The 257,867-nt window shown below is 44.0% G+C and overlaps 11 protein-coding genes, 1 non-coding gene and 1 pseudogene across 18 annotated transcripts; 5 read left to right on the forward strand and 8 right to left on the reverse strand.

Moving 5' to 3' along the window:
* Window positions 1–2,295: 2,295 nt before the first annotated feature.
* LOC135511741 (MAM domain-containing glycosylphosphatidylinositol anchor protein 1-like) lies at window positions 2,296–6,148 on the reverse strand. The gene is made up of 9 exons (XM_064933217.1): window positions 6,028–6,148; window positions 5,883–5,934; window positions 4,653–4,691; window positions 4,253–4,552; window positions 3,777–4,070; window positions 3,354–3,596; window positions 3,195–3,236; window positions 3,007–3,094; window positions 2,296–2,878 (listed from the first exon to the last, which is right to left on the reverse strand). The coding sequence occupies exons 1-9, from the start codon at window positions 6,040–6,042 to the stop codon at window positions 2,713–2,715; spliced, it is 1,239 nt and encodes a 412-aa protein (XP_064789289.1). The 5' UTR covers window positions 6,043–6,148; the 3' UTR covers window positions 2,296–2,712.
* A 6,580-nt stretch (window positions 6,149–12,728) lies between these two features.
* On the reverse strand, window positions 12,729–29,216 carry il12rb2 (interleukin 12 receptor, beta 2a). The gene is made up of 16 exons (XM_064935477.1): window positions 29,036–29,216; window positions 28,465–28,626; window positions 27,616–27,873; window positions 27,049–27,163; window positions 26,462–26,661; window positions 22,557–22,705; window positions 21,972–22,113; window positions 18,757–18,827; window positions 15,502–15,703; window positions 15,045–15,254; window positions 14,795–14,896; window positions 14,542–14,697; window positions 14,329–14,460; window positions 14,049–14,157; window positions 13,806–13,893; window positions 12,729–13,678 (listed from the first exon to the last, which is right to left on the reverse strand). The coding sequence occupies exons 2-16, from the start codon at window positions 28,577–28,579 to the stop codon at window positions 13,184–13,186; spliced, it is 2,544 nt and encodes an 847-aa protein (XP_064791549.1). The 5' UTR covers window positions 28,580–28,626; window positions 29,036–29,216; the 3' UTR covers window positions 12,729–13,183.
* A 197-nt stretch (window positions 29,217–29,413) lies between these two features.
* On the reverse strand, window positions 29,414–50,356 carry il23r (interleukin 23 receptor). 2 transcript variants are annotated; one of them, XM_064935476.1, is made up of 18 exons: window positions 50,321–50,356; window positions 49,789–49,839; window positions 48,284–48,364; window positions 46,707–46,854; window positions 46,350–46,522; window positions 46,021–46,144; window positions 45,353–45,519; window positions 43,155–43,291; window positions 42,785–42,995; window positions 42,495–42,577; window positions 41,934–42,141; window positions 41,380–41,580; window positions 39,369–39,467; window positions 39,014–39,172; window positions 36,286–36,414; window positions 35,876–35,963; window positions 35,416–35,506; window positions 29,414–31,030 (listed from the first exon to the last, which is right to left on the reverse strand). In XM_064935476.1, the coding sequence occupies exons 1-18, from the start codon at window positions 50,334–50,336 to the stop codon at window positions 30,422–30,424; spliced, it is 2,775 nt and encodes a 924-aa protein (XP_064791548.1). In that variant the 5' UTR covers window positions 50,337–50,356; the 3' UTR covers window positions 29,414–30,421. The 2 variants fall into 2 exon arrangements, with proteins under 2 accessions (XP_064791548.1, XP_064791547.1); XM_064935475.1 differs by having other exon boundaries at window positions 36,286–36,438; window positions 50,321–50,355.
* Window positions 50,357–51,102: 746 nt separating this feature from the next.
* On the forward strand, window positions 51,103–65,880 carry LOC135511469 (cytochrome P450 2J2-like; annotated as a pseudogene).
* Window positions 65,881–68,567: 2,687 nt separating this feature from the next.
* On the reverse strand, window positions 68,568–81,396 carry hook1 (hook microtubule-tethering protein 1). Of its 2 annotated transcripts, XM_064935479.1 has the most exons (23): window positions 81,204–81,396; window positions 79,170–79,255; window positions 78,488–78,560; window positions 78,139–78,189; window positions 77,747–77,879; window positions 77,462–77,529; window positions 77,155–77,217; window positions 77,039–77,065; window positions 76,767–76,850; window positions 73,717–73,880; window positions 73,489–73,629; window positions 73,066–73,267; window positions 72,752–72,862; window positions 72,508–72,595; window positions 72,128–72,200; window positions 71,916–72,056; window positions 71,722–71,809; window positions 71,557–71,588; window positions 71,390–71,472; window positions 71,204–71,304; window positions 70,972–71,073; window positions 70,768–70,836; window positions 68,568–70,653 (listed from the first exon to the last, which is right to left on the reverse strand). In XM_064935479.1, the coding sequence occupies exons 1-23, from the start codon at window positions 81,246–81,248 to the stop codon at window positions 70,495–70,497; spliced, it is 2,184 nt and encodes a 727-aa protein (XP_064791551.1). In that variant the 5' UTR covers window positions 81,249–81,396; the 3' UTR covers window positions 68,568–70,494. The 2 variants fall into 2 exon arrangements, with proteins under 2 accessions (XP_064791551.1, XP_064791552.1); XM_064935480.1 differs by lacking the exon at window positions 77,039–77,065 and having other exon boundaries at window positions 81,204–81,387.
* A 2,657-nt stretch (window positions 81,397–84,053) lies between these two features.
* si:dkey-183n20.15 (RING-HC_RNF170 domain-containing protein) lies at window positions 84,054–93,041 on the forward strand. The gene is made up of 6 exons (XM_064935481.1): window positions 84,054–84,228; window positions 84,742–84,844; window positions 85,769–85,865; window positions 88,350–88,423; window positions 88,840–88,950; window positions 91,833–93,041. The coding sequence occupies exons 1-6, from the start codon at window positions 84,188–84,190 to the stop codon at window positions 92,130–92,132; spliced, it is 726 nt and encodes a 241-aa protein (XP_064791553.1). The 5' UTR covers window positions 84,054–84,187; the 3' UTR covers window positions 92,133–93,041.
* A 147-nt stretch (window positions 93,042–93,188) lies between these two features.
* Window positions 93,189–105,852, reverse strand: pfas (phosphoribosylformylglycinamidine synthase). Its single transcript, XM_064935478.1, has 25 exons — window positions 105,741–105,852; window positions 104,254–104,376; window positions 102,670–102,805; window positions 102,472–102,577; window positions 102,165–102,363; window positions 101,496–101,601; window positions 101,245–101,385; window positions 101,009–101,133; window positions 99,131–99,259; window positions 98,827–98,964; window positions 98,496–98,624; window positions 98,106–98,336; window positions 97,813–98,036; window positions 97,464–97,706; window positions 97,032–97,262; window positions 96,643–96,823; window positions 96,479–96,562; window positions 96,182–96,337; window positions 95,868–95,987; window positions 95,565–95,710; window positions 94,851–95,150; window positions 94,641–94,755; window positions 94,418–94,564; window positions 94,124–94,264; window positions 93,189–93,992 (listed from the first exon to the last, which is right to left on the reverse strand). Exons 2-25 carry the CDS (start codon window positions 104,372–104,374, stop codon window positions 93,679–93,681), a joined length of 3,963 nt encoding a protein of 1,320 aa, XP_064791550.1. The 5' UTR covers window positions 104,375–104,376; window positions 105,741–105,852; the 3' UTR covers window positions 93,189–93,678.
* A 149-nt stretch (window positions 105,853–106,001) lies between these two features.
* On the reverse strand, window positions 106,002–158,519 carry ipo13b (importin 13b). 4 transcript variants are annotated; one of them, XM_064935484.1, is made up of 24 exons: window positions 158,375–158,519; window positions 158,010–158,097; window positions 140,749–140,874; window positions 140,155–140,298; window positions 139,263–139,475; window positions 138,911–139,164; window positions 129,979–130,119; window positions 129,293–129,434; window positions 128,874–129,040; window positions 126,327–126,447; window positions 126,097–126,244; window positions 125,176–125,357; window positions 125,054–125,080; window positions 124,483–124,617; window positions 120,192–120,344; window positions 120,015–120,095; window positions 119,752–119,889; window positions 119,556–119,652; window positions 118,137–118,189; window positions 113,817–113,883; window positions 112,520–112,578; window positions 111,863–111,952; window positions 111,585–111,766; window positions 106,002–111,485 (listed from the first exon to the last, which is right to left on the reverse strand). In XM_064935484.1, exons 1-24 carry the CDS (start codon window positions 158,395–158,397, stop codon window positions 111,389–111,391), a joined length of 2,928 nt encoding a protein of 975 aa, XP_064791556.1. In that variant the 5' UTR covers window positions 158,398–158,519; the 3' UTR covers window positions 106,002–111,388. The 4 variants fall into 4 exon arrangements, with proteins under 4 accessions (XP_064791556.1, XP_064791555.1, XP_064791557.1 ...); XM_064935483.1 differs by having other exon boundaries at window positions 158,010–158,148; XM_064935485.1 differs by having other exon boundaries at window positions 158,010–158,519.
* Window positions 158,520–159,421: 902 nt separating this feature from the next.
* LOC135512947 (mucin-2-like) lies at window positions 159,422–169,907 on the forward strand. Of its 2 annotated transcripts, none has more exons than XM_064935487.1 (5): window positions 159,422–159,920; window positions 164,765–165,088; window positions 165,991–166,536; window positions 167,283–167,449; window positions 167,657–169,907. In XM_064935487.1, exons 1-5 carry the CDS (start codon window positions 159,857–159,859, stop codon window positions 167,699–167,701), a joined length of 1,146 nt encoding a protein of 381 aa, XP_064791559.1. In that variant the 5' UTR covers window positions 159,422–159,856; the 3' UTR covers window positions 167,702–169,907. The 2 variants fall into 2 exon arrangements, with proteins under 2 accessions (XP_064791559.1, XP_064791560.1); XM_064935488.1 differs by having other exon boundaries at window positions 167,286–167,449.
* Window positions 169,908–170,002: 95 nt separating this feature from the next.
* Window positions 170,003–174,762, reverse strand: LOC135512948 (uncharacterized). Its single transcript, XM_064935489.1, has 12 exons — window positions 174,738–174,762; window positions 173,797–173,878; window positions 173,553–173,595; window positions 173,275–173,438; window positions 173,080–173,161; window positions 172,759–172,957; window positions 172,549–172,622; window positions 172,324–172,400; window positions 172,108–172,208; window positions 171,888–171,976; window positions 171,630–171,776; window positions 170,003–170,983 (listed from the first exon to the last, which is right to left on the reverse strand). Exons 2-12 carry the CDS (start codon window positions 173,860–173,862, stop codon window positions 170,817–170,819), a joined length of 1,209 nt encoding a protein of 402 aa, XP_064791561.1. The 5' UTR covers window positions 173,863–173,878; window positions 174,738–174,762; the 3' UTR covers window positions 170,003–170,816.
* Window positions 174,763–174,891: 129 nt separating this feature from the next.
* mmachc (metabolism of cobalamin associated C) lies at window positions 174,892–177,278 on the forward strand. Its single transcript, XM_064933218.1, has 5 exons — window positions 174,892–174,996; window positions 175,373–175,573; window positions 175,875–176,027; window positions 176,201–176,377; window positions 176,618–177,278. Exons 1-5 carry the CDS (start codon window positions 174,907–174,909, stop codon window positions 176,768–176,770), a joined length of 774 nt encoding a protein of 257 aa, XP_064789290.1. The 5' UTR covers window positions 174,892–174,906; the 3' UTR covers window positions 176,771–177,278.
* An 11,296-nt stretch (window positions 177,279–188,574) lies between these two features.
* On the reverse strand, window positions 188,575–188,690 carry LOC135513405 (U5 spliceosomal RNA). Its single transcript, XR_010451526.1, has one exon. It is a non-coding gene; the product is annotated as a U5 spliceosomal RNA (small nuclear RNA).
* Window positions 188,691–198,502: 9,812 nt separating this feature from the next.
* Window positions 198,503–247,954, forward strand: LOC135511743 (leucine-rich repeat-containing protein 52-like). Its single transcript, XM_064933219.1, has 2 exons — window positions 198,503–199,384; window positions 247,626–247,954. The coding sequence occupies exons 1-2, from the start codon at window positions 198,736–198,738 to the stop codon at window positions 247,952–247,954; spliced, it is 978 nt and encodes a 325-aa protein (XP_064789291.1). The 5' UTR covers window positions 198,503–198,735.
* The last annotated feature ends 9,913 nt before the right edge of the window (window positions 247,955–257,867 follow it).

Genomic DNA, 257,867 nt, shown 5'->3' on the forward strand with positions numbered 1-257,867 from the left:
GGGTTTGCCCCCCCCCCCCCCCCCTTGGGTTGTGCTGTGGCGGTGATCTTTGTGGGCTATACTCGGCCTTGTCTCAGGATGGTAAGTTGGTGGTTGAAGATATCCCTCTAGTGGTGTGGGGACTGTGCTTTGGCAAAGTGGGTGGGGTTATATCCTTCCTGTTTGGCCCTGTCCGGGGGTGTCATCGGATGGGCCCAAGGTGTCTCCTGACCCCTCCTGTCTCAGCCTCCAGTATTTATGCTGTAGTAGTTTATGTGTCGGGTGGCTAGGGTAAGTTTGTTATATCTGGAGTACTTCTCCTGTCCTATCCGGTGTCCTGTGTGAATTTAGTATGCTCTCTCTAATTCTCTCTTTCTTTCTCTCTCTCTCTCAAGGAGGACCTGAGCCCTAGGACCATGCCTCAGGACTACCTGACATGATGACTCCCTGACATGATGACTCCTTGCTGTCCCCAGTCCACCTGGCCGTGCTGCTGCTCCAGTTTCAACTGTTCTGCCTGTGATTATTATTATTTGACCATGCTGGTCATTTATGAACATTTGAACATCTTGGCCATGTTCTGTTATAATCTCCACCCAGCACAGCCAGAAGAGGACTGGCCACCCCACATAGCCTGGTTCCTCTCTAGGTTTCTTCCTAGGTTTTGATCTTTCTCTGGAGTTTTTCCTAGCCACCATGCTTCTACACCTGCATTCCTTGCTGTTTGGGGTTTTAGGCTGGATTTCTGTACAGCACTTTGAGATATCAACTGATGTACGAAGGGCTATATAAATTAATTTGATTTGATTTGATTTGATCATACGGTTCTAACTTGTACAAGGAGTACACTGTAAGAACAGCCCCATGTTCTGAATTCTGTCGCTGTACATTTCAAAAGTGCTCAACAAATAGTTATATTGACTATGTCCGTCGTTGCTTGCTCATTAAAGTCTTAATTGAAATTAAGTAAGGATTGTCTCTTATCTGCTTGTCGTCCCCATATGCCAACATTTGTACATCTCAATTGTCAGTAGAAACCACATTTGTTTAAAAACCTCTACGGGATTGTTGTCCCCCCTGGGGGACGGTTGAACTAACGTAGGCTAATGCGATTAGCATGAGGTTGTAAGTAACAAAAACATTTCCCAGGACACAGACATATCTGATATGGGCAGAAAGCTTAAATTCTTGTTCATCTAACTGCACTGTCCAATTTACAGTAGCTATTACAGTGAAATAATACCATGCTATTGTTTGAAGAGAGTGTACAATTATTAACTTGAAAATGTATTAATAAACCAATTAGGCACATTTGGGTGGTAATGATACAACATTTTGAACAGATATACAATGGTTACTTGGATCAGTCTAAAACATTGCACATACACTGCTGCCATCTAGTAGCCAAAATCTAAATTGCACCTGGGTTGTAATAATGCATTTTGGCCTTTCTCTTGCATTTCAAAATTATGGTAAAAAAAAAATCCACAGGTTTTTTTCTTTGGATGATCTTTTACCAGATCTAATGTGTTATATTCTCCTACATTAATTTCACATTTCCACAAACTTCAAAGTGTTTCCTTTCAAATGGCATCAAGAATGTGCATACCCTTGCTTAAGCTACAGGCTTGAGCTACAGGCAGTTAGATTTGGGGATTTCATTTTAGGCGAAAATTGAAAAAAAGGGTTGCATCCCTTTAAACAAGCAAAACTGTGGTTGTGTATATTCTTATATTTACTATTTGAGAGATTTAACTCTCAAGTCAATGCTTTTGGAAATTAAATACCAATTAAAAAATAGGACAATAATGTGAGTAAAATACATTTGAAAGTATTGTAAAACTCACCAGCTGTTGCAATCAGCTGTTGCAATCACTCTTCTGTTTTGACAGTATTAAATAGCATTTCAATCGGTGACGTCACTTGCTCTGAGACCTTAAAGTAGTAGTTCCCCTTGCTCTGCAAGGGCCACAGCTGTTGTGGAGCGATGGGTAACGATGCTTTGTGGGTGACTGTTGTTGATGTGTGCAGAGGCTCCCTGGTTCGCACGTGGGGACGGTCTAATGTTATACTGTTACACTAGAGCTGTGCAGATATCGGTGAAAATGAATTTTCTCCCAGTAAGCCTCAAATTTCACATTAAATTGAATTTTTTTTCTGCAGTAAGATTACTATTTCACACCTTTCTATTTTCAAATTCTCAAGCAGCCAAGTGAAAGCCTATTCATAAGTAGATAGGTACCTTACAGTAAATGGAAGGGATTTTCTGTACAGAAACAGCATTTCTGATACTCATTAGTAGTTCACCAACAGGTGTAACATGAAGATGGAGTGACTTTAATGATACATATGGAAATATTGTGCTTGTACACAATCGTTTTTTTAACTTATACTGTACATCCTCTTTATTTCTTAATTTGACCAGATAAAAGAAAAACTCTTGTGAGAAACAGAAGCAGTGAGAAACAGATACAAAGGATAATTAATATGTTTGTACCAGAGGAGGCTTGTGGGAGGAGCTATAGGAGGACAGGCTCATTGTAATGGCTGGAATGGAATAAATGGAACAGTATCAAACACATTAAACATATGGAAACCACGTGTGACTCGGTTCCATTTATTTCACTTATGCCATTACAATGAGCCTGTTCTCCTATAGCTTCTCCCACCAGCCTCCTCTGGTATGTTCTGTACAGTGTTAAGCACACTAGTCTCTGGTTTGAGTGGTAGAGTTTAGCTGGCAGTGGCAGGGTACTGCTGCTTGTCCAACAGGTTGGCCATCTCCATCCAGCCCAGATCCCACTGTACCTCAGTCACATCCTGCTTGGTCTGGGGTGCCTCTCCTGGGGGTGTCCCTTCTTTGGAGGAGAAACAGCTGCGGGTGCACCACATACGCAACCTTGAACCCAATAACAGATGGGTTAGTGACACATACAGAGTTTCCTGCTTACTACAGAGTGTTTCTATTTTTTATGTCCATTGAATATGATTAGTAAACAGAGATATTTGTTGGTAATAACTACTAACCTGTAGTGACGAACCAGTAACATAACAACAGGAATAAGCAACAGGATAACCACAATGCAACAGAACAGCAACACCCATATCCAGGTACCTGAATGGGGCAAAACATGAAACCATATAAGGCACGTGCGCGTGTGTGTTGGAGGAGGGGGGTTGAGGTGATTAAAGGGTTTTATGTGTAGACACTGTACCTTCAGAGGACAATGTCTTCCTCTCTTCTGAGGTGGAGTTCCCTAAAATAAAGGTATTAAAAGCAACGCAACGTAAAATGAAGTTCATCTGTATTTCAAGCAGTATTGGGAGGCAGTAAAATATTTGGGCCGCAGTTGTGCCCAAACGTTTGGTCTTACTTCTCACAGACAGCCAACTCTCTGGGCTCTCCAACTTCTCCTCAGGTTCAGCACACTTGTAGAAGCCCTCGTCTGCACCGTTCACATTGTCAATGGTCATCTCTGTGACGTTCAGAACAACCTCTACTCCGTCTTTGTAGAAGGTGGTCAGGTTAGGTTTGTGGAACCAGTACCGGCAATGCAGAGTCACCTGATCTCCCTCTGTGACAGGGTGAGCAGGGCCGACAATGATCATGGAACCATCTGTGAGACACAAGAGAAGACACTACAGATACAGATACATAGACCGTTACATATAATGCATCTTACTTGCTTTCTTATGCATAATCTCAGTTTCCACAGACACATGGCATTATTTCCCCCCAACTACATTATCACAATGCTGCTAATGTATCAGACATCAGTGATACAGATATGGCTCACAGCTCACTGTGATCTTGACCGTGTTGCTGCGCCATTCGCTGCTCTCACACCAGTACAACCCACTGTATAGAGAGGAGAGGCTGCATGCTCCAGGAACCTCCTTCCTGACAGTGCCCTCTAGTGTCTGACACCCAGACCTAACTCCAAAGTCAGTGAGCTGCCACAATGTCCAGTCTGTGGAGTTACTCTCTGTGGAGTTGCTCTCAGACACAGCAGGGCACTGGAGAGAGAAGCGCTCCCCTTGGAAGTGCTGTCGGCTGTTGGGGATCACTGCTAAAGAGGGTGGGGTCAGCTCTGCGAGAGAGATAGGTACAATAAGTGGGGGTGACATTTTCAGGATTACTCACTCTACTAATGCCATAACACCTAATGGCTACTCGTCTTTGATGAGGTTATGTGTGCATTGATACCAATAGCAGAAGCCATATTGCATCCAACCAATCAGTGAACAGTGATTAGACTGAAGGTTGTCTCACCTGACACAGTCAAGTGGGCGGGGTCACTGAGTAAGGGTGTGGTTGAGCCATTCCGCTCAGCCTGGCACCAGTAACTACCACCGTCAGCCTTGGCAACCCCAGTGATGGAGTAACTGTCACCACTGATCATGTGTCTAGCGTTTGGGGTCACAATTTTGTGAGATGTGTGTCTGAACCAGTGATAGGTCCAAGAATAGTTAGCAACTGCTTCCACACTGCATCTCAGGGCCACAGATTCCCTTAAGTAGATGGTTGATCCTGGGGGCCAAACAGACAGAACCACTCTGATATTGGGAGACCCTAGAGAAAGAGGGAAGCTCGTTATTTCTGGACATTTCTGTATGTGTTTATGAGTGCGTGTATATGAGTATGTGTATATGAGTATGTGTGTGTGTTTTACCTTTAGAGTCTGTAGTCTGGATCATCAATGTTGTTAGACCTGATGAAGAAAAAAAGGATCATTGATCAATGTGATCAGAAGTTAACTCTGTTTACTATTCAGGAGTAGGAAATAGAGCAGTAACAACATGGCTGTATATACACTCAGTGGGCAGAGGAATGGGAAACAGTCTCTAATGAGTCTGTAGATGGATATCATCCCCATGGGGATAGGAGGAATGTACATGCATGTCCTTTCCTGACATTTCTGATCCTTGCCTTCACAACAAGACTCCACACATCCTACATTCATGGTCATGGAGCTTATGTCAAGAAAAATACAAGAGTAGATGGCACTCAAATAAACCCACCTAAACATGTTCTCTTAAGAGTGACATTTTAGCCCATTCTCACATTCAACTAATAGGCAACACTAAACATATAAAAAAATGTAGCCTATGCAGAGTGCCCTGCAGTTAATCAAAATTCAGCCCGGGTTATATCATCATGCACATTATCAATGACAATAGTTGTCCATTGAAATGTGCAGTGGTGGAAAAAGTATCTAATTGTGATACTTGAGTAAAAGTATAGATACCTTAATAGAAAGTTACAAAAGTAAAAGTCACCCAGTAAAATACGACTTGAGTAAAAATCCAGAACTATTTGGTTCTAAATATACTTAAGTATCAAAAGTAAAAGCATCAATAATTTCAAATTCCCTATATTAAGCAAAGCAGACGACACCATTTTCTTGTTTAAGACATTTACGTATAGCCAGGGGCACACTCCAACACTCAGACATCATTACAGATAGCCAGGGGCAGACTCCAACACTCAGACATCATTACAGATAGCCAGGGGCAGACTCCAACACTCAGACATCATTTACAAATGATGCATTTGTGTTTAGTGAGTTTGCCAGATCAGAAGCAGTAGGGATTGGGGACCACGTGTTCTCTTGATAAGTGCATGATTTGGACCATTTTCCAGTCCTGCAAAGCATTCAAAATACTTTTGGGTGTCAGGGAAAAGTATGGAGTAAAAAGTACATTATTTTCTTTAGGAATGTAGTGAAGTAAAAGTAAAAGTTGTCAAAAAATAAATAGTAAAGTACAGATACCCCAAAAAACTACTTAAGTAGTACTTTAAAGTATTTTTATTTAAGTACTTTACACCACTGGAAATGTACATGAACAATTAAGACAATTCTAATTAGTCAATGAGGAAATTAAAATGTACAGGAGCTCACCCAGTATGACATAGACGGAGAGGGAGTTCATTCTATCTCGAGTTGAATTACTCTGGTACACAATGAAAACCCTGTCAAATCTCTTTCTGACTCTATCAAACAGACAGACAAATACAAGTATCAGAGAGATATCTTGCTAACTCACTGTTACACCTGCCATATCAGAATTGTCCAAGGGTTGCAGTCTTCAAATGGGGGAAAAAAGGTCACTCATTTGGAGGTAAAATCTAAATGGGGATTTAGGGTGGGACAGTAAAAATGTAGAAAGACAGGAAACAGGGGATGAGGAGGAGCTATTGGTCCTCCCATCATAATAATCGCCCAGTCCCCTTTAAAGATGGCCATCTTGCCGGGGACTAGGGGGCAAACATTTCCTCCACTTCCGCCTGTGCCATGGCAATACAGTCACAACTACTACTAACAATGAGTCACATACAGTTGAAGTAGGACGTTTACATACACCTTAGCTAAATACATTTAAACTCAGTCTTTCACAATTCCTGACATTTTATCCTAGTAAACATTCCCTGTCTTAGGTCAGTTAGGATCACCACTTTATTTTAAGAATGTGAAATAGCAGAGAGAATGATTTATTTTTAGCTTTTATTTCTTTCATCACATTCCCAGTGGGTCAGAAGTTTACATACATTCAATTAGTATTTGGTAGCATTGCCTTTAAATTGTTTAACTTGGGTCAAACGTTTCGGGCAGCCTTCCACAAGCTTCCCACAACAAGTTGGGTGAATTTTGGACCATTCCTCCTGACAGAGCTGGTGTAACTGAGTCAGGTTTGTAGGCCTCCTTGCTCGCACAGGTCTTCCAAATGTAGAAACCCAATAAACACATTCAGATATATTTACTGACCAGTAGTAGTGTAAAAAATGGGAAGGCCCAGCCCATCTGCAGGCTTAGGTCTCTCTAGATATACCTTTCTCATTCGTGGATTTGATTTATTCCAAATTAAGTTGGAAATATAGCTATCCAGTTGTTTGAACTTTGACTTTGGCCGAAAAATAGGAATCATTTGGAATAAGTACAAAAACCTAGGTGGTACAGTCATCTTAACAGGATGAATGTGACCTGCTAATTAAATGGGAAGCCTTATGAAATTCTGCTTAGTGCACTCCAGGAATGTTTTGAAGTTATGTTTAAACAAAGCCTTAAATGATATCCAATACCTTCTGCTAACTGATTAATGAGGAGGAGCACACTTTTTGTTAGGTTTAACTTGTATCCAGAGAATGTCCCAAAACCTTGTAGCATGTCCAAGAGATAGGGAATAGTCTCCACAGGGTTAGAGATGTTTAAAAGAAGATTGTCTGCATATAAAGACAACTTGTGAGTTATTTCGCCCCTTAGTGTTCCCTTAATCCAGTTTGGCATCACTGTCTCTAAAGGGCCATCGTGAGAATTTTATAATCACCGCACAAAACGCTTATAGGGCGGTATGAGCCACAGTCTAGGCCTAAGGATTCCTGTTCTTTTTAAGCACAACCAAAATAGTCACCTGGGTAAGTTTCTGGGGCAGTTTCTGACTGGAAAGGACTTCATTGTACATTGAGCTAAAGATAGGGGATAGTTTAGAGAAGAATGCTTTAAAACATTCAATAGGGAAGCCATCAGGCACAGGAGCTTTACCGCTCTGCATGGACTGAATTGCCCGAGTAGCTTCATCATCACTTACTGAGTTATTCATGTTAGTTTGTTCATCTGAAATGAGACAGGGGATGTCCAGATTGTCTAGGAATCCATGCATATGAGATGTGTCAGGAAGAGCCTCTGATGAGTAAAGAGGAGAGTAGAATTGCTTAAATTGATTGCTGATTTCTTTGTGATTAGTAGAAATTAAATCAGTTGCAACACAGATTTCAGGTATGGTGCTGCTAGCAGCAGATTGTCAAAGCTGGTGAGATAACAATTTTCCAGCTTTCTCTCCGTGTTCATAAAATGTCTGCCTCGACTTAAACAGAAGCTGCTCCATTTGTTTAGTGGAAAGATTAACAAATTACGATTGGTGTAGCAGTTTCTCTTTGTAGAGTTCAGGAGTCAGTATATCTGAGAGGCATATCTGTTGTCCATGTCTAGAATGAGTTGACATGGCTCCGAAAAGCATTTAGTGCACTGTTTGTTGTCATATGCTGTGTATGAAATAATTTGGCCCCTTAGAAATGCGTTTAACAACTCCAACACAGTAGAATGAGACACATCAGTGGTGCAGTTGATCTGTAAAAAGGAAAGCGGATACATAGCTGGACAGGGCTATGGTCTGAGATAAAGATGCTGTGATATTGGTTATTAGTTACAAAAGGAATAACTATATCGTCCAGCAGGGAAAAGTCAACCCTAGTGTATGAGTGGTGGGACTGGAGAAAAAAAGGAGCACTGTTTAGCAATGGGATTGCTCCTCCTCCATGGACCAGGAAAATTATAGGATTCCAGAAATGAGTTGATTACTGCACCTGATTTTGAAATTACATTGTTGGGCTTTTTGGGATCTGTCTAGACTTGGATGTAATACACAATTTAAATTTCCGCCCAGTATCAAGTGATGACAGTTAAGGTTCAGAAGTGTTGCAATGAGGTCAGAGAAAAATGTAGCTTCATAGAGGTTAGCCAGAACCATAGAGGTTAGCCAGAACCATAGAGGTTAGCCAGAACCATAGAGGTTAGCAAAAACAACCTGTATGCTAAACAAGTTTCCCATCACCATAATATACAGTATCTGCCGTTAGTATATGAAATTACTTTGGAGGAGACAAACAGGGCCTTTTCTGATAAGGATGGATGCCCCTCTGGCCTTTAGCACCAAAGTTGGAGTGAAATGTTTGGTCGACCCCTTTGGTAAGCTTCTTTAGTTTATCATGGTCGCTGGACCAGAGATGACCAGAGATGGGTCTCTTGGAGAAAAACTATGTCTGGACTTAAAGACTTAAGATGAGCATACACTTAGCTACGACTGACCACATGGTTAATTCCTTTTAAGTTCCAGCTGATAAAGCAAGTGGGGCCTAGAGTATGTGAATTAGGCATTGTCATAGCTATTAGAAATGAATGTTAGTACAATCACATGGCCAGCGTGCTGAAAGGTCAGTGTAATAAAATATAAAGAAAAGAAAAAACAGCTAAAAACAACAAAATAACTCTCCTAGACTAGAGAAAAATACTACCATGTTAAACCGAACCTCAGCTCTATCCAGGCCGAACATAATCAAGTTGACACAAAGGGAGAGGATTCAGGAGGGAACCACCACAATATGCATATTTGAAGGGTAATAAAAACTATATAAAAAAAGGAGGTACATGAGATGTCATAACCTCACATGGTCTCTCCTATCATTGCTATGCAGACGACACACAATTAATCTTCTCCTTTCCCCCTTCTGATGACCAGGTGGCTAATCGCATCTCTGCATGTCTGGCAGACATATCAGTGTGGATGACGGATCACCACCTCAAGCTGAACCTCGGCAAGACGGAGCTGCTCTTCCTCCCGGGGAGGGACTGCCCGTTCCATGATCTCGCCATCACGGTTGACAACTCCATTGTGTCCTCCTCCCAGAGCGCTAAGAACCTTGGCGTGATCCTGGACAACACCCTGTCGTTCTCAACTAACATCAAGGCGGTGACCCGTTCCTGTAGGTTCATGCTCTACAACATCCGCAGAGTACGACCCTGCCTCACACAAGAAGCGGCGCAGGTCCTAATCCAGGCACTTGTCATCTCCCGTCTGGATTACTGCAACTCGCTGTTGGCTGGGCTCCCGCCGCAGCCCGTCTGGTGTTCAACCTTCCCAAGTTCTCTCATGTCACCCCGCTCCTCCGCTCTCTCCACTGGCTTCCAGTTGAAGCTCGCATCCGCTAGAAGACCATGGTGCTTGCCTACGGAGCTGTGAGGGGAACGGCACCACAGTACCTCCAGGCTCTGATCAGGCCCTACACCCAAACAAGGGCACTGCGTTCATCCACCTCTGGCCTGCTCGCCTCCCTACCACTGAGGAAGTACAGTTCCCGCTCAGCCCAGTCAAAACTGTTCGCTGCTCTGGCCCCCCAATGGTGGAACAAACTCCCTCACGACGCCAGGACAGCAGAGTCAATCACCACCTTCCGGAGACACCTGAAACCCCACCTCTTTAAGGAATACCTAGGATAGGATAAAGTAATCCTTCTCACCCCCCCCTAAATGATTTAGATGCACTATTGTAAAGTGGCTGTTCCACTGGATGTCATAAGGTGAATTCACCAATTTGTAAGTCGCTCTGGATAAGAGCGTCTGCCAAATGACTTAAATGTAAAATGTAAATGAGTTCACTAGTTGGTCCTTGGTCGCGTTAGCATGGCTAGTGTAGTGTCAGGGGCATGGGCCTACAATGGCTAGTTAGTTGTATGTCGCCTGCCCTTCTGTGGATGTAGGTGTGCTACAATGTATTTTTTGGCCCTGGTTGGGTCCATGAATGGCTTCTGGGAGTAGTGATCTTCGGCACTGCTGGGTAGAGAATGCCAAACTTGGTGTCCAGACAGCGAAGTAGGAGCCCCCTCACCACGTTGAAGGCTGACCTCTTCTTCATGACTGCCGCCATGTAGTCCGGGTAAAGTAGAATCTTCTGGCCGTTGTGTGTGATGGGAGCCGCTCGTGATGCCTTAAGGAGAATATCCTTCTCCTGAAAGTAGTGGAATTTGACTATGATGGGTCAGGGCGGCTCCCCATTCTTTGGTGCGGACTGTAAGCTTCTATGAGCACGGTCAAGGGTGGGGACGTATTCGAGGCCTAGAATTTCCAGTAGCAGTTTAGCTATGAACAGGATAGGCCTTTATATTGGATATTGAGGTCTTTAAAAGATCTTGAACTGAAGATACAATTGATTTTAATTTGATGGTGCGAATGCTTGTGTGTGTGGCTTACGAATACATCCATTTTATATATAGTGGCAAGAAAAAGTAGGTGAACCCTTTGGAAATACCTGGATTTCTGCATAAATGTAACAAAATTTGATCTGATCTTCATCTAAGTCACAACAATAGACAAACACAGTGTGCTTAAACTAATAACACACACCTTTTTGTATTTGTCTCGTCCATATTGAATACATAATTTAAACATTCACAGTGTAGGTTGGAAAAAGTATGTGAACCCCTAGGCTAATGACTTCTCCAAAAACTAATTGGAGTCAGGAGTCAACTAACCTGGAGTCGAGTCAATGAGACGAGATTGGAGATATTCATTTGAGCTGCCCTGCTCCATATAAAACACTCACAAAATTTGAGTTTGCTATTCACAAGAAGCATTGCCTGAAGCTGGAAAGGGTTGCAAAAGTATCTCTAAAAGTCAGTTCATAGTAAGACAAATTGTCTATAAATTGAGAAATTTCAGCACTATTGCTACTCTCCCTAAGAGTGGCCGTCCTGCAAAGATGACTGCAAGTACACAGCGCAGAATGCTCAATGAGGTTAAGAAGAATCCTAGAGTGTCAGCTAAAGACTTACAGAAATCTCTGGAAGACGCTAACATCTCTGTTGACGAGTCTAAAATACGTAAAACACTTAACAAGAATGGTGTTCATGGGAGGACACCATGGAAGAAGCCACTGCTGTCCCCCAAAAATATTTCTGCACGTCTGATGTTTTCAAAAGAGCACCTGGATATTCCACAGCGCTACTGGCAAAAAATTCTGTGGACGGATTAAACTAAAGTTGTGTGGAGATAAAAAGGCACAGCACACCAACATCAAAACCTCATCCCAACTGTAAAGTATGGTGGAGGGAGCATCATGGTTTGGGACTGCTATGCTGTCTCAGGGCCTAGACAGCTTGCTATCATCGATGGAAAAAAGACATTTTGCAGTAGAATGAGTCTGTGGGCAAATTGAAGCTCAACAGAAATTCGGTGATGCAACAGGACAACTACCCAAAATACGAAAGTAAATCAACAACAGATTGGCTAGAACAGAAAAAAATACGCCTTCTGGAGTGGCCCAGTCAGTCCTGACCTCAACTCGATTGAGATGCTGTGGCATGACCTCAAGAGAGCGGTTCACTCCAGACATCCCAAGAATATTGTAAAACTGAAACAGTTTTGTATGGTAATGGTAATGGTCAAAAATTCCTCTTCACTGTTGTGCAGGTCTGATCCGCAACTACAGAAAACGTTTGGTTGAGGTTATTGCTGCCAAAGGAGGGTCAACCTGTTATTAAATCCAAGGGTTCACATCATTTTCCCAACCTGCACTGTGAACGTTTAAACACGGTGCGCTCAATGAAAACATCCAAACTATAATTGTTTGTGTGTTATTAGTTTAAGCAGACTGTGTTTGTCTATTGCTGTGACTTTATGCAGAAATCCAGCTAATTCTAAAGGGTTCACATATCTTTTTGTGTATAACAAACCACTGTTAAACAATATTGTAAATGATGTTTGAAAGCTAAATACATTGATCCATCTGTAATCTGTATCCTAATATCTATCTGTTATTTTTCTCAGAATACATGCCTGTTTGCTCACTGCAGGTTGGTTGTGTTTTTTGCTTCTTGCTGCTCCGATTAACTGTTGATTTGAGATGCAGGCTGATTTGTTGATAACGAAATGTAACTGATTCAAAGACCCCAAATAACAAATACAAGTCTAACCTCACTAGCATCTCCAGTCACCTCCTTTTTTCTCATCACAATAATCCCCTATATTAAATGTATTAAACTTTCACTAGGGTTTAAGAATCCCCAATATTACATTTACACTATAGAGCACTTGTACTCTCTGCAAGGATCCAGGACTCTATGCTAAGGCTGACCCTGCATATTCCAGTACTATCTCTTTGTGAAAATAATAAATACACTTCCAGATATGAACTCATAGTGCACTTTACATAACTCCCATGGTTTATTTCAGAAAAGCTCATTGCTTACAGTCCCTGTAAACTGGGGGAAATGTGACAGGTGAGTTGTATTGTATTGATCTTTTGTGTTATCCAAGACATAGATCTAGGATGGGCAACTCCAGTACTCGGGGGCCGGATTGATGTCACACTTTTGCCCCAGCTAACACCTGAATCCAAAAATCAACTCATCATCATCTTCAGTTTAGAATGCAATTAGTGTTTGCTATGGTGAAAAAGTGTTACACCACTATGGACCCCGAGGTCTGTAGTCTCCCATCTCTGATAGATAGTGTACTATTGTACTGTAATGCAATATAACTGTTTATAATGATTGTTGGTTAGTGAGAATCAAAGTCATGATACACTGAGATTACACAGGGTCTTCACACAACCTGCTCCTTGGGTTATTTTACATGGCTATCAGTCTAACCCATCAGTCTAAGAACTCACTGCAGTCGATCCTGACCGCATCCAGAGTCAGCTTCCCTCCGAAAGACACCAAAGGGTTCATGAACGGACTCAGGGGGTTCTGCGGACAGGAGAAGAATCCCATCACATCCAGACCTTCCTCTTCCTTCTCCTCTCTGCCCTCTAGGACATGTGTTGAGATGTAGTCTACAGTCATATCTGTTCCCTGGGAATCCTGTGTCTGGCCTGAGGAGCCTGACTCCTGGGAGAAGCTCTTGAGGTAGGAGCTCTGGAAGTAGGCTGTTGTTGACGGGTCTGTCGCAGGGATCTGCTGGGGCATGAAGACGAGGTGTAAGGAGGGGTGAATAGCACCCTCTGGAGTTCCGGAGATGTCAGTGCGCTGTGCTGAGTTCCATGAGCTCCAACTGCCCTCAGGCAGCTCCTGGACCTCCACAGTGTCTGGCTCCTCCTCTTCACTGACACTAGACTCACTGAGGTAGAGGTGTAGGGTCAACTCACCCTGGGGGAAGACAGGAAGGGGTCAGACGAATGTATCACTGTGGATCCAAATGAAGTATTCAGACTGTGTTTGTTTGTGTGTGTGTGCGTGCTTGCATGTGTGCACTCGGGCGTCTGCATGAACGTACCTTCTCTTTGGCACACTCCTTTGCCCATTTGCTGTTGGCAGGATCAGGGACGATATCTGGCATGAGGCAGTGGACGAGTGTTGAGACTCTGAGGAGGAGAGAACATGGAAAATAACCACAGTGAGTCAGGAACAGAGCACACAGTTAATAACACGGTCAATCAATATTTCCATTTCCTTCGAGTATTGCTGTCTAGTGACTCCCCATTAGGACTAGAGGCTGTTCCTGTTCCTAATGTATTACCGTCGTCTTAGCGAGGAGACCTGGTACAGGCACAGCAGGACAAAGAACACCAGGAAGGAGGTGATCCCTACCAGGACCATGGTATAAAGCCAGTTGTCTGAAAGCAAACCTACAGTGGTACATAATAAGCACACAGTGTAAACATTATACAGTATAATAAACATAAGCATTCTGTATTTATTGTAACACTTCACATAACTGGAATGATAGTACTGAGAGTGTTTCAGCTAGATTATTCTGAGAAACAGATTATTTTCACTCTTTCTTTCGTTATACTCACTTTGAGGTTTGATGATGAAGGAGTGTTCGGCTCTGGGGCCCTGTCCTGAGGCAGTCGATGCGGTCATCCATAGACGGTAGTACTCAGGGGGAAGGTCCCTGATGGTGAAGGACCTCTCTGATGCTCTGCAGACTAGAACAAAACCACAGGTCATGAACACAGTATACACACACACACAAAATGCACTTTGTGTTTGATAGTTCTTCTCCATACCGTAGTTTCCAACGTCTTTTCCCTCTGAGTTTTTCACATAGATGGTGTAGTTGATGACACAACCCCGCCTGTTTTCCTGAGGGACCTCTGACCAGGAAACGGTCACTTTGTCCCCCTCCACCACCGGCTGATGGACAGACGGACCGGCGGAAGGTACTACAGGACACAGTCACACCACAAATAGGAATCGAACTCAGGCACTGTTCCATTGATGTGAAACCTTTGGAAAAATGGTGATCTCCTGTTTCCTTACCTAATTCCAAGGTGTAGAAGTCTTCAAACTGGGCCCTGCCCACTGCCTGCTCATACAGAGCATAAACTGCTCCCGCATAGCACTCAAACGGCTTAATGTTATCTACACACAAGAGAGACAGTGGGTGGGGTGGAGATCGAGAGAGAGAGGGAATGAGATCAAGAGGAGGGATCAACTGGCTGTGTCATCACTCAGGGATCCAATAAGATCTAATGCAATGCTAAGCTGGCCATCCATCCGCTACACGTACCTCTAATGACAGTATGGGTTTCATTAGGACCCAGTCTCTTCCACCTGAGCTTCTCCACCTGTCTGCCAACAGGGAACCATTCCAGCAGGTAGCCACTTACTGCCCCATCCCCTGTCCCACTGGCTGCTCCTGCAGTTACAGGCCTCCGCCAGGAGATGGTGACGCTGTGGTTACTGTGATTTCTGCACATCACATTCTGAGGGGGCTGGGCTGTGAAGAGAGAGGAGTGTATGACACTGTCAGTAGAGCAGTCACCCTTCCCTGTCAACTACGGTAAATTGGATGTTACATTTATGTCTATGTGGTTTTTAAATGTTAATTGTCTTTTAACTTAAAGAAGCCAAGAAGTGGAACAAATTCTTGCATTTATAGTTTTCACTTTTCTGAAGAGTCTGAATCTTGAATAGGAAGATGGAGGAAAAGGGGGGAAAACGGGGAGGAAATGGAGATGCCTTACCTGCTCTGAGGGGAATGGTGACACGGGCAGGGGGTGAGGAACCTCTGGAGTTCAGGGCGTAGACAGTGACATCACAGCGAGAGCAGGACAGGCCTGAAATATGATTAATGGAGGTGTTGCTCTCAGATTTCCCTGCCAGGGTGTCGTGAACTATCACCTTGTAACCCCTGATCTTCCCTCTGGCCTCTGTGTGACTCAGCCTCTGCAATCAGATTCAGAACCACACATAAAATACAGGCCCACTCCATGGGCAACAATCACAAATGATGCAGTGATAGGATTGGCTATCAGTGTTTTCATCCCACTTCTGTTTCCCAGCATAGAATCCTAAAGCAAGGGAGAATCTCAATTGCATACTCCTCGTGTCTCCTTTCTCCTTCTCAAAATCCATTGGAGGAGAAGGTCAAAGGAGAGAGACCTCTGGCTTTCTCATTCAATGGGTTTCGAGAACGAGGCAACGAGAGAGGAGTATGCAATTGAGATTCTCCCCTAGAGTCTGACTGTTTCTATATCAACATGCCCCTACCCTTGTGTTAGCTTAACATTTAATTCAACTTTATTGTATTGCCCAGGAGCAGCTAAGAAGGCATGCTATCCCTGTAGCATCTCTGCTGGGAGATGAGAGGTGTGTAAGGGATCTATCATTTCTTTTAAACTGCTCGTCTTTTCTGTTTCTTGTAAACTGAAACTGTCACGTGTCTGGCCCAGGTTTCAGTCTCACACATCATTGGGGAGGGAACCTCTCACACCTATGGGGTGAGGTTAGGGGGGGGGGGGGGGGATGTCACCTCTCAGAAGTGGTCTGAGTTTGCCCTTTACCTAATGCAGCTAAGAAAACTTTACACACCCACATGAAAAAAGGCTACAGTTTAGGACAGAAACAGGAAGAAAGTAAAAAAAACTTCCCTAATTACTCAGGTAGAACTAGAGACACCATATGTTATGACAAACAACATATACACTGAGTGTACAAAACATTAAGAACACCTTCCTAATATTGAGTTGCATCCCCCCGCCTTTTGCCCTCAGAAACAGCCTCAATTCGTCGGGGTATGGACTCTACAAGGTGTCGAAAGTGTTCCACAGGGATGCTGGCCCATGTTGACTCCAATGCTTCCCAAAATTGTGTCAAGTTGGCTTGATGTCCTTTTGGCGATGGACTATTCTTGATACACATGGGAAACTGTTGAGCGTGAAAAACACAGCAGGGTTGCAGTTCTTAACACAAACCGGTGCACCTGACACTACTTCGTTGAAAAGCACTTAAATCTTTTGTCTTCTTGCCCATTCAACATTCTGAATAGCACACATACACAATCCATGTCTGCTCTTCCTCCCGGGGAAGGACTGCCCGTTCCATGATCTCGCCATCACGGTTGACAACTCCATTGTGTCCTCCTCCCAGAGCGCTAAGAACCTTGGCGTGATCCTGGACAACACCCTGACGTTCTCAACCAACATCATGGCGGTGGCCCGTTCCTGTAGGTTCATGCTCTACAACATCCGCAGAGTACGACCCTGCCTCACACAGGAAGCGGCGCAGGTCCTAATCCAGGCACTTGTCATCTCCCGTCTGGATTACTGCAACTCGCTGTTGGCTGGGCTCCCTGCCTGTGCCATTAAACCCCTACAACTCATCCAGAACGCCGCAGCCCGTCTGGTGTTCAACCTTCCCAAGTTCTCTCACGTCACCCCGCTCTTCCGCTCTCTCCACTGGCTTCCAGTTGAAGCTCGCATCCGCTACAAGACCATGGTGCTTGCCTACGGAGCTGTGTACCTCCAGGCTCTGATCAGGCCCTACACCCAAGCAAGGGCACTGCGTTCATCCACCTCTGGCCTGCTCGCCTCCCTACCATTGAGGAAGTACAGTTCCCGCTCAGCCCAGTCAAAACTGTTCGCTGCTCTGGCCCCCAATGGTGGAACAAACTCCCTCACGACGCCAGGACAGCGGAGTCAATCACCACCTTCCGGAGACACCTGAAACCCCACCTCTTCAAGGAATACCTAGGATAGGATAAGTAATCCTTCTCACCACCCCCCCCCCTCCCCTCCCCCTCCCCTCCCCCTCCCCCTCCCTTAATGATTTAGATGCACTATTGTAAAGTGGCTGTTCCACTGGATGTCAGAAGGTGAATTCACCAATTTGTAAGTCGCTCTGGATAAGAGCGTCTGCTAAATGACTTAAATGTAATGTAAATGTAAATGTCTCAATTGTCTCAAGCCTTAAAAATCCTTAATTATCCTGTCTCCTCCCCTTCATCTACACTGATTGAAGTGGATCTAACAGGTGGCATCAATAAGGGATCATAGCTTTCACCTGGATTCACCTGGTCAGTCTGTGTCATGGAAAGAGCGAGTGTTCATAATGTTTTGTACACTCAGTGTATATGTACAACAACAAAAAACACAACAGTAAATACTAGTGATGGGAAACCAAGGCTTTCTGAAGCATTTGGGGCTTTCACCAATTCATTACTTAGAACTTTTAACACAATGCACATTAGTGACATTTGTTGATTAGCAATATAAAGCAGCGAGGGTGTCCATACGGAAGTTTTTCCCACAATATTCATAAAATCTCAATGACACAGATTTTCATTGCGGGTGTTAATAGCCTACTAGCTATAATTTACCATTACCAGTTGCTGTCAAAAACTGAAATTATCACATAATTTAGGATGCTTAAGACATACGCTTATACCATACTAAATAAAATAAATTGTTTGAACAATAATGTGTAGAGTGTTGGTGTCATATCAAAACCATTCTCTAAATAATAAGCCTTCACCAGGACTCGACCCCATTCATTGTTTTATGGTCCCCGACTCTACCTGTTTATTTACCATTCAGGTGACACAGCATCACACAATCCTGTACAGTATGGTTTCCAGGAGAGGTTGGGGTTTGAAAGCAACTTGGAATCGAAGAAAGCACCGTCACGTAATCTGTGGGATCTCTCATTTTGCAAACCACGGTTTGAAAAACCATGTGATCAAACAAAGCTTCGGACGTCATTGATCAAGCGATAATGATACTTTGAAATGAGCATCGGTACATTGTATTGGATCAGTAGTGCTTTGAAAACTGCATTGGAGCATTGGAGTACCGGTATCAATGTCCCATCCTAAATACTACAGAACAGTCATGTCCACAAAAACACCACCGTGAATACTACAGTATACTAAAGTATTTTTTTCCCATGTGGGAGAGAGAGAGAGAGTCTGACAATATTAAGACATCTCTTTGAATGCTCACCTTCCAGTATAAAGTGATGGAGTTGGGAGAGTTGGAGGTTGTGTACCACACATCCAGAGCCTTGGCAGGTGCTGTAAAAGAGCACAGGATACAAACCGTTTATTCATTGCAAAAGTTAGCTGTGGCTGACCCCGTGTTCTCCCAAAATGGATGTATACTCCCAAAACATTATCTGTGTATTTGTGTGATGTCTGGGGGTTTGGCATCAATACAGTCCTATTCTATCCATTAAGTACATAGCTTGTATGTACAAGGTCATTGTGATAGCCATCAGCCAACAGCCTTCAGCCTATTTTGTGTTTTGATAACCATCTGATAACCTTCATTATGTTTTCCTAAGAACAAGGATGTGTCTCAGACATGACTAATATTTCCTGGAAACAATTTTGTTTTTAAAGTTATTGCGTCAAATAATACCCTGCCACCCAAAGTGACATACAGCTCCAGACTGATGTGATCTGCATCCTGTAAGTCAGCAGACAGGACAAACACAGCATCATCAAGTAGAATTCAGATGTGCCACTAAAAGGCTTCTCTGGCATGAGGTGCTTATCTGGGTTAAGTCTAATTCTTGGTATTCCAAAAGAGGTGATGGAATCTCCCATAAATTATGGCAAAAAACGAGATGTCCACCTCCAAAAAGCAAACAATGTCTCATGTATTTCTCTCATGTATCTCTCATGTATTTCACCAGAATAATGTCATCAAGATTAGTGGGTAGCTGCTCATCCTCATAATTACAAAATGGGGAGTTCAAACTTTTATGTTTTGCCATCCTATATGATACATGTTGACCTGTCATGCCTAATCTTGTTAAGTTTCAAAATGTGTGTCGTTGTTCAATGTTTTTCCATATCGTTCCATATCTTACTTTTTCTTCAATGAAAAATAAACTCCTCCCTTGATGATCAGGAAGTGAGAGAGGGGGAATTTTGGTTGCGGCGCGCACACACACACACACACACACACCAACACAAATACGCACAGCAGTGGGCCATGTGGCTTACAGAGCAGATGAGTGATGACAGAGAAGGGAGGTGAGGTTATAATGAGGCTACCACACTGTGACTATCTCTCCTACATGGTGATGGTGTGGTTGATAGTGCTCAGAGGTGCAGAGACACTCTCAAAGACTGTCTCAATACTCCCGAGGGACATAATTTTCTCATCTTCTACTTCTACATAAGTACTGGTTGTTAAAACAACACATGAAATGAAGAACAGTGTTGTTTCACTGTAAATTAATGAAGTAATTTCACTGAATGAAGGAAGTGTTACCATATTTTGCCAGATGATAAATTATCAAGTACAGGTCAATTCTAAATGTGTGATACCAATCATTATACGATATGATCCTGCTTAGTATTGACCATGAGGAGACTTTGTTGTTCCTCTCAGTATGATGATGTTGTGAGGTGTTTCCAGAAACACCTGAAATCTGCTGGCCTGGGATAAGATTAAACCTGAGATACACTTTTCACAATGCTCTATGTGAGTGTAGGTGTATGTGTAGGTATGCAGAGGGACAAGCTTATCTGACAACATCTCTGTGATACAACTCAGCGTAATACAAATCATACTCTGTGGCACACAACTGCACAATAACTTAGTCACAACCAACCAGTACAGTATGCCAAAGGGCATCATTAATAAAGTGACACATGTCAACTGAATCTGTTACTGATAGAGATGTATGATAAAACACCAGTTACCAGGCGTATGTAACTGTACATCCCTGGTTCTGCTATAGATGGGTTAGCTGAGAATGTCACGAAAACGATCCGCACACTTCAGTGGGACAGAGGATGTGTGTTGTTGTGATTCTGGATGACCGTATAGCTAGCAACAATGACAAGAAACTGCCATGTGGGGAATCTTAAGTGGCTCGTTTGTTAGTTTTATCTTGTTCTGGATACCATGGATACCATGTCTTGTCACGTCTTTGCTAATATTGCTCAAATTCTCTATGTATCTAGCCAGCAACTGTAACGATGTACACTGAACAAAAATATACACACAGCATGTAAAATGTTGGTCCCATGTTTCATGAGCTGCAATAAAAGATCCCAGAAATGTTCCATATGCACAAAAAAGCTTACTGCTAAAAAATAAATTGCACAAATGTGTTTATATCCCTGTTAGTGAGCATTTCTCCTTTTTTATTTATTTTATTTTGCCTTTATTTAACCAGGCAAGTCAGTTAAGAACAAATTCTTATTTTCAATGACGGCCTGGGAACAGTGGGTTAACTGCCTGTTCAGGGGCAGAACGACAGATTTGTACCTTGTCAGGTCGGGGGTTTGAATTCGCAACCTTCCGGTTGTTAGTCCAACGCTCTAATCACTAGGCTACCCTGCCGCCTCAGACACACAGTCTGACCCTTTGCCAAGATAATCCATCCACTTTACAGGTGTGGCATACCAAGAAGCTGATTAAACAACATGAGCATTACACAGGTTCACCTTGTGCTGGGGACAATAAAAGGCCACTCCAAAGTGTTTAGTTTTGTCACACAGCACAATGCCACAGATGTCTCAAGTTTGGAGGTCAATTCTGTTGCCAGATAATTTAATGTTAATTTCACTACCATAAGCCACCTCCAAAATCGTTTTAGAGATTTTGGCAGTAAGTCCAACCGGCCTCACAACCGCAGAGCACGTGTGACCATGCCAGGACGTCCACATCCAGCTTCTTCCCCTGCGGGATTGTCTGAGACCAGCCACTTGGACAGCTGATGAAACTGATAAGTATTTGTTTCTTTAATAAGGCCCTTTTGTGGGGGAAAACTCATTCTGATTGGCTGGGCCTGGCTCCAAAGTAGGTGGGCCTATGCCCTCCCAGGCCCACCCATTGCTGTGCCCCTGCCCAGTCGTGAAATCCATAGATTAGGTCCTAATAAATGTATTTCAATTGACTGATTTCCTTATATGAACTGGAGCTCAGTAAAATTGTTGAAATTGTTGCATGTTGCATTTATATTTTTGTTCAGTGTATTTTGTTAGACAACATGTGCATATTGTGAAACTTTATTCATGCTTTCAATAAACATTGGAGACGAAGTATAGTTAACATGTTGTCAACAATCTAAACCAACCCTGTCTGTTTTGCCCAATAGTTGCGCACATTCAGCTTTGTTGCTAAACAACCAACCTGTCTATAAAGGCCATCTGCAGGACCAACAAACCACCCACACAGTGCAGTATTAGTGTTCTTACCCTCCTCCTGTGTCCAGTTAGAGACGGGTTGGCTCCAGTCACTCCAGATGCCTCTCCTATGGCTCAGTCTGACCCTGGCCTGGAACTCATACTTCGTGTAGGGCTGCAGAGACACAATGGACTGGTTCCACACTGAACCTTCCTGTGAGGCACAGCAGTCAGAACACAGTATTACTTTTATAAGACATGTATCACACATTTATTAAATAATTATTACACATTCATTACACAATCATAAGACTTGCATGTGGGGGGCTGCCAAGGCAGACAAGGCATGAGAGGACTACTAAAAAGTGAAGACATGTAGATGCTTGACTGGCTTTGGCAGTCTAGCATCTCGGAACAGCAGGAGGCAGGGATCTGCAAACCCCAGTCAAATCTGCCTCGGCTTCTGACTCAGCCGAGAGGTCTTGTGATTTAAGCACAAATCTTACATGTGAGGTTGTGTCTTGCAACGGTTCTGCAACTCAACATCTAGCAAAGCAGCATTGGATTGTATGTGTATAATGGTCAATACCCAGTCAGTTCCCTATATGGCAGGTGATGTTTACAGTGCGTGGGTGACTGTGTGACAGTGGTTCTTACGGTGTGTGGGTGTAATATCCATGGTCCTGGTCCCTGGGCGGTTCTCTGCTGGACCTCCAGGAGCTGAGCTCCCTGAGGCCCCTCAGCCCTGACATTACAGCCCAGCGACCAGCACTCTACCTGGGACACAGCAGGGGGCAAGGGCTGCACTATAGAGAGAGAGAAAGAAAGTGAGAGAGAGGGAGAGAGAGAGCAGTCAATATGGACAGGGATACACATAGGACAGTTAGTACGGACTGAGAGAGTACAGTAGTGGATGCTTGTGGTTAGAGTGCAGAGAGCACCAGTGATATAACACCAGTGATATTACTCACCCAAACCTGACAAACATCTAGTACTCATCTAGACTGCATCATAACTGCTACACTGGTCATTTCTAAAACAAACGTTAGGTGGACAACATAGCCTAGTCGTCAAATGACCAAAGCTCCCTCTAGTGGCCTCGTGGTGGAATGTTATTCATATTTTTCATAATTAATAAACTTTCTTCTTTTTTTAAAGACCAAACTTCAGCGTTTGTATGTCGAACGGTTCTGTTATGTTTCAGTCTTTTGTATATTAAGTGTAATGGGATGCAAAAAAATCAAAAATAAAGCAATGATTGCTAAATGCATAGATACAGTTGAAGTCGGAAGTTTACTTAATAACTTAGGTTGGAGTCATTAAAACTAGTTTTTCAAGCATTCCACAAATCTCTTGTTAACAAACTATAGTTTTAGCAAGTCGGTTAGGACATCTACTTTGACACAAGTAATTTTTTCCAACAATTGTTTACAGACAGATTATTTCACTTAAAATTCACTGTATCACAATTCCAGTGGGTCAGAAGTTGTCATGGCTTTAGAAGCTTCTGATAGGCTAATTGACATCATTTGAATCAATTGGAGGGGTACAGTGCCTTGCGAAAGTATTCGCCCCCCTTGAACTTTGTGACCTTTTGCCACATTTTAGGCTTCAAACATAAAGATATAAAACTGTATTTTTTTGTGAAGAATCAACACCAAGTGGGACACAATCATGAAGTGGAACGACATTTATTGGATATTTCAAACTTTTTTAACAAACCAAAAACTGAAAAATTGGGCGTGCAAAATTATTCAGCCCCTTTACTTTCAGTGCAGCAAACTCTCTCCAGAAGTTCAGTGAGGATCTCTGAATGATCCAATGTTGACCTAAATGACTAATGATGATAAATACAATCCACCTGTGTGTAATCAAGTCTCCGTATAAATGCACCTGCACTGTGATAGTCTCAGAGGTCCGTTAAAAGTGCAGAGAGCATCATGAAGAACAAGGAACACACCAGGCAGGTCCGAGATACTGTTGTGAAGAAGTTTAAAGCCGGATTTGTATACAAAAAGATTTCCCAAGCTTTAAACATCCCAAGGAGCACTGTGCAAGCGATAATATTGACATGGAAGGAGTATCAGACCACTGCAAATCTACCAAGACCTGGCCGTCCCTCTAAACTTTCAGCTCATACAAGGAGAAGACTGATCAGAGATGCAGCCAAGAGGCCCATGATCACTCTGGATGAACTGCAGAGATCTACAGCTGAGGTGGGAGACTCCGTCCATAGGACAACAATCAGTCGTATATTGCACAAATCTGGCCTTTATGGAAGAGTGGCAAGAAGAAAGCCATTTCTTAAAGATATCCATAAAAAGTGTTGTTTAAAGTTTGCCACAAGCCACCTGGGAGACACACCAAACATGTGGAAGAAGGTGCTCTGGTCAGATGAAACCAAAATTGAACTTTTTGGCAACAACGCAAAACGTTATGTTTGGCGTAAAAGCAACACAGCTCATCACAATGAACACACCATCCCCACTGTCAAACATGGTGGTGGCAGCATCATGGTTTGGGCCTGCTTTTCTTCAGCAGGGACAGGGAAGATGGTTAAAATTGTTGGGAAGATGGATGGAGCCAAATACAGGACCATTCTGGAAGAAAACCTGATGGAGTCTGCAAAAGACCTGAGACTGGGACGGAGATTTGTCTTCCAACAAGACAATGATCCAAAACATAAAGCAAAATCTACAATGGAATGGTTCAAAAATAAACATATCCAGGTGTTAGAATGGCCAAGTCAAAGTCCAGACATGAATCCAATCGAGAATCTGTGGAAAGAACTGAAAACTGCTGTTCAACAATGTTCTCCATCCAACCTCACTGAGCTCGAGCTGTTTTGCAAGGAGGAATGGGAAAAAATTTCAGTCTCTCGATGTGCAAAACTGATAGAGACATACCCCAAGCGACTTACAGCTATAATCGCAGCAAAAGGTGGTGCTACAAAATATTAACTTAAGGGGGCTGAATAATTTTGCATGCACAATTTTTCAGTTTTTGGTTTGTTAAAAAAGTTTGAAATATCCAATAAATGTCGTTCCACTTCATGATTGTGTCCCACTTGTTGTTGATTCTTCACAAAAAAATACAGTTTTGTATCTTTATGTTTGAAGCCTGAAATGTGGCAAAAGGTCTCAAAGTTCAAGGGGGCCGAATACTTTCGCAAGGCACTGTACCTGTAGATGTATTTCAAGGCCTACTTTCAAACTCAGTGCCTCTTTGCTTGTCATCATGGGAAAATCAAAATAAATCAGCAAAAAAATGTAGACCTCCATAGGTCTGATTCATCCTTGGGAGCAATTTCCAAACGCTTGAAGGTACCACGTTCATCTGTACAAACAATAGTACGCAATTATAAACACCATGGGACCACACAGCCGTCATACCGCTCAGGAGGGAGATGCGTTCTTTCTCATAGAGATAAACGTACTATGGTGCGAAAAGTGCAAATCAATCCCAGAACAACAGCAAAGGACCTTGTGAATATACTGGAGGAAACAGGTACAAAAGTATCTATATCCACATTAAAATGAGTCCTATATAGACATAACCTGAAAGGCCACTCAGCAAGGAAGAAGATACTACTACAAAACCGCCATAAAATAGCCAGACTACGGTTTGCAACTGCACATGGGGACAAAGATCATATTTTTTGGAGAAATGTCCTCTGGTCTGATGAAACAAAAATAGAACTGTTTGGCCATGATGACCATCGTTATGTTTGGAGGAAAAAGGGGAGGCTTGCAAGCTGAAGAACACCATCCCAACCGTGAAGCACGGGGGTGGCAGCATCATGTTGTGGGAGTGCATTGCTGCAGGAGAGTGGTGCACTTCACAAAATAGATGGCATCATGAGGAGAGAAAATTATGTGGATATATTGAAGCAACATCTCAAGACATCAGTCAGGAAGTTAAAGCTTGGTCGCAAATGGGTCTTCCAAATGGACAATGACCCCAAGCATACTTCCAAAGTTGTGGCAAAATGTCTTTAAGGACAACAAAGTCAAGGTATTGGAGTGGCGATCACAAAGCCCTGACCTCAATCCCATAGAAGATTTGTGGGCAGAACTGAAAAAGTGTGTGCGAGCAAGGAGGCCTACAAACCTGACTCAGTTATACCAGCTCTGTCAGTAGGAATGGACCAAAATTCACCCAACTTATTTTGGTAAGAATGTGGAAGGCTGCCCGAAATGTTTGACCCAAGTTAAACAATTTAAAGGCAATGCTACCAAATGCTAATTGAGTGTATGAAAACTTCTGACCCACTGGGAATGTGATGAAAGAAACAAAAGCTGAAATAAATAATTCTCTCTACTATTATTCTGACATTTCACATTCTTAAAATAAAGTGGTGATCCTAACTGCCCTAAGACAGGGAATTTTTCTACAAGGATTAAATGTCAGGAATTGTGAAAAACTGAGTATAATGTATTTGGCTAAGGTGTATGTAAACTTCCGACTTCAACTGTAGGTGCACATTTCCTCATATAGGTGCAGAATGATCAAAATTGCATAATCAGTGTTATATTGTTTTTAGTTTTTTGCAGCTGCCATACCAATGTGGTCGAGTGTGAAGTTGAGGGTGGTGGACACAGCAGAGCCCAGCTTGTTGGAGGAGCTGGCCCATACGGAGTATTCAGTCTGGACAGAACCAGACACAGGGAAATTAGCTGAGACTAGACCAGGATCAGACCTGGAACCAGAACCAGGGTAGGATACAGACCCTGCTGTGCTGTTACCAAACACAGCTCTCACCCTGAAACACATGAAACACATACAAGTCATCCACAACTTACGATACAGTACACCTCATCCATACCAACTGGATTTTCTATCTAATGCATTGTCCTTTTCTTCTTTTCTCTTTGTCTTTAATTCTCCGTATTTGAGTCTGTATGGTGAAAAAACTATACTGAGCAAAACATAACAGTGACAAGTCTGTTTTTACTTAAACGTGTCATTGTCTTGCCATAGAAACCATATTGGGTTGTTGGTAGCAGAAGTATGCTTGACCACCAAGGCTGCTCTGCTCCAACATGTGAGAGAGACCACCAACCCTGCGATTCCTCAGCTCCTTATAAAGCTATGCTATGGCGCATGGCATAGTACTGTCTGTCCCTTTCTCTTTCTCTTCCAAACTCACCAGAGCTCTGAAGTGGTTGTCAGCTGAGTTTCCCTTCCTCTCCTCCATGTACACATCACCTCTCCAAATGGACCTTTCTGGACACAGGTTACATTTTCTGGCAGGTCAGGTGGGTCTGCAAGGTAACCATGACAATACATCAACAACACAAATGGACGTGGTCTGGTACAAAGTGTTTTTCTCATTGTGCTTTGGACCAGTAACCAGCATGTGATGGTATTGTTCCTTTAAAGACCACTGACATGAGTTAAATGTGTATCATTTAAACTTGCACCTCTGACACAACTGTTAGAAGTGCTGACACTGACATGGGTTGAACTAGTTAGTAGTCAGACTTGATGAAAAGATGTCACACTGCATATCTGACTAGCTAATTCAGGGAGCGGTGTTCGCCTTCATGAGTGTCAAAAGGCACAAGTTGTTTTTCTCCATCTGTCCCATTCAGTTTGGTTTCACACCCCCAGCCCTATAGTTATTCTGGTCACTGTTGACACCTTGTTTTGTATTGCAGAGTGCTCTGGTATTGTGGAGTGCTATATTGCAGAGTATATACTGTTCCATACTTACATCCAGTATCAATATCGAGTCCACAAGGCTCAGGTTCTCCTTCACACAGGCAGGTGTACGTTGTGTTTTTACTTATGTTTGTCACGTTGAGGAATATAGTTGTAGAGTTGTAGGGCTGTATTTCGAGTATTTTCTTCTTGTCGATGTGCATTGATTTGGAAGCTCTGCAGCTGGCCTGATAGGTACAGAACACCTGGAAGCTGGAGCCCAGAAGGACCAGGTCCCCAATGCTGGATGATGCAGTACATGGCTTATCAGCTGGAGGCACAACAAAACGACAAAAGAAAACTCTTGCTATCTCACTGGGGAATGACAGAGGAGTAAACTGGAAGTTAAAAATACTTGCTTTAGCAGCATTGTCATAGAAGCGGAACAGAAAACAGAACAGAACAAGGGTCTCCAGCACTGGTTCTGGTAAGCTACAGGGTGTACAGGCTTTTGTTCTAGCCCTGCAATAACACACCATATATATTATATATTTGTAGAATCGGGTGTGTTTGTGCTAGGCTGGAATAAAAGCCTGCGCACAATACAGTCTGTACTGAGGTTTGGTGACTATTGGCACTCAGAGAAATGAGACAGCAAGAGGAAATCAACTCATACTATTAAAGACATATTCAGAGGGTGTTTATTAAAAGATCAAGCATAATCCTACAGCATATGAGAACAGTTCAAGGAAAACGCAGACTTGCAGAGTACAAAGTCTGTGGACAGGGAGAATGTCTTGGACATTTTATGAATCTATCTTGGACAAATGCTTTGAAGTACCACTAAGGAAGAATATCAAGTGTTCTTGACATAACTCTTATTACGTAGGTAGCCTACATGATTGGTGAATAGACCACTTACCTCTACTAGACCCTATGGCACACAGCAAAGTGATGCCAATGAGGATAGACCACCAACCATGGGGTGAATAGGCCATTGGACCTCTGGGATGTTCACTACCAGTGGTGAGCTGCATTCCATTTGTGTCTCATAGCTGAAGGTCCATGGGGTCTTTCAGTATCACTACAGAAATAAACATGTATAATATACAAGTCATTTAATGTATCCCCATGAGAATGTCACTGTACTTCTTATTTCTTAAATACACCATCTTTTTGACAACAAGATTTATTTATTTTTTGAAGAAAAGAAAAAGGAAATGACTACACATCTTCCCATGCATGTCGAACATTGCTCAATGTTCACTATGACACCATAACAGATTATTGATTGAGATCATTTTGATAACTCAAATGGTTGATCCTGTACTACAATAATCAACTGCACAATTGAGTCAAATAGACCATGTGAATGTAAGCTGTATACAAACAGAAAGCACCACTCACCCAGCTCCGACATCATACAGTTGATAATTCCCTACCAAACAGCATTCGTTAATTATACACAACGGGCTCCCTATGTTTTTACTTACACTCATTTGATATTTTTCCTCTACATTTCTGAATATCTTCTTAGTCCAGCGCAGTGTGTGTCAGTGGTTTGGCTGAATGCGTGCGAGCCTGTTTTGGTTGAGATGTGTGTCAGTTGACATTTGACAAGACCAACCCTCATCTCAGTTCCTCTGCGGGTTCAACAGAGCACGACAAGTAGCCTACACATCTGAGCCCAATCCTAAAATGGCTGTGTGCACACAGGCAACCCAATTCTGATCATTTTTTCACACCATTTTTTTTTAACCAATCACATCACATATTTCCACATCAGTTATTTTTCAGAGCTGATGTGATTGGTCAACAGACCATTTTGGGGAAAAAAGATCAGAATTGGTCTGCCTCTCTAAATGCAACCATAGTGACATACCAGGTGAGTGATATTTGCCAGTTGTAGGGGATCCTCTCACACTGAATTTGGAGATGAACACTTTTTACAGATGTTCTCCACTCACAGGACTGGATGTCTAATATCTTCTCTAATCCTCTCCTGTTCTTCATCTGCACTCATTTTAAAACACAGGACAAACGAAAGCAATATTGCGGCGGCCTCCTGGGAAATTTGATTTCATTAGTCCAGAAATTTTTGATAAGAGCAAATGAAGGAAAGGAGCTGAAGATACAAGGAGACAAGAGGGTGAGAGGAGGCATCATAAACTATTGAGATGCACCCTCAGTTTTATAAGCTCTCAGGGAGGAAGTGAGAAGTCTGTTTCAGGAAGTCACTATAACTGCCTGGTACAGCAGGTGGCTCTATGAGGAGAACACAGCCCTGGCACAGATCTAGGGTCAGTTTACCCTGCATTACTATACCATTACTATTATACCATGTTACACAGTGGCGTGCAAATACTGTATCCCTCACTTCTAAGATGCAGAATATAACTATGCTGTAAACTTAACATGTCCTCAAGATCTGTCTTCTTTGGGCACGAAACCCATTGCGTGGTACAGTATACATTAATAGACAAACAGGGTTTGACAGGGAAACATTTATCAACAAATCGAAAGAGAACCATCGTGCTCTCCCAGAAGCTTGGCTGGTGGGTAAAACCTGCATAATCAGATAAACAAAGGGGTGTAATGGGTTCGCACACATTTATCATCTGAAAGACTCTTTATAGTGAACCATAATCTTTATATAGCAGCGAGCAGAAATTGTTATAAATCCACTGTTATAGTATATTATGTAATTGAGGTATGTGTCCTTTCAGTTCGTTCATCATTCTGAAACACTAGTATGACTGTAAATTTAGCTAGAATGGTATAAAAGTCCATTCATTGGAACTCTTGTTCAGTTGGTCAGAAAAATGCCTTTCCTCTCATCACTGAAGGATGGAGAAGATAATGCTTTAAAGATGTCTTTGTCAGTGGTTGTAGGTAGTGGTGTTGAGGTCAGCAGCCTGGGGGAAGTAACCGGTGGTCAGTGTCTTAGCCAGACAGCCGACTGGGTCCTCCAGAGCCACTTTCTGTGCCTGTGCTGAGTCCAGAGAACCAAGGCCCACCTCCAACCCCTTCTCATCCAGCCACGTGTCCCCAGAGAAGAGGCATGTTATCTTAGGAGGGCTTGGGGAGGTGTTCCGCCCCATTGAGCTCAGATCCAGTCCTGGAGAAATGCCAGAGAAATCTACTGTTACATCACACAGCCAGCCTCCTAGTAGTCCTCCAGACTCCTCAGGGCTACTGTCTGATCTCTCACAGCTGGGAATGTGTCCCCTGTATTCCTTCTTCTCTGTCTTGTCTCGTGGAGCTGTGATTGTAATCTGGGGTTTGTATCCGATATTCTCCAGAGGTGCTGTTCTCCTTTCTCCTGTCCCCTCTCCTCCACCGGCCCTAGCCCCACCCTGGAGCCGCACGATGTGGATGATGGGGTACAGTTCCTCCCTCTCCCCAGGAGGGATCTCCTCAATGGGGGACAGTGGTGGGTCACTGACGGTGAACAACCAGGACGAAGCTGGGACCACTGGCTCTTCATGCTATAGGAGGACAATACAAACACAGAGGTTATTGTGAAGAAGTCAAGGCCTTAGAAAGCTAGTAGGCCTGGTTTAGATGACAGGGCTCTATTTGTTTATTTCAATCCCCACAGCTACTCTTCCTGAGGGTCCACAAGAAACACAAAACATGACAAGTAACAAAACACTGATACACTGACAGAGAAGAACAGTCACACACATTTTTTTATATAACGATATACAAACAATACAACAACAAAAAGATACAAACAATACAACTTAAAAACAACGGCCTCCCGAGTGGGGCAGAGGTCTAACGCACTGCATCTCAGTGTTTGAGGCGTCACTACAGACCCTGGTTCGATCCCAGGCTGTGTCATAGCCAGCCTTGACCAGGAGGTGGCGCACAATTGGCCCAGCGTCGTTTGGGTTAGGGGAGGGTTTGGGGGGCTGGGATTTCATCTCGCTCACACAACTCCTTGTTGTGGGCTGGGTGCCTGCAAGCTGACTCGGTTGCCAGCTGAAAGTTGTTCCTCCAACACATTGGTGTGGCTGACTTCCGGGATGAGCGAGCAGTGTGGCTTGGCATGGTCATGCTTCAGAGGACACATGGCTATTGACCTTTGCCTCTCCCGAGTCCGTAGGGGAGTTGCAGTGATGGGACAAGACTGTAACTACTAATTGGATATCATGAGATGAGGGTAAAAAAAATAACACAACAACATTTTTTATATAAACAATAAACTACAAATAAAAAGGTGTTTCCCCTCACTGTTGCCGCAGTTCCATGAGTTGGTGTTTAATCTGTGTTTTAAAAGGTCATTTTGCTGTTTACTTGAGTAATTGGAGATAGAAGGGAGTTCCAAGGCTCTTTATAAAACTGTGCGTGCCTTCAGAAAGTATTCATACCCCTTTACTTATTACACATTTTGTTGTGTTAAAGCCTCAATTCAAAAACATTTCTGAAGCATTGGTGTGCCCCTAGAACACAGTGGCCTCCATCATTCTTAAATGGAAGAAGTTTGGAAACACCAAGAGTCTTTCATGAGCTGACCGCCCAGCCAAACTGAGCAATCAGGGGAGAAATGCCGATGGTCACTCTGACAGAGCTCTAGAATTCTTCTGTGGAGATGGGAGAACCTTCCAGAAGGACAACCATCACTGCAGCACTCCACCAGTCAGGCCTCTATGGTAAAGTGTGAAAACGACCTTAGACTGAGGTGAAGATTTACGTTCCAACAGGACAATGACCCCAACCATGTAGCCAAGCAACGCTGAAATGGCTTCAGAACAAGAATGTGAAAGTCCTTGAGTGGCCCAACCTAAGCCTAGACTTGAATCCCATTCGAAAATCTGTGTAAAGACTTGAAGATTGCTGTTCACTGCCACTCCATCTAACTTAACATAGCTTGAGAAAATCTGCAAGGAGGGATGGGGGAAATCCCTAAATCCAGATGTGCAAAGCTGATACAGACATACCCAAGACGACTCAAAGCTGTAATCACCGCCAAAGGTGCTTCTACAAAGTATTGACTCAGGGGCGTGTATACTTATGTAAATGAGATATATATATATTTTTAGACATGTTTTCACTTTGTCATTATGGGGTATTGTGTATAGATGGATGAGAAAAAAATATATTTAATCCATTTTGAATTCAGGCTGTAACACAACAAAATGTGGAATAAGTCAAGGGGCTTGAATACTTTCTGAAGGTACTGTACCTCCATACCTCCATACTTCCATTCAACACCATGGTGAGAGTCTCATTTTTCCTTAGATTGGCCAAACCGTTTGAATGCTACAGACATTTTTGTGAGGATACTGATTTTCGGGATGTCTCCTGGTCTGACAAACAGCGCTGTAGCTCTGCCACTTTCCACCGCAGATGCAGAAGGCCGACATAGGCGGATGTGGTGGATTGAGATGTACCCCATGCAAAAGACTTTTAAACTGGTAGATTTTGATGAAGAATTGTTTATCATGTTAATTAGATTGACGCACATGTGCAGCTTTACCAGCTACAGCTTTGCTAGGTATTTCTTTGCTGCACTTGACCATATTACCAGACAGTAATAAGACCAGAGCCTGAACAACTACTACAATTGATTTGTCAAAAACAGAACACATATTTTTTTTAACAGACATTCCCCTCCACATCTTAACAACAACTTTGTCAATATGACTTGACCATGATAATTAACCATCCAATGTTATACCTAGGAGTTTAGCTTCCTCAACTTGCGCAATGGTCACCCCCTTTATGTACAACTCCAGTTGAGGTTTAGGTCTTAGAGAATGTTTTGAACCAAATACAATGCTTGAAGTTTTAGATGTACACTGCTCAAAAAAATAAAGGGAACACTTAAACAACACAATGTAACTCCAAGTCAATCACACTTCTGTGAAATCAAACTGTCCACTTAGGAAGTAACACTGATTGACAATAAATTTCACATGCTGTTGTGTAAATGGAATAGACAACAGGTGGAAATTATAGGCAATTAGCAAGACACCCCCAATAAAGGAGTGGTTCTCCAGGTGGGGACCACAGACCACTTCTCAGTGCCTATGCTTCCTGGCTAATGTTTTGGTCACTTTTGAATGCTGGCGGTGCTTTCACTCTAGTGGTAGCATGAGACGGAGTCTACAACCCACACAAGTGGCTCAGGTAGTGCAGCTCATTCAGGATGGCACATCAATGCCAGCTGTGGCAAGAAGGTTTGCTGTGTCTGTCAGCGTAGTGTCCAGAGCATGGAGGCGCTACCAGGAGACAGGCCAGTACATCAGGAGACGTGGAGGAGGCCGTAGGAGGGCAACAACCCAGCAGCAGGACCGCTACCTCCGCCTTTGTGCAAGAAGGAGCACTGCCAGAGCCCTGCAAAATGACCTCCAGCAGGCCACAAATGTGCATGTGTCTGTTCAAATGGTCCGAAACAGACTCCATGAGGGTGGTATGAGGTCCCGATGTCCACAGGTGGGGGTTGTGCTTACAGCCCAACACCATGCAGGACGTTTGGCATTTGCCAGAGAACACCAAGATTGGCAAATTCGCCACTGGCGCCCTGTGCTCTTCACAGATAAAAGCAGGTTCACACTGAGCACGTGACAGACGTGACAGAGTCTGGAGATGCCGTGGAGAACGTTCTGCTGCCTGCAACATCCTCCAGCATGACCGGTTTGTTGGTGGGTCAGTCATGGTGTGGGGTGGGGTGGCATTTCTTTGTTGGGCCGTACAGCCCTCCATGTGCTCGCCAGAGGTAGCCTGACTGCCATTAGGTACCGAGATGAGATCCTCAGACCCCTTGTGAGAACATATGCTGGTGCGGTTGGCCCTGGGTTCCTCCTAATGCAAGACAATGCTATACCTCATGTGGCTGGAGTGTGTCAGCAGTTCCTGCAAGCAGAAGGCATTGATGCTATGGACTGGCCCGCCCGTTCCCCAGACCTGAATCTAATTGAGCACATCTGGGACATCATGTCTCGCTCCGTCCACCAACGCCACGTTGCACCACAGACTGTCCAGGAGTTGGCGGATGCTTTAGTCCAGGTCTGGGAGGAGATCCCTCAGGAGACCATCCGCTACCTCATCAGGAGCATGCCCAGGCGTTGTAGGGAGGTTATACAGGGACGTGGAGGCCACACACACTACTGAGCCTCATTTTGACTTGTTTTAATTAAGGACATTACATCAAAGTTGGATCAGCCTGTAGTGTGGTTTTCCACTTTAATTTTGAGTGTCACTCCAAATCCAGACCTCCATGGGTTGATAAATTTGATTTCCATTGATAATTTGTGTGATTTTGTTGTTAGCACATTCAGCTATGTAAAGAAAAAAATATTTAATAAGAATATTTCATTCATTCAGATCTAGGATGTGTTATTTTAGTGTTCCCTTAATTTTTTTGAGCAGTGTATTTAAGACCAGTTTATTATTAATCACCCAATTGGATACTGACTGTAACTCCTGCAAACTCACTAGGTTTCGGTGCTGGCATGTAGATTGTGGAATCCTCCACAACATAGTTATTTTAGCTTTGTGTAAGACCAGTGGCAAATAATTTGTAAAAATAGAAAAGAGTAATGGCCCAAGGATACTGCCCTGAGGGACACCGAACCTTACATATCTGATGTTAGAGAAGCTTCCATTGAAGAACACTCTCTGGTTTCTGTTGGATAAATAACTCTCCAACCATGTGATGTCAGGTGATGTGAAGTCATAGAAAGTGCATTTTTTAAATAAAAATGTATGATCAATAACATCAAAGGTTGCACTGTATTTATATTGCATTCTGAAAGATGTAGATGTGTTTATACTGCATTCTGAACGATATAGATGCATTCATATTGCATTCTGAAAATGTAGACAGGGAGGTGAAGACACAATTTTTCTGTTAGTAGATTACCTTCAGTAGTCTGATAGCATTGCTGTTTCCAGGCTTTGGGAGGTTCTCAGAAAGCCAGACAGGACCCAGGGATAAACATGTCTGTTTGATCCTGCAGGGAATGGAAGTCTCATAATGAGCTGGGTTGTTTACTGCTTGTTTGCTGTTTATCACTTAGTCTCATATCGGGGTTGTATTGTTATGTGATAGTGTTGTTGTGACCAGTTTTTCTCAGCTCTTTAGGCAACACAGTGCATTACAGTGCATGCAGTAAATATCACATGCAAACAGATGTGTTAACCACATTGTTCACCACAGTCAAAAATGTCAACCTCAATAGCACGGTCAACTTAAAAACAGAAAGAGTACAGTACTTCTTTGGAAAGTAAGTACCAGAAAGTATACACTGTCTGTTACCACGTCAACTAAAGCATAAACAGCTGAAACAGGATTATAAACGCAAGCGCCACCAGCTTGGTACCTTTTCCTCACACAGCCCCAACACATCAGGTTCACCACTATCACCATGACAATGGTTGCCACGAGCGACATGCCAGCCACCAACCCAACTAGAGAAGAACAGGGTACATGTTAGTAAACGACAGCACACTGTAAGAACAGGTTAAGACATCAGAGAGGCAATCATAATGTGTTTGGAACAGAGTGAAGAGAAGGCGTGATTGGTTTGGAACGTGGCCATGGTTGTGAATTAGCCTATTCGACAATCCTGATCTTGCAAGCTTACATTCTAGCAAATAAGAATGCAAGCTTGCGAGATCAGGATGTCCGTACAAGGCTAGTTGTGAATGTTTCTGACCTGCAGAGCTGAGGGAGGGAGTGAGTTGTTGTGAGTAAGTTTGGAACATGGCCATGGTAGTGAATGTGACTGACCTACAGTGACTGGAGAGTGCGAGAGTAGCCACTCCCCCTGTGGTCCTTCCCCTGCAGCCGTGGAGGCAGACACTCTGAGGGCCACGACCCCCTCAGGACATTCCAGCCACCTCTGACTGGGCCCTGACACTGTAATGGACCCTGATACAGTCACTGGAGAGAAGACGGCGGACCAGAGATATATAGCATTTCACCATGCACACAATCAATGAATCAATCAACCTATCAATCAATCACCAACTCAATTAAAGGGGAAATCAGCAGATACTTCATCCATTTTTTAAATTTAAAACAAATTGTACCCATTGATTCCTGAAGAATATAACTTCAGGAATATAACATTCTGCAGCAAATGCCTCATGGTCCCAGTTCACTCCAATGTTTACTCCAATGTTTGTAAACAAAGTAAATGGAAATAAACACTATATAGCCTGAAAACATGGTTATAACTATAATTTTGATATCATGGATGGTCAGTCCTTGCATCCATAGCTCTGTCTATGAATTTGGTTAAACTTCTCCAGCCCCATTTCTCAGCTTTTTTCTGAAAACGGCGGGGGTATACTTTGCTATTGTTTCAACTGCTGATTCCGACTTTAAATGTAATGTTTTTACAAATGCATTTATCACAAAGTGTAGGTAAGTATAAGTAATGTATATCCACAAAAGAGCAGACAAGATGACCCCCTAACATACAGTACCAGTCAGAGGTTGAGACACACCTACTGATTCCAGGGTTTGTATTTATTTTTACTATTTTCTACATTGTAGAATAATACTGAAGACATCAAAACTATGAAATAACACATGGAATCATGTAGTAAGTGTTAAACAAATTCTCCAAAGTAGCCACCCTTTCCATTGATGACAGCTTTGCACACTATTCTCTCAACCAGCTTCATGAGGTAGTCACCTAAAATTCAAGAACTTTGAAAGTTTCTTCCAAGTATAGTCGCAAAAACCATCAAGAGCTATGATGAAACTGGCTCTCATGAGGACCAACACAGGAAATGAAGATCCAGAGTTACCTCTGCTGCAGAGAATAAGTTACCATCCTCAGAATTTGCAGCCCAGATAAGAAATTGCAGCCCAGATAAAGAATTCATAAATAGTTCAAGTAACAGACACATCTCAACATCAACTGTTCAGAGGAGACTGCATGAATCAGGCTTTCATGGTCAAATTGCTGCAAAGAAACCACTTCTAATGGACACCAATAAGAAGAAGAGTCACAATTTTTGTGTCTTTGTGAGAAGCAGATTAGGTGAACGGATGATCTCGGCATGTGTGGTTCCCACCATGAAGCATGGAGGAGGAGGTGTGATGGTGTGGGGGTGCTTTGCTGGTGACATTGTCAGTGATTTATTTAGAATTCAAGGCACACTTAACCAGCATGGCTATCACAACATTCTGCAGCAATACGCCATCCCATCTGGTTTGCGCTTTGTGGGACTATCATTTGTTTTTCAACAGGACAATGACCCAACACACCTCCAGGCTGTGTAAAGGCTATTTTACCAAGAAGATGAGTGATGGAGTGCTGAATCAGATGACCTGGCCTCCCCAATCACCCGACCTCAACCCAATTGATGTGGTTTGGGATGAGTTGAACCGCAGAGTGAAGGAAAAGTAGCCAACAAGTGCTCAACATATGTGGGAACTCATTCTAGGTGAAGCTTGTTGAGAGAATGCCAAGAGTGTGCAAAGCTGTCATCAAGGCAAAGGATGGCTACATTGAAGAATCTAAAATCTAAAATGTATTTTGATTGATTTAACACTTTTTTGGTTATGACATGAATGTGTTATTTCATAGTTTTGATGTCTTCCCTAGTATTCTACAATGTAGAAAATAGTGAAAATAAAGAAAACCCGTTGAATGAGTTGGTGTGTCCAAACTTTTGACTGGTCCTGTAGATTCCCTACAACATGTTGTTACAGCCAGGACAATAACAGTTAAACTACAGTATTGCATACAGCTTTCATCACACCAAGTCATTACTCTACAGGGACAGGGTGAAAAGTAGTTGTTCTAGCTGCTTTCCACACCAGTATAGGGGTCCACAAACGGGAGTGGTGCATGTTGGGTAACAACTCAGGTCTGACTTTAGCGTCGGATATGCATGTGCACACAACCACATCCTGCTGTGGTGTTAAGAATAACTTCTGATTCTCTGAAGAACCAAGCCCTGAAATTGCACACTGTTGCTAACTGAGACTAACTAATACAAACAAACAAGACATTCATTCTCTTCCATTGACTGAGAGGAGGTCCATTTGGCTCCCAGAGTATACTTCCTGAAGATTCTTGAGGTGTACTTTATAATATCACAGTCTAATCCCTCTACATCTGATGTGCAGTACAGTTTAATTCAGTGTGATTCAGAGAGACAGATTACTGGAACTAAGGAGAGGGGTGTTGTCTTTCTCCATGTGGTGAAAGGGTGGAAAGCCCTGTCTCAGCTCTGTGTCAGCTCTCTCAGCTGTGGGTTTGTGAGGCGTGCGAATCAAAGAAATGACACTAGGTTGATTTCTAGGTAACCCCGTCCCCAGGCACAAATTGCTGGCGACAGAGAGAGAGCCGGCTGGTAGGCGAGATTCATTTTTAGGTGACATGTTTTTTCCATTGTAATACTGGAGTATGCGCAGAACACCTTAGACATACCGAAAATGCACACACATGCATATTGATAATGCATACACTACAACACACACACTCCTATCCTCTCACCCCTCTGATTCTGATCTGTGTCAGAGTCCAGTGTCTTGAGGTAGATGTTGTAGTGTGTTAGGAAGCCTCTCTGTTGGTCCACTGGTAGCTCCTCCCATTGGATCAGAACCCGACTGGTTTCACGGGCCAACACTGACACCTTCGGTACCGACACAGGTTCTTAAATACAGACAGGGAGTCAGGGAACACTGTCACCGGAGAATAAGAACAATCCACAGCTCATTATGTTTACTTTATATAATGGGATAGTAACGAAACAGCAGTGCAAAATAAGACCATAAAGTAGCAAACAAAAACACAATGTGTTATTTTACATGAGGGAAAACTTCACAAAATCCTAATCATGTAAACCTACTATCTTCTCTGGAATAAACCAGGCCAGATGAGGGGTTGGACACACCCCATGTAGTGTCAGCATACAGAGACACATTATACCTCACTCCCGGCGTCAGACCTGAAACAGAACAACAGAACTTTAAAAACTGTAATATCTTATGCTTCACGGAGTCGTGGCTGAACGACGACATTATCCACATACAGCTGGCTGGTTATACGCTGCAATGGCAGGATAGAACAGCGGCGTCTGGTAAGACAAGGGGTGGCGGACTATGTATTTTTGTAAATAACAGCTGGTGCACGATATCTAAAAGTCTCGAGGATCTGCTCGCCTGAGGTAGAGTATCTCATGATAAGCTGTAGACCACACTATCTACCACACTATCTACCTGTCTACATACAACCACAGACCAAGGCTGGCACTAAGACCGCACTCAATGAGCGGTATTTTTCCATAAGCAAACAGGAAAACACTCACCCAGAGACGATGCTCCTAGTGGCCGAGGACTTTAATGCAGGGAAACTTAAATCCGTCTTACCAAATGTCTATCAGCAAGTTAAATGTGCAACCAGAGGGAAATAATTCTGGACCACCTTTACTCCACACACAGAGACGTATACAAAGCTCTCCCTCACCCTCCATTTGGCAAATCTGACCATAATTCTATCCTCCTGATTCCCGCTTACAAGCAAAAATTAAAGCAGGAAACACCAGTGACTCAGTCAATAAAAAAGTGGTCAGATGAAGCAGATGCTAAACTACAGGACTGTTTTGCTAGCACAGACCGGAATATGTTCAGAGATTCTCAGTCCCCTCTAGTACTCCCTGTTCATTCATGACTGCACGGTCAGGCACGACTCCAACACCATCATTAAGTTTGCCGATGCCACAACAGTGGTAGGCCTGATCACTGAAAACGACGAGACGGCCTATAGGGAGGTGGTCAGAGACCTGGCCATGTGGTGCCAGGACAACAACCTCTCAAGACAAAGGAGATAATTGTGGACTACAGGAAAAAGAGGACCGAGCTACCCCATTCTTATCGACGGGGCTGTAGTGGAGCAGGTTGAGAGCTTCAAGTTCCTTAGTGTCCACTTCACCAACAAACTAACATGGTCCAAGCACACCAAGACAGTCGTGAAGAGGGCACGACAAAACCTATTCCCCTCAGGAGACTGAAAAGACTTGGCATGGGTCCTCAGATCCTCAAAAGGTTCTACAGCTGCACCTTCGAGAGCATCACTGCCTGGTATGGCAACTGCTCGGCCTCCTCAGACAGTAAGGCACTACAGAGGGCAAGTGCGTACGGCCCAGTACATCACTGGGGCCAAGCTTCCTGCCATCCAGGACCTCTATACCAGGCGGTGTCAGAGGAAGGCCCTAAAAATTGTCAAAGACTCCAGCCACCCTAGTCATAGACTGGCAAGCGGTACCAGAGCACCATGTCTAGGTCCAAGAGGCTTCAAAACAGCTTCTACCCCCAAGCTGTAAGACTCCTGAACATCTAATCAAATCGCTACCCAGGCTATATTTGCATTGCCCAACACCCCCCTCTCTCTTTTACACCACTGCTACTCTCTGTTGTTATCATCTATGTTATGTATAGTCACTTTGATAACTCTACCTACATGTACATATTACTTCAATTACCTTGACTAACCGGTGCCCCCGCACATTGACTCTGTACTGGTACCCCCCTGTATATAGCCTTGCTATTGTTATTTTACTGCTGCTATTTAATTACTTGTTACTTTTATTTCTTATTCTTATTAATTTTAACTGCAATGTTGGTTAGAGGTTTGTAAGTTAGGTCTACACATGTTGTATTCGGCGCATGTAACTAATAATAACATTTGATTTGATTTGATAAGTCTATCTCAGTAGTCCAAAATAGTCAATTCTCTCCACTAGCTACCTCTTGTGGTTGATGATGAGCATTGCCCCATCACATGCATTGTCAGAATCAGCAGCAGTTTGTATACAAAGACACAGTCAGAAATGTGTCTGTGTTTCTGACTTATGTACTTACCTGTAATGAGTGTTGTGTTTCTCTCCCTGGCCACTCTCTGCCAGCCCAGTTCCTGATGTTGACTCTTCCACTCCACCAAAAAGCCCAACAGTACCTCCGCTTCAGCCCCACTAGATCCATCCTGTGACCAGGACAGGGCAACTACATCCCCTCCTTCTACGTTTGCCGGACTGAGGCTTCTCAGAACAGGCCCAGACACACCTATAATACAAAGAATATGGTTGGTGTTCATCATATCACAATTACTTAAGTGAAAAACAAGTAAACCTGTGTCTGGGAGGTGTGTAGTAGCAGGTGTATCTTCTCACCTGTGTGTGTGAGCTGTATGGTAGCAAGTATATCTTCTCACCTGTGTGTGTGAGCTGTATGGTAGCAAGTATATCTTCTCACCTGTGTGTGTGAGCTGTATGGTAGCAAGTATATCTTCTCACCTGTGTGTGTGAGCTGTATGGTAGCAAGTATATTTTCTCACCTGTGTGTGTGAGCTGTATGGTAGCAAGTATATTTTCTCACCTGTGTGTGTGAGCTGTATGGTAGCAAGTATATTTTCTCACCTGTGTGTTTGAGCTGTATGGTAGCAGGTGGAGATGTCCCGTAGGAGGTGACAGCCCTTACAAACAACTCCTGAACCCCAGGTGACACCTGGACAGAACACTGGGTGACACCAGCAGGATACATGACCACCTCCTGTCTCTGACCCTCATGCAGGTAGACCAGCTCATACCTCAACACATGACCACTATAGTCACCCGGAGACCGGGGCTGAGGAGAGAGAGGGGGGAACAGATGGAGAGAGGGAAGAAAAGAGGAAAGGTGAGACGGAGAGAGGTGAGACAGAGAGAGATGAGACAGAGAGAGGTGAGACAGAGAGATAAATAGATAAATATCTCCTTTCCATGTAGTATTATCCAAGTTTATCATCCAAACAAAATTTAAGGATTAAAGCTCTACAGAACAACATTGAAAAATCACAACCTCAAACAATATAATTACCACCAACAGTCCACCATGGTATGCTATTTGATCTTCTTTAAAGTTCTTGGGGTCAAAGAACAGCTTTTTGTTGCTAAGCGTGCTAACCAACCAATCAAAACTGATAATGTTTCTGCAGATACCTTCCATAGTACTGTCACATCCTGAACCCCATCCACCCCAGGGATACCCAACACCCTCCAGACATCCAGCTCTCTAGTGGGGGCTGAAAACATAAAGGAGAACAAGTTACTCTGATGACAACACTTTACAGGTTAGTAAAAATATCTACATTTGACTTTTTATTTAGACAACTTCCACAACACTGTCAAAATAATCTGTTGTCAGTGTCTTCCAACCCTCACTGTAATGTGTGAACAGGCTCTCTCTGAAACGTGCATTATTTAAAAAACATGCTGGGCTCTGGGCTTACCTATGCCTGGGCTTGTTTTACTAGCTGATGGGCTCCATCTACTGCAGAGGGGCCTTTGGGTGGAGGAGGGCCTGAGCGCAGGGGTGGGCCTCTGTGCAGAGGTTGGCCTCTCTATGGAGAAACAGACTCTGATCTGGAACTCATACTGTGTCATGGGCTTCAGGCCCTCCACCTTGACCAGGCCTCTGCTAGGATCCAAGTGTAGCTCCAGCTGCACCAAAACACCAACAGATAATGGCATTCACTCATACTTCTTCTCTTTATTCTTGTATTAGTCCAACTGTGAGAGTGCATGTACAGTATTGGAACATTTAGACGCAACCAAGGTGAGAAATGGGGATGTTGATGACGACAATATAATATAACTCACCCAGGAACCATTGCCTGTTCTGAGCCTGACGTGGGGTCTTAAAGGTTTGGGGTATTCAGAGCAGTTCCAGTTCAATACAGCCACCCTGGAGCCACTCCAAAACTCCAGCTTCATGATCTGAGGGGTGTCTGGTATCACTGCAATGCCAAGAGCCACATCAGGTAAATTACAAACCTAGATGGGCTTAATGGGATGTTCTCATCATTTAATAGTTGTTGTGCCCCAATGTCCTGTTCATTTACAGTTTATTAACATTGACAGTCCTGGTATTAATCAGCCAGTGGTGGGCCGTCAGGGCCAGCAAAGCCTTCTCTGCTGGCCTAAACATCATCAGAATATAATTTTTTTTTAAATATATTTTCCCACAAATATGTATTAAATTATTCCCCAGAGTAAGAGTTCATTTCATAGCGTTCCTCTTGGTTGCACTGCTTCCAGCCCCAGGTTGAGATTTGGAGGGCTGGTCTTTATGTTAGATATTTTATCCAATCATATTCAGCCATCATGTGTTGCCAGGGGTCTAAAATCTGCCCCCAGGCCTTCAGAATCAACAGTGCGGGCGCTTGTAGCTTAAGGTGAATGGAAATTAAAATTTAGTGTCAACCAATCAGCTTTAGAGTTGGCTATTGTACGCCTGCTGGCTGGCTCCAGTGTTACACAGGAGCCAGCTAGCAGGTGTAGTGCGTGCACGTCTTTTGATTGGATTACCAATATTGAGAGGCAGGTCCTTTATGGGTAGGTCTCAGAACTAGGAAACTGAAATTGATCAACGAATTAATTTGCGTACTACTAAACTGTTTTTTCAACCCACAATGGCGGAAGGAGAAGATATCGATTTGGTCGAGGATATAATTATAACGCCATTCTCAAGACAAACTTTTCAAGAAAAGTTAGACATTGTCCAGAGAGGTAGACGCCGACGCTACAAAGCCTGTCACAGGCGGGAAAGGGGTTTGTTCGCCACTTTCAATTATGGGCGCTATCAATGACTCACAGGCTCCGAGAAGCACTGCAAACTGTACTGCTGGGAATACCTATTATTTGCAAGTGATCGATTTGGTGTTTGGAGCCACACTGGCTTTGCAAACCTGAGTTGTCTAACCAAGGCAGCAACGAGACACCAAAGTACGGCTGGGCACTTACAAGCAATGGTGCTTTTGAAAACTTTTGGGGACACCCGAGTGGATCTACAGCTCAGCGAACAAGCGCGCAGGGCAACGAAGCTGCACAATGAAAAGGTATTGTACTCTTCCCCTGCAATTCTCTGAATAAAAATGTCAATTTCAAGGTGATGCAACACCTGGTTATACTGCGTTTCTGTCTAAATGAAAAGTGTCTAGAGCCATGGCATCATAATGATGGTAATAAGAGGTGGATTAATTCGGGTGGGACTGTGTAGGACTTCATTGAAGGCCCAGGCCCCAGAACCACGGCACGCTACTGTAATCAGCACATAAAGACAATACATGCAGGAAGCAGATCCTTTGAAAACAATGTCAAACTCAAACCATATCAGAGGATTTCACAGCAAGATGTCCTTAAAAGGAACAAGTTACAGGATGAGTAATTAACAAGTTACAGGATGAGTAATTAACAAGTTACAGGATGAGTAATTAACAAGTTACAGGATGAGTAATTAACAAGTTACAGGATGAGTAATTAACAAGTTACAGGATGAGTAATTAACAAGTTACAGGATGAGTAATTAACAAGTTACAGGATGAGTAATTAACAAGTTACAGGATGAGTAATTAACAAGTTACAGGATGAGTAATTACTTCACATGCAAAACCCATAAACGTTTTCAGATATGAGAGAACATTATGTATATATTTACAAGGATTTTTTAAATGGATTTTTATTTGTTTTATTCCCAGCACCAGAGTGAGATGCGATGTGGTGGTAGTGGCGTGTGCACATCCGTTATGGTAACAAAATATATGAAGATGTAAAAATACTTGTATGTATGTATGTATGTGTGTGTGTGTGTGTGTGTGTGTGTGTGTGTGTGTGTGTGTGTGTGTGTGTGTGTGTGTGTGTGTGTGTGTGTGTGTGTGTGTGTGTGTGTGTGTGTGTGTGTGTGTGTATGTATGTATGTATGTATGTATGTATGTATGTATGTATGTATGTATGTATGTATGTATGTATGTATGTATGTATGTATGTATGTATGTATGTATTCAGAGACATGAACTTACCTACATCATTGACAGAGAAGTTGAAGGGTTGGGACAGTGATGTTCCCAGGTGGTTGTGAGCTCTTATACTCAGCTGGAACTGTTCATTCTCATCCAGTTCCAACCGTGGAATACTGAACACACCAGTACCCTGGATCCCACAGTGAAACACCTGGGCTCTGTTCACACTGTGGATAAGCAAGTCACATTACTTTTCCAGAGAAAGACAAATGGGAAAAAGCTTTCCTTGCCTTGAATCTGTTAATTATTCTGCTTAAGTGCTTAAGCCACGTATATAAAAGGTTGATTTTGTGTATACTACACTGTTAGGAAAAAAAGGTGCTATCTAGAACCTAAAAAGTTTATTTGGCTGTCCCCATAAGATAATTATTTGAAGAACCCGTGTTGGTTCCAGCTTGAACCCTTTTGGTTCCAAGGTGAACCGTTTTGGGTTCAATGTAGAATTCTTTCCTCAGAGGGTTCTACCTGGAACCAAAAAGGCTTCTTACCTGGAACCAAAAAGGGTTATCCTATAGGGACAGCTGAATAACCCTTTTGGAACCCTTTTGTCTGAGAGTGGAGCTACACATCTATTCCCAATATATTTCTGATGTGGTAACCCTAGCCCAAGGTGGAGGAAAATACAGTGAGCAGACTTTACCACACTACAGGGCTCATCACCAGCTCACCTCCTGACTGAGACATTGTAGGTTGTGACCAGGTGTGTTTCCCGTCCTCTGCTCCAGCTACAGGTGATCTCCTCTGAGTCCCTGGAAGCCTGGCAGGCTATACCACTGGGCTCATCAGGAGGGTCTGCAGGGAAGTAGAGCAATAGTATACAGCACACCCTTACATGGTCAAGCAATTGCTCTGAATAACATCTAAAATATTTGTTTTACTATTTCATAAGAGTCCAGAATTGGTCAAGTGAGAACTAATGCTAATTTGCTGCAACAACAACCAGCCAGAGAGGAAACAACAATGCAAAGATAACATCCAGAATCTAAAGTAGACGTACATCCAGTGTGTAGGTCTAGCCCACAAACAGTCTGTATGCGTCCGTCTGTTTGCCGCAGCCTACAGACCAGAATGGAGTTTGGTGTGCGGAGGTTAGTCAGTCTCAGCCGGACAGTGGAACAGTTCAAGATCTCTAGTGCCGTCTGGTCCTGCCCATTCAGTTCCACAGATAAACTGACAACACAAAGAGGTTTCAATACTACAAAATGTCTCTCTCTGTTCCCTTCTCTTCATTATGTCACTCTCCTTCCTCTCTATACACAAACATATAGGCAGGCAGGCAGACAAACACTAACCGATTGACACCTATCTATCTATCTATCTATCTATCTACCGACCGATCGACCGACAGACAGACCTCTGGCCACAGTTGGGCTTTGTGGTTGTGCAGTACACTGTAAGGTTGGAACCCATGCGAAAGAGTGGCCCAGGTTCTACAGTCACAGACCCCTGACAGATGATACCCATTCTCAGACCTAAGGGATTGGCTGGAACCTGGAATGTACCTGTCCACAAACACAACATGTTACATACAGTGCATTCGGAAAATATTCAGACCCCTTGATTTTTCCACATTTTGTTAAGTTACAGCCTTATCCTAAAATGTATTAAATACTATTTTATCCTCATCAATCTACACACAGTACCCCCCCCAATTTTTTTTTAACATAAATATTCAGACCCTTTGCTATGAGACTCAACATTGAGCACACACCTGCCTACATAAGGTTCCACAGTTGACAGTGCATTTCAGAGCAAAATCCAAGCCACCGACACTCTTCCTAGAGCTGACCGCTCAGCCAAACTGAGCAATCGGAGGAGAAGGGCCTTGGTCAGGGAGGTGACCAATAACTGAATGGTCACTCTGACAGAGCTCCTCTGTGGAAATGGGAGAACATTCCAGAAGGACAACCATCTGTGGAGCACTCCACCAATCAGGCCTCTATGGTAGAGTGCCCAGACTGAAGCCATTCCTTAGTAAAAGGCACATAACAACCAACTTGGAGTTGCCAAAAGGCACCTAAAGGACTCTCAGACCATGAGAAATAAGATTCAATGGTCTGACGAAATCAAGATTGAACTCTTTGGCCTGAATGCACCGTTCCTACGGTGAAGCATGGTGGTGGCAGCATCATGCTGTGGGCATGTTTTTCAGCAGCAGGGACTGGGAGACTAGTTAGGATCGAGGGAAAGATGAATGGAGCAAAGTACGGAGAGATCCTTGATGAAAACCTGCTCTAGAGTGCTCAGGACCTCAGACTGGGGTGAAGGTTCAACTTCCAACAGGACAATGACCCTAAGCACACAGCCAAGACAACGCAGGAGTGGCTTCGGGACAAGTCTCTGAATGTCCCTGAGTGGCCCAGCCAGAGCACGGACTTGAACCCGATCAAACATCTCTGGAAAGACCTGAAAATAGCTGTGCAGCACCGCTCCCCATCCAACCTGACAGAGCTTGAGAGGATCTGCAGAGAAGAATGGGAGAATTCCCCAAATCAGGTGTGCCAAGCTTGTACCCAAGAAGACTCAAGGCTGTAATCGCTGGCAAAAGTGCTTCAACAAAGTGCTGAGTAAAAGGGTCTGAATACTTATGTAAATATGATATGTCATTTGTTGTTTTTTAAATTAGCATAACATTTCAAACATGTTTTTTCATTATGGAGTATTTTGTGTAGATTAATGAGGGGGGGAAACAATTTAATCACTTTAGAATAAAGCTGTAATGTAACAAAATGTGGAAAAATATAAGGGGTCTGAATACTTTCCGAATGCACTGCATTGTGATGTCACGGGCAGTTCTCTCTAGAGAGGAATGAACCAACTCTGGAATGTTAAGCAATACTAAACAAAGTTAAACTAAACATTTATTGGAATGTAAAATGTAATGCACAACATTATTTATTTCCATATTACAAAAATACAGGAATCACTTACATCTGTACAAGAGAAATATGACGGTAGTCCTCCAAATGGTTCCGAAGAGACTCATCTCACCTGTTCTCTGGCTCTCCGTGTCTACAGACACATTAGCACAAATCCTTTTCAGCTGAACATTTGATCTTGATTGTGATGATAGATCAAATTGGCCACACACAGCTGTAGCCTCATATATCAAAAATAACCAACCTGATCTCAATGCCAGAATTATATGTGATTAATAAGAGCAATGAAATGTTGAGTACTGAACATATTGGTTGATATGTTTGAGGCAATTTTAGCACTAGTTATGTTTTTGCCAAGAGAGAGACAAGATCTGGCCATGCTCTTCCTGTTAGAAATGTCTGTATACAGTAGATAACATGAATTAACCGAAGTTGAGGCAGTTGAAATCGTGGTAGCTAAGTGAGTGGAATAGGATACATGACAGATATATACAGTTGAAGTCGGAAGTTTACATACACTGAGGTTGGAGTCATTAAACCTAGTTTTTCAACCACTCCACAAATTTCTTGTTAACAAACTATAGTTTTGGCAAGTTGGTTAGGACATCTACTTTATGCATTGTTTACAGACATATTATTTCACTTCTAATTCACTGTATCACAATTCCAAATCAATCCCTGAACAACAGTGAAGGACCTTATGAAGATGCTGGAGGAACAGGTACAAAATTATCTATATCTTCCAAATGGACAATGACCCCAAGCATACTTCCAAAGTTGTGGCAAAATGGCATAAGGACAACAAAGTCAAGGTATTGGAGCTATTGGAGTGGCCATCACAAAGACCTCAATCCTATAGAAAATGTGTGGTCAGAACTGAAAAAGTGTGTGTGAGCAAGAAGGCCTACAAACCTGACTCTGTTACACCAGCTCTGTCAGGAGGAATGGGCCAAACTTCACCCAACTTATTGTGGGAAGCTTGTCGAAGGCTGCCCGAAACGTTTGACCCAAGTTAAACAATTTAAAGGCAATGCTACCAAATACTAATTGAGTGTATGTAAACTTCTGACCCACTTGGAATGTGATGAAATAAATAAAAGCTGAAATAAATCATTCTCTCTACTATTATTCTGCCATTTCACATTCTTAAAATAAAGTGGTGATCCTGACAGACCTAAGACAGGGAATTTTTACTCTGATTAAATGTCAGGAATTGTGAAAAACTGAGTTGAAATGTATTTGGCTAAGGTGTATGCAAACTTCAGACTTCAAATTTATTTATCACAGTGTATGCACATGAACTGCACACATGAGATATGTGACCTTTTTAAACTTGACCTTTGTATGCACATGATTTTAGACCCTAAATCCTAACACATTCTTAAAGTCACCTTAGGATAAGTCATGAAGTACATAATAAGAAAGCAATATGTTGAAATAGTAATACAATGACACTTTGTCTGTCTACCTCCTTCAGTCTTCTATTTGCCCAGATCCCTCTAGTTTTTTGTATTGGTATAATGTCAAGATAAAGACATTTGGATGACTGTTACTCACCAGCATGTTTAAGTGTCCACATCCCTTCTTTGAAGAGGACTGATAACACATCTGTGGATTATGTCAAATAGTAAAATAAAAATGAGCATTCAGCATATTCCAGGTATTACTCAACCGTAATTTACTGACGACTTGTTTGCAAGATGTTTTTGTCATCTTTGTTCTTATACTTGGTGTTGAAACTTCTTTAAAGGAGGCAATGACCTAGATCTGAGGTATTTTATGAGAAACTTTGTATGTTACTCTGCCCCACTTAAGGAACCACAGTGGTTCTGTTTACTCAGCTAACTCAGAGGTCGGTGTCCTCAATACCTGTTTTCACTAAATGTGTTAGCAGATTACAAAGTAGACTAAATTCCTGCATATCATTGTTGGTATGGCTGCAATAATTAAGTGCTGCCATGTTATGCAATTTTATGGTGCGTTTAATGGCATCTTTGATCTAGTTTGTTTGCTACAATGGAATCAGTTGAAAAGTGAAAACCCCACCAACCCTGCATGTCGGTCAAGTTAAATCAAATGCACTACTCACAGTCCCATCTCCTCATCAGAGGTGCATACTCCACAAATGGTGTCCCAAATGCATTCTATAAAGACCATAGCTCGAAAATGTAATTACTACAGTATACGTGTGTGTGTGTGTGTGTGTGTGTGTGTGTGTGTGTGTGTGTGTGTGTGTGTGTGTGTGTGTGTGTGTGTGTGTGTGTGTGTGTGTGTGTGTGTGTGTGTGTGTGTGTGTGTGTGTGTGTGTGTGTGTGTGTGTGTGTGTGTGTGTGTGTGTGTGTGTGTGTGTGTGTGTGTGTGTGTGTGTGTGTGTGTGTGAGGCTTCCAAACAGATATTGATTAGGAAGCTATACATGTGCCTCTTCCATTGTGACGAGCATGTGTGTGTGTTGAGAAGAGTGTGAATGAAAAGTGTACGTGTGTGAGAGCTGGAAGCTCAGTCGTGTTGCTCTAGATTTCTGATTTCTTTACCCCAATCAGTTTCCATTTCCATCATCAAAGGGCTGGAGGGGAAATCCAACCAGAACAGATCACATAAAACTTGAGATAAAACTCTTCAAACAGCCCATGTTCAGATTAAAAAGGTCATAAGTGATGACGTTTCTGACGTTTTGCCCTATAGTTGTCAGTGGAGTCATTTTATAACGTGAAGATGTTGGTGTCGGTGGTATTTGAAACTAATCGAAACCCCGTGTTCTGCAGGGTGTGGGAACCATGTCTTTGTAATGGAAAGGGAGAGCACTGATTTTCATATGACAGACTTCCCCCTCTTTGGTTGGCTCTGTGTGGATTCTGAATACAGAGACCCTAATGGTATGTACCCTGGACCTGATCGAGGCTGGGATGAAGACCGTTGCCACCCCTTTATGCTTGGCCCTGGTCTACATGATGAACAACCCAGAGATACAGGGGGAGTCAACTCTTCCACAGCACCCACGTGATTGATTGGTTGATTATTTGATTGATCTATTGATCAATTGATTGATTGATTGATCCCTTCACCTTTTCCCTCCAGGGAAGGTCCAGGATGAGATAAACAGAGTGATAGGCCAGTCCCGCCAGCCCAACATGTCTGACAGACCCAACATGTCCTACACTGACACTCATCCATGAGACACAGAGGATGGGCAACATTGTGCCACTGGGTTTCCCCAAGATGGCTAGCAAAGACGCAACACTGGGGGGATACTTCGAACTCAAGGTGATAGACATTACCTACAGCATTAACAACAGTCCCTCCATGTATCAAGTGAATGATACTTGTTATCCCTAAACTTTTGTGACATTCAGCGCTCAAGGCTAACATTAGCACAAACCTAACAATATAGCTACCAAAAGCCATGGATGATTTGTACAGTTAGTCATAATGTGGCAACTTTGCCATGTGGCTGCTACATTGCAGTCTCAACGTCAACAGTGAAGAGGCGTCTCTGGGATGCTGGCCTTCTAGGCAGAGTTCCTCTGTCTAGTGTTTGTGTTCTTTTGCCCATCTTAATATTTTATTTTTATTGGCCAGTCTGAGATAAGTTTTTTTCTTTGCAACTCTGCCTAGCAGGCCAGCATCCCGGAGTCGCCTCTTCACTGTTGATGTTGAGACTAGTGTTTTACGGGGACTATTTAATGAAGCTGCCAGTTGAGGACTTGTGAGGCATCTGTTTCTCAAACTAGACACTCTAATGCACTTGTCCTCTTGCTCAGTTCTATTCTGGTTAGAGCCCGTTTGCGCTGTTCTAAGAAGGGAATAGTACACAGCATTGTACGAGATCTTCAGTTTCTTGGCAATTTCTCCCATGGAATGGCCTTCATTTCTCAGAACAAGAATATACTGACAGGTTTCAGAAGAAAGTTCTTTGTTTCCGGCCATTTTGAGCCTGTAATCGAACCCACAAATGCTGATGCTCCAGATACTCAACTAGTCTAAAGAAGGACAGTTTTATTGATTCTTTAATCAGAACAACAGTTTTCAGCTGTGCTAACATAATTGCAAAAGGGTTTTCTAATGATCAATTAGCCTTTTAAAATGATAAACTTGGATTAGCTAACACAGCGTGCCATTGGAACACAGGAGTGATGGTTGCTGATAATGGGCCTCGGCGCGCCTATGTAGATATTCCATAAAAAATCTGCCATTTCCAGCTACAATAGTCATTCACAACATTAACAATGTCTACACTGTTTTACTGATCAATTTGATGCTATTTTAATAAACAAAAAATGTGCTTTTCTTTCAAAAACAAGGATATTTCTAAGTGACCCCAAATATTTTAATGGTAGTGTATACAGCAACACCTCCTCCATAAGCATTTCTGTCTCTTCTGTAGATGTTATAACCTTGTATTGCCACTGCTGTATCATCCAATTAATTATCTGAGTCTCAGAAATTGCTAATATATGAAGGTTATCTGACGTCAGCAAGTTATTGATTTTATGAACCTTATTTCTAAGGCTATATATATTAATATGGGCTGTTTTCCGCCCTTTCCTGGGTAGCTTATCAAATATAGACATAATATGGAAAGGGTACATCCAAGTGTGCTTTCAACCTCTCCAAATTGTCAGAATGGGGTAATTCCACTGCTATTACACATTGAATAAGCCAAATGGTATTGGTCCCACATTAAGAAGAACTATTTGCAAGAAATATTTGGAAAACAGATATAAATTATAAATGTAAATGGGCTTGACTCTTGCGAGAGGATCATACCCTGCAGTCCTCTTCTTATTGTCATTCTCCTCATCCTTTTGTGGGTCACTCATGTGAAGAGTACAGTTGATGGTCAAGAAACAGTTTTCACTAGTCAACTAGTCTTGATACCTTCGCCAGTCCCATGTATATCACCAGGGAAATGTAGGAGAGCATGTCACCCATGTCATATGTTACCAGTGCATCTTGTTTCCCCTCTGCTGCTTAAAACCTGTTTGGGATAGGGGGCAGCATTTTCACGTTCAAATGAAAAGCGTTCCCAGAGTAAACTGCCTGCTACTAAGGCCTAGAAGCTAATATATGCATATTAGTAGATTTGGATAGAAAACACTCTGACGTTTCTAAAACTGTTTGTATGATGTCTGTGAGTATAACAGATATGGCAGGCGAAAACATGAGAAAAATCCAACCAGGAAGTGGGACATCTGAGGTTTGTAGTTTTTCAACTCATTGCCCAGCGAATATACAGTGTGTGAAATCTGACATAGCGGTTGCATTAAGGAGAAGTATATCTATAATTCTGTGCATAACACTTGTATCTTTTATCAAAGTTTATGATGAGTATTTCTGTAAATGGATGTGGCTCTCTGCAAATTTGCCAGATGTTTTCGAGGCACAACATTACTGAACATAGCGTGCCAATGTAAACTGAGATTTTTGGATATAAATATGAACTTTATCGAACAAAACATACATGTATTGTGTAACATGAAGTCCTATGAGTGCCATCTGATGAAGATCATCAAAGGTTAGTGATTCATTTTATCTCTATTTCTGCTTTTTGTGACTCCTCTTTTTGTCAGGAAAATGGCTGTATGTGTTCTTGTGACTAGGCTCTGACCTAACATAATCATATGGCGTGCTTTCACTGTAAAGCCTTTTTGAAATCGGACAGGTAGATTAACAAGAAGTTAACCTTTAATTTGGTGTATTGCACTTGTGAATGCATGAAAGTTAAATATTTCAAAAAAATATTTTTGAATTTCGCACTCTGCCTTTTCAGCGGATGTTGTCGAGGGGTTCTGCTAGCTAGCCCTAACAAGTTATTCTCCCCCTACTTGTTGGTATTGCTGTCACGACCTGACCATAGAGAGCCTTTTTATTCTCTATTTTGGTTAGGTCGGGTTGTGACTCGGGTGGGTAATCTAGGTAGTTTTATTTCTATATTGGCCTGTTATGGTTCCCAATCAGAGCCCGCTGTTTAGCATTGTCTCTGATTGGGGATCATATTTAGGCAGCCATTTCCCCACTGGGTTTTTGTGGGATCTTGTTTTTGTGTAGTTGCCTGTGAGCACTTCATTGACTCACGTTTCGTTTGTTCTTTATTGTTTTTGTGCATTTCACAAATAAAAAGATGTGGAACCCATATCGCGCTGCTCTTTGGTCTGAGTATGCTTACGACGATTGTGACAATTGCAAACTAGTGTCCACAGCACAGAGGTGGTGAAGTAAAGATGAAACAGCTGGTATGTTTGAGTACCGTCCAACTGTGGGCCTACAGGTCATTTGGGTCTGAACCTGGGTGGTACTGGCTCTACATAATCTTCAATGACTGTACACCATCTGTCCTCAGGTTCATCTCACTCTGTTGTGCTGTTTCCAGTGTTGGTTCCAGTGCTCCTACCTCTGCTCCTCCCTCTTCTCTGTTGACGCCGAGGTGTCCCCCTGCCTCCGCACCTCTTGATTAACTGGCTGAGAGGGGAGTGGATCCAGGGCCTGCAGTGGGGGTAGTGGAAGAGGAGTGAGGCCTTTGTGGAGTGGTGTGAGCTTGAACCATCAGTAGAGATAGCATTAGAGAAAGTAGTGGGGATTGTGGATCTGGCAGTGGAGGGTGAAGACATTGACTGGCGTGGTCACTTGTTGGGGTGTGGTTTTCTCCCAGACGTCCTCACCCTCTTTGTGGGGAATAAAATAAAGGAATCTAAAGGGATCAATATTGCTGTAAGATAAACATCATTACAGTTGTCTAATTTTATAAAACTACATTACTGTAATATTAAAGCAATATACTAAAAGATAACACCCAGCCTAAAATTTGTTACAGATTCCATGCTTGTGACTTTTATCACACCATCTCACAGCCCTCTCTCAGAAGCAAACACTGTAAATGTATAACTTCTTCAGTAGGCTCCCTACCCCCACTGGACATAACTGTCCAGGGGGATTGTAAACTGCTGCTTCACAACTGGCCAGGTGAGAGGGAGCAGCAAGCTCACCTCTGTGAGGTGTATTTTCTAATAATAATGTGTTCTTTTTTTTTGCTTAACCAGTGGATGAGCATGTGTCCACCCAGGCCCACCCATGCCTACCCCTCTGCCTCCCAATTGAAAACTAATTTGAAATATTGGACACAGGAAACAGTTACATAGGCCTATACTGGGTGTAAACTATACAGTTGAAGTTGGAGGTTTACATACACTTAGGTTGGAGTCATTAAAACTAGCTTTTCAATGACTCCACAAATTTCTTGTTAACAAACTATAATTTTGACAAGTCGGTTAGGACATCTACTTTGTGCATGACACAAGTAAGTTTTACAACAATTGTGTACAGGCAGATTATTTCACATTATTTCACAGATTATCACAATTCCAGTGGGTCAGAAGTAAACATACACTAAATTGACTGTGCCTTTAAACAGCTTGGAAAAATCCAGAAAAGGATGTTATGGCTTTAGAAGCTTCTGATAGGCTAATTGACATCATTTGAGTCAAGGTGGTCTACCAGTGGATGTATTTCAAGGCCTACCTTCAAATTCAGTGCCTCTTGCTTGACATCATGGGAATATAAAAAGTTATCAGCCAAGACCTCAGAAGAAAAAGTATAGACCTCCACAAGTCTGGTTCATCTTTGGGAGCAATTTCCAAATTCCTGAAGGTACCATGTTCATCTGTACAAACAATAGTACGCAACTATAAACACCATGGGACAACGCAGCCGTCATACCGCTCAGGAAGGAGATGCGTTCTGTCTCCTAGAGATGAACGTAATTTGGTGCGAAAAGTGCAAATCAATCCCAGAACAGCAAAGGACCTTGTGAAGATGCTGGAGGAAACAGGTACAAAAATATCTATATCCACAGTAAAAACAAGTCTTATATCGACATAACCTGAAAGGCCGCTCAGCTAGGAAGAAGACACTGCTCCAAAACTGCCATAAAAAAAGCCAGACTACGGACTGCGCATGGGGACAAAGATCTTACTTTTTGGAGAAATGTCCTCTGGTCTGATGAAACAAAAATATAACTGTTTGGCCATAATGACCATTGTTATGTTTGGAGGGAAAAGGGGAGGCTTGCAAGCCAAAGAACACCATCCCAACCGTGAAGCACGGGGATGGCAGCATCATGTTGTGGGGGTGCTTTGCTACAGGAAGGACTGGTGCACTTCACAAAATAGATGGCATCATGAGGAGAGAAAATTATGTGGATATATTGAAGCAACATCTCAAGACATCAGTCAGGAAGTTAAAGCTTGGTCGCAAATGGGTCTTCCAAATGGACAATGACCCCAAGCATACTTCCAAAGTTGTGGCAAAATGGCTTAAGGACAACAAAGTCAAGGTATTGGAGTGGCCATCACAAAGCCCTGACCTCAATCCTATAGACAATTTTTGGGCAGAACTGAAAAGTGTGTGCGAGCAAGGAGGCCTACAAACCTGACTCAGTTACACCAGTTCTGTCAGGAGGAATGGGCAAAAATTCACCCAACCTATTGTGGCGAACTTGTGGAAGGCTAGCCGAAACGCTTGACCCAAGTTAAACAATTTAAAGGCCATGCTACCAAATACTAATTGAGTGTATGTAAACTTCTGACCCACTGGGAATGTGATGAAAGAAACAAAAGCTGAAATAAATCATTCTCTCTACTATTATTCTGACATTTCACATTCTTAAAATAAAGTGGTGATCCTAATGACCTAAGACAGGGAATTTTTACAAGGATTAAATGTCAGGAATTGTGAAAAACTGAGTGTAAATTGATTTGGCTAAGGTGTATGTAAACTTCCAACTTCAACTGTACATAGTCCAAAACACAAAAAAGCAGACCACAACTATATAACAAAACGACATTACTGTAATGTAAAAGCAATTTACTAGCCTATACAATGAAAACAGTGGGACACAGGTCACCTACCTTTAGAGACAAAGTAACAATGACCATAAGAATTTATATAAGAACACCTCTCCGCTGTTACACAGAATATGTCCAACTTTTACCAGCTAACTAATGTGAAATATATACAATATGTAACTACTTTGGAATGATACACTGGTTATAGGGGGGCGGCAGTGTAGCCTAGTGGTTAGAGTGTTGGACTAGTAACCGAAAGGTTGCAAGTTCAAATCCCCGAGCTGACAAGGTACAAAATCTGTCGTTCTGCCCCTGAACAGGCAGTTAACCCACTGTTCCTAGGCTGTCATTGAAAATAAGAATTTGTTCTTAACTGACTTGCCTAGTAAAATAAAGGTAAAATAAAAAAAATAGGCTACACAGGACACCACTATACTGTAAAAAGAAGCAGACCACAACTATATAAAACAATACCAAATACATATTGTAAACTACAGAAAGATATACAAAATAATTTATTTACACATCTAAAACAGAATCCAATCCTTCTAGAAAAAACAATTCTCTGCCCGAGTCATCTTGCTCCAGGTCACTCCCAGCATCTGTGTCTGACTCATTAAGAATTTCCTCCAAAGCCTCTTTCTCAGTATTCATAAAAAAATCTGAATAAATATATTTTTAAAGTAAAAATGATTTTTTCACAAAAGTAGTGCACTGGGCCCTGATCTCTCTTTTGACGAACATATCAAGATTGTTTCAAGGACAGCTTTTTTTCTGTCTGCGTAACATTGCAATGGTCAGAAATTTTCTGTCCAAAATTGATGCAGAAAAATTAATCCATGCTTTTGTCACTTCTCGGTTAGACTACTGCAATGCTCTACTTTCCGGCTACCCGGATAAAGCCCTAAATAAACTTCAGTTAGTGCTAAATACGGCTGCTAGAATCCTGACTAGAACCAAATAATTTGATCATATTACTCCAGTGCTAGCCTCCCTACACTGGCTTCCTGTAAGGCAAGGGTTTCAAGGTTTTATTGCTAACCTACAAAGCATTACATGGTCTTGCTCCTTCCTATCTTTACGATTTGGTCCTGCTGTACTCCTTATTGTCCCTAGAATTTCTAAGCAAACAGCTGGAGGCAGGGCTTTCTCCTATAGAGCTCCATTTTTATGGAATGGTCTGCCTACCCATGTGAGAGACGCAGACTCGGTCTCAACCTTTAAGTCTTTATTGAAGACTCATCTCTTCAGTAGGTCCTTTGATTGAGTGTAGTCTGGCCCAGGAGTGTGAAGGTGAACGGAAAGGCACTGGAGCACCGAACAGCCCTTGCTGTCTCTGCCTAGCCAGTTCCCCTCTCTCCCCTGGGATTCTCTGCTTCTAACCCTATTACAGGGGCCAAGTCACTGGCTTACTGGTGCTCTTCCATGCCGTTCCTTGGAGGGGTGCGTCACTTGAGTGGGTTGAGTCACTGACGTGGTCTTCCTGTCTGGGTTGGCTCCCCCCCTTGGGTTGTTCCGTGGCGGAGATCTTTGTGGGCTATACTCGGTCTTGTCTCAGGATGGTAAGTTGGTGGTTGAAGATATCCCTCTAGTGGTGTGGGGGCTGTGCTTTGGCAAAGTGGGTATGGTTATATCCTGCCTGTTTGGCCTTGTCTGGGGGTATCATCGGATGGGGCCACAGTGTCTCCTGACCCCTCCTGTCTCAGCCTCCAGTATTTATGCTGCAGTAGTTTATGTGTCGGGGGCTAGGGTCAGTCTGTTAGGACACTGGAGAAATACTCCAGATATGTGTGAATTTAAGTATGCTCTCTCTAATTCTCTCTTTCTCCCTTTCTCTCTCTTGGGGGACCTGAGTCCTAGGACCATGCCTCAGGACTACTTGGCATGATGACTCCTTGCTGTCCCCAGTCCACCTGGCCATGCTGCGGCTCCAGTTTTAACTGTTCTGCCTGCGGCTATGGAACCCTGACCTGTTCACCGGGCGTGCTACCTGTCCCAGACCTGCTGTTTTCAACTCTCTAGAGTCAGCAGGAGCGGTAGAGAAACTCTTAATGATCGGCTATGGAAAGCCAACGGACATTTACTCCTGAGGTGCTGACCTGTTGCATCCTCGACCACTACTGTGATTATTATTATTTGACTGTGCTGGTCATTTATGAACATTTGAACATCTTGGCCATGTTCTGTTATAATCTCCACCCGGCACAGCCAGAAAAGGACTGACCACCCCTCATAGCCTGGTTCCTCTCTAGTTTTCTTTCTAGGTTTTGGCCTTTCTAGGGAGTTTTTCCTAGCCATCAATCTTCTACACCTGCATTGCTTGCTGTTTGGGGTTTTAGGCTGGGTTTCTGTACAGCACTTTGAGATATCAGCTGATGTAAGAAGGGCTATATAAATACATTTGATTTGATTTGATCTGGTTACCACCAGTGTTTGAAATACAAAGCCTTTTTCTAAAATGGATTTAATGAATCTACACACAATACTCCATAATGACAAAGCAAAAACAGGCTTTTAGATGTTTTAAAATGTTTTAATAAAACACTGAAATATCACATTTACATAAGTATTCAAACCCTTTACTCAGCACTTTGTTGAAGCACCTTTGGCAGGGATTACAGCTTCGAGTCTTCTTGGGTATGGCACCACAAGCCTGGCACACCTGTATTTTGCGAGTTTCTCCCATTCTTCTCTGCAGATCCTCTCTAGCTCTGTCAGGTTGAATGGGGAGCATCGCTGCAAAGCTATTTTCAGGTCTCTCCAGGGATGTTCAATCGGGTTCAAGTCTGGGCTCTAGCTGGGCCACTTGAGGACATTCAGAGACTTGTCCCAAAGCCACTCCTGTGTTGTCTAGGATGTGTGCTTAGTCATTGTCCTGTTGGAAGTTGAACCTTCGCCCCAGTCTGAGGTCCTGAGTGCTCTGAAGCAGGTTTTCATCAAGGATCTCTCTGTACTTTGTTCCGTTCATCTTTCCCTAGATCCTAACTCGTCTCCCAGTTCCTGACGCTGAAAAATATCCCCACAGCATGAAGCTGCCACCACCATGCTTCACCGTAGGGATGTGCCAGGTTTCCTCCAGACGTGACGATTGACATTCAAACCAGAGAATTTTGTTTCTCATGGACTGAGAGTCCTTTAGGTGCCTTTTGGCAACTCCAAGCGGGCTGTCATGTGCCTTTTACTGAGGAGTGGCTTCAGTCTGGCCACTCTACCATAAAGGCCTGATTGGTGGAGTGCTGCAGAGATGGTTGTCCTTCTGGAAGGTTCTCCCATCTCCACAGAGGAACCATCGGGTTCTTGGTCACCTTCCTAACCAAGGCCCTTCTCCCCTGATTGCTCAGAGTGTTGGTGGTCCCAAACTTCTTCCATTTAATAATGATTGAGGCCACTGTGTTCTTGGGGACCTACAATGCTGCAGAAATGTTTTGGTACCCTTCCCCAGATCTGTGCCTCGACACAATCCTGTCTCAGACAATTCCTTTGACCTCATGGCCTGGTTTTTGATCTGACATGCACTGCCAACTGTGGGACATTATATAGACAGGTGTGTGCCTTTTCAAATCATGTCCAGTCAATTGAATTTACCACAGGTGGACTCCAATTAAGTTGTAGAAACATCTCAAGGAGGATCAATGGAAAAAGGATGCACATGAGCCCCATTTCAAGTCTCATAGCAAAGGGTCTGAATACTTGTGTAAATAAGGTATTTCTGTTTTTATTTGCAAACATTTCTAAAAAGATGTTCTCACTTTGTCATTCTGGGGTATTGTGAATAGATGATAATTTGTATTTATTTAATCCATTTTAGAATAAGGCATAACAAAATGTTGAAAAATTCAAGGGGTCTGAATACTTCCCGAACACACTGTACATTGAGCTCGTTGACAAAACAGACCATGGGATGCCTTTTCACACGAAAGTCAGCGACGGGTCTGTGTAAACTATGAGATTATATTGGAGACAGGTTTATAGCACTGAATGTCATATATTGACTTAATTATTTGGATTTTCTTGTGATCACAAATAATCTACTTATTTTTCTCAAATATAGATATAATTAAAGTAGGTTTTCTTTGAAAAGATGGGCCTTTCTGAGAATAGAACATTCAGTTTTCTGCCTGAGTGTGGCACTGTTTACTACAATTACTGGATTACCTTGTGACCATTGCCCTCGTGGTGGCGGTGGTGTTATGGTATGGGCAGGCAGATGCCAATTTAAATGCACAGAGATACCGTGACGAGATCCTGAGGCCCATTGCCGGGCCATTCATCCACCGCCATCACCTCATGTTTCAGTATGATAATGCACGGCCCCATGTTGCAAGAGTCTGTACACAGTTCCTGGAAGCTGAAAATGTCCCAGTTCTTCCATGACCTGCATACTCACCATGATGTCACCCATTGAGCATGTTTTAGATGCTCTGGATCGACATGTAAGACAGTGTGTTCCAGTTTCCGCCAATAGCCAGCCACTTCCCACAGCCATTTAAGTGGAGCGGGACAACTATCTACAGGCCACAATCAACAGCCTGATCAACTCTATGCAAAAGAGATGTGTAGCACTGCATGAGGCAAATAGTGGCATCTGTGACCAACAGATGCATATCTGTATTCACAGTCAGGTGAAATCCATAAATTAGGGCCCAAATTATTTCATTCAATTGACTGATGTCCTTATATGAACTGTAACTCAGTAAAATCTTAGAAATTGTTGCATGTTGCGTTTATATTTTGGTTCAGTGTAGTTTGTAAGATAGCCTTAACTTTAGGCTATTTATTGTATTACAAAAATAATATTGAATTGTGTTTGGTTGCCAACGCAACCAAATATCAACATTTAAAGGATATCTAATGCCTGTATTGTTTCATCTGAGCTACTGGCTCTTGAACTTTTATTTTTGGTTTAGTTGGAGACGTGAATCCAATATATATATAATTTGTTAACTTGTCGACAAGTTAATAGGCTATTTATTGTATTGCAAAAGTGATATTGAACTTTATTTAAAGTGCATTTCAAGTTTGATTTGATTCAATTTAGTCCTGTTCTTAGATTTTTGGTTGTAGACAAACTGGATATTTAATTGTGTTTGATTGTCAACGCAACCAAATATCAACATTCGAAGGAGATATCTTTTGTGCTACTGACTTAGTCTGCCTTTATTTCCTTTTCATCTACAATTGAATAATTGACATGTTGGATTCACGTCTTCATCTCAACCAAGAATCAAACTTGAAAAAAATATGACTAAATCAAATGAAACTTTATGTAAAGTGCATTTATAGTTTGATTTGATTATTTAACTTAGATTTCAATTATTAATTTGTGGTGTAGATGGAATGATCCAAGCAGAAGATACATCTCCTTCAAATGTTGATATTTGGTTGCGTTGACAACCAAACACAATTCAATATCCAGTTTGTCTACAAAGTAATAATTATTATTTTGGAATCTCCATCTCAACCAAGGATCTAATAATAGGACTAAATCGAATCTAATCAATATTTCAGTGCCTTTTAAATAAAGTTTGATTTGATTTAGTCCTATTCTTTAACTTAGATTTTTGCTCGTGATTGAGGAGTGAATCCAACATATGAATGATTAACTTGAAGATTACATTTGAAATCAACCGAAGCTTGAAACCCTAGGCAATTTGTTTTGTATGTTTTTAGTTGAACCATAGATTGAATTGAAACAAAAGCTGTTAATGACTTTGCAAATGCTTTATACTGTAGGCCTAAATAGTAACATTTACCCCTCGATAGCAACAGTGACTATATTTAGTTATTAAGAGATCGCTCAATAATCATTCTCACAATAGCACATTGGTAGTAGTCAGTGATTCTAATCAGATCTGGGCTTGGCTAAAACCCTGGATAGGAGACCATAATAATAGCTGTAGATAAATCAACTCTCCAGTAGGAGGTGCTGCATAGCCTATTGTTTTATTCTAATAGTGGACATAACATTGAAGATCTGACGTTTCAAAGGTACAAATTCAACCTATTTTAAACAAGATTTGTCTACGTTGAAAATTGGTTACAATGATGACAGTAAAAATCTGTCATCATTGTTCTCCGCGCTAAAGAAGCAGTAAAACGGGCCTTCCTTAGACTAGTTGAGTATCTGGAGCATCAGCATTTGTGGGTTTGATTAAAAGTTCAAAATGGCCAGAAACAAAGAACTTTCTTCTGAAACTCATCAGTCTATTCTTGTTCTGAGAAATGAAGGCTATTCCATGGGAGAAATTGCCAAGAAATTGAAGATATCGTACAATGCTGTGTACTACTCCCTTCACAGAACTGCGCAAACTGGCTCTAACCGGAATAGAAAGAGGAGTGTGAGGCCCCAGTGCACAACTGAGCAAGAGGACAAGTTCATTAGAGTGTCTAGTTTGAGAAATAGACGCCTCACAAGTTCTCAACTGGCAGCTTATTAAATAGTACCCGCAAATCAGCACTCAATGTCAACAGTGAAGAGGCGATTCTGAGATGCTGGCCTTCTAGGCAGTTGCAAAGAAAAATACATATCTCAGACTGGCCAATAAAAAGAAAAGATTAAGATGGGCAAAATAACACATACACTGGACAGAGGAAGATTGGAAAAAAAGTGTTATGGACAGACAAATCTAAGTTTGAGGTGTTCGGATCACAAAGAAGAACATTCGAGAGAGGCAGAAAAAAAATATGCTGGAGGAGTGCTTGACGCCATCTGTAAAGCATGGTGGCGGCAATGTGATGGCGGGGGGTGCTTTGGTGGTGTTAAAGTGAGAGATTTGTACAGGGTAAAAGGGATCTTGAAGAAGGAAGGCTATCACTCCATTTTGCAACGCCATGACATACCCTGTGGACGGCGCTTAATTGGAGCCAATTTCCTCCTACAACAGGACATTGACCCAAAGCACAGCTCCAAACTATGCAAGAACTATTTATGGAAAAAGCAGGCAGCTGGTATTCTGTCTATAATGGAGTGGCCAGCACAGTCACCTGATCTCAACCCTATTGAGCTGTTGTGGGAGCAGCTTGACCATATGGTACGTAAGAAGTGCCCATCAATCCAATCCAATTTGTGGGAGGTGCTTCAGGAAGCATGGGGTGAAATATTTTCAGATTCCCTCAACAAATTGACAACTGGAATGTCAAAGGTCTGCAAGGCTGTAATTGCTGCAAATGGAGGATTCTCTGACGAAAGCAAAGTTTGAAGGACACAATTATTACAATTAACGCCGGAGGGGCTTTTCCAATACGTCCGTATGCCGTTCGGTCTACATGGAGCGGCGGAAACATTCCAACAACTGATGGATACCCTGCTTAGACCCCATCGGGCTTACGCAGCCGCCTAAATTGACAATGTCGTCATACACATGGAGGACTTGGGCGACCACCTAAACAAGGTAAGAGCTGTGTTGGCAAGCCTGGAGGCTGCCAGGTTTACGGCTAATCCTAAGAAATGCCACCTTGGCTTAAACAAAGCCGAATACTTGGGGTGCACTATTGGCAGTGGCCTCATCAAACCCCAGAAGGAGAAAACACAGGCGGTGCGGGAGTGGCCTAGGCCCGCTAACAAGAAGGCGGTGCGTGCCTTCATGGGCCTGACAGGATACTTTCGGCACTTCATACCGAACTATTCCACCATAGCAGCACCACTGACCGACCTTACCCAAAAATCAGAACAAGTGCGAGTGGTATGGACCGATAGGGCCGAAAAAGCTTTTAATGAACCTAAGACTGTGCTATGCACAAACCCTGTTTTGAGGATGCCAGAGTTTAACATGCCTTTTACTGTATTCACAGACGCATCAGACACGGGATAGGGGCAGTGTTATCACAGGTGGAGGGGAGGAGGAACACCTCGTTGTGTATATCAGCCGTAAACTGTCCCCAAGGGAGCAAAACTATGCTACGGTGGTGAGAGAGAGGTTGGCGATTAAGTGGGCATTAGGGTATCTGAGGTACTACCTCCTGGGGAGAAGTTTCCGTCTGGTCACTGACCACACCCCCCTCAAGTGGATGGCGGGACAGAGGGACAACAATAGCTGGATAACGAGGTGGTTCCTAGCGCTGAACCGTTTACATTTGAGGTGGTTCACAAGCCCGGAAAACTACACAGTAACGCGGATGCTCTTTCTCGCCGAGACCTGGTGGGACCAGCTGGCGCGAGCCCCCCTGGGTCTGGCTTGAGGGGGGGATGTGTGAGGGATCAGCCGGAACAAGTGGTCTGACTGCGCCCTCTCCTGGAGGTAGGCTACAGTACAATAAATGGATGTCGGTAGACGTTGTTGGTGAATGTTCTTTGCATTGTACTGAATTTAGTCAAGGGCAGAGGATATTGTTTGTGTTGTTCTCAGGGAACAGTGTTGATGCACGTTCTGACCTCAGTGTTGTTTGACAAGACGGAGAGGGAAACACCAGACACCTTCAACCAAGGACACTTCCTGCACCAGGTCGTCAAGTTTGTCCAGAGGGAAGCGTTCTTGCCCTTCTCTGCAGGTAATCCTAACCTAGCCAGAAACCTAGTCTGTACTGGTCCTAACCCTTCACAGGTAGGGGATTCCTATACAGTGTTGTCAGAGAATCAGTTGAAAACCCCAGCACATCACATCTCTGTGTGTCTGTCCACGTTAACTTGTGTGGCTTGGGGAGGGTCTGGCCAGGATGGAGCTCTTCCTATTTTTGATCAGTTCATTCCAGAAGTTCAGTTTCTCCATGTTGGAGGGGGTGGAGCTGAGTCTAGAGTGAAACGTGGGAACTATGATTTTGCCCCTCCCTTTCAAGATTGACTATATGTCAAGGCTCGTTAGAAAGCTTAGATAGACGCCACGGCTTGTTAGAAACCCTTCCAGATCTACGACACGGTTTGTTAGAACACCTTCCAGATCTACGACACGGTTTGTTAGAACCCCTTCCAGATCTACGACACGGTTTGTTACAACCCCTTCCAGATCTATGACACGGTTTGTTAGAACCCCTTCCAGATCTACGCCACGGTTTGTTAGAACCCCTTCCAGATCTACGCCACGGTTTGTTAGAACCCCTTCCAGATCTACGACACGGTTTGTTAGAACCCCTTCCAGATCTACGACACGGTTTGTTAGAACCCCTTCCAGATCTACGCCACGGTTTGTTAGAACCCCTTCCAGATCTATGCCATGGTTTGTTAGAACCCCTTCCAGATCTATGCCATGGTTTGTTAGAACACTCTAGATCTAAAGATATACTGTATATCTGCGGCCTTCTGTATGTAAAATACAATGTGCCATGCATCTAATCACAATGGGATCTTTATTATGTGCCTTATGAATGTAACCTTCCTGCTGAAGTAAATATGCCACCCTCCAAAAAAAAGAATTGTATTTTGTTTTCATAAACACCTGTGAATGTTTCATTATTGTCTTTATCAAGAAGAGCAGCCCTGTTTCATTCAGACAGTCATTTATCTAACAGTTACGTAACTGACATAAAACCCAGTTTAAACAAAGCTGTCCGTTCTCTCTCTGGCCAGGGGTCATCACAAAATGCTTACACAAAGGGCTCTTTAACAGGACTCAAGTCAGTCAAGTGAATGCAAATACTGTAAATCTGTGTGTATATTGAAATGGTTAACTCCCATTATACATGATCCAGCCATCAAAGCTTGTCTTTCCAGTTCAGAGGCTAATCTATGATTGATTTTTATGTAACAGTTGGATGGTGAAATGTGCCATGACAAGCAGAGCAGTATTTCAGGACCATTAACTGCCCCCAGAAACATCTACATACAAAAGGTAAATGTGGTACACCTCTACCTTTGGGCCAGAACTAGCACTATTATATTGCAGATCAACAACGCTAATGATGGTGAAACAAATGTTCAATGAAATTACCCCCCGCACATTGACTTGGTACCAGTACCCCCTGTATATACAGTGGGGCAAAAAAGTATTTAGTCAGCCACCAATTGTGCAAGTGCTCCCCCTTAAAAAGATGAGAGAGGCCTGTCATGTTCATCATAGGTACACTTCAACTATGACAGACAAAATGAGAAAAAAAAATCCAGAAAATCACAGTGTAGGATTTTTTTATGCATTTATTTGCAAATTATGGTGGAAAATAAGTATTTGGTCAATAACAAAAGTTTATCTCAATACTTTGTTATATACCCTTTGTTGGCAATGACAGAGGTCAAATGTTTTATGTAAGTCTGTTTTCACACACTGTTGCTGGTATTTTAGTCCATTCCTCCATGCAGATCTCCTCTAGAGCAGTGATGTTTTGGGGCTGTTGCTGGGCAACACGGACTTTCAACTCCCTCCAAAGATTTTCTATGGGGTTGAGATCTGGAGACTGGCTAGGCCACTCCAGGACCTTGAAATGCTTCTTATGAAGCCACTCCTTCGTTGCCCGGGCAGTGTGTTTGGGATCATTGTCATGCTGAAAGACCCAGCCACGTTTCATCTTCAATGCCCTTGCTGATGGTAGGCTTTGTTACTTTGGTTCCAGCTCTCTGAAGGTCATTCACTAGGTCCCCCCGTGTGGTTCTGGGATTTTTGCTCACCATTCTTGTGATCATTTTGACCCCACGGTGAGATCTTGCATGGAGTCCCAGATCGAGGGAGATTATCAGTGGTCTTGTATGTCTTCCATTTCCTAATAATTGCTCCCACAGTTGATTTCTTCAAACCAAGCTGCTTACCTGTTGCAGATTCAGTCTTCCCAGCCTGGTGCAGGTCTACAATTTTGTTTCTGGTGTCCTTTGACAGCGCTTTGGTCTTGGCCATAGTGGAGTTTGGAGTGTGACTGTTTGAGGCTGTGGACAGGTGTCTTTTATACTGATAACAAGTTCAAACGGGTGCCATTAATACAGGTAACGAGTGGAGGACAGAGGAGCCTCTTAAAGAAGTTAGAGGTCTGTGAGAGGCAGAAATCTTGCTTTTTTGTTGGTGACCAAATACTTATTTTCCACCATAATTTGCAAATAAATTCATTAAAAATCCTACGTGATTCTCATTTTGTCTGTCATAGTTGAAATGTACCTATGATAAATTACAGGCCTCTCTCCTTTTTAAGTGGGAGAACTTGCACAATTGGTGGCGGACTAAATACTTTTTTGCCCCACTGTAGCCTCATTTTATTGTTGCTCTTTTATTGTTCTTAACTGCATTGTTAAGGGCTTGTAAGAAACATTTCTCGGTCAGGTCTACACCTGTTGTATTTGGCACGTGGGTAAAGAGAGCATCAGTTTCTAATGAAAATACTGGACAGTGTGAAAGGAGTAAGGAATGTAAACAATCTTTACATTAACATTTTCTATACAGTTTAAATGTAGGCCTGTAGCCTACTGTATCTGAGTGTCAATGTTGCAGTAACAAAGCATAGCTGGGAGGTTAGACAAGGTTTGCTTTAAGAAATGTGAGCAATGCCTACATGGTGTTTATGGAGGATCACTTCTAGTTTTGAATAGAAAGTGAGGAGTAAAAATAGAAATATGAATTCCACAAAGAATGTGACTAGCCCACTCGCAGTCCATAACAAACTCAACGCTTTGAAGACTTTATTCTTTACACAACATGAAAAGGCCTTCAGACTTATTTTCCCACTAACACAATCAACAAGTAGCCTACTATCCAAACAGCGTTGTTCAGATCTCATTTCCTAGTGCTGCGCTGATATCTGTATACATGGCATTGTATGTATGTATGTGAATCAGTAGACGTACAAGTACTATCCACTGCAAAAAAGTTTTAAAAACTGAGCTGTGAAATCAGCTTTGTACGCTGCTCTGGAGTCCAAATCATTTTAGCTGAAGTGTGTGTATAAAATGTAAGCAGCAGCACATGACATACAAGAATTTCACATTTTCTCAAAACAGCAAATCCAACATCTAGCTAATTGCTTGCCTTGAGCTAAAGTAAGCCTCACTATAAGGCTAACAATCCAACCCAGTAGGGATCATAACATCAGTGGATAGCTATTTTAAAGAGACGATTGTTTCATTCAGTAATCCCAGTGCACCTCAAGACAAGATGCATCAAACTCAATCCCTAGATGCGTTGTGGGTACAGAGGAAGGCCAATGTGCCCAAACAAATTTAAAGACATTCAAAAAGGTTGTCACAGCATTTTCACTTCATCAGAGAGGAATAATATTTAAATCTAGGAGCTGTGTCCACAATTGCAGATGCAATACATCCAGGACAAGGTTTAATTAATCCACATTTCATAACCTAACTATAATTTAATCTGGGTCTGTGAAACTGGCCCATAAATGCCAAGCTGGTGTTTGAACCCTGATAACAGTAGTGCTGTATAGATGATACTGTTGAAACCTTACTACTCATCTAGACAAGACATTCAGAGAATATAAAGGCCCAACAGTATTCCGTTAGAGCATGCAGTAAATTCTAGTACAGATCACAGTTAACACATAGAAAATAAATACCATAAATAGTCCTGGATTTCTGATTTGATTAATTGATTCTCGGCTGCCGCACCAGAGATATATGTCAGTATGACATCACAGGATATTGACACAGGTCTGCAGTATAGACTTCCTACTTTTGTGTAAGAAACTAGTTATGGACGTTTGGTGGCCAGCACCAAATACACCTATTTCTCAGTTATCTGTGCTCCATTCATCCCTGGTGATTGTGACAACACAGAGGAGGAAGATCAGAGGTCAAACTCTCTCTGTAGTCCAATGGTTAATAGGGTGTTACATCCTTTAACTGCATAGTGTTGCTGATTCATCATTTTGTAAAGTATGAAAACATTTTAGAATATCACTTATATTCAGCTGGTAATAGCATTCAAATAAGCCATTTAAGACCACATGTGTCTTACAAGCTCCAATTGTATTTTTTTGCGCATTCATAGACGGAATAAATGATATATCCCGGACTCAATATACAGCGTGTCAGGATTTCGAGATCAAGAATCAAGGTTCGTTCAATAGGCCTTCCAGTCAGAGCTCGATGCTATCTAGACTAACACAGGTATATTGAAGGGCTCAGTCAGTGTTCTGTGCTAGGCTAAAGCTAATAAAGCATGTGGATAGGGTTGTCAACTCAGACCAAACTCATTCCAGGTGATTATAAGCAACCGTGCTGTTGTGTGCTACTGTGCGGTATATTACTGTACAGTGTATCAGTGAGGAAGAGGGAACCTAACTAGACCAAGTGCTCATGTTCACAACAGTCAGTGCATGCTTGTCCCCTCCCCAGGGGCTGAAAGCTAGTGTGCTTAAGGTCACTTGAGTGTGCACTTGTGGAAGGGAGTGGGAGAGGAGCCATTTGTTTGTTTCCTTCAGATGTGGGAGACCCCGGTCTTAGTGGGCCGCCATGTCAGCAGGCTTCTGTTCCGGCCCAGCACGAACACACCTTATTAAACTAATCATGGTCTAACTTTAGCCTGCATACACAGTGGCCCACCTAAGTAGTCACCCATCCCAGGTCTAGTTAGCGGTGGTGGCAGGCACGCTGACAGAGAGGGTCCTGCGGGTGGCGTTGGTGACCTGGCGCTGCTGTGACAGGAAGGACTGACCGGGGGGCACCATAGAGGTGGAGCGACCCCCCAGACGGGCCTCGATCGCCAGCTTCTGGAAGCTCAGACTCTGGAGGGAGTGGAAGAGACAACATTTGTAAACTGTACATTCCTGTCATTAATTTTCAAAGGAAATATGAGGTCTAAAATACAATGTGCATCTATTCAGATTTCATGTTCTAACCTTGTTGTACCATGCTGTTACAATCAGCTTCTCCTCATACTCTCTCAGCTTTGCCTGCTCACACTCCCTCTACAGAGGGAAAGACAGAGAGAGTGAAAGACTCAATGCCAGAGGTCGAGTATTATATTATAGATCCCCCCTGTGAATGAGTGCCTCCTGGCTGAGGGTTAAGGAGAGAGGCCATGGGTTAAAGGTCAGCGTTACCTCCAGACTGAGGATCCTCTTGTCTCTGTCCATCAGCTGGTTCTTCAGAGCCTGGATCTCCGCTGTGGCTGGGTTCAGCTTGGGGTCCAACGCACGGATCACCTACAGCACAGAAAGAGACCGAGGGCTTCAGACATCACAGGTGAGAGCAGAACCAAATAGAGACATTATCTTTTTCCACACTTTTTGTCCTTCTGCTAGTTGGATAAGAGCGGAAGGAATGACAACTCACGTTGCGTGCCTTCTCCAGATACATCTTGTATCTCTCCTCCATGGCTCTCATATCATCATCCTTCTTCTTCAGAGCAGCCATCAGCTCCTCCAGTCTCAGAGCTAAGGGACAGACACAGACACCACTCACTGGGGCTCTCTGAAAACTATACTGCCAATGTTATGGTTGTGTTACAGTTGTACTCACAGGTCTGTGTGTTGTCTGGCTGTAGGTCCTCCAGCAGTTCTTTCTTCTTCATGATCTCATCCTGCGCCTCATTCAGTTGCACCCTGGGTAATAAAACACCTTATTTTATGCATCGATCTCTTTGGAGTAACATGGAGGTCTCACAAAGCGGTATGCACCATACTTACATATGAGCATCCAGTTTCCTCTTCAGGTGAGACTGAAAATAGAGCAGTTGGAAGAGAACACAGCTACTGTTACCTTAGAGCTGCTCCTGTACAGTATGCAGGGTTAATGTTTGACATAACAGTATGTGTAAAGTCTATGCATGTACTGTCTAGTGTGTAACTCACATCATCGGTCTTGGCCCCCTGGCCCTGTAGGCTTTTCTGTAGATCCTCTACCTGCTGTTGCAGCTCAGTGACTCTCTCCCGGTTTAACCTGGAAGTACGTCACACACACAGGAAGTAGAATACCATGAACTAGAAAGTAAAACATCCAAGACAGTACAAGTGAAGATGTGAGCCAGCTAGTGCCACCTACACACCTGTTCTCAGTGTCCAGTTCAGAGCGTGTTCGGTGTGCCTCCTCTAGCAGTGTCTGTAGTTCAGAGATCTTCTCATTCTCTGATCCCTCCTGCTGCACACGCAACATCTTATTCTCATGCTGGAGCCGAATAAACTTCTCCCTGTATGGACAAGGACACACAGTTAGTGCAGTCAGCGACTCACACACAAAACACAATTATTAAATGATTACCTGTACTCTATAGGTAGGATTTCAGCAGCAAGGTTATCATGGCTTGGACTGCCAGCTGGCATCCCTGCCATCCCTGCGAAGAGCGAGAGATCAGATCAGTAACCATGTGTATCTGTAAGCCTCGGAGAGACACAGACCGTGTTGGAAAGCATCAAAACTGTGATGTATCATGGGTCAATTGTGACTGACTGATTTACAAATAACATTAATAGTTATTTATGAAGCAATGTGATTTGTAGATCAGTCAGTCTCAACTCCCATTTAAAGTCAGCAGCAATGTCAAATGTGCCCACACCGTTTATCAAAGAAACCTTCACTTTCCAATCACACAGCACCAAACAGCCAGTCTACATTGTCAATGCGATGGTCCAATGAGCTACCTGCTTGTCGGAGCTGGTCTTGTTGAGCCTGGTTACAGCGTAGCTCCTCATTGGTCTCCTTCAAAGAGTCTCGCTCAATGATGATCTTCTAATGACATCAACATCAGGAGACAGAGAGGAGATAAGCCAACAGCATCAGACTATTGCCTTGTCCAAAACATTCCTTAGCTCCTTCCCCTACTGCCCTTGCATATCAGAGAGACCAGGTAGGTTGCAGTAGAAAGTGTTGGGATCCAGTCCATACCTCTTTCTCCTTCATCACAGCGTCGTATTTCTCCTCAAACTTCTTCATCTCGTAGGCCAGGTTATCTGCCCGCCGAGACTCCTCTGACAACTTCCGGTGCAGCTCCTGGACCTGGCAGGAAACAGGAAATAGCTTTAGTAAGCCCCGATTGGCTTTTTGTCCTTCCAAAATGATGTCTCCTCAGAGACGACTTGGTAGGTGAGGGCAAAAGCTTAAGAGTTCCTCCATGTTTTCCCCAACCCAGCGCTGTCAGATCTATAGTGCAAAAGGGAGGGGACAACTTCAGGAATGATCCTGTCTCTAGTACATCTCACCTGTCTCTTGTATGTCTCTAGCTGTGCACGGGCAGTGTTAGCCTTGCGTAGCTCCTCCTCCAGACTGACAGTGTTGTGCATGTAGGTCATGTTCTTCTCCTCCAGCAGTTTGACTTGTCTCCTCAGATCTCCCAGGTCTTCCAGTTTACGCCTGTATGTCTCCACTGATGCCTCCAGCTTCACAGCACGGTCTGAACAGCTCCTATACACAAAATAGAGAATTTCATTTCATTCAATTTATAAAAAGAGAAATAAATAAATCGGGCACCGCGAAGGACCGAAGGTCTTCTGATTAGCCAATGCAGACAGCACAGACTACAGATAGGATTAAGAGAGAGGTGGTGGAGTCATTACAGGTCATCTCTTCACATCCATGCAGCACAACTGCAATAAAGACGACCTGGAATGCCACCATACACACACCTGAGGATGTCGAGTTCGTCTTTAAGTGCCCGTGACTCCTCGGCCAGGCTAGTAAGTTCGTCGTTACGATGCTGAACCTCGATCAGCTGCTTCTCCAACTCCTCACAGTGGATCCGGTAGTCATCCTTAGCTGCCTCTAACCTACACACACAGAGAGAGAGATATCTGTAAGCGCTGAATTACTCTAAGCGTCGTCCCAGTGCAATGTGTTTTCACTGACACACACACCTGAAGTTCTCCTCCTGTAGTGTCTCTAGCTGTATCTGTAGCTGGCTGTGTTTCCGTCCGGAGGGCGTGCTTGGGTCATCAAACGCGTCCAGCTGATTGGCTCGGTCCGTCAGCACATCGTTCTCAGCTAATAGGCTGTTCCGCTCCTCCTGAAGGACTGTCACCTGACCAGGGTCAAACCAGGGTCAGAGGTGGGCTGTGTTTCAATCCCAAAAATAGTAGTGCTAACAAAACTATCAAATCCACCATGTTTTACAGTTCATCCAATACGGTGGTACAACACAAATGTTCACATATGCATGCAGAATGAGAAAGTGAATAGGTTGAACGGCTGGTTAGTTTACCTCCCTCACACACACACTCCCCTATGTTCATTAGTCATGGTTTATGCCAGAGACAATAACTGGGAATAGTGTACACACACACACACACACACACGAGTAAAGTGTCTGAATACTTATGTAAATGTGATCAGTTTATTTGTAATACATTTGCAAAAATTAAAATAAAACGCTTCCCTTTGTCAATATGGGGTATTGTGTGTAGATTGATGAGGGGGAATAACAATTATCCATTTTAGAATAAGGCTGTAACGTAACAATATGTGGAAAAAGTCAAGGGGTCTGAATACTTTACGAATGTACTGTAAATAGGCCCGTTTAAATTTTGGCTGGCCTGCCGTTCCAAATAAAGTGGAAACATTTTTTAAATTATGAGCAAAAATAAGTTGTCCGGTGTAGGCAGGCCCATCAGTAAATAGGTCAACGTTATGACTAAATAATTCATCAAGGTGACTTTTCCACAAATAGACAAGTATTTACCTTTCCATTGTAGCAAGATCTTATCTATTTTTGCTAACTTTCTATTAAAATGTATTGACATAATTTATTTTGCGATATGAATACTGAATAAGACCACTTCACAGTCAGTTTACCAATAAAATGATCTACACAGTAATATGAAAGTTGTATTTTTTTGTGATCCAATACGTAATATTATAGTTTGGTTGTAATCTAGAAATTATCTAGATCCTCTGAGGTTGTGTAGGGATCTATATTGCAGATTTAAAAGAAAACATAAGTCGTCAGTGTACAATGACACCTTTATTTTTAAGCCCTTGACATTACTGTTGGATCTAGTTTTAATAGCTAACATTTCTATGGCCATAATTAATAGATATGCAGATAGTGGACAACCTTGTTTTACACCTCTTGACAGTTTAATACTTTCTGAGAAGTAGACATTACTATTTTACACCTGAGGTTACTACACAACTTTAACCCATTGTATAAGAGATTCTCCAAAATGTAAGTAGTTCATACATTTATATATAAATTCTAGTCATACTTCAAAGGCCTTTTCAAAATCAGCTATGAAGACCAGGCCTGGTTTCTAGATTTTTCTATGTTCTATTGTTTCCAATACTTGTCTTATTCTATTTCTCATGTAAAACAAACTGTCTGATTAGGATTAATAATATCTGACAATACCTTTTTAATTCTAAGCGCAATACATTTTGCTAGAAGCTTGGCACCACTACACTGAAGTGTAAGGGGTCTCCAATTTTTTATGTTGACTTGATCTTTATATTTGCCACCTAATCATAGAATTACATACAGAATCACTATTAATTCAATAGGATCTCTGAAGATTTGTCATTTAACTTTTAAAATGTATCACGTTTTATTGTTGCATAAACACATCCAGTCATGACGCTTTCATTCGATTGTCAATCAATCACTTCAAAAGGGCCTTTACTTTACCGCGCACGTTCATCTACTCCCAACACATTTCCAGACAGCAAACAGTGGTGAATGGAAAGAGACATCTTTTCATTAGGCCAGAATTTATGCATCCACTCTCCGCGTGTCAGCCACTAACCCCTGCGTTCTCATAGAACCACATCGCATTTTGGAGCGTAGGCTATACCACCCGTTTCCATTCCCTAATTCATAATGCCTCTGATCTGTGGTAATGATTAATAATGGTGTAATAGCCTATAGATTTGACATTTGGTTTTCATTATTGTGATAGCCTCATGTTTTACTGGTACGGCGCAGCCCCACTATTTGTTTTGCCGAGATGCCGTATATTCTTAATTTCACACCTGGAGATACGTGTTAGTGACAGAGAGCAATACAGGATAGAGATATTTTAGTCAGCCACGGCAACCAACCGTTAGATGTGTTTAGTCTGCCTCAACGACGAGCAGCCATGCAGCCATGTGGACTTACCTTTGTGTGTCCGTGAAGAGAGAAAACGGTGATCTACTGTAACAACTCAATCTGTAGACACGAGACGATAGACCCATTCAACAGCATCAGTACCTTTACTTGACTATTATGAACTTGACCTAATCAGTAACCAGCAGCAGGGTTCTGTCCTGTGTTTTCCCCAGCCTGGCAGAGCAGGATACGGCAGAGAGAGCAGGCGAAGGGAAAGCAGAGTGACCCAGTCTGTAAACCACAGCCCTTCTGCTACACCAGCCACAGACAATGGCCTCTGGCATCATAGCACATAAAACAGACCCAGTTTATACTAGGGCTGGGAATTGCCAGGGACCTCACGATACAATATTATCCCAATACTTAGGTGTCAATACGATATGTATTGTGATTCTCACGATTCTATATGTATTGAGATTCGATAGTGCGATTTGATGTTCCAAACATAGTGCTCACTATATGTCTGCTGCAGAGACAAGCCAGGGAAATAAGTGCTGAAAACATGTTGGGTCACTATTTAAAAAGAAAATGGAGAACAAGCTATAGGATAAAAACTATTTTGCCACAGGTAAAGCCGACTAGCGCTGGCTAATGCTACCTACAGTAGCAATAACAAAAAACAAAAATAATATCGATAGGATATCATCCAAAATTAATATCATGTTTATACTATACCAGGGTTGTGTGTGTGACAGCCAAATGGTGGTAAGTCTAATATCCACTCCAGTAACCTTGATGGAACTCATTTAGTTGACTGTGTGCAGCGAGCTTATTCAATGCATCGGTTAGGGGGCCTGTAGAAAGTCGATTTGTGTATGTGTGTACCTGTACGTCGAGCTCATGACAGCGCTGGGCTAGTTCCTCCTTCTCTGACATCAGATCCGCCAGGTCCTCAAGAGCCTTCTTCAACTGAGAAACACACACACACACTTAACACTAGCTAGCTTCTCTACAGCCAGCCTACTTCAGCAGGTCCGGGGAGAGACAAACAATATCACAGTACTAATAAGTCTAAGACAAGCGGTCAACTATGGAGAGACACGCAATCAACAACAGCATTCTATTAGATCCCTATAACACAGTGCATCTCCTCTCACCTCTTGTTCCAGGTTGTCCAGTGACAACTATAGAGGGACATGCACAGTCAGCAACAACAATCAATATATATACATACATTATTAGAGGCCTAACACAGCGGATCTCCTCCTCTCACCTGTGATTCTACATCCCCCGGTGGCTCTGCTCCAAACTGGGCCATGTTCTCTTTACTCATCAGCTGACAAAGAGAGACATGGTACAGCTTTGGTTAGAGACAACTGCAGTCCTACTCATTCACACAACAGGTGGTCTACCATTACTTTCTCTCTAAAGCCAAAGAGAAGTCATGGATGTACTTTAACAAAATCACAGTATTGGTAACTGTATTTTTAACACTTATAGGCAATTCTAAGATCCTACCGTACATGTCACTCTATTTAAAATCAATCAGAGCTAATGGCCCTGCTCAGGCCAAACCTCACCTCCTGAATGGCTGTCATCACCACATGCTGTACGGACTCCTCCAGAGTCATGATGACCTGGATGTACTCTGCAGGGGGAGACAGAGAGAGGGGGGGGGGGGGGGTGGAGGGAATTACACACACAGTTTCTGTTTTGGGTGCCAGTCTGTTTCAAATTTAGACAACTCCTTTGTCATTGTCTTGGCAATGCAACAATATAGTGTTGTTGAATCGTTCTCATTCAGCCTCTGGGACTGGACTGGACTGCACCGTGTGTGTGTGTGTGTGTGTGTGTGTGTGTGCTACCTTGTTTGCGTTCACATTTGACAGCACAGCCCAGTATGAGCTGCAGCAGTCGTCCAAGTTCTACAGGGTCTGAGTGTTCTGCCACCTTCACAAGGTCTGGCAATGGAAACTCCTGGATCTGCTGGCTCAGGGCCTAGTGACATAGACAGAGAATATAACAGCTCTAACCAGACATAAAGGGTTATAATCTGGACCAGGTCTAGCAAGAGGAAGTCAGATCTTCTTGCTCAGGACCAAGTGGCAGAGAATAGAACATCTACTGTAAGGTTGCCATGGTAATAACCATTCATAACCAAACTGGGGAAGTCTTAAGATCTGCTGGGCTACGACCTAGTGCCATAGACAGAATACAACAGTTACAACGAGACATAACTAAACATGTTTCTACCTACCTCATTGTAGTAATCCACCATCATCTGAAGGATCTTCTTCAGGTTGTTCATCTGGAGAAAGAAGTTACAAAGTCTTCACTTTAGAAAAACAAAGTGTACACCTCAAAGAATTTCTGAGTGAGTATTTTCTGGTGTGAGGATGATAGCACTGAAAGGCTAATGGCTGGCTAAAATGCTAACAGGGCCAACAGAGAGCAGTCACTCTGGTTTTTAGGTCAGTAGGGGAGGGAAGGAATGAATGGAGGAAGGGACTTGGCGAGGGAGGATAGTAAAGGAAATTAGGAATGGTCAGAGGGGAAGAAGGGGAGAAAATGGAAGGGCAGAAAGAGGTCAGTATGGAGTTCAGTACTTTGAGTCTCCAGTTATCCCCAACATCTTCTTTAATGCGACCGAGCCAACTTTTACTGAACCACGCTGGATCTCTGCAAAGCACAACACACATGCATAAGCATTGAATTCTACAAGCCACTCATTCACCATAAGGGGCTTATTGGAGGTGTCATTTGTGACAGACTTGTAAAATCGTGCTTCAAACAATGTACATTTGTTGATTACTAGACATTCAAATACGATCATTCCTTGGTAGATTTGATACGAGTTGTGGCCACAATCGGACTAGGTTGTGAACGACTCTTAGCAGAATGCATTGCTTGACTGCCGTGAGAATGATAAACAAAATATCATTCAAACTGCAGCACCCCAAACGAGTCGTTCTCGAGTTCAGCAGAAGCAGAGCAGAAGCTGTGTATGTTTTGGTTCTGCAAAGCTGTTTACATCATAACATTCAATAATCAATTCATTGCATTCATTCTTTCATCTTGCTGACAATTAGCAGTTCTAAATATGTCTATTTTGTCTCTATGCTGCCCGCAGCCTGATCCATTTTGCCTGCGCGCATATGACAGACAGTAATTGGTCAGAGCACATCTCAAGAGTCACCGGAGGGGCGCGTATTAATGTGTGTGTCATCTGTCAGAGAAAACACATGGCACCGGGAAGACGTTTAGATTCATTCAGTGTGCGTTACTCACATCTGATGCAAGGCCTGAGACATGGCGACGCCAGTGGTGAGCTCCGCTACAGCTGTACATGGTGACCCAGTGTTAAAGGTCTGGAGCTGAGACGGGAGGGATTCAAACAAAGATGATGACATAGATTAGAGTACAGACAGGGGGAAGACACTGGGACGTCAATGAGAGGGGAGGCACTGAAATCTATCTCCACTTGCATTGATCATACAGCAAACCCTGTCATGAACCATCAAAAACTAAATTTCATTGGCGTGCACATGTAGCAGAGTAGCCCTACCTAACACATAAACCCAATTGTCATTCTCAATCCATGAGGATTTCCTCTTGCTTTAATGGTTAAGACATTGCATTGTCATATGAGGTCAGAAAAAGGTGTGGTTGTGTGTGCGAGTATGGTCACAGAGAGAGCCCCAGAGAGACATGCTTCAGTACTCTAGTCTAGGCCCTATTCTGCTATGGTGGACTTGTGAATAAGTCATCCTACAGGACTGTGTCTCCATGGTGTCTGGTGAGCACTCACTACAAACCTGCCACACCAAGTACTGCAATCAAGGCTTTTTACCTCCAATACAATATAGATATTGCCTTCCCAGTCCTGTGCCCTCAACTTATACTTTTGCATCCACTGGTAAACTGTAGTGCTCCCCACCACTCAATGGCAGCATTTACACAGGAAGCCCATTCTGAATCTGAGTAGTGGAAAAAGTTCAGAATTGTGCTGCCTGTGGAAACTAAGTCAATGTGGTTATTCATTCACTGACATTGTGTGTACTGTACTGGTTGAACCCTTGCAGCATTCAGGGAAAATCATGCATCTTGAGTGTCTTTGTTGTTCCCTCTCATTTACACTCAATTTCAGTCACAGAAGATTTGAAAACAATGGTGGGTGAATGTCCAACAGAAAGGGGCTTTCATTTGGCAAGATCTCTCAGGTAGCTGCAGATAAAGAGGAGGATAGCCGAAAACAGGAGGAAGCCACTATAGTTTATTGGGATGCAGCCCTAGTCCTATTCTGTCCCCTATTGACACTGGAGGAGGGAAAGCTCCACTACAGGAGAGAAACATGCTGTAACACTTGGCACACTATCTAATCTCACCTAACAGCCTAACTGACTTCAAGACAAATTTACATGATCTCAAATGTTACTAAATTATTGCAAACCATGTAAGGATTAAGGTTGCACAATAAACTGTAGCCTACAGGTGCGACAATTCACATTAGGCGTTTAGGATCAACCCAATTGAAAGTTACATTATTACTGATTTTCCAGTGGCTATAATCGAAGGAGCAACATTCCACAAATATCTAGCAGTTAATGAGATTAGCTCCCTAAATCGGATGAGGATCAACTGAATTCAGGGATATTGATGTCTTTCGTTGTGTGTCGAAGAACTAAAGACAAAACTGGAAACGAGGTAACGCTCATTTTGTGCATTGTAGTTTCAGATAAAAGACCCACCCAGCGCATAGCCGATTTAACTCAACTCCACGATTTATGATGGAGTTTATCTACGACTAGCGTGGGAGGCCTGGAGCTCAAACCTTTAGTTAAGAATTTTCTTTTAAAACACCACAACTAATGATTTCAGCACCCAACGAATAGTCCGCAATTAATCAGAACAATGTATTGTGTAATTACCGGCCTTTCTTTGGGTAATGAAATCAGTAGCCTATTTTTTTTATTATAAAAACGTCGGAGCTCCAGTCCGCCCACACTAGTCCCCGCTCAACTCCATCATAAATCATTGATTTTAATCGGCGTATATACTCTATACAGGCTATTCTTACAGCCTAGCTGACGACAATGGTTTATCAATACGCGAACATTAGGCTATTGTGGGCCTAAATTATAAATAGGAGAGAACAGGTGGATTTCCACTCGTGGCCATTTCCTGATTGCTCTAGTCCTGACACTAATTTACCTGCCACAGGTAAATTATACCGTCATCGATAAACACAGTAAAATAATTCATGCAATCATACGCTTTAAAGCGCTCTCGCATTGAACAGCGGACATCGCAGACAGCACTTACCCAAATAATAAGGCTCTCACACAACACCGTTTTGTCCGTTTCCATTTCTCCCCGTCAGGTTTGGCCAGATATGTCCGATGCACCTGCCATCAACAACAACACCGTTCCCCTTCCCTCTGCATTTGACCTCACCTGCAGGGGGTTGCATCTATAGCGTTAACTGCGTAATAGGATAGGTTTCCTGCTCACTGCGCAGTAAAAGCACCGTAAATGCATACGTGAATAGCTGCCTCGCGCTTTGACGTTTTCCGTTACGCGGTTGAGACGGATGGGGATTGACGCGATAAAGAGCACAAGAACGCAAGAACGAGGAATGAAACACCAATGGTGTCCTCTGACTGGAACAGACAGGCCAATCAGGTTGACTATCTGACTGACTGACAGGTCTGTGTGGAGCCAATCACAGAGCGGAATCAAGGGTTTGCGGAACGCCTCAAAAATCTGAGCTGGATTTCATTCTAAAACCTTGCTACCTTTTCTCGGTATTTTCGCAATATATTGAAATAGTGACAATTAGGGTACTTGGTGGATATTTAAATCACAAGGGTAATATACCTTTACCATGTTGCTTACCTATCCAAACAAGTAAGATTCGCTAAGGAAATCAGAAATGACAGCAAGGAACCCAGCCTGTGTGTGGGATGCTGTGGAACCGGCAGTGGTATGATGCTGTGTGTATGTTAGTGACTGGTTAGTGACATCTGAATGGTAAATCTACAGTGAACAGTCAAGCCAATGATTTACATTTACAATGATTCTCACGAAGAGCACTGTGAAAGTGTAACACTTGAATCTGTTTTACCATAACCACTCATGTATTACATTTCCTGTACAATAAACCTGAGGTCAGGTGTAGACAAATTCAAAGGAATGGCTAGTTGAACTACCCTGGAGTAGTTTGAGTCAGCTACCCACAATCCTGTTCTTCATGTTAATGGTTAATGAATCTCACATGTGTTTTCTTATGTGAGGAATTAACTTTTTATTACAATCTAATTTGACACAGATAAGATTAGGAGGGAAACTCACGTGCCTGGTCTCATGACAAGAAAATCAGGATCTATTTATTTTACCATACCTGGTGGCACAGACCCATGAGTCAAAATGTGGACCCACAGAGGGGTGTTTTCCTCAAGCACTTTACCCCCAAAATAATCTGGCTGGTAGTTGGGAAAGGGTTTAAACTCATACTCAGTTAATACACTCTATCTGACTCAACAGACCACTGTCTGTTTGTTTATCAGCTGACACGTATAGGGCCGGATTCCCAGACCCAGATTAAGTCTACTCCTGGCCTAAAAAGCGATTTCATTTGAGGCTCTCTATTAAGCACCGTCTTTTGTAATACCACATGTATATTTGACTTGGACTCGCTGGACAACCACGATGCCTTAGTAAGGAATGTGGGACAAACTGCAGACAAACTGCGTGTGTGTGTTTTAGTGAAATGACACTGTACTTTAGCCATCTCCAGTGGCCCATCTGGCTAGAATAGACCTTTCACCTTCTCTCTTCCTCTGTCAGGGGGAGAACAAAGTCACTCTTCGCCTGTTAGCTCAGCATTCACCCTCTGACCCCTGCCAAATCGATCAACTATTTTTAGACATTTTGAGGCATTTTTATCCTGTACTTGAGATCGAGAAGTGTAGGGTGAACGTTTGTGTTCCAGGAAGCAGACTGCGAAGCGCTGTAACAGACAAAACAGTTCAACATCATACGTGAATATTTTCACGTTGCAAACATACACTTGCTGATAACAGTTCTTTATTACTCATTAGAATGTCAGACTGTGGGAATTCAGTTGTCATCTTGACCTTGGGCAATGCAAATCTGTATCTACGGTATCTTTACCAGTACCAATGTGACAGACTTATGTATGAAGACTATTATGATGACATTTGTGCGAATCCTAGTGAATTTAGAGGGTTTGATATTCCTTTCAACTGGGGTGCTCCTCAAAGAGATGGATAGAGGTCTCATCATTGTATCTGTGCCATTATGGCGTCTGTGAAAGCATGGGCAGCACCATTGAGGCATTCTTCATTTTAAAGTACTCCATTTTCGTCTTCTTTTGTGTCTGAAAAAAGTGTAAAGCGATTGGTGATTTACCAGGACTTGCAGTGCAGGAGTCTTGAACCAACTCTTCTCTGTTATTAATTTATTGTGGCCACTAGATGCCGCTGATATAGTTTAAGGCCATATACAAACCATACAACCCAATTTGAAGAAGATGACAATGCTTTAATCATTGGCTGATTGCTTCAACCCATAGGAATCCCCACCCAGTTGACTACTAGTGGAAGCCCTTAATGTCAATGCCCATGCTAAAACAGGTTATTTCCAAGTAGAGATCTCTATACATCTCTATGGGTCTGATACATATGGATTGATAGACAACAACAAGGTTTTTCACAACTCTATTTTACCATAGAGCTGGTGTTTTACGGTAAAGGCTTTAAACTCAGTAAACCTTCAGTAAATCATTGCCAAGTTGGCACTAAACTATTAAGACTGAAAAGGCGGAGACAAACAGTATAGCTTTGAACTTGTGTGGGTGGTCACATGATTAAAATAGAATTTGGAAATGGGAATGGCCATGGAAACGCTTTCCAGTTTTTGTTTAGAGCCCTTACCGATTTCATGTTATAATAACATTTACCAATCACATCAATCACATATTAGAGAATCTGTTTTTATGTTATGTAATCCTAGTACATTGACATTCAATGCAATCAATAATGTGCTCTGGTGCTCTCTAAGTCTCTTCCAGGCAGGCAGCCGTCAGCTCCCAGATCGAAAAGCCTAGTTAATGATTAACTGACCAGTAAGATTTATTGTGTACAATGATGCAGTCAGGAAACATTTCCTTCTCGAGCCTCTCCGGGAAACACACAGTCTACAGAGACACACTCATGAGTGTCTAGGAGACACTCCCAGGCTCTCTGTCTGTTTACAGCTACCAGATCTACACTTCCAGCTGCCAGATGAATCAGACCATGCACACCTCACACAGCTCTCATCCCAGGTAAGTCTTTTTCTCTCTGGGCATAAACAGAGGGTCTATACCCTCTCCTCTACACACCACCCACTCACACACTACAGATGCTGATAGTATAGGTGTGGTTGGGTGTCTGGTACTTAGACTGTAAAGGTCTGGTAGCATGGGGTTGTGTGTATCTGGTACCCGGATTGTTTTCACAGTTAACTAGTTTGGGTACTTGGTATAGGGGGATGGGGTGTCTAGTATCTGGTTACTAGCTTTTTACCAACTAACTAAACTTGCACTGGGCAAATCACCATAAGATCCCAGTTTGACTGCAATATGCCATATGTGTATTGTCCTCTATAGACAATGTATAGATGTTGGACAAACTATCTACTGACTTCATTCAGTGTCAACTGCAACTATCAATAAGCAAAAAGTTGAACAGCTATGGTGGCTGCTAGTTTGTTAAATACATTGTTGCATGCCAATTTGAACCTTAACACAATGTAATTCATGTTATTCCCCCGTCTCCCCAATCTCCTCCTCCACCAGATGTGACCCTCTGCCTGAGGTCACAGTGGGTCAGGGTCACCTAGGATCGTCCACAGAACACACACAGGACCGAACATCCCTCAAACATGTGACCTACAGCAAGGTGAGGCCACACAGAAACACACACACACACACACACACACACACATACTGGGTCAATTACTGATGACCCCTAACATCTAAGAATGCTAGGGGGCAGGGTTCTAAGCCCTGACATGACAACCACTATAATCACACTGCAGTGTCAATCAACGCATGCCACAATGTCAATAATAATTTTTATATTAGAAAGCATCAATTGTAGTATAGCAAAGTTTTGACTGTCTGACTGTCTGGGGAATCAGGAGAAATAGTGGCCGTACTTTCCATAGTGCTAAAATCATTGCTGCTACAAAGACCAGCGTAATTACATTGTACTTTTGGTTAAATTCATAACAAAACATGGTTCTGTTGGACAGAGAAGTTGAGATGCTCTACCCATATGATTCCTGGTTATGTCGGAGTAATGTCACTGTCTTCGTTTGATATTGTTGTTAGTTGTTGAGATTACTGTTATTAACTGATAATAACTCTTACTCTTACAAATAACGATTACTGTTATTAACTGATAATAACACTTACTCTTACAAAAAATGATTACTGTTATTAATAATGCTTAGAAGAGAGGCAGTCTGGAGGGAAGGAGAGGATGGTAGGTCTCCCTCCAGCTGGCAAGCTAACTTAGACCGTGATAATTTCCGAGCTGATATTTCCTTATGATGGGGTCCACTGAGGTCCATTTATAGGACCTTGGCCTCATCTTTTCCCTGGTGCTTGTTTCTGTTATTTCACTGCTATTCCAGAGGTGTGTATCTCATGTTCCTAAAAGCCACAGTATTTGCCAGTTTTAGACATGGGACCTGCCTTTCCAATCACTCTTTAGTGATCAATTAAGTGCAGAGAGATCAGAGAAACGGAAACCGGTGTTATAATTACCTATCTCTAACTGTACCAATGTATTCCTCTCTCTCCCAATAACTCCTCTCAGATCTGTCCATCCGCGGGCCACAGAGACTGGCTCTGCCCTGTATGTCTACAAACTGCCAGCTTCCCCGTAAAGACCAACTGTGGCCATCTCTTCTGTGGTAAGACAGTACCACGACCACCACAACCTGCACATGATCGGATTTATCTAAGGGCCAATAGAGACTTGTACAGATAGAAAGAGGTCTTTAGAGCCCAGAAGGTAGCGTATTAACATTTACATTACAAATTAAAGTACCATACAGACTGACTACAGCAGCAGGTCAGGTTGGATCTATTTAACTATTTTGTCTGTCCATCTGTCTGGCCAACGAAGCATCCGTGTTTCTATCCGTGTAACATGATGAGAGCCCCAAGACCTGTCTAGCCTGTGCCACACTAGTGACCCAGTGTGTGGCTCCCACCTGATGGAGATCACACACAGTCAGGCTTTTCACATTCACACACAGTCAGGCTTTTCACATTCACACACATCTCTCTCATTTGGCCAGAGTCATGAAGGCTCACTATGAAAACAGGAAAATAAGGAAGGATGTTTATGGCACGCGTGTGCAAACTCTCCCAAGGCCATCTATTGTCTAAAAGGGTCCTAGGATATGGTGACTATATGGAATTGTTATGACAACCTGGCTGTCAGTCTGGTCTTTGTCTTACTATCGTACCTAGGTCGAACAAAAATTGAAAATATCTGAAATACTTGAGGTGTGCTTGACTTGAGGTGTGCTTGACCCCGACTTCGTCGGGCTCAATAGAATCAACAAAATAGTCCCAAAAGTGCTAAACACAAGCTTGCTAAATCAAGAGAATTTCACACATTTTAAATACCTTTTCGAACCAGTTCGGTTTGCTATTTCTGAGTAAACAAAACTGTCTGTTTTGACAATAACCTCATTACAGAAGTGGCACAACAGTCATAGACAGCTACAGTTACCTTCAGAAGGTATTCACACCCCTTGACCTTTTCTACATTTTGTTGTACTACAGCCTGAATGTAAAATTGATTAAATTGAGATTTTGTGTCACTCGCCTACACACAATACCCCATAATGTCAAAGGGGAATTATGTTTTAAGAAATGTTTACAAATTAATGAAAAATGAAAAGTTGAAGTGTCTTGAGTCAATAAGTATTTAACCCCTTTGTTATGGCAAGCCTAAATAAGTTCAGTCGAACAGTGCATTTCAAACACAGATTCAACCACAAAGACCAGGGAGGTTTTCCAATGCCTCACAAAGAAGGGCACCTATTGGTAGGTGGGTAAAAAAAATCAGACATTGAATATACCTTTGAGTATGGTGAAGTTATTAATTACACTTTGGATGGTGTATAAATGCATCCAGTCACAACAAAGATACAGGCATCCTTCCTACTGTAACTCAGTTGCCGGAGAGGAATGAAACCGCTTAGGAATTTCACCATGAGGCCAATGGTGACATTAAAACAGTTACAGAGTTGAATGTCTGTTATTGGAGAAACTAAGGATGGATCAACAACATTGTAGTTACTGCACAATACTAACCTAAATGACAGAGTGAAAAGAAGGAAGCATGTACAGAATAAAAAATATTACAAAACATGTATCCTGTTTGCAATAAGGCACTAAAGTAAAACTGCAAAAATTGTGACAAAGAATACTGTAAAACAAACACAGCAAAGGAATATACATTTTGGCCTAAATGCAAAGCCTTATGTTTGAGGCAAATCCAACACCACATCACTGAGCAACTGGTGGTGGCTGCATCATGTTATGGGTATGCTTGTCATTGGCAAGGACTAGAGAGTTTTTTAGGATAAAAAATAAACGGAAAAGAGCTAAGCACAGGCAAAACCTGCTTCGGCCTTTGTTCCAACAGACACTGGGAGACAAATTCACCTTTCAGCCGGACAATAACCTAAAACACAAGGCTAAATATATGCTTACCAAAATGACATAGAATTTTCCTGAGTGGCCTAATAACAGTTTTGACTTCAATTGCCTTGAAAATCTATGGCAAGACTTGAAAATGGCTGTCTAGCAACAATTAACAACCAACTTGAGAGAGCTTGGACGGTGAGAAAAAAAATCTGTGATACATTTTGAATTCAGGCTATAACACAACAAAATGTAGAATAAATCAAAGTTTATGAATACTTTCTGTATATCAGTGGTGGGTTAAAATAGTGGTTGATAAGGATAGTAGCAACAGCCAATCTTCTCTCCCTCACCTAACCTTCACCATTGTCTGTGTCATCATCACATGACGTAATAATTACTCCACCTGACCTGCCCCACTTAACCCTGCCTTCCCCTCGGAGAGAGAAGGTGGGAGAGATAGGAGCTACACTTTACACCTAAACACCATCCAAGTGTGTGTTAATTCACAATCATGCCGTAGACAAGGTCATATTACTACATCAACAGCTTCTAATGCTGCTGTCAGCATTTTGCTCATTCCCGCATTCCGCCTCATGCACAATAATATAAACACACTACACTAGCGATATGACTATGTTTCCTTAATGGTGAATCGTTGTTTTGGGGGTAAAAATATGAATGAAAATATAAGTGATAGAGTACTTTATGTTACCTTGTTTCTCTGTCTGCAGCTCCCTGTCTGATCTCCTACTGGAGACATGGATCCTGGCTGGATGCCATAAGCTGCCCTCTGTGTAGACAAAAGGTAAGGAAGATACACTCAACTGTAGAAACAGCCATTATTAACAAGATATTACACTTGTTATCTGAAAAGAAAATGAGCATCATGTTCAAATCATCTATAAGTGATTTTTGTGAGCTTCACAATTAAATGTAGATACTTTTGGATGATTTAGACATGATGTGCAAAAAAATGCTGATATTGGTCCCATGACTTTAATGGGATTTGTGCCACAAATGTTAATACGTTAGCATTTGGAAACAGTGCCAGGAAAACTAAACCAAAGCATGGATTGATTTCATACCTTGTTGATCGACTGCTTCCAGGATCAGGAAACCAACATTCAATTTGACAATTTGGTGAACTATCCCTTTAAGTTGAATAAAAGTGATAAATGATGATTCAGAATGTAACTGGAATGGATTCTCTCTCTCTCTTAGGTCAAGGTCCTGTGTCGTCTGTTCAGTAAGGGTTGGTCAGACAGTAAAGAGAGGGAGGTTCTGGGAGAAATCACAGACTACAACAAACGCTACTCAGGAGCCCCTCGAAAGGTCAGTACCACACACAAAACCTTTCATAACCTTTACTAACATGCTACAACCACACTACAACCTAGTAACACACAAAACCTTGTCACATCCTTTATCAAACCATGCTACAACCACGCTACAACCTAGTAACACACAAACCTTGTCACATCCTTTATCAAACCATGCTACAACCACACTACAACCTAGTAACACACAAAACCTTGTCATATACTTTATTAAAACATGCTGCAACCACACTACAACCTAGTTCTACTAAGCTAACATATGGAATTGTTTTAAGATTGGTCATACCATGGAACAATTTGGTATTGGATTTAGCATTTTAGGACCCCTTTAGGTATAAAAATACACTGCTCAAAAAATTAAGGGAACACTTAAACAACACAAATTAGCTCCAAGTCAATCACACTTCTGTGAAATCAAACTGTCCACTTAGGAAGTAACACTGATTGACAATACATTTCCCTTGCTGTTGTGCAAATGGAATAGACAACAGGTGGAAATTATAGGCAATTAGCAAGACACCCCCAATAAAGGAGTGGTTCTGCAGGTGGGGACCACAGAACACTTCTCAGTTCCTATGCTTCCTGGCTGATGTTTTGGTCACTTTTGAATGCTGGCGGTGCTTTCACTCTAGTGGTAGCATGAGATGGAGTCTACAACCCACACAAGTGTCTCAGGTAGTGCAGCTCATCCAGGATGGCACATCAATGTGAGCTGTGGCAAGAAGGTTTGCTGTGTCTGTCAGCGTAGTGTCCAGAGCATGGAGGCACTACCAGGAGACAGGCCAGTACATCAGGAGAAGTGGAGGAGGCCGTAGGAGGGCAACAACCCAGCAGCAGGACCGCTACCTCCGCCTTTGTGCAAGGAGGAGCACTGCCAGAGCCCTGCAAAATGACCTCCAGCAGGCCACAAATGTGCATGTGTCTGCTCAAACGGTCAGAAACAGACTCCATGAGGGTGGAATGAGGTCCCGATGTCCACAGGTGGGGGTTGTGCTTACAGCCCAACACCATGCAGGACGTTTGGCATTCGCCACTGGTGCCCTGTGCTCTTCACAGATGAAAGCAGGTTCACACTGAGCACATGACAGACGTGACAGAGTCTGGAGATGCCGTGGAGAACGTTCTGCTGCCTGCAACATCCTCCAGCATGACCGGTTTGTTGGTGGGTCAGTCATGGTGTGGGGTGGGGTGGCATTTCTTTGTGGGGCCGCACAGCCCTCCATGTGCTCGCCAGAGGTAGCCTGACTGCCATTAGGTACCGAGATGAGATCCTCAGACCCCTTGGGAGACCATATGCTGGTGCGGTTGGCCCTGGGTTCCTCCTAATGCAAGACAATGCTAGACCTCATGTGGCTGGAGTGTGTCAACAGTTCCTGCAAGAGGAAGGCATTGATGCTATGGACTGGCCCACCCATTCCCCAGACCTGAATCCAATTGAGCACATCTGGGACATCATGTCGCGCTCCATCCACCAACAGACTGTTGCACCATAGACTGTCCAGGAGTTGGCGAATGCTTTAGTCCAGGTCTGGGAGAACCCTCAGGAGACCATCCGCCACCTCATCAGGAGCATGCCCAGGCATTGTAGGGAGGTCATACAGGCACGTGGAGGCCACACACACTACTGAGCCTCATTTTGACTTGTTTTAAGGACATTACATCAAAGTTGGATCAGCCTGTAGTGTGGTATTCCACTTTAATTTTGAGTGTGACTCCAAATCCAGACCTCCATGGGTTGATAAATTTGATTTCCATTGATAATTTTTGTGTGATTTTGTTGTCATTCAACTATGTAAAGAACTATTTAATAAGAATATTTTCATTCATTCAGATCTAGGATGTGTTATTTTAGTGTTCCCTTTATGTTCTTGAGCAGTGTATATATATAAAAAATGATTTGATAAAATATTTAATTTGGCCATTTCTACTATAGCCCATAGAAAAGCATTGAACAACACATTCATAACTGGAAAAAAGGAATACGGTTTTGAAGTGTCTGTCATATTTAGGATATATATATCCATACTTCCATTCATTTGTATGGGTAACCTTTAGATGGGTCCCGTGACATCCGTGGGGGGAGAAGACCATCAAGTTCGTGAGTCTCCCCTTTCCACATAGCGGTCATATTATTTTGTTGACCAAACCATTCAGAAGACCGATTTTCGGGATATCTCATGGTCTGACAAACACCTCTGCAGCTCGGCCACCTTCCACAGCAGATGTGGTGGATGAGACTCAGCCCACGCAACAACAACAACAAAAAACATATCTCTAGCTTAAATTGACAGATTTTGATGTTTATTTTTTTTAAATGTTACTTAGATTGACACACTGGTGCATCAATAGACTCTTAAGTTCGCAACTCCCCAACACTGTATACTACAATACAAATATTATTGATCTACAATATATGTTCTTAACCTTGGCCAACATGGGCTTGGGAGGCTCACAGTGATATTGGTATCTACAGTTCTCCACCTATTATCAAATTTCAAACGCAAAACCTCTTGTATTCCTCAAAATGTATGCTTTGAACATGAATGCACTCTGCATATGGACAAATGTGTAGAATTGCAGAAAATTAGCTTGAAGACATACATTTTTTCTCTTCAATGCCAAGAGAAGGGCCTTTCAAATGTTTTTCACTGGGCCCAAGACTTGGTTCGCCCAGTCATGCACTGAAGACGTTGAAGTAAAACTCCTCCAACCATTTTTAAATCGCTGATGAATTTGCAAAAGGGATCCCAGCCACAAAAAGTTTGGGAACACCTGCTCTACTGAACAAGAGCCCTATCTCTCTGTCCCACCTGAAGCCAGGCGAGGTGACCGTGGCACCCTCTACTCACACCTGTGCCCGTTTGTCTTCTCCCTTAGGTGACAGACTACCTGTGTGACACACCCCTGTTCCTGCAGCTGCTAATCCGCCGCCTGGGCACCATGGGGGGGCTAGTGTGCCTCTTCTTCCTCCGGGTGGCACTTTGCTGCCTTGGGACTGTGGTGTCCCTCGCCTCACCCCCCCTGGACACTCCACCCTCCATGCCTGACCTCCTGGGGGTCCTGGATGACCTGGTGGTGGTCTTCCTGCTGCTCATCTGTGTTATCAATATCAACCAGCAGATGGCACCAGATAGTGCGAACTCCTCAGCTCACACAGGGGGTAGGCCTGTTCAGTAACTCTCTGTAGAGCGAGCAGCAGAAATGATGGCCAGCAGTGATTTAGCTTTCATTTCAACAGGAGATCTCCAGGTGACTAACCTCTTTTTTGAGAGACCGAGCAAGAAGTCAGCAGTGTATGTCTGCTGGTTTGCATCCTGGGGTTATTAGCAGGTGTATTCACTAGGAACCAAACAGTGAGCGATCTCACTGAATTTGTCAAAGAAACTCATTTTGGTTGTAAAACATTTTGGACTAATGATTACACCCCAGGTGTTGGACTCACTGTACCACAAGCAGAGGTTTACAGTCTAACAGTAAGTCTAACCAGGGGCTCAGTTTTTGCATGGCTGAATGCATAAAGTGTCACACCTAGCCTTCTCTCCTTCATGACCACTGATCTGATGAAAGCAACATGGTGGAACTTACAAATCGTCTCTCCTCCTCCAGTGGGTATGTTTAATGGAATGTGTTGAATGTTTTTTATGCAGCATTTGAGGTTCATTGTCTGATATTTTCAGATTTTTGTGTCGTGTTTCTTTCTACAGTACCTGTTGCTAGTGTTTCAACATATAGGGAACTTTCAATAAATTCCCTGGTTTTCCCAGAATCTCAGTTGTGGGGGGTTCCTGGAATCAGGAGGGAATAAGCAGGAAATCCAGAATCCTCCAAACAGAATGTGTAGAAAAAAACAAGGAATTTATTTAAAGTTCCTGGAAATGTCCAACCCTACCCGTAGCCTTTATTTTGGTGTCCGTGTTACTGTTATCAATGCCCTTCAGTGGTTCAATAAAACTTGGGTCTGTTCAGGGGGGGCGCAGATTAAATGTAGACCTATTATATTGTACCCTGCTGTTTCTCAGTGGAACTGTAAATACTTGATGTGAATACTTGTAAAATGCTATAAATGGTGTATTTATTGTTCTGAAAGTTAGTTATTTGTCCTTACTGAACAGGGAGTAGATGCTGAGGCCAATAACTCTTTTCCAGATGAGCCCTGTTTAGCACAACAATACACATGCAAATACAATATAGACATTAAACTACACATTATCCTTGTATCAATTATTCCATCTCCACATTTTGAAATGTATTTAATTAGTTCTCAGTTTGATAGAAAAATAACAGTTCATAAACAGTTTGGATTTGTCAGTAAATTACAAAATGTTCAATATAATTGAACAGTATCAGTGATAAACAGAGAACCAATCAAACTATCTGTTAGTAGTAGCGTGACCTTCGGAATGTTAAAGACAGCTCAAGTGATTGATCAGACACTTTTGACCATGGTGCAGTGATTGGTGGGCTTTATTTCAGCATTGATTCTCTGGAATGCAAATACTTTTCAGTTTGAGAAAATACTATTTTAAGTACCAATAACATAAAGACTGATTTCAACAGAGTAACAGTGTTCAGTTAAAACAGAACAGTGAATAACATGTAGTGGTGTGGGGAAGTAATGGGAATGTTTCTGACCATTTTAGCAGTGAAACTGACTTCCAAGCCAAATTTTGATTTCCACAGTTGGACTACAGTGCGAAAGAGCTGTGTTGTCTAGCTAGCTCCCTCACTGTTGATGACTACACCAGGCAGCAGCATTAGTAAACATGCGTAGCCAGGGAGAGGTGGTGCTGAGGGACCTCTGGAGCTCCCTGGGGGCCCATGGCCACTGCCAGCCAAAGGTACAGCGCTCCGGGTGGGGCATCATGGCCAGGTGGCGCCCATCCCTGGAGGTCAGCCCCGCTAGGCCCTGGGGAGAGCCGTTAGGGTTCTGGGGGTACACCTCAGTGGGTGCACCCGTGTCATCCAGGTAACGGAGGGGGGCGAGGCAGGAGGAGATGATACGCTGCTGAACCTGGGGGGAACGGAACTGAACCAGACCTGGAGAGAAGGAGAAGATGGAGAGTTGGATGATCCTTGGCGTTTGTGCATCAACATTTATCATGTCAATGTGAAAATTGCAATAGCTGTATATTAAGCTAGATAGGCTGAAGATTATTTTAAGACTGTACCTTCCCCATGAGCCACCCAGACGCCTAGGGCAGAGCCCTCCATGCCCCGGAGCCAGACTGAAGGAGAGGCCTTGATCCCTACACTGACGAACCGCGACTCAAACCTGCCGGATTGGTTATGGGTCAGGACCACATCAGACTCTGCAGAGACAAACACACAGCAAGAGGGTGAGTGGGACTGTCTGAGTGAACAGTACTCAAAAGACAGTCTTCAAATTAAATCGTTGTCTTGGTAAATCTCTCTTTGGGAAGAAAGTGTAATAAGTAGACACCAAAGCCAAACAGTTTGCCTACCACCTCCTCCCTCCTCCCCGACCCATCCCAGCAGGGCTAGGAGCTGACAGCCGTTGCAAACACCCAGACTCAGCGTATCGTCACGACGCCGGAATTGCTCAAACTCCGCTCTGGCCCGGGGGTTATAGGTCACTGTGGCAGCCCAGCCTATCAGGAGACAGATACACACAGGGTTAAAGAGAATATGCGTGTGTATGTGTACATGCTGTATGTGTGTGCATACCTTTAGCTGAGCCCAGGACGTCTGCGTAGCTGAATCCTCCTACAAACACCAGAGCCTTGAAGATGTCTAGAGTTAAAGAGCCTGAACACAGGTCCTGCATGGTCACATCCCATACCTAGACATAGACACAGAGAGAGAGGAGTCGCAAACAAATTAGGTGTGTGTGTGTGTGTGTATGTATGCCTGTGTGTGTGCATGTGTGCGCGGTACCTCAAAGCCAGCCATGTAGAGAGAGACGGCCATCTCTCTGTCTCCATTGCTGCCCTCCTCTCTGACCACAGCCACACGAGGCTGGCTTGCACCAAGACCGTTATTGCTGGGTTTCTCCATGGGATCAAAGGTGAGTTTGAAGTAGGGCTGTGTGCGTGTGGCTAGCCCCTCCTCTTCCTGCTGTACACATAACTGATTGGCCTGCAGGCGTTCAAGCTGGAAACTGGTGCCTTCCCACAATGCCCGGAGGCTGGGCAGACGGTCGCTCAGCACTTCCTGTCCGTCCACATGAACTTTGACCTGAGACAGGAAGAACAATGTTAACAACAAAAATAAACAACATCCCCCAAAAAGCATTGATATCAATGCATGATTTATGTGAGTTTGAGTCAAGTGCTCAATTCTATATTATAAACTGGGTATTTTGAGCCCTGAATGCTGATTGGCTGACAGCCGTGGTATATCAGACCATAATACCACGGGTATGACAAAACATGTATTTTTACTGCTCTAATTACGTTGCTAACCAGTTTATAATAGCAATAAGACTCTCCATGTTGCGTCATGCTTAAGAACAGCCCTTAGCCGTGGAATATTGGCCATATACCTGCCACACCCCCTCGGGCATTATTGCTCAAGTATCTAACAAAGGATTCTGCCCTATATGACCATCCAAGACAGACAATAGTGATATTAATAGTGTGTCAGTCTCACCATGGACTCTGGTCCGAAGCCTTGGGTGGTGCCGATGCGGTGACACTGTAGTCCAGCGCGAATGTACCTCTGACACACATTCTCCATGTCCCTCTCACACACCTCCACTACCAAGCCCAACTCCTCACTGAATAACACCTCCAGGACTATAGGACGAGTGGGGGAGGGACAGAAAGAGGAGAGGAAGGGTACATAGAGGTAGGAAGGGTAAGAGAGAGATCTGTGTTGTATATATTGCATATTGATATCTTCCTTACCTCCAAGGGGTTTAAATAAAGTTATAGAATGTTCTGTCCTACTGACCTCCAGCACCCAGAGAGGGCAGGTCCACCTCTATCCCACGATTCCCTGCGAACGCCATCTCCAGCAGACAGGAAATGAGCCCTCCGTCACTGATGTCATGTCCTGCACTCAGCAGGCGGTCTGCAACACACAACACACTACTGACCAGAATACACTGGTATGATACACTACCGACTAGAATACACTGGTATGATACACTACTGACTAGAATACACTGGTATGATACACTACCGACTAGAATACACTGGTATGATACACTCAACAGACAGAACAGTGACAGTATATAAGCCATACTGATATAAAGTGTGACTGACCATGTAGCAGGATCTGTGTGGTATTGAAGCAGGCAGTCAGTAGCTCCGGGTGGTCGAGGTCAGGTGAATGGTCACCTAACTGACCGTAACACTGGGCCAGAGCTGACCCTCCCAGTCTGTAGTGACCTGGAGTCACTGGAACCCATAGCAACACACCTGGAGAGGAGGAATGTGCGTATGTGTGTGGAAATCAACTCAGGAACAGGTTTAAATGTTGAGCTGTGTCAATATTGTGATGTGCAGTGTGTATGTGTCTGTTCAAGCGTGTGTGTGTGCATGTATGCGTGAGTAGCAAACCTTGGCCGCCAGGGTTCTCCAGGTCAGGGGTAACAGTAGCCGTGATGTCGGGACACACAGCATACACAGAGATGACCAGAGCACCTAGAGAAAGAGCAGATTTATACATAGCACACTGCCTGTCCCCCAAAACACACAGTGCCCTAAACACACAAACAAAGTACCTGGTGCTTTGACAGTCTCTGTCCCAACTCTAGCAGCCATGCTCAGTGAGTCCTTCCCTCCGTCGATGGCCACGCCCAGCTGACCCATGACATCACACATGGCCTGACATGCCTCCCAGAGACATGCCCCTTCACCAGGGAGCTTTGCCGCCCACATCCAGTTACCACTGCACTTTACATCCTGAGAACACACACTCAGCACTTAGCACAGAGAGACTGGTGCTGATGTTCGTTAAAAGTTTGTTTTCGGTCTTTCTGAAGGGCTCTGACTGTGGTCAATGCCATTGCACCCTAATTATCTCTGCTGTGGTCATTGAAATCATTGCATGCCTATAACTGTCTGTTCCTGCAGGGCTGTGATTCTAACCGTGCCCGTTATATTCTATTACCTTCAGGGCTGTGACTTCAGCAAACACCAGATTAGTCAGTGCTTCCCCCACAGCCATGCGAGCTCCCGCCGCCGGTGAAACCAGACCTTTGATTGGCTGTTCCCCGATTGCGGTCGCCGCCCCCTTCAGGCCGAATGGAGACAGAGAGACGACAGCGACATCAGCCAATGGGGTGTGGAGCGGACCAACGCACTGTTGCTGGGCAACCAGACCCGTAACGGACCGGTCCACCTGAGAAAGGGATGGAGATATAGAAGAGAGACAGATTAAGGTAGTGAGACAGAGAGAGAATACAGAATGAACTCAGAGCTTTTCTCTTTACAAAAACATTTTATTTATTAAATCTAACAGCCTTAATTTACTGTTTGTAATGTTTTTAACGTGAGGGTAAAACATTACTGAGATAGTGAAATCTCTAAAACACACACACACCTTGTTAGTTAGGTAGCGTTTGGAGGCGACGGCGGGCAGGCGTAGGACTCTGTCCAGGGCGTCTCTTACACCCAGCCCAGTGGGAAGAGACAGAGGCTTGAGGTCAGTTGTCATCCTCTCCATGACAAAGTCCTTCTGGGGCATCTTCCCCAGCACCCAGTCCAGGTGGAGGTCTACAGGACAGCGCCCTCTGTCTGTCTGGTCCTCTCCTTCACCACCACCCACATCATCGACAAGCACTATCTACACGTGGAGAGAGACCATTGTCAAAATCACTCACACCCCAAAGGAAAGGTGTGTGGTAAAATGACAGAAATGTGATTCAGTTGTGATTCCTCCCCATCTTCACCTTTCCATCTCCAGTGATGTTTCCAACAAAGTCAACGGGGCACTTCTCCCTCTGACACACCCTCTCCAGGAAGGAGCGATCTGACTGGCGGATGAGCATGGCGTTGCTCTCCTGGTACTCCGCCCCCCATAGCTCCAACACACTGAGGGTAGGGTCTCCTCTCTTAAACCTGCTGCAGTAGATCACAGCTCCTGCCGGCTCACACAGCTCCTTCAACACGTTACCTACAAAACAACTACATTAATCCAACACACAACCAATCCCTCCTCAGCTTCGTCACACACTCTTCTTACCATTTCCCCCTGCCCCCTGGTCATGTATACTACAGATGGGGTTTCCTCCCGCTCTCTCCAGACAGGCCCTGAGTGCCCGGTTCATCTTCTGTTCCATCTCAGCATCTCCTCTCTGCACCGCCCCCAGGTCTCTGGCACTGGAGTTATCACCCTGCACCTGGATAGAGGAGGCAGCCCCTCCTCCCACTCCGATCCTGTACACCGGACCCCCGATCTTCACCACCTCCATTCCTGACAAACAGTAGCACAAGTAATGTTTTTTACAGACTGGCATTAATTCTATGTTTAAAATAACCCTATAATGTCAATAAATGACCTAGTGGATTTCCACGTGTTGACCCCAACTTTACCACTAACCATACACCAATCAGCTCCAACCAAAGATCTAACCTTTCTCTGCCTGCTTCTTTTTCACATGCGCATCTTCGATGCAGCCCAGCCCTCCGCTGAACATGATTGGCTTGATCCACTCTCTCCTCTCCCCACTGGCCAGTCGCATGCCGAAGGACCGAGCAAAGCCTAGATGGAGACCGAAAGCAAGTTAACCTCCTGTGGTTTCAAAAAACATGTCATACTCATGAGGAACGGAAGGCTGGTTAAGTCTGAAATGGCACCCTATTCCCTATATAGTGCACTGCTATTGAAGTACTGCAGCAGCACTATATAAGGAATAGGGTGCAATTTCAGATGCTGCTGTTGTTTCCATCGTTCGTGTCTGTACCTGCCAGGACTGGTTCTCCAAACTTGTTGCCATAGTCTGACGCTCCATCACTGGCTCCGATGACCACCTGCAGGGGAGGGGCAAAGCTGGGGGGGTACTCCCACCCCTCCCCCTTACACTCCCATGGCAGGCTGTAACCTGGGGAGAGAGGAGAAGAATAGGTGGAGAGGGGTGAAGGATAGGGGGAGAGGGGAGGAGGATGGGGGAGATGGACATCTTTTACTCATGCAAGGTTTTCTGCCATTTCCATGATCCTCATGACAGACAGCAGCAGGTACAGACAGACATCTCTCCAGACACTCACCAGGTATGTGGAGGTTGCCAAAGCAGTATCCGGCGGTGCCAGCGACGACATGCCCTCCCTGCCCAGCACTCTGCACATCTCTGATACGCCCTCCTGTCCCCGTGGTGGCACCACTGAACGGAGCTACACCTGGGGTTAAATAAAGGAGGAGGAAGGCAGGGAGAGGGGAGGGATTTCAAAAATGTGTAAATATATGTACAGTGCCTTGCGAAAGTATTCGCCCCTTGAACTTTGCGAACTTTTGCCACATTTCAGGCTTCAAACATAAAGATATAAAACTATTTTTTTGTGAAGAATCAACAACAAGTGGGACACAATCATGAAGTGGAACGACATTTATTGGATATTTCAAACTTTTTTAACAAATCAAAAACTGAAAAATTGGGCTTGCAAAATTATTCAGCCCCTTTACTTTCAGTGCAGCAAACTCTCTCCAGAAGTTCAGTGAGGATCTCTGAATGATCCAATGTTGACCTAAATGACTAATGATGATAAATACAATCCACCTTTGTGTAATCAAGTCTCCGTATAAATGCACCTGCACTGTGATCGTCTCAGAGGTCCGTTAAAAGCGCAGAGAGCATCATGAAGAACAAGGAACACACCAGGCAGGTCCGAGATACTGTTGTGAAGAAGTTTAAAGCCGGATTTGGATACAAAAAGATTTCCCAAGCTTTAAACATCCCAAGGAGCACTGTGCAAACGATAATATTGAAATGGAAGGAGTATCAGACCACTGCAAATCTACCAAGACCTGGCCGTCCCTCTAAACCTTCAGCTCATACAAGGAGAAGACTGATCAGAGATGCAGCCAAGAGGCCCATGATCACTCTGGATGAACTGCAGAGATCTACAGCTGAGGTGGGAGACTCTGTCCATAGGACAACAATCAGTCGTATATTGCACAAATCTGGCCTTCATGGAAGAGTGGCAAGAAGAAAGCCATTTCTTAAAGATATCCATAAAAAGTGTCGTTTAAAGTTTGCCACAAGCCACCTGGGAGACACACCAAACATGTGGAAGAAGGTGCTCTGGTCAGATGAAACCAAAATTGAACCTTTTGGCAACAATGCAAAACGTTATGTTTGGCGTAAAAGCAACACAGCTCATCACCCTGAACACACCATACCCACTGTCAAACATGGTGGTGGCAGCATCATGGTTTGGGCCTGCTTTTCTTCAGCAGGGACAGGGAAGATGGTTAAAATTGATGGGAAGATGGATGGAGCCAAATACAGGACCATTCTGGAAGAAAACCTGATGGAGTCTGCAAAAGACCTGAGACTGGGACGGAGATTTGTCTTCCAACAAGACAATGATCCAAAACATAAAGCAAAATCTACAATGGAATGGTTCAAAAATAAACATATCCAGGTGTTAGAATGGCCAAGTCAAAGTCCAGACCTGAATCCAATCGAGAATCTGTGGAAAGAACTGAAAACTGCTGTTCACAAATGCTCTCCATCTAACCTCACTGAGCTCGAGCTGTTTTGCAAGGAGGAGTGGGAAAAAATTTCAGTCTCTTGATGTGCAAAACTGATAGAGACATACCAAGCGACTTACAGCTGTAATCGCAGCAAAAGGTGGCGCTACAAAGTATTAACTTAAGGGGGCTGAATAATTTGGCACGCCCAATTTTTCAGTTTTTGATTTGTTAAAAAAAGTTTGAAATATCCAATAAATGTCGTTCCACTTCATGATTGTGTCCCACTTGTTGATTCTTCACAAAAAAATACAGTTTTATATCTTTATGTTTGAAGCCTGAAATGTGGCAGAAGGTCGCAAAGTTCAAGGGGGCCGAATACTTTCGCAAGGCACTGTATAAAATAACTGTAACATGCTCCTGGCCTGGATGTGTGAGTGTGTGCATGTTCTCACCAGTTGGGAAGTTGTGTGTCTCCGCAGTGAAGATGACATGTCTTTCAGAGAGTCTCAACTCGTAGGCACTGGCCTGGCATGGGTCTCTGGGGTACACACATTCCACTTCCATCCCCTTTATACCACTACACAAACACACACATACACACTATGGAATTGTAAAATGTGGAAAGAAAACAAAATCTCTATCGTGTGACATATTGTAAAAGCATCCTTCTATACACCATCTCTCCTACCTGCTGTTGTCACAGAACTGGATTACGTTGTTCTGGTTGCTATGACGCTGGGTGTCCATGATGAGGCTAAACAGAGTGTCCTTCTGCTCATGTCCATCAATCACCATACGTCCCCGGAAGAACCAATGACGACTGTGCTCACTGAGGGAGGGCGGCACAGAGACAGAAAATGCAAAAAGTTACCCCCAGAAGCAAAACATGAATAAAACAAAGGAAGATTAAAGAGTACACCATCAACAAAACACACCTACCTGTTGGACTGGGCAAGGTCGAAACACTCCACACTGGTAGGGTTCCTCTTCACTCTCTGGAACAATGACGTGTAGTAGTCCAGATCCCACGAGTCAAAGGCCAGACCTACAAACACACACACTTGAATATGTTATTTGGATCAACAATGAAACACATCAGATGAAACAGGGAGCTCACGTCCTCAAGGCGGTTCACATTAACACAATTCTAAAAATGAGAAACTAACAGTGATCAAGGGAAGGCTGTTCATGTGGGTGAGTTTACTATTCAGTCACTCCACAGACTCCTCAAAGTATGAAGGATTGAATTTATCACACACACACTGATATTGCAAACAGTTAAATCACTGCGCACAGAGCATGCTTTAATCTAATTACACAAACACAAAGTGTGCCTTAGTGTAATTACAGACACAAGCTAATCAATGACACTGTCAGTCCTGTGACTTCAACCATCTATGTCATTAGATTATATGTCATGTGACAAAGTAGGCCTATCCACATAAGGGGAAGGACTGGTGAAAGAGAGGGGGAGGGAAAAGGAAAGGTTAGCAAGGACAACAAGAGATAGCCAACATAAGAAGAAGAGTGAGAAAAGAAAGAACGGTAGACAGGAAGGAACCGATCGAAGACCTGATGAGATATCTAACATTAACAGGTGGTACTTACCCAGCTCATCGTTAGCAGTCTCCAGGGCAGCTCGTCCTTTCTCCAGGATGTCTACCTCAAACACTTCCTGTGGTTTGGTTGCCACAGTGAAGGAGGAGATGGGATGTGTGTAAACACACTCAGTCATACTGTCATAGAGACTGCTGACCAGTCTCTCCACTTCTCCATCCAACACTGTCTCACTCTGTCCATCCTTGGGCTGGCAAGAGAAAGAGACAGGAAAGTTAGAATTGATCCAGTTGTCCCCTTGTGCAACATGGCAGCCTGAGGAAATGCACCTAAATTGTGTGCGTCTGTATTTGTGTACTTGTATCAGCAGTCTTCTGGACAGCTCCACTCTGGTGACGTTGGTCAGTCCAGCACTTTGACAGATGGACACAGCGTTAGTGGACCATGCTGTTGAAAAGTTCAACCTACAGGGGGCAGCACAAACAAAACATCAATCGTGGGACGCAAGGGTTGATTTGAGCATTTCAAATCAATTTGTGTGTCCGAGTGTGTGTACCTAGGTCCGATCTCCACTAGTGTTCCTCCCTCTCCCTCTGTCAGGTATGGTGTGTCAGACAGCTGTTCTGTCTGCAGAGTGGGGCGGAACAGCCACAGCAGCACCTCCCTCTGCTCTACACTAAGAGACTCAGCACCTAGGGGAGTAAGGGGAGGGATATGAGGAGAATTAGAGAGCCTAAAATTCACTGAAGACACTTTTCCCCCCTCTTCATTTAACTAGGAAGTCAGTTAAGAACAAATTAATATTTATAATGACGACCTACCAGGAGGCAAAAGGCCTCTTGCAGGGACAGGGGATAAAAATGAAAAGTAAAAATAACAACACGACACAGAGAGACCTAAGACAACACAGAATGGCAACAACACAGCAGCAGCACAAACATGGTAGAAACGTTGTTAGGAACAGACAACAGCACATCACGCGAAGCAGCCACAACTGCCAGTAAGTGTCCATGATTGAGTCTTTGGATAGAGATAAGAGACAGAGATAAAACTGTCCAGACGCTAGCTGCAGCGAACTGAAAGAGACCCAGGGATGTGAGCGCTTTGGGGACCTTTAACAGAATGTGACTGGCAGAAGAGATGTTGTATGTGGAGGATGAGGGTTGCAGTTGATCTCTCAGCTAGGGAGGGTTGAAGTCTAAGAGTTTCTTTTTTTAATAAGAATTAACCAGTGGGTCTTGATTTGGGTATACCGAGAGTTTACAGAGGAGTATAGAGTGCAGTGGTGTGTCCTTTAAGGAGCATTGGTGGCAAATCTGATGGCCGAATAGTAAAGAACATCTAACTGCTCGAGAGCACCCTTACCTGTTGATCTACAGTACCCGTCAAAAGTTTGGACACAACTACTCATCTTATTTAAGGGTTTTTATTGTCTACACTGTAGAATAATAGTTTAGACAAACTATGAAATAACACATGGAACCATGTAGTAACCAAAGTGTTAAACAATTGAGATGGTTTGGGATGAGTTGGACCGCAGAGTGAAGGAAAAGCAGCCAACAACTGCTCAGCATATCTTGGAACTCCTTCAGGACTTTTGGAAAAACAGTCCAGGTGAAGCTGGTTGAGAGAATGTCAAGAGTGAGCAAAGCTGCCATCAAGGCAAAGGGTGGCTACTTTGAAGAATCACAAATATAAAATATATTTTGATTTGTTTAACACCTTTTTGGTTACTACATGATTCCATGTGTTATTTCAATGTTTTCATGTCTTCAGTATTATTCTACAATGTAGAAAATAGTTTTAAAAAATAATAAAGAACCCCTTGAATGAGTAGGTGTTTATCTAAACTATTTAAGATACATCTCTGTAATCTAGCATGGGTAGGATGGTCATCTGAATCGGGGTTAGCTTGGCAGTAACAAACACATCATGAACATTAGGTAGTGTGTGAGGATGGTTTATTCTCCAGTTCTTTCAACATTGTCCAGAACTTCTTGGGATTAAACCCACAGAGAGAACTGCTCCTTAAAGTAACTAACTTTGGCCTTCCGGATAGCCTGAGCGCATGTATTTCTTACTTGCCTGAACAATTTGGGTGCATCTTTCACTCATATACATTATGCACAAACACACTCACCTGTCAGCTCGACATTGTAGCAGAGCTCACTGGTGATTGACAGCTGGGAGTGAAGCTGAGCAGCAGTCTGTAAGACCCACCCCCTCTCAGCCTCCTTACTGTAGAACCTCACTACTGCCATAACTAGAGAAGGGGAGATGAGTGGATAATTGTTTTTTTCTTCTTCCCAAAACCCAATGGTGTCATAGCACATATGTTACCATGCACATGTTGGAGGCCACATGACAAGAGTAATTTAACACTAACCATCTTTAAATCAAACACAATCATTATAATCAATCAATAATCTATAAGAACCGACTCCAGATCTGTCCCTGTGTTGACCTTTGACCTGATTATGCCCTGGACAGAGGTCAACTCTGCAGCCAGAACAGAGTGTGTTGTGTTTTTGTGACACTGTAGTCAGTCTGTCAGCTAAACACAGGAAATTATACAAACATACATATTGGAGCCAGATCAAATACGTGTCTGTCAGTGTAGCCTAACTGTTGGCTTATCGGTGTGGGTTGGTACACACTGCACTTTGGGTTCTAAAGATGTCTCAATGCTCTCACCCTCAACGGAATGTTTACTGTAGCATTTGAGGTCCACTGATACTTTCACGTATGAATATAGTGCTGAGAAAAGGCAGCCTAGTTGTTCAGCTAAACTTGCAGTCATTTTCTATGCAGGGAAGCCTAGTGGTTAGAGCGTTGGACTAGTAACCGGAAGAGTTCAAACCCCCGAGCTGACAAGGTACAAATCTGTTGTTCTGCCCCTGAACAGCCAGTTAACCCACTGTTCCTAGGCCGTCATTGAAAATAAGAATTTGTTCTTAACTGACTAGCCTAGTTAAATAAAGGTAAAATAAATTGACAAATCTGCCCCAACTGTTACTAGGTTATAACAAGGTTAGAGGATGTGTGCTTGACAGAAATACAGAGTAGAACGAGGGTAGCTAAGTGGATATGGATCATGAGGCCGATTCCAATCCCACTCCTCTCTATACAGTGCATTCATTAAGTCAGGACATGGGTCAACTTTATAATTTGCGTGTTGCATCACAAGGCATGCAGCTCGGGTTCGAGCAGGGCTATTTCGTTAACTGATAAAAGTGTCCTCCATATGAAAATAATGCTTTGTTAGATATGATAGCAATTTAGCCAGCGATATTGTAATCAATTTGGTTAGCTAAGTATCTAACAAAATAAAATAACAATCAAACTCGGATTTGATCGTTTAGGCAAAACATGAACTAGTAAGAGAACGTGGCACATGAGTTTTCTACTTCCTGCAACAATAGATCGTACACAAGATATAACACGGCATCAAATCTAAACTTTGAAAGCGTAAGGTAAGTTACATACGAAGTTGCTAGCTACAGTAACGTTAGCTAGCTAGCTTTAATTAATCAGATAGCTGGATAATTCAATACGAATAGTTCACTAGCTAGTAGTTAGCTACAACGAGTAAAATGCATAAAACATTCTTAGCAAAAGGCTGCTTACCTTCCAAGTCCAAAAGTAGCTATTCTTCTGAATGGCTGATCCGCAGAGACCACAAATTGAAGAGCACCCCACGTGTGTGAAGGCGCACCAAACTCTCCACCACACAGCCACGATGAGAAGACGACGCATGCGTGCTTCTGGTGTAAACTTTTGGTATGATCCTGATTGTACATTTTCTTTTAAACGTTTGTAATTCCCTTCGTGAAAATTAGGAAGAAGCCCATGAAAATGATAAATGAATACAGCTTGTTGCCATATTACTGATTTTCTTTCTGTATTTATTATAGGCAACACAGACCTAACATACTGGCCAGTAGGAAGTGCGCGCGCCCGCGCACACACACACAAACACGACTTGCCATCAGATATATTTAATAAATTAAAACATGGTACAAAAAAGAAACAATGTACATTTCATCCCCGCTCCAACCCTCCTCCTCCTCTCTCTTCGTCAGTGACAAACATACTCTCAGACAGTTCCCTTGACCATAGGATGAAGTCAACCCTAGACACTGATCTGAAGTCAGTCTTGCATCTTCAGTCCATAATGGTTAAATTGAGGACCCACTGAGGGTAAGCGGATCCTAGATCTTTATCTAATGGCCAACTTGTACCCAGAGCATTATCTCACAGCGTCACACTCACAGTATTTCATAATCTCCCAAAAACCACCCACCCAACCCCACCCCGTACCCCAAAAACACACACATGCTACATGTCTGCAGGCACCTAGTGACACAAAGAGAGATTGGACAGAGGTGATGTCATAAGGAAGCAGGAAGTACACATGGGAGCCAGCTGCTCCAGTTGTTTCATCCATCCTAAATGGTACCCTATTCTCTGATTTCCATCTATTCTCATGAAGTCATTTCAGACGCAGTCTCAATTCCATTCACAGAGAAGAGTTCCATTCCATCAGTCTCCAACTGCAAATACACCTGAATAATCTTTATGACATCACTGACTACCCCTCTCAGTCTCGTTCTAGGAAGACACCCGGTTGGGTGATAGGACTCAGGTTGCTTGTTGACAAGCACTGGTTAAGAGCAGTACGGTGTGTAGTTTGTTCTACTGGTTTATAGATCATACGAATGAGTTCAACTAGTCAATGGTTAGGACTGGTCAGTCAACCCAGGAAATATGGAGGTTAGTGGACTGTTGCAGTTCTTGTGTGTTGTGAGCAGAGAACATTTAAGTGGAGTACTCAGTATATGTACTGTATGTAGAGGAGGACTAAGAGAGTGTCAAATGGAGGGACGGGATATGTGTTTAAAAGGGGAGGGGGTGTCTGTGTTTGGTTGGAGAAAGTGATGAAGGTCCGATATAATTGCACTCAACAAGCGGGAAGGCAGACATTTGCTCACACTCATGCACACTGCATCAACACTGCACACACTCCCCTACACACACACACAACATGATTAATTGAGTTGCACGACTACAGTGACTGTACAGTCCACAGATAGGACAACACACCCTCACCTATTCCTTCCCCCTCCCCTCACAACACTCATCTCACCAACCTCTGCATCACTCTCTCCATCACCTCTTCTCCCTCCTCATTGATCGATCATTGGACATTCTAGACTCTTAAGGAAACTACAGTTGTGTGTGTGTGTGTGTGTGTGTGTGTGTAGCGCTGGACAGGGGCAGGACAGCAGACAGTATAATCCTCTGCTTTAGTCTAGTTGGTCAGTGGTTCAACCTTCAATCGGCACATAATTCCCCATAAAGGCAAATATCAAACTAAAATTAGACTAGTTCACCATGACATTCCAAAATAATTTTGGCAAACGTAAGAGCTTTGGGGAGCGTGAGTCGGTGTTGTATGGTATACGGTATGCTGTTAATGTGTGTCAGTCCACAGAATCCTGTTCCGTCATTGGTCCCTCTCTCTTCCTGTTTTGCAGCAGGACTGGCACCCCCTATGTTTCGTTATATAGATATGTGTGTGTGTGTGTGTGTGTGTGTGTGTGTGTGTGTGTGTGTGTGTGTGTGTGTGTATATAAATATATATATGAAGTTTACATACACTTGGGTTGGAGTCATTAAAACTAGATTTTCAAACACTCCACAAATTTCTTGTTCGCAAACTATAGTTTTGGTAAGTCAGTTAGGACTTTGTGCATGACAAGTAATTTTTCCAACAATTGTTTACAGACAGATTATTTCACTTATAAGTCACTGTATCACAATTCCAGTGGGTCAGAAGTTTACATACACTAAGTTGACTGTGCCTTTAAACAGCTTGGAAAATTCCAGAAAAGGATGTCATGGTTTTAGAAGCTTCTGATAGGCTAATTGACATCACTTGAGTCAATTGGAGGTGTACCTGTGGATGTATTTCAAGGCCTACCTTCAAACTCAGTGCCTCTTTGCTTGACATCATGGGAAAATCAAAAGATGTCAGCCAAGACCTCAGAAAAAAAATTGTAGACCTCCACAAGTCTGGTTCATCCTTGGGAGCAATTTCCAAACGCCTGAAGGTACCACGTTCAACTGTTAAAACAATAGTACGCAAGTATAAACACCATGGGACCACACAGCCGTCATACCGCTCAGGAAGGAGACATGTTCTGTCTCCTGGAGATGAACGTACTTTGGTGCGAAAAGTGCAAATCAATCCCAGAACAGCAGCAAAGGACCTTGTGAAGATGCTGGAGGAAACAGGTACAAAAGTATCTATATCCACAGTAAAACAAGTCCTATATCGGCATAACCTGAAAGGACGCTCAGCAAGGAAGAAGCCAATGCTCCAAAACCACCATAAAAAAGCCAGACTACAGTTTGCAACTGCACATGGGGACAAAGATCATATTTTTTTTTAAAGAAATGCCTTCTGGTCTGATGAAACAAAAATAGAACTGTTTGGCCATAATGACCATCGTTATGTCTGGAGGAAAAAGGGGGAGGCTTGCAAGCCGAAGAACACCATCCCAACAGTGAAGCACGGGGGTGGCAGCCTCATGTTGTGGAGCTGCTTTGCTGCCGGAGGGACTGGTGCCCTTCACAAAATAGATGGCGTCATGAGAAAGGATAATTATGTGGATATATTGAAGCAACATCAAGACATCAGTCGGGAAGTTAAAGCTTGGTCGCAAATGGGTCTTCACAATTGGACAATGACCCCAAGCATACTTCCAAAGTTGTGGCAAAATGGCTTTAAGGACAACAAAGTCAAGGTATTGGAGTGGCCATCACAAAGCCCTGACCTCAATCCCATAGAAAATGTGTGGGCAGAACTGAAAAAGCGGGTGCGAGAAAGGAGGCCTACAAACCTGACTTATTTACACCAGCTCTGTCATTAGGAATGGGCAGAAATTCACCCAACTTATTGTGGGAAGCTTGTGGAAGGCTAGCCGAAACGTTTGACCCAAGTGAAACAATTTAAAGGCAATGCTACCAAATACCAATTGAGTGTACGTAAACTTCTGACCCACTGGGAATGTGATGAAAGAAACAAAAGCTGAAATAAATCAATCTCTCTCTTATTCTGACATTTCATATTCTTAAAATAAAGTGGTGACCCTAACTGACCTAAGACAGGGAATTTTTTTACCAGGATTACATGTCAGGAATTGTGAAAAACTGAGGTATATATATATATATATATATATATATATATATATATATATATATATATATATATATACACACACACATACAGTACCAGTCAAAGGTTTAGACACCTACTTATTCAAGGTTTTTTTTATATATACTATTTTCTACATTGTAGAATAATAGTGAAAACAAACTATAAGATAGCACACATGGACTCATGTAGTAACCAAAAAAGTATTTAAAAAATTTAATATATTTGAGATTCTTCAAAGTAGCTACCCTTTGCCTTGATGACAGCTTTGCACACTCTTGGCATTCTTTCAACCAGCTTCACGAGGTAGTCACCTGGAATGCATTTCAATTTTACAGGTGTGCCCTGTTAAAAATTAATTTGTGGAATTTCTTTCCTTCTTAATGCGTTTGAGCCAATCAGTTGTGTTGTGACAAGGTATACAGAAGATGGTCTTTTACCAAATAGGGCTAAGTCCATATTATGGCAAGAACAGCTCAAATAAGCAAAGAGAAACAACAGTCCATTACTTTAAGACATGAAGGTCAGTCAAACAGAAACATCAAGAACCTTGAACGTTTCTTCAAGTGCAGTCACAAAAAACATCAAGCGCTATGATGAAACTGGCCCTCATGAGGACCGCCACAGGAAAGGAAGACCCAGAGTTACCTCTGGTGCAGAGGATAAGTTCATTAGAGTTACCAGCCTCAGAAATTGCATCCCAAATAAATGCTTCACAGAGTTCAAGTAACAGACACATCTCAACATCAACTGTTCAGAGGAGACTGTGACTCAGGGCCTTCATGGTCGAATTGCTGCAAATAAACCACTACTAAAGGACACCAATAAGAAGAATAGACTTGTTTGGGCCAAGAAACACAAGCAATGAACATTAGACCCGTGGAAATCTGTCCTTTGGTCTGATGAGTACAAATTTGCGATTTTTAGATCCAACTGCCGTGTCTTTGTGAGACGCAGAGTAGGTGAACGGATTATCTCTGCATGTGCGGTTCCCACCGTGAAGCATGGAGGAGGTGTAATGGTGCTTTGCTGGTGACACTGATTTATTTCGAATTCAAGGCACACTTACCCAGCATGGCTACCACAGCTTTCTGCAGCAATATGCCATCCCATCTGGTTTGCGCTTAGTGGGACTATCATTTGTTTTTCAACAGAACAATAACCCAACACACCTCCAGGCTGTGTAAGGGCTATTTGACCAAGAAGGAGAGTGATGGAGTGCTGCATAAGATGACCTGGCCTCCACAATCACCCAACCTCAACTCAATTGAGATGGTTTGGGATGAGTTGGATCGCAGAGTGAAGGAAAAGCAGCCAACAAGTGCTCAGCATGTGGGAACTCCTTCAAGACTTTTGGAAAAGCATTACATTTGAAGCTGGTTGAGAGAATGCCAAGAGTGTGCAAATTTGTCATCAACGCAAAGGGTGGCTACTTTGAAGAATCTCAAATATAAAATAGATTTTGATTTGGTTAACACTTTTTTGGTTACTATATAATTCTATATATGTGTTATTTCATAGTTTTGATGTCTTCCTTATTAATCTACAATGCAGAAAATAGTAAAAATAAAGAAAACCTTGAATGAGTAGGTGTGTCCTAACTTTTGACTGGTAATGTATATTTATTAGTTTTCTTTCCAAAGATACAAAGGTAAACTAGCTAGCTACGGACAGCAGGTACAGTACCACTATCATCTCAGATGCTAAACAACCAGGAAACAGCCTCTGAGCCACAGATGATCCCAATGCAACAACAGAGAGAGAAAGGAGAGAAAGAGGGTGAAGAGAGGGCATGCTGGGAGTTGAAGTCACAAAAGGGAAGGAGAGAAAGAGAGACAGGGGGAAAGAGAGGAAAGAAGGAGAGCAGCCTTCGTCAGACCGTTGAGTGGTGTGATAGAGCACCATTTTTCCAATGGTTGGCCTGTATGGGGAGGTGTTTTCTGTTCTAGGGGGAGGGTCTAGTTTCAATCGTCCAAGGAAAACTCCAGTGTTGAGGGGTTTGTGGGTACTGTGGTACCGTGGCATCCAGCCTGGGGAAGTCGTGGCAAGGTCAGGGTCAGTATTCAGTGGCGTACTCGGTCCCATGAAGCCCTCTGCAGACTAGTGTAAACTCCTTTACTATGTCCTTCACCCTCCGCTTATTGACTCGCTCTCTACAGGGAGAGCGGGAGGAGAAAGATGGGGTCAGACACAGAAAGAAAAGCTAACAGCAGCATTGCCTAGGTGAGTGAGCAAGTACGTGTGTGTGGTACCTGAGTATCTGTTGGGTGAAGGTGTCCTTCTGTTCTGTGGTGACCCTAGTGGAGGGGAAGCCTGCTGCCTGCAGCGCCTCTTTCAGCCACACAGTGAGAAGAGGGAAACAGTGCTTATTGAGACTGAACAGCACCTCAGCAAACTGGTCCATCAGACTACGAGATGAACCTCCCCCGATTGCCTGGAGAGAGAGAGGAAAGACCAGTCAATAAGGTGATATGTTTCAGTATACAGTAGGACATCTAAAATACATTAGCGAGGATGCATGTAGGTTTACCTCTAGTACAGCCTGCAGCAGTAGTTTTCCATCCTCCTGCACCACTCTGGCCACTGGGGGCACATCTGAGCAACGGGGCAACAACTCAGTCTACGGCACACACACAGGGACCAGAGAGAACCACAAAACTAAGAACACATTTCAACAAGATCCACCTTGGTTAACCAAAAACATACAGTTCCCTCTGTATTTATTTGGACAGTAAAGCTAAAACCTTGGCACTCTACTCCAACATTTTGGAGTTTATCAAATTAGGCAAAAGTCCAGAATGTCACCTTTTATTTGAGGGTATTTTCCTGCATATCTAGTCCCCCCATTTGAAGGTGTCATTAGTATTTGGACATATTCACTTATGGTGTATTAATGTAGTCAAAAGTTTAGTATTTGGTCCCATATTCCTAGCACGTAATGACTACATCAAGCTTGTGACTACAAACTTGTTGGATGCATTTGCAGTTTACTGTACATAAAGTTCTTTCATTTCTAAACAGCAAAACAGATATTAAAATACCCTCAAATACAAGGTGACATTCTTTACTAAAATACATTTGATCTCAAATCCAAAATGCTAGAGTATAGAGCAAAATAAAAAATGTTTAGCTTTACTGTCCAAATAAATACAGAGGGGCGTGTGTGTGTGTGTGTGTGTATGCTCACAAAGAACAAGCAGGTAGACTTCACTGTTGGAGCCTCTGGGAATTTGAGTGACAGTACTCCTACAGGAGAGAGAGGGGGGGGGGCATTAAAGAAACATAAAAATACAAAAGCTATACTATTTAAACTATTTAAAGGGCGACTGCACTTCCTGATTTGGCCTCATTTGAAAGATTGCTCATTAAGTGGCCATGACTGAAGACAAACGAGAGTGATCTTGGTGGTGTGGTTTGATCTGGGTGTGTTATTATCTCCTACCCTGGCAGGTACTGTTGTTTGTCCCTCCTGAGTCAGCGTAGCAACAACATAGCGTCTTCCTCAAAATAGTCACTTCCTATCAATTTTCAGAATTAATCTAAGATAAATCAAGAAATCTGTAATTAATTTAGACGTTTTTGCAGAGGAGATCTTAGTCAATTTTACATCTCGCTAAGGTGTTTGGTGCAGTATTTTGCAAGTAACTTTTTTTCTGAGAACGATAACGTCTACAACTTCATAATCTGCAAGCTGTGAAACTATCGTAAATAAAGTACAAGCTACACATTGTTCATCAGTGCCCAAAATCACTTGCTAGCTAAGTTCCAGCTCTGTGTTCACCACAGGCGAGTGGCAATGCGTGTACTTCAGTGCTGTTGTTTTTTACAGCTTTCTCCCTATTACCAGAGTGTGTCTATCTGGCAGTGTTTCATGGGGAATCATGTTACAAAGCAGGTCGCGGGGGACACAAGATGCTCGCAAATGGATTTTGGAATATTGACAGGTTGCAGTTATGATACAAGTGCGCTCTGATCGTCTCAATTCTAATTTTGCCCCAAAAGTGGCAGACTTGCGTGATTAACACTATCAAGCATCAGTCTGATATGCTGCATAAAGGACAGGTCTGTCTCACTGTCTGGAGGTTCTGGATGCTGTGATTGGATAGAGCGTGTGCAGCATTAAGATAGAGCTTAATTAGCACAGCTGCTTCTCTCGTGTTAGTGATCACTGGGCAAGTAAACATGATCGTAAACCCTCCAGTAACTCGTGACAAACTCCCTTAAGAAATTCAGTTTTGGACGAGACTGACTTTATGTCCAAATTTATCCGATTTACACTTTGAGGTCAATTTTGACACAAGAATGAATGTTTCTAACTCACATCCATGCCACATCGAACCAACTTCTCTGGATTTAAATGGCCTAAGGGGCAGTTGACCTTTAAACACTTTCTAACAGTTTTACAGTGTGCGTGTTAAAAGGGACGTGGCAACACACACACAATGATCAGTGTGCTTGTTGGAAGCAAAGAGACACACACTTACCACAATGGAACACAGCTTTCACGTCAAGACTCTCAGACAAGAAGAGATCTGGCTTCCGTTTGAGGGCCTACAGTAGGAGACAGACAGAGGCATGACACAGGGCAGGAGTCTGTTCCCCTACTCCATGGGTACACCCTCTCTCTGCCCCCCCCCTCCCCCCCACCACCACTCTTCTAGCCTCGTAGACAGAACTGTCTGCTTTAGACAACTCCTTTGTCATTGCCATGTTCAGCCGTTTACCCACAAGGTCAGGAACAACTTGTAGTCCGAGCTGAACAACAAGAGGCAAATTCTGATTCTCCCTGATCTCGTTCACTACCCATCTGGGATTTAACAGCATTGGATTGGTGTAGACAAAGTGTTTCTTACATCAATCCAATGTTTTTAAATCCTTGAGGGGGAGTTAATGTGAGTTGGGCTAAAGGAGTTGTCTATAGCAAGTAAACAGATGAAGCTACCAGGCTAGACTACTCCACTCTCCCTACGACAAACTACCATTCATAGAGTAAAGTACACAACTCTGCTCCAATGCAAACTCGGCAAACAAACTGGAGAAAAACAAAAATAGAAAATTATTCCAAACTTAAGTCAAAACTAAAGGCAATGATGGTTCTGTAGCTTTTGTATCAATTTCATTCTGATACACTATTTTTTCCTCCCTTTTTTGGCCTGGTTGGATTGAATATGCAACATAAGTAAGTAAAGTACATGTACGGATAAATACAACTGATACTGTAAGTAACTCATTCAGGATGGAGGAGGAGAGGGGGACAGAGGGAAGAGGAGAGGAGATCAGATCTATCCAAAGATTAAAGGAAGAAGAATGTAGAAGGAAGACAAAAATAAAAAAAAGAGGGCAACCAATTCGCCTGAATTGATTAATTAATGGAATATTAATTAATTTGGGCTTTGATTGGCACTGGGCTGGAATTACACCAGAAAAGGGGCGTGGCTCTGGGATTCTAACCAGTGAGGTCACTGGGAACTACATAGAAGTCGACCAATTAATCGGAATGGCCGATTAATTAGGGCCGATTTCAAGTTTTCATAACAATCGGAAATCTGTATTTTTGGACACCGATTTGGCCGTTTTTATTTTTTTAACACCTTTAACTAGGCAAGTTAGTTAAGAACACATTCTTATTTTCAATGACGGCCTAGGAACAGTGGGTTAACTGGCTGTTCAGGGGCCGAACGACAGATTTTTACTTTGTCAACTCTGGGATTCAATCTTGCAACCTTACGGTTAACTAGTCCAACGCTCTAACCACCTGCTTTACATTGCATTCCAAGAGGAGCCTGCCTGCTATGCGAATGCAGTAAGAAGCCACGGTAAGTTGCTTGCTAGCAATAAACTTATCTTATAAAAAACAATCAATCATAATCACTAGTTAACTACACATGGTTGATGATATTACTAGTTTATCTAGCGTGTCCTGCGTTGCATATAAGCGTGTCCTGCGTTGCGCATTCGCAACGAAGGACTGTCGTTGCTCCAATGTGTACCTAACCATAAACATCAATGCCTTTCTTAAAATCAATACACCGAAGTATATATTTTTAAACCTGCATATTTAGCTAAAAGAAATCCAGGTTAGCAGGCAATATTAACCAGGTGAAATTGTGTCACTTCTCTTGCGTTCATTGCACACAGAGTTAGGGTATATGCAACAGTTTGGGCTGCCTGGCTCGTTACGTAATTATGACATGACATTGAAGGTTGTACAATGTAACAGCAATATTTAGACTTGGATAACACCATTAGATAAAATACGGAACGGTTCCGTATTTCACTGAAAGAATAAACTTTTTATTTTTCGAGATGATAGTTTATGGATTCGACCATATTAAGGACCTAAGCAGTTCTTCGCAATGCTTCAAGCATTGGGCTGTTTATGACTTCAAGCCTATCAACTCCCGAGACTAGGCTGGTGTAACCGATGTGAAAAGGCTAGCTAGTTAGCGGGGTGCGCACTAATAGCGTTTCAAACGTCACTCGCTCTGAGACTTGGAGTAGTTGTTCCCCTTGCTCTGCAAGGGCCGTGGCTTTTGTGGGGCGATGGGTAACGATGCTTCGAGGGTGGCTGTTGTGTTCCTGGTTCGAGCCCAGGTAGGAGCGAGGAGAGGGACGGAAGCTATGCTGTTACACTGGCAATACTAAAGTGCCTATAAGAACATCCAATAGTCAAAGGTATATGAAATACAAATCGCATAGAAAGAAATAGTCCTATAATAACTATAACCTAAAACTTCTTACCTGGGAATATTGAAGACTCATGTTAAAAGGAACCACCAGCTTTCATATGTTCTCATGTTCTGAGCAAGGAACTTAAACGTTAGCTTTCTTACATGACACATATTGCACTTTTACTTTCTTCTCCAACACTTTGTTTTTGTATTATTTAAATCAAATTGAACATGTTTCATTATTTATTTGAGGCTAAATTGATTTTGATGTATTATATTAAGTTAAAATAAGTGTTCATTCAGTATTTTTGTAATTGTCATTATTACAATTATTATTCAAAATAAAAAAATAAAACAAAATCGGCCAATTAATCGATATCGGCTTTTTAGGTCCTCCAATAAATCGGTATCGGCGTTGAAAAATCATAATCGGTCGACCTCTAGAACTACATCCCAGGGTCGTGTTCAGTAGGACAACTGAACATGAAAATGTTTCTTATTGGACACGCTCAGTTTGTCCCTCCTTCTTTCAAAACATTCTCTTGTTTTTTGCCTACTGGACATGACCTTGGTGAACTCTGAACCGAACTCCCTCATCTTCAGACAAAGGTGTAGCTTCTGGTTAGAGCCCTGAGTATTGAAGAAGGCAGTCGGTCATTCAATAGCGCCACCTACTGTCCATTCTCTGCCCTGCCATTATGATGGGTCGCCCTTGGACCCTTTTTAACAAACAGAAAGAGAGAAGAGAGAGAGCTAGCGATAACGAGAGAGAGAGAGAGAGAGAACAAGAGAGGGACAAAGAGACAGAGAGAGACAGAGAATAAGAGACAGAAAGAGAGACAGACAGAGACAGAGAGAGAGAGACAGTGAGAGAGACAGCAAGAGAGAGAAAGAGAGAGACAGCAAGAGACAGACAGAGAGAGACAGCGAGAGAGAGAGCGAGAGAGAGAGAGAGACAGCGAGAGAGAGCGAGACAGCGAGAGAGACAGCGAGAGAGAGAGCGAGAGAGACAGCGAGAGAGAGAGCGAGAGAGACAGCGAGAGAGACAGCGAGAGAGACAGCGAGAGAGAGAGAGAGACAGCGAGAGAGAGAGAGACAGCGAGAGAGAGAGAGAGACAGCGAGAGAGAGAGAGAGACAGCGAGAGAGAGAGAGCAAGACAGCGAGAGAGACAGCGAGAGACAGCGAGAGAGACAGCGAGAGAGACAGCGAGAGAGACAGCGAGAGAGACAGCGAGCGAGAGAGACAGCGACAGAGACAGCGAGAGAGAGAGAGACAGCGAGAGAGAGAGACAGCGAGAGAGAGAGAGACAGCGAGAGAGAGAGACAGCGAGAGAGAGAGAGACAGCGAGAGAGACAGCGAGAGAGACAGCGAGCGAGAGAGACAGCGACAGAGACAGCGAGAGAGAGAGCGAGAGAGAGAGAGACAGCGAGAGAGAGAGAGAGACAGCGAGAGAGAGAGACAGCGAGAGAGAGAGAGACAGCGAGAGAGAGAGAGACAGCGAGAGAGAGAGAGAGACAGCGAGAGAGAGAGAGACAGCGAGAGAGAGAGAGACAGCGACAGAGACAGCGAGAGAGAGACAGCGACAGAGAGAGACAGCGACAGAGACAGCGAGAGAGAGAGAGACAGCGAGAGAGACAGCGAGAGAGAGAGAGACAGCGAGAGAGACAGCGAGAGAGAGAGAGACAGCGAGAGAGACAGCGAGAGAGAGAGAGAGACAGCGAGAGAGAGAGACAGCGAGAGAGAGAGACAGCGAGAGAGAGAGAGAGACAGCGAGAGAGAGAGAGACAGCGAGAGAGAGAGAGACAGCGAGAGAGAGAGAGAGACAGCGAGAGAGAGAGACACAGCGAGAGAGAGAGACACAGCGAGAGAGAGAGACACAGCGAGAGAGAGAGACACAGCGAGAGAGAGAGACACAGCGAGAGAGAGAGAGACAGCGAGAGAGAGAGACAGAGAGAGAGAGAGACAGCGAGAGAGCGAGAGACAGCGAGAGAGCGAGAGACAGCGAGAGACAGAGAGAGACAGCGAGAGACAGCGAGAGACAGAGAGACAGCGAGAGACAGAGAGGCAGCGAGAGACAGAGAGAGAGAGATTGAGAAACCCAAAGTGAATGAAATAAGAAACCAAAAACACACCTGAGCTTGGAGTTGCATAAATGAATCAACAATATCAGGATGATCCCTGGGTCCTAAAATATAATAAAGATGAAACTTAACAAATCATAAAGAGAATAATAATAATAATATACAAACAGCAACTCAACCGATTCAACAGTCATGTGGAAAGAAAAGAGAACAGAAAAGATCTCATTGAAATAATTGTCACACGTGAGTAAAGAACAAACAAAGGGGGAGAGAGAGGGAGGAGGGGCGTGTGAAGCTTTGGAAGAGTCTCAGAAAAACAGGAGCGGTTGAACGAACAGAAAACAGGTAGAGAGAGAAAACATGAGTTCCATTTGGAGATAAAAAAGAAAGTAGTAACGGGAGAAGGAATAAACCTAAAAATAACAAAAGTGGGTTTGGAGTGGGGAACCCAGGAGGCACCTCTGTGACGCTTCAGAGAAAAAGGGGCGTCCAGTCCCAAATCAACCCCTTGCCTCTACCCCCTTCCCCTGGACTAGCCCCTATGCATCTCTCCTAGACTATACACCCTAGGGGGTTGCAATGTCATACGATAGGCAATATGATGATTTCTGTGTGGCTTACAACTATCCATGTGCCAAGGGGTTAGGGGCTAGGGGTCGATTTGGGATTGGGTCAATAGAACCCCTGACCCCTACCCCCACCCACCCCCCAAAAGGTGAACACTTGGGAGGCAACCATTCCCTTCACTGTTCCCAGACTCCAAACAAGACCCAAGCCCCAACCTTATAGGCTTATTCAGTGGGGTGCAACCCAGATAGAAATGCAATGTATAGAGCACACACAATTCCGTTCTGTAAAACCGAGAGGGCTGTCTATTCTACACAATACATTTCTATATGAACGTTGTTCTGCAACAACATTCTGTAACGTTGCACCATACTGTATAAGATACAGGCCACAGTGTAACATTTAAGGTCACCTGCTCAGAAAGAAAGAGTTCAAGAAAGCAGGAGAGGCAGCCATTATCAATCAAACACAGTCAAAGCAGAAGAGGGGGAGTAGGGAATGAGAGGACAACTAAAAAGGGAGAAGAGAGGGCTGGACAGTATTCAGATAACAACCACTGGATAATGTCAGTGTGAAAAACAGAACTTCCTTCTAATGCTTTTTCTTTTCTAATTCTCCATAGCAGCACAGGAGGACAGAGGATGCATATCAATAATCTAATGTGACTTCCTCTCCTCATTGCCTCCCCTTCATCTGTACTCATCTAAAAACACTGCAATATGATGCAATAGGTGTTTAACTGTCCAGCTCCAAGGAGAGGAGACAAGGACTTTAGACTACTGAGATGCATCCATTGTATTTCCCCTGCTGCTGAAAGCAGGTGTGTGCAGGTTTCCTGTCAATCAAAATCACCCAAAAGAAAAACAGACATTTTGCACACCCCTCCCCTGCAGGACCCCCTACCTTGCTGGAAGATGGAGAGTGTTACCGAGGTAACCAGCTCAAATAGAGCCTTGATGGGAGGGAAGTTGTCCGTCTCACTGGCAAATATATGGACCATCTGTCAAATACAACCACAGATGGTTTCACACTGGTTATGGTGTTTGTGTGTGTGTGCCTCTGATGCGTGTGTATTGTGTTGGCGTGAGTGTGTGTGTACCTGTCGTGTGAGGTCCAGTGCTGAAGCTTGTGGTATGGTACTGTACATCTGTCCTAGCATCTCACTGAGCTGAGACACCATGGGGGCAAAGTCATGGAGGAGAGTCCTCACCGACTTCTCAAAGATAGCACACACGGCCTGAGAGGAGGGAGGGAAATAGGGGAGAGTGAAACTGTTCATTTTCAGCTTATTCAGGTCAGATTGTTTTATGCTTCAGATATTAAAACATCACTATAGGTCTGTCCAGTGTGTGCTTGTCTCACCTCCACCACCTGAGAGTCGTTGAGCCACTTGCTGAGGACCGTCTGAATGAGAGCAAAGACCTGCTGTAGGACCACCACCACCTAGAACACACACCGGTTAGTTTGATTAACCTAGACAACGCTAAACACTCCCACTGAGCTGACGTGTGCCTGGGTGTTGATAGTGATGTCTCTCACCGGGTTAGGTCCTGGTGGTGGCGGGGCTGTTTTGACAGGTGGCGCTGTGCCCTCTCCTGATTCGTCCTCCTGCTTGCTGATGTCCAGCGTAGTGAAGAGATTAGATAACAGACCCAGGATGTGGATTATCGCTAGTTTATTGGACGGGTTGGGCTGGAGAGAGGGATGAGGGAGGTAGAGAAAGACGAGAAAGTAAGTCATTAGCTTCAGGGAGACAGACAAACAAGATTTGCCATGTCTTAACAAGTGAAACAAAAAGAGAGACAGTGAAAGAACATGAAAGAGAGAGGGATGAAGTGAAAAGGACAGAACTTCTTCTAAAGAAGTGAAAGAGAGAAGAGATGATTTTGGGTGCGTCAGTCAGTTGATGGCTTCTTCTTTCTGCAGATTTCAGACACATGCTCTCCAGAGTGACAACACTAATTAAAGCTTTGTTAGTACCGATTTAATCACCGCTCTGTATCCATGACAACGGAACTGCGGCGTACAAGGGAGGTGTAATGCAGCTGGGCTGACTCCCTTCGCTTAATGAGCAATGTTGCTACTGAACACACACACACACACTTCAGAGTTGAGATAGGTGTGTGCAACTTGGACTTATACCCAAATCATTCACTGACGTCAATGGGTGTCAAATTTGAGTCGAGTGTCCAGATCTTAAGTCAGAATGCCACCCTAAATGCATAAAAACAGACAATGGTTGTACTGTAGCTTACAATATAGTGCATGTGCAGTTTCACCTCTTGCCTCAAGGTGCCAGTGTTTGTCAGGCTGCACAGACAACCTGATTCCCTAGTCTGACGTCATGGCTATAAATCACACAACCAGACAGGTAGAAAGGGAGAGAGGGAGAGAAAGAGACAGGCAGCGAGAGCAGAGGCAGAGAGGCAGAGCAGAGAGAGACAGCGAGAGGAGGCAGAGAGAGAAAGATAGCGAGAGAGGCCGAGAAAGGAGAAAGGCCGCAAGAGAAGGAGAGGCAGAGTGGAGAGCGAGAGGAGGCAGAGGAGAAAGACAGCGAGAGGAGAGGCAGAGAGGCGAGAGAAAGTGAGAGGAGAGGCAGAGAGGAGAGAGAGAGAGAGGCAGCGAGAGGAGAGAGAGGCAGTGAGAGGAGAGGCAGCGAGAGGAGAGGCAGCGAGAGGCAGCGAGAGGAGAGGCAGCGAGAGGAGAGGCAGCGAGAGGAGAGGCAGCGAGAGGAGAGGCAGAGAGGAGAGAGAGAGACAAGCAGCAAGAGGCAGAGAGGAGAGAGAGAGACAAGCAGCGAGAGGAGAGGCAGAGAGAGACAGGCAGAGAGGAGAAATAAGGCAGAGAGTCAGGCAGCGAGAGGAGAGGCAGAGAGGAGAACGAGAGAGACAGGCAGCGAGAGGAGAGGCAGAAAGAGAGTGAGACCGGCAGCGAGAGGAGAGGCAGAGGAGAACGAGAGAGACAGACAGCGAGAGGAGAGGCAGAGAGAGAACAAGAGAGACAGGAGAGAGGAGAGGCAGAGAGGAGAACGGGAGAGACAGGCAGCGAGAGGAGAGGCAGAGAGGAGAACGAGAGAGACAGGCAGAGAGGCGAAAGGAGAGGCAGAGAGAGAGTGAGACCGGCAGCGAGAGGAGAGGCAGAGGAGAACGAGAGAGACAGACAGCGAGAGGAGAGGCAGAGAGGAGAACGAGAGAGACAGGCAGCGAGAGGAGAGGCAGAGAGGAGAACGAGAGAGACAGGCAGCGAGAGGAGAGGCAGAGAGAGAGTGAGACCGGCAGCGAGAGGAGAGGCAGAGGAGAACGAGAGAGACAGACAGCGAGAGGAGAGGCAGAGAGGAGAACGAGAGAGACAGGCAGCGAGAGGAGAGGCAGAGAGGAGAACGAGAGAGACAGGCAGCGAAAGGAGAGGCAGAGAGAGAGTGAGACCGGCAGCGAGAGGAGAGGCAGAGAGGAGAACGAGAGAGACATGCAGCGAGAGGAGAGGCAGAGAGGAGAACGAGAGAGACAGGCAGCGAGAGGAGAGGCAGAGAGGAAAACGAGAGAGACAGGCAGCGAGAGGAGAGGCAGAGAGAGAGTGAGACCGGCAGCGAGAGGAGAGGCAGAGGAGAACGAGAGAGACAGACAGCGAGAGGAGAGGCAGAGAGGAGAACGAGAGAGACAGGCAGCGAGAGGAGAGGCAGAGAGGAGAACGAGAGAGACAGGCAGCGAGAGGAGAGGCAGAGAGAGAGTGAGACCGGCAGCGAGAGGAGAGGCAGAGGAGAACGAGAGAGACAGACAGCGAGAGGAGAGGCAGAGAGGAGAACGAGAGAGACAGGCAGCGAGAGGAGGCAGAGAGGAGAACGAGAGAGACAGGCAGCGAGAGGAGAGGCAGAGAGGAGAACGAGAGAGACAGGCAGCGAGAGGAGAGGCAGAGAGGAGAACGAGAGAGACAGGCAGCGAGAGGAGAGGCAGAGAGGAGAACGAGAGAGACAGGCAGCGAGAGGAGAGGCAGAGAGGAGAACGAGAGAGACAGGCAGCGAAAGGAGAGGCAGAGAGAGAGTGAGACCGGCAGCGAGAGGAGAGGCAGAGAGGAGAACGAGAGAGACATGCAGCGAGAGGAGAGGCAGAGAGGAGAACGAGAGAGACAGGCAGCGAGAGGAGAGGCAAAAATATCCTCAGTGTACAACGTAAAACACCAAATAATGCATGCAGAGCAGAATTAGGTCGATACCCACTAATTATACAAATCCAGAAAAGAGACGTTCCATTCTACAACCATCTAAAAGGAAGCGATTCCCAAACCTTCCATAAAGCCGTCACCTACAGAGAGATGAATCTGGAGAAGAGTACCCTAAGCAAGCTGGTCCTGGTGCTCTGTTCAGAAACACACCCCACAGAGCCCCAGGATAGCAACACAATTAGGCCCAACCAAATCATGAGAAATCAAAAAGATAATTGCTTGACACATTGGAAAGAATTCACAAAAAACAGAGAGTACTCAGTGGCAAAATACCTGACCACTGACTGACCCAAACTTAAGGAAAGCTTTGACGATGTACAAACTCAGTGAGTATAGCATAGCCACCAAAGTACGTTCATCTCTAGGAGACAGAACGCGTCTCCTTCTTGAGCGGTATGACGGCTGCGTGGTCCCATGGTGTTTATACTTGCGTACTATTGTTTGTACAGATGAACGTGGTACCTTCAGGCATTTGGAAATTGCTCCCAATGATGAACCAGACATCTGGAGGTCTACAATTTTTCTTCTGAGGTCATGGCTGATTTCTTTTGATTTTCCCATGATGTCAAGCAAAGAGGCACTGAGTTTGAAGGTAGGCCTTGAAATACATCCACAGGTACACCTCCAATTGACTCAAATTATGTCAATGAGCCTGTCAGAAGCTTCTAAAGCAATGACATCATTTTCTGGAATTTTCCAAGATTTAAAGGCACAGTCAACTTAGTGTTTGTAAACTTCTGACCCACTGGAATTGTGATGCAGTGAATCATAAGTGAAATAATCTGTCTGTAAACAATTGTTGGAAAAATTACTTGTGTCATGCGCAAAGTAGATGTCCCAAACAACTTGCCAAAACTAGTTTGTTAACAAGACATTTGTGGAGTGGTTGAAAACCAAATTTTAATGACTCCAACCTAAGTGTAAACTTTGACTTCAACTGTACATAATACAACATGTGTAATGTCTTTATTTTGGAACTTCTTTGAGTGTAATGTTTACTGTTCATTGTTATCGTTTATAACACTTTTGTATATTATCTACTTCACATGCTTTGGCAATGTTAACATATATTTCCCATGTCAATAAAGCCCCTTGAATTGAATGAAAGAGAGAGAAAGAGAGAGATGAAACTCTTCATTTGAACTGACATCTCTTTTCACCCAGACACTCAAGTCTCTGCTGACTCCAGAACAATAGATCAGGGGAGAGAGACTAATTCAACACTGATAATGTCACATCCTTATTTTTAGTTAATGTCAGCCCTTTATTTTAAGAAAATGTCAAAACCCTATTTTGAGCTCCTATATGAAGGCCCACATTCATTAGATGTGACATTTAATAAAGTAAGAATCTGGTGTGTGTGTGCTGTGTCAGAGTGGGTGTGTCTTATGTCCCTGTGATTCAGTAACCCATTGCTTAATGATGAAGCCAATCTGGTCCCACAGAGAAATGTTCAACTGTTCATATGGACACAGTCCAACAGAGACAGAGACCAAGAGATAGAGAGAGAGTTGCATCCATGCAGACACAAGGTCTGTTCATATGGCCCCAGTCCAATAGAGGACAGTATGCCACTTTAACAGTTACCACAGTGTGTGTTGTGTGTGTGTACCGTCTCATCCGCTAGTTTCTCAAGTTGCTGTATGTAGGGTGTAATGAGGGAGTGCAGGTTCCTCAGTATCTCCTCTACAGGCAGAGCAGACAGCAGGAAGCCCAAGGCCTGCATCAGCCACATACACTGACTGGTCTGAAGTGGGAGAGAGGAAGGGAGGAGAGGTAGGGTGAGGAAGAGAGAGGAGGAAGAGGAAGAGGGAGGAAGAGAGAGAGGAAGAGGGAGGGAGAGAGAACATTATACATTTCCAGGCCTTTGAAAGATAATGTGACTCTTTGTGTAAGTGCTGTTTGCTAGCTGCCATCCATCAGTCTTGTCACCAGCTCCAACCTTGCTCTTTGCTTTCATGACAGAATGGGCTGACTCATTCTATTGTCTGGTGTAAACTTCCTGTGCTAAATTTTATTTTATTGAATACGCTCATTGTTGCATGTAATAAATGCAAAGATAATAAAGTTATTTGAATTTTGACACTGTCCCAGATTTTCATTATACATGTTTAGAGTGGGTCCAGTGAGTTGGCACATTGGGAATTTGGCTTGCATTATTTACAGACAGGACTAGAACTGACCTTGTGAATCTGCTTGATCAGCACCTCCTGTGAAGAGAGGATAGCAGATGTATCAGTAGAATTATTTATATTGACGCAAATGTAATAAAACATGAAATGTGATATACAGCACACACACAAACCTGTGATACAGCTACTATATTTGTAGCGTAGGGCGGCAGGTCGAATTTGCATTCTCTGCAGATCTTCTTGAGTGTGGAGACAGAGGAGACGGAGAGGTCTGGGTTCCCCAAGGCCTGGAGTACCAGAGGTAAAACACTACTCAACATAACCGGGTGGTCTGCCAACCACTCTGCTAAAGCTCCTACAGGGAGGGAGGAACACAGTGGATGAAAGAATTTAAGACAGTAATACTGTACGCTACAGGAGACAAACAAAGGAGTCTGATGCTTTTGATAGGGTTCGTTCCTTACGTCGTCCTTTGTCAATCATTGGTTCATTGTTGAAATTAGCATTATGACAATATCTTTAATTAAATCATTCAAAAACCTTTATTCATGCAATTGCAGACAGAAGTTGACAAACAGGAACATAGCACGCATGTTTCTGAGTAAGTTCTGCATGCAACAAAAGGTCTCCAGTGGTTTTATTAAACCCTAAGTCACGCCCTGGTGATGTCACTGCCGACATCATCATCCTCTACTCCTGGGACCAAAACCATGCCTACAAAGCTGTATAAACAGGGCCTTTATTGTTAGCTAAACACTTAGCAGTAAATGTCCCCTTCCCCCAAAGTTGATTTATTGTGGAATGTTTACCTAGTCTTATCTCCTTCAGTCCCTTGCAGAGTTCTGTCTTAGTCACACATTGAGTGAGTGAATGAGAAAACAACTGTGGAACAATTCTAAAACCTTATAACCCATCCCCTTCTATTAATATAACATAAGCATAATCAATTCTTCTAAGACATCAAACATTTGTACAGCCCCAAATCATGACAGCTAGGTGAATCCTGACACTTTTCCTGTCCAATTTTTTTTTCTCCTTGTGATTCCCTGGATGAACAAGACACAAAGAAATGACAGCTATGACCATATCAATACCTATAGTGAACATAACGGTGTCTGCCAGTTGGACGTTGTTGATGCTAATTCTGGGGATGAGTCCAATCAGGCCTGGGATGACATCAGAGTAGTTGACATCTATTGTCTCCGCTATCGACTGGAACCCATATAACAACGCTTCTGTATGCTGGAAGAGACAAACGGCTTCAGACAGTGTGTGGGTGTTCAGTGTGTGTGTGTGTGTGTGTGTGTGTGTGTACACACTGTACCTGCCATGACGAGGCTTGTTCTGTGTTGGTCAGTATTCGTCCTAGTTTCTCATACAGGTTACTGAGCAGCTCAGCTCCTAGCATCTCATACACATACATCAGAGTGTCGGAGATATCCACCCTGGAACACACGTGTTACCAACAGAAGGCAAGGTTTTGTTATAGAGGTGGAACTATCAATACTATGGGGGAAAGTGGTGTGTTTACAAGGTTCCTTTTTTAGTCCACTGCTTTTTTCTATTGAGTTAACATGTACAAAGCATGTGTTGCCAGGGATGCAAACTAGTGATACTTTTTTTTTTTGCTTTAACTAATTAAGCAACAAATAATATGACCTACATGATCAGTCTCTGTGTGTAAAATAAAACGTGGTTACTGTGAACCTAACACACAGCTAAAAAATGTAAAGAAAGCAATCCAATGTTATTTGTTGCCTAGACTTTACTGCAAATGACACTCAAGTCTTGAGAAAAAAACAATACACTGATATTACAGTTAGCCATGACAGCCTTTATAATAGAACACTTGTGACCACACATACATATTGCACTTGGGGGGAAAAAAAACAGTAGAAATAGAATGAAACAAACAGGCATTCTATTTTTGCTCTTTTATAGTGGCCACTATAGACATCGATCAAGTGCACAAGGCTACATGTGTGCAAAGATAACGTTCACTGAGTAAAACATGTAATAACCCCCTCACTCACATGTGTTACTGTCAAGTTCAACACAACAAAACAATATCTTTGGGCTCCACTGCACATTGTTACATTGTCCACAGGCAGAAAGTGTACATCTGTTCTACAATATGCCAGCAAAAGCGAGAAAGAGGGAAGGTTTTTAGTGTTCCTATCAACTCTATAATGGCATCCAGTTTAATAAGCCAGGTCCAGCTCCAGCTACACTGGATTCCTGAATCCACTTGTTTAATAACAAGCAACGCCTCATTTTTACTTAATTCTCTCATTCTGAAAATTAACCACATACTGTAGAGGGAAAACATTAGTTAAAAAATAGCTGGTTAGTTCGTTAGCTAGTTAACCACATTAGCTAGCTAACGTTACTTTATTAGCAAGCAATTTTTCACACCATAAACTCGATTATGTGATCAAATAAGTTGGCTAATGTTGCTCAACATTTCTCTGGCTAGCTAACGGGAAAATAGGATCCAGCTAGCAAAATACTTAACAATGCTAATACTTGTTCCACCTCTTTCTCCCTCGCCTCAAACTTTCCAAATGCCAGTAGTTTTCGGTTACAGCTCATGAAGTACGCTTCATCACCTTCTCACCCAGTCTCCGTGGTCAGGCTTCTCACCTCTTCCTTATCGTTCAGGGGACGCGCTGCCTTTCCAGAGCGCGCGCCGATGCTGTAACTAGTAAGTTGGTTGTCTCTTCTTTCTTCAACAGCGTGCTGCGCTGCATTCTGCTGTTATGTAAACGATTGGCTGAGCCTTGGATACTGCAGCCAATATTGCTCCAAACGCTAATCACTCGTTCGCTTACAGCCAGGAGTGATATTTTCTCATCGGATCTACACGGATCACGTAGGTCACCTATTTTGGATTCAAAACAGCGAATTTTGCCAATATGTGACAAGTATGCATCCCCGGTTTACACCTGAAATCAGCACACCAAGACAGTCGTGAAGAGGGCACAACAAAACCTATTTCTCAGGAAACTGAAAATATTTGGCATGGGTCCTCAGATCCTCAAAAGGTTTTACAGCTGCACCATTGAGAGCATCCTGACGGTTTGCATCACTGCCTGGTATGGCAACTGCTCGGCCTCTGAGGGTACAGAGGGTAGTGCGTTTGGCCCAGTACATCACCGGGGCAAAGCTTCCTGCCATCCAGGACCTCTATATCAGGCGGTGTCAGAGGAAGGCCCTAAAAATTGTCAAAGACTCCAGCCACCCTAGTCATAGACAGTTCTCTCTGCTACTGCACGGCAAGCTGTACCGGAGCGACAAGTCTAGGAACAAGAGGCTTCTAAACAGCTTCTACACCCAAGCCATAAGACTCCTGAACAGCTAATCAAATGGCTACCCATATTATTTGCACCACCCTTCTTCTACACTGCTGCTACTCTCTGTTATTATCTATGCATAGTAACTTTAATAACTCTGCCTACATGTACATATTACCTCAATTGCCACGACACCGGTGCCCCCGCATTGTTATTTTACTGCTGCTCTTTAATTATTTGTTTTTCTTATCTCTTACTTTTTTTGGTTGGGATTTACTAAAAACTGCATTGTTAGTTAGGGCTTATAAGTAAGCATTTCACTAAGGTTTACACCTGTTGTATTTGGAGCATTTGAAATAGAAGGCACCATTTAACTCTGCAGGGACTAACAGCAGGGCTTGATTTCATACTGTGCTGTTAGTAATGTGCTTCTGAGCATCTGATGATCTGTTACTCAGACAAAGGTTTTCATCCGTGCCCTCTCAGCTGCCACTTAACTTACAGGCTGGTATAATCACACACACTCACCTGCTGACCAATAGACCGGTCAGCAAATCCTCTCACACACACACACAAACCTGTAGATCCTGAACTGTTCCTTCTCATCTGAGGACCATGATGCATACTCCTGGTCAGAGGGGAACTGGGCTTTATGCAGCAGAACATCCACCAGCTGGAAATACACTGGCCTATAAACCTGCAGATACACCGCCTGTCTCTCAGGGTCAAACGACATGATGTCGTCCTGGAAATAGAGAAAGTGTGTGCTGTTAAGTGGTGGTATTCTGAACAGGGTAGTTGGGGTTAGGGTGTATCGTTAGTGACCTGGGTAAAAGTGTAGGGGACTGGGTTACAGTGCAGGGGTTAGGGTGTAATGTTAGTGTCCTGGGTTAAAGTGTAGGGGACTGGGTTACAGTGCAGGGGTTAGGGTGTAATGTTAGTGTCCTGGGTTAAAGTGTAGGGAACTGGGTTACAGTGCAGGGGTTAGGGTGCATACCTGTAGTGTGTACCAGAAAGTGAGTGTGAGGGAGCTGGTCGTCTCGTTGACTGGGTAGTGTCCTGGTATCCCAGTACAGAACATGATCATGTTGACCAAAGCCAGAAAACCCTGCCAGTGCTCTACCTGCTCCAAAAGAGCTCTGAGAGAGAGAGAAAACGGGAACGAGAGAGTAAGTGAGAGAAACGGACAGAGCCAAGTAAACTAGGTCAGTAGTTAAGGAGAGTGAGGTGGGGTGGGACAGGCAGGGCTGGGCTGGTTCTCTAGATAGAGTGAGGTGAGGTGGGGTGGGGTGGGACAGGCAGGGCTGTTTCTTTAGATAGAGTGAGGTGAGGTGGGGTGGGACAGGCAGGGATGGTTCTCTAGATAGTGTGACAGGTGAAAGGTTCAGACTGGAGATATTGACATACACAGCGAGACATGAGGCCTTGGGAGACCCTGCAGAACAACACAATAACAAACCAACAGCTTGTTTACCAGGGTTGGCCTGCACTTGGAGCTGAACACGTCAACTTATCTGATTATTTCTTGATTGTTTTGTGTGTAATTAATCAATTATGTCACCAAGGAGTGTGCGGAGGGGAAGTGAAAGGAATGATTGGTTGATGATTTAGAGGGGATAGCGCATACACAATTGTGTTTAGTGTACTCGTGAGGGCCTTTTGGGGACCAACAAACACACACACCTGGAGTGGTTCTCGCCCAGTGCGACAGCAATGCGACAGATTCCGTGTGATGTCTCCATGTCTCCGTTCTGGATGGCCTCTCTCAGCTGCTCCTGCAGGGACAAGACCTGGGGAACCAGCTTCAGCAGGGTGTTCACATACCTACAGAGAGAGACAGAAAGATGTGCAGAGAGAGGAGGAGAAAGAGATAGAGAGAGAAAGAGAGAGACACACAAGAGTTAGTTCACATACTGTACTATTGAAAAACTGGAGGCGTATAGCTGTCTTGTTTACTTCAAACTAAATCTTTTCCCAAGCCATTCTTTCTCTGATCCTGTGAAGACACGCTGCACACATCCCCACTCTTCCCCCCCACCCCACCCCATCCCAGCCACACAAACACATCAATCTTTACTTTTCACCAGCTACATCTCTCTGTTGCTTTGTTTCATTTCTCTAGGCTTCAATTACTCTGGTCTGTTCTTTCTGCTGTCTCAGCCCTTTCTAATGCATCTATTGTCTATCTGGATGCACACACACACCACATACACTCTCCCTCGCTCAGACACACACATACAGTTGAAGTCGGAAGTTTATATTCACCTTAACCAAATACATTTAAACTCAGTTTTTCACAATTCCTGACATTTAATCCAAGTAAAAATTCCTTGTCTTTGGTCAGTTAGAGGATGGCTTTCACTTTAGCAGTGATAAATTCATGAACTTCTTTGAGGAAAAGATTATGATTATTAGAAAGCAAATTACGGACTCCTCTTTAAATCTGCGTATTCCTTCAACGCTCAGTTGTCCTGAGTCTGCACAACTCTGCCAGGACCTAGGATCAAGAGAGATGCTCAAGTGTTTTAGTACTATATCTCTTCACACAATGATGAAAATAATCATGGCGTCTAAACCTTCAAGCTGCATACTGGACCCTACTCCAACTAAACTACTGAAAGAGCTGCTTCCTGTGCTTGGCCCTCCTATGTTGAACATAATAAACGGCTCTATCCACCGGATGTGTACTAAACTCACTAAAAGTGGCAGTAATAAAGCCTCTCTTGAAAAAGCCAAACCTTGACCCAGAAAATATAAAAAACTAAAATCGGCCTATATCGAATCTTCCATTCCTCTCAAACATTTTTGAAAAGGCTGTTGCGCAGCAACTCACTGCCTTCCTGAAGACAAACAATGTATAGGAAATGCTTCAGTCTTGTTTTAGACCCCATCATAGCACTGAGACTGCACTTGTGAAGGTGGTACATTACATTTTAATGGCATCGGACCGAGGCTCTGCATCTGTCCTCGTGCTCCTAGACCTTAATGCTGCTTTTGATACTATCGATCACCACATTCTTTTGGGGAGATTGGAAACCCAAATTGGTCTACACGGACAAGTTCTGGCCTGGTTTAGATCTTATCTGTCGGAAAGATATCAGTTTGTCTCTGTGAATGGTTTGTCCTCTGACAAATCAACTGTACATTTCGGTGTTCCTCAAGGTTCCATTTTAGGACCACTATTGTTTTCACTATATATTTTACCTCTTGGAGATGTTATTCGAAAACACAATGTTAACTTTCACTGCTATGCGGATGACACACAGCTGTACATTTCAATGAAACATGGTGAAGCCCCAAAATTGCCCTTGCTAGAAGCATGTGTTTCAGACATAAGGAAGTGGATGGCTGCAAACTTTGTCCTTTTAAATTTGGACAAAACAGAGATGCTTGTTCTAGGTCCCAAGAAACAAAGAGATATTCTGTTGAATCTGACAATTAATCTTAATGTTTGTACAGTCATCTCAAATAAAACTGAAGGACCTCGCCGTTACTCTGGACGCTGATCTCTCTTTTGACTAACATATCAAGACTGTTTCAAGGACAGCTTTTTTCCATCTACGTAACATTGCAAAAATCAGAAACTTTCTGTCCAAAAATGATGCAGAAAAATTAATCCATGCTTTTGTTGCTTCTAGGTTAGACTACTGCAATGCTCTACTTTCCGGCTACCTGGATAAAGCACTAAATAAACTTCAGTTAGTGCTAAATACGGCTGCTAGAATCCTGATGAGAACCAAAAAATGTGATCATATTACTCCAGTGCTAGCCTCCCTACACTGGCTTCCTGTCAAAGCAAGGGCTGATTTCAAGGTTTTACTGCTAACCTACAAAGCATTACATGGGCTTGCTCTTACCCATCTCTCTGATTTGGTCCTGCCGTACATACCTACACGTACGCTACTTTAACAAGACGCAGGCCTCCTAATTGTCCCTAGAATATCTAAGCAAACAGCTGGAGGCAGGGCTTTCTCCTATAGAGCTCCATTTTTATGGAACGGTCTGCCTACCCATGTCAGAGACGCAAACTCGGTCTCAACCTTTCAGTCTTTACTGAAGACTCATCTCTTCAGTGGGTCATATGATTGAGTGTAGTCTGGCCCAGGAGTGGGAAGGTGAACGGAATGGCTCTGGAGCAACGAACCGCCCTTGCTGTCTCTGCCTGGCTGGTTCCCCTCTTTCCACTGGGATCCTCTGCCTCTAACTCTATTACAGGGGCTGAGTCACTGGCTTACTGGGGCTCTCTCATGCCGTCCCTGGAAGGGGTGCGTCACCTGAGTGGGTTGATTCACTGATGTGGTCATCCTGTCTGGGTTGGCCCCCCCCCTTGGGTTGTGCCATGGCGGAGATCTTTGTGGGCTATACTCAGCCTTGTCTCAGGATGGTAAGTTGGTGGTTGAAGAGTCTCTCTAGTGGTGTGGGGGCTGTGCTTTAGCAAAGTGGGTGGGTTTATATCCTTCCTGTTTGGCCCTGTCCGGGGGTGTCCTCGGATGGGGCCACAGTGTCTCCTGACCCCTCCTGTCTCAGCCTCCAGTATTTATGCTGCAGTAGTTTATGTGTCGGGGGGCTAGGGTCAGTTTGTTATATCTGGAGTACTTCTCCTGTCCTATTCGGTGTCCTGTGTGACTCTAAGTGTGCGTTCTCTAATTCTCTTCTTCTCTCTTTCTTTCTCTCGGAGGACCTGAGCCCTAGGACCATGCCCCAGGACTACCTGACATGATGACTCCTTGCTGTCCCCAGTCCACCTGGCCGTGCTGCTGCTCCAGTTTCAACTGTTCTGCCTTATTATTATTATTCGACCATGCTGGTGATTTATGAACATTTGAACATCTTGGCCATGTTGTTATAATCTCCACCTGGCACAGCCAGAAGAGGACTGGCCACCCCACATAGCCTGGTTCCTCTCTAGGTTTCTTCCTAGGTCAATTAGTATTTGGTAGCATGGCCTTTAAATTGTTTAACTTGGGTCAAATGTTTTGTGTAGCCTTCCACAAGCTTCCCACAAAAAGTTGGGTCAGTTGGCCCATTCCTCCTGACAGAGCTGGTGTAACCGAGTCAGGTTTGTTGGCCTCCTTGCTCACACAAGCTTTTTCAGTTCTCTCCACAAATGTTCTATAGGTTTGAGGTCAGGGCTTTGTGATGGCCACTCCAATACCTTGACTTTGTTGTCCTTAAGCCACTTTGCTACAACTTTGGAAGCATGCTTAGGGTCATTGTCCATTTGGAAGACCCATTTGCGGCCAAGCTTTAACTTCCTGACTGATGTCTTGAGATGTTGCTTCAATAGGTCAACATAATTTTCTCTCCTCATTATGCCATCTATTTGGTGAAGTGCACCAGTCCCTCCTGCAGAAAAGCACCCCCACAACATGATGCTGCCACCCCTGATTCAAAGCTGGGATGGTGTTCTTCAGCTTGCAACCCTCCCCCTTTTTCCACCAAACACAACGATGGTCATTACGTCCAAACAGTTCTATTTTTGTTTCATCAGACCAGAGGACATTTCTCCAAAAAGTACGATCTTTGTCCCCATGTGCAGTTGCAAACCGTAGTCTTGCTATTTTATGGCGGTTTTGGAACAGTGGCTTCTTCCTTGCTGAGTGGCCTTTTAGGTCATGTCGATATAGGACTCGTTTTACTGTAGATAGACACTTTTGTACCTGTTTCCTCCAGAATCTTCACACGGTCCTTTGCTGTTGTTCTGGGATTGATATACACTTTTCGCACCAAAGTAAGTTCATCTCGAGGAGACAGAACGGGTATCCTTCCTGAGCGGTATGACGGCTGCATGGTCCCATGATGTTTATACTTGCATACTATTGTTTGTACAGATGAATGTGGTACCTTCAGGCATTTGGAAATTGCTCCCAAGGATGAATCAGACTTGTGGAAGTCCACAATTTTTCTTCTGAGGTCTTGGCTGATTTATTTTGACTTTCCCATGATGTCAAGCAAAGGTAGGCCATGAAAAAGGTTTGAAGGTAGGCCTTGAAATACATCCACAGGTACACCTCCAATTGACTCAAGCTTATAAAGCCATGACATCATTTTCTGGAAGTTTCCAAGCTGTTTAAAGGCACAGTCAATTTAGTGCATGTAAACTTCTGGCCCACTGGAATTGTGATACAGTGAATTATAAGTGAAATAATCTGTCTGTAAACAATTGTTGGGAAAATGACTTGTGTCATTCACAAAGTAGATGTCCCAACCGACTTGCCAAAACTATAGTTTGTTAACAAGAAATTTGTGGAGTGGTTGACTCCAACCTAAGAGTATGTAAACTTCCGACTTCACACACCCACGACATACACTCTCCCTCGCTCAGACACACACCTATTTAATTCTCCCACATCTATACGTCTGTTCCCCTGCTGTCTGCATTGGGCATGCTCACATACACAACCACACTTGCTCTGGGTAATATCACTCTTCCCCCCCAACCTTGCAGTGTCATTGGTAATGACTACTGAATATTCATGTGTCCCCTTATTGACATTATCATGAAGGCTGCTGTACCACGTGCATGACAACAAGCCACACACACACAGTATTAATCTACCATAAAGCACCTATTCCAAACCTCCTCTTTCCCCCGACCTTCAAAATACACTCTCTACTTCTGTCTCACACACTCAAGCTTTCACAAAGTAACCCTTTCCCCCAGCTAAGAGTACACGACCTGCATCTCCAAGTCAACTCATTAAAAATGAATGATGACTAAATCTCTCAGGGTGGGCTGTTATTTAATGCATTAGTGTGTGTTTCTGTATATTTATGTGTTATTCAGAGGGCATAGGGGAATGAGTATGTGCGTCTCTCTATTGTATGAAACCTGACATCCTATAGATTCCACTGAGACAGACTGTCTACCGCAGACACACAGACCTCCGCTTCCCGCTCTCTCTCTCTCTCGCTTTTCTTTCTCCTCCCCTTAAAACTCAAATGAATTTGAAAGACTCCTCTCTCTCTTTTCAGCTCCATCTTTCTCCTTTCTCCCTCCCGTTCTCCTTCTCTCTGTTTAAAAATATTACAGTCAAGTCATTTGGGAGAATGCTATTGGTCCAACTGCATCCTGTTGCCAGGCAACTAATTTCCCCATCTCAGAGCGTCACTGTAATTAAAAAGGAGGAGAGAGGTGGAGGAGGAGATATAGGCAGAGTAGAGAAAAAGGCAGAGAGAGAAAGGGAGGAAAATGGGGGAAAGAGAGAGCCTGGGAGAGAGATAGAAAGATTTTAAGTGAAGGAAAGGGAAGGATTGAGCTAATTGTCTGGGGATAGATAGTGATAATCCTTCTGCCCGGACTCTAGTGTGGCCAAACACATACACAGGCACACGTAAACACATATACAAACTGTTAGTCCTTTTCAAATCTAATTGAGTGTTTTCGGGCTGGGCGATAATGGCCTAAAAATCATCTGGATTTTTTCAAAAATTCAAAATATATATCTAATTTAAAAACAAATGTTCTCTCGAAATAAGCATTGGTGCACAATTAAAAGATAAATCCACTATAATTGATCATTTCAATAAGCACTTCTCTACGGCTGGCCATGCTTTCCACCTGACTACCCCTACCCTAGTCAACAGCCCTGCGCTCCCCATAGCAACTCGCCCAAGCCTCCCCCATTTCTTCACCCAAATCCAGATAGCTGATGTTCTGAAAGAACTACAAAATCTGGACACCTACCAATCAGCTGGGCTAGACAATCTGGACCCTCTCAAAAATGATCTGCCGAAATTGTTGCAACCCCTATTACTAGCCTGTTCATATCGTCTGAGATTCACAAAGATTGTAAAGCAGCCACGGTCATCCCCTCTTCAAAGGGGGAGACACTCTAGACCCAAACTGCTACAGACCTATATCTATCCTACCCTGCCTTTCTAAGGTCTTCGAAAGTCAAGTTAACAAACAGATCACCGACCATTTCAAATCCCACCGTACCTTCTCCGCTATGCAATCTGGTTTCAGAGCTGGTCATGGGTTTACCTCAGCCACGCTCAAGGTCTAAACGATATCATAACCGCCATCGATAAGAAACAATATTGTGCAGCCGTATTCATCGACCTGGCCAAGGCTTTCAACTCTGTCAATCACCGCATTCTTATTGGCAGACTCCACAGCCTTGGTTTCTCAAATGATTGCCTTGCCCGCTTTACCAACTACTTCTCTGATAGAGTTCAGTGTGTCAAATCGGAGGGCCTGTTGTCCGGACCTCTGGCAGTCTCTATGGGGGTGCTACAGGGTTCAATCTTCAATCTACTCTTTTCTCTGTATATATCAATGATGTTGCTCTTGCTGCTTGTGATTCTCTGATACACCTCTACGCAGACGACACCATTCTGTATACTTCTGGCCCTTCTTTGGACACTGTGTTAACTAACGTCCAGACGAGCTTCAATGCCATACAACTCTCGCTCCATGGCCTCCAACTGCTCTTAAATGCAAGTAAAACTAAATGCATGCTCTTCAACCAATTGCTGCACGCACCCACCTGCCCGTCCAGCATCACTACTCTGGACGGTTCTGACTTAGAACATGTGGACAACTACAAATACCTAGGTGTCTGGTTAGACTGTAAACTCTCCTTCCAGACTCACATTAAACATCTCCAATTCCTATCTGCTAAACATACCCTCATAAAACTGACCATCCTACCGTTCCTCGACTTTGTCATTTACAAAATAGCCTCCAACACTCTACTCAACAAATTGGATGCAGTCTATCACAGTGCCATCCGTTTTGTCACCACAGCCCCATATACGACCCACCACTGCGACATGTACGCTCTCGTTGGCTGGCCCTCGCTTCATACTCGTCGCCAAACCCAGTGGCTCCAGGTCATCTACAAGTCTTTCATAGGTAAAGCCCCGCCTTATCTCAGCTCACTGGTCACCATTGCAGCACCCACCCGTAGCACGCGCTCCAGCAGGTATATCTCACTGGTCACCCCCAAAGTCAATTCCTACTTTGGCTGCCTTTCCTTCCAGTTCTCTGCTTCCAATGACTGGAACAAACTGCAGAAATGACTGAAGCTGTAGACACATATCTCCCTCACGAGCTTTAAGCACCAGCTGTCAGGGCAGCTCACATATCACTGCACCTGTACATAGCCCATCTGTGAACAGCCCATCCAACTACCTCATCCCCATACTGTATTTATTTATCTTGCTGCTTTGCACCCCAGTATCTCTACTTGCACATTCATCTTCTGCACATCTACCATTCCAGTGTTTAATTGCTATATTGTAATTACTTCGCCACCATGGCCTATTTATTGCCTTTTTTTTCTACTGTATTATTGACTCTGTTTTGTTTATTCCATATGTAACTCTGTGTTGTTGTATGTGTCGAACTGCTTTGCTTTATCTTGGCCAGGTCGCAGTTGTAAATGAGAACTTGTTCTCAACTAGCCTACCTGGTTAAATAAAGGTTGAAATATTTTTTTAAAGGTAAAATATACAGCATTTCAATCAGTCAACAATAATCTAATAAATTCAGGGCTTATGAAACTATACCTAGGCTATATAAGCATTTTTTGTTGTTGCAATAATCACTGATCTGGCTTTCAAGTCTCATACCTCATTGCAAGCTAACAGTTTTTGTTATGAACACACCCTTCTGTTCGTCTCCAACTGTTTAAACAGCAGCTAACCTATCCACATTGTTAAGATGTTGAAATCAAGTGGCCTACCGTACTTGTCAGAATGGAGCGAAGGAGACGAGACCAAAAAGATAATGAGAACATAAACGCTCATAAAAACAAAAAATATATTTACAAAAACGTGTTTCTTGCAATACTAACATTGGAATTAATCAAATGAATTTGATATATCGCCCAGAACTAATATGAGGGCCATATTCATACCTCCACCAAATTGGCCTTATTTTAGAACAATAAAAACACATGTTGAGGAGACCAGCTATTACGTTGACTAGAGCAGTACTTTGTGTGTGTGTGTGTGTGTGTGTGTGTGTGTGTGAACTGCCCCTCGGTGGATTTTGCACCTTTTCCTACCTCACTCATCTTTCTCTCCCTTCCTCTTTCCATCCCTACCTCATTCATCTTTCTCTCCCTTCCTCTTTCCATCCCTACCTCACCCTCTTTCTCTTGGGGAGGGGCAACTGGGTGCCTACCATTGGAGCTCAATGACGTCGCTCCCCATCTCTGTAACCATGGTAACGCCAGCCAACCGAGAAATGCCTCCCCCCCTTCTTCCCTCCCTCCTCCCCTTCTGGCTGTTAGCTCTCCCTGTATTCCCTCCATCTCCCTCAGCTTTCCTCCTTTCTTAATTTCTGTCAATTCTCCGTTGCCTGTATTTTTCTCTCCATCCCTATTTCCCCTCTACAGTATCTCTTTCTCTCATATACCCTTCCCATGCCCACACTGTGCTCTTGGCTGCCATCTCCCCCTTCCCATCTCGCTCTCCCTGATGCTCTTCCTATCCCTGCTCTGTCTCGGTCTTCCATATCTGAATCTGTTGTTCTCTTGGTTCTCTTTAAACTATACCCTCCACCTCCTCCATAATGCAGACACTGGCTGCGTGTCACCTTGTGTGTTTGTCTGAAGTCATTGGGTTGGCACACACTCCCACCCTCCCCTGGCCATCTACACACCTCTGGGAGTCGGGTTGTGATATGGCGTTGACAATAGCCTCCACGGCGGTATCAAACAGCTCGGGGTCTGGTAGAGCAGTGAAACAGTCCTCCACCAGTCCTTCACTCTCACTGAGAGGGACGTCCAGCAGCACCCAGGAGGACAGGCAGCGCAGGACACGAGCCTTCACTGCCCCGGGACTGTCCCCTCGACGCAGCAGCTGCTGGAGGAGTGGACACACTGACCCCCATTCACGACCCAACGCACCTCGCACCTACAGACAGAGGGTGGTGAGTAGTAGATGGATGTGTGTCTGTCTTTGTGTCTGTCTGTCGTGCCCTATGGTACCCCTCAGTCTCTCGCATCCCTCACCTGTCCCTTGCGGTACTGTGGCAGGCGGCTGGTCTGGAACTCTTCAGGCAGGACGGTCAGTAGCTCCAGCAGGGCCAGACACCTTGCCCGGCCGTCCACCCCCCCTCCCTCCTCCTGGAACACACGTACCATCTCTGGCACGGCGCCTGGCCACGCCTCTGGCATGGTGTTCAGGGCCAGGGAGGCCAGCGCCACACATAGACGCGTCAGCACCTTGGAAACAGGACCACAACGACGTACTGTAATCTATGACTTCGTTTTATTTACTATACTTGATGGTTTTACCGCATTTAGCTCCAGTTGTATGTATTTTCAATGATGTAATACAGTGATGGGCAACTGGTCGCCCGTGAACCAATTTTTAAAAATGTGTTTTTTTGGGGTGGGGGGACTCTGTCAGGGTCTCAAATTACTGTTGAGAGTTAGAATAATAGAGTACAAGGTCCAATTTCGAAATTTGGTTGTGCATCAGCAGTCACTCAATTAGCCCATAAATTAGTAAGTTAGCTGGTCGCTAGACTATCTAAACTTGTAGTAATCATGGTCGAATTACAGACCGGGGTGGGGCCCACTGATCATCAAGTTATCATATTAAAAACTGCAAACATTTGCCTCCACTCTACGGCAAAATGTGTAGAATTGCAGGAAATTAGCTGTAAAAGTGCTATTTTAAACAGATTTTCTTTCCCTTCACTGTCACGAAGGGGGCCGCTAAAATTATTTGCTCGCAAGATGTGGGGGGGTATGAATGTGGGTACGCAGACCCACGAGCCACTGTGGCCCCTCATGATGAGTTGTGTTTTTTTGTGGCCCTCACACACATCAAAGTAGCCCATCCCTTATCTAATAAATACATCCATCTACTCATCCTCCCATCCATCCATCTACCCACCATCTTGGACCCGGAGGAGAAGCAGGCAATCTGGGAGAAGAGTTGAGTCTTTAGGGTCTCATACTGGTCAGAGGGGATGTCAGACCAGTAGCGTGATATCTTAGTGTGGAGGGCACTAGCCCCAAAGTACTGGATCTCAGGAACCTAGGGAGAGAGACAGGGTTAGGTGTGTGTCAGGGTTTGTGTGTTAGCCGGTAATAGCCGGCTTTTGGCCCCCCAAAAAATTGAAAAGTCTATTACTAAAATTGCCACCGGCCAATTGTCTGGGAGAAGAAAATAAATTCCATTGTGAAAATGCATTGTTAGCCTATTCATTGATTGAAATACCAGTTGACGTAGCGCAAGAGCTGCCTGCTACTACAGCTCATCAAACAGCTCGTTCCTTGCTGCTCCAGCTCATCAAACAGCTCGTTCCTTGCTGCTACAGCTCATCAAACAGTTCTTTGTTGCTGCTACAGCTCATCAAACAGCTCTTCGTTGCTGCTACAGCTCATAAAACAGCTCTTCGTTGCTGCTACAGCTCATCAAACAGCTCTTCGTTGCGCAACATTTTCCTAATGGAAACCCTGGTGTGTGTGTGCTGGTATATCCTACCTTGTCAGGGCAGAGCAGGGCCCAGCAGAACTGCCAGGCCTGAGGGGAGACCTGAGCCTGCATCAGCCACTTCTGGGCCAGGTTCTTATTCTCTATGTTAGGGTCATAGTACAACTGGTGGAGTGCCTGGAGGGTAGAGAGAGAAAGAAAGAGGGACCAGGGAGGGAGAAAGTCAGTATAATTGCAGTATAATATACAGTGGGGCAAAAAAGTATTTAGTCAGCCAACAATTGTACAAGTTCTCCCACTTAAAAAGATGAGAGAGGCCTGTCATTTTCATCATATGGACACTTCAACTATGACAGACAAAATGAGAAAAAAATCCAGAAAACCACATTGTCGGATTTTTAATGAATGTATTTGCAAATTAGGGTGGAAAATAAGTATTTGGTCACCTACAAACAAGTAAGATTTCTGGCTCTCACAGACCTGTAACTTCTTCTAACTTCTTCTTCCTCGGTCCTCCACTCGTTACCTGTATTAATGGACCCTTTTTGAAATTGTTATCAGTATAAAAGACACCTGTCCACAACCTCAAACAGTCACACTCCAAACTCCACTATGGCCAAGACCAAAGAGCTGTCAAAGGACACCAGAAACAAAATTGTAGACCTGCACCAGGCTGGGAAGACTGAATCTGCAATAGGTAAGCAGCTTGGTTTGAAGAAATCAACTGTGGGAGCAATTATTAGGAAATGGAAGACATACAAGACCACTGATAATCTCCCTCGATCTGGGGCTCCACGCAAGATCTCACCCCGTGGGGTCAAAATGATCACAAGAACGGTGAGCAGAAAAACCACACGGGGGGACCGAGTGAATGACCTGCAGAGAGCTGGGACCAAAGTAACAAAGCCTACCATCAGTAACACACTACGCCGCCAGGGACTCAAATCCTGCAGTGCCAGACGTGTCCCCCTGCTTAAGCCAGTACATGTCCAGGCCCGTCTGAAGTTTGCTAGAGAGCATTTGGATGATCCAGAAGAAGATTGGGAGAATGTCCTTGTCAGATGTCAGATGAAACCAAAATAGAACTTTTTGGTAAAAACTCAACTCGTCGTGTTTGAAGGACAAAGAATGCTGAGTTGCATCCAAAGAACACCATACCTACTGTGAAGCCTGCGGGTGTAAACATCATGCTTTGGGGCTGTTTTTCTGCAAAGGGACCAGGACGACTGATCCGTGTAAAGGAAAGAATGAATGGGGCCATGTATCGTGAGATTTTGAGTGAAAACCTCCTTCCATCAGGAGCATTGAAGATGAAACGTGGCTGGGTCATTCAGCATGACACTGATCCCAAACACACCACCCGGGCAACGAAGGAGTTGCTTCGTAATAAGCATTTCAAGGTCCTAGAGTGGCCTAGCCAGTCTCCAGATCTCAACCCCATAGAAAATCTTTGGAGGGAGTTGAAAGTCCGTGTTGCCCAGCAACAGCCCCAAAACATCACTGCTCTAGAGGAGATCTGCATGGAGGAATGGGCCAAAATACCAGCAACTTACAGAAAACGTTTGACCTCTGTCATTGCCAACAAAGGGTGTTTGTTGCCAACAAAGGGTGTTATTGACCAAATACTTATTTTCCATCATAATTTGCAAATAAATTCATTAAAAATCCTACAATGTGATTTTCTGGATTTTTTCTCTCATTTTGTCTGTCATAGTTGAAGTGTACCTATGATGAAAATGACAGGCCTCTCTCATCTTTTTAAGTGGGAGAACTTGCACAATTGGTGGCTGACTAAATACTTTTTTGCCCCACTGTATACTGTATGTCATTTATAACATTAACGTTAGTGTTTCTATGTAGTTTAGCAACATTGGGTTCATATCCTCTGAAACAGACTGGCTGAACACTAGGAAACAGATGCTTCCTAAGAGGAATACAGTTGGCCATGTTCTTTCTTCATCCTCCTCCATGCCCACCCCATCCCTCTATCCTCCTCCACGCTCACCCCATCCCTCCTCTATCCCCTCCATGCTCACCCCATCCCTCCTCCATGCCCACCCCATCCCTCCTCCACGCTCACCCCATCCCTCCTCCACGCTCACCCCATCCCTCCTCCACGCTCACCCCATCCCTCCTCCATGCTCACTCCATCCCTCCTTTATCCTCCTCCATGCTCACACCATCCCTCCTTTATCCTCCTCCATGCTCACTCAATCCCTCCTCCATGCTCACTCAATCCCTCCTCCATACTCCATCCCTCCTCCATAATCACTCCATCCCTCCTCCATAATCACTCCATCCCTCCTCCATAATCACTCCATCCCTCCTCCATAATCACTCCATCCCTCCTCCATAATCACTCCATCCCTCCTTTATCCTTCTCCATGCTCACTCCATCCCTCCTTTATCCTCCTCCATGCTCACTCCATCCCTCCTTTATCCTCCTCCATGCTCACTCCATCCCTCCTTTATCCTTCTCCATGCTCACTCCATCCCTCCTTTATCCTTCTCCATGCTCACTCCGTCCCTCCTTTATCCTTCTCCATGCTCACTCCGTCCCTCCTTTATCCTTCTCCATGCTCACTCCGTCCCTCCTTTATCCTTCTTCATGCTCACTCCGTCCCTCCTTTATCCTTCTCCATGCTCACTCCGTCCCTCCTTTATCCTTCTCCATGCTCACTCCGTCCCTCCTTTATCCTTCTCCATGCTCACTCCGTCCCTCCTTTATCCTTCTCCATGCTCACTCCATCCCTCCTTTATCCTTCTCCATGCTCACTCCGTCCCTCCTTTATCCTTCTCCATGCTCACTCCGTCCCTCCTTTATCCTTCTCCATGCTCACTCCATCCCTCCTTTATCCTTCTCCATGCTCACTCCATCCCTCCTTTATCCTTCTCCATGCTCACATCTTCAAACATGCTCAATCAATTGCATATATTTATAAAGTCATTTTTACATAAGCAGATGTCACAAAGTGCTTACTCCATCCCTCGATCCTCCCTTCCTCTCCAGTAGTAACTGACTCAGCAGGTTGTATGGAGACTCTAGTATGACTGACTGCAGTTATAGAACCCCAATACAGAGAGTATTGTCTCCAGTTACATACTGTATCTAGCGTGTATCCCTACCTAGCACCTTGACCAAGAGCTAGTGTGGGTTGACATCATTGTCGAATAGAGATAAACATTTGAAAGGATAAACATCTGTGCAGGGTCCCTTTGTTTCCTTTGAAATCATCCCTCAGCGTCGATACACACAGTATGAAGAGGTTTTGGGTTGTGTGTGTCAGAGATCACTGCCTGACTCATATTCCAGTCCTCCGCTGTTCCACGCTGAAACACTGCTCTATCTGTATGTCACACACACACACACACACACACACACACACACCTCAGCTGCTCGAATAGTGAATCTGCCCAGATCAAGCAACCTCTTTACTGAGGAGCAGTGTCTTTACTGAAATCTCTCATCACGCTCATTCCTCATCAACGCTGTCGCTCTGTGCCTGCCGTCTTTTTTCTCTCCCTTCTTCTCTTTCTCATCTCGTCCCTTCATCTCGCCATTTCTAAACAAAGCTGTGATTTTCCAGAGTTCAAAGCTAAGGCAGATCATTACTGCTGTCCACTGTGTGATCTAAGGAGACTTCTCATCCCAGGGACACATTCCAGACTGCACGCCTGTGTGTGTGTCGTACATAGACCCATCTCACTACAGCCAGCCAGATGCATCCAACTAGCAGCTGTAATGTTGCTTCAACTGTTTCATTAGCCACCAGAGATCAGATCTGTCAGGGATCTGATCATCCACTCCTGATGCAGGGAGACAGAGGGAGCGAGAAGGGAGGCTTCAGGTGAAGAGCACCCCTTTGTCTGTCTGCAGCAGTCTCTCCATATGGTGTCTCACACACACACACACACATCACAGATGGAGGTACTTAGGCTCTGAAAGAACTAGCTACTATACTGGTACTCTCCCAGTGTGTGTGTGTGTGTGTGTGTGTGTGTGTGTCAGAGATAAGAGTGGAAGAGAGGAAACATTAAAAGCAAAGTGTAGAAGGAGCCAGGAGGAAGTACTGGGCTGCAGGTGAAAGCGACTCTGTGCGGCAGTCAGATTATCCATCTGCCCACTACTCAAGTAACAGGCTCTCAGATAGCACACAGAAACCGCTAGATACACTACATGACCAAAAGTATGTGGACACATGATTATTGAACATCTCATTCCAAAATCAAGGCCATTGATATAGAGTTGGTCCCCCTTTGCTGCTTTAACAGCCTCCCCTCTTCTGGGAAGGATTTCCACTAGATGTTGGAACATTGCTTCCATTCAGCCACAAGAGCATTAATGAGGTCGTGCCCTGATGTTGGGTGATTAGGCCTGGCTCGCAGTCGGCGTTCCAATCCATCCCAAAGGTATTCAATTGGGTTGAGGTCAGTGCTCTGTGCAGGCCAGTCCAGTTCTTCCACACCGATCGACAAACCACATCTGTATGGACCTCACTTTGTGCACAGGGGCATTGTCATGCTGAAACAGGAAAGGGCCTTCCCCAAACTGTTGCCACAAAGTTGGAAGCACAGAATCGTCTAGAATGTCAGTGGATGCTGTAGCGTTCAGATTTCCCCTCACTGGAGGGGGGGCCTAGCCCGAACCATGAAAAACAGCCCCAGACCATTATTCCTCCTCCACCAAACTTTACAGTTGGCACTATGACTTTGGGCAGGTAGCATTCTCCTGGCATCCGCCAAACCCAGATTTGTCCGTCAAACTGCCAGATGGTGAAGCGTGATTCATCACTGCAGAAAACACGTTTCCACAGCTCCAGAGTCCAAAGGTGGCAAGATTAACACCACTCCAGCCAACGCGTGGAAGCTTCCAGAGGCATTTTGGAACTTGGTAGTGAGTGTTGCAACCGAGGACAGACGATTTTTACGCTACGCGCTTCATCACTCAGAGGCCCCCTTTCTGTGAGCTTGTGTGGCCTACCACTTCGAGGCTGAGCCATTGTTGCTCCTAGACGTTTCCACTAGAGGTCGACCAATTATGATTTTTCAACGCCGATACCGATTATTGGAGGACCAAAAAAAGCTGATTCCGATTAAATTGGCCGATTTATATATGTAATAATGACAATTACAACAATACTGAATAAACACTTATTTTAACTGAATATAATAGATCAATTTAGTCAAATCAATTTAGTCTCAAATAAATAATAAAACATGTTCAATTTGGTTTAAATAATGCAAAAACAGTGTTGGAGAAGAAAGTAAAAGTGCAATATGTGCATGTAAAAAGCTCAAGTTTAAATTCCTTGCTCAGAACATGAAAACATATGAAAGCTGGTGATTCCTTTTAACATGAGTCTTCGATATTCCCAGTTAAGATGTATAGATTGTAGTTATTATAGGAATTATAGGGTTATTTCTCTCTATACCATTTGTATTTCATATATCTTTGACTATTTGATGTTCTTAAAGGCCCTATAGTACTGCCAGCCTAATCTCGGGAGTTGATAGGCTTGAAGTCAAACAGTGATGTGCTTCAAGTATTGCGAAGAGCTGCTGGCAAATGCAGGAAAGTGCTGTTTGAATGAATGCTTACGAGCCTGCTGCTGCCAACCGCTATCAAATATCAAATCATAGACTTAATTATAATATAATAAACACACAGAAATAGGAGCCTTAATAGCTCATTAATACGGTAAAATCTGGAAACTATCATTTCGAAAATAAAACATTTATTATTTCAGTGAAATACAGAACCGTATTGAATGCACAACATTCAATGTTACAGTTGAAGTCGGTAGTTTACATACACCTTAGCCAAATACATTTAAACTCAGTTTTTCACAATTCCTGACATTAAATCCTAGTAGAAATTCCCTGTCTTAGGTCAGTTAGGATCACCACCTTATTTTAAGAATGTGAAATATCAGAATAGTAGAAAGAAAGATTTATTTCATTGCATTCCCAGAGGGTCAGACGTTTACGTACACTCAATTAGTATTTGGTAGCATTGCCTTTAAATTGTTTAACTTGGGTCAAACGTGTCGGGTAGCCTTCCACAAGCTTCCCACAAAAAGTTGGGTGAATTTTGGCCCATTCCTGCTGACAGAGTTGGTGGAACTGAGTCAGGTTTGTAGGCCTCCTTGCTCGCACACGATTTTTCAGTTCTGCCCACAAATGTTCTATAGGATTGAGGTCAGGGCTTTGTGATGGACACTCCAATATCTTGACTAGGTTGTCCTTAAGCCATTTTGCCACAACTTTGGAATTATGCTTGGGGTCATTGTCCATTTGGAAGACCCATTTGTGACCAATGATGTCTTGAGATGTTGCTTCAATATATCCACATAATTTTCCGTCCTCAAGATGCCATCTATTTTATGAAGTGCACCAGTGCCTCCTGCAGCAAAGCACCCCCACAACATGATGCTGCCACCCCTTTGCTTCACGGTTGGGATGCTGTTCTTCGGCTTGCAAGCCTCCCCTTTTTTTCTCCTAACATAACAATGGTCATTATGGCCAAAAAGTCCTTTGCTGTTGTTCTGGGATTGATTTGCACTTCTCGCACCAAAGTACGTTCATTTCTAGGAGACAGAACGCGTATCCTTCCTGAGCGGTATGACGGCTGCGTGGTCCCATGGTGTTTATACTTGTTCGTCTGTACAAACAATAGTACACATGGTACCTTCAGGCATTTGGAAATTGCTCCCAAGGATAAACCAGACCTATGGAGGTCTACAATTTTTTGTTCTGAAGTCTTGGCTGGTATCTTTTGATTTTCCCATGATGTCAATTAAAGAGGCACTACGTTTGAAGGTAGGCCTTGAAATACATCCACAGGTACACCTTTAATTTGACTCAAATGTAATTTAGCCTATCAGAAGCTTCTGAAGCCATGACATTGTTTTTCAAGCTGTTTAAAGGCACAGTCAACTTAGTGTATGTAAACGTCTGACCCACTGGAATAGTAATACAGTGAATTATAAGTGAAATAATCTGACTGTAAACAATTGTTGGAAAAATGACTTGTGTCATGCACAAAGTAGATGTCCTAACCAAATTGCCAAAACTATAGTTTGTTAAAACTTCTTATGGCTGTGGGGCAGTATTGAGTGGCTTGGATGAATAAGGTGCCCAAAGTAAAACGGCCTGCTCCTCAGTCGCTAATATATGCATAGTATTATTAGTATTGTATAGAAAACACTCTGAAGTTTCTAAAACTGTTGGAATGATGTCTGTGTATAAAAACCTGAGGAGAAATCAAAACAGGATGTGAGAAATCTGAGGTTGGTATGTATTCAACGCAGTTCCCATTGAAATCCCCTTGAGATATTAATGAAATTGCACTTCCTAGGGCTTCCACTATATGTCAACCGTCTATAGAAATTTGAATGAGGCTTCTGCTGTGTTGTGGGACTGAATGACAGTCAGCTATATTCTGGTCATGCGCATTTCATATGATAGCGACCTGCATTCCATGGCTCCTCAAGACACAAAGGAATACTCCGGTTGGAACTTGATTGAAAATTAATGATAAAAACATCCTAATGATTGATTCTGTACTTAGTTTGAAATGTTTCTTCGACCTGTAATATAACTTGTGAAGTTTTTGTCCGACGTAACGCTGACCAGAAGTAGCTAATTGGACATAAATAACGGACATTATCGAACAAATCAAGCATTTATTGTGGACCTGTGATTCCTGGGAGTGCATTCTGATGAAGGTCATCAAAGGTAAGGGAATATTTAGCATGTAATTTATGGTTTGTGTTGACTACAACATGGCAGCTAATTTGACTTGATTGTTCTGTGCGCCGTCTCAGATTATTGCATTGTTTGCTTTTTCAGTAAAGTCTTTTTGAAATCTGACACAGCGGTTGCATTAAGGACAGGTACATCTATAATTCCATGTGTATACCTTGTATTATCATCTACATTTATGATGAGTATTTCTGTTGAATCGATGTGGCTATACACAATCACTGGATGTTTTTGGAACTAGTGAATGTAACGTGCCAATGTATACATCAAACACAACATACATGTATTGTGTAACATGAAGTCCTATGACTGTCATCTGATGTGTCATCTGATGAAGATTATCAAAGGTTAGTGATTCATTTTATCTCGATTTGTGCTTTTTGTGACTCCTCTCTTTGGCTGGGAAAATGGCTGTGTTTTTCTGTGGCTTGGTGGTGACCTAACATAATCGTTTGTGTTGCTTTCGCCGTAAAGCCTATTTGAAATCAGACACTGTGGTGGGATTAACAACAAGACTACCTTTAAAACAGTATAAGATACATGTATGATTGAGGAATTTTAATTATGAGATTTCTGTTGTTTTGAATTTGGTGGCCTGCACTTTCACTGGCTGTTGTCATATCATCCCGTTAACGGGATTGAAGCCCAAAGAGGTTGTGGAGTGGTTGAAAAACTAGTTTTAATGACTTCAGCCTAAGTGTATGTAAACTTCATTAATTACGGTCTTTGTTAGGAAGAAATGGTGTTCACAAAATTTGCAACGAGCCAGGCCGCCCAAACTGCTGCAAAACCCCGAACTCTGCTTACCCTGAATGCAAGAGAATTGACACAATTTCCCAAGTTAATATTTCCTACTAACATTAATTTATTTTTACTAAATATGCAGGTTTAAAAATATATACTTGATTTTAAGAAAGGCATTGATATTTATGGTTCGGTACATTTTATGGTTTGGTGCAACGATTGTGCTTTTTTCACGTATGCGCTTTTGTTAAATCATCACTTGTTTTGCGAATTTGAAGTAGACTGTGATTCGATGATAAATTAACAGGCACCGCATTTATTATATGCAACGCAGGACAAGCTAGTTAAACTAGTAATACCATCAACCATGTGTAGTTAACTAGTGATTATGTGAAGATTGATTATTTTTTATAAGAGAAGTTTAATGCTAGCTAAAAACTTACCTTGGTTCCTTGCTGCACTCGCGTAACAGGTGGTCAGCCTGCCACGCAGTTTCCTCGTGGATTGCAATGTAATCGGCGGGAAAAAATGTTGATTATTGATTATGAAAACTTGAAATTGGCCCTAATTAATCAGCCATGCTGATTAATCGGTCCAACTCTAGTTTCCACTTCATAATAACAGCACTTACAGTTGACTGGGTCAGCTCTAGCAGGGCAGAAATTAGATGAACTGACTTGTTGGAAAGGTGGCATCCTATTATACCCCGGGTATAAAAAATAAATCGAGTAGCACACTCATATCTATAAAAAACTCCCAGTAATTTGGTAAAACACCAACGTTTCGTCATCACTGTGCCTTCTTCACTCTATTTTTATAGCTTTCAATTTATTCGCTGTTCGTCAGCACCTGTACACTAAATAATTATCTCTGGGTGTGCGCCAGTTCTTGCTTTTTATTAGAATATACCACAGGTATGACAAAAAAACAAACATTTTACTGTTCTAATTACGTTGGTAACCAGTTTATAATAGCAATAAGGCACCTCAGGGTATGTGATATATGGCCAATATACCACGGCTAAGGGCTGTATCAAGGCAACGTGCTCAACATCTGCTCTGACGACGAGCTCATGTCTGAAGGAGACGACACCTGCGAGGGTAAAAAAAAAAAAACAAAAAAACACACCCTGTTAAGAACTTTTTTTAGAAATTGTATATATATATTGACTTGCGTCATGCAAAGAACAGCCCTTAGCTGTGGTTTTTAGGTTATATACCAAACCCCCCTTGTCACGACTTCCGCCGAAGTTGGCTCTCCTGCCCATTCGGGCGGTGCTCGGCGGTCGTCGTCACCGTCCTATTAGCCACTACTGATCCCTTTTTCGTGTATCTGTTGGTTTTGTCTAATTGGTTTCACCTGTGTGTTGTTTAGGTAATTAGTGTCTGTATTTAATGTAGGTTGTCCCGCCCTTGTTTTGTGCGGGATTGTTTATTTTGTCATTTCGTTTTGTCTGTCGGTGTTTGCTGTTTGTTTTTTCTCCGGTTAGTCTTTATCCTGTTTTGGATATTTCACCCTGTCTGTATTTGGGTTGACTGTTTGTTTTTTGTTCACCGGAGAATAAACTTTATTATCGCATTCTGCTCTCTGCGCCTGATTCCACCCACCTTGACTAGACGTGACACCCCTTCTGTCTTATTGCTTAAATATAGGCTAGCCTACCTGTATGTATAGGGTCTAATAGTTGGCACTGCTGCAGTTCAGAAACAGCTCCTGCTATATAAAAATAAATATGAATGTCTCATGAATATTACTTTTCTATTGTGTTATTGACCATACATTTGTTTGTGTCGCACTGCTTTGCTTTATCTTGGCCAGGTCACAGTTGTAAATGAGAACTTGTTCTCAACTGGCCTACCTTGTTAAATAAAGGTGACATTTAAAAAAATAATTTTAAAAATGTACTGCCCCTAGGGGAATAGCATGCACAGTAAATCTGCTCCCAACCATGGTACAGTGAGGGTGCTGCAGACTAATGTAGACTAGAGGAGGTTCAGTAAACTGAGACCTGAAGACTCATTGTAGTCTTCAGATCTAGCGACAAGGCATTAGCTCAGCAGGCTGACAGGTCTTGAGTCACACAGCAGTCTGGGTTTTGATATCCAGTCAAGTTACTGTAATGTACTGCCTGTGTCATGTTGTACCATTTCTGGGGGACAGACAGAGCCCTGCTAAGGGACTTTTCTTGAAAAGACAGGATATTGATCCATGTCTGACTGGATAAATCAATCATCATTATTGATTAGATCTATGTCATCTTATATCATCATAACTGTTCATATTTATATTAATGATGTGAAATGGATATCAAATAACATGCAGAAGGAGGAGGGGAACTGATGAATGAATAAAGCTGGGATGTTCTGTGTGCATGCGTGCTTGCCTGTGTGTGTGTGTAGGGGCATGGGCGGTTGTTGACTGTGTCTGAAGTCTGCGCAGAGATACATATATTTGTTTAACTCCCATGTTGCCAATGACGATGGCATCCCAGACAGAAAAAGATGAAGACACAATTAGTAAAGCTTCATGACCATTGAATGATCATTACTTGGTTGCCATTGAGAATACTGATATCCAACCACAAACAGGTATGACGATATGAGATTTAGCACCTGCTCCAGACTCTAAAATAAGAAACAACCATCGATAACGGAAGGGAGGGGGAGGGGGTTGTGACGTCATGCTCAACTGGAAGTGCTCTAATTCTCTCATATCAATCATGCACTGAAATAGCACAACACCATCTCTCTCTCTCCTCTACACATCACAATGACTCTGGTTTCAGTGTCACATTCCACCACCCTCCTCTCTCTGTATTCTCTCTGTCTGTGTATCTCAGTAGTTGGTTCCTTTCTCTCCCACCCTCGCGCTTTCTACCCCTCAGTGTGTGTGTGTGTCAGTACCTCTCTGTCTTCATTGTTCACAGAAAGGGACTGGTTAGGCGTTAGCTTTATGGTGCTGGCACCAGGTCCACCCAGGCAGCCATCCAATGGGATGAGATGAGGTGGTCTAGGCTAACAGATGTAATAACACACTAACTGGATTATCTTTGGAAAGGATATACACTACTGGTCAAATGTTTTACAACACCTACTCATTCAAGGGTGTCTTTATTTTGACTATTTTCTACATTGTAGAATAGTGAAGACATTAAACCTATGAAATAACACATATGGAATCATGTAGTAACCAAAAAAAGTGTTAAACACACACATTAAGAAGAAATTCCACAAATTAACTTTTAAGAAGGCATACCTGTTAATTGAAATGCATTCCAGGTGACCACCTCATGAAGCTGGTTGAGAGAATGCCAAGCGTGTGTAAAAGGTGGCTATTTGAAGAATCTCAAATATAAAATATATTTTGATTTGTTTTTAACACTTTTGTGGTTACTACATGATTCCATATCTGTTATTTCATAGTTTTGATGTCTTCACTTCTTATTCTAGAAAATAGTAAAAATAAACAAAAACCCTTGAATGGGTAGGTGTTCTAAAACTTTTGACCGGTAGTGTATATCCAGACTGCCTGGCCACAGTATCCATTATTATCACACACACACACACACACACACACACACACACACACACACACACACACACACACACACACAGACAGCTGGGACAAAGGCTATTGTACTGGTGGAACCAAGACAGGGCCAGGAACCTACTTCTCCATAACGCACACGCTCACACACGAGAGAGAGCGGACTTCTGTATCAATTTGCTCTCCTCTTCTTATCCACTTTTGGGAAGCACAATTTAGCTTTCGATTGATTTGCTGTTTGAGACTGAAGAGATGTTTGAGTGTGCATTGAGCTGTTAGAGGTACCTACTGGGAGACTAGGTCTACACATACTGTAGAAAACAGCAACACCTGCTCTTTCCATGACAGACTGACCAGGTGAAAGCTTTGATCCCTTATTGATGTCATTAAATCTACTTCAAATCAGTGTAGATGAAGGGGAAGAGACAGGTTAAAGAAGGATTTTAAAAGCCTTGAGACATGGCTTGTGTAAGTGTGCCATTCAGAGGGTGAATGGGCAAGACAGAATATTTAATTACCTTTAAACAGGGTATGGTAGTAGGTGCCAGGCGCACCGGTATGTGTCAAGAACTGCAACGCTGCTGGGTTTTTCACGCTCAACAGTTTCCGGTGTGTATGAAGAATGGTCCATCACCCAAAGGACATCTAGCCAACTTGACAACTGTGGGAAGCATTGGAATCAACATGGGCCAGCATCCCTGTGGAACGTTTCAACAACTTGTTGAGTCCATGCCCCGACAAATCAAGGCTGTTCTGAGAGCAAAGGGGGGTGCAATTCAATATTAGGAAGGTACTCCTAATGTTTTGTACACTCAATGTACATCTCAACAGTGTACAACAGGGCTCTCCAACCCTGTTTCTGGAGAGCTATCATCCTGTAGGTTTTCAATCCAACCCCAGTTGTAACTAACCTGATTTATTTAGTTTTCACCAGGTAGGCCAGTTAAGAACAAGTTCTCATGTACAACTGCGACCTGGCCAAGATAAAGCAAAGCAGTGCAACAAACACAGAGTTACACATGGAATAAACAAACGTACAGTCAATAACAATAGAAAAGTCTACATACAGTGTGTGCAAATGAGGTATTAGGGAGGTTGGGCAATAAATAGGCTGTAGTGGTGAAGAATTAAACAATAGATGTGCAGAAGATAAATGTGCAAGGAGAGAGACTGGGTTGCGAAGGAGAAAAAAATAAACAAATATGGGGATGAGGTAGGTGAATGGGCTATTTACAGATGAGCTATGTACAGGTGCAATGATCTGTGAGCTGCTCCGACAGCTGATGCTTAAAGTCAGTGAGGGAGATATGAGTCTCCATCTTCAGTGAATTTTGCAATTCGTTCCAGTCATTGGCAGCAGAGAACTGGAAGGAAAGGCAGCCAAAGTAGGAATAGGCTTTGGGGGTGACCCATGATATATACCTGCTGGAGCGCGTGCTATGGGTTGGTGCTGCTATGGTGACCAGTGAGCTGTGATAAGGCAGACTTATAGACGACCTGGAGCCAGTAGGCTTGGCGACGAATATGAAGAGAGGGCCTGCCAACGAGACCATACAGGTCACAGTGGTGGGTAGTATATGGGGATGTGGTGACAAAATGGATGGCACTGTGATAGACTGCATCCAGTTTGCTGAGTACAGTGTTGGAGACTATTTTATAAATGACATCGCCAAAGTTAAGGATCGGTAAGTTGGTCAGTTTTACGAGGGTATGTTTGGCTGCATGAGTGAAGGATGCTTTGTTGCAAAATAGGAAGCCGATTCTAGATTTAATTTTGGATTGGAGATCCTTAATGTGAGTCTTGAAGGAGAGTTTACAGTCTAACCAGACACCTAGGTATTTGTAATTGTCCACATATTCTAAATCAGAACCGTCCAGATTCAGTTTATCAACCAGCTAATTACTCAAATCAGGTGCGCTAGATTATGGTTGGAGTGAACAGGACGGTAGCACTCCAGAAACAGGGATGGAGAGAGAACTTTTAGGACGGTAGCTCTCCAGAAACAGGGATGGAGAGAGAACTTCCAGGACGGTAGCTCTCCAGAAACAGGGATGGAGAGAGAACTTCCAGGACGGTAGCTCTCCAGAAACAGGGATGAAGAGAGAACTTCCAGGACGGTAGCTCTCCAGAAACAGGGATGGAGAGAGAACTTCCAGGACGGTAGCTCTCCAGAAACAGGGATGGAGAGAGAACTTCCAACGGTAGCTCTCCAGAAACAGGGATGGAGAGAGAACTTCCAGGACAGTAGCTCTCCAGAAACAGGGATGGAGAGAGAACTTCCAGGAAAGCTCTCCAGAAACAGGGATGGAGAGAGAACTTCCAGGACGGTAGCTCTCCAGAAACAGGGATGGAGGAGAACTTCCAGGACGGTAGCTCTCCAGAAACAGGGATGGAGAGAGAACTTCCCTGGCTCCAGAAACAGGGTTGGAGAGAGCGTAGCTTCCAGAAACAGGGATGGAGAGAGAACTTCCAGGACGGTAGCTCTCCAGGAACAGGGTTGGAGAGAGAGAGGCCTGGTCTAGAGCGTTTTGCTCTCCTTCCATTCCTCATCTCCTCTCTCTCTCCTCTGCATCTATCTGAAAACAACAGCACATATGGTGGACACCTTCCAGCCAACAACTGCTTTCACCGGCCTAGTTTTCCCTATTCACAGCAGTACGAGGTGATGAAGACAAGGAGATTAAGTAGAGGAAACAGAGAGGAAGCTACACACAATTGAGACACACTCTAGCTATATATTGTGTGAATCAGAAAAGGGCCAATGAGAAGGAGCCACCTGTATCTATTGAGACGCAGCCACACCTTTCTCCCTCTCCCCCTGCACTTCAATTTCCTCTCCCTCCACTTTTATCACTGCATCTCCCCATCTCTCCTGTTCTCCATACCTCTCTCTCCCTCTCTTAATCATGACTGTCGCATATCCCCTCCTCCTCTCCCTCTTTCTCATACTCCCTTCCACTGTCTCTCTAATAAAGATGGTCGAATCCCCCCTCCCACACTCCCTCCTTTCTTTACAGTCAATGTCAGACATTACCCCCACCCTCTCCCAACCTCCGTCCAACTCGCTCCTCCATCTCATCCACAATTTCTTTGTCTCACCCGTCCCCCTCTCCACCAACCCCCTATCGTCCCCTCTGGCCCTGGTCACCAGCTACCCAGAAACAGGGAGATTCATCACAGAAACCTAGCAGGCACAGCATGCCAACACACACACCTTAGATGACAGAGATGGAGAGTTGTCTGGTGGCTATAATGACCTCCAGTACCAAAATTCTCTCTCTCTGGCTCCCAGCTGGCTAATCATTAGCTGAGAACTCCACTGCACAGCAGTATGGGGACACAATTAGCCAGGCCTGATCAAAGACTGATGGACTGTAATGCACACAAACATTTGATCTTTCTCAGAATTTAGACCAGATCGACAGACAGAGGGACAGACAGAGGGACACAGACAGGATGGATGGACAGACAAAGACAAACAGGCAGCATAATATTGTAAGAAGATCACAGTAGCAGGACTGTCTGCAGAGGTACTGAGGGGGGATCACACAAAAATGAGAACAGAAGGATGGTGAAGGGGAGTTAAGAGAAAGAAAATAAGATGTTTAGACAAAGGCAAGTAATGCGAGAGAGAGCAAGTGAGACACAGGGAGCGAGAGGGAGAGATGGATCCTGCCATCTTATTGACCACCAGCATTGTGCAACATATTTTTGTACTATCTCCTCTGTCCTCCTAAGCACTGAGGACACCAACTGTCACCAGGCTCCAGTACACACTTCATCAAAACTTGCCTTGAGGTTTGTGTTCTGCTGCATATTAAAAAAGTGAATTCCCTGTGGCGGTATATACGGAACACACACATCAGCTGCTGTGGATTCATTAAACAGCTTTAGATGTTCTAGATATTGATGATGAATCCTTCATCTGTGACAGATGAAGAGGAATAGATACAGTGTGTGTATGACATGTTAGGAAGATTAATGTGGACAGAAAGCATAACACTCTCTACATAGACTACTAGAAATTACATAATCAGAGAAATAATCTCAAGTGGGCAGACACATGCCATAGAAATAAAGGCATTTAAAACCCTAGTATAGAGTGCTTTGCCTCATCTCTTTCTGTACAATCAATCAAATGTATTTATAAAGCCCTTTTTACATCAGCCGGTATCACAAAGTGCTATACAGAAACCCAGCCTAAAACCCCAAACAGCAAGAAATTACATTCTAGACCTCGACATAGCCAAATAGTACTTAGTTCTACTTTTTGTTTGATATTCTGCACTGTATACACAATGCACTCCACTCTACCCTTCCCTTTTCTTCTAGCCTACATTCAGTCACAACAACCTTCACCAGAGTAGTTTGGATGATGTAGTGCATCACACAGACAGGGTGAGAGGAGGACAGATGTATCACCCTGAGTCAATTATACAGAGAGACCAGCCCTCCAGTCATAGCTATTTGTTTAGATTAGTCAGGGGCATTGGTGTAAAGTACTTAAGTAAAAATACTTTAAAGTACCACTTAAATAGTTTTGGAGGGTATCTGTACTTTACCCTACTATTTATATTTTTGACAACTTTGACTTCACTACATTCCTAAAGAAACTAATGTACTTTACCTGACCCCAAAAGTACTCATTACATTTTGATTACTTAGCAGGACAGGAAAATGGTCCAATTCAGCACTTTTCAAGAAAACACATCCTTAAATGCCTCTGATCTGGCAGACTCATTAAACACCAATGCATCTTTTGTAATGATGTCTGAGTGTTGGCTATATGAACATTTTAAAAACAAGAAAATGGTGCCGTCTGCTTTGCTTAATATAAGGAATTTGAAATTATTTATACATTTACTTTTGATACTTAAGTATATTTAGAAACAAATACTTTTACTCAAGTACTATTTGACTTGAGTGACTTTCACTTTTACTTGAGTAACTGTCTTTTCCACCAAGGGTGAGGGGAATACACAGGCAAGGGGACAGAATAAAGACTTGCTATTGTTGACGTTTCAACTGCAAAGACTAGCTGGTCTCATTCAGTGCAAAGACAAAAAACAACTTGTTTGTTACACCACGGTTAGCTGATAAACTCATGTCATGATACTGTATATGTGGAAAGCTATACCCCTACCATTATAACTACCCCATTAAAAATACATTATTGAAAAACACGTGTCTACACACATCTGATATTTTGATTATACTTGTTTGATTGGTGAATTTGTCCATAGATGAAGATTCTTACCTTTTCCACGTTTTCCACTGTGAAGTCGTGGGCATCTGGCGTGGTTGTTATTCTCCCCGACGTCTCCATGTTAGCCCAACCGGTCTGTCTGTCAATAAAAGACGGAGCCGCTTCTTTAGCTTGCTTGCTGTCTGGATAGCTACAGAACGCGGCACTAGTCAAATGTCTGTAACCACGATTTGGATGACTGGCTCTTCTGTGTTAGCGAAATAATTTTAGCTTCTGAAGCTAAACCTTGTTAGCTGACCGGCCTCTGTGGGCCCCGATTATTCTGTATGTCTGGGGACAAGCTAGCTAGCAAAGCATCTTGTTACTCTCTTGAGTCTGTGTCTGTAAAGACAACCTACGGAGCTAGTTAAACCTACCTTTTTAATTCATATCCAAACATGCGTTGGCATTAGAAATGTCTGTTACTTGTTACTGGCTAAATATCCAGTATATTACCCCTGCCTTTGCTACGACGGTAGAAATAATGCAGATACTGCCAGCTCCCAGCTACCGACTTCAGCCTCTGCAACGTCACTGTCCCCACAGCCAATGATAAGCTATTACGCCACTTATCTTTCCCTCTGCCACGGCCCTGCTTTCAAAGCAGTGATCGTTTTATAAAGACAAATTATGATGCATTAAAATTGTATGAAAATCTTTCATGGTATATGTTTTACGTATGTTCCAGTCTTGAATTTTAAAGTCTATAGTAGTGATATACATTTGCATAGCCCTATGCAGAGCCATATATTTGACTCTTAAGGTATTCAACATCATGGATGTTTTGCATTTACTTCCTAACAGTACATAGGCGAGATAGACTACCTAAATGTTGATGAAAAGGTGACAGAAATTCACTCTATCTGACGTTGCTTGCATGTGGCAAGACGAGAGGGGTAAGTCTATGGATTCTCGTCGCTTTGTAGATTGGTTTACTGTGCAACAGGGACTCTTGGTGGCTGTTTGAAAACATTGCATACATTTTTATGACAGTAAAACGCCCTGTTATGTCATAGCCAGTTATGTCAGTTGATGACAGGACAGTAGTCTTCAATTTCCTTGGTGGGAAATGCAATTTAGTTGATCAATTTAATATTTTTTTAGATAGTATTTTTCAATATGACTATATTTCTTGTCAGCTGAAAGAGACACACCAAATTTTTAAAAATCTTTCCAGAGAGCCAACAAATGTAAATGTTCCTAAAAAATTAGTAAAACAAAGTTTTGTATATTGGGCTTATTTTCCTAGAACATTATGTAGAACATAGATGCCTCTGCCTATTTTCTCCTCTGTACCATACGAGGGGTGCATCCTTTATAGAGAAAATCATGTCCTCTATCTCTGTCACAGACTGTGTGATACATTTGCTGTATGAGTTGTAATTTCAGGGCGTCTCTGTGCCCCTTCCTGGTTCAACTCCCTCCCCTCTCTCCATCACGCCCCTTCTATTGGCACTTGTGTCACTGGTAGTGATGGTTTCAGCGATGACACTCTTCTTTCTGACCAAAGGCTAATAGGAAAATCAGTCTATTTGGCTTGGATCTCTTTACGTTGTGTGTTCGTCAGACTGCTGAGGAACAGTGGCTAGAACTCGCGAGTCAGCACGGAAGGAGACCCAACTATAACTGCGCTAAACACGTGGCACTTTGTATTCGCTTAGGAGAATACTTTGTATTCGTGCACTTCGGAGACTCGTCAAGCAAGCTATAGTAGCTCACTCCTGCTCTCCACAGGGCCGACGCGCTAACAGTTATTTACAGTTGGGAGGCCACAGAGAACGAACTACAATAGACCTCTGCGAAGAGGACGAGACGGCATCCGTGTTCTAATAGTTACTGTTATATCACAGGAGAGAGCGATGGAAACCAAAATACTCGTCGCTCTGTGCGCTCTGATCCTCAGCTTGGGTTCGATTGTAGAAGGTAAGAAGCTCTGGGATTCGCACTTCTATGTTTTCTTTCGCAGTTTCAGGGGTTGTTAGACTAAATACGCACATAATGCATTGTAGTCCTGGCAATCAGATCCCTTTTAGTTTTTTTAATCGTGCGCATGATGGATAAGTTGTGGCCTGTTTGAATAAGCAAAAAGCCCATGTGATTTATTTGCTGTAGGTCGAAGTCATTGTGTCTGTAGGTTTATAATACAGTAATGCCTCTAGCAGTTATTTCAGTCAATTTATTTTTCCTCTTCCCTCTATCTTCCTGTCATCCCTGCTACTGCTTACCTCTTGAGGTAAATACTAAATTGCCATTTCAAATCCACCTTTACATTTTCATCATGTCATTCTTTGGTCTCTCTCTCTCTTTCTCAAACCTCTGCGGATCCTATATTTGTTCTCTGTGTTTAATTTGATGGTCTGCTCTGTCTCTCACATTATTAGTTAACATTTCACAGTCATAGTAAAGAAGTAGGTGTGTGTGAGAGATGCAGACAGTCTATGCCTAGGTTATGACACTGTTAACAAGTGGTAGGCCTACCATGATAATTGTAACTCCCTCTGAATCAGTTACTGAGCAATACCAGCCACTAAAAGTCGTCTTGTTGGTGTGCTACAATAAACAGAGATTTCATTCACAAACAGTTCAGCATATACAGTAGTTCTTACACACAATTAGCTGTTTTTAGATATTTCTATTGATCAGTTTTTATTGTTCAGAATAATGACTGTCTGTTTCACTGTAATCAGTCTAGGGTCTCTTTATCTTGCATACACACACACACACACACACACACACACACACACACACACACACACACACACACACACACACACACACACACACACACACACACACACATACAGGGTCATCTTCTGAGGACAAGCATGGGGGTTGTAGGGTTGGACCCTGGTTCCATGGTGTGGGTGTTATATCTTTGTGCACATTATAGATAATGTAACGGTTGTTCTCTCTATGGTGCAGATGAAAAGGGAAAGGATGCTGCCTTAGACCAGTGTTCCTCAAACCTTTCCTACAAGGAGGGCCCACAGCGTTGCACATTTTTGTTCCAGCCCAGCAGTAACACACCTGATTCAACTAATCAAAGGCAAACAGGTGTTAGTGCTGGGCTGGAACTAAAATGAGTAACCACGGCCCCTGGGTGTACCCCAGGACACTTGTCTCGTCTCTTGAGATGCACACAAGTATATTTGTTTCCTCAAACCACAGAGGGAGGATGCAGGCAGACTGGGTGTGTTCCTACCAAGTTCCAAGACCTAGTTCCTAGAACTTAAGGTTCTTACAGATGCCCTGTGTGTCTGCCACGGCTCCTAGATGTCTAGCACACTTTCCAACCAAAAAAATCGCAAATTTAGGCCCAAATCAGTGCCTGACCACAACTCGAACTGTGGTCTAAGGTTGCAGGTCAAGCACTCTATCCTATTGTACCAACGATTTCTACAATTTTGTGTATCCAATATACATACTCCGTGTGTGTGTGTGTGTGTGTGTGTGTGTGTGTGTGTGTGTGTGTGTGTGTGTGTGTGTGTGTGTGTGTGTGTGTGTGTGTGTGTGTGTGTGTGTGTGTGTGTGTGTGTGTGTGTGTGTGTGTGTGCGTGTGTGTGCGTGCGTGCACTCAGTAGGAGGGGCTGAGTAGGCTTTGGAACAATCACAGTTATTTATAGTTCAGAACAAACATTTATGTGCCTGCCACACTCTTAGCTGTGTTCTGGCCAGCTCCCTCTGTCTCTCCCTTTTGTCTCCCTTTTCTTGACAGCAATGAAGCCAGCCCAAAACTAAAGTCGCATATTGCTTATCTAATACAGAGACAGCACAGGCCTTAGTGTTTAAAAAAAGTACAGAGCACTTATTGCTGCAGTATTAGCTCCTCCTCCTCCATATTTCTACCTGATCTCAGCTCCTCACACACACTCCATTTCTCTTACAACTCTGCCTTTCTCCTCTCCCTCCCATCTCTCTCTCCCTTTCTGACCCCTCCATCCTTCTTTTTGCCATCTCACATTCTCTCTCTCTATTTTCGCACCCCTCTCTCTCTCTGTCTCTCTCTTTCTGACTCTCAATTCTACTTAGCAGAGTGTATAGTCTTCAGTAGCTAAGTAAGGACAGGGAAACACAGGTTGACATTTGAAAATGTTTTATTAATTGCAGCACGATGCTGCCACAAGGTCTTCAAGCTGGAATTAAAATGAACTTGGAAATAGCATAGAGTCACAGGATGGCATTTGCTGCTGCTCATAAATGAGTGTGGAAACTCAGTCAGTTGAATGTCAAAGCCTGGAGTTGGCTGTATATGCTGTCAACTAAAGTGACATCCAGTCATCTTCTAGTCTATAGTCATGTAGTCAACTGACATTTTTCTACCAAGCTTGGTTAGATTCAATTGTAGGAGAGGAGAGGAGGTGACGAGGATTGAGGAGAGGAGAAATAGAGAAAAGGGGGGAGAGGAGAGGCTACACAGAGGCCAAACCAGGGAAAAAACTAAACCTGAATAAGGATTTCTGAAAAGGCCACTGTTGAACACAATGTTTCCTTTGCTATATTCCATGTGAACTCTGACATTTACATTTTTAATCTGAGTATATACAGATTTTTCAGATGTTTATTTTTTATACAGGGTCTTAGGAGGATTGTGTGTTTGTAAATAAGTGGCCTATTTCAGTGAGCAGCATTGTCATATTCTTGTTATACTGATTGTCCATAGCTTTAAGCCAGCAGCATACCACCCTGCATACCACTGCTGGCTTGTTTCTGAAGCTAAGCAGGGTTGGTCCTGGTCAGTTCCTGGATGGGAGACCAGATGCTGCTAGAAGTAGTGTTGGAGGGCCGGTAGGAGGTACTCTTTCCTCTGGTTGAAAAAAATATCCCAATTTCCCAGGGCAGTGATTGGGGACACTGCCCTGTGTAGGGTGCTGTCTTTTGGGTGGGATGTTAAACGGGTGTCCTGACTCTCTGAGGTCATTAAAGATCCCATGGCACTTATCGTAAGAGTAGGGGTGTTAACCCTGGTGTCCTGGCTAAATTCCCAATCTGGCCCTCAAACCATCACGGCCACCTAATAATCCCTAGTTTACAATTGGCTCATTCATCCCCTGTAACTATTCCCCAGGTCGTTGCTGCAAATGAGAATGTGTTCTCAGTCAACTTACCTGGTAAAATAACAGATAAATAAAATAAAAATGTGTATAGCCTAAATATGGGTCTAGAAAACAGCCACATAGCTTCTCACACAGATACACACCCAGTGCTGAAAGGAAAACTGCAAATCTGCTAGCAGAGAAATGGTTGGCTGTTCTTTCAGATGTAAAGGTCAAGTTATTTCCCCAGGTACATGCTGTATCGCCCTGAGTGTGTGACCCTGTAACGCATGAAAAGGGGAAAGTGTTTCTCTATGGCAAACAGTGGTTCCCTTCATAGCTCCCCAGACACAACACACAGCCTCCCCCCACAGCTTGACCTGAGCAGCCCTAACAGAGATGAGGCAGGGGAACAGGGCCAGTATTGTACACCCACTCACTTTTCACACACTGGTATGTGTACGTTTGTGTGTGTGCATGGTCTTTTATAGCTATGCCAGAAGTTTGTGTGTAAATGCATGGGCTTTCTTGCCGTCAGCATGTTGTGTGCACGTCACTGTGTGTTTGTTTGTGTGTGTTGAGCTGTGTGAGTGATGGAGAGGGGAATAAGAGGCGCCACGTCACTGTGTCACTGGCTTGTAATGGCATTAGACTGGTAGTCTGGACTTTATCAGATAGAGGGGGGAGAGGAGAGGAGGAGGAGTGTGAGAAGGAAAGGAGGAGAGGAATAGATAGATGGAAATGAGGAAGAGGGAAGGATAGCCAGAGGAGAAGAGAGACAGACAGATAGCACATGTGACCTTTCTGGCTGCAATAAAACTGTTGAACCGTGTATACAGCATGACAACAGACATGACTCAAAGCTAAAAATGTCCCATTTACATCAGCACGATTCTGCAGTTCTTTTGGAACTAATGTTCCCTAACGGTTCAACACTAACGTGTGGTTACAGACCTCGGGTTTTTCATCTGGTGGGTCACCATGCAAAAAACAACTACAATGTTTTATGGTACCAATGCTGACAGTGACAAAACCTACCTGATTACTACGGTGAGCCTGTTGAAACTAGAGATTGTTTAGGCAGGGCAAGAGAGATTGAACACGAACAAGAGAGATTAGTGAATCTAAGTATCTCATCTGATGCTCATCTTCTTAATTTGGTTATTGAGTGTTACTGGTTGGCTATTGTTTGGGTTCCAAATGTCAGCTCACTTTGGATCAAGCTTTCCTTAATTGCATAGGAATCGTGTTGTTTAACTGCAAATGTCAGTGCAACAGACAGTTACAGATAGTGGTGTTTGAATATGCATATTTTACGTGACGGCAGTCCTTTAAAATGTAAAAGGAATCCAATTCTCGGCATGTCCCCAATGTCTCCTCTTTAGCAGACATAGACCAGAGTTGAATAATACATGTTACATCTGTATTCTGCCTCACCATCTATTCCAGTAGACCATCTATCCTCTCTGTCTACACTTCTTTAAAAATAGAGCAGCCTCCCCTTCTCAGGAGGAGTCGGAAGAAATGATCCTAACTGGTCCTGAAGGGATCTAATAGATATGTCATTCTTCTGGAAAACAAGGACTGCATCATTCACAGATTGGCTTATTTCAGAGATCATGAAAATACTATTTGATGACTTTCCTTACATCATTCCTTATTGGGCACTGCTTCAGCAACACACTCATATTAACTGAATGTCAAAATGTCACCCTGATTGTCTCTCTTTTCCAGGCCAGGACCCTGGTGTGAACTCCTCTCCCTCAGACGCACCTCTGACTCGAGGTATGTCCGGGGCTGTTCAGGCACCCCTCCCTGGAGGTTCTCCCTCTCCCTCAGACGCACCTCTGACTCGAGGTATGTCCGGGGCTGTTCAGGCACCCCTCCCTGGAGGTTCTCCCTCTCCGTCAGGCTCTCTGTCCCTCCCCAGCACAGACTCCCCAAAGCCAGCCAGCAACCTCACGGATGGAGGGCTCTCCAACAACAACAGCAGCAGTAGCAACAGCAGCAGTAGCAGTAGCAACGACACAGCAGTCGTAGTGGTAAAAGAGGTCCCAGGTAAATGTACTGTATAAGATAAAAAATAGAATGAATGGAATTGTATTGGTTCGGAGGACTATTTTATTATTTAATAAAATACCATTTCAAATTTGACATTTAAACATATCATTTGTTTAAGATAAATGGTTCAGCTTGTTCTCAGTCTATTTAGAGCCATGTCACCTTTGATCAGGGGTACTTAGAAGCCACGACATAGTCAGACACAGCACAAGCAGAGTGGAGAGCTGTGACTGGGCTGTGATGACACACACACACACACACACTAGAAGACAGAACATGGTCCTTAAAAGGAGGATACTGTTGGGTTTACTAACTAGAGCACAAAGAGAGACAGAAGAGGGAGAACTTAAGGGAAAAAAACAAGATCATGAGAGAATTAACAGAGAATTAACAGCAAGTTGTTAGGCATACAGGAAGAGGGCAGAGTGTAGAACTAGAGGGGGGTGGAAGAGGAGGAGGAGGAGAGATGCGCTGTGATTAAATGCAGTGTGATTTCGCACAGAAAGGTGAGAAAGTTTGGAGCCTGACACACACACACACACACACATTGGCTCATTGCAAACATACACCCCCACCACCTGCACCTCACCCACTCTGTATCTGTATCCTCTGGGAGGTTTTATAGGTATATATTATCTCATCACAACACTGCTGCTTGTCTCTCCTCTGTGTCCTCTGGCTGGGATTTAGAAGATACACTGCTAATTCGAGTGTGTTTGTGTGCGTGCAACTGTGTTTTTTCTTGTTGAATGTTTTTTTATGCAGATATTGACTGTGACTTTTCACCTATCAATTGCTTGTCTAATTGATAAAACGATTTGTAAACTTGATACATTAATGGGTCCTTCTTTTCTTTGTATTGAATTTCACTTAAAAACCTTTCTTCTTCTCTCTTCTAGCCACCAGTGTGGGGGTCCCTGCCCCCACTCCCATCCCTGAGAAGACCCCTGGCCCGGAGAACCTCACTGAAGAAACCGCACAGCCCTCTGATGCTCCCTCTGACAACCACACTGACCCTACACACACACACACCACCACAGTCCTCGTTCACAAACCTTCCACCATCCCAACACACACACCTGTCCACTCCACCACTCCATCCAGCCATGCCCCTCATCCCTCCAAAACTCACTCACCCATCACCACCACCGCTTCCCCAGCCCCTACTAGGCCTGAGACCCACCCAACTAACACCTCCGCTCCCTCCCAGCCCAGCTCAACCCCCAGCCCTGACCCAGATACCTCTAACCCTATCCAGCCTAAACAGCCCCTCAGTCCCTTTCCCAGCACCACTACCACCACCTCTCCCCCAGCTCTACCTACGTCTGAGCCCCAGACCCAGACATCCAGCATCACCCCTCTCCCGGCTTCCACCCCAGCCAGCAGCCCTCCATCCCAGGCTAAAACGCATGCCGACATCCCCTCTCAGCTCAATGTAGTGGATGGTGAGTAGATGGATTCGTTGTGTATGCGTGTGTGTGTGTTATGTTGTTGTTTTGGTATTTGTTATCAGAAAGCAGCAACCACAATATTATATACTATGATCTCTCTGGCGTATAATATGGGGGAGACATCCAACCCCGGTCTAATAAAACCACACACACTAAACCTAAACGGTCCAGTCGTCAGTCCCATGACTGGCTCTGTCACTTGCCAGACAGAGAGATGATTGTGGGGTGGTGGTGCTGATAGTACCCTTAGATGTTTAGGAGGGAGTGTGTGTGTGTGGGGTGGGGCAGACTTGTGCAGGGAAACAAAGAACAGCATAGCTTTTGTTGGGATGCCAGTTCAATGCTGGGTGCGTCAGTTTAGTCCTATGCCCAGAAAGCCCCGGGCTTGCTCGCTCTCTCTGTCACTACCCTACAATCAAGTCTGTCTTATTCTCTTATTCTCTTAGTCCATCCTGTTAATAGCTTGTGTTTATATTTTATAATATGATATATTTAATATTTTAATATATTATGTTATATATCACAGGAGGCTGCTGAGGGGAGGACGGCTCATAATAATGGCTGGAACGGAGCAAATGGAATGGTATCAAACACATGGAAACCATGTGTTGGATGTTTTGGATACCATTCCACTAATTCCACTACAGCCATTACCACAAGTCCGTTCTCCCCAATTAAGTTGCCACCAACCTCCTGTGGTATATATGTATATATAGTATAATATGTTCCCCTCACCCGAGCAGGGGAACCAGTGTTCCATAGTGGTGGACCTGCCCTGGACCCTCTCCTAGCTGGACTAGTGTCCGTCTTCATCGTCACTGCAGCCATCATCACCCTGCTCCTCTTCATCAAACTGCGACGACGGGATCAGCGGCCTGAGTTCCGCAGGCTCCAGGACCTGCCTATGGTGAGACAGTAGAACACAAGTGGTTAGGTGAAGAGACAGTATAACGCTTAACATTAATGAGACCTGAAGACTTGCTTAAGCGTCAGTCTTCTTTTGTGAGCTATTACACTAAGTAGCCATTGTTAGCATTAGCGTTTACTTCACTCACCACCTGTCATCTTGACCAGCGCTCACCATTTACATCCTGTTGTGTTTTCCCCTGTTTAGGATGATATGATGGAGGATACTCCCCTGTCCATGTACAGCTACTGATGATGATGGAGGACACAGTCTGACCTGATGGAACAGCCAGACCCCCACAAACCTTCTCCCTCTGAACTGGGGCTGCGTCTCTATAGTCCAACCTGGCCTTCTCTCCTTGTCCCCTGTCCTCATATCCTTTATTTTATCCGCACTGACATGAGACGTGGACTGGTGAAAGCAAGTTGCTGATAGGCATCCTCCATATTGCTTTTATCGACCCTGTGTTTTCAAATCAGTGCAGATGCTGGAGATGAGGAGAGGGAGGCGCCATTTTAGACCATTGAGATGCATCCCTGGCGTTCCCTCACCACCTTTGTGTCTCTGTGAGCAACAGGGGGTTTCTGTGTGAGTGTGACCAGCTCTTTTCCTGGTCTATGTGGATCTGAAGTTCCATCAGCAGCATTCCCACTTCTACATTCTACCTTCTATATTCAAGCGTGCACTCTGTCAGCTGTGTTTTGGTTGAGTGTTCGGTAACGAGGGTTCCTCTCTTTCATCACTAGTTAGAGGCTACTTGTGCCTGGCTATATAGTGTTGTACAGTATGGTTGCACTTTACGTTACAGAGGACATGTATGTGTGTCTGTGTGTCTGTGTGTGCGTGCGTGTCTGTGCATGGTTGAGCGAGCATGCACGTGCGTGTGGGGGGGTGTGGTTTGGGGGTATTTAAGTTGAGCGTTTCCATGGAAACTAGTTCCTCTAAAGATCCTGCTTGTTATTGTTCATTTTGTTTCTCTATTGGGAGTCTCTGGTGGTGTTAGTTCATTGGGCTAACACAGCCTTGTGGCCTGCAGACAACCTGGGTTCAAACCTGGTCAGTCACACTTGTAAGGGGGAGGTTGTCTCTCTGAGTATTTTTAGTACATTTATCTTTATATAAAGCCTGAATGGACTCTTCCACCCCACTAGAGCTATTTACAGAGTACAATACAGAGAAAACCATCCTCAATGGCGGCTCAATACATTCCATGCCTGTTCGAATTCTACATTTCAAAGCACATGTTGTGAACTCTTAAGGCTGGTTTGTCTGTTACTGTAGTTCTCACAGCCAGGCCCAGACCTATGTTCTAACATGTCTTAGTAAGGAAGAGCCTTGGGCAGATTCAGCAGCAGTGTTTCCAACTGAATTTGGCCAGTTGTCTTTCAATACAATTCATTCATTGGTTTAATCATGTAGCTACTTGACATGAGGGTAACTTGTTGCCCAAGTCAGTCAGTGCTAGCCGCTACCATTAGCATGCAGTCCATTAACTGTCTCAAGGGAAGTGGACTCTGATAAACTACTTCATGAACACAGACATTGTAAATGTATAGCACGAGGTCAGAGAGAGAAACTCTTTAATGTAAGGCTTTTGTGACTTAATGAGCATAATGCTCCATTGATGTGAGGGGAATGCAGTCTCTGTGTTAGTCTGCGTGTGTTAGACACACAGGAGAAAAGAACACCCCCTCCCTCCTTCCCTACCCCAACCTCTATTGGGGAGACTTGAGTTGGAGCCATAGGCCTGTATTGGAGACAGTATATATGGCACAGATAAGGGGGTATGGCACAAAGCAGGATCAAAGAGTTAGCCAGCTAAATTTCATAATATTCTGAATTAACTTTACATTCCAACTTCATAAAGAAAGGTAGACTTGAAATCAAACGATATGGGATAATTGACTTCAAACTTTACATTTTTAAACAAATTAAAAAAGCAATAGTTATGTCTATTTCTGAATATTTGTCAAAGTTAGCTAATTTAGGGCGAGATTAAATCCAGACTGCTGAAGATACGCGTTATAGCGCGATTGATATGTAAAGGTCATTTCCAATGGAGCCGACGTAGGTTGCGTTTCCCGTGAGTCTGGACCCCAGATTCTCCATGAATGCGGAACCATTGCCTTTCAATTTCAATCACGCTGTAGTGTAGATCTTCCACGGTCCAGATTTAATCTAGGCTTTAGTGTTCCTGCTTGGGCTACCAGATTAGTTTGTTGCAGACTCCGCTGACGTTTGTTGTCTTGCCAGTTCTGCATCAAGTCAGAGTTGAAACAGAGTGGCTCTATTTGACTCCATGTGGAGTGGAATGGTAGTTCATTTGCACCCATGTATTAGTAGTCCCTTATATGAAGTGCCAAAAAGTTAACTGGTTGTATTATAAGGTTGATATGTTTTACTGTTTGACGTCGATTCTGGAGTGATGATGTTTTTTGATTAAAGATATGAAACCATTCTCATTCCTTTCTCATTACAGAGCTTGGTTGTTGGGCTGAGATGGCTGACGCACACACACACACACTAACAAAAATAACTACAACAAATGAACTATTTTATTACAGCTCTTTATCCAGAATTTTATTGCAGAAGCCCAAAATCATCACATTTGTTTTACAGGCCGTACAGTGAGTCAATGTAACATTTAAACAAGCAGCGGTCTAGTACTTGGCTGTGTGTGAAAGCCCTGAATCATCCACATTAAAACTTGTCATCACTATGGCCAAAGCCCCTCCCACCACTTCCCCATTGCCCCCTCCATTAACCCCCTCTCCCCAGCCCATTTGTGGTCCCTTGCTCCATGGGCCATTCCCCTTTGTGGGGAGGGGTTATCTGGCTAGACAGTCTCTAACTGCTGAAATATTAAACAGACCGACTCATGTTACACAGCAGGACTTGTCTGTGGTCCAAAGGCGAGGGTGAAGAGAGGCCTGGGCTGCATCTCAATACGTTACAGTAAATAGATACAAATACAGTACCAAATAAGAGACAGCACCTCACTGATTTGCATCAGCCTTAGATAGTAAAAGTAAACATCAGTCCACCATATGTTTTACTAATGGTCTTAGACTCAAAAACACCAGTGATCATCAAGTTGTATATCGTCAGTGAAATCAAAGCTTTCCCCAGATGTAATTCATTAAGACAATCACATGGAGTGTAATACAAAACACTATTGTACACCTTTTCCCAAAAACCACTGACAGAGCATACTCACATAGGAGTTTTTAAAATATGGTGCTTTCTTTTTCTCAAGCAGAGTTCAGCCTTTTCATCATCCTCTTTAGTCAGGGTTTGAGGTTCGTGCCCAAAAACTTCTCAAAGAAAGAACTCATAGCATTCTAGAACACTGGCATGACGAAGCCCCTCAAAGGTCATTGAGGCTGAGGTCGGGGGGGCTGTCTGACCCCAACTCCAGGTTTCCATCATCATCATCAAGATCATCATCATCATCCAGGCCACTTCCTGGTCCTCTGAGGTCATTTCCTGCAGAATGGGAGCTCTGATGTACCCGAGGTACTGCTAGAGGAGGAGCTGAAAGAGAGAAGAACCGTCAACGTGTGTGTATGTGTACTAGTCCCAAGGGTTTTAGCAGTAGTGTTCCCGTAAGAGAGATTGGGATCAGACCTCTAAATGTTTCCCAGAGCAATTGAGGCACATGCGGACAGAATAATTAGATTAGATGATGCCACACACACACTACAGGAAGTGTTTAGGATCCCATCCAAACACACACACGTTTCTCAAACTGCTGACCAGCAGACATGGATGGAGAGGAAATGAGGGATTCTCGGTCCTCTCCTCAGGCAGGCAGAGTTAGTCAGTCAGTCACATAACACACGTTCAATGGAGGTCACTGGTGTGTGTCTTACATGAATCCACATCCAAAAACTACAAGAGTTCACTCTTCCTTTGTGCTAGATCTATGGTGCGAACACACAAATCAGGTAGGCATGCATGCAGACACAGGTACACTGTTAAGCCAGCCTCCTGTTCCTTGGTGAGTCAGACATGTTGTGATGAGTCACTGAAACGGTTAGATCTACAGTCCAAATGTACATGTGTGGTGTGTATGGGAGAGGGTTACAACACTTTCTGTTCCTCTGAAACAAACTGGACCCATAATGGGACTCATTCTGCTCCTCACTGACAGGGGCAAAGTGTGAGTGTGTGAGTATACCTGTGTCTCGGTCATCCAGCCAGGACAGGTCATCAGAGCTGACCTCAGCCAGACTGGGGGTGGGACTGAAGTCGTCAGAGTCTGAGTCTGGCTCCGCCTTTTGACCCCTGGCATCTTTACAGCGGGAGAAGGCAGCTAATGCTGGAACTGGAGGGGGGGGTTAATAGACAAACAGGGTTATACTACTCAGGTGAGTAGATGTGTGTGTGTCTCTTACCTGCTGTGTGTAGTGTAACAGTAGGTGTGTGTGTCTCTTACCTGCTGTGTGTAGTGTAACAGTAGGTGTGTGATGTCTCTCCCGGAGAATCAGACTCCTGATCTCGTCCTTCAGCTCCGATACAGTTATCCTGCAGGACACAGTGATAGCATTACACGCACGCGCGCGCACACACACACACACACACACACACACACACACACACACACACACACACACACACACACACACACACACACACACACACACACACACACACACCTGATCTGGCGGACCTCCTGCTCTGTGTGTGTGTATTGAGAAACAGTCTTGGCCAGGTCAAAGCTGTGGTTTCTGTAGCTGTCTGTTAGTTCCTCTAGTGTCTGGGGAAAGGCAAAGTATAGAGGTTAGAGGTCGGGAGACATAGAGAAAACAAGTCACTCAAATTACCTTCTTTAATTATTCAATCATTAATTTAATTCCTTCATTCATTAATACCTTGCAGCTGTGTTCATACTGCCTCCTCGTCTCTCTGGCCTCCGACTGCTGAAGAAACATGTCCTCCTCCTGCCTCCCTGTCACACACACACAAATACAAACACACATACGATGAAAGAAAAGGAGTAAGCGAGACTGTGCTTGCCCTCTCAACAGCTCTGAGTCTAAGACATGTGTAGTCCTGCAGAAAAAAACTGAGAACAAGACTGTGTATGTGAGACTCACTGAGCTGGGTTTTGAGTGTGTCCACCTCTCTCCTCAAATGATCCAACTCCTCCCTTCGCAGCTTAGAGCAGAAACTATAAAAGGACAACAATCAGCTTTCACCAAACTGGTATGGTCCATACTAAGGGCTAATGGTTGATTTGGTGTAGGGCTACACATACAATAATGATCACCTGAACCTCACAGGTGAGTAAAACCCTGCCCCCTCACCTCTCCTCCAAGTTGCCTTGTGATGTGGCTCTGGTGATGTGCCTTCTCAGAGTGCTGAGCTCACGGCCCACATCTCTCCTCCACTGGTCAATCCTTCTCTCCACTTCTGGACTAGTCATCCCTGACCCTCTCCTCTCTCCATCCCTTTCTTGTTCCCGCTCTCTCTCCGTCGCCTGCTCTCGCAGTCTGCGAACCTCGTCTGAGAGATAGAAGAATAACACATCTACAATATTCGATCAACAAATCAATCACTCAACCAATCAGGATTGGTATATTGAGCAGTAAATGTTAGTGTTGTGTGATAACAATAGGTGTATGTACCTTGTAGTGCCTGTATGTGGCTCTGCTGAGAGTGTCTCTCTCTGTCCATGTCATGAAGACTTTGGGTCAGAGACTCTATGGCCTGGCAACCATTAGAACAAAAAGAGTAGGAGGAAGAAGAAATTAGCTAAAATGTAGGGCTATTTAGGCACCTTTTATGAAATAAAAATGATAGTTATACATGAACACACGGACCTGGCTCTGGATTTGCAGTTGTGATTGGACGGCTGCCAGGTCTGCCCACTGCACAGCGGAGGAGGGAGGGGGGAGGAGAGAGATGGAGGACTTGGGGAGAGGGGGGAGACGAGGGAGCTCCAAATTTGAGACACTAGCCACCTCCCTGACTGGATAGAGATCTACTGAGTTAGCGAGAGACAGAGAGGATAAGAAGGAGCAGAAAAAGAGGGGGAATCACCAACAGAGAAAGTGTGTCACAGTCAGCCATCTTAAAGACCACAGAGATCTCCCCTCACCTTCTCTTCCTTTTGGATAATTCCCTGGCGTGGCCAGTCTCTCCTGGGGAAACATGAACCCCGTCAACACACAGTGGGGAAAGTACATAGGGTATTTATGAACTTCAATGTTTCTATCATATACTGTAAAACTAGAATCTAGCTAACTGCTAAGAATCAGCAGTCAACTCTTCTGATGAAGCCCTTGGTAATGCACTGCCACGTATGCATAATTATGTTATAGTGCCATCTTCTGGCTACTCACCCTCATCTTGGCAACACTGCCATCAGCTGCTGAGAGGATGGAGCTCAGCTGGTTGTCCCAGTTCATCTCAGTCAGGGCTGCTCTACTCAAACAATAGGACAAGGGTGCCAAGACTGATGTCTGAGTATTTATGGCACAAAAGTTAAAGCACTTGCCCTCTACCTGCAGGGTATCTTGTCCATGCTCTGCTCAAACTGTCCCTCTAAATCCCTACATAATCCAGTATTCATTCATGTGTTCTTCTGCCCACATCTCCACTGTCAACTTTCCATCTCAACAAGTTAAGTTTTATTGTACACAAGTACAGTGAAATGCCTTTATTGCTCTTTCAATACAATGAGGTAATCAATCAGTAGTACTGTAAAAACAATTTTTAAAAACAAGCAAAATGATAAACAAATAAATGAAATGGATATGGTACGCGCATGAGATTAGCCATTGCATTGGCCAGTGTTTTATAACTAACGTGTGATGCTGTAACTCTAGACGAGTTGGTTGGTTGCTGAATGATGAGGTGGCTAACACAAATCAATCACACTTCATTGACAGATGAGTTAACACAGCTAACTGTCGCTAGCTAAGTACTGTTGCAGGTGGCTTTTGTTTTGGGCTTGCCTTTGTGTTGTTGCTACCGTTGCGTTCGATTTTGACAGTCCGACGCATTGTTTGCAATGAATGGTTGACTGGCTAGCTAACATTCACCCTAGTGATTTGTTTATACATTGAACACGATGGCGACGTTCGCATATTACTGTTGATTTACCCCTGGCACCAAATACTCAAATTCACAAATCAATCAGTGCATGAACAGAAAGCTGGCTGAAGGTCGATATTTCAGCGATGGATGAAACAATTCAAAGGTTGGTTAACATTACAGAACATAATATACATTATTAAAACATTGAGCAGAAATGTACATTATTAGCTATCTACTTACGTACTGTCCTGTTACACTTTTAAATCCTCGACAACGTGATTGCGTATTATACGTTGCCCTAATGGGTTCTGGGTATTGTAGTTGATAGATTAAATGCTTACAACGCGGAAGTAAGAGAGTCACGTGATAGAGAACACTATTTCCCACAACCCAACACATTTAAACATTCAGTGATGGCGCTGCCCACGGTCAATGTGGAAGATGTGAGAAAAGCTTTGAGTAATAATCTGTCAAAGTTGGGGTTTGAAGTTTATCCACTGAAGGTAACGTTATGGCCGCTGTTCCATTCGAGCTATTTGTTAAAAGAATTTGCGTCAAACTTTAAACGTGGCCCTTTTTTAAATATTGTCAGTGTCAGTGAACGTGTCGTCAAACAAAATTGTTAAACTAGTCAAGTTGACAAGCTCCAATTCAAAGTTCGTACACGCTTTCTCAGCCATGCCTTGTTCATATGAAAATGATAAAAGCTGACCATACTGGACTGTAGTCTGCCAACAGGTTTGGGACTTATGGCACAGGTGATGGTATATCTGTCCAATAACGACAGGGTTGTTGAAACCTGTCCCTTCCTGGCTGTTCCCCCTCAATCGCTACAAAACTTACCCACATTTTTATTCTTTGTTGTGCATGTGTTCCCAGATTGGCTGGTACAATGTAGTCCTGCCCCCCTCTCTCCATCTGTCCTACCCTGATGACACCCTGGGAGCGGTAGTGCTCAGCACTCCAGCCATGTTTGAACAGGCCTTCCTTCCCTTCATGGAGAGCAGGGGCTGGAAGGGGGTGTCTGCAGACCCCATAGACCAGTGTGTCAAACACTGCATCAACAACACAGTCTCTGAGGTGGGTGGGGGGGGGGGCAACCAGTGCATCACTCACTGCATTAACACCTGGGGTGTTGATGGAGTGATGTTGAAAAACGTTTTGAAACAGGAAAGGAAAGTGTTTTGCAACAAAAATAGTTTGTATTGACAAAAATTCAGGTAGGTCGTCCCTCCCCGTTTCATTCCGTTTACTCTGTTTGCTTCTGTTTGGTTGTTATTAAACAGATTTCATTACTTAATTAATACACACACCCTTGGGCCACACTTCACATCACTCTCTCCCCTCTCTACCTCCCCCCATCTTTCTCTCCCTCCTGTAGTGTTTTCCAGGTGTGAAGGTAGATGTGAGTTATGACTATGAGATGCTGCCCAGCAGGAAGCCCAAGTTCCTGGCCCAGAGCGCTGCCCATGTGGCGGGAGCTGTGTACTACTACCAACGCTCTGACATACCTGACCACCCCTGGGGGGAGAAGGTGAGTGACAGGTCCAAAGGGGTTATTCAGTCATTAATTTACTAATAAATTGATAAATCGGGTGCTGTATGTTCTTTGGTTCACAGATGGCCAGTCATTTGTATTACTTATAAAACTTTATACTACCTCTTTGTCTTCCTCTCCCCCATCCCTTCCTCTTCTCACCTCTACAGAAGATGTTTGGTGTGTGTATACACCCGCGTCTGGGGGGCTGGTTTGCTATCAGAGCTATGTTAGTGTTTGTTGGGTCTGAGGTGGGTTCGGAGCTGCAGCAGACAGCTCCTCCAGACTGTGTTCCTACCAGGGAGGATAGGATACAGCTACTTGAGGACTTTAACCTCAGATGGCAGGTAGGATTTACACTATATACTATAGTAATAAGTATTGATCAATAATATGGTTGGCAGATAGCCCTGCTACAATATACTGGATTAATAAGTATAGATCAACAATAAGGATAGCATGGCAGGTAGGTATGAAACTATATACTGTCTACATCAATAATGGGTGCAAATGATGCATATTAATAAATATAATTATGTATGATTCATTTAAAGAGGATATAGAGAATATATAATCTGTGTTGCCAGGACTGGAGTTACAGAGATATCGTCCCCCCAGTCCAAACCTACTCCGTGAAACAGAGAGAATACTTCTCCACCCCCCCAGCCCAGCGACTAAACTTGCTCACAGACTGGGGCTACCTGACCGGGGGAGAAGAGGACAACACACAGGAGAACTGACAGATGATAACAGTGAGAGGAGACGTTACAGTTAGACTTGGCTGGCTCTGAAGTAACTGACTCTAAGGGAACGTCTGGTGTGGTTTGAGGCCATTTTGGACATGCAATCCCTACATGCTCATTGGTACTGTGGTCTTTCTGTATTCACAGACAGTGTTCCACTGTGAGATCTATTGTACTTTATCTACCTTTTGTACTTTATCTGCCTATTGGCCTATGAGGCTACTATAATATTTAGTGTTAGATGGTAGAGTGAAAAGAGATCTTTCATGGAAAAGCAACAATAGTATGTTTAAATGTGGTAAAGGACTTAATAAATGCACAAACATTTGTTATTGTTTTGATAATTTTTCAGTTGTACTGTGAAATGATCCACGTTGAACAGTTGTACTGTAAATTTAGTGAGCTTTTGCTCAAGAGACTACTGCTATCTATTATTTTTATTTAAAAAAATAATTGTTGGAATGACACATGTATCAATTGAATAAATAATGCTCATTCTGCTTGAGCTTTTAGTCAGTTACTCATGCTGTTGATGCAAAAGTCCTGAGGATTAGGGTTATGATTTTTTTATTTTTTTTATTTCTTTCACCTTTATTTAACCAGGTAGGCTAGTTAGGAACAAGTTCTCATTTGCAACTGCGACCTGGCCAAGATAAAGCATAGCAGTGTGAACAGACAACAACAGAGTTACACATGGAGAAAACAATAAACAAGTCAATAACATAGTAGATAAAAAATAATCTATATACATTGTGTGCAAAAGGCATGAGGAGGTAGGCAATAAATAGGAGATAGGCCATAGGAGTGAATAATTATAATTTAGCAGATTAACACTGGAGTAATAAATGATCAGATGAACATGTGCAGGTAGAGATACTGGTGTGCAAAAGAGCAGAAAAGTAAATACATTTAAAAAACAGTATGAGGTAGGTAAATTGGGTGGGCTATATACCGATGGACTATGTACAGCTGCAGCGATTGGTTAGCTGCTCAGATAGCAGATGTTTAAAGTTGGTGAGGGAGATAAGTCTTTAACTTCAGAGATTTTTGCAATTCGTTCCAGTCGCAGGCAGCAGAGAACTGGAAGGAAAGGCGGACAAATGAGGTTTTGGATTTAGGCATGATCAGTGAGATACACCTGCTGGAGTGCGTGCTCCTGGTGGGTGTTGCCATCATGACCAGTGAACTGAGATAAGGCGGAGCTTTACCTAGCATAGACGTGTAGATGACCTGGAGCCAGTGGGTCTGGCGATGAACATGTAGCGAGGGCCAGCCGACTAGAGCATACAGGTCGCAGTGATGGGTGGTATAAGGTGCTTTAGTAACAAAATGGATCGTACTGTGATAAACTGCATCCAGTTTGCTGAGTAGAGTATTGGAAGCTATTTTGTAGATGACATCGCCGAAGTCGAGGATCGGTAGGATAGTCAGTTTTACTAGGGTAAGTTTTGCGGTGTGAGTGAAGGAGGCTTTGTTGCGAAATAGAAAGCCGACTCTAGGTTTGATTGGAGATGTTTGATATGAGTCTGGAAGGAGAGTTTGCAGTCTAGCCAGACACCTAGGTACTTATAGATGTCCACATATTCTAGGTCGGAACCATCCAGGGTGGTGATGCTAGTTGGGCGTGCAGGCAGCGAACAGTTGAAAACCATGAATTTGGTGATAATGAAGGCTATGTTCTAATCCAGCCCAGTTCTCCCATAGTCCACTGATGCCAGGAACAGTCCCACGAGAACAATGTCTCCAAATGTGCCACATCTGGGACGACACGCACATGTTAAAGCCTGTGTGTTGTCTTATCTCCTGTGGTGTATACGTGTGCAAACACAACCCTACTGAATAGCCACACCAACCCCAGAGTACTGGCCAGATGCTGCGACACATACGCACAATGGTTAGCACCATTTCATCCCCTAAATATGAATACTAATCATCAAGCTAGCATAGTTTACTGAACCACCCCTACTATACGACCCTATGCTATTTGTGTGTTGTTGAACGTAGTTGTACTCACAGAATACTGCAGGCCTCCGAGAGCCAGATGGACAAATAATGGAGGGATACCGTAACATTCACAATTTACTCCCTTTGTGATACACCCTTTTCTCTGGCCAGCACAGTTGTATTCTAGTTGTTAAATCATTTCTGTAGTGCAGCCTTCCTCACTCATTCTCTCTCGTGGCTAAGCCCTCTGGTTAGGTTGCCTATAGCAGGGCAGTATGTAATTCATGTGGAGCAAGGTTCAACTGAACTCTACACTACCCAGCATACCAAAATTGGTTCTGTGAAAGTTCCCAGAACATTCGTTAGGTTGCGGCAAATGTTCTCATAACACAAAAACTGTCCAGTTGTGCTGATGATTATAAAATGTTTATATAACATTCACTTGATGTTGAAAGAATGTTCCCAGGACGTTGCGCTCACATTTTGTTGCCGCAGTATGTTCTAAAAACATTACTTGTGCATTGTTATTACATTAACTGGAAAATGTAATGAGAACGTTTGGGGACTGTTCCAGATGTTGTGCACAACATGTTTGTGAATATTAGAGGAGACAATTCCAAGGGTATTTCATTTAAAACTAACAAAAGAAATGGTTATCAAAACATCCTTAGATCATTCTTGGGATGTTATGATCATAATGTTAGATAAAACGCAAACTAGAACTTAAAGGGAATCTTAGCACATGTCCTGGGAATGTTCCTGGTTTGCTGTGTGCATTCTGTCATCTACTGTCCTTTCCATGGCAGCCATCTCAGTTTTAAAGAGCCTTATTACCATTCTTTACAGTACTGTGTGCAAAATCTCAGCAGCACACTGTAGGATAGCACCATGGTGTAGCCGGAGGACAGCTAGCTTCTGTCCTCCTCTGGGTACATTGACTTCAATACAAAACCTAGAAGGCTCATGGTTGTCACCCCCTTCCATAGACTTACACAGGACATCCTCCAACCTATCAGAGCTCTTGCAGCATAAACTGACATGTTGTCCACCCAATCAAAAGGTCAGAGAATGAATCTAGTACTGAAAGCATAAGCTACAGCTAGCTAATACTGCAGTGCATGAAATATGGTGAGTAGTTGACTCACAGATCACCAAACATTTAGAATCCCACCGTACCTTCTCCGCTATGCAATCTGGTTTCCGAGCTGGTCATGGGTGCACCTCAGCCACGCTCACGGTCCTAAACGATATCATAATCACCATCGATAAGAGACAATACTGTGCAGCCATATTCATCGACCTGGCCAAGGCTTTCGTCTCTGTCAATCACCACATTCTTATCGGCAGACTCAACAGCCTTGGTTTCTCAAATGACTGCCTCGCCTGGTTCACCAACTACTTCTCGCAATTCAGTGTGTCAAATCAGAGCTCCTGTTGTCCGGACCTCTGGCAGTCTCTATGGGAGTGCCACAGGGTTCAATTCTTGGGGCGACTCTTTTCTCTGTATACATCAATGATGTTGCTCTTGCTGCTGGTGATTCTCTGATCCACCTCTATGCAGACAACACTAATCTGTATACTTCTGGCCCTTCTTTGGACACTGTGTTAACTAACCTCGAGACGAGCTTCAATGCCATACAACTCTCCTTCCGTGGCCTCCAACTGCTCTTAAATGCAAGTAAAACTAAGTGCATGCTCTTCAACCGATTGCTGCCCGCATCTGCCCGCCTGTCCAGCATCACTCCTCTGGACGGTTCTGACTTAGAATATGTGGACAATTACAAATACCTAGGTGTCTGGTTAGACTGTAAACTCTCCTTCCAGACTTACATTAAGCATCTCCAATCCAAAATTACATCTAGAATTGGCTTCCTATTTCGCAACAAAGCATCCTTCACTTATGCTGCCAAACATACCCTCGTAAAACTGATCATTCTACCGATCCTTGACTTCGGCGATGTAATTTACAAAATAGCCTCCAACACTCTACTCAACAAATTGGATGCAGTTTATCACAGTGCCATCCGTTTTGTCACCAAAGCCCCATAGACTACCCACCACTGCGACCTGTATGCTCGCGTTGGCTGGCCCTCGCTTCAAATTCATCGCCAGACCCACTGGGTCCAGGTCAACTATAAGTCTTTGCTAGGTAAAGCCCCGCCTTATCACATATCACTGGTCACCATAGCAGCACCCACCTGTAGCACGTACTCCAGCAGGTATATTTCACTGGTCACCCCCAAAGACTATTCCTCCTTTGGATACCTTTCCTTTCAGTTCTCTGCTGCCAATGACTGGAACGAATTGCAAAAATCACTGAAGCTGGAGACTCATATCTCCCGCACTAACGTTAAACATCAGCTGTCGGAGCATTGCACCTGTACATAGGCCATCTGTAAATAGCCCATCCAACTACCTAATCCCCATATTTTTAGTATTTTTTTTGCACCCCAGTATCTCTACTTGCACATTCATAGTCTATGTTGTAATTACTTCGCCTATTTATTGCCTTACCTCCCTAATCTTATCTCATTTGCACACACTGTATTTCAATTTTTTTTCTTCTATTGTGTTATTGACTGTACATTTGTTTATTCCATGTGTAACTCTGTGTTGTTTGTGTCGCTTTGCTTTATCTTGGCCAGGTCGCAGTTGTAAATGAGAACTTGTTCTCAACTGGCCTACCTGGTTAAATAAAGGTGAAATAAAAGTACAAAAAATGAAAGACAGAGAAAGACAATAGTTGAACAGTTTTGAACAAAGTAATTTCTTTCAAAATGAAGGACAAGCGATAGGGTGAGCTATATTTGGTTGTATTTTTTTAAACTTTCACTTAGTTAGCGAATGCAGCTAGCTAGTTTAGCCTACTCAAACATGGCATCAAGGGATGTTATGTTAGTTATCCAATACTGGAAGTTTTCCAAGTCAAGCTAAGCTTTTGGGTTATTCATTTATTGCAACCGGAGCCCGCCTGTGTAACTGCTAAACTGCCTTCTGACTGTACTCTGTACTGCATGATTGTAGCGGGTTTACTAAGGCCTTAGTTCTAGTAGCTATGTTGACTATGACATGACAATGTAGGCTGTGTGTAGAGATTAGTGGTCATGATATGAAGGTTTGGCTTGGAAAGTATTTTTCACCTGGTAATAGACAGCTGATGGGTTGTGCACTGAACTCCACAAGCGAGGGGGAAAAGGTGAGAGGAGGAGAGTGCGTAGATAGTTGCGAGAAGGAATTAAACAGTATAAACAATGAGCAAAGTGATCATGCTGTTTTTTGTGGCTGCTATGAAAGTGAACTGTGTTTGCGTGTGATCAGGGGTTTATTAATTCTGCCAATTCTGTTAAAATGCTTCTTAAAGAGAACACACCGGGTTAAACATACCTGAATGTGTCCAATAGAAACTCTTGTTTGCAACTGTTGGACTAATAATTGCACCCTAGATCAGCTAGATGCAGGCAAGAGTGTGCAATTGTGCTATTGAATGTGTCACTGCCTGTCACCTTGACTACGGACAATTCTCTCGACCTGTGCACCTACGTTGTAAACTTTAATTCACAGGCTAGGTTGTAGCAATCTCATTTTGGGGAATATTCAGAGGTGGAAACTTTCCGTGGGAATATACGGGAATTAACGAAAATAGATGAACATTTATATATTAATACCATTTAAATGTAAAGTTCTTTCATTGGATATATTTACCATATCATATGGAGACAGAAACATAAACCTTTTACCTTATCATAAGTAGACATAATTGCGAATTATTAAATCCTTCCAATAGAAATAAAATAAACAATTTAGTTACAAAATGAACTTTAATTACATTAGTTGACTTCACATGGGATGATTTCACTAAACATGAAATATTTCCTTTCTTTTGTTGATCTCCAATGATCCACCGCATCTCCCAAAAACGATAGTCTGGAAACTAAAACTTTGGTTGTCTTCCACTCAGGCTTCCATGTCTTCTCCCTGGACCTCCTCAATGTCCACCTCTTGAACATCAGACTCGGAAGCTTCATTTTCACTGTCACTTTCCAACCTTGTTGAGGATGGCTCGTTGTCAAGCTCAAAAAGCCTCAAATTTGGCTGGATGGCCACCAATTTTTCAACCCTTGTATTGGTCAGCCTGTTGCGCGCTTTGGTGTGTGTTTTTTCCCAAACAAGGACCAGTTGAGCTCTGAGATGGCTGATGTTGGTGTGGATTTGGAGGATGATGGAGGCAACAGGAGAAAGAGCCTCCGATCCACAAAGTCCCTTCCACCGGGTGGCTGATGAGATATGTTGGCCCGACTGACATATTGCATCCCCATCCCAAAGCCCTTGCTTGGAAGTGTACTTTGCCAGACTGCCAAGAACTTTGCCCTCATCCAGGCCAAGGTGGCGAGACAAGGTGATGACACCATAGGCCTTGTTGATCTCTGCACCAGTCCGGATACTCTTGCCAGCATACTTGTGGTCCAAAATGTATGCTGCAGCGTGTATGGGCTTCAGGCAGAAGTCTTCACGCTTTTTGATGTATTTCAGAATGGCAGTTTCCTCTACTTGGAGCCACAGTGAAGTGGGCAGGGCAGTACGGCTTCCTTATCTTACATCAGCAAGCAGAGTCTGAACATCTGACAGGATGGTATTGTCTCCCCCAATCGATGCAATGGCTACTGCTATAGGTTTCAGACCGCTTACCACTCTCTCCCAAAATACATCATCCAGGAGGATCCTCTTGATGCGGCTGTCCAAATCGGCAGACTGTGATATGGCCATTTCTTGGAGAGACTCCTTCCCCTCCAGGAGACTGTCAAACATGACAACACCACCCCATCAGGTGTTGCTGGGCAGCCTTAATGTGGTGATCTTATTCTTCTCACTTTGCTTGGGGAGGTAGATTGCTGCTATAACTTGGTGACCCTTCACATACCTAACCATTTCCTTGGCTCTCTTGTAGAGTGTATCCATTGTTTTCAGTGCCAAGATATCATTGAGGAGCAGATTCAATGCATGAGCAGCACAGCCAATGGGTGTGATGTGAGGGTAGGACTCCTCCACTTTAGACCAAGCAGCCTTCATGTTTGCAGCATTGTCTGTTACCAGTGCAAATACATTCTGTGCTCCAAGGTTATTGATGACTTCCTTCAGCTCATCTGCAATGTAGAGACCTGTGTGTCTGTTTTCCTTGTGTCTGTGCTCTTGTAGAATACCGTTTGAGGGGTGGAGATGATGTAGTTAATTATTCCTTGCCCACGAACATTCAACCACCCATCAGAGATTATTGCAATACAGTCTGCTTTCGCTATGATTTGCTTGACCTTCACTTGAACTCTGTTGAACTCTGCATCCAGAAAATGAGTAGATAAAACATGTCTGGTTGGAGGGGTGTTTGCTGAGCGAAGAACATTCAGAAATCTTTTCCAATACTCATTGCCTGTGAGCATCAGAGATGAACCAGTTGCATACACAGCTTGAGCAAGACATTCTAAATTTCTCTGAGGATGTTCCTCCTTTGAGTCAAAAAAAAACTTCTGATTCCAGGAGAACCATGAGCTGTTGCTATCGATAAGGTGTCTGATTCATCATTTCACCTCGAATAGAAGTAGAGGGACTTTTGTCAGAAGTTGCTTGTTGTGAGCACTGAGGGAACTTTATGCACTTGGCCAGATGAGTCTGCATCTTTGTTGCATTCTTCACATATGATTTGGCACAGTATTTGCAAATGTGCACAGCTTTTCCTTCTACATTAGCTGCAGTGAAATGTGTCCACACATCAGATAGTGCCCGTGGCATTTTCCTGTAAAGATTGTAAAAAAAAAAATACAATTCCATGTAGAGATAAATAGTTAAGCTATTAGATTAAACAACTCCTTTTGTAAGATAAATGTTTTAAAATTAAACATGTATGGAAACAGGTGAATTAACACTCCTCAGTTAGCAGGCTCAAGCAAGCTGAAACTAACTAGCAGAACTTGTTAACAAGTTAGAAATTATTTAAACACACTTTGCTGTAGGCTACTATTTACTAGTTAACAAAAAATCATATATGTCATATAAAATATATTCACTCCACCCAGTATTGTAATCAAAACTTACCAGAAAGCATGTAGTCCTTGGCTCAGACAGTGTAATAGTGTGGGCTCAATAGCAACTCATTAGTGTGCAAGATCTTGAGAATCAGCTGTATGTAACGGATGTGAAACGGCTAGCTTAGTTAGCAATCAGTGACGTCACTTGCTCTGAGACCTTGAAGTAGTAGTTGCATTTGTGGAGCGATGGGTAACGATGCATCGTGCATGACTGTTGGCGATGTGTGCAGAGGGTCCCTGGTTCGAGCCCGGGTATGGGCGAGGGGACGGTTTAAAGTTATACTGTTCCATTGATGCTGTTGACCCGGATCACTGGTTGCTGCGGAAAAGGAGGAGGTGAGGGGGGTGAGTGTAACGGATGTGAAACGGCTAGCTTAGTTAGCGGTGCGCGCTATATAGCGTTTCAATCAGTGACGTCACTTGCTCTGAGACCTTGAAGTAGTAGTTCCCCTTGCTCTGCAAGGGCCGCGGCTTTTGTGGAGCGATGGGTAACGATGCTTCGAGGGTGACTGTTATTGATGTGTGCAGAGGGTCCCTGGTATGGGCGAGGGGACGGTCTAAAGTTATACATTTTACATGTAAATGTCATGGAAGAATGCACTGTGCATGCAGAGGGTTGCAATTCCATTGAATTGGGGATAGTTTAACCAAAATATGCCACAAAACCTAGAATTGCCTTGTGTATCCCACAAAATTGTTAAATTTTTAGCTAACTTTTTTTAATGAATTTAAGCAAAAATCCTCAAATTCCCGGGCCTAACTTCCCATAGAAAATTTCCGGAAAAATACCGGAAAGTTTTCCGATCCTTTAAAACCCTAGGTACAGGGAACATTTGAGTATCATGTATTGACCTAAACCTATTAATGTTACATTGAGCTGGGTGAATGGAATATGAATGACAGTCATTCAATATGATGTAATAGAAATAAGGCCATGCTCATAAAAAAATCATTCTTTCTCATCTTAAATGGCACCGACCGCCACTGATTTCAATTCATGCAATAAACAAATGTGAGATGACATACTCTTGTGCAATCAAAACATGGGGTTTCATTTTCACTCTGTACTTTATTTTAACTCTGTATGTCTTTTTAGACCAATATAAATTATTCCCCCTTAAATCACCATTTGATCTCATCCATTTAGTTTCAACTGCTCATACAATAAAAATCTAAAACATGAAAGAGACAATTTACATGAATTGTAAATTAATCAAATCTTAAGTGACCAAATCCATTTCTGAGTAATCAATAAAAAATGTTACCAAGAGCTTATACATTTGGTATTGGTTTTATTTGGAAAATAATTAGTTTTCAATAACCAAAGGTGTATTTTAATATTTCTTTTGGAAGATATTTATTTATTGATAAGATTTTCTTTTTTTATTTCTGTCACACACGATATATGCTTCAAACCCTTGGAATGAAGACCGCTTAATTTAGGAATGCATTCTAGAACAATTTGTCAATGAGCGCCATAGAGTTGAGTCCTGGGTAACTACATACATGGAGTGTGTCTGAAGTAGGCATGTGTAACGGATGTGAAACAGCTAGCTTAGTTAGCGGTGCGCGCAAAATAACATTTCAGTCGGTGACGTCACTTGCTCTGAGACCTTGAAGTATTAGTTCCCCTTGCTCTGCAAGGGTCATGGCTTTTGTGGAGCGATGGGTAACGATGCTTCAAGGATGACTTTTGTTGATGTGTGCAGAGGGTCCCTGGTTCGCGCCCGGGTATGGGCGAGGGGACGGTTTAAAGTTATACTGTGACATTGGTGCCGTGACCCGGATGACTGGTTGCTGCGGAAAAGGAGGAAGGTCAAAAGGGGGGTGAGTGTAACGGCTAGCTTAGTTAGCGGTGCTCGCTAAATAGCGTTTCAATCGGTGACGTCACTTGCTCTGAGACCTTGAAGTAGTAGTTCCCCTTGCTCTGCAAGGGCCGTGGCTTTTGTGGAGCGATGGGTAATGATGCTTCGAGGGTGACTGTTGTTGATGTGTGCAGAGGGTCCCTGGTTTGCGCCGGGTATGGGCGAGGGGACGGTCTAAAATTATACTGTTACACATGTCAACAGAACTGGGAGGATCAACAGAAGTGGGTGTATTGAAAGTTAAATCAGCCACTTGGGCAGATTTGTTGCCACTCAAGTCTGTTTTGCGTGGCTGATTGGGCCGCATGATGAGTCGATTGCTGAATACTTAACACTTTTTCTAACCTCAATTTCCTCCTAACCGGCCACGTTAATTATCCTGACCTGCTATGCATTTTTGCTCACACAAACCCTTAACCTCATTCTCTTAACCTGCTGTGCATTTTAGCTAAATCGAATGCCCGAGCTGACAAGGTAAAACATCTGTTGTTCTGTCCCTGAACAAGGCACTGTTCCCTGGTAGGATGTCATTGTAAATAAGAATTTTTTCTTAACTGACTTGCCTAGTTAAATAAAGGTCCATTTTTTAAAAAATCATAGAATTTTAAATAGGATCTCTATGATCGCCATCTAGTGGCGATGTCACAATATCAATGTAGATTATTGCATCAAATTATGAATTGATAAGGAATGCTCATGTTTCTTGAATTGCTTGATTGTACAGTTCATTATTTCAGCTTTTTAGCAGTATTCAGCCCAGTTTTGCAGTTTTCAGCAGTGATGGAAAGAGTACCGAAATATTCTATTCAATTAGAAGTACTATTATTTTAGTGATATTTTACTCAAGTAGAAGTAAAATTACTGGTATAAAGATAATAATAATAATAATAAATAAACTACTTATAAAAGTAAAAAGTAGCTCATTTTAAAATGTACTCAGTAAAAGTAAACGAGTGATAAAAACTGTAAAAAAAACAGTTGATGTTGATAATTAGCTAATTTAGCTGACAATTGTTACACATGATACTTTCCATGCCTTAAATTGAAAAAGGAATTAATCTACAGTAAACTAGGTACATTTATTTTATCTGTATGTTATTTTATCTGTATGTTTAAAAAAAAGTCAAATATACTGTTAACATTTTCAAATAAATTCTGCATTCAAGGAATTAAAACGTATTTATAAATCTATACAAAATAAAATGCATAAACAAAGTTGCCATACTTCAATATACTATTTACGCCTTCGTTACTTATTCCTTGTACATGGGACTGGCTGACATTCACTCAATCACCCATTCACAGTCTTTCTCTAACTCACTCCTTCTTTCACTCACTCCACCAGTGGTGAAAAGAGTACTGAAATATCCTACTCATGTGGAAATACTGTTACTTTAATGACATTTCACTTAAGTAAAGTAAAATCACAAGTACTCCGAAAAGCTACTCAATTACAGTAACGAGAATAGTTGTAATTAGTTACTTTACACCTCAGTTAAGTTTTCAGTATAGAAAGCTTTTCTTGCTGTTTTACCGGTCTCCTGGTGATACATTGGAGCATATATGGACTCGACATCCATCCAACGGTCTTCATGGGTTGAGTGTTAACTTGATGAGCAGGTACGTGTCATTATACAGCAGATGGAGAAGACCTGTCCAGGCATAAGCGACAAAAGCGGTTGCTTTAGTGTCCCAGGGCGCAAAAATATGTAGAGCTTGATTTACAACTGCAACATTTTCTCTAAGAAATTAACTTTAAAACATACAATGGGGGGACAACCATGAGCTGTGACGTCAGATGGAAGTTCACAAATGCAAGACAGTATGTGAATAGAGCACACAGGCAAAACACAATCTCAGAGGATAACCACAAAGAACTGGAACTGTGAACAGTTTGTTATTAACAATTATTGTAAGCCCAGCCGTGAGGCCAGGCATCAAAAAATTAGTTGATACTCATAATGTTCCTCTCCACGGAAATCTTTAGTAAAAGGCGAAAGATTTATGCGATCTGAAGAGAAACCAGAGTGTACTACTGACAGTAAGGACACTGTTCCGACCGAGTTCTCGGCCTTACGATTCACAATCGTGGTTTAATGGAGAAAAAAAATATATCTTAAAATCGCCGATACAACACACACAGATATTACAGTTTCCCAATACAAATGAAGAGTTAAGTGTTATAAGTGTCAATGCTTGGTAAGTTCATTCATTCTTTACACAAACGAAATGCACGCTGGGCATTATAAAATCACTCCCTGGTTTGCCCCGTTCAATCCTAGAAAAAATAGTATAATCTGCAACACCAGCGTAATTTCAGCAAAAAGGAGAACATTTTTTGTCCTAAAAGTTTAGCTAGAATCAAAAGTCTACTTTCAAAGTTAGAAACAATTTGCCACCGGAACGAAATACTATAACACTTCTACATCGAGCATGCGCCATTGAGACCCGCAAGCAACTTGTTCACAAATCAGAACATTTAACTAGTGGGCTTTACAATTGCGTGTAACCGCTGTCTGCAACAATGTGTCAATTTAGAAGTCGAACAGTAACTCAACGAAGAAAACGTTTTTTTTTTGTTAAATATTCTGGCAACCTGTTAAAACAGTTTGATTTATGGATTACCCTACTACCCTGAAAAACACAGCAAAGCATTGGATATCGCTTAATTAGCTCACTAGCCCAATAGGCCTAAAGAAAAGTCTACCCAAATCACTTAAACACAATTCTTTTCAAAGGCAATACCTTATGCTGAATGGCTTCTTATTCTGGCAAAATAGGTATTGTGATGATGTGCCTGCCTATGATCTATTTTCTTCAATTTCTACTTAAAATCAAATTGTTTTCTAGGAACATGGATTTCTATATATAATATTGCTAAAGCACATTAACATTGTGCATTTTTGGGGCAAACTAAATTAAAGCTATACTATATTCTTCATGAATGGAACACTAGCTGTGATGGTTACATTAACAGCTTTGATTGATTTTATAAAGTGCACTTCTGCTTTGTCCTTTAGATGGCATCATCCCATTCACAATAACCTGGCATTCTACAGTCGCTGTTACTGTATTTTACTCCACACACTCTAGAGTAACTCTTGGCCTCCTCTCTCTCCCTCTCCTATCTCTCTCACCCACTCCCGCTCTAGCTATCCCTCTCCCATCTCTCTCTCTCTCTCTCTCTCTCTCTCTCTCTCCCTCTCCCTCTCCCTCTCCCTCTCCTGAATCAGCAGTTCTCCAGCTCCATGCAGCAGCCTGCAGAGAAACAGAGTACTGGACTTAATTATACTCCCACATCCACAACTAGCCCTTGCCTTTCTCTATCACTTTCTCCCTCTCGTTCTCTCCATTCCCTCTCTGTCCCACAACCAGCCGCTTGCCTTTCTCGATCACCCTCTCTATTTCCTTCTCTCTCCCCTACAGCCAGCCCTCTGATTCTATCTCTCTCCCTCTCTCACACACACCAAACAGACTGACAGGCATGCACACACACACCAAACAGACTGACAGGCATGCACACACACACCAGACAGACTGACAGGAATGCACACTCACCAGACAGACTGACAGGCATGCACACACACACCAGACAGACTGACAGGCATGCACACACATACCAGACAGACTGACAGACATGCACACACATACCAGATAGACTGACATGCAGGCACACACAAATCAGACAGACTGACAGGCTGGCAGGCAGGCAGGCAGACAGACTGTCTGTCTGTCATCCAGGTGTTTATTGGTCATCTATCAGCAGGTAGCCTCCATAAATCCTCTAACATAGTTTCATCTCCTCTGAACATGGGTTAATACACAATCTGGAGCAAGCCATGCACACATACCTGTTTGAGACAATGCACTGTGTTGAGGTAAGGGTTTTCCGTGCGGCTGCCCCCGTCTAGTCTGACAGTGAATTATTAAACACGTATTTGCAGCTTACGCATTTATACAGCCCACCTGAGTCCAGTGACACAACAAATGCCAACATGTCTGCGTGCATGCGTCTGTGTGTGTGTTTGCCCTCACTGCATGTGATATCAGTTAGTTTCCACCTGTATAACCTTTTTTAAATCTGTATTGCTGGAGTACACTATGTTAAAGACACTATAGCGGAGAGGAGAGTGTGAAGGTGCGCGCGTGTGTGTGTGTGTGTACACTGAACTCTCCCTGCAGGGTTACCCAGTGGAATTCTATGAGTGAATCTGAGAGTGATCTTTGGTTTGGACTTGCATTGGGTTCAGTGTGTTTTTTTTCTTCTCCTTTGCTGGTGAACTTTTGAGTGTGTGTAATGTGCACCTGAATGGAAAACTTAGCAAGACTGATAATTGCTGTGTGTGCCTATGTCTTTGTGCGGGTTTGTCGTGCTTGTCTGTGTGTGTGCGTGTGACACTGATCCTGATGTCCTCTCACTGACACAGCCAGTCTGCCTCTCACCAGGACACCACCAGCCCAGCTGACAGACAGACAACATGCTGACAGACAACACATTAAATGCTAACAGGACATGGCAGACACACCACAGACTGGGAACCAAAGAGAGAGAGCGTGACTCACTGATCCTTGCTAAGTGACCTTAAGACAGAGACTGACCCGCAGAGACTCAGAGAGGCTCTGACACTGACCTCAGACCAGCCAGAGGTGACAGGAATGATACCACACAGCAAAGACACAACCCTATGTCAGAGAGAGGAGAATGTGGAGGAAGATGAGGAGGAAGAGGTGTGTCCTGTGTGTTTCATTGAGTTTGACAGTTGTCTCCACCCGCCTTCCACATTACCCTATGGTCACACCTTCTGTTGGCCTTCCCTGCTGCACCCTAGCCTGGCAATGTCAAGACGGACACACTGCCCTCTCTGCCGACAACCAGCCTGGGACACACACAGTCATGGCAGGAACATATATGCACACTGCCCATACAAACATACACCTCTCCAACAGGAACACACACATCTCCCCTAGGAATCCACATACACCAGGCGGCACAAACAGCCATCTCTTAGAAGCACAAACCCTCCCTTAAACACACACCTGCACTCACACACCACAGAGACCTCTTGATGCCTCCCACACATGTACCAGACAGGCCCCAGTCGCTCAGACACACACAACAGAGGAATGTGGTTAGCCATTGCCCAGCGTTGCTGCTCTCCTCCTATACTGTAAGTGTCAGTGTAGTAACAGAGGGCTAGCTAGAGGGGTGCTTTGCTCTTGTTGCCAGCCTCTACCTAATGAGTCATCATATCCTTTAGACTGTAGACACATTCTGGGTCCACTTTGCCTCAACCTGCTATTGGCTGTGGCTTCTCCAGTGGGCTGGGTCCATTTCCTCTATTATCCCCAGTGCCAGTAACAGACTGCAGTACTCAGGGGGAGATAAACATAGTCTCACCTGTCTCCACACCCATTTCTTATTTTTCTTCTTCTCTCTCAACTCTTTCCTTTCCCATTTTCCCTCATCTCACCCTCCTCCTCTCCTCAGGCCCTAGCCCCCTCTAGGGTAGCGAGTTCTAGCCAGGGAAGAGGTTGTGAATGTGGGGGTAGGACTCTCTGTATGCTGCTGTAAAGCCTCCATTCAATCAAAGCCTTAGGCTGGAGTAGGGAGGGAGACCAAGTGAGAGGGCACGATGTTGGGTCTGAGTCAGACAGCGAGTGGCCTTTCTGTCAGGGGGATTTCACTGCTCTGCTCAGGGCAGATCTCTCTCTTTCTACAGCATGACTGACCCTCACGTCTGAACTTTCATGTGAGACATATGAGACTGTAACTCCACACACATACAAACGCACTTAGCACACACACCTACACACCTACACACACGGAAGATATACACGCATACTCCCTCGCACACCTGGAGCTTTACGGTATGCTTTATGCATGTCAATTCTCGTCTGGTTATCCATACAGAGAAACAGAACATGTATTCAGACACTGGTTCATCTGTTTGTATATAACCTCAGAGCATATGAAACAGTGGTGCCTGCCTGCCGCCCGGTGTTTGTGGGGGTTGGGCTGGTGTTATGGGAGCGCATTCTCCATCAAACTAAACAGAAATAGGGAGCACTAGATTAACATACTCTGATGAAACCGTGGAACACACACGCCGCTCATCTGGGCTAGGGTGCTGGTCTACACACGTCTATACTAATGAAGTCTGTGTTTTCCCAGAACTGCCACCTTCACACAGATGGAGGATTTAGCCAGTCAGCAGAACATTTGGGAAATGTTTCACATCAAGCTACCTTTATGAGGACCAAACCGGAAAGTATATCTGAATTACAGTAAAAGGAGCAATGTTATGATCATGGATTTAATAGCTACCCGAGGTCTTCATAAGTGGCCTGTGCATTGCTCTTCAGCTCTGGATTAAATAAACCATTTCCATGCTGTCGGCTAAATAAACAGTCCATCTGTTTGGTTTGTATGCATTACATTTTCTCTGATCACAGACAATGTGCTGTCTTGTAGCCTTGTATGTTTCTTCTATTGCAGTGATTATGTATAGTGTGTAGAGGTATAGTGCAGTGTTTAATGTATAGTAGTGTATAGTCTAGACACATATATTGCAGTTTATGTTTAGTGTAGTAATCCGCGTGAGTGATAGACGCAGTTGCTCCACTTCCAATTACATTAGAATGATGTAGATGAACACATGCTCACAAAGACAAGAGGCAGAGCCTCAAAGAGAACAGGAGGGAAAGAGGAATGGAGATGTAGAGAAGAGAGATAATTACTCAGTTAGAAACAAACAAAGAGAGAAAGAGCTGTATTTCTCATTTTGAAGAGATTGAGTGAAAGGCAGAGATAGATAGAGGAGAGGGTGAGTGATGACTCTCTCCACCTCCAGTAATGCCAGCAGAGTGGACCCCTTCAGGCCTAGTGCCAGAGCCAGCATCATTCCTGTGACAGACGGCACTGCCCCCACCTTCATTAAATAGTGAAGACGTCTCACTGCCCAACTCACCCGACACCCTGATAAACACACACACACCTGACACACACACATATACCCAGAGACACACATACACAGACACAAAAAGGAAGAGAGAGGGTTATCAGCCTGTAGTGGGTGGACTAGACGATGGAAGGAAAGCGAAGCATTACTCTAAATGTACCTTAATAGACGTTACACAATCATATGAATCACTGGTATACTGTAAGTGTTTATAGTTAAGGGGTTAGGGTTGTGACTATTCCACTGCAGTCTTTTAGATACTGTTATGTGTGAGGGGGGGATGTTAACTGTAACTGTATATGCCCTTGCTGTTAATACTGTCCATTAGCAATAAAGCACCGTCATAATAATAATAATATCTCTACCATGCCAGAGGGTGGTGTCCTATTACTGCTGGATACTAGGTGTGTCTGTGCAGCCAGGTCGCTCAAGATCCACTGCAAAATTTGACATCCATCCAGGTAAGCAGGACATCGGGAGATGACTTCGAAACCAGCCGCGAGGGCCAACAGTGGACGTTATTACCATCACGTAGGCTTGAGTTGTGGACGGGGTGGTGGTTGGGCATAAGCTGCGAGCTCTGGCTCTGAGTGTCGCATTTTCAAAAGCAGATCTAGGCACTCTTTCATTATTTATTTTTTTACCTTAACCCTTACCTTAACTAGGGCTATTGCAGTGACCGTATTATCGCCACACCGGCGGTCACTAGTGATGAAGGCAGTCAAATTCCACATGACCATTTAGTTACGGTAGTTAGGCTTCTCCAAGCTCTGTTGCTGCTGCTGGTCATTAATAGCCTACCAAACTTTCTAACTTTCTGGTACTCCGTACTCCGTACTCCGTACTCTATTGTCGCTCTAATCACTCGGCCATCAATGTGAATATATTCAAATATCTAATCAAACACTTCATGAGAGCCCCTAAGCTCATGTTGTGCAACATTGGTACCGTAGCGCCAAGTCTTGGTCCAAGAAGCTTCTAAACAGCTTCTACCCCCAAGCCATAAGACTCATGAACATCTAGCCAAATGGCTGCCCAGACTATTTGCAGTGCCACCCCTCACCCCCTCTTTACACCACTGCTACTCTCTGTTGTCATCTATGCAGTCACTTAAATAACTCGACCTACACCGATCCTCGACTTCGGTGATGTCATCTATAAAATAGCCTCCAACACTCTACTCAACAAACTGGATGCAGTCTATCACAGTGCCATCCGTTTTGTCACCAAAGCCCCATACACTACCCACCATTGCGACCTGTACGCTCTCGTTGGTTGGCCCTCGCTTCATACTTGTCGCCAAATCCACTGGCTACAGGTTATCTACAAGTCTCTGCTAGGTAAAGCCCCGCCTTATCTCAGCTCACTGGTCACCATAGCAGCACCCACTCGTAGCACGCGCTCCAGCAGATATATCTCACTGGTCACTCCCAAAGCCAATTCCTCCTTTGGTCGTGTTTCCTTCCAGTTCTCTACTGCCCATGACTGGAACGAATTCCAAAAATCTCTGTAGCTGGAGACTCACATCTCCCTCACTAGTTTTAAGCACCAGCTGTCAGAGCAGCTTAAAGATCACTGCACCTGTACATAGCCCATCTGTAAACAGCCCATCTATCTACCTACCTCATCCCCATACTGGTATTTATTTATTTATTTATTTTGCTCCTTCGCTCCCCAGTATCTCTACCTGCACATTCATCTTCTGCCGATCTACCATTCCAGTGTTTAATTGCTATATTGTAATTACTTCGCCACCATGGCCTATTTATTTCCTTAACTTACCTCAGTTGCACTCACTGTATATAGACTTTTTGTTTTCTTTTGTTCTACTGTATTATTGACTGTATGTTTTGTTCATTCCATGTGTAACTCTGTGTTGTTGTATGTGTCGAATTGCTACGCTTTATCTTGGCCAGGTCGCAGTTGCAAATGAGAACTTGTTCTCAACTAGCCTACCTAGTTAAATAAAGGTGAAATAAATAAATAAATAACATGTACATATTACCTCATCTAACCGGTACCACCCTGTATATAGTCTCGCTATTGTTACTTTACTGCTGCTCTTTAATTACTTGTTACTTTTATGTCTTATTCCTATCTGTATTTTTTTAAACTGAATTGTTGGTTAGGGGCTCGTAAGTAAGCATTTCACTGTAAGGTCTACACCTGTTGTATTCGGTGCATGTGACTAATAAAATTTGATTTGATTTCTATAGGCTATGTAATTGTGGGAGAAAACAACAGAGTGATGGCCGCTAATAAAAAGAGGAGGATCAGCTTTCTGTAAGCTAGGCCTACTATATTTATTTATCAACTTTCCTAATATTTAGCACATTGCTTATCTTTACAATCTGGCGTGAAAATAAACCACGGGGAAAGGCGTCATCCATTCGCTAATTAAGTGCAAAGATTACATGTATTTTTTTTTTCCGCTGCCCCTTTCGATATGCATGATAATGGTTCATTCTAAATCAGAACAAATGTCACACATATATTACTTAGCATATGAAAATGATGCCCAGCATAAGAAACAATTATTTTTTGTACAATTTGTTCAATCATGTAGCCAAGCTCATATGTTTTAATAAGATTTGTATCACAACTAAAGTGGCCAAATAACAAGTTAAAATTAAGCACATGAATCCGGTGTAGAGCCTAACTTGCATATACTGTTTAAGCAGCGCTTGAGTTTTAAGTTTGGGGAAGATCATTTTTTACTGTAACTGTAACTAGTGTTTTTGCTGTTAGTAAAGCCTACTCATCTTGGCTGATGAAAAGAAAATGTGGACAGTTCATCTAAAATCTTATGCACCTCGGAATTGGATAAGGATGCGGGCAGTTGCGTCCCTGATGTGTCTGTCTTAATTTGTAGCCTGTTAGAAAGACCAGATCAGTTGACAGTGTGTGTGTGTGTGTGTGTGTGTGTGTGTGTGTGTGTGTGTGTGTGTGTGTGTGTGTGTGTGTGTGTGTGTGTGTGTGTGTGTGTGTGTGTGTGTGTGTGTGTGTGTGTGTGTGTGTGTGTGTGTGTGTGCTATAAATTGAATGTGTGGATTTTTTTATTGTGCATTACAGCCACAAAGAGGCATTATCAAGTGCTTGTCAAATTGTGAATAAGAGACTATTGGAGTGTGTCCAGCCTGCGCAAAACACTAAGCAGTTCAAGCAACTTTTTCCAATCATCATTAGTCTCTCATCAAGCAGACCTACACTGTATTAAAAAATCTAAACATATAGCCCAATGTTTGTAGAACAACTAAAGTTACATTAATAACTCTAAATTAAGCATAAAGGAGTACCTATTTCTTTGTTAACCGCTTGACACAGAATAGAAACCTCAAATCATTTGGAGAAAATATTGATATTTTATTCAGCTTTGTTCAATTGTATTCTTCATACTATAAAATAATGCCACGGAATTCTAAGCAAATCTTGTCTGCTAAATGAACTAGCGTAGCCCACAGCCATTTGCATAGCCACATCAGGACCAAACATAAGGACAACTCAGAGTACTCTTTTCTTTTGAAATAGACTACATTTTCTTTTTTATCATGTTTCTTCAGACCTGTCTAAAATAAATAATGGATTTAATGGTGAAGGTGTTGACTATATTACATGGATTTATTAGACTTTTTAAAATGTAAGCCAGAAGATGCTAAATGTGTTGTTAATTAACGCTCAATTACCGTTAGACCAACAGTTATTTGCTTGACAGTCACAGGCAGCGCCAAAGCCCTAACCTTAATCATTCAAGCTAAACCGTGGAGTTGATTTTGTTTTAACCCTATCCCAAATTTGATGTTTAGGGACACTTAGTCTTACTTTCTTAGCTACAGTATATCTCCCTGGCATATTACATCATTTATGCAGCAGCATATAAGACATTTTTGGACTCACCTTGTTGTGATGTGCTCACTTGAACAGGAAGGTGGTGCGGTGGTCCTTCATGGGTAAATTTTGTCATCAAAGAAAAAGAGACCGTGTTTGTATGCGGCTTTATTAACTCAGTGATATATATATATATATATATATATATGTATATATATATGTTTTACATTGTTTTCAAACTGATATGTGACTCATATTAATGCCAAAATAACATGCAAATCAGGCAAGCCCCCCCCCCCCCCAAAAAAAAGTAATAATATATATATATATATATATATATATATATATATATATATATATATATATTATTATTTTTGTTATTTCTATTTTGATAAAAGCCCCACCTGCCCTGAATGACGGGTCGCCACTGCATGGCTCCCCCAGTGATTTTACCCATGTGCCCCTACTGAACACCTGGTTACGTCACTAAGTTGTGTGGCAGCGAATCACACACAGTCTGATGAAGAGACTGCTGACACACACACACTGCAGCTCCCCCCCCCCCCCCCCCCAGCTGCAAAAAGAGAGAGCAGAGCAGCGAACACACACATGCAGCCAGACCAGCCGAGCAGGCAGATGAGGGATGGACGCACTTGCATTCGCGCTCCGGAATAACGGATTAGCAAGTGACATCGCAGAACAGACGGTGATTATTGAACTATTACAAATCCATTAAAACAGGCAGTATTACACACCACTCTCTTTAGTAGGAAGCGGAGGAATCACTTCCTGGAATTTCACCATCCAGCAGTTTGGAAACTATAAACGAACAATGCATTCTGCCGCAGACAACTAACTTAAAATAAATACATACCGAGGCAATAACAGAAAAGAGTGACAGACTCTGTTTTATCAAATATTTCTCTTCTCTCTCTACTCTCCTTTCTGGAGAACCTGATAAGCCTCAGCGATTCTCACCACCTGACCAGCGCGTCCGTCAGTAGGGTCACCTTCGTAATTAACACGGGCGTCTTGTGGACGTGCGTGTGAGTGAGCTAGAGACGGTTATCCATTTGGAGCGAGAGGGGAAGAAAGAGAGTTTGGATATAACCACTATCCAATCCTCCAGACAGCAGCAGAAGTCGCAACCGGACTCGGTCCTCCAGAGTAGCCGTCTAGCCGCACCCCCAGTCCCGCAGCCCCATGCAGGATGCCCGGAGGGGAGCGCTGGTCCTGGGGTGTCCTCCTGGTCCTACTCAGCCCGAGTTCATGACACCCTGGGCTGCTTCATCATGCGTCTCCTACCCGCTCCAAGCGCTCACTCTCTCCGGCTACTCTTTCTCTTTATCTTCGTGATGGGGGTGGCCCCTTCCCCGGCTCTTACAGCAGGCTGCCCTGACAGGTGTGTGTGTGACGACCAGCTGGTGGTCCAGTGTGCCGGGCAAGAGCTCACCCTCTTCCCCAACGACCTCCCTCTAGCTACCCGCCAACTCATCATCTCCAACAACCGCATCGGAGAACTTCCAGCATTGCAACTCAACTACCTGTCTGATCTAGTATACCTGGACGTCAGCAACAACACCCTGATGGAGATCTCAGAGTCCACCTTCGGGAATCTCCGGAAGCTGGCCTACCTTGACCTGTCCTTCAATACACTGACCCAGATCGAGGACCGGACGTTTGGACCGTTGTCTAGCCTTGTGATGCTACGGCTAACAGACAACCCCGGGCTAAGTGAGATCCACCCGGATGCGTTCTCAGAGAACATGGCTCTGCAGGTGCTGGATGTGAGCAGGAACAACCTGACGACACTGAACATCAGCTCTCTGATTGCCCTGCCCTCTCTGCGCTCCATGGGGCTCAGTGGAAACCCCTGGAGGTGTGACTGCGAGACGGAGGACCTCTGCCTTTGGGTCCAAATAGAAGGATTCAAGTTCCAAGGTGAGAATGGGGATGGAGAGGTCAGGGGGGCTTTGTGTGTGTGAGCATGTGAACCACTGTACAGAAAGCAGGATTCAAGTTTGGGGATTTAAGTGGTTCTGTTTGTTTATAGAATATGGGTGACCTGTGCCAGTGTCTTGCTCATGTGCTCCTATAAATGTCACTTTATTTGCCTACTGTCTTTAATTCAGCTGCAATAAATGTCTAGCTTGACAGATGTTCAGAGAAAGTGCAGTCCTAACACTCAGGTGGTGTGGATGGATAGTTATTAGACCTATAGCTTAGACTGTTGACCTGCACTGTGTGTTTTGTTGTTGTACCATTCTGGCGAGTAAACAGGCAGTTGTCCTCTGCTGGGACGTAGAGCCAGAGATGCTCCAAGGTCTTATCACTGCTTATCGTCACATCAACTCATTTAGCTAATTTGATGGTGGGCGCTCAGTCAATAGTCCCTGACTGACAGCCCACTCGGGGACGCCAGCACTGTTTTCACAACACACACACACACAGAGTCATAGCTAGAGCCTGAGCCAGGGTGAGTAACATCACAGGAGCACAGGGATTGGATTGGAAGTCTCAATGATCAGAGGACTTCCACACCCCATACACAGACTCTCACTCGTTCACTCTCCCACTTTACTCTATCACTCCCTCCCTTTCTCTCTCCTCTCTCCCTCCTCTCTTTCTTCTCTCTCTCCCTCCCTCTCTCGCTCCCTCTCCCACTTTACTCTGGCACTCCCTCCCTTCTCTCTCCTCTCTCCCTCCTCTCTTTCCTCTCTCCCTCCCTCTCTCGCTCGCTCCCTCACTCTCCTCTCTCTATTTCTTACACCCTCTCCTCTCTCCCTCTCCTCCCCAGTCTTTCCCTCACTCCCTCGCACCTGTCCTTCACATCACACCAATGACTCTCCCAAAACTCTGCAGATATGCAGACGTTTTCATCCTCAATGTCTATTGAATTTCCACACTATCTTTGCCAAGAGAGCACGACTGAGAGGAGGCCTACAACGACATCATCGCTTCTCCTGTCAGTTAGCCTCCTCTCAGAATAGGATCCTACTGATTTAGGTCTACTAAAGAGAATAGAACATGTATAATAGCCCTACTCACTGGAGGATAGTAGTCTAATTACTGGCACACAGATCAGTGGAGCATCCCACCATTCATCTACTATGTGAGAATACCACTGTAGCCTTCATGAAGAGCGTTGAGCATTTTGGTACAGGGGCTTGTCGGTGTTCCAGGTTCAAGCCTGAGAGGCCAGGGTAGATGTACTGACTAAGTCCACTATCAGTGTCAGCGCAACTCTCTGTCTGTATCTGTGCCATTGGTTCTCTCCTCCACATCTCTCATCACTCCTCCTCTCTCGTCATTCTTCTTTGACCATTCATCCTCCACGCAGCTGCATCAGGTGCTGGTTACAGGGAGTTACTGGTACTTTGAACTTGACCAGACACCATGCAGAGAAAGAAGGGATGAGATATTGTTGTTATGTACAGTAATGTTGAGATGAAGCATCTCTCTCTTCTCTCTCTCCCGTAGTATGGGATTACATGGATGTCTATTGATATTGCAGCCATATCCATGTACACTAACCAGAGTGACAGTCGGAGGAGAGGGAATGGGGTCAGGACAAGAGGGTGCGTGTGTGTGTTTGTTAGCGGTTGGTGTATGCGACTGTGTGTCTTCGTTGTTTAAGATGTCTCATGTTATGACTGCAGGGCTGAGAGTGTAATGTAAAGAGATTCCCGGTATCTTTAGCTCGTCCTGTGAGTGTGTGTGCGTGCGTGCATCCGTGCATGCGTGTGTGTTCCACCTGGGCTCCCCATCTTCTAGCACGATTAATCAGAGCCCATTCAGAATTTGTCCCTTCCCCTCTCCTCCCCCTTATCTCACTACTGTATGCTATGAAAGGGATTCATCACACTAGCATAGCAGATGTGAAGTAGCTAGCCAATTATACAGTGACATCACCTTCCCTGAGAAGCCTCGGCCAACCAAGAACATGGTTAGCAAGCTGCTTGGGGTGTATGTTATGTTTTTGTGAACGAGGGTTCACGTTGCGGATTGGCCGTACAGGGATAGACTCGTGTTACACTTGCTGAAAGGAGAAGGCTCCCCAACAAACTTTATTTAGTTTGTGTGAGCGTGCATGTGCTCGCATGTCTGTTCTTTGGTGGAAAAAGTACCCAATTGTCATACTTGAGTAAAAGTAAAGATACCTTAATTAATAGAATTATTACTAAAGTAAGTCACCCAGAAAAAAACCACTTGAGTAAAATTCTAAAAGTATTTGGTTTTAAATATACTTAAGTATAGAAAGTAAATGTAACTGCAAAAATATACTTTAGTATCAAGAGTAAAAGTATAAATAATTTCATATTCCTTATAATAAGCAAATCAGACGGCTCAATTTGGCTCAAATGTGAAAAGTACATTATTTTCTTTAGGAATGTAATGAAGTAAAAGTAGTCAACAATATAAATAGTAAAGTAAAGTACAGACACCCCAAAAAATGACTTAAGCAGTACTTGAAAGTATTTTTACTTACTTTACCCCACTGCGTGTGTGTAAAGAATGTGTCACTTGTGTCCGTGTTAACATGTATTGACACAACCAGCCAACAAAGTCACAGAGTGCCGATGGGGAGAGAGAGAGACCGTAAATCCATTCATTATGATCAGCAGTCAATGATACCTTGAACAACTACATACATTATTAACCAGATGGAACAATCTTTGGATTCCCTGCATTGTTCAATATTTTATTTCTTTAGAGTCTAAGACGTTGGTTGCTAAGCTGACATGTGGAATTGTTTAAGATGGTCATACTATGGATGATTTAGCTAATTGGTTTGGAATTTTAGGACCCTTTTAGGTATAAAAAAAATATATAGATTTTGGTCTTTACTACTAAAGCCCATAGAAAGGCATTGAAAACATGCAGGTAGCCTGGCGGGTAGGAGCGTTGGGCCAGTAACTGAAAGGTTGCTAGATCAAATCCCCGAGCTGACAAGGTAAATATCTGTCGTACTGCCCCTGAGCAAGGCAGATAACCCACTGTTCCCCGGGCGCCGAAGACGCGGATGTCGATTAAGGCAGAGCCCTTTGCACCGCTCTGATTCAGAGGGGTTGTTTTAAATATGGAAGACACATTTGTGTTGAATGCATTCAGTTGTACAACTGCCTAGATATCCCCTTTCCCCTAACACAGTCATTAATGGCAAAAGGGACAGTTAAAAAATAAATCATAAGAAAAAAGGCTTTTAAGCGTCTGTCCTAAATCTTGGAGATATGAAACAACTCAGGAAATATATATACACTACCGTTAAAAAATTTGGGGTTTTTGAAAGAAAAGCTTTTTTTTCCTCCATTAAAATAACATCAAATTGATCAGAAATACAGTGTATACAGTGTAGACATTGTTAATGTTGTAAATGACTATTGTAGCTGGAAACGGCAGATTTTTAATGGAATCTCTACATAGGCTGACAGAGGCCCATTATCAGCAACCATCACTCCTGCGTTCTAACGTCAACAGTGAAGAGGCGACTCCGGGATGCTGGCCCTCCAGGCAGAGTTCCTCTGTCCAGTGTCTGTGTTCTTTTTCCCATCTTAATCTTTTCTTTTTATTGGCCAGTCTGAGATATGGCTTTTTCTTTGCAACTCTGCCTAGAAGGCCAACATCCCGGAGTCACCTCTTTACTGTTGACATTGAGACTGGTGTTTTGCGGGTACTATTTAATGAAGCTGCCAGTTGAGGACTTGTGAGGCTTCTGTTTCTCAAACTAGATACTCTAATGTACTTGTCCTCTTGCTCAGTTGTGCACCGGGGCCTCTCACTCCTCTTTCTTTCTATGTGAAGGGAGTAGTGCACAGCATTGTACGAGATCTTCAGTTTCTTGGCAGTTTCTCGCATGGAATAGCCTTCCTTTCTCAGAACAAGAATAGACTGACGAGTTTCAGAAGAAAGTGTTTTGTTTCTGGCCATTTTGAGCCTGTAATAGAACCCACAAATGCTGATTCTCCAGATACTCAACTAGTCTAAAGAAGGCCAGTTTTATTTCTTCTTTAATCAGGACAACAGTTTTCAGCTGTGCTAACATAATTGCAAAAGTGTTTTCTAATGATCAATTAGCCTTTTAGCTAATTAGCTAATACAACGTGCCATTGGAACACAGGAGTGATGGTTTCTGATAATGGGCCTCTGTACCCCTAAGGAGATATTACATAAAAAATCAGCTACAATAGTAATTTACAACATAAACAATGTCTACACTGTATTTCTGATCAATTTTATGTTATTTTATTGAACAAAACCAAGGACATTTCTAAGTGACCCCAAACTTTCGAACGGTATTGTACATATGACAGCTTCGCACACTCTTGGCATTCTCTCAACCAGCTTCACCTAGAATGCTTTTCCAACAGTCTTGAAGGAGTTCCAACATATGCTGAGCACTTGTTGCCTGCTTTTCCTTCACTCTGCGTTCCAACGCATCCCAAACCATCTCAAATGGGTTGAGGTCGGGTGATTGTGGAGGCCAGGTCATCTGATGCAGCACTCCATCACTCTCCTTCTTGGTCAAATATCCCTTACACAGCCTGGAGGTGTGTTGGATCATTGTCCTGTTGGAAAAACAAATGATAGTCCCACTAAGCCCAAACCAGATGGGAAGGTGTATCACTGCAAAATGCTGTGGTAGCCATGCTGGTTAAGTGTGCCTTGAATTCTAAATAAATCACAGACAGTGTCACCAGCAAAGCACACCCACACCATCATACCACCTCCTCCATGCTTCACGGTGGGAACCACACAGTCCTGATTCATGCAGTCCCCTCTGAACAGTTGATGCTGAGATTTGTCTGTTACTTGAACTCTGTGAAGCATTTATTTCGCTGCAATTTCTGAGGCTGGTAACTCTAATGAACTTATCCTCTGCAGCAGAGGTAACTCTGGGTCTTCCTTTCCTGCGGTGGTCCTCATGAGCGCCAGTTTCATCATAGCTCTTGATGGTTTTTGCAACTGCACTTGAAGAAACTTTCAAAGTTCTTCAAATGTTCCGTATTGACTGATCTTCATGTCTTAAAGTAATGATAGACTGTCGCTTGTCTTTGCTTATTTGAGCTGTTCTTGACATAATATGGACTTGGTCTTTTACCAAATAGGGCTATATTCTGTATACCACCCTTACCTTGTCACAACACAACTGATTGGCTCAAATGCATTAAGAAGGAAAGCAATTCCACAAATGAACTTCTAACAAGGCACACAGTTAATTGAAATGCATTCCAGGTGACTTCCTCATGAAGCTGGTTGAGAGAATGCCAATAGTGTGCAAAGCTGTCAGCAAGACACAGGGTGGCTACTTGGAAGAATCTCAGACAAAAATATATTTTTATTTGTTTAACACATTTTTGGTTACTACATGATTCCATATGTGTTATTTCATAGTTTTGAGGTCTTCACCGGTATTCTACAATGTAGAAAATATTTAAAATAAAAGAAAAACCCTTGAATGAGTAGGCATGTCTGTAACGGCAGATCTTCGTCTGAAGAGGAGTAAGGATCGGACGAAGATGCAGCGTGGTAAGTGTCCATAACTCAAAGAAAGCACTGAATACAAAAATAACAAAAAGAAATGTAAAGAAATGTGAAGAAACGAAACCGAAACAGTAGTGTGTGGCGACAAACACTGACACGGAAACAAACACCCACAAACCAACAGTGAAACCCAGGCTACCTAAGTATGATTCTCAATCAGAGACAACTAACAACACCTGCCTCTGATTGAGAACCATACCAGGCCGAAACAGAAACCAAACATAGAAAATCAAACATAGACTGCTCACCACCAACTCACGCCCTGACCATGCTAAATAAAGACAAAACAAAGGAAATAAAGGTCAGAACGTGACAATGTCCAAACTTTTGACTGGCATTTTTTATTTTTGACTGTGTATGTATTTATTTTTACACATATCTAACCCCTTTTTTGGGGTAGGCACAAACTCTTAATACTTAATACTTCCATTCGTTTTTTTTAACCGATACTGGTTACTTTCAGGCGAGTCTCGTGACACTTGTGGGGGTCGTAGAGCAAATCGGAGAACACCATTTTCGTGAGTGTCTCCCCTTTACACACAGTGGTCATAATAGTTGTAGGTCAAACCGTTCAGACGTTTTTGTGAGAAGACCGATTTTGGGGGTCTTACAAACACCGCTCTAACTCTGTCACCTTTCACCGCAGATGTGGAAGTGCGACACTGGCGGATGCAGTGGATTGAGACAGATCTCTAGCTGAAACTGACAGCTTTTTATCATGATTTTTTCAAGAATGATGCACCGGTGCTATGTGTGTTGAATATGACATTGTGTGTGTTTGCTCTAACATTCTAAAAGCAGGGCAGGGTCGAAGGTTAACTGTGTAACACAAGTGTATAACACAGAGGCATGGGTTTGTGTGAGAGAGAGTGAGAGAGATGAACAATGAAATAGAAAATGATAGACAGATAGAGATGAGACAGAGAAATTGAAAACAGACCGAGAGAACAAACAAGGGAGGGAGAGTAAGAGAGCTGTTGCTATCTGACCTTCACTTTCTCATCATTCTTCAACGGAGGAAGGAGGGATCACCGTGAAAGGATGGCGGGAAGGATGAGGCATTGAAATGATGGTGATCTGATTAATACCATAGTGGAGAGTAGAGAGTGTGACGGTGCGCTTGTGTTGGCGTGTGTGTGCGCGCGTGCGTGCGTTAAGGAATTATTCAGCCTAGTTGATGTGATGAAGAAAGGTCAACTATTCTTAGTCAACCTCTCTGCCAGATATAGCTGTCTTTCTTCATACATCTAAAGAGATGTAGATTTTTTTTTTTTTTTTTTTTAACCAAACAATAGAAGTGCTTGAAGTGGAATGAAAAAGTGGCCGGTACTCATTTAAATAATATTTTAATCATTTTTTACAGCCGGTTGTAATGGTCTTCTTGAGTTGAAGGAGAGGCGGACCAAAATGCAGCGTGGTTTCTATTCATGGTTCTTTAATAAAGAAAAAAACTATACAGTGACAGTACACCACCCCCCAGGTGGGCATCTGTCCACGGTTGCGGCTCTGGTGTTGGACGTGGCCCCCACTTCACCATGGTCTTAGTCTGCCTTATTGTCCGCTTCCGTGGCCTCCTAACCACGGCGACCCTACTAAATGACCCCACTAGACAGAGGGGCAGCTCGGTACAGAGGGGTGGAAGCTCTGGGCTGAGGGGCGGGGGCTCTAGGCTGAGGGGAACTGGCGGCCCCTAGCTGACTGGCGGCACTGGCGGCCCCTGGCTGACTGGCGGCCCCTGGCAGACTGGCGGCACCTGGCAGACTGGCGGCACTGGCGGCCCCTGGCAGACTGGCGGCACTGGCGGCCCCTGGCAGACTGGCGGCCCCTGGCAGACTGGCGGCACTGGCGGCCCCTGGCAGACTGGCGGCCCCTGGCAGACTGGCGGCACTGGCGGCCCCTGGCAGACTGGCGGCCCCTGGCAGACTGGCGGCACTGGCGGCCCCTTGCAGACTGGCGGCGCTGGGCAAACGGGCGGCACTGGGCGGCTCAGGCGGCGCTGGGCAGAGGGGCGGCTCAGGCGGCGCTGGGCAGAGGGGCGGCTCAGATGGAGCTGAACAGGCGGGAGACTCCGACAGCGCTGGAGAGGAGGAAGGCTCTAGCAGCGCTGGACAGGCGGGAGACTCCGGCAGCGCTGGAAAGGAAGGCTCTGGCAGCGCCGAACAGGCGGGAGACTCCGGCAACGCTGGAGATGAGGAAGGCTCCGGCAGCGCTGGACAGGCGAGGCGCACTGTAGGCCTGATGCGTGGTGCTGGTGGTACTGGGCCGAGGACACGCACAGGAAGCCTGGTGCGGGTAGATGCCACCGGAGGGCTGGTGTGTGGAGGTGGTACTGGATAGACCGGACTGTGCAGGCGCACTGGAGCTCTTGAGCACCGAGCCTTCCCAACCTTACCCGGTTGAATGCTCCCGGTCGCCCTACCAGTGCGGCGAGGTGGAATAGCCCGCTATGCAGGCGAACCGGGGACACCGTGCGCAAGGCTGGTGCCATGTAAGCCGGCCCAAGGAGACGCACTGGGGACCAGATGCGTAGAGCCGGCTTCATGGCACTTGGCTCGATGCTCACTCTAGCCCGGCCGATACGCAGAGCTGGTATGTACCGCACCGGGCTATGCACCCGTACTGGGGACACCGTGCGCTCCACCGCATAACACGGTGCCTGCCCGGTCTCTCTCGCCCCCCGGTAAGCACAGGAAGTTGGCGCAGGTCTCCTACCTGGCTTCGCCACACTTCCTGTGTGCCCCCCCAAGACATTTTTGGGGCTGACTCTCGGGCTTCCTACCACGCTGCCGTGCTTGTCTCTCCAACTCCATTCTCCTATAGCCCTCTTCGCACTGCTCCAGCGAATCCCAGGCGGGCTCCGGCACTCTTCCTGGGTCGACCGCCCACCTGTCTGTTTCCTCCCAAGTAGTATAGTCCATACTCTTGCCGTCCAAAACGTCCTCCCATGTCCATTCCTCTTCTCACTGCTCCTGCTGCCGTTGCCTGTCACCACGCCGCTTGGTCCTGTTGTGGTGGGTGATTCTGTAACGGTCTTCTTGAGTTGAAGGAGAGGTGGACCAAAATGCAGAGTGGTTTCTATTCATGGTTCTTTAATAAAGAAAAACTATACATGAATAGACTAACAAAAACAATAAACGTACGAAAACCTAAACAGCCCTATCTGGTGCAAACACAGAGACAGGAACAATCACCCACAAAACCCAATACCAAACATGCTACCTAAATATGGTTCCCAATCAGAGACAATGACTAACACCTGCCTCTGATTGAGAACCATATCAGGCCAAACATAGAAATAGACAAACTAGACATGTAACATAGAATGCCCACTCAGATACTGACCTGACCAAACAAAACATAGAAACATACAAAGCAAACTATGGTCAGGGTGTGACACCGGTATTCTATAAGAGTTGCTACTGGTGAGCACCAGTCCGATTCAACAACTGGGGTTGACAGAAATGTTGTTTTTAGCCATTTTGCTAAAAGAAGAGCTGTCTTCTTACTTCAGTTCAGCTACATGACATTTGTTTGGAGGGCAAAAGGGCCTTTTCTCAGAATATCAATCAAGAGCATAACCACATCAGTGGCTCTCTCACACACATGCAGTGGTACACAAACACACACAAACAAGCATTCATGCACGAGCACACAGTACAGCTACTCACACACATCCATCCATAATTCTAAGAAATTTGTTCTGCATCGATGAGGTTGGGAGGAAAGATTAAAAACAGAAAGATAAAAGTAGAATCCTCCTCCTCCATAGGATTACCATATGTACACACACACACATGGCAAACACACACACACACAGTCATAATTGGGGTGTTATAAATAGCTGTGTTTACAGTCGGAGCAGGAGTCTGCCTTCCAGGTTAATACGTCACAACCCATATCAGCTCTCTCTCTCTCTCTGTGTGTGTGTGTGTGTGTGTGTGTGTGTGTGTGTGTGTGTGTGTGTGTGTGTGTGTGTGTGTGTGTGTGTGTGTGTGTGTGTGTGTGTGTGTGTGTGTGTGTGTGTGTGTGTGTGTGTGTGGTGTGTGGTACTTGAGTATGTTATGAAGTGGTGGGACTTACTCTGTTATCTGACTTCACTGCTGCTTTCTCTGAGTCGGGACAGATGAGGGAGAGAGTGTCAGTGATTATGTTTCAGGAACGTCATTTTTCCAGCACTCCAGTGAAATGTAAATGGTCTTGTATTTAGCTCTGCTGTGTGTAATAATTTGTCTGGAATGCAGCCGGTGATTTGGCACAGTGCAGCCCAGCTCTGCTATCACACAGCAGCTCTAGGTGTTCAAGCCAATGTGTGCGTACTGTGTGTGTGCCCACAAACATGATTTATGCTTGTATGTTAGTGTTTGTGTGTGTGTTACTAGCTTGCTTGCTTATTTGTATGATGAGTGTGTCTGTCCACACATAGAGGCTCTTTGGTTTTACTGCTCAGTGAGTGTCCGTTCGGTTGGTCTAGTCCAACCGAACCGCTACGACTGGCACTGCTCACTCTGTCAAGGTCACACAAACAGTAATGGAAGGAGATCATGGTTAACCATCTAAAACTGCTAAAATGTGTGTGTGAGTGTGTGAGTGTGATCCTGAGTCATAGCTACTTCAGTGTAGACTCAGCAGTATTGACATTACTCTACTCTGCAGCATACACACCCATTTAGCTTTTAGCATACTGTAGTCTGCTACTATACTCAGATGTCCCAGGTTCCAAACCGGCAGTCAGAACTGAAAAAAGGTGGCACACTGACATTCAATTGTATTTCATAAGAGGTGCTGGTACTAAAGCAGTAGGCTTTTCGAGGTTATTGTTCTCAACAGCAATCAGCACCAACCCACTCTAACTGTTGACAGTACTTAGACCTCAACAGAACCAATTACCCTTCTAACTCACCAGTAGACCACGATATGCTGGTTGTGACTTTAACTGTTGTTAATTAACTTGGGGTCAGACTTCAGGTTGGGGGTCAGAGGTCAGGGATCAAGGTTTTTTGAGCCAAGCAGTATTGAGCCTGTAGTATTAGTATGGGACTTCAGCTTGTAGGTTTATTCAGGGTCATGTTATGTAACCTTATGCATCTCTCCCTATTAGTCAAGTTATTGCTGCTGCTGCTGCTCTGTACTGTGGAGCCAGGAGTTAATTTAACAAGCAAGTTAATGACTACTTTACCCTAGATTAGGGAGGGAGGGGGTGGTGGGGGAGAGAGAGCGTGCATGCGGGTGTGAGTGTGTGCATCACTGCTTTTGGATAATAACCTTGTTTGCTATGTTTTGAAGATGAATTATTGCTCCAAAATTCAAACAATATGACCTCATTACCAGTTCAACACAGACTGTCTGTTGCACACACACACACACACACACACACACACACACACACACACACACACACACACACACACACACACACACACACACACACACACACACACACACACACACACACACACACACACACACACACAGCCCTGGGACCAAATCAGATCCTCAAAAGTTTCTATAGCTGCACCATTGAGAGCATCCTGATGTTGCATCACTGCCTGTAATGGCAACTGCTCGGCCTCCGACCGCAAGACACTACAGAGGGTAGTGTGTATGGCCCAGTACATCATTGGGACCAAGCCTCCTGCTATCCAGGACCTCTATTCCAGACGGTGTCAGAGGAAGGCCCTAAAAAGTGTCAAAGACTCCAGCCACCCTAGTCATAAACTGTTCTCTCTGCTACTGCACTGCAAGCTGTACCGGAGCACCAAGTCTGGGACCAAAAGGCTTCTAAACATCTTCTACCCCCAAGCCATAAGACTCCTGAACATCTATTCAAATGGCTACCCAGACTATTTGCATTGCCCCCCTCTTTTATTCTGTTGCTACTCTGTTATTATCTATGCATAAGTCACTTTAATAACTCTACCCACATGTACATATTACCTCAATTACCTCGACAAACCGGTGCCCCCGCGCATTGACTCTGTACCGGTTCCCCCAGTATATAGCCTCGCTATAGTTATTTTACTGCTGCTCTTTAATTATTTGTTACTTTATGTCTTTTTTTCTTAACTGCATTGGTGGTTAAGGGCTTGTGAGTAAGCATTTCACTAAGGTTATAGTCGGTGCATTTGAACAATAAAATTTGATTTGACTGGTCATTTGAAAGTGGTACACTTCACAGGGCCAGTATAGTATGACAGTGACACTACTGTTCAGGGGTTAATAGTAATAATAGCCATTCCAGCAAACATTCCAAGAACATTAGCTACAATACCCATTAAGTTCTAGATAGATAAAACCCTAACATTAGAATGATAACATCCCATCCCATCTTTTTTGATGTTTTAAATTAAATATCCTTGGAATGTTCTCCTAACAGTCACAAAAATGTTGTCCACAACTGTAACATCCAGCGCAGAACATTCTGTCACGATTGTTTGTAGAGAAGGACCAAGGCGCAGCCTGAATACAGTTCCACATAATTTGTTAAAGTGAAACTAATAAACAAAACAAGAAACAAACAACGAACCGTGACTACAGAGATGCTACATACACTAACTCAAAATAATATCCCACAACCCATACGTGGAAAAAAGGCTACCAAAATATGATCCCCAATTAGAGACAACGATTACCAGCTGCCTCTAATTGGGAATCAAATCAAATCAAATTTTATTTGTCACATACACATGGTTAGCAGATGTTAATGCGAGTGTAGCGAAATGCTTGTGCTTCTAGTTCCGACAATGCAGTAATAACCAACAAGTAATCTAACTAACAATTCCTAATCTACTGTCTTATACACAGTGTAAGGGGATAAAGAATATGTACATAAGGATATATGAATGAGTGATGGTACAGAGCAGCATAAGCAAGATACAGTAGATGGTATCGAGTACAGTATATACATGTGAGATGAGTATGTAAACAAAGTGGCATAGTTAAAGTGGCATCATACAAAATCACTAACATAGAAAAAAAAAACTAGAACCCCACATAGAAATAATAAACTAGACTAATCCCCCAGTCACGCCCTGACCTACTCCACCATAGAAAATAAGGAATCTCTATGGTCAGGACGTGACAGTACCCTCCCCCCTCCCCTCCAAAGGTGAAACCAAAAGGGAGGGTTGGTCCGCCAGCATCGGGGGCGGCTCTGGTGCGGGACGAAGAATCCGCTCGTCCCGCGGATCCGCCAGCATCGGGGTGGCTCTGGTGCGGGCCGAAGAACCTGCTCATCCTGCGGATCCAGCCATGGACCCAGGCTGAACACTGTGCCTGGACTGGACCTAGATGCCGAGGAAGGCTCCTGCCATGGAGCGGGACTGGACACCGTCCCTGGCTTGGACATCCATGCAGAGGAAGACTCCTGCCATGGAGCGGGACTGGACACCGTCCCTGGCCTGGACATCCGTGCAGAGGAAGACTCCTGCCATGGAGCGGGACTGGACACCGTCCCTGGCCTGGACATCCATGCAGAGGAGGGCTCCTGCCATGGAGCGGGACTGGACACCGGCCCTGGCCTGGACATCCATGCAGAGGAAGACTCCTGCCATGGAGCTGGACTGGACAACGGCCCTGGCCTGGACATCCATGCAGAGGAAGGCTCCTGCCATGGAGCGGGACTGGACACCGTCCCTGGCCTGGACATCCATGCAGAGGAAGACTCCTGCCATGGAGCGGGACTGGACACCGTCCCTGGCCTGGACATCCGTGCAGAGGAAGACTCCTGCCATGGAGCGGGACTGGACACCGTCCCTGGCCTGGACATCCATGCAGAGGAAGACTCCTGCCATGGAGCTGGACTGGACGCCATGTTTGGACTGGACATCGGCTTAGAGGAAGGCTCCTGCCATGGAGCTGGACTGGACACCGTGTTTGGACTGGACATCAGTGCAGAGGAAGGCTCCTGCCCCGGAGCTGGACTAGACGCCATGCTCGGACTGTGCATTGGCGCAGAGCAATGGAGGTTCCGGATCTTGGACCGTCTCGTGAGGTTCCAGACCGGGAAACGTTGTTGGAGGTTCCAGACGCCGGAAGCTCCGGACTGGGAACCGTCGCCGGAAGCTCTGGACTGGGAACTGTCGCCGCAAGCTCTGGACTGGGAACCGTCGCTGGAAGCTCTGGACTGGGAACCGTCGCCAGAAGCTCTGGACTGGGAACCGTCACCGGAATCTCTGGACTGGGAACCGTCACCGGAAGCTCTGGACTGGGGACCGTCCCTGGAAGCTCTGGACTGGAGATTGTCGCAAGAAGCCTGCGGGGAGGAGGCACAGGACGTACCTGACTGGGAAGGCGCACTTGAGGGAGAGTTCGAGGAGCAGGCACAGGACGTATCGGACTGGGGACACGCTCTTCAGGGAGAGTGCGAGGAGCAGGCACAGGACGTACCGGACTGGGGACACTCACTTCAGGGAGAGTGCGAGGAAGAGGCACAGGACGTACTGGGCTTAGGAGGCGCACTATAGACCTGGTGCGTAGAGCTGGCACAGATGGTGCCGGAACGATGACACTTTGGGGTGGGGCACATGGGGTGCTCGAACGGTGAGTGCCGGGAGCTGGCGCAGGATGTACTGGGCTGTGGAGACGCACTGGAGACCTGGTGCGTAGAACTGGCACAAATTCTACTGGAACGATGACACACTTCACACGGTGAGTGCAGGGAGCTAGCACAGGACGTACTGGGCTGTGGAGGCGCACTGGAGACCTGGTGCGTAGAACTGGCACAAATTCTACTGGAACAATGACACACTTCACACGGTGAGTGCAGGGAGCTAGCACAGGACGTACTGGGCTTAGGAGGCGCACTGTAGACCTGGTGCGTAGAGCTGGCACAGATGGTGCCGGAACGATGACACTTTGAGGTGGGGCACATTGGGTGCTCGAACGGTGAGTGCCGGGAGCTGGCGCAGGATGTACTGGGCTGTGGAGACGCTCTGGAGACCTGGTGCGAAGAACTGGCACAAATTCTACTGGAACGATGACACACTTCACACGGTGAGTGCAGGGAGCTAGCACAGGACGTACTGGGCTGTGGAGGCGCACTGGAGACCTGGTGCGTAGGGCTGGCACAAATTGTACCGGAACGGTGACACACACTTCAGGGTGAGTACGTGGAGGAAACACAAGACGTACCGGACTGGGGAGACGCACTGGAGGCCAGATGCGTGAAACCAGTGCAGATGACACCGGACTGGTGTCACGCTCCTCAGCACGCCCGCTCTGCAGCACTCTCATCGCCACCACCTCTCTCCGGAATCTTTCGTCAAGTTCCTCCTTCGACTCCCTGACAGTCTCTGGCTCATTCCTCGGCTCCGCCGTTCACCCCATGTTCCTCCCCCCAAAATAATTTGGGCTGTCTTTTGGGCTTACTCTGTGGCCGCGAACCCCGGCGTCGTCGCTGTCCTCTCTTCTCTCCCTGCGTCTGCTTCCACGGAAGGCTTTCGTCTCCAGCCATAATTTCCCTCCAAATCCAGGATGTCTTCTCCTCCTTTATCTCCTCCCAAGCCCAGGATACCTTCTCTTCCCGGGCACGATGCTTGGTCCTATTGTAGTGGGATATTCAGTCACGATCGTTTGTAGAAAAACACCAAGGCGCAGCGTGATTACAGTTCCACATAATTTATTGAAGTCAAACTAATAAACGAAACAAGAAACAAACAACGAACCGTGACTACAGAGGTGCTACATACACTAACTCTAAATAATATCCCCCAAAACACAAAACAACTGTCCAGTTGTGTAGATGATTATCCAGCTGAATGTACTGTAACTACATGTAATCTACATAATCCCCAAAAGTAATGATTTATCATGAGAGGGTCATAAACAATAACTAGTAATGCTGAAAGGAAGGTTCCAATCTCACCTTTCTGGTAAAAAAAAATAAAAAATTGCTGAGGTGTAGTCACTTTTGAGGACACAATCTCAAGTACCCAGGAGAAATATGTTTTATGATGTATTTCCTAGTCAACAAAACTGTATGAAATTACTTAAATGCTTTCTAAATATAGTATATTCAAGTTATTCAAATTATAAAATGACTAACTATAAGATTTCACCTTCCTTATAAACTCAGCAAAAAAGAAACGTCCCTTTTTCAGGACCCTGTCTTTCAAAAATTATTCGTAAAAATCCAAACATCTTCACAGATCTTCATTGTAAAGGGTTTAAACACTGTTTCCCATGCTTGTTCCATGAACCATAAACAATTAATGAACATGCACCTGTGGAACAGTCGTTAAGACACTAACAGCTTACAGACGGTAGGCAATTAAGGTCACAGTTATGAAAACATAGGACACTAAAAAGAGGCCTTTCTACTGACTCTGAAAAACACCAAAAGAAAGATGCCCAGGGTCCCTGCTCATCTGCGTGAACGTGCCTTAGGCATGCTGCAAGGAGGCATGAGGACTGCAGATGTGGCCAGGGCAATAAATTGCAATGTGCGTACTGTGAGAAGCCTAAGACAGTGCCACAGGGATACAGGGAGACAGCTGATCGTCCTCGCAGAGGCAGGCCACATGTAACAACACCTGCACAGGATCAGTACATCCCAACATGACATTTGCGGGACAGGTACAGGATGGCAACAACAACTGCCTTAGTTAAACTATGAACGCACAATCCCTCCGTCAGTGCTCAGACTGTCCGCAATAGGCTGAGAGAGGCTGGACTGAGGGCTTGTAGGCCTGTTGTAAGGCAGGTCCTCACCACATCACCGGCAACAGTGTCACCTATGGGCACAAACCCACCATCGCTGGACCAGACAGGACTGGCAAAAAGTGCTCTTCACTGACGTGTTGCGGTTTTGTCTCACCAGGGGTGATGGTCGGATTCGCGTTTATCGTCGAAGGAATGAGCGTTACACCGAGGTCTATACACTGGAGAAGGATCTAGGTGGAGAGTCTTCCCTCAGGTGGTACCTTTCCTGCATGCTCATCCTGACATGACCCTCCAGCATGACAATGCAACCAGCCATACTGTTCATTTACATTTACATTTAAGTCATTTAGCAGACGCTCTTATCCAGAGCGACTTACAAATTGGTGAATTCACCTTCTGACATCCAGTGGAGCAGCCGCTTTACAATAGTGCATCTAAATCATTAAGGGGGGGTGAGAAGGATTACTTATCTTATCCTAGGTATTCCTTGAAGAGGTGGGGTTTCAGGTGTCTCCGGAAGGTGGTGATTGACTCCGCTGTCCTGGCGTCGTGAGGGAGTTTGTTCCACCATTGGGGGCCAGAGCAGCGAACAGTTTTGACTGGGCTGAGCGGGAACTGTACTTCCTCAATGGTAGGGAGGCGAGCAGGCCAGAGGTGGATGAACGCAGTGCCCTTGCTTGGGTGTAGGGCCTGATCAGAGCCTGGAGGTACTGCGGTGCCGTTCCCCTCACAGCTCCGTAGGCAAGCACCATGGTCTTGTAGCGGATGCGAGCTTCAACTGGAAGCCAGTGGAGAGAGCGGAGGAGCGGGGTGACGTGAGAGAACTTGGGAAGGTTGAACACCAGACGGGCTGCGGCGTTCTGGATGAGTTGTAGGGGTTTAATGGCACAGGCAGGGAGCCCAGCCAACAGCGAGTTGCAGTAATCCAGACGGGAGATGACAAGTGCCTGGATTAGGACCTGCGCCGCTTCCTGTGTGAGGCAGGGTCGTACTCTGCGGATGTTGTAGAGCATGAACCTACAGGAACGGGCCACCGCCATGATGTTGGTTGAGAACGACAGGGTGTTGTCCAGGATCACGCCAAGGTTCTTAGCGCTCTGGGAGGAGGACACAATGGAGTTGTCAACCGTGATGGCGAGATCATGGAACGGGCAGTCCTTCCCCGGGAGGAAGAGCAGCTCCGTCTTGCCGAGGTTCAGCTTGAGGTGGTGATCCGTCATCCACACTGATATGTCTGCCAGACATGCAGAGATGCGATTCGCCACCTGGTCATCAGAAGGGGAAAGGAGAAGATTAATTGTGTGTCGTCTGCATAGCAATGATAGGAGAGACCATGTGAGGTTATGACAGAGCCAAGTGACTTGGTGTATAGCGAGAATAGGAGAGGGCCTAGAACAGAGCCCTGGGGGACACCAGTGGTGAGAGCGCGTGGCGAGGAGACAGATTCTCGCCACGCCACCTGGTAGGAGCGACCTGTCAGGTAGGACGCAATCCAAGCGTGGGCCGCGCCGGAGATGCCCAACTCGGAGAGGGTGGAGAGGAGGATCTGATGGTTCACAGTATCGAAGGCAGCCGATAGGTCTAGAAGGATGAGAGCAGAGGAGAGAGAGTTAGCTTTAGCAGTGCGGAGCGCCTCCGTGATACAGAGAAGAGCAGTCTCAGTTGAATGACTAGTCTTGAAACCTGACTGATTTGGATCAAGAAGGTCATTCTGAGAGAGATAGTGGGAGAGCTGGCCAAGGACGGCACGTTCAAGAGTTTTGGAGAGAAAAGAAAGAAGGGATACTGGTCTGTAGTTGTTGACATCGGAGGGATCGAGTGTAGGTTTTTTCAGAAGGGGTGCAACTCTCGCTCTCTTGAAGACGGAAGGGACGTAGCCAGCGGTCAGGGATGAGTTGATGAGCGAGGTGAGATAAGGGAGAAGGTCCCCGGAAATGGTCTGGAGAAGAGAGGAGGGGATAGGGTCAAGCGGGCAGGTTGTTGGGCGGCCGGCCGTCACAAGAAGCGAGATTTCATCTGGAGAGAGAGGGGAGAAAGAGGTCAGAGCACAGGGTAGGGCAGTGTGAGCAGAACCAGCGGTGTCGTTTGACTTAGCAAACGAGGATCGGATGTCGTCGACCTTCTTTTCAAAATGGTTGACGAAGTCATCTGCAGAGAGGGAGGAGGGGGGGGAGGGGGAGGAGGATTCAGGAGGGAGGAGAAGGTGGCAAAGAGCTTCCTAGGGTTAGAGGCAGATGCTTGGAATTTAGAGTGGTAGAAAGTGGCTTTAGCAGCAGAGACAGAGGAGGAAAATGTAGAGAGGAGGGAGTGAAAGGATGCCAGGTCCGCAGGGAGGCGAGTTTTCCTCCATTTCCGCTCGGCTGCCCGGAGCTCTGTTCTGTGAGCTCGCAATGAGCCATCGAGCCACGGAGCGGGAGGGGAGGACCGAGCCGGCCTGGAGGATAGGGGACATAGAGAGTCAAAGGATGCAGAAAGGGAAGAGAGGAGGGTTGAGGAGGCAGACTCAGGAGAAAGGTTGGAGAAGGTATGAGCAGAGGGAAGAGATGATAGGATGGAAGAGGAGAGAGTAGCGGGGGAGAGAGAGCGAAGGTTGGGACGGCGCGATACCATCCGAGTAGGGGCAGTGTGGGAAGTGTTGGATGAGAGCGAGAGGGAAAAGGATACAAGGTAGTGGTCGGAGACTTGGAGGGGAGTTGCAATGAGGTTAGTGGAAGAACAGCATCTAGTAAAGATGAGGTCGAGCATATTGCCTGCCTTGTGAGTAGGGGGGGAAGGTGAGAGGGTGAGGTCAAAAGAGGAGAGGAGTGGAAAGAAGGAGGCAGAGAGGAATGAGTCAAAGGTAGACGTGGGGAGGTTAAAGTCGCCCAGGACTGTGAGAGGTGAGCCGTCCTCAGGAAAGGAGCTTATCAAGGCATCAAGCTCATTGATGAACTCTCCGAGGGAACCTGGAGGGCGATAAATGATAAGGATGTTAAGCTTGAAAGGGCTGGTAACTGTGACAGCATGGAATTCAAAGGAGGCGATAGATAGATGGGTAAGGGAGAGAGAGAGAATGACCACTTGGGAGAGATGAGGATCCCGGTGCCACCACCCCGCTGACCAGAAGCTCTCGGGGTGTGCGAGAACACGTGGGCGGACGAAGAGAGAGCAGTAGGAGTAGCAGTGTTATCTGTGGTGATCCATGTTTCCGTCAGTGCCAGGAAGTCGAGGGACTGGAGGGAGGCATAGGCTGAGATGAACTCTGCCTTGTTGGCCGCAGATCGGCAGTTCCAGAGGCTACCGGAGACCAGGAACTCCACGTGGGTCGTGCGCGCTGGGACCACCAGATTAGGGTGGCCGCGGCCACGCGGTGTGGAGCGTTTGTATGGTCTGTGCAGAGAGGAGAGAACAGGGATAGATAGACACATAGTTGACAGGGTACAGAAGAGGCTACGCTAATGCAAAGGAGATTGGAATGACAAGTGGACTACACGTCTCGAATGTTCAGAAAGTTAAGCTTACGTAGCAAGAATCTTATAGACTAAAATGATTGAAATGATACAGTACTGCTGGAGTAGGCTAGCTGGTAGTGGCTGCGATGTAGCTAACCTAGAAAATCGCTCTAGGCTAAACAATTGACTTAGATACAAAGACGGCTGTGTAGCTAGCTAGCTACGATCAAACAAAACAAACCGTTGTACTGTAATAGTTACTACAGTGCTGCTATTCGGGGGCTAGCTGGCTAGCTACGTTAAGAGAACGACAATAGCTGGCCAGCTAACCTAGAAAATCGCTCTAGGCTACACAATTGTCTTAGATACAAAGACGGCTATGTAGCTACGATCAAACAAAACAAACCGTTGTACTGTAATAGTTACTACAGTGCTGCTATTCGGGGGCTAGCTGGCTAGCTACGTTGAAAGACCGACAATAGCTGGCCAGCTAACCTAGAAAATCGCTCTAGACTACACAATTGTCTTAGATACAAAGACGGCTATGTAGCTGGCTAGCTACGATCAAACAAATCAAACCGTTGTACTGTAATGAAGTGAAATGAAAAATGTGATACTACCTGTGGAGCGACGCGGAATGTTGACCGGGTAGTTGGAGTTCAATTCGGTAGAGGTTGGCTAGCTGTTGGCTAGCTAGCTAGCAGCATTTCCTACGTTAAGGACGACAAATAGCTGGCTAGCTAACCTCGGTAAATTAAGATAATCACTCTAAGTCTACACACTCTAAACTGCACAATTATCTTGGATACGAAGACAGCGAAGACAACTATGTAGCTAGCTGACACTACGCTAATCGAGTCGTTCAGTTGAGTGTAATAGTTTCTACAGTGCTAGTGGACAGTGGATGTTAGCTAGCTGCTTAGCTAGCTGCTGGGCAGATACGTTAGGACGACGAAATACGATAATATGCAATTGTCGTTGATACAAAGACGGCTATGTAGCTAGCTAAGAAGAAATTGCTAAGATAAGACAAATCAAACCGTTGTACTATAACGAAATGTAATGAAATGTAATGAAAAGTTATACTACCTGCGGACCGAAGTGTAGATGCGACCGCTCGCTCCAACCGGAATGTGCGTGATTTCCTGCAAGACAGGAATGTCAGTGTTCTGCCATGGCCACCGAAGAGTCCAGATCTCAATACCATTGAGCACGTCTGGGACCTGTTGGATCGGAGGGTGAGGGCTAGGGCCATTCTCCCCCAGAAATGTCCGGGAACTTGCAGGTGCCTTGGTGGAAGTGTGGGGTAACATCTCACAGCAAATCTGGTGCAGTCTATGAGGAGGAGATGCACTGCAGTACTTAATGCAGCTGGTAGCCACAGCAGACACTGACTGTTACTATTGATTTTGACCCCCCTTTGTTCAGGGACACATTATTCCATTTCTGTTAGTCATATGTCTGTGGAACTTGTTCAGTTTCTAGAAACATGGACTGACTGAGCAGAGATTACGATCTGGTAGTGTGGAAGTGGCAAGACTGAGTCTTTGTATTGGTCTTGATTATGGAACAGGTTGCAGCTGGTTGGGATCTGCTCTGACTCCAGCACACCTGTCTCCGCCCACACAATCACACACACACACAGAGGGAGAGAGCACTGGGGGAGTGGCGGCAGGTCAATGAGACACCAGATGAGCACTAGAGGGCGTGGCAGGAGCAGTTGTGACAGTTGTTTTGTTTAAAATCTATACATTATTTTACATGAATGGCTATAAATTGATCTCTGAATGTGCTACCGTGATGACACCACTCTCTCCTGCTGCGCTACAATGTAACGATTACAGGCATGTGTTTTGTCAGTGGCTGTGACGTAGGGTTCAGCCAGGAGTTGGACAGTCGGAAGAACAAATTAAATGGTCGGAGGGACATCCCAGCTTCAGGTAGTTTCAGATTTCACATCCTACATCACACAGGCTCAGCAAATATACTACTGTGTCAATGGGAACCAGGGCTATCGCTTAATGCAAGCCATTTCAATCTGTGTCCACAGGTCAATTTATAAGCGAAAATGTCAGCCGGAACCAGTATCAGAACCACGCAGGTCCACTAAACAGGGGAATTTAAACAATGTTTCTGCCTCCCAAGTGACGCAGTAGTCTAAGGCACTGCAGTGCTTGGGGCATCACTACAGATCCGGGTTTGATCCCGGGCTGTGTCGCAGCCAGCCGTGACCGAGCGACGCATAATTGGCCCAGCATTGTCCGAGTTATGGGTGAGTTTGGATATCACTAAACTGGGGAGAAAAGGCCTAAACATTTTTTAAATAAAAAAAATACATACACTACCAGTCAAAAGTTTGCGCCGAATACAACAGGTGAAGACCAACAATGCAGTTTTAAGAAAATATCTACAAAAAAGTAAGAGAAGAATAACAAATAATTAAAGAGCAGCAGCAAATAACAATAGCAGGGCTATAAACAGGGGTATCAGAATGGAGTCAATGTGCGGGGGCACCGGTGTCGAGGTAATATGTACATGTAGGTAGAGTTATTAAAGTGACTATACATAGATAATCACAGAGAGTAGCAGCAGCGTAGAAGTGGGGGGCAATGCAAATGGTAGCCATTTGATTAGCTGTTCAGGAGTCTTATGGCTTGGGGGTAGAAGCTGTTAAGAAGCCTCTTGGACCAAGACTTGGTGCTCCGGTACCGCTTGCCATGCGGTAGCAGAGAGAACAGTCTATGACTAGGGTGGCTGGAGGCTTTGACAATTTTAAGGGCCTTCCTCTGACACCGCCTGATATAGAGGTCCTGGATGGCAGGAAGCTTGACCCCGGTGATGTACTGGGCCGTGTACAGTCGTGGCCAAAAGTTTTGAGAATTACAAATATTAATTTTCACAAAGTGTGCTGCCCCAGTTTGTATGAGGGCAATTTGCATATACTGCAGAATGTTATGAAGAATGATCAGATGAATTTCAATTAATTGCAAAGTTCCACTGCATTTCAGCCCTGCCACAAAAGGACCAGCTGACATCATGTCAGTGATTCCCTCGTTAACTCAGGTGTGAGTGTTGACGAGGACAAGGCTGGAGATCACTCTGTCATGCTGATTGAGTTCGAATAACAGACTGGAAGCTTCAAAAGGTGGGTAGTGCTTGGAATCATTGTTCGTCCTCATGGTTACCTGCAAGGAAACACGTGCCGTCATCATTGCTTTGCACAAAAAGGGCTTCACAGGCAAGGATATTACTGCCAGTAAGATTGTACCTAAATCAACCATTTATCGGATCATCAAGAACTTCAAGGAGAGCGTTTCAATTGTTGTGAAGAAGGCTTCAGGGCGTCAAATAAAGTTCAGCAAGCGCCAGGACCGTCTCCTAAATTTGATTCAGCTGCAGGATCAGGGCACCACCAGTACATAGCTTGCTCAGGAATGGCAGCAGGCAGGTGTAAGTGCATCTGCACGCACAGTGAAGGCAAAGACTTTTGGAGGACGGCCTGGTGTCAAGAAGGGCAGCAAAGAAGCCACTTCTCTCCAGGAACAACATCAGGGACAGACTGATATTCTGCAAAAGGTACAGGGATTGGACTGCTGAGGACTGGTGTAAAGTCATTTTCTCTGATGAATCCTCTTTCCGATTGTTTGGGGCACCTGGGAAAAAGCTTGTCCGGAGAAGACAAGGTGAGCGCTACCATCAGTCCTGTGTCATGCCAACAGTAAAGCATCCTGAGACCATTCATGTGTGGGGTTGCTTCTCAGCCAAGGGAGTGGGCTCACTCACAATTTTGACAAAGAACACAACGATGAATATAGAATGGTACCAACACATCCTCCGAAAGCAACTTCTCCCAACCATCCAGGAACAGTTTGGTGACATACAATGCCTTTTCCAGCATGATGGATCACCTTGCCATAAGGCAAAAGTGATAACTAAGTGGCTCGAGGAACAAAACATCGATATTTTGGGTCCATGGCCAGGAATCTCCCCAGACCTTAATCCCATTGGGAATTTGTGGTCAATCCTCAAAAGGCGGGTGGACAAACAAAAACCCACAAACTCCTAGCATTGATTATGCAAGAATGGGCTGCCATCAGTCAGGATGTGGCCCAGAAGTTAATTGACAGCAGGGGGTCAAATAATGTTGGTCCTGGTCAGTTCCTGGATGGGAGACCAGATGCTGCTCGAAGTGGTGTTGGAGAGCCAGTAGGAGGCACTCTTCCCTTTGGTCTAAAAAAATATCCCAATGCCCCAGGGCAGTAATTGGGGACACTGCCCTGTGTAGGGTGCCGTCTTTCAGATGGGACGTTAAACGGGTGTCCTGACTCTCTGAGGTCATTAAAGATCCCATGGCACTTATCGTAAGAGTAGGGGTGTTAACCCCGGTGGCCTGGCTAAATTCCCAATCTGGCCCTCAAACCATCACGGTCACCTAATAATCCCCAGTTTACAATTGGCTCATTCATCCCCCTCCTCTCCCCTGTAACTATTCCCCAGGTCGTTGCTGCAAATGAGAACGTGTTCTCAGTCAACTTACCTGGTAAAATAATGGATAAATAAATAAAATTGAGTCTCTGCATCAACTTCATGTAATTGTCAATAAAAGCCTTTGACACTTATGAAATGCTTGTAATTATATTTCGGTATTCAATAGTAACATTTGACAAAAACATCTAAAGACACTGAAGCAAGCAAACTTTGTCGAAATTAATATTTGTGTCATTCTCAGTCATTCAGTCAACTTTTGGCCACGACTGTACACCTACTCATTCAAGGGTTTTAAATGAGATTCTTCAAATAGCCATCCTTTGCCTTGATGACAGCATTGCACGCTCTTGGCATTCTCTCAACCAGTTTCACCTGTAATGCTTTTCCAAAAGTCTTGGAGTTTCCACGTATGCTTAGCACTTGTTGGCTGCTTTTCCTTCACTCTGCGGTCCGACTCATCCCAAACTATCTCGATTTGGTTGAGGTCGGGGGATTGTGGAGGCCAGGTCATCTGATGCAGCACTCCATCACTCTCCTTCTTGGTCAAATAGCCGTTACACAGCCCGGAGGTGTGGTGGGTCATTGTCCTGTTGAAAAACAAAAGCCCAAACCAGATGGGATGGCATATCGCTGCAGAAGGCTGTGGTAGCCATGCTTGTTTAGTGTGTCACTGACAGTGTCACCAGCAAAGCACCCCCACACCATCACACCACCTCCTCCATGCTTTATGGTGAGAAATCATCCGTTCAGAGATCATCTGTTCACCCACACCGCGTCTCACAAAGACAAGGAATCAAAAATCTCCAATTTGGACTCCAGACCAAAGGACACATTTCCACCGGTCTAATGTACATTGCTCATGTTTCTAGGCCCAAGCAAGTCTATTCTTCTTATTGGTGTCCTTAGTGGGGGTTTCGTTGCAGAAATTCGACCATGAAGGTCGTGTGACCATGAGTCACACAGTCTCCCCTGAACAGTTGATGTTGAGACGTGTCTTAGTCATTTACATGAACTCTGTGAAGAATTTATTTGGGCTGCAATTTCTGGGGCTGGTAAGTCTAATGAACTTATCCTCTGCAGCAGAGGTAACGCTGGTTCTTCCATTCCTGTGGCGGTCCTCATGAAATCCAGTTTCATCATAAAGCTTGATGGATCTTGCGAATGCACTTGAAGAAACTTTCACAGTTCTTGAAATGTTAAAGTAATGATGGACTGTCATTTCTCTTTGTTTATTTGAGCTGTTCTTGCCATAATATGGACTTGGTCTTTTACCAAATAGGACTATATTCTGTATACCCCCCCTACCTTGTCACAACACAACTGATTGGCTAAAAAGCATTAAGATGGAAAGAAATTCCACAAATGAACTTTTATCAAGGCACACCTTTTAATTGAAATATATTCCAGGTGACTCCAGAGGGTAGTGAGGTCTGCACAACGCATCACCGGGGACAAACTACCGGTGCCGACAATCTGATTCCACGCTTCAAGATTGCTTCGATCACGTGGATTGGGATATGTTCGCATTGCGTCCAGCAACAACATTGACGAATACGCTGATTTGGTGAGCGAGTTCATTAGAAAGTGCATCGGCGATGTCATACCCACAGCAACTATTATTAAAACACTCCCAAACCAGAAACCGTGGATTGATGGCAGCATTTGCGCGAAACTGAAAGCACGAACCACTGCTTTTAACCAGGGCAAGGGGACCGGAAACACGACCGAATACAAAACAGTGTAGCTATTCCCTCCGCAAGGCAATCAAACAAGCTAAGCGTCGGTATAGAGACAAAGTAGAGTTGCAATTCAACGGCTGAGACACAAGAGGTATGTGGCAGGGTCTACAGTCAATCACAGATTACAAAAAGAAAACCAGCCCCGTCGCGGACCAGAATGTCTTGCTCCCAAACAGACTAAATAACTTCTTTGCTCGCTTTGAGGACAATACAGTGCCACTGACACGGCCCACTACCAAAACCTGTGGACTCTCATTCACTGCAGCCAACGTGAGTAAAACATTTAAACTTGTTAACCCTCGCAAGGCTGTAGGCCCAGACGGCATCCCCAGCCGCGTCCTCAGAGCATGCGCAGACCAGCTGGCTGGTGTGTTAACGGACATATTCAATCAATCCTTATCCCAGTCTGCTGTTCCCACATATTTCAAGAGGGCCACCATTGTTCCTGTTCCCAAGAAAGCTAAGATAATTGAGCTAAACGACTACGCCCCGTAGCACTCACTTCCGTCATCATGAAGTGCTTTGAGAGACTAGTCAAGGGACCATATAACCTCCACCCTACCTGACACCCTAGACCCACTCCAATTTGCTTACCGCCCCAATAGGTCCACAGACGACGCAATCGCAACCACACTGCACACTGCCCTAACCCATCTGGACAAGAGGAATACCTATGTGAGAATGCTGTTCATCGACTACAGCTCAGCATTTAACACCATATTACCCTCCAAACCCATCATCAAGCTCGGGGCCCTGGGTCTCGTCCCCGCCCTGTGCAACTGGGTACTGGACTTCCAGACGGGCCACCCCCAGGTGGTGAGGGTAGGTAACAACATCTCCACCCCGCTGATCCTCAACACTGGGGCCCCACAAGGGTGCATTCTGAGCCCTCTTCTGTACTCCCTGTTCACCCACGACTGCGTGGCCATGCACGCTTCCTACTCAATCATCAAGTTTGCGGACGACACTATAGTGGTAGGCTTGATTACCAAAAATGATGAGACGGCCTACAGGGAGGAGGTGAGGGCCCTCGGAGTGTGGTGTCAGGAAAGTAACCTCACACTCAACGTCAACAAAACAAAGGAGATGATTGTGGACTTCAGGAAACAGCAGAGGGAGCAACCCCCTATCTGCATCGACGGGACAGTAGCGGAGAGGGTAGTAAGATGGTTTTAAGTTCCTCGGCGTACACATCACGGACAAACTGAATTGGTCCACCCACACAGACAGCGTTGTGTGAAAGCTGAAGAAATTCGGCTTGTCACCAAAAGCACTCACAAACTTCTACAGATGCACAATCGAGAGCATCCTGTCGGGCTGTATCACCGCCTGGTATGGCAACTGCTCCGCACACAACCGTAAGGTTCTCCAGAGGGTAGTGAGGTCTGCACAGAGCATCACCGGGGGCAAACTACCTGCCCTCCAGGACATCTACACCACCCGATATCCCAGGAAGGCCATAAAAATCATCAAGGACAACAACCACCCGAGCCACTGTCTGTTCACCCCGCGAGGTCAGTACAGGTGCATCAAAGCAGGGATCGAGAGACTGAAAAACAGCTTCTATCTCAAGGCCATCAGACTGTTAAACAGCCACCACTAACATTGAGTGGCTGCTGCCAACATATTGACTTAACTCCAGCTCACTTTAATAATGGAAATTTATGTAAAAAATGTATCACTAGCCACTTTAAACAATGCCACTTAATATAATGTTTACATACCCTACATTACTCATCTCATATGTATATGTATATACAGTGCTCTATCATCTACTGCATCTTGCCATCTTTATGTAATACATGTATTACTAGCCACTTGAAACTATGCCACTATGTTTACATACCCTACATTACTCATCTCATATGTATATACTGTACTCGATACCATCTACTGCATCTTGCCTATGCCGTTCTGTACCATCACTCATTCATATATCTGTATGTACATATTCTTTATCCCTTTACACTTGTGTGTATAAGGTAGTAGTTGTGGAATTGTTAGGTTAGATTACTCGTTGGTTATTACTGCATTGTCGGAACTAGAAGCACAAGCATTTCGCTACACTCGCATTAACATCTGCTAACCATGTGTATGTGACAAATCAAATTGGATTTGATTGAATTACCTCATGAAGCTGGTTGAGAGAATGCCAAGAGTGTGCAAAGCTGTCATCAAGGCACTTTTTTGGTTACTACATGATGTCATGTGTTATTTCATAGTTTTGATGTCTTCGCTATTATTCTACAATGTAGAAAATATATTTTAAAAAATAATAAAAGAAGATGAGAGAGTAGCTGTTCTTAAACTTTTGACTGGTATGGTATATATTTTAAAACAATATCTATTTTTGGGTGCAAAAAACATTGACCTGATGTTACAAGAACATTCCCAGAACATATTTCGTCTGTTCTTTGAAGGCTCCCAGAATGTTTCATTAGGTTGTGGGAACAGTCTGCTGGGAACATTGTGGGGACATCGCAAAAGATATGTGTCCAAAACACAAAAACTGTTCAGTTGTGCGGATGATCATACAATGTTAATTTTAGGGTGCAAAAAGCATCCACCTTTGTTATAAGAACGTTCACTGAAGAAATGTTTCAGTTCATAAAATGTCTTTAGGTTGTGGGAATATTGTTGGGATATGACAGGAGATTGTGCTGACGTTCAGATAATGTTTGTATCAAGGTGCACAAAACATTCCTTTGATGTTGCAAGAATATTGACAGAACTGAGTTCAAAGGTTCTCAGAACATTTAATTAGGTTGTGGGTGCATTACAAGAGAGAGGTTCCCAAAACACAAATATGCTCAGTTGTGTTAACATTAATACAATGCTTAAATTATGTTGCATAGGACATTACCTTAATGTTGTAAGAATGTTGACAGAACACCTGGTCTAAGGTCTTTAAAGGTTCCCAGAACATTTCATTAAGTTATGGGAGTTGTCTTGGTTGTTCCAAGAATATTCGTGTGATATTCATAAAGGTTGCACTGAACATTCCCACAATGTTGCCCAATGTTCTGATGACGTTCATAGCATATTTGTTTTATGTTTAACATAAGATTCCATTGATGTTCACGCAATATACATTTTACCTTCTCTTAGAGGTCCTCAGGACATTTAAAGAAAATTTCTAAAGTGTTATTGAAGTTTTACCTACTAATACCACAATATTCTCAGCATGCAAATTTGTAACTCGGTAAAGCAAATTGGAATACACCCCTAATATGCTTCACGATTGGGATGGTGTTCTTCGGCTTGCAAGCCTCCTCCATTTTCCTCCAAACATAACAATGGTCAATATGGCCAAACAGTTCTATTTTTGTTTCATCAGACCAGAGGACATTTCTCCAAAAAGTACAATCTTTGTGTAGTTGTTAACCGTAGTCTGGCTTTTTTATGGTGGTTTTGGAGCAGTGGCTTCTTCCTTGCTGAGCGGCCTTTCAGGTTATGTCGATATAGGACTCGTTTTACTGTGGAAATAGATACTTTTGTACCTGTTTCATCCAGCATCTTCACAAGATCTGTTGTTCTGGGATTTATTTGCACTTTTCCCACCAAAGTACGTTCATCTCTAGGAGACAGAAAGTGTCTCTTTCCTGAGCGGAATGACGGCTGCGTGGTCCCATGGTGTTTATACTCGTGTACTATTGTTTGTACAGATGAACGTGGTACTTTCAGGCGTTTGGAAATTGCTCCCAAGGATGAACCAGACTTGTGGAGATCTCAACAAAAAAAATCTGAGGTCTTGGCTGACTTCTTTTGATTTTCCCATGATGCCAAGCAAAGAGGCACTGAGTTTGAAGGTAGGCCTTGAAATACATCCACAGGTACACCTCCAATTGACTCAAATTATGTCAATTAGCCTATAAGAAGCTTCTAAAGCCATGACATAATTTTCTGGAATTTTCCAAGCTGTTTAAAGGTCCATGTCACGAGTCCCGCCGAAGTTGGCTCCCGTGCCTATTCGGGCGGTGCTCGACGGAAGGAGAGGCGGCCAAAGAAAGAATTGGTTTTGGGGGTGACTAGAGAGATATACCTGTTGGAGCGTGTGCTACAGGTGGGAGATGCTATGGTGACCAGCGAGCTGAGATAAGGGGGGACTTTACCTAGCAGGGTCTTGTAGATGACATGGAGCCAGTGGGTTTGGCGACGAGTATGAAGCGAGGGCCAGCCAACGAGAGCGTACAGGTCGCAATGGTGGGTAGTATATGGGGCTTTGGTGACAAAACGGATTGCACTGTGATAGACTGCATCCAATAAGTTGAGTAGGGTATTGGAGGCTATTTTGTAAATGACATCGCCAAAGTCGAGGATTGGTAGGATGGTCAGTTTTACAAGGGTATGTTTGGCAGCATGAGTGAAGGATGCTTTGTTGCGAAATAGGAAGCCAATTCTAGATTTAACTTTGGATTGGAGATATTTGAAATGGGTCTGGAAGGAGAGTTTACAGCCTAACCAGACACCTAAGTATTTGTAGTTGTCCACGTATTCTAAATCAGAGCCGTCCAGAGTAGTGATGTTGGACAGGCGGGTAGGAGCGGGTAGCGATCGGTTGAAGAGCATGCATTTAGTTTTACTTGTATTTAAGAGCAATTGGAGGCCACGGAAGGAGAGTTGTATGGCATTGAAGCTTGCCTGGAGGGTTGTTAACACAGTGTCCAAAGAAGGGCCAGAAGTATACAGAATGGTGTCGTCTGCGTAGAGGTGGATCAGAGACTCACCAGCAGCAAGAGCGACCTCATTGATGTATACAGAGAAGAGAGTCGGTCCAAGAATTGAACCCTGTGGCACCCCCATAGAGACTGCCAGAGGTCCGGACAGAAGACCCTCCGATTTGACACACTGAACTCTATCAGAGAAGTAGTTGGTGGACCAGGCGAGGCAATCATTTGAGAAACCAAGGTTGTTGAGTCTGCCGATGAGGATGTGGTGATTGACAGAGTCGAAAGCCTTGGCCAGATCAATGAACACGGCTGCACAGTAATGTTTCTTATCAATGGCGGTTAAGATATTGTTTAGGACCTTGAGTGTGGCTGAGGTGCACCCATGACCAGCTCTGAAACCAGATTGCATAGCAGAGAAGGTATGGTGAGATTCGAAATGGTCGGTAATCTGTTTGTTGACTTGGCTTTCGAAGACCTTAGAAAGGCATGGTAGGATAGATATAGGTCTGTAGCAGTTTGGGTCAAGAGTGTCCTCCCCTTTGAAGAGGGGGATGACCGCAGCTGCTTTCCAATCTTTGGGGATCTCAGATGACACGAAAGAGAGGTTGAACAGGCTAGTAATAGGGGTGGCATCAATTTCGGCAGATAATTTTAGAAAGAAAGGGTCCAGATTGTCTAGCCCGGCTGATTTGTAGCGGTCCAGATTTTGCAGCTCTTTCAGAACATCAGCTGAACGGATTTGGGAGGAGAAATGGGGAAGGCTTGGGCGAGTTGCTGTGGGGGGTGCAGTGCTGTTGACCGGGGTAGGAGTAGCCAGGTGGAAAGCATGGCCAGCCGTAGAAAAATGCTTATTGAAATTCTCAATTATGGTGGATTTATTAGTGGTGACAGTGTTTCCTATCTTCAGTGCAGTGGGCAGCTGGGAGGAGGTGTTCTTATTCTCCATGGACTTTACAGTGTCCCAGAACTTTTTTGAGTTAGTGTTGCAGGAAGCAAATTTCTGCTTGAAAAAGCTAGCCTTGGCTTTTCTAACTGCCTGTGTATAATGGTTTCTAGCTTCCCTGAACAGCTGCATATCACGGGGCCTGTTCGATGCTAATGCAGAGCTCCATAGGATGTTTTTGTGTTGGTTAAGGGCAGTCAGGTCTGGGGAGAACCAAGGGCTATATCGTTTCCTGGTTCTAAATTTCTTGAATGGGGCATGTTTATTTAAGATGGTTAGGAAGGCATTTAAAAAAATATCCAGGCATCCTCTACTGACGGGATGAGATCAATATCCTTCCAGGATACCCCGGCCAGGTCGATTAGAAAGGCCTGCTCGCTGAAGTGTTTCAGGGAGCGTTTTACAGTGATGAGTGGGGGTCGTTTGACCGCTGACCCATTACGGATGCAGGCAATTAGGCAGTGATTGCTGAGATCTTGGTTGAAGACAGCAGAGGTGTATTTAGAGGGCAAGTTGGTTAGGATGATATCTATGAGGGTGCCCGTGTTTATGGCTTTGGGGAGGTACCTGGTAGGTTCATTGATAATTTGTGTGAGATTGAGGGCATCAAGTTTAGATTGTAGGATGGCTGGGGTGTTAAGCATGTTCCAGTTTAGGTCGCCTAGCAGCACGAGCTCTGAAGATAGATGGGGGGCAATCAGTTCACATATGGTGTCCAGAGCACAACTGGGGCAGAGGGTGGTCTATAGCAGACTGCAACTGTGAGAGACTTGTTTTTAGAGAGGTGGATTTTTAAAAGTAGAAGTTCAAATTGTTTGGGTACAGACCTGGATAGTAGGACAGAACTCTGCAGGCTATCTTTGCAGTAGATTGCAACACCGCCCCCTTTGGCAGTTCTATCTTGTCTTAAAAGGTTGTAGTTTGAAATTACAATTTCAGAATTTTTGGTAGTCTTCCTAAGCCAGGATTCAGACACAGCTAGAACATCCGGGTTGGCAGAGTGTGCTAAAGCAGTGAATAGAACAAACTTAGGGAGGAGGCTTCTAATGTCAACATGCATGAAACCAAGGCTATTACGGTTACAGAAGTCGTCAAAAGAGAGCGCCTGGGGAATAGGAGTGGAGCAAGGCACTGTAGGGCCTGGATTCACCTCTACATCGCCAGAGGAACAGAGGAGGAGTAGAATAAGGGTGCGGCTGAAAGCAATAAGAATTGGTCGTCTAGAACGTCTGGAACAGAGAGTAAAAGAAGGTTTCTGGGGGAGATAAAATAGCATCAAGGTATAATGTACAGACAAAGGTATGGTAGGATGTGAATACAGTGGAGGTAAACCTAGGTATTGAGTGATGAAGAGAGAGATATTGTCTCTAGAAACATCATTGAAACCAGGAGATGTCATTGCATGTGTGGGTGGTGGAACTAATAGGTTGGATAAGGTATGGTGAGCAGGACTAGAGGTTCTACAGTGAAATAAGCCAATAAACACTAACCAGAACAGCAATGGACAAGGCATATTGACATTAAGGAGAGGCATGCTTAGTCGAGTGATCAAAAGGGTCCAGAGTGGAGAGGTTGGTTGGGGGTCACGGCAATCCAGACAGCCAGCCAGGCCATCGGTAGCAAGCTAGCATAGGATGGACGTCTGTTATTAGCCACCTCTTGCGCTCCGCAGGCTGCAAAACGGGTCCGTACAGGTGACCGCAGCCCAGGAGCGATTGATGGAACTCCTCAGCTGGCTAGCTCCGGAACAACACATGCTCGCTCCGGAATCGACGAAAACTCCAACGAGCTTCCGATTAGCTTCTGGATTAGCTCCTGGCTAGCTTCTGGCTAGCTCCTGGCTAGCTTCTGGCTAGTTTCTGGCTAGCTTCTTGGAGTTTGGAGTTTCAGGCTAGCTTCTTGGATGATTTCAGACTTGAGGTAAATAATACTTTTTTATACTTTTTTATAAATATAAATTGGTGAGGCGGGTTGTAGGAGAATGTTTTGAGGATGAGTTTATGGAAAATATAAATAAAAATATGTATGAAAAAAAGTTGTAAATATATATATATATATACGGGACACGACAAGACGAGGACAAATGACGTCTGAACTGCTATGCCATCTTGGTAAGGGGATCTTGGTAATTTGGTTAACAACATTGAACAAAAATATAAACGCAACATGTAAAGTGTTGGTCCCATGTTTCATGAGCTGAAATAAAAGATCCCAGAAATGTTCCATACGCACAAATATCTTATTTCTCTAAAATATTGTGCACATTTTACATCCCTGTTCGTGAGCATTTCTCCTTCACCAAGATAATCCATCCACCATAAGCTCCAATGTCATTTTAGAGAATTTGTCAGTATGTCCAACCGGCCTCACAATTTCAGACAAAGTGTATGGCATCGTGGGCGAGCGGTTTGCTGATGTCAGCGTTGTGAACAGAGTGCCCCATGGTGGCAGTGGGGTTATGGTATTGACAATGACACAATTGCATTTTATCGATGGCAATTTTGAAATGCACAAAAATACAGTGACAAGATCCTGAGGCCCAACAGATGCGTAACTGTATTTCCAGTCATGTGAAATCCACAGATTAGGGCCTAATGAATTTATTTTAATTTACTGATTTCCTCATGTGAACTTTAACTCAGTAAAAATTAAGAGATTATTGAATGTTCCGTTTATATTTTTGTTCAGTATATTTTACCAACTATTTAGCAGTCTTATGGCTTGGGGGTAGAAGCTGTTCAGGGTCCTGTTGGTTCCAGACTTTGTGCATTGGTTCGGCTTGCCGTGAGGTAGCAGAGAGAACAGTCTATGACTTGGGTGGCTGGAGTCTCTGACCATTTTTAGGGCCTTCCTCTGACACAGCCTGGTATAGAGATCCTGGATGGCATGGAGCTCGGCCCCAGTGATGTACTGGGCCGTACACATTACCCTCTGTAGCGCCTTGCAGTTGGATACCAAGCAGTTGCCATACCAAACAGGGATGCAGCCTGTCAAGCCCGTCATGCTGCCCGTCAAGCCCGTCATGCAGCCCATCAAGCCCGTCATGCAGCCCGTTAAGCCCGTCATGCAGCCCGTCATGCAGCCCGTCAAGCCCGTCATGCAGCCCGTTAAGCCCGTCATGCAGCCCGTCATGCAGCCCGTCAAGCCCGTCATGCAGCCCGATGCTCTAAATGGTGCATTTTCTTTCTCCCTTCACAACTGTGTTGGTGTGTGTGTGGACCGTGATAGATCCTTAGGAACTTGAAGCCTCAACCCACTTGACCCTCCGTCATGGGTGAACATGGAGTACATGAGGGACTAAGCACTCACCCCTGAGGGGCCCCCTGAGAATGTTGTGGTAATGTTAGGTCAAACTTACAGTGCATTTGGAAAGTATTCAGACCCAGTCCCCTTTTCTACATTTTGTTATGTTACAGCCTTCTTCTAAAATTGATTCAATTATATTATTTTCTTACCGATTTACACACCATGCCCCATAATGACAAAGCGAAACGGGTTTGAGACATTTTTGCAAATTTATAAAAAATAATGAACCTTATTTACATGGGGTCCTGTGTGGCTCATAAGCATATTCCCGCTAGGGCCACCCATATGTAAAAGTAGTGGCCCCAGCCGACTTGTAAGTCGCTTTGGACAAAAGCGTCTGCTAAATGGGATATATTATTATATTATTATTACATAAATATTCAGACCCTTTATTCAGTACTTCTGAATACTTTCCGAATGCACTGTAAATATAACATTTTCTAAATGTTGTTGAAATTTCCCGTGAATCTCCAGGTCAGCTGAAAATGTGTATTGCGTGAAATCAATGGAATATTGTGTTTAACCTAAAGCAAATATGCTATGAATGTCATAAAAACTGACTTATTTGGATATTGTGCTACATTGGGGGAATGTTCTGTAACATCCCAGACAACTCCCATAACTTAACTCAATATTCTGGGAACCTTAAAGAACTTAGACCAGATGTTCTTTTTAAAATATATATTTTATTTAATATTTTATAAACAATACAAAACATATACATACAAACAACAATATCAACGATATCTCACCTCCCCAGACCCACAAGCGCACACACCCCCATCTCCAGCTCCCACATCACTTTCCGCCACATGGCCTGAAACAGCACCATTTCTTTTCTCTCCATAGCACAAGGACTTGAAATATTGAAATAATAGATCATTCGATTTTTCCATTGTGTTAAGATTGATTAATTTCCACGTTTTTAATATACGTTTTTTTCAAGATGAGTGACGAGGAGAATCATCCAACCCATCAGGTATATCCTTACATTATGTATAATGTATAATACATTCTATACATTAATTTATACTGGACTAAGCTTACATTTTCGTTAAATGTAATTTCGTTAGTTATGCTGCAACTTTCCCTCCATCTTGTGCCAACATCAGTTACTTTTAAGTCTTTGTTCCAGTAGTTCATGTTTTTTTCTAAGAGATTGTCAGTTGTATATGCTCTCTGCAAGGTTTTCTATGTCTTCCACATCATATGAACATCCTTTTCTGACTCAAATAGGATTTAATCAAGGTTGCTCTGATGATTTCAAATCAAAATGTCATGATATGGAACTTTTAAGTTGCATATATTTGAGACTATCTACATTGGTCAGTCGAAAATTACTTTTGAATTCTGTCATGGAAATAAATGTACTTCCTGTTACCAAGTCATTTATGGTTTCTATGCCTTTAGTTTTCCATGTGGACCAATTTATAGGTGAATTCTGAAAGCTATCCAATGATTGTTCCATAAGGTTGTGTTTTTCGGAAATTATTTTGGATCTTGTAGAATAGGTTTCATTTTCTTCCATATTATTATAGTGAAATGTGTTCTAGGAACGTTCTTGTAACATCAGGTGAATATTTTTTGCACCCTAAAATAAACATTATAGAATAATCTGCACAACTGGACAGTTTTTGTGTTTTGGGAACATACTGTATCCTTTGCGATGTCCCCAGAATGTTCTCACCAGACTGTTCCCACAACCTAATAAACATTCTGGGAGCCTTTGAAGAACAAATGAAATGGGTTCTAGGAATGTTCTTGCAACATCAGCACCACTAAACACTTTTTGTCTTATGAGAACATTTGCTGAGGCCTAACGAATGTTCTAAAAACTTTCACAGAACCAATTATGGTTTGCTAGATGAGTCATGTTAATAATGATACTACAGGGCTGAGGGGACAGGTGGCTCCTCCTGGATTGTATAGATAAAAACATGTATGTAGTCTGGATGTGAGTTACTAATAAACACTGCTTCTACTTCGACTCAGGGTCAGCCATCCAACCATACTATGGTAATGATGATTACAGTTTCTGTCGCTTTGGTGCATTTTTCACTTCATCCCTAACATGTGCAAAATAATAAGTGCCTTTCTCAGAACAATTTGTACAAACTGCAATATACAAAATATATGCTTCTAAAGCTAGTCAGTCACTAAAAATCCTTAGTACACCTCTCAAAAGTAAATATTCATGCCAATGATCATGTCAGTGTCATCAGAATGATAAGTCATTGAGTCATTGTTCACGAACAAGGTCGTCAAAATGTTTAGGCATGTTGTCAATGTAACTGTGTACTTTGACATTATTACCTGATGTAAACTTAGGCTACAGTTCGGATGACAGTTACTGTATTGAAAATGCACAAGGCTGCACTTCTATGGCATATCAATTTCAACAGTACCATTTACATATTACTGTATGTGGGTTATTGATTGAAAGAGACTGGACAACCCAAGGGGCACAAAGGAAAAAAAACTAAATTTGAAAGAAACACAGGAAACCACCCCTAAGGCACAACTTTGCCCGCAGCACTGTTGTGCTGTCTCTACACATGCAGATGTTCCTGTCTGTCGGCCCACATATTCTCATCCACATCACACCGGATATTTTCCCTTCCAATGCAACGTGGAAAGAATCTTTTGGAATGCCTTATCCATCCTCTGCAGGCGTCTACTGTGATGTCCTCACACGCTGTATCCATTGCAGCCAGCACGGTCATCTGTGTGTGTGGCTGACGATCGTACACCTTCCACCTCCATGCTGAAAAGAACTCCTCAATTGGGTTAAGGAATGGTGAATAAGGTGGGAGGAATTCTATGAGCATCCTCAGGTGTGTCACAAACCATTGCCTTATGATGGTTGATCGATGGAAACTCACATTATCACAAATGACCACATACTTTGGCAAATCCTCTCTAAACAGACCCCTCACATCATCAGGGATGAGAGCCCTGTAGAGAGTCTCTAAAAAGTTGAGTAGATGCTGGGTGTTGTATGGCCCTATAAGGGGGATATGGGTTAGGACACCATGCTCTGAAATAGCAGCACACATGGTGATATTTCCTCCCCATTGGCCTGGCAAATCCACAGTAGCTCTGTGACTGATGATATTCCGACCCCGCCTTCTGCATTTGGTCAGGTTGAAGCCAGCCTCATCCACGTATACAAAGTTGTGAGAGGGTTCACTTGATTCCAACTCCATCATACTCTATATCCCAGAACACACAGTTGAATTTGTTTTGGTAAGAAAGAGTGATATAAAATGTACATATATTGCATGTTCCTTCCACAGCAATGGAAATGTGTGCAGTTTATGCTTACTGTACTATGTATCACTATAAAATGTTGCTGTAAAGTAGTTACATAGATATATGTTTTACCTGTACATACTGGTACCGTAGCTCCTTAACTCTGTCCTCATTCCTTTGGAATGGTACACAGTACAGCTGTTTCATACTCATCTGGTTTCTATGCAGCACCCTGTCGATGGTTGAGATGCTAACCGTATGGATGTTTTCAAGGACATCGTTGTCTTCTATAATGGTCCTTTGTATTTCCCTGAGTCTCATGGCATTGTTTGCTCGAACCATGGTGCAAATAGCCTCCTCCTGTTGAGGTGTGAAAAGGCGTCCTCTGCCACCGGTTTGAGGTAATCTTGCAGTCCTATGTGGGGAAAAATGCAGTGATGCATTAGACATAGACAAAAACTATGCAAACACACATTTTACTGTAAAACATACAGGTGGGTGCATGTAAGGTGCAGTATGTATCTGTATAGAGTATATTTTTGTATGCTGTGAAATACAAGTGGACTACTGTAATATAAAGCATTGTAGGAAGTATACAGTATACTGCTTATATACAGTAACAGTGCACTGTACATTGGTGGACATACCTGTTCTCTCTTCGATACGTTTGAACTATTGAGGACACGGTTGATCTCCCAATATTCGGCTGCACCCTTCGACCCACCTCAGCCATTGTAAGGCCATGATTGACAACATGGTCTACAATAGTGGCCCTTATGTCATCAGATAGACCCTATGTCCTTTTCTGCCTCTTCCTCTGTTTTGCCTTCCACCACGCATCCTTGTTCCTCTTCTTCCTCCTCTTGGCTGTTGACCCTGTTCGTTTCCTGGTCCATCCATTATTGGAAAATTGCAACTCTGTGTTGTGGTCTGTCTATATATGCTTGCCAATTGATTCTTCATGAGATGCACCTTTGAGCAATTTAGACAACTGTTTGATTGTTGGTTGAACTAACACTTTACATTCCTTCATGAGTGAGGGTCAATTTCACCTGCACGATTCATCAATTCACGTTTTTGTACAAAAGGTCTAATAGAAATGTGTAAAACTATGCTTGACAGTTTATGACAAATAGTTCAACAATTTTGCATGTAATGGCTTATGCAAGGAACTAATGCCTAGATGTTTTGAGGGGTAAGACTATTCAACAGAGAACCATCTACTATATTTTGATCAACATGACATGAGCAATTGATAATGTGGAAAAAAGCTGACACTTGTACATTATCAATTGCAATTTGTTCAAAGGAATAGGAAATTGCTTTAATGATGTGCACAAGTGACTAGATTATTTGGAATTTGTATAAGTAGTATCAAGAATTGCACTTTTGATCTAAGATATGCACCAAAGCGAAAACTGTAATAGTATAGTCCTGTCACAGCTTTCCAGTAGGGTATGAGTAAATTGAGGCCCTGGAAAGATGACTCTCTCTCTCTCTCTCTCTCTCTCTCTCTCTCTCTCTCTAACCTGTGCTGTGGTTTTCAGTGGTGTGAAGATAGAAGAGGAGTCCGACAGTCACTCTAACTGATGTTGTGTTTTAGCAGTAGTATGGAGTAGCTGAAAGCCTCTTCAGTGTGGGAGCTGTTGTATAAGTCAGTCTCCTCATGGTTGTGTTATAAAGAGAGATACTGACAGTGAAGCACCCACAGTGGTTTGGTTCATTCTCTACGTGGGCAGAGATTGACAGAGAGAGAGAGAGATTGACAGAGAAAGCTAGAGAGAGAGCTAGAGAGAGAGAGAGAGAGCTAGAGAGAGAGCTAAAGAGAGAGAGAGAGCTAGAGAGAGAGAGCTAGAGAGAAAGAGAGAGAGAGACAGACAGACAGACAGACAGACAGACATACAGACAGACAGACAGACAGACAGACAGACAGACAGACAGACAGACAGACAGACAGACAGACAGACAGACAGAGAGAGAGACAGAGAGACAGAGAGACAGAGAACTATACAGAAAGAGAGAGATGAAGAGACAAATAAAAACAGACAGAGGGAGATAGCCTGAAACAGACAGTGGACCATCCATTCTGGGGCGTCTGTTTGTAATGAAGATGAGATGGGCCGGTTGAGTGGTGGCTGTTATGTGATGTGATGTGTGGATGGGGGTGGGGGTAAGGGGGCACAGCAATCCCGTCTCCCCTAGGGCTGAAGCAGGCGTGTGCGTGCATGCAAGAGATGACGGGTTGTCAACGGGACAAGGCCCCTCACAGATTATGACAGAGTGACGCAAGGGACAGCCAATGTGATCTAATACACACTGGAGAGAGCGAGAGAGATGGAGAGAAATAGGGATAGAAAATGGGAGAGGGGAGGGAGAAGGAGAAAGGGGATGAGATGAGCGAGAGGGAGAGAGGAAGATCCATAAAGAGCCGGTGAGAGTGCAGGTTTTTGCTCCAGCCAAAGAAGTAACCCTGCAATGGATGTCACTGTTCCATTATTATGTCAATCATCTGATCGGTTCACAATCAATAACAAGTTGCGGAATGACAAAGGACCAAAACCATACCGTGAGCTTCAACTACTTGCTCCTGGCCAACTGAGCTGAGTTGGTCTACCTCGTATTTGTCTGTGTGCCGGGGCAAGGTAAGGACTAAGCACATCCTGCCTAATCAGAATAAGAACTTGCATAATGTTGCCTAGCTAACTCAACGTCATCATGTGCCAGTCTATTTCTGCCCAGACAGGCAAAGCTTAGGTTACAATCCGTGTCTGATCTGCTTTGTCGGATCCTGACCTGCATTAAACTCAGAGCAAGTCCCTGACACAAACATACACACACACTCACACACACACACACACACACACACATGCACACCTGTCCAATCAGAGATATATGACAGCTGTCCTCAGCTACAACCTCATGGCCTTGTTGAATATAGGATGCATTTCGGTTGGATATGAGAGATGTCCTTGATTAACCATCTAAATATATCAAGTTTATATGGAAGAGCTGATTGTGGATTTACACTATAATACATGCTACATGACTACAGAGGGCTACAGATATGACACTGTTAGTGCTGGGGGTCAACTCAACAGTTAGTCTCTCTCTCTTCTCCTCTCCCATACTCAGCCAGGTCAAACCTGATACAAGACAGTATTCAACGTCCGTCCATGTCTGAGGACGTTGGGAGATGACGTGGAAACTGGCCACTAGAGGCAACAGTGAGTGCTGTTATCCTCAAGTGGGGGTGGGGGCCATAAGCATCTGCCTCTGATTCCAAAGGTTGTGAGATTGAATCCAGCAATACAAAGCTGTTTTTTATATTTTTGTTTTTAGCCTATCCCAAACCTTCTGCCCAGACGGAAAGCTGAGGTTACCCTCCATGTCTGATCTGACCTGCTAACCTTAAGAATGTGGAGTTAATGCCCAAACTTAACCTTAAACACGTTGAGATTTGACATTCGGAACAGCTTCTAAATTTGACATTTGAGAAAAATGGATCAACGTCTAATTCTGACATAAGATTGTGAGAGCTGGTAGCGCATACTATCATAGACTAATATTTGTTCATCTCTCTTTCTGTCTCTCTTTCTGTCTCTTTCTTGCTCTCTCTCTCTCTCCATCATTCACCCCCTCCTTAAGACCTCTGTCATTATTGGAAGAGGAGTGCAATTTAATTAACATCATTAACAGTATGAATCCATCAGTGCCCCGTTCACAGCCAGACACACACACACACACACACACACATACACATACACATACACACACACACACATACACACACACACACACACACACACACGCAAACATGAACACACGGACACATGCCTTCAGGCACGCATATGTGCACACACACACGCACACTTTAATGTCTAGGAAGAAGAAAATAAAAGTTCTCTGTCTTCTTTTTTGGAAAGGACAAGTAAATGCAATTCAACATGAGAAAGGGATAGTGGGGGGAGGAGAGATGGAGGGAGGAGAGATGGAGGGAGGTAGGGGGGTTGAGAGAGAGATGAAATTATTAGGCAGTGCATATCCAGTTCTCTCTGCATATCCAGTCTTCCTCATCTGACACCTTCCCACTCTCTCCCTCCCCTCTCTTGGAGGATCAGCCAGTGACAGAGGTGTCCCAGTCTGTAGGGTCTCCTCTCTCCTCACACATCATTGTCTGTAATGGTGTGATTTGACAGAGGTGACCCAGTCTGTAGGGTCTCCTCTCTCCTCACACATCATTGTCTGTAGTGGTGTGATTTGACAGAGGTGACCCAGTCAGTAGGGTCTCCTCTCTCCTCACACATCATTGTCTGTAATGGTGTGATTTGACAGAGGTGACCCAGTCTGTAGGGTCTCCTCTCTCCTCACACATCATTGTCTGTAATGGTGTGATTTGACAGAGGTGACCCTGTCTGTAGGGTCTCCTCTCTCCTCACATCATTGTCTGTAGTGGTGTGATTTGACAGAGGTGACCCAGTCTGTAGGGTCTCCTCTCTCCTCACACATCATTGTCTGTAATGGTGTGATTTGACAGAGCCTTGTGACCCAGTCACTCCTCACACATCATTGTCTGTAATGGTGTGATTTGACAGAGGTGACCCAAGGGTCTCCTCTCTCCTCACACATCATTGTCTGTAGTGGTGTGATTTGACAGTGGTGACCCAGTCTGTAGGGTCTCCTCTCTCCTCACACATCATTGTCTGTAATGGTGTGATTTGACAGCAATACAAAGGTGATAGTCTGTAGGGTCTCCTCTCTCCTCACACATCACACATCATTGTCTGTAATGGTGTGATTTGACAGAGGTGACCCAGTCTGTAGGGTCTCCTCTCTCCTCACACATCACTGTCTGTAATGGTGTGATTTGACAGAGGTGACCCAGTCTGTAGGGTCTCCTCTCACAGCCAGACACACACACTCCTCACATCATCATTGTCTGTAATGGTGTGATTTGACAGAGGTGACCCAGTATTAGGGTCTCCTCTCTCCTCACATCATTGTCTGTAATGGTGTGATTTGACAGAGGTGACCCAGTCTGTAGGGTCTCCTCATCTGACACACATCACTGTCTGTAATGGTGTGATTTGACAGAGGTGACCCAGTCTGTAGGGTCTCCTCTCTCCTCACACATCATTGTCTGTAATGGTGTGATTTGACAGAGGTGACCCAGTCTGTAGGGTCTCCTCTCTCCTCACACATCATTGTCTGTAATGGTGTGATTTGACAGAGGTGACCCAGTCTGTAGGGTCTCCTCTCTCCTCACACATCACACATCATTGTCTGTAATGGTGTGATTTGACAGAGGTGACCCAGTCTGTAGGGTCTCCTCTCTCCTCACACATCACTGTCTGTAATGGTGTGATTTGACAGAGGTGACCCAGTCTGTAGGGTCTCCTCTCTCCTCACACATCATTGTCTGTAATGGTGTGATTTGACAGAGGTGACCCAGTCAGGGTCTCCTCTCTCCTCACACATCATTGTCTGTAATGGTTTGATTTGACAGAGGTGACCCAGTCTGTAGGGTCTCCTCTCTCCTCACACATCATTGTCTGTAATGGTGTGATTTGACAGAGGTGACCCAGTCTGTAGGGTCTCCTCTCTCCTCACACATCATTGTCTGTAATGGTGTGATTTGACAGAGGTGACCCAGTCTGTAGGGTCTCCTCTCTCCTCACACATCATTGTCTGTAATGGTTTGATTTGACAGAGGTGACCCAGTCTGTAGGGTCTCTCTCCTCACACATCATTGTCTGTAATGGTTTGATTTGACAGAGGTGACCCAGTCACATCATTGTCTGTAATGGTGTGATTTGACAGAGGTGACCCAGTCTGTAGGGTCTCCTCTCTCCTCACACATCATTGTCTGTAATGGTGTGATTTGACAGAGGTGACCCAGTCTGTAGGGTCTCCTCTCTCCTCACACATCACTGTCTGTAATGGTGTGATTTGACAGAGGTGACCCAGTCTGTAGGGTCTCCTCTCTCCCATCACACTGTCTGTAATGGTGTGATTTGACAGAGGTGACCCAGTCTGTAGGGTCTCCTCTCTCCTCACACATCACTGTCTGTAATGGTTTGATTGACAGATACAGTGGCAATGGCAGCAGCCTCTTAGCCCCTTAAGTTGTGATGAGGAGTAGGATGAAGTCAATTATACACACTGATTTAAGGTCAGAAAAAAAATCTAATGATGAGAGAATAAGAGCGAGAGAGAGAGAGAACAAGATAAAGAGCAAGAGAGAACTGGTGTTTAATTTGTCTCTGCTCATTTTCATCTTTTTTTAATTAGAAGCCAGCTGTTAACAGATGCCAAGAGAAGGAAAACAACACTATCTGTCCTTGGAGATGTCTTGTGTTTCTATGAAGGCTGGTCAAATGCGTGTGTGTGTGTGTGTGTGTGTGTGTGTGTGTGTGTGTGTGTGTGTGTGTGTGTGTGTGTGTGTGTGTGTGTGTGTGTGTGTGTGTGTGTGTGTGTGTGTGTGTCCTAGATGTGTCCCAGACCTGCATTACCCTGAGGAAATCTATAGTGTCTACAAATCATTTGTCACTAAGGTTATTACAGCTTTGTGTGAGTGGGTGTGCTGCATTGTGGTCATTTCTATTATTTCCCCCCTCTCTTTCCCTTCTACGTCCAACAAGCTCTATTATTTCCCCCCTCTCTTTCCCTTCTACGTCCAACAAGCTCTATTATTCCCCCTCTCTTTCCCTTCTACGTCCAACAAGCTCTATTATTTCCCCCTTCTCTTTCCCTTCTACGTCCAACAAGCTCTATTATTTCCCCCCTCTCTTTCCCTTCTACGTCCAACAAGCTCTATTATTTCCCCCTTCTCTTTCCCTTCTACGTCCAACAAGCTCTATTATTTCCCCCCTCTCTTTCCCTTCTACGTCCAACAAGCTCTATTATTTCCCCCTCTCTTTCCCTTCTACGTCCAACAAGCTCTATTATTTTTCTTTCCCTTCTTCCAACAAGCTCTATTATTTCCCCCTTCTCTTTCCCTTCTACGTCCAACAAGCTCTATTATTTCCCCCTTCTCTTTCCCTTCTACGTCCAACAAGCTCTATTATTTCCCCCTTCTCTTTCCCTTCTACGTCCAACAAGCTCTATTATTTCCCCCTTCTCTTTCCCTTCTACGTCCAACAAGCTCTATTATTTCCCCCTTCTCTTTCCCTTCTACGTCCAACAAGCTCTATTATTTCCCCCCTCTCTTTCCCTTCTACGTCCAACAAGCTCTATTATTTCCCCCCTCTCTTTCCCTTCTACGTCCAACAAGCTCTATTATTTCCCCGCTCTCACTTCAGAATTAGACGTGCATCCATGTTACTCAAACTTCAAATGTCGTAGCTTCCATCACGTGGACTGGGACATGTTTCGTATTGCGTCAGGCAACAACATTGACGAATACGCTGATTCGGTGTGCGAGTTCATTAGAATGTGCGTTGAAGATGTCGTTCCCATAGCAACGATTAAAACATTCCCTAACCAGAAACCGTGGATTGATGGCAGCATTCGCGTGAAACTGAAAGCGCGAACCACTGCTTTTAATCAGGGCAAGGTGACTGGTAATATGACCGAATACAAACAGTGCAGCTATTCCCTCCGTAAGGCTATCAAACAAGCTAAGCGTCAGTATAGAGACAAAGTAGAATCTCAATTCAACGGCTCAGACACAAAAGGTATGTGGCAGGGTCTTCAGTCAATCACGGACTACAAGAAGAAATCCAGCCCAGTCACGGACCAGGATGTCTTGCTCCCAGGCAGACTAAATCACTTTTTTGCCCGCTTTGAGGACAATACAGTGCCACTGACACGGCCTGCAACGGAAACATTTTTTTATTTATTTTACTAGGCAAGTCAGTTAAGAACAAATTCTTATTTTCAATGACAGCCTAGGAACAGTGGGTTAACTGCCTGTTCAGGGGCAGAACGACAGATTTTGTACCTTGTCAGCTCGGGGATTTGAACTTGCAACCTTTCGGTTACTAGTCCAATGCTCTAACCACTAGGCTACACTGCATGCATCTCTCCTTCACTGCAGCTGAGGTGAGTAAAACATTTAAACGTGTTAACCCTCGCAAGGCTGCAGGCCCAGACGGCATCCCTAGCCGCGCCCTCAGAGCATGCGCAGACCAGCTGGCTGGTGTGTTTACGGACATATTCAATCAATCCCTATACCAGTCTGCTGTTCCCACATGCTTCAAGAGGGCCACCATTGTTCCTGTTCCCAAGAAAGCTAAGGTAACTGAGCTAAACGACTACCGCCCCGTAGCACTCACTTCCGTCATCATGAAGTGCTTTGAGAGACTAGTCAAGGACCATATCACCTCCACCCTACCTGACACCCTAGACCCACTCCAATTTGCTTACCGCCCAAATAGGTCCACAGACGACGCAATCTCAACCACACTGCACACTGCCCTAACCCATCTGGACAAGAGGAATACCTATGTGAGAATGCTGTTCATCAACTACAGCTCGGCATTTAACACCATAATACTCTCCAAGCTCGTCATCAAGCTCAAGACCCTGGGTCTCGACCTCACCCTGTGCAACTGGGTGCTGGACTTCCTGACGGGCCACCCCCAGGTGGTGAGGGTAGGCAACAACATCTCCACCCCGCTGATCCTCAACACTGGGGCCCCACTCCCTGTTCAAGGGTGCGCCTCCAACTCAATCATCAAGTTTGAGACACAACAGTGGTCTCCTGTACTCCCTGTTCACCCAAAACGACTGAAACAGCAGAGGGAACACCCCCTATCCACATCGATGGAACAGTAGTGGAGAGGGTAGTAAGTTTTAACATACGCATCACAGACAAACTCAATCATCAAGTTTGCGGACGACCTCAGGCTGAAAATTCGGCTTGTCACCAAAAACACTCACCAACTTCTACAGATGCACAATCGAGAGCATCCTGGCGGGCTGTATCACCGCCTGGTACGGCAACTGCTCCGCCCACAACCGTACGGCTCTCCAGAGGGTAGTGAGGTCTGCACAACGTATCACCGGGGGCAAACTACCTGCCCTCCAGGACACCTACACCACCCGATGTTACAGGAAGGCCATAAAGATCATCAAGGACAACACCCACCCGAGCCACTGCCTGTTCACCCCGCTATCATCCAGAAGGCGAGGTCAGTACAGGTGCATCAAACCTGGGACCGAGAGACTGAAAAACAGCTTCTATCTCAAGGCCATCAGACTGTTAAACAGCAACCACTAACATTGAGTGGCTGCTGCCAACACACTGACTCAACTCCAGCCACTTTAATAATGGGAATTGATGGGAAAGGATGTAAAATATATCACTAGCCACTTTAATCAATGCTACCTAATATAATGTTTACATACCCTACATTATTAATCTCATATGTATACGTATATACTGTACTCTATCATCTACTGCATCCTTATGTAATACATGTATCACCAGCCACTTTAACTATGCCACTTTGTTTACATACTCATCTCATATGTATATACTGTACTCGATACCATCTACTGTATCTTGCCTATGCTGCTCTGTACCATCACTCATTCATATATCTTTATGTATATATTCTTTATCCCCTTACACTGTGTATAAGAAATTAGTTTTGGAATTGTTAGTTAGATTACTTGTTGGTTATTACTGCATTGTCGGAACTAGAAGCACAAGCATTTCGCTACACTCGCATTAACATCTGCTAACCATGTGTATGTGACAAATACAATTTGGTTTGATTTGATTTGATTTGGTTAAGTTTATGCATTAACTCTGAATGGTTAAGGTAAGGGTTAAGTGTAGGTATTAACTCTGAATGGTTAAGGTTAGGGTTAAATGTAGGTATTAACTCTGAATGGTTAAGGTAAGGGTTAAGTGTAGGCATTAATTCTGAATGGTTAAGGTAAGCGTTAAGGTTTGGGATAGGCTTAAAACAGCTTTCTATCCCTGAATTCGAACTTGCAACTTGCATCCTCCATCCCTGTCCACAACGCCCTAGCAAAACCAAAACCTACTTGAAGGTAACAGCGCTCACTGTTACCCCTATTGGCCAGGGGTACGAGGGAAGGAGGGATTTTCTTCAGACGAGGGTCAGACAGCTAAATCTCTCTTTTCTCTCCTTCTCTTGAGATGGCTAACTCTTTCTTTCTTGTCTCTCTCCCTCTCTGTAGACGAGGGCCAGACAGTGTGCCAGGGGCCTCCAGAGCTGTCTGGGCAACGGCTGGCTGAAGTGGGCATGCAGCTGAGGGCAGACTGCCACCAGGGCCTGGGCTACTGGGACTACCTGTTCTTCATCGCTATCGGCTTCGTCATCTTCAGCGCTGGCACCGTGTCGGCATGGGTGATGGGTGTCCTCATGGTGCTGTACGAGAGATACAACAAGAGAAAGGGGGAAGACATGGACAGTGATGACGAGGAGGAGAGACATATGAGGGGAGGGATGATGGGGGGAGGGAATCAGGGGAATGGGGATGTGAATAAGCCTTGCATGCAAGTGTGATTGAGTTATGAGGAAGAGGGGATGGGACTCTGAACAGCCGGAAGAGAAGAGGCGAAAAAGGCAGAAGAGGAAGAAGAGAGGATACATTAGGAAGAGCTATGGAGTGAGATGGAAGGACACTGAAGAAAAGAAGAGGAATGGAGTAATTTGAATAAAGGACACTGGGACCTTGTACTCTGTAGAAAGACAGTCCTGTCTTTCAGGACAGACATTTTACCCCGTGTGTGTGTGTGTGTGTGTGTGTGTGTGTGTGTGTGTGTGTGTGTGTGTGTGTGTGTGTGTGTGTGTGTGTGTGTGTGTGTGTGTGTGTGTGTGTGTGTGTGTGTGTGTGTGTGTGTGTGTGTGTGTGTGTGTGTGTGTGTGTGTGTGTGTGTGTGTGTGCGCGAGTGTGTGCGAGTGAGAGAGAGCAATAAGGGGAAATAGGCCTTCCACTTCAGGACTACAGAGTGACTTCTGAAATATTAAGAGCAATAAGCCCCCCACTGTTACATCACACACTCATCACAGATGCTAAGAGCTGGTTTCTCTGGTAAATCAAAAAGACCCTGGAATAGTGAATAAACCGGTAAACACACAGTTTGTAAGTCTACAGTATGTTAATATTCTAGTTCTGCCCAGAGTTAGCTACGGTAACTGGGGCAGAACCATTGCACAGCATCTCTCTCAACAGGGGGAACAAGTGATTCATAGGTCTAGACAAACCCTGCCCCTCCTCTGTCTCCCCCACCTCCCTTCTGTCCACCTCAAACTCTTTAGCACAGAGCATACACATGAGAATAGTGTGTGTGTTAGCCAGGTTATTTCCAGTGTAGTTGATGAGAGCAGCAGTGTGTGTGTGTGAGCCAGGTTATTTCCAGTGTAGTTGATAAGAGCAGCAGTGTGTGTGTGAGGCAGGTTATTTCCAGTGTAGTTGATGAGAGCAGCAGTGTGTGTGTTTATATGTGGGCATAGAGCATTAGGAGGATGTCAGCACTACGTTTCACTGGGTGGGTAATTTGTAATCACACTCCGTGTTCCTGCCTACTGAGACGCATCCACACTGACACACATGCACTCCTCTCAAGGGCACAGCTAAAGTCAGACCCTCAGGCCTGGAAACATTAACACCCCTCTTTCCATCCGTCTTTCCATCTCTCTCTTCATCCCTCACTCCATCCCTCCACACACGGGAGATGAGTCCATAGCTGTCACTACATGCACCCACACATGCGAACAAGCAGGCACACAAGCAAGTAGACACTCACACACTCATGCACGCACACAGACACTGACACACACACATTAACATACGCACACAGACACACACACATTAACATACGCACACAGACACACACACACAAACATACGCACACATGCACAGACACAGATACACAGCTCAATTGTCAAAGCTTTAGCTGGTCAATATCAGATGATAGATTTATGAGCAGCTAAACCGTCTCAGCAGACTCACAGCCTCAGGACAGATGAGACTGCTGTGCAGGTGTCTGTTCCATGTATTGGGGGGCTGGGTTTATGTCGACAGGGCCAGAAGGGGTCTGTGTTAACTCGTGAGAGGACAGAGCAGGGTAGAAATACCATCACTGAAGGAGCAACAGGATCAGGGGGATTTGGGGTGTGTAAAGGGTGTAAGAGGTGTGGGGGTAAAGGGTTTGAGTCCAGTGGTTGGTATGTAAGGGTGTAGAGAGGTCATGTAGGGGGTGTGTGTTTACAAATGGAAGGCTTGTGTGTGTGTGTGTGTGTGTGTGTGTGTGTGTGTGTGTGTGTGTGTGTGTGTGTGTGTGTGTGTGTGTGTGTGTGTGTGTGTGTGTGTGTGTGTGTGTGTGTGTGTGTGTGTGTGTGAGAGGGTTCTCTCTCGGTTACAGAACTGTTGTTGCGCAGTGAGTCGCCAAGGGCAATGTACTAGAATCTTGCTGATGTCAGCAACTGACCAATAAGAGTATCCTCTGGCACCTGAGGCCCCCTTTCATCCCCCGAGAGCTCTGTGTGTCTGTGTGTGTGTGTGCATGCTGTGACCTCAGCCAAGGTCCTGTGAGTGTATCATTGTGTGTGGCTCTTGCTTCTGGTTGACTCAGGGGTGAGGGGGTTGGTATATTAAACAGCCATCAACGTTCATGCATTGTTGCAGAACGTCATGATCTTGCCATCAGATTAGGGCTGCATCTCAAGTCTACAAGGGCTTCCTCTACTTGTCTCCTCTCCTTCATATGCAATAGTGATTCTCTAGGGCTTGAAATGAAGGAGACGAGACAAGAAAAGGAATCTTCAAACTGTAAACTGTTGCACCTGAGGAGAGCAGTCATAGAAACCGATTACTGATAATAATAATAATAACAATAATAATAATAATAATAACAATATTAATCCTGTTCAGATCCAAGAGTAAATAGAGAGAAGTAGACCTCCGTCTTAGCGCTGTCAGTGCCATCAATAATCTAGTGATATTGGTGAAATTATCCAGTTACTTACGTGTCCTTAAAAATTGCCTTTAACAAATTACAAAAAAACTTTTCGTTGTGTTCAAATGTGTAGCATATTAAAAACTTTATAGCTTATTGTTTTATTGGTTTTACTTTCCTAAAACAATAATTGTCCACCTTACGGTTCAGCTGTCCAAGATTAGAGCACTAAATCCCTCAGGGCATTACATGCAGACAGGCAAATACACCAAGGTGTCCAATGTGGATGAATATTCTAGAAATAAATATAAAGGAAGAGAAGGTTAGGCCAAGCCTTAGAGAGGCCGAGAAATGTTCCCGACACCGACATGCTTTATTTATCCTTGTCAGGCTACTATTATACAGATAGGCGTACAGGAGGCTAATTGGTTAATATTTTTTTATAAGGATAAGCATTATATTGTTAGATTAAAGGAGTAACTTTGGTAGGCCTAAAACATTCTTCCTCACCTCAAGTTCAACTGTCGGAGAGAGTTGGAGCTCCAGTGCACACTGCCTTCATAGCCCTGCAGTAGCTAAGCCTGATGATAGACATACCACACCAAACCTTCATAAAATACCAACAGGTTATTACATTGCGGCAACAATTTCAACGATTTTACTGAGTTACAGTTCATATAAGGAAATCAGTCAATTGAAATTCATTCATTAACCCCTAATCTATGAATTTCACATGACTGGGCAGAGGCGCAGCCATGGGTGGTCCTGGGTTGGCGTGGTTACACTTGGTTATTCAGCTTCTTGATATGCCACACTTGTCAGGTGGATGAATTATCTTGACAAAGGAGAAATGCTCACTAACAGGGATGTAAACAAATATGTGCACAAATGTTTAGAGAAATTAGCTTTTTGTGCTAATATTATGTATTTCTAATATTATTATGTATCGGGGGATCACAGAGCTGGTTACACAGACACATACTAGGGGGCCTTGCTTCACAGATCTCTGTCCTATAATGAGCTGGCCCAGACAGAGATGACTGCGCGGACGTGAGGAGACAGCCGGTGTGTGTGTTTGTTTTTTGTGTGTCCAGTCTGTTCTGGAGAGTTCTGGTTTCAGGCAGTCCACTGAACCATTATCATACAAGTTGGATGCACACACATTGCTAGCGTCTGGGTAGGCTCGGAGAAAAGAGCAGGCTCAGAGATAACACGTGCATTTCTCTCTCTCTCTCTCTCTACTTCCCAGTGCCATTCTCTCACATCTGCTACTGTGAGGCTCTAATCTTTCACACCTATCTCTCTCTCCCTATCCCTCTCTATCTCTCCTGTATTCATCTCTGTCTCTCTCCATAACTGTAGGCAGAGTTGTACTCAACAACACATCTGTGTGTTTTTGGTTTTACTGTCCTTATGTGGACCAGAAGTCCTCACAAGAATAGTAAACAAGGAAAAGTGGAGACATTTTGGCCCCCACAAGGAAAAAAGGCTATTTTAGACTTAGGGCTTAGGGTTAGGGTTATTATTACGATTAGGGTTAAGAGTTAGAGTTTAGGGTTAAGGTTAGGGGTTAGGGAAAATAGGATTTTGAATGGAAGTCAATTGTTTGGTCCCCACAAGGATAGTAAAACAAATGTGTGTACGTGTGTTAGCTCCAAGGACAGTATCAGAGCGTGAGTATAAAGCACAGAAACCATCTAATGCAATAAGTCAATTACTCATCCTGCCACACACACACACACACACACACACACACACACACACACACACACACACACACACACACACACACACACACACACACACACACACACACACACACACACACACACACACACACACACACACACACACACACACACACACACACACACACACACACACACACACATCATCATCATCAAGGAGGGGGAAAGCTAAACACAACTATTGCTCTTGTCCACACACACTTCTATGGTGACTTTACGTTCAGCACACATACACTTTGCACAACATACCAGTCAGACATTACAGGAAAATCTAGTTGTCTGCAGTAATCCTTTTGATTGCTTGTCCTCGGATGGGCCTCAGTGGAGAAAAAGGGAAAATGAAGAGAGAGATATACAAAAGGAGAGATGAGAGGAACCACTTTAAAATTGACTTCACAATATACAGTATGCTGTAGGAATGAAAAAGTGAAATGAATGTCCATTACGTAGCAGTGTTTTTCAACTAAATGATGTTATTCCATGAAATAGCACATTTGGTTTGTATGGTGTGAACCTGAGTATGGAGAGGAAGAGAGAGAGAGAGAGAGAGGGCTACCCCTTCAACTGCTAACACCACAATGGTTATTTGACAGGCTTACAGAATCTTCTTGTTACTGATGATATACAACCTGTACACACGCTGTCCTTACCAGTAGAAACCAGAACCCACACACACACACACACACACACACACACACACACACATACACACACACACCACTCTACTACTGTATGACTCTACACATGATTGTCTTTTGTCTACAGCAGTTCCAGCTATTTAAAACTGCAGTAACTTATATTAAGTCATATTGTATCTTTTACTATTATTAAAGGATGTTTATGAACGTGTTTCCTTTTTTCCCTTTGTGGATTTTGTCATTTCTTAACTTGTTGAGTGTAGGGGGCAGTATTTTGATGTTTGGATGAAAAACGTACCCAAATGAAACTGCCTACTTCTCAGGCTTAGAATCTAGAATATGCATATAATTGTCAGATTAGGATAGAAAACACTCTAAAGTTTCCAAAACTGTCAAAATATTGTCTGTGAGTATAACAGAACTGATATTGCAGGCGAAAACCCGAGGAAAATCCAACTAGAAAGTGCTGTTTTTCCTGAGAGCTCTCTGTTCCATTGCATGCCTTCATTCCATTTAAAGGGATATCAACCAGATTTCTTTTCCCATGGCTTCTACATGGTGTGAACAGTCCTTAGACATAGTTTCAGACTTTTATTTTGAAAAATGAGTGAGAAAGATGACATCGCGGCAGTGCATAGCTGGGTGCCAGCAGCGTTTTGCATGCGCAACAGCTTGGAGCAGACATTTTCTCTCTCTCTCCTATTGAAGAAGATACAGTTCGGTTGAAATATTAGCAGTTATATATTGTAAAAACAACCTGAGGATTGATTATAAAAAACGTTTGACATGTTTCTACGATCTTTACGGATACTATTTGGAATTTTCGTCTGCCTCGTCGTGACTGCTCGAGCCTGTGGATTTCTGAACATAACGCGCCAACCAAATGGAGGTATTTTGGATATAAAAATAATCTTTATGGAACAAAAGGAATTTTTTTTGTGTAACTGGGAGTATCGTGAGTGCAAACATCCGAAGATCATCAAAGGTAAGCGATTCATTTTATTGCTTTTCTGACGTCTGTGACCAATCTACTTTGCTGCTAGCTGTTTGTAATGTTTTGTCTGCTGAAAGCTGTCCTCGCATAAACGCTTGGTATGCTTTCGCCGAAAAGCTTTTTTCAAATCTGACACGCCAGGTGGATTAACAACAAGCTAAGCTGTATTTTGCTATATTGCACTTATGATTTCTTGAAAATTAAATATTTTTAGTAATTTAATTTGAATTTGGCACTCTGTAATTCAGCGGATGTTGACGAAAATGATCCCGCTAATGGGATGGGTGCGTCAAGAAGAATGTGAAACTATCACTATGTCAGCCCAATGTGGCAAGGAAGGGAGAGAGGGAGTGAACAGAGGGCAGAGGCATGATTGATTTAGCCTTTTAACACCCTGGTACTGGAGAGTGTTAGAAATGTGGAGGGACGGGAAGGGAGGGGGGCGGGAGTGAGGGGAGGGCGGGGCGGGAGGTAGGGGAGGAGAGAGAGTGAGAGAAGGGGTCTGATGAATAAGGGAGAGAGAAATTGGAGACAACAAGAGGCAGAAGGGATGTAGAGAGAAAGAGAGAGGGGGAGAGAGAGAGAGAGAGAGAGAAGGGTATTGGCTACCTTCATAAAGGTGGTGAGAGGAGCTGTTGTCCTCTGTCTCTACACATACACTCATCCCTCTCCCCATCCTTACCTCTATCTTCCCCTCTCTCTGTACTTCTCACACTCCCTGTCATTCTTCTCCTTCTCCTGCTCTCTCGTACTCTATATGTGTCTGTATTGATACCTTTACTGCACCAAAGGGATTCTCCCTCACATTATAAACCCAGTCACCCCTTATCTCCCTCTCCCTTGCTCTCTTTATCTCTCTCTCGCTTTCCTCTCCACCTGTCTGGCAGCATCTGTATTTTTATTATCTAGCGTCACCTGCTCCAGGATGGGTCAGACACTGCAGTGGAGCCTCCTCCATCCTCACACACACACACCCATCCAACCACACACACGTGTGGACACACACACACACCTCCACCTGATCATGCGGACACACACACCACACAATGTGAAGTATCTGCAATCCTCTTACACACACTCTCTCCACCATGCAGTATACACAGCCATCATTTTTCCCTATTACGTGTGTGTGTGTGAGTGCGTGCGTGTGTGCGTGTCCACACAATTGGGTGTGTGTGTGTGTGTGTGTGTGTGTGTGTGCGTGCGTGTGTGTGTGTGTGTCCACACAATTGGGTGTGTGTGTGTGTGTGTGTGTGTGTGTGTGTGTGTGTGTGTGTGTGTGTGTGTGTGTGTGTGTGTGTGTGTGTGTGTGTGTGTGTGTGTGTGTGTGTGTGTGTGTGTGCGTGTGCGTGTGTGTGTGTCGTAGCCCTATGTCAGTGTGTGATGTATCACTGAGACTGTAGGCTGTAAAGGAGGAGAGAAGACCAGACATGACAAGCCAATGCCAGAACGCCAGGCCTGGGATGTGCTGTCAGATAATCATCATGCTCTTTATGCTCCCTGACAGCTGGATGTGTCACCAGGGCAGAGACCCAAAACAATGCAGGGCTGCATCTCTATAGTCTAACATTCTTCTCCTCTCCCCTCTCCTCTAATTCCTTTACACTGGATCTGACAGAACTGAACAGCAAAATCCTGGTAAGTACACCCAGCAAATTGTTTTCTTCTTGCCTGGGTTTTCAGATCAGCGCAGGTGAAGGAGAGGAGATAAGAAGAGGAGATGAGGAGAGGAGACCACTCTGGATGATGGACACCATCCCCGCTGTAGATTTGGAACAGCCCATCAGTAACCTGGTAGCCATTGACCCTCCAGGACCAAGCCATCCGATGGGAGAGGGGACCGTGGCGGGTCAGTCATACTGCAGTGAGGGCTGGCATACAGCACCACAGGGTTATCTGGAAGCCCCATAAAATATTGAAAATACAGCGTTTTCATTCTAACTTCGGTATGCTTTGTCATGTGGAGTGTGGAGTGTGGGGGGGAGAAAGGTTGAGTTTGTTCTACTTTAACCCCATCCTATTGTCCCAGCAGGATTCTTTCTCTCCTGTCTCCTGATTTATATGTACATATCCTTCCTTCAGCAGACCGCCCATTCTGGGGAGTTACTGCACTCACACAGACCTGCATTTCACGGGTAACATACACTAGCTAGGTGTCGAGCAGTAGAAGGCTTGTGGGAGGCTACTGACAGACAGAAACCGGTACCTGTAGAATAGGGGCTGTTGAGTTGAGGAAGGTGAGCATGTCACAGATGGCATCATCATTACCATCATCATCATCATGGTGTTTCTCTGACCCTTATTATAGCAGATCTGTCCTATTAAAGAGCCTGAGTCCTACTGTGATCTCCGACTCATTATCATCACAGGACACCCCCGGGGTCCCCTCTACCTCACCCTCCTCACCCCTCTGCCTCCTCCCTGCCTTACCCTTATCCCTCTGCGTCCCCCATCATGCACAAACACACGCGCACACACATTCACACACACACACACATACAGACACACCTCCTCCTGCTTGCCTCCCCCTGCCTCCCTCTCTCAATTCTATTGCAGGTTGGCTCGTGTCGACACCTTTCCAGATTTGGATGCCTTTGATTGAGAATTCCCCACCTCAATCTCCTCAGTTCCCATACTTAGCCCTCCCAAGGGCTCTCTGGAGCTACTCTGACGCACACACACACACATACATAAGCACTCTTGCACATGCACACACCTTTCTGTTTCACTGTGACCTTAATGAGGTCTAATCATGCCTCTCTCTCTCTGTCCCCCCCCCCTCTCTCTCTCTCAACCTCTCTCTCGATTCAATTCAAGGGCTTTATTGGCATGTTAACATATTATTATATAATATTATATAATGTTAACATTGCCAAAGCAAGTGAAGTAGATAATAAACAAAAGTGAGATAAACAATAAAAATTAACAGTAAATATTACACTCACAGAAGTTCCAAAAGAATAAAGACATTTCAAATGTCATATTATGTATATATACAGTGTTGTAACGATGTACAAATAGTTAAAGTACAAAAGGGAAAATAAATAAGCATAAATATGTGTTGTATTTACAATAGTGTTTATTCTTCACTGGTTGCCCTTGTGGCAACAGGTCACAAATCGTGCTGCTGTGATGGCACACTGTGCTATTTTATCCAGTGGATATGGGAGTTTATCAAAATTTGATTTGTTTTTTCGAATTCTTTGTGGATCTGTGTAATCTGAGAGAGGTATGTGTCGCTAATATGGTCATACATTTGGCAGGAGGTTAGGAAATGCAGCTTAGTTTCCACCTCATTTTGTGGGCAGTGGGCACATATCCTGTCTTCTCTTGAGAGCCAGGTCTGCCTACGGTGGCCTTTCTCAATAGCAAGGCTATGCTCACTGAGTCTGTACATAGTCAAAGCTTTCCTTAAGTTCGGGTCAGTCACAGTGGTCAGGTATTCTGACACTGTGTACTCTCTGTTTAGGGCCAAATAGCATTCTAGTTTGCTCAGTTGTTTTGTTAATTCTTTCCAATGTGTCAAGTAATTATCTTTTTGTTTTCTCACGATTTTGTTGGGTCTAATTGTGTTGCTGTCCTGGGGCTCTGTGGGGTCAGTTTGTGTTTGTGAACAGAGCCCCAGGACCAGCTTGCTTAGGGGACTCTTCTCCAGGTTCATCTATCTGTAGGTGATGGCTTTGTTATGGAAGGTTTAGGAAATCGCTTCCTTTGAGGTATTTGTCGAATTTTACAGCTCTTTTCTGGATTTTAGCAGTGTCATGTCTTTGGCATCATTAAATTGAAGTCTGTTATTTTATCAAATTGATTCTCTGTAAATATTATTACGTGATTAAACTAATCATGTAAATGTAATTAACTAGGAAGTTGGGGCACCAAGGAAAATATTCAGATTACCAAGTTATAATTTTCCTAATATAACTCTTCAGATATTTTAATATCTGATCAATTAGTCTTCTAATTAATGAATTATTTCGAACCTCACGTTAGACTCATTCCAAACATCGTAAATTGTTGGTTATCTCCACAAACCCAGCCTTTACTATTGTCCCACCCTGACCATAGTTTGCTTTTTATGTTTCTATGTTTTGTTTGGTCAGGGTGTGATCTGAGTGGGCATTCTATGTTGTGTGTCTA

This window comes from Oncorhynchus masou, chromosome 24 (assembly GCF_036934945.1).
Source record: "Oncorhynchus masou masou isolate Uvic2021 chromosome 24, UVic_Omas_1.1, whole genome shotgun sequence".
Lineage (NCBI taxonomy): Eukaryota > Metazoa > Chordata > Actinopteri > Salmoniformes > Salmonidae > Oncorhynchus > Oncorhynchus masou.

What these genes read in the sequence shown, in the direction of transcription:
- hook1 (XM_064935479.1), bottom strand. Translation starts at nt 81,248, where the DNA reads ATGGAAACGGACAAAACGGTGTTGTGTGAGAGCCTTATTATTTGG. An exon ending in CGGGGGATGTAGAATCACAG is followed by an intron (nt 77,066 to 77,154) that starts GTGAGAGGAGGA and finishes GTCCCTCTATAG; the next exon opens with TTGTCACTGGACAACCTGGA. An exon ending in TGGACAACCTGGAACAAGAG is followed by an intron (nt 76,851 to 77,038) that starts GTGAGAGGAGAT and finishes TGTGTTTCTCAG; the next exon opens with TTGAAGAAGGCTCTTGAGGA.
- il12rb2 (XM_064935477.1), bottom strand. Translation starts at nt 28,579, where the DNA reads ATGCAGCTCACCACTGGTAGTGAACATCCCAGAGGTCCAATGGCCTAT. An exon ending in TAACTGGACACAGGAGGAGG is followed by an intron (nt 18,828 to 21,971) that starts GTAAGAACACTA and finishes GCTCTTTTACAG; the next exon opens with CACCTGCCAAGGCTCTGGAT. An exon ending in AACCCATACTGTCATTAGAG is followed by an intron (nt 14,897 to 15,044) that starts GTACGTGTAGCG and finishes TCTTGTGTGTAG; the next exon opens with ATAACATTAAGCCGTTTGAG.
- LOC135512947 (XM_064935487.1), top strand. Translation starts at nt 159,857, where the DNA reads ATGGAAACCAAAATACTCGTCGCTCTGTGCGCTCTGATCCTCAGCTTG. An exon ending in AGTGGTAAAAGAGGTCCCAG is followed by an intron (nt 165,089 to 165,990) that starts GTAAATGTACTG and finishes TCTCTCTTCTAG; the next exon opens with CCACCAGTGTGGGGGTCCCT. An exon ending in GGCTCCAGGACCTGCCTATG is followed by an intron (nt 167,450 to 167,656) that starts GTGAGACAGTAG and finishes TCCCCTGTTTAG; the next exon opens with GATGATATGATGGAGGATAC.
- ipo13b (XM_064935483.1), bottom strand. Translation starts at nt 158,397, where the DNA reads ATGTTTGGATATGAATTAAAAAG. An exon ending in CTGGGCGAGAACCACTCCAG is followed by an intron (nt 129,435 to 129,978) that starts GTGTGTGTGTTT and finishes TCTCTCTCTCAG; the next exon opens with AGCTCTTTTGGAGCAGGTAG. An exon ending in TTATGCAACTCCAAGCTCAG is followed by an intron (nt 113,884 to 118,136) that starts GTGTGTTTTTGG and finishes CTCCTACTGTAG; the next exon opens with GCCCTCAAACGGAAGCCAGA.
- LOC135511743 (XM_064933219.1), top strand. Translation starts at nt 198,736, where the DNA reads ATGCGTCTCCTACCCGCTCCAAGCGCTCACTCTCTCCGGCTACTCTTT. An exon ending in AGAAGGATTCAAGTTCCAAG is followed by an intron (nt 199,385 to 247,625) that starts GTGAGAATGGGG and finishes CCCTCTCTGTAG; the next exon opens with ACGAGGGCCAGACAGTGTGC.
- LOC135511741 (XM_064933217.1), bottom strand. An exon ending in CCAGACTACAGACTCTAAAG is followed by an intron (nt 4,553 to 4,652) that starts GTAAAACACACA and finishes CTCTTTCTCTAG; the next exon opens with GGTCTCCCAATATCAGAGTG. An exon ending in CGCCCACTTGACTGTGTCAG is followed by an intron (nt 4,071 to 4,252) that starts GTGAGACAACCT and finishes TCTCTCTCGCAG; the next exon opens with AGCTGACCCCACCCTCTTTA.
- si:dkey-183n20.15 (XM_064935481.1), top strand. Translation starts at nt 84,188, where the DNA reads ATGAATCAGACCATGCACACCTCACACAGCTCTCATCCCAG. An exon ending in TCACACAGCTCTCATCCCAG is followed by an intron (nt 84,229 to 84,741) that starts GTAAGTCTTTTT and finishes CTCCTCCACCAG; the next exon opens with ATGTGACCCTCTGCCTGAGG. An exon ending in AACATGTGACCTACAGCAAG is followed by an intron (nt 84,845 to 85,768) that starts GTGAGGCCACAC and finishes AACTCCTCTCAG; the next exon opens with ATCTGTCCATCCGCGGGCCA.
- il23r (XM_064935475.1), bottom strand. An exon ending in CATACAGCTCAAACACACAG is followed by an intron (nt 41,581 to 41,933) that starts GTGAGAAAATAT and finishes TTTGTATTATAG; the next exon opens with GTGTGTCTGGGCCTGTTCTG. An exon ending in GCACTCTCCAGTCACTGTAG is followed by an intron (nt 35,964 to 36,285) that starts GTCAGTCACATT and finishes GTTCTTCTCTAG; the next exon opens with TTGGGTTGGTGGCTGGCATG.
- mmachc (XM_064933218.1), top strand. Translation starts at nt 174,907, where the DNA reads ATGGCGCTGCCCACGGTCAATGTGGAAGATGTGAGAAAAGCTTTGAGT. An exon ending in TTGAAGTTTATCCACTGAAG is followed by an intron (nt 174,997 to 175,372) that starts GTAACGTTATGG and finishes ATGTGTTCCCAG; the next exon opens with ATTGGCTGGTACAATGTAGT. An exon ending in TCAACAACACAGTCTCTGAG is followed by an intron (nt 175,574 to 175,874) that starts GTGGGTGGGGGG and finishes TCCCTCCTGTAG; the next exon opens with TGTTTTCCAGGTGTGAAGGT.
- pfas (XM_064935478.1), bottom strand. Translation starts at nt 104,374, where the DNA reads ATGGCAGTAGTGAGGTTCTACAGTAAGGAGGCTGAGAGGGGGTGGGTC. An exon ending in CTAGTGGAGATCGGACCTAG is followed by an intron (nt 102,578 to 102,669) that starts GTACACACACTC and finishes TGCCCCCTGTAG; the next exon opens with GTTGAACTTTTCAACAGCAT. An exon ending in AACGCTACCTAACTAACAAG is followed by an intron (nt 97,263 to 97,463) that starts GTGTGTGTGTGT and finishes TCCCTTTCTCAG; the next exon opens with GTGGACCGGTCCGTTACGGG.
- LOC135512948 (XM_064935489.1), bottom strand. Translation starts at nt 173,862, where the DNA reads ATGAACTGGGACAACCAGCTGAGCTCCATCCTCTCAGCAGCTGATGGC. An exon ending in GCAGTGTTGCCAAGATGAGG is followed by an intron (nt 173,596 to 173,796) that starts GTGAGTAGCCAG and finishes ATGTTTCCCCAG; the next exon opens with GAGAGACTGGCCACGCCAGG. An exon ending in TGTTACACTACACACAGCAG is followed by an intron (nt 171,777 to 171,887) that starts GTAAGAGACACA and finishes CCCCCCCTCCAG; the next exon opens with TTCCAGCATTAGCTGCCTTC.